This window comes from Oncorhynchus nerka, linkage group LG6 (genome assembly GCF_034236695.1).
Source record: "Oncorhynchus nerka isolate Pitt River linkage group LG6, Oner_Uvic_2.0, whole genome shotgun sequence".
In the NCBI taxonomy this organism is placed as follows: Eukaryota; Metazoa; Chordata; class Actinopteri; order Salmoniformes; family Salmonidae; genus Oncorhynchus; species Oncorhynchus nerka.
In genome coordinates, this window is record NC_088401.1 from 53,574,988 (window position 1) to 53,842,654 (window position 267,667).

A 267,667-nucleotide genomic window follows, 5' to 3' on the forward strand; every position below is an offset into this window, starting at 1 on the left:
TCAACCAGACACTCTTCTTTAATAAGAAGTACGCCATGCTCAACCATACGATCAACAAGACACTCTTCTTTAAGAAGTACGCCATGCTCAACCATACGATCTACAAGACATTCTTCTTTAAGAAGTACACCATGCTCAACCATATGATCTACAAGACGCTCTTCTTTAAGAAGTACGCCATGCTCAACCATACGATCTACAAGACGCTCTTCTTTAAGAAGTACGCCATGCTCAACCATACGATCTACAAGACGCTCTTCTTTAAGAAGTATACCATGCTCAACCATACGATCAACAAGACACTCTTCTTTAAGAAGTACGCCATGCTCAACCATACGATCAACAAGACACTTTTCTTTAAGAAGTACACCATGCTCAACCATACGATCTACAAGACGCTCTTCTTTAAGAAGTACACCATGCTCAACCATCCGATCAACCAGACACTCTTCTTTAAGAAATACCACCACCGCTTTATTCATCCGGGATGCATAAGCAACATTCTCATAGCCTACCTTCTCTCCTACGGCGACCAGAAACTCCTCCACCGTGACAGTAGCTTCAGTAACACACCTAAAGCCGTGCCGAAGTGACAGGGACGGCATCCCCATTCAGGCTGCCATCCCCGCCAAAATCAGGGTAATTTCGATGCAAAAAACAAAATACTTAATTCTACCACAACAAAAATAATAACCTTAATCATGCACAGAAGAAAACCAAAAAATGCCACCAAGAAATAGAAAACCGAAAGAAAGTTGTGAATATCTAACTCTCCACAACACACGCACTCTTTCACTCAAACAATTCCCAGCATGCACCAAACACTCCCAGCATGCAGAGAGAGAGAGAGAGAGAGAGAGAGAGAGAGAGAGAGAGAGAGAGAGAGAGAGAGATCATACTTAGCTCTGGCATCTTCCCCAATATTTGGAACCAAGGACTGATCACCCCAATCCACAAAAGTGGAGACAAATTTGACCCCAATAACTACCGTGGAATATGTGTCAACAGTAACCTTGGGAAAATCCTCTGCATTATTATTAACAGCAGACTCGTACATTTCTTCAATGAAAACAATGTACTGAGCAAATGTCAAATTGGCTTTTTACCAAATTACCGTACAACAGACCATGTATTCACCCTGCACACCCTAATTGACAACCAAACAAACCAAAACAAAGGCAAAGTCTTCTCATGCTTTGTTGATTTCAAAAAAGCCTTCGACTCAATCTGGCATGAGGGTCTGCTATACAAACTGATGGAAAGTGGTGTTGGGGGTAAAACATACGACATTATAAAATCCATGTACACAAACAACAAGTGTGCGGTTAAAATTGGCAAAAAACACACACATTTCTTCACACAAAGTCGTGGGGTTAGACAGGGATGCAGCTTAAGCCCCACCCTCTTCAACATATATATCAACGAATTGGCGCGGGCACTAGAAAAGTCTGCAGCACCCGGCCTCCCCCTGCTAGAATCCGAAGTCAAATGTCTGCTGTTTGCTGATGATCTGGTGCTTCTGTCACCAACCAAGGAGGGCCTACAGCAGCACCTAGATCTTATGCACAGATTCTGTCAGACCTGGGCCCTGACAGTAAATCTCAGTAAGACCAAAATAATGGTGTTCCAAAAAAGGTCCAGTCACCAGGACCACAAATACAAATTCCATCTAGACAGTGTTGCCCTAGAGCACACAAAAAACTATACATATCTTGGCCTAAACATCAGTGCCACAGGTAACTTCCACAAAGCTGTGAACGATCTGAGAGACAAGGCAAGAAGGGCATTCTATGCCATCAAAAGAAACATAAATTTCAACATACCAATTAGGATTTGGCTAAAAATACTTGAATCAGTCATAGAGCCCATTGCCCTTTATGGTTGTGAGGTCTGGGGTCCGCTCACCAACCAAGACTTCACAAAATGGGACAAACACCAAATTGAGACTCTGCACGCAGAATTCTGCAAAAATATCCTCCGTGTACAACGTAAAACACCAAATAATGCATGCAGAGCAGAATTAGGCCGATACCCACTAATTATCAAAATCCAGAAAAGAGCCATTAAATTCTACAACCACCTAAAAGGAAGCGATTCACAAACCTTCCATAACAAAGCCATCACCTACAGAGAGATGAACCTGGAGAAGAGTCCCCTAAGCAAGCTGGTCCTGGGGCTCTGTTCACAAACACAAACACACCCTACAGAGCCCCAGGACAACAGCACAATTAGACCCAACCAAATCATGAGAAAACAAAAAGATAATTACTTAACACATTGGAAAGAATTAACAAAAAAAGAGCAAACTAGAATGCTATTTGGCCCTAAACAGAGAGTACACAGCGGCAGAATACCTGACCACTGTGACTGACCCAAAATTAAGGAAAGCTTTGACTATGTACAGACTCAGTGAGCATAGCCTTGCTATTGAGAAAGGCCGCCGTAGGCAGACATGGCTCTCAAGAGAAGACAGGCTATGTGCTCACTGCCCACAAAATGAGGTGGAAACTGAGCTGCACTTCCTAACCTCCTGCCCAATGTATGACCATATTAGAGATACATATTTCCCCCAGATCACACAGATCCACAAAGAATTCGAAAACAAATCCAATTTTGAAAAACTCCCATATCTACTGGGTGAAATTCCACAGTGTGCCATCACAGCAGCAAGATTTGTGACCTGTTGCCACGAGAAAAGGGCAACCAGTGAAGAACAAACACCATTGTAAATACAACCCATATTTATGCTTATTTATTTTATCTTGTGTCCTTTAACTATTTGTACGTTGTATATATATATATATATATATATATATATATATATATAATATGACATTTGTAATGTCTTTACTGTTTTGAAACTTCTGTATGTGTAATGTTTACTGTTCATTTTTGTTGTTTTTCATCTTATATATTCACTTTGTATGTTGTCTACCTCACTTGCTTTGGCAATGTTAACACATGTTTCCCATGCCAATAAAGCCCTTGAATTGAATTGAATTGAATTGAGAGAGAGTGAGAGAGAGAGAGAGAGAGAGAGAGAGAGAGAGAGAGAGACAGTGAGAAAGAGAGAGAGAGAGAGAGACAGTGAGAGAGAGACAGTGAGAGAGAGAGAGAGAGAGAGAGAGAGAGAGAGAGAGAGAGTGAGAGAGAGAGACAGTGAGAGAGAGAGAGAGAGAGAGTGAGAGAGAGAGAGAGAGAGTGAGAGAGAGAGAGAGAGAGACAGTGAGAGAGAGAGAGTGAGAGAGAGAGTGAGAGAGAGAGAGAGATAGAGAGAGATTTAAATAATCTTTATTGGGTCTGGGGGCCCACCACACAATAAATACTCAAAACCACAGTTACACATCAATTAAAAACACAACTCCAATTCCTCCTCCACAGTAACTAAACACAACAGCCTCTGAATACCCCATATACTCAAAAACAGATCAATATTGTTGACAAGTTTATAATAGGCAAACTCAACCCTTAGTCTCGCTGCCAAAATTCCCTCCAGCATTCCCACCACATCCACAGACCCCTGTCCCCGACTACTGTTCTTTCGGGTCTTCCATATCTCTAATTTTGCTGCCCCTAACACAAAATTAAGCAACACAACTACACCCTTTTGACTGAACCTGTACTTTGGCCCAAATATATAAGAAAGAATAGTTAAAGAAGAGGAGGCTGCTGAGGTGAAAGGTCAACACTACAGTCGATGGTGTTTAATTGTCCTGTTCATCTGAGGATATCAATATTTATTGGAAACTGTACTGCACTAAATTCACAGTACCTCAAATTCTGTGAAAAGTGCAGAAGGTGGAAAAGACACAAGAAGTTGTTCATAATTACAGAAATGTCATGCACTGACGTCTTGACTGGCAGGTGGAAAATTGTACAGGGAGTCAACCTTGTACTGTAAGGGAAACAGGAAACATAATCTGCCATGGATTGACTATGTCACCTCTTTGCTGAATTAATTGAGGAAAAAACATGATCTCCATGAAATATTTAGCCCTATTACTAAAAATGGATGAATGAGAAGAAATGGAGCGGGATGATGGCATAATACCATTGTAATATACATAACATGAGCTTAATGCAAAACCCACACGTGGCAGAATAAAACATGTAGGTTTTATTATGTATACTGCATATGTATTTTGCAGTGGAAAAGGGAGACAGCTGATTGCTGGAGATTCCTTATCATCATGACACCTTTTAATTCCCCAATATGCATCCCACTGGGCACAGACGTCAATCCAACCTCCATTCCACGTTGGTTCCATGTCATTTCATTGAAATGACATGGAAGCAATGTTGATTCAACCAGTGGTGTGTGTGTATGTGTGTGTCTCTGTGTGTGTGTGAGTTACTGTGTCAGCGTTCAACACCATTGTGCCCTCCAAGCTCATCACTAAGCTCAGGACCCTGGACTAAACACCTCCCTCTTCAACTGACGGGCCACCCCCAGGTGGTGAGGGTACACATCCGCCACGCTGACGCTCAACACAGGGGCCCCTCAGGGGTGCGTGCTTAGTCCCCTCCTGTACTCCCTATTCACCCATGACTGTGTGGCCGTGCACGACTCCAACACCATCATAAAGTTTGCTGATGCCACAATGGTGGTAGGTCTGATCACCGCCGACGATGAGACAGCCTACAGGGAGGAGGTCAGAGACCTGACAGTATGGTGCCAGGGCAACATGTCAATGTCAGCAAGGCAAAGGAGTTGATCGTGGACTACAGGAAACGGAGGGCCGAGCACGCCCCCATTCACATCGACAGGACTGTAGTGGTGCGGTGTGATCACTAAGGACCTATCATGGTCCAAACACACCATCACAGTCATGAAGAAGGCACGATGACGCCTCGTCCCCCTCAGGAAGCTGAAAAGATTTGGCATGAGCCCTCAGATATTCAAAAAGTTATATAGCTGCACCATTGAGAGCATTTTGACTGGTTGCATTGGTATGGCAACTGCTTGGCATCCGACCACAAGGCGCTACAGAGGGTAGTGCGTATGGCCCAGTACATCACTAGAGCCAATCTCCCTGCCATCCAGGACCTCGATACCAGCTGGTGTCAGAGAAAGGCCCTAAAAATGGTCAAAGATTCCAGTCACCCAAGTCATGGACTCTTCTCTCTGCTACCACAGGGCAAGCGGTACTAATGTACCAATTCTGGAACCAACATGACCCTGAATAGCTTCTACCCCAAAGCCATTAGACTGCTAAATAGCTAACCAAATAGCTACCTGGACTATCTGCATTGATCTCCTTTTCCACTCACTCTTTTGACTCACCACATACGCTGCTGCTGCAGTTTATTATTTACATTTACATTTAAGTCATTTAGCAGACGCTCTTATCCAGAGCGACTTACAAATTGGTGCGTTCACCTTAAGACATCCAGTCGAACAGCCACTTTACAATAGTGCATCTAAATCTTTTAAGGGGGTGAGAAGGATTACTTTATCCTATCCTAGGTATTCCTGAAAGAGGTGGGGTTTCAGGTGTCTCCGGAAGGTGGTGATTGACTCCGCTGTCCTGGCGTCGTGAGGGAGTTTGTTCCACCATTGGGGGGCCAGAGCAGCGAACAGTTTTGACTGGGCTGCGCGGGAACTGTACTTCCTCAGTGGTAGGGAGGCGAGCAGGCCAGAGGTGGATGAACGCAGTGCCCTTGTTTGGGTGTAGGGCCTGATCAGAGCCTGGAGGTACTGAGGTGCCGTTCCCCTCACAGCTCCGTAGGCAAGCACCATGGTCTTGTAGCGGATGCGAGCTTCAACTGGAAGCCAGTGGAGAGAGCGGAGGAGCGGGGTGACGTGAGAGAACTTGGGAAGGTTGAACACCAGACGGGCTGCGGCGTTCTGGATGAGTTGGCGAGATCATGATGGCGTGATGGCGAGATCATGGAACAGGGCAGTCCTTCCCGGGCCACCGCCTTGGGAGGAAGAGGATCAGCTTCTTAGTGCGGAGGACACAATGGAGTTGTCAACCGTGATGGCGAGATCATGGAACGGGCAGTCCTCCGTCTTGCCGAGGTTCAGCTTGAGGTGGTGATCCGTCATCCACACTGATATGTCTGCCAGACATGCAGAGATGCGATTCGCCACCTGGTCATCAGAAGGGGGAAAGGAGAAGATTAATTGTGTGTCGTCTGCATAGCAATGATAGGAGAGACCATGTGAGGTTATGACAGAGCCAAGTGACTTGGTGTATAGCGAGAATAGGAGAGGGCCTAGAACAGAGCCCTGGGGGACGCCAGTGGTGAGAGCGCGTGGTGAGGAGACAGATTCTCGCCACGCCACCTGGTAGGAGCGACCTGTCAGGTAGGACGCAATCCAAGCGTGGGCCGCGCCGGAGATGCCCAACTCGGAGAGGGTGGAGAGGAGGATCTGATGGTTCACAGTATCGAAGGCAGCCGATAGGTCTAGAAGGATGAGAGCAGAGGAGAGAGAGTTAGCTTTAGCAGTGCGGAGGGCCTCCGTGATACAGAGAAGAGCAGTCTCAGTTGAATGACTAGTCTTGAAACCTGACTGATTTGGATCAAGAAGGTCATTCTGAGAGAGATAGCGGGAGAGCTGGCCAAGGACGGCACGTTCAAGAGTTTTGGAGAGAAAAGAAAGAAGGGATACTGGTCTGTAGTTGTTGACATCGGAGGGATCGAGTGTAGGTTTTTTCAGAAGGGGTGCAACTCTTGCTCTCTTGAAGACGGAAGGGACGTAGCCAGCGGTCAGGGATGAGTTGATGAGCGAGGTGAGGTTATGGAGAAGGTCTCCGGAAATGGTCTGGAGAAGAGAGGAGGGGATAGGGTCAAGCGGGCAGGTTGTTGGGCGGCCGGCCGTCACAAGACGCGAGATTTCATCTGGAGAGAGAGGGGAGAAAGAGGTCAGAGCACGGGGTAGGGCAGTGTGAGCAGAACCAGCGGTGTCGTTTGACTTAGCAAACGAGGATCGGATGTCGTCGACCTTCTTTTCAAAATGGTTGACGAAGTCATCTGCAGAGAGGGAGGAGGGGGGGAGGGGGAGGAGGATTCAGGAGGGAGGAGAAGGTGGCAAAGAGCTTCCTAGGGTTAGAGGCAGATGCTTGGAATTTAGAGTGGTAGAAAGTGGCTTTAGCAGCAGAGACAGAAGAGGAAAATGTAGAGAGGAGGGAGTGAAAGGATGCCAGGTCCGCAGGGAGGCGAGTTTTCCTCCATTTCCGCTCGGCTGCCCGGAGCCCTGTTCTGTGAGCTCGCAATGAGTCGTCGAGCCACGGAGCGGGAGGGGGAGGACCGAGCCGGCCTGGAGGATAGGGGACATAGAGAGTCAAAGGATGCAGAAAGGGAGGAGAGGAGGGTTGAGGAGGCAGAATCAGGAGATAGGTTGGAGAAGGTTTGAGCAGAGGGAAGAGATGATAGGATGGAAGAGGAGAGAGTAGCGGGGAGAGAGAGCGAAGATTGGGACGGCGCGATACCATCCGAGTAGGGGCAGTGTGGGAAGTGTTGGATGAGAGCAAGAGGGAAAAGGATACAAGGTAGTGGTCGGAGACTTGGAGGGGAGTTGCAGTGAGGTTAGTGGAAGAACAGCATCTAGTAAAGATGAGGTCGAGCGTATTGCCTGCCTTGTGAGTAGAGGGGGAAGGTGAGAGGGTGAGGTCAAAAGAGGAGAGGAGTGGAAAGAAGGAGGCAGAGAGGAATGAGTCAAAGGTAGACGTGGGGAGGGTAAAGTCGCCCAGAACTGTGAGAGGTGAGCCATCCTCAGGAAAGGAGCTTATCAAGGCATCAAGCTCATTGATGAACTCTCCGAGGGAACCTGGAGGGCGATAAATGATAAGGATGTTAAGCTTGAAAGGGCTGGTAACTGTGACAGCATGGAATTCAAAGGAGGCGATAGACAGATGGGTAAGGGGAGAAAGAGAGAATGATCACTTGGGAGAGATGAGGATCCCGGTGCCACCACCCCGCTGACCAGAAGCTCTCGGGGTGTGCGAGAACACGTGGGCGGACGAAGAGAGAGCAGTAGGAGTAGCAGTGTTATCTGTGGTGATCCATGTTTCCGCCAGTGCCAAGAAGTCGAGGGACTGGAGGGAGGCATAGGCTGAGATGAACTCTGCCTTGTTGGCCGCAGATCGGCAGTTCCAGAGGCTACCGGAGACCTGGAACTCCACGTGGGTCGTGCGCGCTGGGACCACCAGATTAGAGTGGCCGCGGCCACGCGGTGTGGAGCGTTTGTATGGTCTGTGCAGAGAGGAGAGAACAGGGATAGACAGACACATAGTTGACAGGCTACAGAAGAGGCTACGCTAATGCAAAGGAGATTGGAATGACAAATGGACTACACGTCTCGAATGTTCAGAAAGTTAAGCTTACGTAGCAGGAATCTTATTGACTAAAATAATTCAAATGATACAGTACTGCTGAAGTAGGCTAGCTGGCAGTGGCTGCGTTGTTGTTGTTCTATCTCTCTATAGTGCTGTTTCTTGTATTATGGTCTCTTGTTTCTTTAGAGGTTTCACTTTGTTGTCCTTTTTCTTTTCCTTTTTCTTCTGTCCTTATTTTGTCTTCCTTTCTTCTGTTAACTAGATATTTTTTGTTGTTATTCTTTGTAAGCTAGCTAGCTTCTTCCAGGAGAGTCCCTAGCAACTGCTTAGCAACAAGTAAACAATTCAGCTAGCAATTCAGCTAGCTAAGATAACTGTACAATTTTATGAAAAATAGTTACTTCTTCAAAAGCCTGTCTTTTTGGTTTGTTCCTTGTTTTGTCTTCTATTGAGTCTTGCAGTTTTCTCTTGATTTTTTCGATGTACTTCACTCTAAAAAACCATTTAAATCTCAATATATACAGGAGCTCATTTTTCAGCAGCTGCTCAATTTGGAACTCCGGAACACACTATTATCCATCCTGCTGCCTAGTCACTTTATCCCCACCTATATATGCATCACAGGATGTGGCACCTTAATTGGGGAGAATGTGCTTGTGGTAATGACTGGAGCGGCATCAGTGGAATGGTATCAAATACATCAAACACGTTGTTTCAAGGTGTTTGATGCCATTCCATTTGCTCCGTTCCGGACATTATGATGAGCCGTCCTCCTCTCAGCAGCCTCCTGTGGTGTACATATCTACCGCAATTACCTCATACCCCTGCACATGGGCTCAGTACTGGTACCCCGTGTATATAGCCAAGTTATCGTTACTCGTTGTGTATTTATTCCTTGTCTCTCTGCATTGTTTTAAAAGGCCCCGTAAGTAATCTTCTCACTGTTAGTCTACACCTGTTGTTTACGAAGCATACGACAAATAACATTTGATTTTGATGTGATCAAACTTTTGATTTGCATTCGTCTTTTATTCATAAGGATGATCCTGCTGAGATTAAAATCTGTTTTGCGACGGAAATCTGTCTCAAGACGGCAGCAATCAAACTTTAGGTGAATTCCTTGATTCAGTTCCACTATATCCCAGTAACCCTAGCTTTGCTTTTATGTATTCACCTTGTGCATTTCCATATGACTCACTATTTGACAACAGCCAGAGCCTATAACTCCTGGAACGCTCAGTTGGTGACACCCAGGCCAGTGATCTTCTACAAGACCTTGTGTAAGTGAGATGACCACATTCTGAGATGCCGGAGGGAGGAGTCAAGGAGAGGTGGTCCTCATTAGTCCTGTCATGTGTGTCATCGTCTCACCGTCCTCCTGCTCTGTGCGTCCTCTGTCCCGGCAGAGGGTTAGCCTTCAAATTAGCATTAGCACTGCATTACGCTCCACAGACGGGCATGGATGGAAAGAGTATTGCATAACTAGAGTGTTCCGCCATGCCAGACGTTTCTCCATCCAATGGGAGTGGATCCTTTGTAGGGGCTAATTACATCAAGAGGCGTGTGTGCGTGCTCGGCGTTTAAGGCTCCTCGTTTACAGTGGAACACATATACTGATGTCTTAGGATTCTGCTGTCTTGTGCTATGAGTTCTGAGTAGACATTGCCTCTTAGGGATAATGGACTGCAGGAAACAGGGGGGAGGCACGACCCCATCCACATCGACATGGTGGCAGTGGAGCAGGTAGACAGCTTCAAGTACTTTGTTGTGAGGCCATAGACTGAACGGACGTTAGTATTCGATTACTTGCAAGTATTATTATTATTTTTTTCATGTATTTTATTTAACCTTTATTTAATTAACCAGGTAGGCTAGTTGAGAACAAGTTCTCATTTACAACTGCGACTTGGCCAAGATAAAGCAAAGCAGTGTGACACAGACAACAACACAGAGTTACACAAGGAATAACATGGAATAAACAATAAACAAGCCAATAACACAAACAAGTCAATGACACAGTAAAAAAAAGTATATTTACAGTGTGTGCAAAAATCATGAGGAGGTAGGCAATAAATAGGCCATAGTAACGAAGAATTACAATAGTAGTAGCTGCAGAGGGGGCGGAGCTGTTAGCCGGGGTTGGAGTAGCCAGGAGGAAGGTATGGCCAGCCGTAGAGAAATGCTTATTGAAATGTTCTATTTTCATGGATTTATTGGTGGTGACTGTGTTACCTAGCCTCAGTGCAGTGGTCAGCTGGGAGGAGGTGCTCTTGTTCTCCATGGACTTTACAGTGTTCCAGAACTTTTTGGAGTTAGACCCACAGGATGCAAATTTCTGCTTGAAAAAGCTAGCCTTTGCTTTCCTGACTGACTGCGTTGCGTGTATTGGTTCCTGACTTCCCTGAACAGTTGCATATCGCGAGGACTATTCGATGCTATTGCAGAACACCACAGGATATTTTTATGCTGATCAAGGGCAATTAGGTCTGGAGTGAACCAAGGACTATATCTGTTCTTAGTTCTGCATTTTTTAAAGGGGCATGCTTATCTAAGATGGTGAGGAAATTAATTTCAAAGAATGACCAGGCATCCTCGACTGATGGGATGAGGTCAATATCCTTCCTGGATACCCGGGCCAGGTCGATTAGAAAGGCCTGCTTGCAGAAGTGTTTTAGGGAGCGTTTGACAGTGATGAGGGGTGGTCGTTTGACCGCGGACCCATAGTGGATACAGGCAATGAGGCAGTGATCACTGAGATCCTGATTGTGTGTATTTGGAGGGCAAGTTGGTCAGGATAATGTCTATGAGGGTGCCCATGTTTACGGATTTAGGGTTGTACCTGGTGGGTTCCTTGATGATTTGTGTGATATTGAGGGCATCTAGCTTAGATTGTAGGACTGCCGGGCTGTTAAGCATATCCCAGTTTAGGTCACCTAACAGAACGAAATCTGAAGCTAGATGGGGGGCGATCAATTCAAATATGGTGTCCAGGGCACAGCCGGGAGCGGAGGGGGGTCGATAACAGGCAGCAACAGTGAGATACTTTTTTCTGGAGAGATTCATTTTTTAAATTAGAAGTTCGAATGTTTTGGGAATAGACCTGGAAAGTATGACATAACTTTTCAGGCTATATCTGCAGTAGATTGCAACTCCTCCCCCTTTGGCAGTTCTATCTTGACGGAAAATGTTGTAGTTGGGTCTGGAAATCTCCGAATTTTTGGTGGCCTTCCTAAGCCAGGATTCAGACAAGGCAAGAACATCAGGGTTGGCGGAGTGTGCTAAAGCAGTGAGTAAAACAGACTTAGGGAAGAGGCTTCTGATGTTAACATGCATGAAACCAAGGCTTTTTTGATCAGAGGAGTAGGATGAAGGATGAATAGAGGAGGAGTAGGATGAAGGTATGGCTAAAGGCTATCAAAACTGGTCGTCTAGAGCGTTGGGGACAAAGACTAAAAGGAGCAGATTTCTGGGCGTGGTAGAATAGATTCAGGGCATAATGTGTAGACAAGGGTATGGTGGGGTGCGGGTACAGCGGAGGTAAGCCCAGGCACTGAGTGATGATAAGAGAGGTTGCATCTCTAGACATGCTGGTTATAATGGGTGAGGTCACCGCATGTGTGGGAGGTGGGATGCAGGAAGAAAAAGGCCTATTTTTACAATGAAAAGGCTTTGTCTAAATTAAATTATCCATATGACATTGCTACACGCAAGTATATCATGTCTTTGAAATTCTTAATTTATTAAAGCAAGTAGACAGTGACAGGGAGAGCAGCAAAATAGCCTAAATGAGCCCAGCTAGCTAGCTACCTAACATCTGGCTATCTTGCTACTTTACCTCGATTTGATGCAGTAAAGATAGGTACTACCAGATGGGATGATAGATAACCTCTGGAATCTACATGTTTGTCGAACTCCTCAGTATGGCTACACGCTCTCTCTCTTTCCCTCCAGTGTCACACGGACCGGCCCCTGCCCATCTCCCGCCCTGCTGCTGTAGCAGCAAGTCGTCTCCCCCGAGTCACAGTTTAAATTATTATTATTTTTTAAAGCACATGTATTTCTACTATGATATTATTTCACAGGGGCTATTTTCAGCCCTAGAGGTCCAGCGGAGATATTGATTCAACATGGGCCAGCATTCCTTTGGAACACTTTCGACACCTTGTGGAGTCCATGCCCCGTCAAATTCAGGCTGTTCTGAGGGCAAAAGGGGATGCAATTAGGCTGGTACTGGAGCCTTGACTCTGCAGGCATTTAAAGCCCAATCCTGTCTGTGTACGTATGGTTCCAGGTGATTCATCTGTGTCCAGAGGCCCAAGAAGAGAGCAGGTGGATACGGCCTGGCTTTCTTCTCCTCTCACAAACTCCTCAGGACCAGCAGTGTTCGAGTACCGTACTCCAGCCCCGCCTAGCTACACACCAGCCATAGCTACAACATTCTAATCCCTGGCTGCATCAGTATGAACACTGCCGAGTTGTGGTGTTCTTTTTCATTGGTATAGTATCACATTCAATGTACCGGTATGCATCAGATCTGTCGTGAACAGAATGCAGAAAGGAGTGTGGAGTACGTCAGGAAAGGCAAAGACACATTTTAAAAGTATATCTTAATATAAACATTTTATTCAGTGCATTTTGTGTATACAACAAATAATAAACAACTTGGAAGGTAGCAGGCCGAGCGACAGCCATCTGCCTGTACGGGTTGTTTTTGACTTTTGTCCTGGTAATTAGGAACACATGATCCAACATGGGTTAATACACATAGCCTACATCATGCACTATAGCTCTATAGTCCAGAATCCCCTGCCGTCTCCCATGCAATAGATATGTTCACTTCAAAACCCCCAAAGGAAACGAAAGACAAACCAAGCCTCCCAGTAGCATGTTCCATATGAACAAGGTATGTAGCTGAAGGGAAGGAGTACTAAGCCCCAAAAAGGGTCCTTTTCGTACACAACCGTGTTTGTACATGCCCTGTGCAAGAAAGGGAAGAGTTTGATGTTTCTTTCTTTTATTCATTTTCTTATTTTTTCTTGTTCACTTTTACAAATATGACATATCCTATAAAATGTTTAAGCCACCTAAAATTCCACAGTATTTTTCCCCCCATTATTATATATAGAAAATTGTCACCACGATAAGTTACTCAAACACGAGACAAGTCCTGGATGGGGGCCGTCACCATATCCTTATATGGTGAACTGAATCGGCCAATAAGAGTCAACAAAGGGGAACGGGGGCAAGGCATGACACAAGCACTGGATTGGAGAACAGACCACAGGGACAGAAGACAATGTGACACAATAGAAACAGAAGGCGGGGACACTGAACAGTCAATTCATACCAAACTCAACCGGAGAGCTCACCAGTAATAATAGTCTCCTTCCCTTGAGCTTTCTACAACTTCCTACACCACAGAGTCCCTTCTAGCTCTTTTTTTCTCTCTTTCCCTCTCTTATGCAGTCTCTTTCTTCACTTTCTTTCTCTCATCAAAAATGTACATGAAGAAAAATAATTCAACAACTTCCAGCTGCATCTCTATACTGGCTTGGTTTGACTGCTTAAAGGGACACTCTTTCAGCTCAGTCTTTGGTTTGCTGAAACCCCTTTCACTGTGGAGACCGCTACAAAAACACAAATACTGAGGAGGGGAAAAAAAAAAAGAAGGTCTCAGCTAGAAAATGAGCAAAGTAAAGGTGCAGCTATGGCGTTGTCGCTCAAACAGCGAGTGCCACACGCTTTTCCGATTATTCTCCAGGTCAGCTGAATGTAGGCTTTTTTTTTAATGCTAGAGAGCTCAAGTCTCTTCTGAGCTTGTGCACTAGAATGCAGGAGAGCTACCGTTACAGCTGGCTGAGGTTGCAGCTTCGCTAAAGCTGAACCCCCGGGGGATTGGCTTCGTATACATAGAAGCATCATGGATGACACACGGAAACAGGGGACTTCTCCATCCACTGCAGCCCCAGCAGCCCAGACCCTCACCAGTTGCCCTGACCACCTGCCTCTCTACCTGCCTGCCTGCCTGCCAGATATGACTGGGTAGGTGTCTATATGATCAGGACCTATAAGTAAAAGTAGTTGTTATCTGCAGGAAGTAAACAATAAACCATAAAAGATGAGCTAACTGGTACACAGTTCTTACCACCAGAGAGTGACCAACAGAAAACGGCTCACGGTGTAATGTGGTTGGCTGTTGACAGTATGGTGAGAGATATGGAGCCTAATCAAGTGTGGTGTGGTAGTGGTGGTGTTCAATGTTGTCCTGAACTGCCGATGGTTTTGGAGAGAGAAGTCTGCTTGGAAGCCACGCTCTTCTGAGGGTGAGGTGTCTTCTTACGTCTACCCCGGCCCGCCGACGCACGGCTACGTGGACTCGTTCTGGCTCACCGTCTTGCCTCCGTTGAGCACGGCCGAGGCGCTCCGGGACTTGGTTGGCGTGCCGCTGCCGGAGCGCGAAAACTCTGTCAGGTCGTGGAGGGAGGGTTCCCTGTACATGGCCACTGTGGGACAGACAGACATACGGGGCAATGGTCAGACACATGGATAAGGCTGCTAGTGTAGATGAGCGGATCCGAGCAGTAGAACAGAATCAAATTGAATATAACAGAATAGAATAGAATTGCATTGTCCATCTGGAGATGCACATTTTCCTCTCTGGCCGGACCAAGTTCTAGTCTATTCTATTGCTCAATTCCCTCCGATCATATCACTGTATATCTTAACATAATGTACAACCCTTAAATATGCAGAAGGGAGTAAGAAAAAGCCAGGACAAGGCATTTATTTAGGACAGAAAGTACTTATAGCCACTGCCTTAGATTAACTATTCAGGAGCTTGGACCCTTCTCATTGAAGTGTATGGAAGCACGCTGAGCTAAAGCAAGCTCGTTTGCATCTCTTAAACGTTTCAGAAGAAACACCAGAGGTTCTGATCTCTTTAGTCTTTAGGAGCTACTCCTTAAACAGCCTCTTGCCAGAATATGCTTTGATGTGTGGTCTCTCCAAAGATACCTTCCCTTAGCCTTGGCTTTCTGGTGACAGCAGCACGCTTCACACAAAGGATCCCTGCGCACACGAGTCAATCAATAGTGGACTTCAGTGGGAAGCTGTGTGGGATCGATACTGGGCTTATTAGCCATGGCATTATGCAACTCTAATGCTGGAGGATGACCTGGAGGTCAGTCCATCTCACCGCTGGGGCCGTTCATCCTTAGTTCATGTACGCTTCTCCTCTACCAACCATCCCTCTATTTCTTTCTCTACTGTATATCTCCCACTTCGACCTAGGAGCTTTAACACACACACACACGCAAGCTTTATTTCTCTCTCTCTCCCATCTCCTAGGCTCGATAAGCACTCGATCTAAGATGTAGGGAGATAGAGAACAGTGCCTTTTTGTCATGGTTTGTAGTTTTGCAATGAAAGCAAGGTACAATTTTCTGGAGATAAAAGCGAGATCCCATATTTACTTCATTATGACAACTTTATTTTGCCATTTGTCTGCAATTCTTCTTCCTCTTAGAAAGCCAAAAATGTGTCATATTTATCACATTGCCTTATTATACAGCTTATTCCCTCCCTCCCTCCTCATGATCATTCTCTGGCTATTGCTCTTCAGTGTGTTTGGGCCCCCTGGTCGGGCTGTTAAATGTAACCCAAAAGCTATTACAGTGATCAGAGACTTGTATTTTTAATGAGCTACTGGTCGGTCGGTCGGAGGATAAGAGCAGCCAAGCCAACCGCAAACCCATTAGAGAAAGCATCATCATCACAGCTGTCTGCTTGCTGTACCTTTCTGCCCTTGTGAAAAAGGGGTTGAAAGAGATTCAAAGCCCAGTGCATTACTCTCCAACGCCCTCCTGCCCCAATTTAGGGACTTACAACTTCTTGTAATCTTTTAACCATGATTTTCAGGTCTGTACACAAACAGGGTAACAATATATTTGTAAATCATGCAACCACCAAAGAAGCTTGGAACTTGACGGATCCAAATGACGAAACGACTGAATGTCTGATCAGATATTTCTAAATAAATTGCTACCCGCTTGGTGCTCTCGTCGGTTGAGTAATTTGCGTCACCAGTGGTTCCTTTCTATAATGGGGATTTTTTTTGGTCTAAAAGCTCATCCTTTCATCTCGTGGAAGTGGAGTCCAGACACTCTCAGTTTTATCTTGTTCTCTCTGTTGACAGGTAAGCCTGTATCTTGTTCTAGATGAAAGAGCTGTGGCCTTTTCAACATCATGAACAGATCCATCTATCCAGCACACAATCATCCCCCCTCCTTCCATGAGGCACCTGGCTTGGTTGGGTGGAGGTGGGGCGCTTCTTCCTCACCATGACATTTGTGTTAAAAAGCCTAGCTGTCTCTATTCAAACAGGCAGCACTTTATCATTCCCGCAGCTTTTCGGCATGGACACTGCCAATGCCTTTTCCACTGTCTGGCTCCAATGAAGTATGAATAGCTTTTGGGGAGTGCTCAATAGCCCTGTCCACACACCGTTGCCTCAGAGCAGGAAGCCTGACGGCAGGGGGGGGCTGAGAGCAGCCTTTCCCCAGGCTGTAGGGAGAGACTACCCGCAGAGAGATAGAGAGAGAAAGAGAGAGAGAGATTTAATCAAACAGAAGCTTGGTGTTTTTTTCTGGAAAGTCTCCCATTTATACAAATAACCACTGCCAAAGCTCAGTGCTCCAGGCCATAGTGAATCACCAATAAACGTTCAATTGCAATGTAATGGGCTTGGGAGAATAATGAAGAAACTTTTGGAAAAAAGTAAAGTTACATAAGAAACATCTTATTATCCTTTATTGCAGGGATCACCAACTAGATTTAGTCGCGGGCCTATTTTTTCTTGAGCGGAATCATTTGGAGACTGCAAATTGACAGCAAAAAGCCCATACAGATATAATGTCTGACTAAAACATTGTCTCTCTATTATGCGTGGGAATACTTCGGAACAGATTTCTCAAATTAAAATAACTTGGAACAGATTTCTCAAATTAAAATACCTTGGAACTGATTTCTCAAATTAAAATAACTTGGAACTGATTTCCTGGTGTTTTTACAGTCTATTATGTCCAACAATAAAAAACATTAGCATTTTTCTTTAAACATTTTTCTTTGTGGGGGGGCTCAGAAAACATGGGGAGGGCCAAATAAAACCCTCGGCCCACGCACCACCAGTTGGGGAACCCTGCTCTATTGTCTCCAATATAGAGCCAAGCCAAGCACCCTATAGGAAGAAATATGGACAGTCTCACCTTTCAAAGGCTTGGGGAGGAAGTGGGCTGCTGGCTTGTTCTTCTTCACGTGGTTGCCCTTCATTATCTCCCCCTCTTTATTCAGACCAAGGTACCAGCCCCTACCAGACTGCTGCTGTCTGTAGATCATGGAGGAGTAGGTCACGTAGTAGTTCTCAAACACTGACTCTTTGAACTTGCACTCCGGGGTGAAGTGTTCCTGAGGAGAGGAAAGAAAGAGAGGGAGGGAGGAGAGGAGAAGACTGAATGAGCCATGGCTGAAGGAGGAGGGTGGCCACTGATCAGAGAGGTTTTGAGAGCCCTTCTTGTTTCTCGCTTTTTAGCAAATGAGAGACACTGAGACATGAAGCGCCGTTACTTAAGAAACAAGAGATGGTGGCACAACTCAAACGCACCCACCCACGCACGCACACGCACACACACACACTCAGGGGTTGAAAGATCCTTCCAGCTCCATCTAATTCAAGACATTTCACCTCTCAATGCTTACCACATTACCACAGAATTTTCAAAGGCTCTTATGTTCATTATAGTAAATAATTCATAGCTTTATGCCATAGATACAACACACCACGATTCAACATTCACTCGCATTTTACTCTGCGTTATTAATAATATATGGGATAACAACATTTGTTGGAGGACGGGCACTCTGTTTATATGTAGCTTCTATTTGTTAGCCAGTCCTTCACCAGACTATCTAGCAGCAGTGTGTGCGTCCATCCGCGCAAGTGTGTTTGTGTGTGTGGCATGCGTGTGTGTGTTTTTACAGAGGTTATGTAATGTCCAGGCAGAGGCTCCGCTGTCTCTCATCCACTAATGAATTGGCTGTTCTGAGGAGCACAGAACACAATCTACAGGGGACTCCTGGGACACTTAAAAAAGCTATTTGTCAGATTTGCTCTATCTTCCTCTCTCTCTATCCCTTTCCCTTTCGCTCTCTCTCTTTACATATACAGTATATCTCTCTTTCTTTCTCTCACTCTCTCCCCCCCCTCTCATATATATATATATATATATATATATATATATATATATATATATATTTAATAATTGTAAAAATTCCCTGTCTTAGGTCAGTTAGGATCACCACTTTATTTTAAGAATGTGAAATGTCAGAATAATAGTAGAGAGAATGATTTCGTTCAGCTTTTATTTCTTTCATCACATTCCCATTGGGTCAGAAGTTTACATACACTCAATTAGTATTTGGTAGAATTGCCTTAAAATTGTTTAACTTGGGTCAAACATTTTGGGAAGCCTTCCACAAGCTTCCCATAATAAGTTGGGTGAATTTTGGCCCATTCCTCCTGACAGAGCTGGTGTAACTGAGTCAGGTTTGTAGGCCTCCTTGCTCGCACACACCTTTTCAGTTCACACCTTTTCAGTTCTGCCCACAGATTTTCTATAGGATTGAGGTCAGGGCTTTGTGATGGCCACTCCAATATCTTGACTTTGTTGTCCATAAGCCATTTTGTCACAACTTTGGAAGTATGCTTGGGGTCATTGTCCATTTGGAAGACCCATTAACTTCCTGACTGATGTTTTGAGATGTTTCTTCAATATATCCACATAATTGTCCTCCCTCATGATGCCATCTATTTTGTGATGTGCACCAGTCCCTCCTGCAGCAAAGCACCCCCACAACATGATGCTGCCACCCCAGTGCTTCAAGGTTGGGATGGTGTTCTTCGGGTTGCAAGCCTCCCCTTTATTCCTACAAACATAACGATGGGGAATTATGACCAAACAGTTATTTTTGTTTCATCAGACCAGAGGACATTTCTCCAAAAAGTACGATCTTTGTCCCCATGTGCAGTTGCAAACCGTAGTCTGGCTTTTTTATGGCGGTTTTGGAGCAATTGCTTCTTCCTTGCTGAGCGGCCTTTCAGATTATGTCGACATAGGACTCGTTTTACTGTGGATATAGATACTTTTTGTTACGGTTTCCTCCAGCATCTTCACAAGGTCCTTTGCTGTTGTTCTGGGATTGATTTGCACTTTTCGCACCAAAGTACATCTCTAGGAGACAGAACGAGCTTCCTGAGCGGTATGACGGCTGCATGGTCCCATGGTGTTTATACTTGCATACTATTGTTTGTACAGATGAATGTGGTACCTTCAGGTGTTGGAAATTGCTCCCAAGGATGAACCAGACTTGGAGGTCTACATTTTTTTCTGAGGTCTTGGCTGATTTCTTTTGATTTAACCATGATGTCAAGCAAAGAGGCACTGAGTTTGAAGGTAGGCCTTGAAATACATCCACAGGTACACTTCCAATTGACTCAAATGATGTCAATTAGCCTATTAGAAGCTTCTAAAGCCATGACATCATTTTCTGGAATTTTTCCAAGCTGTTTAAAGGCACAGTCGACTTAGTTGATGTAAACTTCTGACTTACTTCTCTCTCTTCCCTTTACTTCTCACTGACACTCACCCTCTCTCTCTCTTTCTCTCTCAAGCACTTCATTTTGTTTCTCAAGTCTACATTGTGTCATATCTCCTGCTCTCTTCTACTCTCACCTTTCCATATTTTGTCGTCTCTGATTTAATCATTTTCTACGTTCTAAAGCTCAAAGCTGGGTTTTTTTCATGCAACTCTCCCCAGGAAACTCTGACGTGGCTGTGTGTACGTGTTTTTGTCTCGGTTATAGTTGTATAGATTATTCATTCATTAGAGCTGGGAGGAGAGGGGCTGGGTGCGTGAACAGGGAGGGGGAATGATCTTTTGAGACAACTGTTGCTGCCCTACTAGAGCACTGTAATGTTCTTCCTGGTCTCTCTGTTGCCTACTAATTACCTTACAACTGCTTCCTGACTTATTGGCTTCCCAGGAAACAATCTATGCATTCCAGCATGCAGTGGAAGAAATACCAATAAGCTAAATCTGGGGTATTCTAATCTGAGCCTGGAGGTTCGAAGCTATGACAGTTAGCACCCTTCCAGGAACTCATTTAGACCTGGGAAAACAGGTAAGTGGACTCTGGTCAATCAATGACAATGATAAATCAAGTAATCACCAGGGAAAAAAGAACATCAGAAAAAACCGACACTTGGTTAACCTACAGTATAATAGCAGTCATATGGTAACTTGGCAATCACTTTAGAAAGGAGAAGAAAATTGGCATGTTTTCCAGATTGGGTAAGTATTACTCAGAAGGCAGTATTACTCAGAGTTTCATCACAGTGGATGTCAGTCACAAGATAGGTGACATGTGTCCCCTGGCATGGACACAGATCTGTTGTGTGACCATGACAAACTACAGAATGTGTCACTGTCAGTCACTCATCAATAATGCCTTCAGACTTTCCAAGCACAATACTACTCCAAAGATCTTCACTAGATTGAATGCACAGTGTGTCTTCGTCTAGCTATGCATTCACTCTGGACCGGAGTCGCTACACGTGTACAGTGCACTCCACTTACTGTATACAAATCACAGACCTCTTATAGTGATTGAAAACTATTTTTGAAAGAAGCAATTGGTGAAAGCTTCTCTTTGACTCACCAACTCTCTCCCTCTTTCCCTCTCTCTCCTCTGAACCAATGGCCTCAATGCAGTGCAAGTGGCCCCTACAGTCCCTCATCTCGCATCCAGTATCACAGCAACCTAGACGCAGCGAGCCTGTCCCAGGCATGGAGAATCAGCCCTGCTACCTGGCTCTTAGCCAAACTCAGTGTAAATAAGTATTCTCATCTCATCTCTCATCCTCCCTCGTCTCTGTCACTCCCAGAGACTGGCCGGGCCCAGACCATGGTGACAGGAACACTGCTGATGTCACACCGCGCCGGTGACATGGCACCTCCACGGGGACTTCCTGTCAGCTCAGCCCCAGCTCACAGCTAAGCCGCCATGACACCGGAGGCGACCGGTGGGGACCGCAATCCATTTGTCTAAATGTTAGGAGCACCAGAAGGGCTTAGAGAACAGACTAGGATCAATGAGGCGAGGAACGTCTACAGTAGCATCCCTGTCTACGATGTCAGTTAGGGCAGAGGCCACATCTGCTGCAGTCTGCTCTGCCTTTGACCACTGACTATAGCCAGTCTCTGTTAGGAGTACAGTCCTCAACCATCCTTCCAGAAGATTGTGCTTTTCCCGTGATATAACTGTCCTGCTAGGGCGCGACCACAGCTAATGATTCGGCTTGAAGGTCAGATTCATTAAACCAACTGAACCTTTGTACCCAAATGCAAATCTGCTTTCGGAGAGAAGGATCGGATTAAACTGGTTTTTAGTTATATCTGGTGAAAGGTAATTCATTATAATTACGTTAATAACATAACCAAAAACAATGCAGGGGAGGTGACAAATGAGGACGATGTTGAAATTGACATTTATTTTCCCAAAACACTAAACTGGGTTGAATGTTTGCAGGCAACAAATGTAACACCTCGGACAACAACATCCTGAAAACAAGAGTCAGCAGCCTAAAGAGCCATTAATGGTGGTGTCTTTCTCCTGCAAGCTTTTTCCCCCTGTTCTTTGGCCATGCGCAACCTGCCTCTCTCTGACCGCCAAGCCCGGGCATTTGTCTTGCCGTGTGGAGGCTGAGAGCAGTTAGTTAAAAGGCAGCACGTTTTTCTCTCTCCCTCACTGCTCTTCAACTCCCCCCCCCCCCCCCCCGAGTCCCCCCACCCCCATTACTCACTTCCCCAATGTATCTTCCCGATATCCTGCTCTTCCTCATCTCCCTCTCTCTGTGATCACCATGGCGAGCAAACAGTGTAGCTCGCATGGAGAGGCAAGGCACAGATAGGCCGTTTTAATCCCTGTGCCGTTCCAGCTTGGTGGGGAAACTAGGAGCTGCTCAGCTTTTCAGCCAGAAGTCCTGTTCTACCCCCATTAATGATCTTTTGTGGATTTGGCTCTGGAGTGAAGTGAAAGTCAATGGATGACAGACACGTACAGATGGACACATTGAGAGCCAAGATGGAAGGGATCACACGCCAGCCTTGCCTATTTTACTGGAGCGGGCCTATGGAGTACAGAGACATTCAGATACAGATAGGCACAGACACTTTTAGAGCCAAGATGGGATTGCCAGCCGGCCCTGTTCCATTCTAAGGAAGACAGAAGAAACTGACACAAGGAGGAGCCAAGATGGAGGGAAACCCTAGTCCTATTGTATTGGAGTGTCTCTATGATCGACAAGAGGCAGCCAGATCCGCTTGACTGGGCTCCTCCGGCTCCAGTATTTTCTCCCTCTGTCAATAGTAATGGCTAGTGTTCAGTGAAACCCACGGTGCAGTGAAAAAAGGCACACAACACTTTAATCCCAACTCTCTAGAGGTAGACAGAGCGAGACACATCTCGGCAAATTGGAGCGAGGGAACATCACATCATATCTGCATGGAAATGATCTCAGTCATGTGCCCTCCTCTCCTCCCCCACACCTGGCTGTCTATGAGTGGAGTGGTTTGGGTAAATGTACTTTAAATGATCCCATTAAAATACATGCCTTTCCTTGAAGCACGGGACAATGTAGAGAGCAACAGCAGTGAGCTGATGAGTCCCCTTGTTGAAATGCTGCACAGCTGGAAGGCTTCACACACATCAAGGGGCTGGGAGCTGAGAGATGTGCTTTTAGTGTACATTTACATTTAAGTAATTTAGCAGACGCTCTTATCCAGAGCGACTTAGGCAGAAATTATTACAGTGTCCTGTACTGTGCAGACAGTAAGAACATCGTTGTGTAACGGACTACAGTATTAAAGCCCTATATGTGAACAACGAGATTAAAGATGAAAGAGATAGTTATTCTGTGCAGTGTGTCGTGCAGCCACAGTGGAGACAATCATAGAGACATTACCAAGCTGTGATAAAAGAAAAACACACTGCGTACCCCTCAGTTAGTCAGTCAGTTAGTCAGTCACGTTGCTGGGAGCTTTATGGTACATATCTCATTTGCTTTTATTGCGTCTGCAAGGTGAGGAAACCCCACAGTCTCACCCTTCTCCGCCCAGTCACCATCCTGCGCCCCACTGTACCTCCCCCAAAGGCTATTCCCTGTCTCAGAGGTGACTGAGTGTGTGGTGTGTGTGTGTGTGTGTGTGTGTGTGTGTGTGTGTGTGTGTGTGTGTGTGTGTGTGTGTGTGTGTGTAAAAGTGTGAGACAGAGAAAGTGATTGATAGAGAAAGAGGAAGGGAGGTGGTGGGGTAATGATGTATGTGTGGGTGTATAAGCAAGAGTATCAAATCAAAATGTATTTGTCACATGCGCCGAATACAACAAGTATAGACCTTACCGTGAAATGCTTACTTACAAGCCCTTTGCCAACAGTGCAAGAAGAGTTAAGAAAATATTTACCAAGTAAACTAAAGTAGAAAATAAAATTTTATGAAGGGTAACACAGTAACATAACAATACCGTGTCGGTACCGTGTCAATAGTCCAGTGGCCATTTGATTAATTGTTCAGCAGTCTTATGGCTTGAGCGTAGAAGCTGTTAAGGAGCCTTTTGGTCCTAGACTTGGCGCTCCGGTACAGCTTGCCGTGCGGTAGCAGAGAAAACAGTCTATGACTTCGGTGACTGGAGTCTCTGACAATTATATGGGCTTTCCTCTGACACCGCCTATTATATAGGTCCTGGATTGCAGGATGCTTGGCCCCAGTGATGTACTGGGATGTACGCACTACCCTCTGTAGCGCCTTACAGTCAGATGCCGAGCAGTTGCCATACCAGGCGGTTATGCAATCGGTCAGGATGCTCTTGATGGTGCAGCTGTAGAACTTTTTTAGGATCTGGGGACCCATGCTAAATCTTTTCAGTCTCCTGTGAGGAAAAGGTTATGTTGTGCCCTCTTCATGACTGTCTTGGTGTGTTTGGACCATGATAGTTCATTGGTGATGTGGACACCAAGGAACTTGAAACTCTCGACCCGCTCCACTACAGCCCCGTTGATGAGAATGGGGGACTGTTCGGCCCGCCTTTTCCTGTAGTCCACAATCAGCTCCTTTGTCTTGCTCATATTGAGGGAGTGGTTGTTGTCCTGGTACCACACTGACAGTTCTCTGACCTCCTCCCCATAGGCTGTCTCATCGTTGTCAGTGATCAGGCCTACCACTTGTGGTGTCAGCAAACTTAATGATGGTGTTGGAGTCGTGTTTGGCCACACGGTCGTGGGTGAACAGGGAGTACAGGAGGAGACTAAGTATACACCCCTGAGGGGCCCCAGTGTTGAAGATCAGCGTGGTAGATGTGTTGTTGCCTACCCTTACCACCTGGGGGTGGCCCGTCGGGAAGTCATCTGCGGATTTGTTGGGGCGGTATGCGGGACTGGAGTGGGTCTAGGGTATCCGGGAGGATGCTGTTGATGTGAGCCATGACCAGCACTTCATGGCTACCAATGTGAGTGCTAAAGGTGGTAATAATTTAGGCAGGTTACCTTCAGTTCCTTGGGCACAGGGACTATGGTGGTCTGCTTGAAACATGTAGGTATTAAAGACTCATTCAGGGAGAGGTTAAAATGTCAGTTGGTCCGCGCATGCTTTGAGTACACGTCCTGGTAATACATCTGGCCCCGCGGCTTTGTGAATGTTGACCTATTTTAAAGGTCTTGCTCACATCGGCTACCGAGAGTGTTATCCCACAGTCATCCAGAACAGCTGGTGCTCTTGTGCATGCTTCAGTGTTGCTTGCCTCAAAGAGAGTATAAAAGGCATTTAGCTCGTCTGGTTGGCTTGCATCACTGGGCAGCTCACATCTGGGTTTCCCTTTGTTGTCTGTAATAGTTTTCCAGCTGTGCCACATCCGACGAGCGTCAGAGCCTGTGAAGTAGGATTCAATCTTAATCCTGTATTGAAGCTTTGCTTGTTTGATGGTTCGACTCAGGGCATAGCGGGATTTCTTATAAGTGTCCGAATTATTGCCCCGCTCCTTGAAAGCCGCAGCTATAGCCTTTAGCTTGATGCGGATGTTGCCTGTAATCCAGGGCTTCAGGTTGGGATATGTACGTACGGTCATTGTGGGCACGATGTCGTCGATGCACTTATTGATGAAGCTGATGACTGAGATGGTATACTCCTCAATGCCATTGGATGAATCCCGGAACACATTCCAGTCTGTGCTAGGAAAAAATAGTCCTGTGGCGTAGCATCCGCGTCATTTGACCACTTCCATATTGAGCGAGTCACAGGTACTTCCTGCTTTAGTTTTTGCTTGTAAGCAGGAACCTGGAGGATAGAATTATGGTCAGACTTGCCAAATGGAGGGCAGGGGAGAGCTATGTATGCATCTCTGTGTGTGGAGTAAAGGTGGTCTAGAGTTTTTTTCCCCCTCTGGTTGCACATGTGACATGCTGGTAAAAATGTGCTAAAACTGATTTAAGTTTCCCTGCATTAAAAGTCCCTGCCACTAGGAGTGTCACTTCTGGGTGAACATTTTCTTGTTTGCTTATGGCCTTATAGAGTTGGCTGAGTGTGGTCTTAGTTCCAGCATCGGTCTGTGGTGGTAAATAGACAGCTATAAATAATATAGATGAGAACTCTCTTGGTAGATAGTGTGGTCTACAGCTTATCATAAAGTACTCTACCTCAGGCGAGCAATATCTCGAGACTTCTTTAATATTAGACATTGCGCACCAGCTGTTATTGACAAAAAGACACACACCCCCACCCCTCATCTTCCCAGAGTATGTGTGTGTGTGTGTGTGTGTGTGTGCGTGCGAGAGAGATCAATGGGTGGCTAAGGTGTGTTTATGTGGGTGTGTGTGTCTGAGCAGAGTGAAGTGTGTGTGTGTTTGTATGATAATTCTGCCCCTTAGGTCCTGCTCAATCTCTTTTCCATCCCTCTTGGCTCATATCTTTTTCTCTAAACTTCAAGCCTTGACACTGTCCATCTTTCTATGAGCCGCTCTCTCTCTTTCCCCATACACTGCTCAACACACATTTCACTCTCTCTCCCGATTCTCCTATCTTTCCCTCTGTCCCCATTTCTCCAGCTCATCATTTGCTCTGGCACTATGTCAAGCTCTTTAATCGTATCTATCCCTCTCTCTCCCCTGCACGCACCAATTCCCCATCTCTCCACTTTCAAGAGGGCTGACATATCTCATTCTTTTAAGAGGTGTCTTCTATGCTCACTGACTCAGCGGCTGTCTATATAACCCTCTGTACACATACACATGTACAGCGCACATGCACAATCTTTCAGTGTCTTTCACCATAAACCCTGCCTCTGCTTACAGACATAGACACATAAACACATGTCCTCTCCTCTCCCAGGCATCAGAGTAATTTCTCTAGAGGCTGGAGGGAGGGGGTCAGATTTACAGCAGTGGAGGGATACCCCAGTCCAGGTTAGCGATAGCGCCTTAGCGCTTTACGACCCGATAGCTTCAGCAAAGGGGGAGACGTTTACAGGCTGACGCCAGCACTGAGTGTGACTTACTGCAAGAGGTTTCCCCAGCCCATCTGTAATATCACTACACACACAGTGACATAGGCATAACTCACTACAGATGTAGGATCTTAATTTGAGACAGTTTGCTACGTCAGGACAATAATCTTGCAGCAACAGGAAATGTGAATTATTATGCGGGTTATAATTCATTTGTAGGGGTTGATACATTTTTCGGAAGGGAAAATCAAGTCTGAAATGTCAAAGTGGAAATTACAAACTTCTGAAGCATGTTTAAACCTCAAACAAGTTAAGTTTCTGCATTACAGGAAAGGTATCCTTAAACAGGGTGATCAAATTAAGATCCTACATCTGTAGAACTAGCACTACAATACCACAGTCCATGAGTCTCATAGAGGGTAATGCATATTCAATGCCTTGCTGTATCTGTACCATGAAAGAACACACAATCAATTACTATTTACTCTGAAATTGTAATCAAATGGATGGATCTGATCTTTCCTGTAAGAACAAACGAGCACAAATCCATGGTGCCATTCTCGTGTGTGAACCCAGTGCTCATATCCTACTATATCTGAAATGACACCAATTATGCCAATAGAAGTAAGGCTGAGCTGGTGTCTTTAGAGCAGTGTAAAAGCCTGGGAGACTCACAAAGCTAATGGTGCCGCCGCCACTCACTCTCCCAAACAAATCCGTCCAAATGCCTTCCCTTTCAATGGCCCCCGTCTTTTAGTGGCAGTGGAATAACAAGCACCTTTCTCTCTCCAGATAAAAAGGTACATTTACAATGTCCATTGGTTTAGAAAAGATTTGGAGGATCTAAGCAGGTGGAAAAGACCATTGCAAACACACACACACACACACACACACACACACACACACACACACACACACACACACACACACACACACACACACACACACACACACACACACACACACACACACACACTGTGGCTGGTTAATGACTCAGCTCAGTGGAGAGGATCCCTGTGATAGGGAAGGCTATTTTGCAGCGGTAGTGTGCTTATGGGTGGAAAAATAGGGGTGGGAGCCAACTGCATATCTCATGGCTGTTTACCACCATGCAAACATTAACATGCTCAAACATACAAACACAGGCCATACCCACAGGGACAGAAGAAGAGTATTAAGAGTAAAACACCTTCATTCTTTCATTTTTGTCAGTATAACCTAATTATTTTCAGAAACTCTCCATATGTTACGTAAGAGCTGAACAATTCTAACATCAGCTAATTCTGAAACCAAAACTCCAATGATTCCATTCCTTTCACACGTCTTAGCGTCTCCATATCCATTTGTTTCCCCATCTGCTACATGTAGGGATCTCTGGAAAAACACCACAGAAACTATTTATACTAGTTAGCTCGTCCTTTTAAAGAGGACAGTGATCTCCAAATGAACACTCCAATGATCACCATGTATCACAGGGTAGTAGGTGCCAGGCTCACCGATTTGAGTGTGTCAAGAACTGCAACGCTGTAGGTCAACTTGACACAAATGTGGGAAGCATTGCAGTCAACATGGGCCAGCATCCTTGTGGAATGCCTTCGATATCTTGTAGAGTCCATGCCCCGACAAATTAAGGCTGTTCTGGGGCCTCCTGAGTGGTGCAGTGGTCTAAGGCACTGCATCGCAGTGCAAGCTGTGCCACTAGAGATCCTGGTTTGAGTCTAGGCTCTGTCGCCGCGGCCGTGACCGGGTGACCCATGGGGCGGCGCACAATTGGCCCAGCGTGGTCCGGGTTAGGGGAGGGTTTGGCCAGCCGGCCGGGATGTCCTTGGACCCATCACCCTCTAGCGACTCCTGTGGCGGACCGGGTGCACACTGATGCACGCTGACAACGTTGCCAACTCTGTTGGTCATTGGTGCGGCTGGCTTCCGGGTTAAGCGGGCTCGGTGTCAAGAAGCAGTGCGGCTTGGCAGGGTCGAGTTTCAGAGGACGCATGGCTCTCGACCTTCGCCTCTCCCGAGTCCGTACGGGAGTTGCAGCAATGGGTCAAGACTGTAACTACCAATTGGAGACCACGAAATTAGGGGGGTGGGGAACAATGTTGAGGCTGTTCTGAGGGCAAAAGAAGGTGCAACTCAATATTAGGAAGGTGTTCCTAATATTTTGTTCAACCAGGGTAACTAATTGCCACTAGCCTACCTGATTATAAAACATACCATACAGAATGTCTGCAGACACTGCAAAAACATTCACCACATCTTAGTGACAATGGTGTGTATGGAGATATTTTCCCTTCGACAACATCAAAAGCCTGTTTTATGATATCTGTATTTTTCAGCAAAGGGGAGAAGACAGTTGTGACAAACTGCGAGGAGCTGAATAGTACATATGAGGCAGGATGAAATAGAACTAGAAAGGGGCAGAAAGGAGAGTAGAGAGGACGGAGGAAAAGACATGTTTAATTGATTCCCTCTCGTCCCACACTGTGCCTCTGCTGGATGAATACATTTCACTGGTGCATCCTGGCTCACCCACACATGTACTAAACACTCTTCCTCTCACTCCTTCCTTTCCCTCACTCTCTCTCTCTCTCTCTCTCACGCGGACAGAACATGGATAAGCAGATGACAAAAGCAAACACACAGTAGATGATTATGTAATAGGTGATATACCAAAATATCATAATGAGTACGCGATGTGAACATGCAATGCTATGTACACCTATTAGACATATCGAGAGCTTGGGACTATAAGGTTCTATCAGCAAAAAGATGCTTCTGAGGTAATTGGCTTTAAAGTTCCGAACCCTCATTGGTTTGAATAGTCTCAGCAATATTGATATTGTATTTGAACTTAACATTAATTGAGGTATTTTTTGTTTTATATTTAAGTGATAATGCCCAAGAAGCCGATGTTTGGAGGATATATTGGCACAGGTGTTGACAATATATCTTCCAAACACCAGCTTCGAGGGCATTATAACTTTTATACAACGGGTTACAAACATATTCAAATAATATACATATTTTCATAAAGAAATGTATTTTGATGAATCTCTTCATACTGTTTCCTCCTTCCGCAAGATATAGTCCCGACACAAATCTAGTATTGCTACCCAAGCAGGCTGGCCGTTCGTTCTATCGTTTCGGTTGCCAGAGACTCGACCCAGTCGTTCAGTCTTTTTGTTCTGTATCTATGGACGCGATCCAGTCGTTCGTTCTAAATGTTCCATCGCCATACTGGCTGGCAACGTTCTTATCCCTTGCTTGCTACTGTAGCTAGCCAACTACGGCTAATTTACAGTCACATCAAAAAACTGCAGCCAGAATAACAGCAAAGTAGGTGCATTTGCATTTCTTTAAGTTGTTTCTAGTGACATTTATTTGGAAACATCCCTAACAATGAACTAATGAGGCGTGATTTTGCCTGTCATAGAAAATGTGCTCACTCATCACGACACTGTTGTTCAGAGGAGCTAGCCAACACAGTTAACACAATCACTTCAAACTGAAGCTGGAAAGACTGCAAACTAGCTGTACTTCGTTTTGTTTGTTTGTAGACACAACTTTTGCAGCAATTATAGCTGCAAGTCTCTTAGGGTATGTCTCTATAAGCTTGGCACATCTAGACACTAGGATTTTTGCCCATTCTTTAAGGCAAAACTGCTCCAGCTCCTTCAAATTGGATGGGTTCCGCTGGTGTGCAGCAATCTTTAAGTCATACCAGAGATTCTCAATTGGATTGATGTCTGGGCTTTGACTAAGCCATTCCAAGACATTTAAATATTTCCCCTTAAACCACTCGAGTGTTGCTTTAGAAGTACGCTTAGAGTCATTGTCCTGCTGGAAGGTGAACCTCTGAAACAGGTTTCCCTCAAGAATTTCCCTGTATTTAGTGACATCCATCATTCCTTCAATTCTGACCAGTTTCCCAGTCCCTGCCGATGAAAGAAATCCCCACAGCATGATGCTGCCACCACCATGCTTCTACAATGTAGAAAATAGTAAAAAACTAATAAGTAGGTGAATGAGTTGGTGTGTCCAAACTTTTGACTGGTACTTTATGTAATAACAAATTGCATAGAAGGTATTCAAACACACTTTCACAAACCCACTCTCACACTTTCACAACAGCTAGAGCTTTGCTACCTGACCAGAGCCCAACGGGCCCCGACATTATACATTGGGTAAGGGCCGGGTTAGGCCTGGGTTTTCATCAATAACTAGGGTACGGGCAGGACATCACTAAATTGATCACTAACATTTTGAAGCTGACCCATACGCATGTGCTCTGCTGCGCAGTACAGTCATATCTGACGAAGACCATAACATGGTGTCAGAAGTGCTTCAACCTAGTCAAATTTAAAACAGGAGAGATTATTTCACAGAACATAATAATGTTCCTTGTCGGAGTTTAGAGTAATGAAAAGTAGCTAACAGGTAACTGCTCTCTCATCTCTCTTCATTAAGCAGAGCAGCCCAAGCGGAACCGTTGCTATGGATACTCACAGACTCAGAGCCTGCATGAGCAGAGTGCATGCAGAGCGAGCTGCATGCAGGGAGAGAGTGACAGACTGAGAGGAGCAGCTAATGGATTTACTAACGGAGGAAGTTATTTCAGGTTTTGAGGCCGGGCCGTAAATTTGGCAGAAGGAATCAGGCCTGGGTAGGGTCTGAACATCGTTGTCATGGGTAGGGCTCGGGCTGAAAATTCATGCCTGTGCAGGGCTCTACACAAAGGTACTCAGATGAAGCAACACCACAGTAGCAGCCATCAGTCTCACTGGCTAGCCTACGTCCACCATTGATTGGGAATCTCCCTGAAAGGCTGGCCAGCCATTGGCTAAACCCCTCAACTCCCCCTTCTGTAAAGGGTGGTGCTCCTAGGCAACAGTTTACCATAACAGCACTGAGCACTCAGCCACACAAGGTTATCAGACACCCTGCTGAATACAGATTAAATTCAATCCACTCGCTAATTCAGCTCAAATGGAAAACCTTGCCTCCTCCCTCCACATCAACAACCACTATCATCGAATTTACAAGGCTAAAAGCTATGTTGCTGCCGGAGGGTTGCGCAATCTCAGTACGTAGGTGGCTGTATAAGTGTGTATGCAAAATTCAAGGCTATAATCACCAGTAGTGTGCTAAATAAAGGTTTAGCACACTAGGCAATGTGTTGTTATCATGGCAAGTAATGACTGCTTTTAACATTACTGCAGGTTGGGATCAAAGATAAACACACATATGAATACAACCTTAACAAATCATCAGAGAAATTAGAGCAATTGAACACGACCTTGAAGTTTTTAAAGTTTTTTTAAACTGTTTTATGTGGTAATGAGTGAGAGGAGCAGAGGAGCGGGGGAGCAGAGGGAGAAAAGGAGCAGAGGAGCGGGGGAGCAGAGGGAGAAAAGGAGCAGAGGAGCGGGGAGCAGAGGAGAGGGGGAGCATAGGGAGCAGAGGGAGAAAAGGAGCAGATGGGTGGGGGAGCAGAGGGAGAAAAGGAGCAGAGGAGCGGGGAGCAGAGTGAGCATAGGGAGCAGAGGGAGGAGAGGAGAGGGGGAGCAGAGGAGAGGGGGGGCATAGGGAGCAGAGGAGCAGAGGAGCAGAGGGAGCATAGGGAGCAGAGGGAGCAGAGGAGGAGAGGAGAGGAGAGGAGAGGGGGAGCAGAGGAGAGGGGGAGCAGAGGAGAGGGGGAGCATAGGGAGCAGAGGAGGAGAGGAGAGGGGGAGCAGAGGAGGAGAGGAGAGGGGGAGCATAGGGAGCATAGGGAGCAGAGGAGGAGAGGAGAGGGGGAGCAGAGGAGAGGGGGAGCAGAAGAGAGGGGGAGCATAGGGAGCAGAGGAGGAGAGGAGAGGGGGAGCAGAGGAGGAGAGGGAGCATAGGAAGCAGAGGGAGCAGAGGAGGAGAGGAGAGGGGGAGCAGAGGAGAGGGGGAGCATAAGGAACAGAGGGAGCAGAGGAGGAGAGGGAGCACAGGAGGAGAGGGAGCAGAGGAGGAGAGGGAGCAGATGGAGCAGAGGAGGAGAGGGGCTCTTTATCTTTAGCCCCCCCAACAATAGTACAACCACACATTCACAATCAGGAAGCGGTTTAGCTTATTCTATGATTCACCACCACAGGTGAGATAAATGTCACACACACACACACACACACACACACACACACACACACACACACACACACACACACACACACACACACACAAGATCCATCTTTATTAAATTAAATTAAAGCAACAGCTCAGTGCATATGTTTTCATTACAGTGGAAGGAGGGGAGGTGGGATGGGGAGTTTTATTTGTATAATTTCTCAGTTTTTCGCCTCAGGCGTACTCAGCTTTATCAATCCCAGTGGATATCTTTCTACTCTGTGATAATGTTAATTGTGATGTGATTATTAATTACACTCAGGCTTTAAGGTTCCTTCTACTGTACTATCAGGCTTAATAAGACAAGAGCCATGACTACAGTCAGATCATGCTTAGTGAGACAAGAGCCACGACTACAGTCAGATCATGCTTAGCGAGACAAGAGCCATGACTACAGTCAGATCAGGCTTAGTGAAACGAGCCATGTCTACAGTCAGATCAGGCTTAGTGAGACAAGAGCCACGACTACAGTCAGATCATGCTTAGTGAGACAAGAGCCACGACTACAGTCAGATCAGGCTTAGCGAGACAAGAGCCATGACTACAGTCAGATCAGGCTTAGTGAGACAAGAGCCACGACTACAGTCAGATCAGGCTTAGTAAGACAAGGGCCACGACTACAGTCAGATCAGGCTAGTGAGACAAGGGCCACGACTACAGTCAGATCAGGCTTAGTGAGACAAGGGCCACGACTACAGTCAGATCAGGCTTAGTGAGACAAGGGCCACGACTACAGTCAGATCAGGCTTAGTGAGACAAGAGCCACGACTACAGTCAGATCAGGCTTAGTAAGACAGTAAGACAAGGCCACGACTACAGTCAGATCAGGCTTAGTGAGACAAGGGCCACGACTACAGTCAGATCAGGCTTAGTGAGACAAGAGGCTACAGACTTACAGTCAGATCAGGCTTAGTGAGACAAGAGCCACGACTACAGTCAGATCAGGCTTAGTGAGACAAGAGCCAGGCTTAGACTACAGTCAGATCAGGCTTAGTGAGACAAGAGCCACGACTACAGTCAGATCAGGCTTAGTGAGACAAGAGCCACGACTCACAGTCAAGAGCATCAGGCTTAGTGAGACAAGGGCCACGACTACAGTCAGATCAGGCTTAGTGAGACAAGGGCCACGACTACAGTCAGATCAGGCTTAGTGAGACAAGAGCCACGACTATAGTCAGATCAGGCTTAGTGAGACAAGAGCCACGACTACAGTCAGATCAGGCTTAGTGAGACAAGGGCCACGACTACAGTCAGATCAGGCTTAGTGAGACAAGGGCCACGACTACAGTCAGATCAGGCTTAGTGAGACAAGGGCCACGACTACAGTCAGATCAGGCTTAGTGAGACAAGAGCCACGACTACAGTCAGATCAGGCTTAGTGAGACAAGGGCCACGACTACAGTCAGATCAGGCTTAGTGAGACAAGAGCCACGACTACAGTCAGATCAGGCTTAGTGAGACAAGAGCCACGACTACAGTCAGATCAGGCTTAGTGAGACAAGGGCCATGACTACAGTCAGATCAGGTTAGTGAGACAAGACCTACAACTACAGTCAGATCAGGCTTAGTGAGACAAGAGCCACGACTACAGTCAGATCAGGCTTAGTGAGACAAGAGCCATGACTACAGTCAGATCAGGCTTAGTGAGACAAGGGCCAGGATTTTGTGGACAACGCAGCTTTTAAAGGAAATGTTCCCACATTCACGAAGGCCATATTCACGGTAATACTGCATATGTACGCTGAATCGGACATGAACTTTAAACAGTGAATTCTTGCCAAAGTGCAAATCGGATTGAATCCCAGCCAAGGGCTGTTTATGGCCAAGAAGCCCTCGGCCTTTGAGAACGGATTCTAAAGTTGTAGTTGAGCAAATTGTGAAATCCACAATTTGGAGAGTTTTCATGTTTGTACACTGAGTGTAAAAAACATTAAGGACACCTTCCTAATATTGAGTTCCACCCCCCATTTGCCCTCAGAACAGCCTCAATTTGCCGGTGTCGAAAGCGTTCCACAGGGATGCTAGTCCATGTTGACTCCAATGCTTCCCACAGTTGTTTCAAGTTGAGTGGATGTCCTTTGGGTGTTGGACCATTCTTGATACACATGGGAAACTGTTGAGTGTGAAAAACCCCAGCAGAGTTGCAGTTCTTGACACACTCAAACCGGTGTGCCGGGCACCTACTTCCATACCCCGTTCAAAGGCACTTCAATATTTTGTCTTGCCCATTCACCCTCTGAATGGCACACACACACAATCCATGTCTCAAGGATTCAAAAACCCTTCTTTAACCTGTCTCCTCTTCATCTACACTGATTGAAGTGGATTTAACAAGTAACATCAATAAGGGATCATAGTATTCACCTGTATTCACCTGGTCAGTCTACACTGAGTGCACAAAACATTAAGAACACCTGCTCTTTCCATGACATAGACTCTCTCGCTCTACAGGGAGGGAGTGTGCCATGGCTCCATGTCAATGTCACCATAGTAACCCGGCATTTTAGCTCCATACAGCCGGTCCGGAGGGTCAGCCGCAGGGAGGGGGGTACTTGTGAGAGCAAAATTGCAAGATTATGTTATAATACTTTTATTGGATCAAATGGTTGTGTTATGCAACAGAATAGAGTATTCTTAACTATTGTGTGTGTGTTCTACAGAGGATGGGCCTCTGGGAGATAACACTGACAGAAGATTTACGATGTATTTTGGGTGATAAAAGAGCATTCCAGAGCACGAGTTAATGTTTGTTCTATATGGTACCAGGGAGAGATGGTTCCAGTTTGGAGTCGGAGGGACAGACACTGGTCTCTATACAATGAAAACTGTTGACACAGCAGATACTGTCTGCTATGTATCATAGGTATCTTTCATACAGATCTTAACCTTGTGACCCATTCTATATATCTGTTGTTCGTCATGGAGGTTGAAAGGGGTGTATCTTGGCTATAAAAGACCTTTGCACTTTTGTCTCAGGGCTCCCACCGAATCATTTGATCGTGAATCGTCGACCAGCCATGACCAGCCATCATTATCGTAGAGCACTCAATCGATTCACTTTATATGTGTGTGTTGTATTGACCTGCTCCTTATTAATAAGTGATTAAAGATTTAGTTTAAGTACAACTCTGACCTGTGTGATAAGTATGTCTCTCCTCATTTGATAGTAAAGAAATTAACCACCACAGTACTATGGTGACATAAGCACAGGGCACAACCACCCCAACGCGCTCGCGCGCGCGCGCACACACACACACACACACACACACACACACACACACACACACACACACACACACACACACACACACACACACACACACACACACACACACACACACACACACACACACACACACACACCTCTTATGCCCTCATCACTGCCAGTGATCATCTGTATGCCTGTAAACCTACACACACTCACATTCTCACATTAGCAGGCATACACACACTCATCACCTCCGCTACAACAAATCATGCTGCCAGCTGGGCTTGCACACCCACTCTAGCCACCTGGTGAGAGAGGCATGGCTGGGGCACAGATGGTAAACAACTGGGGACACCTGCTTGGAAACATGTCATGATGGTGGGAGTATTCTGCATGCACTGCGATGATGTAGTATTGACTATGCACTGCAGATGGGTTTGTGCCAGAAAGTAACAGGGAGAAATGAAGGAAGCAATATTTCTTGGAGGTAGTTCTTAATCATTGTTAGGAAAGGGATTGAGACATTTTCTGCAAGCTGACCAATATGGAGCCCCTGTGTTCTACTAGGGAGAGCAGGAGAGGTTAGCACTGCTGTGAGAATGTGTGTGTTTGAGAGACTTACTGATGTGTACAGGAAGCCCTCGCTGTTCATGGCCAGGTAGAGCTTGGTCTGAACTCCCTGGATGGCCACCACTCGAAGCCCCACTGGAATGAGGTTGAATATGGCTGGGGAAGAGAATCAAGCTTTATTTATATAGCACATTTCTGACATGGAATGCAATGCTAAAACAAATAAAAACTGAAATATTTACTTCACAACGAACATAAAATGATTTTAAAAAAGAATAACAATTCAAAACTGAAAGAATAAAAAAGCACCCTAAGGAAAAGCAAAGCTTTTTTAAGAGATCTGTCACGGATCCCTCCGGAACTTTCATTACGCACACCTGGCCCCTATTCCCACTGATTGTATTTGTATATAATTGCCCTTTAGTTTCCATTGGTCGGTCGATTATTGTTCCAATGTCCGTTGGTGCATGTGAATACCTGTGCTGTGTGTTTTGGGCTTTTGTGCCCTTGTGGATTGTGCAGATGATTACGGTCTCGTCCCGTGTGTTAATCATTGTGCACGTGGTTTATTTATTCGAGGTACTCCTCGCTCTTCTGTTTGGGTTTCAACCCTGTGTTTTTGTATAGTATTTGTTTGGTCTTAGTCCCTGTGCCTTTACACGACACGTCGTAAAAAAAACTATTACGCATTCCTGCGTCTGTCTCCCGAATCATTTATATCAGCGTGACAATATCTATTAAATATTGTCCACAGGATTCGAGGGACCTACTGGGAAAGAGAGAGTTACATTACATTTGTTGACAATCTTGTCAACAAATGGAGGGAAAAAGTCTAACTTGTGAAGAATATTGTAGGCACACTGTTTATCCACCAATAAATACTATTTAGCGAAATCATGTCTCAGTCATATATTTAGATGGAATACTGAGACTATGTTGTAAACCACAGCAGGTAACACAGTGTCGCCATCATAGGAGCAGAGCTAATCTAAGTAGAAAACAATGTAAAGCTAAGACTCCTGCCCCCGCTATTCATGCCAACCACATCCTTTCACTCTACCCCAGTCCACTTAATAGAGTTAGCTACAGTAACGCTTAGCTTAGCAGGCTAAAGAGAGACCTCCCTCAGCCCGGCTCTGTCCTCATATGCCAAACCCGCTCACACCTTTGTCCTGCTGTCACCGAGCTAGCCAGGAACCTGACAATCTCCCCTGGCAACACTGCATTCGTATGCCAAGGGATAGAGAGGCAGCCCGCCACCACAGAGGCCTGCACTTGAACTCCGGAAGAGAGGGAGTTTTCATAGCGTAAGCAGTGGTAGAGAGAGGCAAAAGAGCTATTGCTGTTAAGCCATATTGTAACTGTTTTCTCTGCGTTTGCGGCAACATCGGGGCCAAACAGTAGCTTTGCTGCTGTGTCCTGCCCAGTCCTCTTCTGTATGGCCTGGCATTAATTGTGCACAGTGCTGGCATGTTGCCACATCCATGCCCTCTAGTAAGAGAGAGCAGGGTCAATCTGTGCTATGGGATAGAGACGGGCACATCTCTGTGTGAGGGGATTTAGACTCGGGATGGGACATTTTTATATTTCAATATTACATATACATTTACATTTAAGTCATTTAGCAGACGCTCTTATCCAGAGCGACTTACAAATTGGTGCGTTCACCTTATGACATCCAGTGGAACAGCCACTTTACAATAGTGCATCTAAATCTTTTAAGGGGGGAAGGTGAGAAGGATTACTTTATCCTATCCTAGGTATTCCTTAAAGAGGTGGGGTTTCAGGTGTCTCCGGAAGGTGGTGATTGACTCCGCTGTCCTGGCGTCGTGAGGGAGTTTGTTCCACCATTGGGGGGCCAGAGCAGCGAACAGTTTTGACTGGGCTGAGCGGGAACTGTACTTCCTCAGTGGTAGGGAGGCGAGCAGGCCAGAGGTGGATGAACGCAGTGCCCTTGTTTGGGTGTAGGGCCTGATCAGAGCCTGGAGGTACTGAGGTGCCGTTCCCCTCACAGCTCCGTAGGCAAGCACCATGGTCTTGTAGCGGATGCGAGCTTCAACTGGAAGCCAGTGGAGAGAGCGGAGGAGCGGGGTGACGTGAGAGAACTTGGGAAGGTTGAACACCAGACGGGCTGCGGCGTTCTGGATGTCATAAGGTGAATGCACCAATTTGTAAGTCGCTCTGGATAAGAGCGTCTGCTAAATGACTTAAATGTAAATGTAAATGGATGAGTTGTAGGGGTTTAATGGCACAGGCAGGGAGCCCAGCCAACAGCGAGTTGCAGTAATCCAGACGGGAGATGACAAGTGCCTGGATTAGGACCTGCGCCGCTTCCTGTGTGAGGCAGGGTCGTACTCTGCGGATGTTGTAGAGCATGAACCTACAGGAACGGGCCACCGCCTTGATGTTAGTTGAGAACGACAGGGTGTTGTCCAGGATCACGCCAAGGTTCTTAGCGCTCTGGGAGGAGGACACAATGGAGTTGTCAACCGTGATGGCGAGATCATGGAACGGGCAGTCCTTCCCCGGGAGGAAGAGCAGCTCCGTCTTGCCGAGGTTCAGCTTGAGGTGGTGATCCGTCATCCACACTGATATGTCTGCCAGACATGCAGAGATGCGATTCGCCACCTGGTCATCAGAAGGGGGAAAGGAGAAGATTAATTGTGTGTCGTCTGCATAGCAATGATAGGAGAGACCATGTGAGGTTATGACAGAGCCAAGTGACTTGGTGTATAGCGAGAATAGGAGAGGGCCTAGAACAGAGCCCTGGGGGACGCCAGTGGTGAGAGCGCGTGGTGAGGAGACAGATTCTCGCCACGCCACCTGGTAGGAGCGACCTGTCAGGTAGGACGCAATCCAAGCGTGGGCCGCGCCGGAGATGCCCAACTCGGAGAGGGTGGAGAGGAGGATCTGATGGTTCACAGTATCGAAGGCAGCCGATAGGTCTAGAAGGATGAGAGCAGAGGAGAGAGAGTTAGCTTTAGCAGTGCGGAGCGCCTCCGTGATACAGAGAAGAGCAGTCTCAGTTGAATGACTAGTCTTGAAACCTGACTGATTTGGATCAAGAAGGTCATTCTGAGAGAGATAGCGGGAGAGCTGGCCAAGGACGGCACGTTCAAGAGTTTTGGAGAGAAAAGAAAGAAGGGATACTGGTCTGTAGTTGTTGACATCGGAGGGATCGAGTGTAGGTTTTTTCAGAAGGGTGCAACTCTCGCTCTCTTGAAGACGGAAGGGACGTAGCCAGCGGTCAGGGATGAGTTGATGAGCGAGGTGAGGTAAGGGAGAAGGTCTCCGGAAATGGTCTGGAGAAGAGAGGAGGGGATAGGGTCAAGCGGGCAGGTTGTTGGGCGGCCGGCCGTCACAAGACGCGAGATTTCATCTGGAGAGAGAGGGGAGAAAGAGGTCAGAGCACGGGGTAGGGCAGTGTGAGCAGAACCAGCGGTGTCGTTTGACTTAGCAAACGAGGATTGGATGTCGTCGACCTTCTTTTCAAAATGGTTGACGAAGTCATCTGCAGAGAGGGAGGAGGGGGGAGGGGGAGGAGGATTCAGGAGGGAGGAGAAGGTGGCAAAGAGCTTCCTAGGGTTAGAGGCAGATGCTTGGAATTTAGAGTGGTAGAAAGTGGCTTTAGCAGCAGAGACAGAAGAGGAAAATGTAGAGAGGAGGGAGTGAAAGGATGCCAGGTCCGCAGGGAGGCGAGTTTTCCTCCATTTCCGCTCGTCTGCCCGGAGCCCTGTTCTGTGAGCTCGCAATGAGTCGTCGAGCCACGGAGCGGGAGGGGAGGACCGAGCCGGCCTGGAGGATAGGGGACATAGAGAGTCAAAGGATGCAGAAAGGGAGGAGAGGAGGGTTGAGGAGGCAGGATCAGGAGATAGGTTGGAGAAGGTTTGAGCAAAGGGAAGAGATGATAGGATGGAAGAGGAGAGAGTAGCGGGGGAGAGAGAGCGAAGGTTGGGACGGCGCGATACCATCCGAGTAGGGGCAGTGTGGGAAGTGTTGGATGAGAGCGAGAGGGAAAAGGATACAAGGTAGTGGTCGGAGACTTGGAGGGGAGTTGCAATGAGGTTAGTGGAAGAACAGCATCTAGTAAAGATGAGGTCGAGCGTATTGCCTGCCTTGTGAGTAGGGGGGGAAGGTGAGAGGGTGAAGTCAAAAGAGGAGAGGAGTGGAAAGAAGGAGGCAGAGAGGAATGAGTCAAAGGTAGACGAGGGGAGGTTAAAGTCGCCCAGAACTGTGAGAGGTGAGCCGTCCTCAGGAAAGGAGCTTATCAAGGCATCAAGCTCATTGATGAACTCTCCGAGGGAACCTGGAGGGCGATAAATGATAAGGATGTTAAGCTTGAAAGGGCTGGTAACTGTGACAGCATGGAATTCAAAGGAGGCGATAGACAGATGGGTAAGGGGAGAAAGAGAGAATGACCACTTGGGAGAGATGAGGATCCCGGTGCCACCACCCCGCTGACCAGAAGCTCTCGGGGTGTGCGAGAACGCGTGGGCGGACGAAGAGAGAGCAGTAGGAGTAGCAGTGTTATCTGTGGTGATCCATGTTTCCGTCAGTGCCAAGAAGTCGAGGGACTGGAGGGAGGCATAGGCTGATATGAACTCTGCCTTGTTGGCCGCAGATCGGCAGTTCCAGAGGCTACCGGAGACCTGGAACTCCACGTGGGTCGTGCGCGCTGGGATCACCAGATTAGGGTGGCCGCGGCCACGCGGTGTGGAGCATTTGTATGGTCTGTGCAGAGAGGAGAGAACAGGGATAGACAGACACATAGTTGACAGGCTACAGAAGAGGCTACGCTAAGGCAAAGGAGATTGGAATGACAAGTGGACTACACGTCTCGAATGTTCAGAAAGTTAAGCTTACGTAGCAAGAATCTTATTGACTAAAATGACTAAAATGATACAGTACTGCTGAAGTAGGCTAGCTGCCAGTGGCTGCGTTGTTGACTTTGTAGGCTAGCTGGCAGTGGCTGCGTTGTTGACACTACACTAATCAAGTCGTTCCGTTGAGTGTGATAGTTTCTACAGTGCTGCTATTCGGGGGCTAGCTGGCTAGCTAGCAGTGTTGATTACGTTACGTTGCGTTAAAAGAACGACAATAGCTGGCTAGCTAACCTAGAAAATCGCTCTAGACTACACAATTATCTTTGATACAAAGACGGCTATGTAGCTAGCTATGTAGCTAGCTACGATCAAACAAATCAAACCGTTGTGCTGTAATGAAATGAAATGAAAATGTGATACTACCTGTGGAGCGAAGCGGAATGCGACCGGGTTGTTGGGTGCGGAAGTTCTATTCGGTAGACGTTGGCTAGCTGTTGGCTAGCTAGCAGTGTCTCCTACGTTAAGGATGACAAATAGCTGGCTAGCTAACCTCGGTAAATTAAGATAATCACTCTAAGACTACACACTCTAAACTACACAATTATCTTGGATACGAAGACAGCAAAGACAACTATGTAGCTAGCTAACACTACACTATTCAAGTCGTTCAGTTGAGTGTAATAGTTTTTACAGTGCTGCTATTCGGTAGACGGTGGACGTTTGCTAGCTGGCTAGCTGGCTAGCTGCTGGGCAGATAGCAGTGTAGACTACGTTAGGACGACGAAATACGATAATTACGCAATTATCTTTGATACAAAGACGGCTATGTAGCTAGCTAAGAAGAAATTGCTAAGATTAGACAAATCAAACCGTTGTACTATAATGAAATGTAATGAAATGAAATGAAAAGTTATACTACTTGCGGACCGACGTGCGGATGCGACCGCTCGCTCCAACCCGGAAGTATCCGAAAGGATGTTAGTATTGAAATACTTGCAGGTGTATAATTTTTTGATTACGTGCGCCTCGGAAAAAGACATACCATATAGCCTCCACACGTTTCACACGGGTAGCTTATTGTAGTTGGGACTACAGTCAGAGACTCCATGATTAGCAACATGAAGTGGGAGATCTTTAATCAATGCAAAATGGAATTACACTTTTTTCTACTTGGCAAATACTGCACCAAACACCTTAGTTATATGTAAAATTGTGCAACTAAAACAAAATTTGGCAAAAATCTCAATCATTACAGATTTCTTGAGTTATCTTAGATTTATTCTGAGGATTTTCAGGAAGTGAAATAGGCTTCCTTTTCTACAGTGTCTCATGGGGGACAAACATCGTTAACCAAACGTGGAATCGGTCAGGAAACACACCTCCAAGACTGAAATCGCGTTTTTCTAATGAGCAACAGAAAAACACACGTGCCAATCGGCGTGTTCAGTGGCTCTTTAAACCTCCCTCTTTTTTGTGTTCTAGGCAACCGCCCACAGGAAGTAATGCAGTCTGGAGGCACGGTGGATTTGCAGAGAGCTTGTAGCTGATACGTTTGGCGAGAGCACAACGTTAATGTAGTTGTTCTGAGAAAATAACATGGATGCCTGTCTGCTGGACTGTGTTGCTTCCTATACCCCTTTTGTTTTCTTTGGTTTGGTTTGCATGTTTGTTCTGTGATTTTAATTAGCGTGGTTTTTAAAGTCAAATAATGGATATAGAAGAACTGAGAAGTGAAGGCAAAGTATGGGTAACTTGAAAACAAATGTGGATTGATGCTATAAACTCAACTGAAATGATTTATAGAGAAAGTAATGACATAAAAATAAATGTATGAAAATAGATTTCTTTGTCCACCTCTATTTCACACTGCCTGGTCAACCCAGATTCAAAGAACCTGGTCAGTGCTCTACCATGTGACATAAACACTGTGCTTAGCATGATGCCATGAATACACCTTGATCTCTCCTCCTCTATATCTCTCCTCTCTTCCCTCCATCTCTCATCTCATCTCCTACCTTTATCTCTCCTCTCCTACCTTTATCTCTCCACCTTCCTCTCCTCCCTTCATCCTTCCCTCCCTGCCTCCCAGAGCTCCAGCAGACCCACCAGAGCCCTCCACCCTGAGCCACATCTGCTGCCTTCCTCACAGAGATAACTGATCTGGGATCAGCTAGCTATGTTACTTACTGCTATTTTCAGAGTCTCTGTGTGGTGTAGCTGGCTTTCACATAGGTGGGCGTACACTTACTGTACATGATTGTGGTAGGAAGTACTTTGTGGATTGTATATGCATGTTAGTTTAGTTGATGTAGCTAACGTGTTTTTTTGTGTGAAGGTATCATTATGGGCATAGACAGGATGCCATTTCCATCATGGTCAATGTTCCCTCTAAGCTGCGAGCGTGCGCAGGCGCGCAGTAGCCTGAGACTGCGGCACAGAGCTCAGAAGAAATATCATCCCACTGAGAGAAGCACGAGATTGAACTTCACTTAACTTTCCAGAGTTTTCCCGATTAGTTAACACTATCAACGTTTCCCTTTACTTTGGCAATTGTGATCAAATCAACACAATATTAGCACCTTTCAATGCAACATACTGAAACAAAATGAACTATGCAAGAGATGTTGTTGTAGGCAGAATACATCGGAGTAGGATTCTATTGTGCACAACTCTACACAGACCTATTGTGCACAACTCTACACAGACCGGTGTGGCATAACCAATCAGAGCTGCAGTAGGCCTATATGCAAATAGACCATTACAATATATGGATCTGTGCTATTTACTTCGAACTAGACTGTGTTTACAGCTGTAGTTGTGAATAGATGCGCTTGTTTTGAGATAATAGCAAGAGCTTCATGTAGCCACGTGCACATTTTGTTCCTATCCTTTGCTAGTTAGTGAGTTATTAGCCTAGTTATAGATCATTTGTAGTCAGCAATAGGGGCGTGATTGCTTCCTACAAGAGCATAAAACATGTACATTTTTAGCCATATTTGAAAAGCAAGTTAGGTAAAGAGCTTTTTTTTTGCCTTAAAGGGGCAGTGTTGTATTTCGAGACAGGCTTGAATAAGCTAGGTAGCCAAAAGGCAGAGGGAAGCATAACTTGTCTGATTCTCTGTAATAATTGTATGGGAATAATAATGCATTTTATTTTGTAAAGTGGTTTCTTGCATCAAACAACATAACATGTTTAGTCACCTACTTGTCTGAAGGACAAGGGAAGAAACAGGTTAATGTCAAGCCCTGCATGTTTTTTCCCCCAAAAGTCTAATGGAATGTAGTCCTACATTGAACACATTGGCTGCTACTGTAGGCTGAATGATAGAACAGCTATTTCCATGTTAAAATGTTATGGGAAGCATTTTTCTCCATTATTTTTTATGATAAGCCACTCTGGTAGGCCGACATTATGGTCAAAAAGCCACAGTAGCCTACTTGGCCACTGTTAAGGCTATAACTTAACCTCTTAAGTCGACCCTCTACTTTTTTGAACATTCTGTTAAAAATCGCGCAACATTTCAGCGCCCTGCTACTCATGCCAGGAATATAGTATATGCATTTGCTTAGTCTGTGTGGATAGAAAACACTCAGACGTTTATAAAACTGGTTAAATCACTGCTGTGGCTTTACCAGAACGGCATTTACATCGAAAAGCACAGGAAAAACTGATCACTGAAAATGGGAAAATATATCCATGCGCTACTTGAACCCATTGATAAAGGTGAACCACAATTAATTGACTGAGGTTGCAGTACCTACAGCTTCCACACGGTGTCTAGAGTCTTGTCATTTCCCTTCGAGTTTTTTCTTGGTCAAACACATGCAGGGCACCGTATCTCCTATGGTCTAGGACCGGATATTTTCGTTGAGTTTCTAGCCGGACATTTTTCCAGGCGGACAGCTAATGATCTTTACATCGCCTCCTGATGAATTTTATCGCTTATTAACGTTTACTAATACCTAAAGTTGCATTACAAACGTATTTCGAAGTGTTTTGTGAAAGTTTATCGTCGACTTTTTGAATTTAAAAAAATGACGTTACGTTTTGAAACGATGTTTTTTTCGTTTATCACACAGTCTACATATAACGATATCTAGGCTTTATATGGACCGATTTAATCGAAATAAAGACCCAAATAGTGTTTATGGGACATCTAGGAGTGCCAACAAAGAAGATGGTGAAAGGTAATGAATGTTTTCTATTTTATTGTGCGGTTTGTGTAACGCCGAAATGCTAATTATTTTGTTTACGTCCCCTGTGGGTCTTTTGGGGTGTTACATGCTATCAGATAATAGCTTCTCATGCTTTCGCCGAAAAGCATTTTAAAAATCTGACTTGTTGCCTGGATTCACAACGAGTGTAGCTTTAATTCGATACCCTGCATGTGTATTTTAATGAACTTTTGAGTTTTAACTAATACTATTAGCATTTAGCGTAGCGCATTTGCATTTCCAGAGCTCTAGTTGGGACGCAAGCGTCCCGAGTAGAAGCAAGAGGTTAAAGCAGGTACAGCCTCAGTGTTCACAGTAAACGCGCAATTGGAAGTCGCACAGATTTTTCACAACCTTGAAGTTTGCGCTCAGCAGCCCTGAAATTTGCTCAGTGCCCAAAACAATTAGAGGGAACATTGCCCATTGAATAGGTGACCCCATTCCTGCTACAGCTCATCTCCCTGCAGCACGAGGGGATCCTTCCACTTAATAATACTCCCTCTTCCAGTCCCTTTCTCTTTCTCCACCTCTCGCTCTTTCTCCACCTCTCTCTCTCTCTCTCTCTCTCTCTCTCTCTCTCTCTCTCTCCTGCTCATCTGACTACATGAATATATCCACTTAATGTGTTTCTCTCTCTCCTCTCTGTCCTTTTCTCTCTCTTTGTCTGTTCACTGCGTGCTGAGACCCGTACCCATGACACAGACAAAGCTGCGGTAAACTTCATTTCAGGGGGATTACCAGCCAATCAGCCGCCAGGGATTTTTCGAGAGGCGAAACTCAATTACTTTTACCTCACATAACACCCGAGGTGCTAGAGGAGAGAGCGGGCCAGGGCTGAGGATTCTGCACCACACACACATACAGAAAAACACGCGCGCACACAGACTCATTACCTCACCATGACCTCTAGCCTGTTCTCTGTCTTATCGTAACCACTGACCGACATGGCCATCAATATGACTCTTTTTGCTCTGTCATTGGTCGGCAGTGGCTGACACAGTGACAAACTTTCAGATTCCCACTGACCTTTAGGTTTGAAAATCCCATTTACAAAAACACACTAACCTGAGCATGAAGTACATGTTTCTAAATCAGTGGGTTGTGACCTCCTTCAACATGAACATAAGCGAAAGAGACATGCTCGGTCCTCATAGGAGACTGTAACTACTTTCTTTTTAATACATTTTATTGTATTGTTCTACTTCAAACCTTCTGTTTCTATACCGCATGTCTGAGAACCATTCTCCATAGGAGATGATCATGAAGGAACAAGGCAGTGCTACTGAACCCAGGCTTAACGGGCAGAGCTCAGACCATCAGCATTAACATTACTGTTCTGGTCTCCACATACAGAGAAAGGGACAAACAGATTCAAATCTACCTGACGACACAGGCTTCGCCTCCCAAGCCCTGGTCATTAATTAGCCAATTAGATCGATGTGTGTGAATCTTGGCTGAAGGGTATAACCCGATTGATTGAGCTGTTATTATACAAGATTAGGGTCTCTCTCTTTAACTCATTGTTGTGACAGTGAGGAGAAAGGGGTGGGTGAATTGCCTTTAAGAATGTCTTGAATCAGTGTCCCTTTGGAAACAAATTAGTGTGCATGGATGGTATTTAGCATAATGTTCCGATCATAAAGAGCTAAAAACTTGTGCTACAATGTAGAAAAACATTGTTTTCATGTAGGAGGGATTTATTGACTCAACACTTGTTATTAATTTGCCTTTAATGAGGGATGCCTGATTAGTAATATTATTTTGATTTGTCAAATAATTCTATGGCTCAAAAATTGCCTGCTCAGGTAAAGCAAAAAAAATTGGACTGCTCTGAATTTGGTAAACATCAACCAACACTGCTGTATATTCATAAGGGTGCTACCGCAGCAGTGTTAGAAGACTTGTGGGTGTGCGTGCGTTTGAGTAGGTCCTCCCCACCATCACAAGACACCAGTAGCACCAAGAGGACTATGCTGCCGTCACCATGGAGACAAGAGCACCCAGCACCTAACAACTCTATTTTTGGACGGGTGCAAACGGCTTCCCTTTTCTCCCCACCCTTTTCGACCAGGCTCTATAATTTGTCTCTCCCAAATGTAAATGTTTTGGTTGGGAAAAGCATGCCAATTGTTACATAACTTATCTCAATAGGTAACTGTTAATTGCTCTATCTAACTAGCACTACGACAAATGGGAGTGGATATGTGCTGTACCTCCAGTGAGTATGTTGTGTTTGGTCTCTCTTCTATAAACCAGCTCCCTCCCTTCTATTTTATTCATATCTCCTTCATCCCTCCTCCCTCTCTCCTCCAGAGAAGGCAACATATTAAAACCAGAAGATTACAGAGTCATTTATTGCTGCGGCTGACACGCAGGCTGCACAGAAGGGGTGTTAATTTGTGGGATAGAAGTGTCATCTGGTTTAAGTGACTAATTTAATATAGTCGGGGCTAATTTACAGTCTCCCACAATGCGACAGTCGTTTAGTGTCGGGGTGATGGTGATGCAGGCAGCAGCAGGTACTGTATGACATCAGTGCCCTGACGACAAACCACATGGCGCCATCTGAGGCACGGGCGCCGAGCGGGAAGCTCCCGAGTCGCGCCAACGCTGTGAGGGCATGGCGCTCTGGGACTGGTAATAGTCTACCTAACACTCTGCCAAGGCAACTCTGGTAGAGTGGTTATCAAGACAGGGTAGGACTGTGTTCCTATAACAACAGCTGTCAGTAGGCAGGTTTCCATTGACCCAGGTTTACTTGACAAAAGCAACGTCGCCCAAAAAGCGTTGCAACACGTGTAATGGCAACGGCAGATATAGGAGACATTATCTAAAGATCGAAAACATTTTTAAAAATCCGTTTGACAGGGATGGTTTTTATTTTGTCAAGCATTCTTTATTGCGACAAAATTATAATCGAAACTGCGATTTTTTTCTTAAATTCATTGTTGAATAATGTTTAAGGGCACATGACGTCAACACGTAACTATAATGCTCCACTCTTCTAAATCTATTTTTCAACTACAAAAATAATGTTTCTTTCCAGGGTCCCTTTCCTGACTTTCAAGAATGGCTGAATTGTTTCGCCTTGTTTTTCTGGTTGGCTGGATACAGGTTTCACCAGCCAATTTTTCTGCAGGCTTTTGCGGGCTACTTGAGACATGACACCGATAGGTGGGAGGGCGTACAGATGTATTAATGCAAATGTGGATAATTGTTTAATGGAAACACTTCAACACCTAAATTTTTATTCGACACTGTAGGTTTTTGAGATGTACATTTTTTTTTGTTTGTGATGTCGTTATGTCCATCTGTTTTTATCCACACAAGATTGTTAGATGGAAACACACCATAGCGGGAAATTGTCTAATATATTTGTTCTGTGCAAACTTTCTAAATATCGACAAAAAAATCTCTGGACAAGTTAATGGAAACATAGCTAGTGACCTCTTCATGTTTGTTTTTGTACTGAGAAGTGTCATAATAACCAAGTTTCCATCCAACCTTTCAAACAGCAAATTTGTCGGGAACTTTCCAAATGTCAAAGCAAAATACGCAAGACAAGGTGGGTTCTTTTTGTTTCTGTAAAAATGATGTGAGAAATGGCGGTGGAAATTGCTTTACGCGCAAATATTGATATAATAACCATCCTATGACGTACATTTAGAGTGAAGTGATTATATGTTGTGTGGTCTTCCCATTACGACTCGGGAAAGCATGCAGTTTATTAGGCCACAGATAAATTAGGATGACAGGGTTGTGAAAGTGCATGGCGATGAGCTTGATGCTCCTTTCCAATAAATATTGAGGGTCTTGTTCTGGTGACATGATGATCCATGCTTGGCTGCAGTTTGACAAATAAAAATGATCTCGCCATTCTCCATAATAATCTCATCACTGTATCTGAGAGCTGTTGAATAGAGTGCACATGCCAGGACCAGAGTAGGCACATTGGCTGTGTCATAAGGTGAATGCACCAATTTGTAAGTCGCTCTGGATAAGAGCGTCTGCTAAATGACTTAAATGTAAATGTAAATGTATAAAGGCATTTTCTTATTGACAAAACAACCAATAGAGTTAAAAATGCGATGGAAACCCATTTGACATACATTTTTTATTCAGTACATGGGAATTTAACAGCAAGTTATTTTTTACGTGCACTAAAACATCACGCACAGCCTTTAATCCATAACACATTCATTTGATGGAAACACACCTCTTGTTTACTGTGCAGATGTATTGTTTTTATGCAGATTTGATTGTTTTTATGCAGATTTGATGTTTTTTATGCAAATGTGAGAATATTCACATGAATATATGTCACCAAGTGGATGGAGACCTACCTAATGACATAAAATGATTGGAAATCCATTATTACTGTTGCCAGCAATAACAGTCCTGGCATAACAGAGCATGAGCAGCTGTCAGTCAATAGTCACTATGTGGCAATCGGGATGAGTGCATCTCTAACAGCCTGCACAGAAAACAAAAGGGATTCCATGCGCAGAGCCCTCAAACATCCATCAGTCTGTCTATCTCATTTATATATATCCACTTGCATTGGATTGTGTTTGGGCCTGTTGAATGCATGCTGTTTTTTTTAGCTATCAATCTCTACTTTAGTCTGCCCATAGAAAATCAGGGCACCCTGAGCAGCGGGATTAATGATAGTGAATTATCAATACTGTGTGGATTACAGAAAACCTGCTGTAACTAAAGGAGGTATGTAAGAGATTAAAAAAACGAATCAACTGTACTGAGGCCATAATACTATCAGTCTGCCTAAGCACAATCTAATGCTCCATATTATTGCCATCAACCACTTTCTTTTCTATTGTTCAGTTGAAATCTCAAAGGCTTTGGAAAGCCTAAGGAATTCTAATTCCGATTAGGGATACAAATAGACTGAACTAAATAAGTCTATCTGTATGAGCGGGCGAGGAGATACGCAGTAAATATCTGCAGCAATGGAGAGATCTCAAATGTGATCCGAGCTAGAAAGAATGTCAGCAACGACTTAGTACAGTATGCAGAGTGTACAGATCAAAGCTTCTTCTTTGAAACTGAATCAGCAAGGAAGTGTCTCCTTGATGTATTGTGTTGTAGCACTCTTTACTGTGTGTTGATGCACAGTAACTTCCCGTTGACAGTGTTTATATGTACAGAGAAACAGGATGGTGAGAAGATGGGCTAGTTAGATTGATAGGGTTGTATTCAACTTGACACTACCAAAAAATAAATAAAAGGAAGGGACAACATGAACTTGTCCAATAAGAAATGCTTGTTTTTCAGTTTGCGTTGCTAAATGTTTTGCTATGGTGTGCCCTAATGAATACACATCCCTGGTGGCACGGAGGAGAGGAGACTTACTGTAGCCATTGTCCTCCTCCTTCGTCCCGTCGATGGTGCCATCTGCTTGCAGCTGCAGGTGGAAGCCCTGTCGACTGTACAGCTTCGTCACGATCCCCTTCAACTGGGGTTCTGAGGGGAGGAGAGAGAGAGGGAGGGAAAATAGGGAGGGGAAGAGAGGGGGAGTGTGAGATTGGAAACAGGCTCTGATTTTGCATCAAAGTTGCATCAAGATGCTGATGTAACTTCTGTTATCAAGATGCCTTATTTATGCCTTATTATGCCTTATTATGCCTTATTTACCCATCCATCAGCCATGTATCTTATAACAAGAGATCCTATCCTATAGAAGCCTGGCACGCTAAGCTGTAGACTACAGTAACTAACCAGTCCCCCAGTTCTGCTCCCAATAGACCCAGCATAGCCACATTCTCAGCTCTCCAAAGGCTCAAGAGACCAGTGCAAACACATCCCTGCTGACATCTATAAGTTCTAGCCATGGATACTGGTGTATGAGCAAACAGTTCCTGACTAGAGAGACGACAAAGGAAGTCTGGATTTATTCCAAAGGGGCATGTGGCTACACCGGAGAGGATTAAAATAAGAATATGTGCTTAAGAGTTAGAGTAAATAATGATCTAGGATAAGCACTGCTTAGATGTCAACTGTCTATATGATGTTTGTGTGTTCCCTAGCAAAAATGCCATGTTTTAAGAATTGGGGCTATGCATCTTTATTTTCTGGTGTAATGGAAAATAATTTCTGTCCATCTATGCCATTGGTGCCCAGGACGACGATCCTTGACCGCAAACTTCTTTCTAGTAGACTGCATAAAAGTTCTCAAAATGTTTCCACTAAAAATATATATTTTGGCAATTCACAGCATTACCATCAAGTCTGCTTAAAAATAATGAGGTCCACAGTTCTGATGCACTGTATGTTTTGCTTACAGGTTAGCTTCTTTCTCGAATATTGCTACACAGACAAAATACTTTTTTTTAACCGCTCGATTGACATAAAATTGGACGAATCCGCGGCACTATAGTTGCTAGATGTTTTTTTTCCCCAACTGTCGCTACCATAGCAACCGTCTGAAGTTAGTACGTTTCCATTTCCACGCTTGCGAGACCTGTAACAGACCTGTAACAGAATATTCTTTGTTGTTCCAGTGGTAGTTGTTTTTTTACAACTTTTTTTCTATGAAGTTGCGGTGACCATTTTTTAATACAGTATGAGTGCTGGACCAAGCAGCAAGAAACCGAAAATCTACCACTTTCACAATGAGTGGGAGGAAGATCCTTTTTTCACCACAACAAATTCAAAATGTGTGTGTCCGATCTGCCATTCAAACGTAGCTCTTGCTAAGAAGGGAAATGTCGAGAGGCATTTCAAAACGGTTCACAAAAAATATGAAAGTGACTTTCCAGCTAAAAGTTCACTACGTATGAGAAAAGTAAAAGAGTTGAAGTCTCAACTAGCTGCCCAGCAATCGATCGAAGGCCCAAATCAAAATCAAAGGCAGCCACAACTGCGTCATTCCGGGTGAGTCGCATACTAGCAAAGCACAAGAAACCGAAATGGTAAAAGAGACCTTTTTAAATGCAGCAGAATCATTGTTTGATTAAGGATGCTCAGCTATCCAGAAATACTGTTATACAGCGCTGTGAAATGATGGATGAGGATTTGAGGGAGCATCTTAAAAAAGACAAACGAGCGCATGTTCTTTTCACTTCGACTTGACGAGTCGACAGACGTCATCGAAACCATCTCAGTTGTGCATTTTCATCAGAATGGTGTTTGAAGATATGACTGCCAAAGAGGAGCTGCTCAAAATCACATCGCTGAAAGGAAAAACTTGAGGGGAGAACATTTTTGTGGCATTCAAGGACTTTATTAATAGCACTCAGTTACTCATTTACAAACTTGTGTCCATAACTACAGATGGAGCACCAGCCATGACTGAGCGCATCAATGGACTCATCAAGTCAAAATAACAGATGATCACCTGGAATGGACTCATCAAGTCAAAATAACAGATGATCACCTGGACACCTGCTTGAGGCTAGCAATCAGTAGATATAACCCAGACTATGCAAAGCTTGCTGACAGCATGCAGTAAAAATCATCCAATCAATATGGTAAAATTATATTTAATATTGCAGAGGGGGGGCGTTAGAAAGAAGATCCTATGTAAACTAAAGTCTTGGTACCCCTGGTCTATGCCATCGAAGTAAATGTTCCTGGACAACTAAGAGCACACTCTTAAAAAGTACAAATTCTACTAGCCAATCGGATTACCAATATCATTAGTTAATAAACCTGGAACTGGCCGTGTTAATGATTACACAATCTTGACATTTTGGTGTGTCGTGTTTTACGAAGAGCTGTCCTTTTTCCATGTCCCTGTCCCTAGAGGAGTGTCCTTTACTGTGGGTTACCACACATTTCACCCTCCCTTTCACCTACCTTACCTTTCAACCCTGCCATTTCTACCCTCACAAAGGTTACCGCCTGGCCGATACACATGCTTTGACTATTTTTTTAGTGCCGCTAGCTCCCTATTATCTGAACCTTTCAAGACCAATACAGGAGGAGGCTGACATCCTTTTCAAAGGCAGGGTTTTTCACCAAAATGTCAGTCTATTTTTCCTAAGTAATCTTATGTGTGATGCTGTGTACTGTAGCCATCTGGTTTCATGTAATAAGGCATGTTCTTCAATGTTAGCATTGAATGCATATATGGGGATTGGAGGAGGAGAATGCTTAGAAGACTTATTTATTTGAAAATTCCCATGCTACCTCCAAAACACACATCCACAAAGGTACAGTATGTATCGGAGACAGGGAAAGGCACCATAAGGTGAATTCAGTGCGCTGCTTTTTCTACCAGGAGACATGCTCAGGGACCTCCTCTCACACCCAAACACATGCCCACACCCAAACACGCTGAAACCTCTCTGCTGCCGCTGAGGCTCCACATGTGTTACGAAAGCCACACACTGCCTGTCCTCGTCCCTTTCCGACTTCCCATCCCACCTCAGGGTGGGGATGAGGGGTGATGATAGAGGGTACTGGCTGGTATCATGGTGTGTGTCTAGTTCTGATGAAACACTGCAGGGTAGCTTAGCCCCGGCTCCGTAGCGACTCACCCTCCTCCACTCCCACCTCCCTAATGCACTTAGAAAACAGCCTGTGAACTTGATGGGAGAGGAATTAACTGGAGCTCGTTTAGGTCTGAAAGTACAGGGCTGAGTCACGCTCAACAAACCTCGACGGTGCTCATTAACCAGTAGCCAGGTTCAAGTAGCCATGTAAACATCACAGAGAACCAGCCATAAGGTAGTGCTGGGATCTAGCATGGCTAATGTTAGGAGATGTTAGGAGCCCCATGATCAAAAGCCCAGCTAATGTTAGGAGCTAATGGTCAAACGCAGACTGAGGTTTGTCTGACTATAGCGTGGCTCCCTGGCTGTGGCTAGGTGCTGTAAGCTGCAGTGGGTGCTAAGCCTTCATTACTATATTAATCGGGCCTCTGAGAAATAGACTGCATGGGCCACTCAGGGACTCTTAGAGCTCCCTTGGGATTCCTTATCTGTTTTCGGTTAGAGCACTGCTTTGAAGTACATCCACTATACTGCATTGGCAGTACAGGAAATGTCCCTGGACCCCCCCCCCCCCCCCCCGTTTTAAAATCCCAAAATAGAAAGTGTAATACACAATGAAAATGTGTTAAACTTCAAATGCTGAGTGTTTACTGTACACCCTGTGTCCCATTATAGTACTTCAAAGCAATATATCTGCATAGCCTTTTAGAGGCTTTTTGAAGCTTGCTCATTGTGGATTCATCACAATAGACAGAAGAATGGTAATGATATGTAAAGACCACAAACCCAGTGGGCTTTTGTTATGCATTAAACCTGCTTAGCTGGCTCCATTGTCCTGGTCCACCTGGGATTACATGAGCAGACATTGAGGTATGAAACACCAATATAGCATATCCTTTAGGTCAGGGATCATCAACTAGATTCAGCCACAGGCCGGTTGTTTCTTGAGCGGATGGTCAGGGGTCCGGAACATAATTACATATCATTTGTAGACTGCAAATTGACGGCAAGAAGCCCAAACAGGATATAATATTTTACTAATACATAAAAGACTGTAAAAACACCAGCAAATCAGCTCCAAGTGATTTTAATTTTGGAAATCTGTTCAAAATGATTCCCACACATAATAGAGAGACACGTGATCCTATACAAATGTATGCAAGGTTTAAAATAATTATGTCCAACAATTTAAAAAAAGACTAGAAAACTTGGGGGGCCAATTAAAATCAGTGGCGGCAGGCCGCCAGTTGGGGAATCCTGCCTTAGGTCGTTATTAAGTACAGTCTGAAATGTCATAAATCCAACTAAATGAACAAAAACACATATCTATAGGATACTTACTCACTGTCTTTGCTGGGCTCTAAAGGTTTATATATATATATATATATATATATATATATATATATATATATATATATCAAATCTAATAATTGTACTGTTATCCTATATAGCCACTTCGTTTACCAAGTTCCCCTAATATTTGGTGCACAGAGCAGAGTTGGTGAAAGTGATGAAACAAAGAAATGGTAACAATAACCAAACATATGGATTTTGATTGTGATGGTCTAATGAAAGTATATCCAAACCAGACCTGGTCGCCTCCGTCTCCTCTTCTTGGAGCCGAAGAGTTTGACCCGAGAGAACATAGACAACCGACTGGGTTTGTTCTCGCATTGCTTTGTCTTATTCGGGCTGCTAACGCAGCGGCAGGCATTAGATTTCTCCCGCTCCCTCGCCTGCCTTTTCTGCCGAATAAGGGAGCTGGCTATCGCTGCAGCCATGGCCAGTTTGACGGGTTTCCCGAGGAAGCTTCCACACTATAAAAAAGGTTTCGCCTCTACCTCTTCCTCCCGACCGTAGGACTTATACTTTAAAATCTTACTCAAGGCGCAGTGGTCATCAAAATAGTCCTCAAATGCAAAGCGCAGTTATTATTCGTTAATTGTGCAAAAAACATGACATTCTGCATAAAAAAGTACCTCCACTCTTCTTCAAAATGCTGGCAATTATATGTTCTGTAAATGTATAATTTTTCTGATGGTTTTGTTGGTAATGGTGCATCTTATCTCCGGAAAAAAATAAGTTCCACTCTCATGCAGCACATATAGTTTACCAGAGCGCGAGGTATTGATCCTCCAACTGTGTCATTTCCTCAGCATCATAACTAAATACGCGCAGCACTGTTCCCCTAAAAAGCCGGTTTGTACCATCCCACAAAAGCATGGACCGTGCACATCAAGAGTGGCGCAGAGGCAGGTGGTCTTGAACGGCGCTAAATGCGCAGACAGAAAAACACCTGTTAGAGGACACAGAGAGAAACATTCCAATGCTGATGTTTTTTCTCTTCTCTTTTTGGTAGGTTAATCTCCCTCGTCACTGGCAAAACCCTGCTGGTACTAAACCTGTTTAATATGTAGCGACGGGTGAGGTGAGAGAGACTAGTTATTATGGAGATTCCGTTGGTTTTTCCTCTCTTGTTCAAGCGTGGTGACAATAGTTAATGAAATAAAGCTCTTCATTCAAATGCAGAATCAGACCCTAGTGCATGGTACAGTCTCAGCTATACTGCTGTGCTCTGAGGGAGCATACTACCCAGGCGCAGAACTAGCATGGGGGCGTAAGATTCTGGTACCCTCTCTCACTCTGTCCCTTCATTTATTCAATAACCATTCAATGAGTATGCCAATTATGCCTAACCATTAAACATACGAAAGATTCATTAAAAAAGTTGTCATACAAAAGATTCATATATATCTTTTAGATGAAATGATATCACTTGCAGTAAATTACATAGTCTACCCTAATTAATACAAAACACTGCTTCCTTATCATGCATTGTCAATATACAACTACAAAAGTACATTTTCTGAAGACAATTTGGTGTATTGCTAGATTGTTTCAAGTACTTCTTGTTTTGAAATAAGTTATAGTAGTGGTAGTGACTGCAGTAGTAATGGTAGCGACAGGTTATATTGATTGATTGGCTGACTGGCTGATTGATTGATTGGATAGGAATGCCTGAACATGTGAACATTGTTTTGGTGTCTCTTAAAAGATTCAAGAGTTTAACCCTTGGTGGGTTATTTTATGCACATTTAAATAGTTACAGTTGATACAAGTTATTTTAGAATTTGAAGTTAGAATAACCTTAGAAAATTGGTTTGGTATCTCTAGCTATTAAGGTTTAAAAGTTACTGTTGGTCAGTTATTTTCTGCAAACCGATGCAAATATATATAGTTAAAGTTGGTAAAGATTTTAAAGAATTGGCCGTTAGGATAGCCTAAACAAGTTAAAGTTAGTTTAGTGTCTCTAGCTTGAACGTTTCAAGAGTTAACATGATTGTTGGTGGGTATTATATGTAAATGTATGCACATTAAGTAATAATTTGTGGTGCGGACCAAAGCTAGACCCTTGCTAATGCGAACCAGAGCTAGCTAGCTATGCCCAGGACCAAAGCTGGACCAGAGCTAGTGCAGACCAGAGCAGTAGTAGTGGTCAGTAATTGTGTTGTTGTGGTCAATAGTGTGGTTCAGTTGTTGTGTGGTCAGCAGTTGTGGTCAGTAGTTGTGTGGTTGTGGTCAGTAGTTGGGTAGTTGTGCTCAGTTGTTGTGTTGTTGTGGACATGAGTTGTTTGTCTCAGTAGTTGTGGTCAGTAGTTGTGTGGCCGTGGTCAATAGTTGTGGTCAGTAGTTATGGTCATTCGTTTTGGTCAGTCGTTGTATTGTGGTCAGTAGTTGTGTGGTTGTGGTATGTAGTGGTCAGTAGTGATGGTCAGTCCTTTTTAGGTTGTGGTCTGTAGTTGTGGGCAGTAGTTTTGTGGTTGTGGTCAGTAGTTGTAGTCAGTAGTTGTGTGTTTGTGGTCAGTAGTTGTGTGTTTGTGGTCAGTAGTTGTGTGGTTGTGGTCAGTAGTTGTGTGGTTCAGTAGTTGTGTAGTCAGTAGTTGTGTGCTTTAGTAGTTGTGGTCAGTAGCTGTGTGGTCGTGGTTCAGTAGTTGTGTGCTTTAGTAATTGTGGTCAATAGTTGTGTGGTTGTGGTCAGTAGTTGTTTGATTCAGTAGGATGTGGTCAGTAGTTGTAGTCAGTAGTTGTGTGGTCAGTAGTTGTGTGGATTCAATAGTTGTGTGTTTGTGGTCAGTAGTTGTGTGTATCTGGTCAGTAATTGTGGTCAGTAGTTGTGGTCATTAGTTGTGTGGTTGTGGTCAGTCGTTGTAGTCAGTAGTTTTGGTCAGTATCTGTGTGGTTGTGGTCAGTAGCTGTGGTCAGTCGTTGTGGTTAGTAGCTGTGTGGTCAGTAGTTTTTTGTTTGTGTTCAGTCGTTTTGTGGTTGTGGTCAGTAGCTGTGTGGTTGTGGTTCAGTAGTTGTGTGGTCAGTAGTTGTGTGGTTCAGTAGTTGAGTGGTTGTGGTCAGTATTTGTTTGGTTCAGTAGGTTGTGGTTTAGGAGTTGTATGGTTGTGTAGTTGAGTGGTTCAATAGTTGTGGTCAGTAGTTGAGAGGTCAGTAGTTTTTTTGTTTGTGGTCAGTAGCTGTGTGTTTCTGGTCAGTAGTTGTGGTCAGTCGTTGTGGTGATTAGTTGTGTGCTTGTGGTCAGTAGATGTGTGCTTGTGGTTCAGTAGTTGTGTGGTCAGTAGTTGTGTGGTTCAGTAGTTGTGTGGTTCAGTAGTTGCGTGGTTCAGTAGTTGTGTGGTTCAGTAGTTGTGGTCAGTAGTTGTGTGGTTGCGGTCAGTAGTTGTGGTCAGTAGTTGTGGCCAGTTATGGTCAGTAGTTGTGGTTAGCAGTTGTGTGGTTGTGGTCAGTAGTTGTGGTCAGTTATGGTCAGTGGTTGTGGTCAGTAGTTGTGTGGTTGTGGTCAGTAGTTGTGCGTTTGTGGTCAGTAGTTGTGTGGTTGTGGTCAGTAGCTGTGTGGTTGTGGTTCAGTAGTTGTGTGGTTCAGTAGTTGTGTAGTCAGTAGTTGTGTGCTTTAGTAGTTGTGGTCAGTAGCTGTGTGGTTGTGGATCAGTAGTTGTATGGTTCAGTAGTTGTGTAGTTAGTAGTTGTGTGCTTTAGTAGTTGTGGTCAATAGTTGTGTGGTTGTGGTCAGTAGTTGTTTGGTTCAGTAGGATGTGGGCAGTAGTTGTGTGGTCAGTAGTTGTGTGGATTCAATAGTTGTGTTTCTGGTCTGTAATTGTGGTCAGTAGTTGTGGTCATTAGTTGTAGTCAGTAGTTGTGGTCAGTATCTGTGTGGTTGTGGTCAGTTGTTGTGGTCAGTAGCTGTGGTTAGTCGTTGTGGTTAGTAGCTGTGTGGTCAGTAGTTTTTGTTTGTGGTCAGTCGTTTTGTGGTTAGTAGCTGTGTGGTTGTGGTTCAGTAGTTGTGTGGTCAGTAGTTGTGTGGTTCAGTAGTTGTGGTCAGTAGTTGAGTGGTTGTGGTCAGTATTTGTTTGGTTCAGTAGTTGTGTGGTCAGTAGTTGTGTGGTTGTGTAGTTGAGTGGTTCAATAGTTGTGGTCAGTAGTTGAGAGGTCAGTAGTTTTTTGTTTGTGGTTAGTAGCTGTGTGTTTCTGGTCAGTAGTTGTGGTCTGTCGTTGTGGTCAGCCGTTGTGGTCATTAGTTGTGTGCTTGTGGTCAGTAGATGTGTGCTTGTGGTTCAGTAGTTGTGTGGTCAGTATTTGTGTGGTTCAGTAGTTGTGTGGTTCAGTAGTTGTGGTTCAGTAGTTGTGGTCAGTAGTTGTGTGGTTGCGGTCAGTAGTTGTGGTCAGTAGTTGTGGCCAGTTATGGTCAGTAGTTGTGTGGTTAGTAGCTGAGTGGTTGTGGTCAGTAGTTGTGGTCAGTTATGGTCAGTGGTTGTGGTCAGTAGTTGTGTGGTTGTGGTCAGTAGTTCTGTGTTTGTGGTCAGTAGTTGTGTGGTTGTGGTCAGTAGCTGTGTGGTTGTGGATCAGTAGTTGTATGGTTCAGTAGTTGTGTAGTCAGTAGTTGTGTGCTTCAGTAGTTGTGGTCAATAGTTGTGTGGTTGTGGTCAGTAGTTGTTTGGTTCAGTAGGATGTGGGCAGTAGTTGTAGTCAGTAGTTGTGTGGTCAGTAGTTGTGTAGATTCAATAGTTGTGTTTGTGGTCAGTAGTTGTGTGTTTCTGGTCTGTAATTGTGGTCAGTAGTTGTGGTCATTAGTTGTGTGGTTGTGGTCAGTCGTTGTAGTCAGTAGTGGTGGTCAGTATCTGTGTGGTTGTGGTCAGTCGTTGTAGTTGTGGTCAGTATCTGTGTGGTTGTGGTCAGTAGCTGTGGTCAGTCGTTGTGTTTAGTAGCTGTGTGGATTCAGTAGTTGTGTGTTTTTGGTCAGTAGTTGTGTGTTTCTGGTCAGTAATTGTGGTCATTAGTTGCGTGGTTGTGGTCAGTTGTTGTGGTCAGTATCTGTGTGGTTGTGGTCAGTAGCTGTGGTTAGTAGCTGTGTGGTCAGTAGTTTTTTGTTTTTGTTTGGTTCAGTAGGTTGTGGTTCAGTAGTTGTGTTGTCAGTAGTTGTGTGGTTCAGTAGTTGTGGTCAGTAGTTGTGTGGTTCAGTAGTTGTGTGGTTGCGGTCAGTAGTTGTGGCCAGTTATGGTCAGTAGTTGTGTGCTTGTGGTTCAGTAGTTGTGTGGTCAGTATTTGTGTGGTTCCGTAGTTGTGTGGTTCAGTAGTTGTGGTCAGTAGTTGTGTGGTTCAGTAGTTGTGTGGTTGCGGTCAGTAGTTGTGGTCAGTAGTTGTGGCCAGTTATGGTCAGTAGTTGTGGTTAGTAGTTGTGTGGTTGTGGTCAGTTATGGTCAGTGGTTGTGGTCAGTAGTTGTGGTTAGTAGTTGTGTGGTTGTGGTCAATTGTTGTGGTCAGTAGCTATGTGGTCAGTAGTTGTGTGGTTGTGGTCAGTCATTGTGGTCAGTATTTGTGCAATTAACAATGGTTCCTGCAATAATTATAGCACTTTAAACTATGTGTATGAGATAAGAACGGGACCTGCAAGCGCAAGCTCCACTGCAGTACCTTGGACAACAACACTGACCTTAGTGCCTTGAGATTTTGCCTACCACCACCTGCTCCACTAGCCAGGCAGGACTGTGTGGAAGAGACCCAAACAAACATGACCATGGTGCTCAAGTGCGAGATGCAGTGACCAATGACTTGGAGTGTGGGCAAAGCCCTGACAAAGTTGGAGATGGATTGGGCTATAACTCTGACACACTTGGTCAGGTGAAGAAAACCCTGAATGCAACCACTGGCAGAAAACAACAACATTGGGTGATGGAATCAATTAGACTCGAGCAGAGACTGATCCATCAACAATATTCCACATCCTGTCTGTCTGTCCTTAGAGCAGGGCGAGGAGATGAGCGTTTGGCAACAACAGGAAGCTCGCACCCCCACATTTTTTCACCAACGCGTTGCCATGGCAGTGTGGCCTCTACCAGTTTGCCTTGCACTGAGGGGCACTGCAACTTCTGTTGATCTGGCCAAATAGGTTATTTACAATGAAAAATATGAGGATGACAACGATGTTGAGGATAAACATGAGAGCAACTGAACACAGTCATCTACATTTTACTTGCCTACGTAAAATCATAAATCGCTTGCAACTCTGTGAAACTGATAGGCTACCATTTTGGATGACAAGCGATCGAAAAAAAACTCTCTCACGACAAGACAGTAGGCTATGACAGGACAGGAGTCATGTCCTGTTATTGCATCAACTGCAAGATCAAACGTCTGTCGGGAGACAGCACCCCCTCACTGACAAGGCTACTGTCAACAACTCCCTGCAGAAACAGCAGTAGTCTACTTCTCCTCAGCCTCCCCTCCCTCTGTTTCCTCTCCGTGCTTCACATCGGAAATCAAAGCCTCCACATGGGCGCCACCTACAGTCCAGATCTGAAGCTGCCGTACACAAACTTTACATCTGATATGATTCACAGATCAATAGCGTTGCACATTAGGCTCTACTGCATACACTGCCACACACGGACACCAAAGACCATATTTAAAAAAAAATACAAAGAAAAATGAGGACGAAACTGTTACTTCAATTACAAAGAAATAGACTATTACCCAATCATCTCAATTAGGCATCTATACAATCATAGAGGGAATAGACAATAATAAAAGGCGGTTTCTGGAAACACTCAAGGCTCCAGAGTATGCCGATAGCCGACATATTTAACAGAAAAGGGTACTGTAGGTTATAGGCTACATTTTCAAATTTGAACTACCATTAACATTAACCAGTGCGATCAAAATAGATCATCTTTTAACATCGTAAAAAAAAAAAACATTACCGATATATTTACTACCATTGATATGCACCAAAAAGTTACATTTTGAATTCTATGCATCAGTTTTAGCAAGTATGCTATTATACATCCTAGGCTACACATCAACTAAATATAATAAGCGTTTGACCTCAAGACAAGTTCTGTATGATAGAGTTCTACAGCACTTCTATCGCCCAGGTCATCTTCCTTCAACACCATGGACAGCTCCAGCGCCAGGTTGTGCGCCTCTGTCAATAACATCCTTGTTCCGCCACAGATCATGCAGCAAAACACAAAGTAAATAGGATATTCGTATACTCGCGATATGGGGCATATTCCACATCAAGTACATCAGAAAGTAGGCTATGTCCCTAGAAGTCAAACAAACGGAAGAAAATGTACAGGAACACTTGGAAAGGAGAAGCACAGCCTACCCGACGCAGATTTCCTCAAGGGAAAAGTCTTGCTTCTATGCATAACTCAAGCCAAGAAAAGTGTCCTCAATACGAACAATAGCCGACAGATTTTGGGATTGAAAGCAAGGAGATGCCACAAAAGTTTAAACCAGATCATTCAAAGAACTGTCAAAGGCGTAGACGGGGAAAGCGTCAAGGCGGGGCCGGCAGAAGATGGAGAAGAAGATCATTAACACACGGGCATTAGTGACATGCCATTATGACGCTCTGAAATACTCATTAAAGATGCATTTGGAGGTCTTGTTGGTTTGGAGTGTTGACACTAAACTGCAGCAGGCTCGCTGAGTCGAAAATGAAGAAAAGGGGTCGAAATTGCTCGTAGAGAATGTACTTCCTGCCTAGAGCAGAGAGTAGTTTCCTCTCATATTACAGCAACATGGATGTAAAACGATCCTTTAATGTGCCGGGTAAAATGGTTATGCAGGCCCTGTCCACTTTCCACTGAAATGCATCGACGTACATCAATGATGACAATACGCATTAGCAGAGTTTTATTTTTATTTTTTACATGGAAGCTCTGTTGTTCTGGACACTTAAGAGAGATTTTTAACAAACTGGTACAGTGGTATTGTTGAAATTGGCTTTCCAATTTATGCTTTATCACATAAACTGCCATAGATAAAGGGCAATCAAACACGGAAGATAATTTAATCAGGCCAACTTGAAGACATCATTCAAACGTTCTTACATTAAATGACCATCTTCCATGTTTAATGAGAAATGACAGATAGAGGATGAACTTACTTAATGTACATAAAGTATAGAAGAAAATGAGATCATTGTTGATTAAACTCTCTAAGACAAGCGCCAATATATTAGCCATTGTGATGGCTAATATATTGAAGGCCTAAACTGTGGTGAATGTGATTCTCTTGTATACCGTAGGACAGGAGTATTCAACTCTTACACTACGAGGTCTGGAGCCTGCTGGCTTTCTGTTCAATCTGATAATTAATTGCACCCACCTGGTGTCCCAGGTCTAAATCAGTCCCTGATTAGGAACAATGAACAATAGCAGTGGAACTGGTTTCGAGGTCCAGAGTGGAGTTAGAGGAGTGTAGGTAGATACCTTGAGGCAGAGGCATAAAGCAGATCCTGAACACCAGATGAACACTAGATGGGGCAAGTGACCAGCCTTACATTGTTGTTGCAGGCTTGCCATTGAAGCTGGCAATCACCTGCGCTTTAAAAATCAGACTTACTGAAAGTCTGTAATAGTATGACCTCTCAAAGTAGGCCTACAATTTATAAATATATGAACTAGTACACTTAAGACTTGTAACGTAGACAGTACTGTATGTATGTGTGTATGTGTATCAATCTGTATCAATCGCCATAAAACCATGTGTTTTGTCCCATGCTCTGCCCATCAATAATCCTGCCATAGGATAAGTGGCCCCCAACAGGGACAAGAGGCGACTCCGGGATGCTGACGTTCTAGGCAGAGTTGCAAAGAAAAAGCCATATCTTAGATTAAGATGGGCAAAAGAACACAGACACTGGACAGAGGAACTCTGTCTAGAAGGCCAGCATCCCGGAGTCGCCTCTTCACTGTTGATGTTGAGACAGGTGTTTTGCGGGTACTACTTAATGAAGCTGCCATTGGAGGACTTGTGAGGTGTCTGTTTCTCAAACTAGACACAATGTACTTGTTCAGTTGTGCACTGGAGCCTCCCACTCCTCTTTCTATTCTGGTTAGAGCCCGTTTGTGCTGTTCTGTGAAGGGAGTAGTACACAGCGTTGTACGAGATGTTCAGTTTCTTGTCAATTTCTCATATGGAATAGCCTTCATTTCTCAGAACAAGAATAGACTGACGAGTTTCAGAAGAAAGTACTTTCTTTCTGGACATTTTGAGCCTGTAATCGAAACCCACAAATGCTGATGCTCCAGATACTCAACTGGTCTTAAGAAGGCCAGTTTTATTGCTTCTTTAATCAGACAACAGTTTTCAGCTGTGCTAGCATAATTGCAAAAGGGTTTTCTAATGATCAATTAGCCTTTTAAAATTATAAACTTGTATTAGCTAACACAACGTGCCATTGGAACACAGGAGTGATGGTTGCTGATAGTGAGCCTCTGTACACCTATGTAGATATTCTATAAAAAAATCTGCCGTTTCCAGCTACAATAGTCATTTACAACATTAACAACATTAACAATATCTACACTGTATTTCTGATCAATTTGATGTTATTTTAATGGACTTTTTTTTGTTGCTTTTCTTTCAAAATCAAGAACATTTCTAAGTGACCCCAAACGTTTGATCAGTAGTGTATATATATACAGTCGTGGCCAAAAGTTTTGAGAATGACACAACTATTCGTTTTCACAAAGTCTGCTGCCTCAGTTTGTATGATGGCAATTTGCATATACTCCAGAATGTTATGAAGAGTGATCAGATGAATTGCAATTCATTGCAAAGTCCCTCTTTGCCATGCAAATGAACTGAATCCCCCAAAAACATTTCCACTGCATTTCAGCCCTGCCACAAAAGGACCAGCTGACATCATGTCAGTGATTCTCTCATTAACACAGGTTTCAGTGTTGACAAGGACAAGGCTGGAGATCACCCTGTCATGCTGATTGAGTTAGAATAACAAATTGGAAGCTTCAAAAGGAGGGTGGGCCTTGGAATCATTGTTCTTCCTCTGTCAACCATGGTTACCTGCAAGGAAACACGTGCCGTCATTATTGCTTTGCACAAAAAGGGCTTCACAGGCAAGGATTTTGCAGCCAGTAATATTGCAACCTAAATCAACCATTTATCGGATCATCAAGAACTTCAAGGAGAGCGGTTCAATTGTTGTGTAGAAGGCTTCAGCGAGCCCAAGAAAGTCCAGCAAGCGCCAGGACTGTCTCCTAAAGGTGATTCAGCTGCGGGATCGGGGCACCAACAGTATAGAGCTTGCTCAGGAATGGCAGCAGGCAGGTGTGAGTGCATCTGCACGCACAGTGAGGGGAAGACTTTTGGAGGATGGCCTGGTGTCAAGAAGGGCAGCAAAGAAGCCACTTCTCTCCAGGAAAAACATCAGGGACAGACTGGTATTCTGCAAAAGGTACAGGGGTTGGACTGCTGAGGACTGGGGAAAAGTAATTATCTCTGATGAATCCCCTTTCCGATTGTTTGGGGCATCCAGAAAAAAGCTTGTCCGGAGAAGACAAAGTGAGCGCTACCATCAGTCCTGTGTCATGCCAACAGTAAAGCATCCTGAGATCAATCATGTGTGGGGTTACTTCTCAGCCAAGGGCTCACTCACAATTTTGCCTAAGAACACAGCCATGATAAAAGAATGGTACCAACACATCCTCCGAGAGCAACTTCTTCCAACCATCCAGGAACAGTTTGGTGACGAACAATACATTTTCCAGGATGATGGAGCACCTTGCCATAAGGCAAAAGTGATAACTAAGTGGCTCGGGGAACAAAACATCGATATTTTGGGTCCTTGGCCAGGATACTCCCCAGATCTTAATCCCATTGATAATTTGTGGTCAATCCTCAAGAGGTGGGTGGACAAACAAAACCTCACAAATTCTGACCAACTCCAAGCATTGATTATGCAAGAATGGGCTGCCATCAGTCAGAATGTGGCCCAGAAGATAATTGACAGCATGCCAGGGCCGATTGCAGAGGTCTTGAAAAAGAAGGGTCAACACTGCAAATATTGACTCTTTGCATCAACTTCAGGTAATTGTCAATAAAAGCCTTTGACACTTATGAAATGCTTGTAATTATACTTCAGTATTCCATAGTAACATCTGACTAAAATATCTTAAGACACTGAGGCAGCAAACCTTGTGGAAATTAATAATTGTGTCATTCTCAAAACGTTTGTAAATGTTGTACATATAAAATAAAATCGTTAAAAAAGAAGACACCTGTACCATGTCAGATATAAAGCTGAAATGTATTCAATTTTGAGTTTGCATCCCAATATTACACTTTATATATATCACATAAGACTGAAATATAACAAAACTGTTTGACGTAGAAACACTGGATTTTCTGTGTAATTAAAAAAAAAAGTTGAAATTATGAAAAATATGAATAACATCTCATCCTTGAGGCCACTACAAGGCGATTTAGTCCTTTGACTGCAGGAAAGGTGTCTACACCTACTATATACATTTTACGGACACGGGACAAACACGGTATAACCAAAGTTAAGTCAACTGGCTGCTGCTGTGATGATATGGAGTGGTAATAATATGAATATTGCAACAGGTTTCAACTTGAGAGGCGAGCGTCAAGAAAGAGAGGAGAAAGAGAGATGGTCACCCAGCCTACCAGGGCTGACGCATGTGTGTGTGTGTTTGTGTGCGTGCGTGCGTGCGTGCGTCTGTATGTGCTAGCAAACCAGCTTTGTGTTTGCTGCAGTGTGCCAGCCTGACAAGGGTCCATTAATTACTGTGGTGCTCCAGAATGCCAGTCTACTGTGGCCTCCTCGCAGCTCCACTGGGCCAGGGGCATCTCCACTGTTCTACTAACTACACTCCCAGCCACAGCCTCATGGGAGTGGGAAGAGAGTCTACATGGACAACCTAAAGCCCAGTACACACACAGGCAATAACAGTAGCTATTAGGGCATAAATATTAGCAGTGCCATAAAAGGCAAACCAGTACAAAGCCAAGTTGTGAGTACAACCAGCAATATAGATCTATGGAGAGAGGCAGTAATGCTGAAGCTAGATGTATTGGACTGCCGGACCACTGGTGTTGTGTATGTTTTGTATATGGGATGGGTGTGAAGTGTATGACTGCAGGCCAGGGTACTATTGTGCCGCCTGCCGCCATACAAAGGCACCCAGATGACGCTTGCTGATCCCGGCGCCGTGTGCTTCTAAAACTGTGAACACAGTTACATCAGACAGCACCACACAGCCTGCCACCTTCACTCTGCCAGTACACAATGACATCACCACTGATTCCTCACATACTGGGTGATGTTACATATTCTAGCCACTAGGGTGCAGTGCTGCCAAGCACCCGGAGATTGGGAGATGTGGGATGTGCACATCTCCCAGTTGGTTGAGGACCATGCATACATACAGTGTACCAGTCTGTAGATATGGTCAAACAATTAGTGCTGTCTCCTTTTATTAATCGCCCCAGTCTATCAAGATTCATCAGAGTTAATGAGTTTCTAATTTGGGAGTGAGAGGAGGCAGGACTTGGGGCACATGCAATGATTGTAGTGTAAGGTATAATCCCCTTATAAGCATTTTCTGATAGAGGAAAAAGCTTAAAACATAAGACTAGTAGCATCCTGAGTGAGTACATTGACATTCTTAAAAAGTCATTTTCGGAACGTTGTCTAAATCATTGTTTCCCGACTCCAGTCCTCGAGTATCCCCAACAGTACACATTTTTTTTTATTGTAGCCCCAGACAAGCAGCCTGACTTAACTTCAAGCCCTTGATGAGTTGAATGAGGTGTGTTTGTCCGGGGCTACGGTTGGGAGTACTTGAGGACCGGACTCGGGAACCACTGATCTCAATCATTACATGTTTAAATACTGAGCTCAGCTTAACAGCTTCATTTGTATCGTTCTGTGTCAAAGAAAGGACCTACCAAGGATGAAGACCAATATGACATAACCTCTTATGAACATATTGTAACAAATTCCACTCTGCTTTGCGGCAGGCCTCTGAGTGCATACAGTACGTATGCTGGTGGCGGTGCTGCTGGTAAACAGCTATAGCATCCCATGCCGTAGCATACTAGACTAGGCCAACACTGTCAGGTCGATAACCAGCGTTGCCATGGAGACTGTCCACGTGAGCATTTGTTTGTGAGAGTGTGATCGTCTGCCGGGGGTGTGAAAAGGGGTATTACAAGATAAGAGACCCTTTCTCGAGACTCTGAGGAGATGAGCTGGATCCTAGTTGTGTGTGAAAGGCTGGGCCACAGGGCTGGGCTCACAGTCTCAGAGCTCTCTGCAGGTCTGGAGGACTAACTGTAGCAGAAGATAAAGACAGGGACCAGGGAGAAGGCCCTGGCATTTACCTCCCCCCCAGGGAATTGACTCCGATCTAGAGGAAAAGCTCTGAGCTACACCGTGGGGACTAGTGACAAGAAAAAGAGCAACACTGAGCTCCACCATGGGGACTAACCACACTGCAGGAGAGCAGTTCTGAGCTCCACCGTGGGGACTACGTAAATACTACCCAAAGGATTAGCTCATGGTCCACCCCAGAGCCTTCCATTTATTGAGCTACTTCATTAAAGAACCACAGTGCATCTCAATTCTGAATAAATGTACTTGGTATTCAGAATTGAATACAAACAAGCCTCAACTTGGTGCTTGTTTGCATTTGTCCACAGTACCGGTTTGTTATTTCAGAAATAAAGATAATGAAACATAAAAACAGCAAACAGCGAAAGAAAGGGCTGTGAAGTCCATCCAACATCCAACATGAATTCAGTACTGTCTGAACTGTATGCCAGTCTCCTTCCTCATTAAACCACTGTACTGTAGCATCTAGGCCTTCCATCTCACTTAAAGCACACAGGAAATACGAAGATCTAAAACTGGCTATTTCCATATGCCCCCCTCACCTTTTGCGTAGCACATTTGCAGAAGTTTTAGTCTGGTGATCAACACCATTGGTGTAGGTTCCGAGGCTGGCAGAGTAATTATGGGGTGTTTTGTCTCACAGGAGAGGGGGAACAAACGTCAACAGTCTTAGACGTTAATGGAGACTAATTATAGGGAACGCATGGTGCTGAAATAACTAAAAACTTTCTGGGACTGTCTGGCCGCTAGACTGTGATAACTGTCTGTCTGCTAGACTGTGATAACTGTCTGTCTGCTAGATTGAGATAACTGTCTGTCTGTCTGACCGCTAGACTGTGATAACTGTCTGTCTGCTAGACTGAGATAACTGTCTGTCTGTCTGACTGCTAGACTGAAATAACTGTCTGTCTACTAGACTGAGATAACTGTCTGTCTGACTGCTAGACCGAGATAACTGTGCCTGTCTGACTGCTAGACTGTGATAACTGTCTGTCTGTCTGACTGCTAGACTGAGGTAACTGTCTGTCTGACTACTAGACTGAGATAACTGTCTGTCTGTCTGACTACTAGACTGAGATAACTGTCTGTCTGTCTGTCTGACAACTACACTGAGATAACTGTCTGTCTGACTGACTACTAGACCGAGATAACTGTCTGTCTGTCAGACTGCTAGACTGAGATAACTGTCTGTCTGACTACTAGACTGAGATAACTGTCTGTCTGTCTGACAACTACACTGAGATAACTGTCTGTCTGTCTGACTACTAGACTGAGATAACTGTCTGTCTGTCTGACAACTACACTGAGATAACTGTCTGTCTGACTGACTACTAGACCGAGATAACTGTCTGTCTGTCTGACTGCTAGACTGAGATAACTGTCTGTCTGTCAGACTGCTAGACTGAGATAACTGTCTCTCTGTCAGACTGCTAGACTGAGATAACTGTCTGTCTGTCTGTCTGTCTGACTACTAGACTGAGATAACTGTCTGTCTGTCAGACTACTAGACTGAGATAACTGTCTGTCTGTCTGACTACTAGACTGAGATAACTGTCTGTCTGTCTGACTACTAGACTGAGATAACTGTCTGTCTGTCTGACTACTAAACTGATATAACATGGTTACTGATCAGACTTTTAATTATTTCCAGCCACTATTAATATTCATTCATTACATGCCTCAAAAGGGTAAAAACACACCGTATGATGTGATGCTGATGCTACAGAAAGAAAGAGGCCATTTTGCTTGGCAAGACCAGTGTGAGACCCACAGCCTCAGTTACTCCATCTTCATAATCAAATTGCACTCCCACCCTCACTCACACCAACAATCAAGAGAAAATCATTAGAAATAACTGTATTCTGAAATGGCAATCCTTGATTCCACCCATGTCCATCACAATTGCATACACCTGCAGTCACGTCAATGCATGTCATTAGCCTTCCAGCCTAAGCTGCCTGAAGCAGTGGCGCATGCCACCGGGTTCCAGTCTTAGCAATATACATACACAGTTACACACGCGGTCTTAGTAATGCAAGGGTGCCTTGTAATGATGTGGAGAAATCTCAATCAGAGCGGTCAAACGGCGTGTGAAATTTGGTGGAGTTGTCACCTAAATGTTTACCACTGAGCTTTCAACCATTTAAAAGCACAGCAAATTTCAAATGGGAATACAATGTCAGATATTGTTTTTATTTATACAACAGATTCATGTTATGACTGTTCTTCATCCAATAGCAGATCCAAATGACCTGGATTGCAGTTGAGATTACAACAATAAAAGGATATGACGCAGATAACCAATGCAGATAACCAAATAACCAGATAACCAATGCAGTTCAAGAATCTGGGCAGATTGTCCTTCAAGTGTTGATATTTGGTTGTGTTGACAACCGAACACAATTCAATACTACATTTGAAGTCAACCAGAACTTGAATCCCTAGGCCTATTGTATTGTCTATTTTTTTTGTTGAATTCTGGGTTGAATTGAAACAATTGCTGTTAATGACTTTGCAAATGCTACAGGCCTAAATAGCATAATTGATGATACATGAGTGATATTTAATTGTATCAGTTAAACCTACTTAGGAATGACTTTGATAATAGCAGTAAATCTATTTTGTTTTTAAGTGGAGATCTCTCAATAATCATTCTCATGATAGCACATTGGTAATAGTCAGTGACAAATATCATAGTTAACCAGGGCTGGGCTTGGTGAAAACCTTGGTTGGGAGAACAAATGGTAGCTGTTGACAGATAAATTCTCCAGTAGCAGGCGCTGCCCAGCCTAGTTATTTTTTCTGATAGTGGATACAAAGTTGAAAATCTGACGTTGTTGTAAAGGTACAAATTCAACATATTTTACACAAGGTTTGTCTATGTTGACATTTGGCTACCATGATGACATAATCCTGTGGTTGAAATTTCACCACAAAACAACAGTTGTTGACTTTTTTCAAATCTAAGATTTTTTCCACATACATTCCACGTCACAGTACATTGACAAATGACGTTGAAACAAAGTTGATTCAACCAGTTTGTGCCCAGTGGGGTCCATCTGTCTCACTCTCATGTGCCCTGAATGGAAATATGATGACAAAAAGAAGACAAATTGATTTAACGTTCAATATCAAATCAAATTGTATTTGTCACATTTGCTGAATACAACAGGTGTAGACTTTACAGTGAAATGCTTACTTTACAAGCCCTTAGAACTTCTTAGGGATAGGCGTTGTAAATCATGTAGCGCCGTGTGTCATGATCGCACATTTTAGAGAAACAACAATGTTGGTACTTATAAGTGTTTGAGATCGGCTGAAAGCTTCAATTATTGTTAATATAACTGCACTGTACAATTTACAGTAGGTATTACTGCGAAAAATGCCATGCTATTGTTTGAGGAGGGCTCATAACAACAAAACACTTTTTTCCCCCACAGCAATAGGTTGATGAATTCACATCTGAAGGTGAAATGTGTACTTACATTCTGAAATCTTGCTCTGATTTATCATCCCAAGGGTCCCAGAGATAACATGAAGTGTCATTTTGTTAGATAAAGTCCTTTTTCATATCCTAAAAAGGTCCATACAGCATGCACGATCAGTTTGTGTTTCCACTCGTTCAATTTGCAAAGAAAGGAATCTGTGAAAATCTAACCCTAAACGTTGTTTCAGTCAGTCAAATTACGTTTGTATTTATTCCTCAAAGATCCAAGAACGTAACCAGACTTCACTATATCATTAGGGGTGTAGTATATCCTATAGGACACCAAATGTGATCAGAGAGCGACGCCTTCATGGCATGCCGATGACACGGTCAGTCTTCACTTGATTAACTGTAACTTTGTCAAATAAGCACCAATCGGGGTCAAACGAAGCTAGCTAGATAGCCAATGAGCTGGGCTTTATGGAGTATGCGGAAACCCCGTATCTGTCACACAATTCTGCTGCTTACCCTGTGTGACAGCAAGCCTTTTCATTTTGGACAGAAATTGCAAGAATATGGAGTTATACATTTTTTGAAAACTGGGTGTTTTGGAAATGTTGAACTTACAATATGGCTACTAATACTGGAAAAGCTAAATCAAAGTCCAAGTATACAGATTTGATGATATTCTGCAGTAGCAGAAGACAAAGGAGATGATTGTGGACTACAGGAAAAGAAGGACCCCCCATTCTCATCGACGGGGCTGTAGTGTAGCAGATGGAGAGCTTCAAGTTCTTTGGTGTCCACATCACGGTCCAAGCACACCAAGACAGTCGTGAAGAGGGCACAACAAAACCTATTCCCCCTCAGGAGACTGAAAATATTTGGCAATGGTTCTCAGATCCTCAAAATGTTTTACAGCTGCACCATTGAGAGTATGGTTGCACCACTGCCTGGTATGGCAACTGCTCGGCCTCCGACCGCAAGATACTACAGAGCGTAGTGCATACGGCCCAGTACATCACTGGGGCCAAGCTTCCTGCCATCCAGGACCTCTATACCAGGCGGTGTCAGAGGAAGGGTTGAATACTTATTTCAGCCTTTCATTTTTTATATATTTTTTAAAAAGCTCTAAAAACATAATTCCACTTTGATGTTAGGTGTAGGCCAGGGACATAACATCTCAATGTAATCCAATTTCAATGCAGGCTGTAGCACAACAAAATGTGGAAAAAGTCAAGGGGTGTGAATACTTTCGGAAGGCACTATACGTAGTTAGTACTGCAGGATCAAGCCCATAGCTACTCCCAGTTCCCAAAATGAGGCCATACAGACACTACACAATCAGTTGGTGTCTGTTTCTGGGTTAGCCACTGCACCGTGTCACATTCTACCCTACTTATATCATTTGACTGAGGAGGAGAGAGGAGAATTGGACCACATAACAGGCAATATACACGCGCACGTACGCACGCATGCATGCATATAGACACACACACGCACACGTGCACACACACACAAATATCTACTCAAACACACAGTCACACACGCACATGGAGGCGGCCATCCCTGCCAAATCTGATAATGAGGTTCTAACTGACAGTTATCACAACAACAAATGCCTCAATCACAGCAAGCAGAGAAAAAAAATGGCAAAATTGAGAAAATCTCATCTCCGGGCCACTGAACTGCCAAAATGGACGACTGAACCATGATTGGCTGAGATAATGAGTGGGCTGGACATGCCGAGAAATGAGTTCGGATTGGTCTATCATGTTGTCTATAGTATGAGCTGGTCAGTATGTGTAGGTAATCCTTTATAATGGAGCTTTAAAAAAAAAGATATCACGTAGTAGAACTGCATAAGTGTTGCTCTCCACTTTCTGGAGGACCGAGTTTTGAAATCAATGGAATTAGAGTATGATAGCTAAGGAGATGGAGAAAAATTCTGCCGTTTGAGTGCAAATATGCAGACGGAGTCGAAAAGAGAACTGTTGTATAAAACACCTGTTTCCAGATTACATCTTCACACTAAGGGCAAGCATGGCATCCGAGACAGAGAGAGAGAAGCATCCGGGTAAGAGAGTCTAGCTGGCTACATTTTCAGATATTACACGTTTCTAATTTTGTCAGAAAGTTGTTTTCATTTCAAGTTAAAGTGTACTGTTAGCTAGCTAGCTAATGTTACGTGTATGATCTGTGTACTAATATTATTCATATCTCAGAGCCATTTGCATTGCTAGTTATAGCCTAATGTTAGCGAGATAACATTGGACCTGGTTGGATAGCTACCTGCAGATTCATGCAGGGTAGTAACGTTATGAGTTGGGATTATGGTTAATTGTTTAGCTAGCTAACTATATGTTTAAACAAACGACTCCACTATACAATTAACTACGTCAATAGAATGTTTATGATGTCACTGCAACAACTGTCCATAGAGGTAGCTAGTAATACTTATTTTTCACCATAATTTGCTAATAAATTCATAAAAAATCCTACAATGTGATTTTCTGGATTTTTTTCTTCTCATTTTGTCTGTCATAGTTGAAGTGTACCTATGATGAAAATTGCAGGCCTCTCTCATCTTTTTAAGCGGGAGAACTTGCATAATTGGTGGCTGACTAAATACTTTTTTGCCCCACTGTAGGCTATTGTGTTTGCTTAGGAAAAATTATTTAAGTAATGCAATATGTGATACGTGGTTGGTTGTCTTACCTATTTTAGTTTAAATGCACTGGCTCCAGGCCTAAATCGCTCTGGACAAGAGTGTATTCTAAATGACCTAAATGTAGATCGATTCAGGCTAGAGGATGAGGACAGAGACCCCAGCAGGATGGTCTGCTCAGTTCAGTACTGTCATAAATCTGTAGTTTACAGCTGAGCACTGCACACGTGAACATTTACAACACATTAACATAAAAATAATACCTGAGCAGCAGTAGCGCATACGTCAATCTATTTTTATTTCACTCTTCACCTCAGATGTCACGGGTTTAGTTAAATGTAGGAACAAGTGGGCTTGAAGGTAAAGTTATTGGGAGTAAAGCTATGCTTCTTGTCTCGCTCTCCGGTTGGTAGACTATTTACAGCACTTTTTTTTTACAAGCAGTGTACTCAGCTGCTGCATTGTCAAAGACAACTCCTCAAAACTTTGCTAAAACGTCGCTCTTTCCTTAGCTCTAATGTTAATGTTAGTAATGGGTCCTTGGCTGCAACAAGTCATTGCAATTCCTCTATTGAAGGCTTTATCATTTAGCCTACTGACGTAGCTTGGCATTAGCTACAACTGGAGTGATGCGCGGGAGTGAACCAACAGAAGGTGAGAAATTGCAATATTTAAAAAAATTGATTTTAATTAAAACCTTTTGTGACTAGGGGGAAGTATTTTCATTTTTGGAAAAATAACGTTCCCGTAGTAAACGGGATATTTTGTCAGGACAAGATGCTAGAATATGCATATAATTGACAGCTTAGGATAGAAAACAAACACTAAAAATATTGTCTGTGAGTATAACAGAACTGATGTTGCAGGCGAAAGCCTGAGAATAATCCAATCCGGAAGTGCCTCATGTTTTGAAAGCCCTGCGTTCCAATGCGTCCCTATTGAGCAGTGAATGGGCTATCAACCAGATTACTCTTTCTCCGTATTCCCCAAGGTGTCTGCAGCATTGTGACGTAGTTTTACGCCTTTATGTTAAAGAATACCAGTAAGCGGCTACATTGCGCAAGTGGTCACCTGATGCTCCCAGAATGATTCTTGCGTAATATACAGAGGTAGCCATTATTCCAATCGGTCCTACTGAAAAAACAATTGTCCCGGTGGATATATTATCGAATAGATATTTGAAAAACACCTTGAGGTTTGATTATAAACAACATTTGCCATGTTTCTGTCGATATTATGGAGCTAATTTTGAATATTTTTCTGTGTTTTCGTGACTGCAATTTCCGGGCGATTTCTCAGCCAAACGTGAAGAACAAACGGAGCTATTTCGCCTACAAAAATAATATTTTTGGAAAAAAGGAACATTGGCTATCTAACTGGGAGCCTCGTGAGTGAAAACATCCGAAGCTCATCAAAGGTAAACGATTTAATTTGATTGCTTTTCTGATTTCCGTGACCAAGTTACCTGCTGCTAGCTGGACAAAATGCTATGCTAGGCTATCGATAAACTTACACAAATGCTTGTCTAGCTTTGGCTGTAAAGCATATTTCGTAAATCTGAGATGAAAGGGAGATTAACAAAAGGTTAAGCTGTGTCTCAATATATTTCACTTGTGATTTTCATGAATAGGAATATTTTCTAGGAATATTTATGTCCGTTGCGTTATGCTAATTAGTGTCAGTCGATGATTACGCTCCCTCATGCGGGATAGGGAGTCACTAGAGGTTTTAAGTAAACTACACTGAACAAAATTATAAAGCCAACATGCAACAATTTCAAAGAGTTACAGTTCATATAAGGAAATCAGTCAATTGATTTCCATCTCTGCAGCATTCCACCAATCAGGCCTTTATGGTAGAGTGTCCAGAAGGAAGCCACTCCTCAGTAAAAGGTACATGACAGCACGCTTGGAGTTTGCCAAAAGGCACCTAAAGCACTCTCAGACCATGAGAAACAAAATGATCTTGTCTGATGAAACCAAGATTGAACTCTTTGAACTGAATGCCAAGCATCACTTCTGGAGGAAACCTGGCACCATCCCTACGGTGAAGCATGGTGATTGCAGCATCATGCTGTGGAGATGTTATTCCACGGCAGGGACTGGGAGACTAGTCAGAATCGAGGGAAAGATGAACGGAGCAAAGAACAGAGATCCTTGGTGAAAAGCTGCTCCAGAGCGCTCAGGACCTCAGACTGGGGAGAAGGTTCACCTTCCAACAAGACAACGACCCGAAGCACACAGCCAAGACAACACAGGAGTGGCTTCGGGACAAGTCTCTGAATGTACTTGAGTGGCCCAGCCAGAGCCCGGACTTGAACCCGATCGAACATCTGTGGAGAGACCTGAAAATAGCTGTACAGCGACGCTCCCCATCCAACCTGAAAGAAACCAAGAAGTTCTGCAGAGAAGAATGATAGAAACTCCCCAAATTCAGGTGTGCCAAGCTTGTAGCGTCATACCCAAGAAGACTTGAGGCTTTAATCGCTTCCAAAGGTGCTTCAACAAAGTACAGAGTAAAGGGTCTGAATACTTAAATGTAATATCAGTTTATTTTATTTTATACATTTGCACAAATTTCTAAAAACCTGTTTCGCTTTGTCATTATTGGGTATTGTGTGGAGATTGATGAGAAAAAAAACTATTTAATCCATTTTAGAATAAGGCTGTAACATAACAAAACGCTTAGGATGCCGCTGAGCTCAATTTCGAGTCTCTTAGCAAACGGTCTGAATACGCATGTAAATAAGATATTTCTGTTTATTATTTTTAATTTGCCAAAAAAATCTATAAACCTGTTTTAATCAATTTTCCAATAAGGCTGTAACGTAACAAAATGTGGAAAAGGTGAAGGGGTCTGAATACTTTCCGAATGCACTGTATGTATTTCCTTGTTATTTTAGTATGTTGGTAACCATTTAAAAAAAGCAATAAGGCACGCGAGGCAGTGCTGTATCATGAATACAGTCACAGGTAAATGGGTTGACTGGCCCTCCGCCATAGACCCAATCCAATCGGTATTAGATTGAAATTCCTGACCCTGCCCGCCTGTGGGGAAAACAACCTGTTGTTACCCCATTGGCTCACAGCAAAAACTTGACCTTTTTCAAATGAAATGTTCTTAATGTCTGCTTGTTTTAGTCAACTACAAAGCTACATTTAAGAAAAGTACAACATGTCTGGAGGTTAGTTTTCAACATTGCCTGCTCCTGAGCTTTCTCACTACTTAGAAAAATGTAGGCTGTCATTGTAAATAAGAATCTGTTCTTAACTGACTTGCCTGGTAAAATAAATATGTTTACCACACACATAGCTATGTGTAACCACTCTCCCACAACGATTATCCTGAAGCCACAGGGCTCTTCTCGCATGCTCTATTTCCCTATGTGTGAGCATTGCGAACCATAGGTCAGGATTTCTTACCTGGCTATATGTGCATTGAACAACACAGCAGCTTTTCTGCAGGTTTTGATATTAACAAAAAAATCTACCAAAGTTGCCTCTTTTACAATTTTACAATGGGGATCAATAGGAAAGAATGTTGGTTTTCCACAATTTATGGGTGTGGTCGAGGATAATTCCTTATTATTTCATGAATACCGACTGGGACTATCGTGTCGGGCGAAACAACAGCATTTACCTGTGACTGTATTCATGATACAGCGCTTTCTCTTGTGCCTTATTGCTTAGAGGATAGAGGATAGGTGGCGGTGAAACAGCATTCAGGATATCAGGGACTGTAGCAACCACATAAATAAGAATGAATAGAAAGGGTGTCTCCATTCAAGTCAATGATGTCATAATGGGTGGACTAGCAACCATTTCGAGTGTACCCAGGAAGTAAAAGCAGGAAGTGTACCCTTCAATCTGTGCTGTGATTTGTTGAGTCAACTCAACTGACATTTACCAGTCAATTGCAAGGGGAAGCAACACTAGTCCTAAAAACTCCTTCCTCCACTTGCAAAAACTAGCAGATCTCCCCTGTTATAAGTGAGAGGAGGCATCTGATATTAAAGGAAAACACACAGACAGATACACAGTGGTGGAAAAAGTAGCCAATTGTTATACTTGAGTAAAAGGAAATATACCTTCATAGTAAATGGCTCAAGTAAAAGTGAAAGTCACCCAGTAAAATACTACTTGAGTAAAAGTCTAAAAGTATTTGTTTTTAAATATACTTAAGTATCAAAAGTAAATGTAGTTGCAAAAATACTTAAGTTTCAAAAGTAAAAGTATAAATAATTTCAAATGGCTTACATTAAGCAAACCTGACGACACGATTATATATATATATTTACAGATAGCTAGTGGCACACTACAACACGCAGACATTTACAAACAAAGCATTTGTGTTTAGTGAGTCTGTCAGATCAGAGGCAGTAGGGATGATCAGGGATGTTCTCTTAATACGTGTGTGAATTGGACCATTCCCCTGTCCTGCTACTGTAAGCATTCAAAATGTAACGAGTACTTTTGGGTGTCAGGGAAAAAGAATGGATTAAAAAGTACATTCTTTTCTTTAGGAATGTAGTGAAGGAAAAGTATTCAAAAATATAAATAGTCAAGTACAGATACCCCAAAAACGACTTAAGTAGTACTTTAAATATTTTTTTACGTAAGTACTTTACACCACTGCAGATACACACACACACAAAAGAGTTGAGGGGAAGTAGTATTGGTATTTGGTATTTAATTAGGATCCCCATTAGCTGTTGCAAAAGCAGCAGCTACTCTTCCTGGGGTCCAGACAAAACATGAAACATAATACAGAACATCATTACACAAGATCATCTCAAGGACAGAACTACATACACGTATAGTAGTTTCTGCAAAAATAATGAAGGTCTGGCCTTCTGAATGCAGAAGGCTAATTTATGAATAACACATGGCAAATTTTACCCCTCCAGTCCTGACAGGGAGGAATCAAGAAGTAGCGGTGCGTAGGTAAAATCACTGCGGAAGCCAAGCCAGGAAGAAAATTGCCATATTACAACCTATGTGTTGTGATAAATACGTTGTTTGCTCTATAACCTGTTCGTTAATATGCCTCGCCACCATGACACTGTATATAGGCCTAAGGACGAGACAATAAGAAGAAGAATACATTCAACCACACCTGTGTTTCACCACAAGACCAGAGAGTAACATCTGTCCTGTCATGTCCACAGTTACATGACCTACATCATGGTCAAGCAACTTAATGTTTTCGACATTTTCGCACCACTAAACAGCTATTGATTTAGAACCGCAAGTTGCAAATAAAAAGTGTAGACTTTACAGTGAAATGCTTACTGACGAGCCCATTCCCAACAATGCAGAGTTAAAAAGCAAGACAAGTATTTGCTAAATAAAAAAGGAAATACAGTAGTAACACAATAAAAAACAATAACGAGGCTATATACCATGAGTACCAGTACTGAGTGTGTGTGCGTGCATGCTTGCAAGTAGAAAAAACATGTTGACACCCACTTGTAGAGAAACGCCAATGCCATCCTCCTCTCTTTCATGTTGCCGAAATGGTCTATGACTCTGTCACGCAGTACATACTTTTAGTTTTTGTTGTCTCCTAGGCTACCTGGCTAAAACGCTTGCTTGCTAGCCTTTCATGGGCAACGACGTGCCAGCTAGTTAACATTAGCCTACTACATCTATCTCAGGGTTTCCCAAAGTCCGTCCTCGGGACCCCAAGAGGTGCACGTTTTGGTTTTTGCCCTAGCACTACACAGCTGACTCAAACGATCAGCTAATCATCAAGCTTTGAATCAGCTGTGTAGTGTTAGGGGGAAAAAACTAAAGGCACCCTTGGAGTCCCGAGGACCGAGTTTGGGAAACGCTGATCTAGCTACATATTGAACTTCCCTTCACACCTGTCTTTCTGGTGCGCCAGGGCGATTTACAGTTGAGCTCGCTCAGTTTCTCTCAACACCGACTGGTTATTCTTGATTTGGAATTGTTATCAAGGGAGGCCAAATGCTCCCTTGCAGTCAATGCTACGGGCGGCAACAATATCATACTCTTTTTGACCAGAGAGCATCAGATAGATGGAGATGGGCTACACATACAGGGGCACTGTTTCCCTGGCGCGGCTGCTTTCTCCGGTGAGATACATGAAGTCTCTTGCGAATGAAAAGGAAAATGATGATTCACAGAGGGATGAAAGCTAAATGATTTGTCCTTTTATTTCCTCTGTAAATCTGTGAGGGAAGACTGGCCTCCCTTGGCAACCATGGATAAACACCACTGGACCTGGATCTCATTCCAGAAAGTTGCATCCTCTCCCTTGCCTTCGACAGATCTTATAGGCCTTAATCGATGGCGTCACAGCGGAAGGCACACCTATTCAGTCAACTCAGACTTGCAAAAGGAAGTGAATGAGGCCAGAAGGGAGGGGGATCAACATTTGGAATGAAATGCCATACTGTGATGAGAGATGTGCTCTGTTAGCAGGAAGTCACAGTGACACCCATGTTAGGCCATCTGTCAATCCCCGTGTTACTGATCATGCTACACACTGCTACATGTTAATCTTAGCCCCCACTGATCCAAAATTGCCCCAGTCTTTTGAAAATAACTGTGGAAGTTTTTGCTTGGGGAATAAATACATTTAGTCTGGGCATGTGGTTTGGATTTCAGAATTCCCACGCTCCTAATGTGTTTCCTGGAGGAGGTGTCGGGTATCATTCTGTCTGGATTGGCAGCATGGCATGGAGTGCTGGCATACCTCTGCCATTACGACTTACTCTAGATCAGAGGAAGGAACTGAGCCTGCTGCTCTCCATGCAGTGTTTGAGGAACTGTGAACACTGGACATACTGTGTGTGTGTGTGTGTGTGTGTGTGTGTGTGTGTGTGTGTGTGTACAGTATGGGTGTTTCTCAAAAAGCATACTACCATGCTCCGAGCACGCAAATTGGAACACAGGAGGGTCTGCGTTTTAGTCCAAAACAAAGTATGCGAAACGGAGCACGGAGGGTATTTCTCGAATGCATACTCCATTTGTACATATTTTAAAGCATGCATTGATACAGACTTCAGCAGATAGTATGCAAAGAAATATGACGCAACCACGTAAAAAAGTATGCAACATTCATTGAAATCAATAACGGACATTATTTGAAGCGAGAGAAAATAGACTCCGACTTCGGCATGAAATGTTGCCTATTCACATCTCATATGTTGCCCGAATACAATATTTTATTTTCATACGTTAATAAATACATGCTGTGTTAATTTAGGCATATTTACCTGCCTACGTACCGTAGATCACAAGTCCATAATAAGTCAATAGGACTAACTAGCTAGCTACTAGTACTGCTAGCTAGCCAGATAGACACAGAGAATTGCTAGCTAGCTACCCACGAAGATTTGACATCTACAGTTGAAGTCGGAAGTTTACATACACCTTAGCCAAAAACATGTCAACTCCATTTTTCACAATTCCTGACATTTAATCCTAGTAAAAATCCCCTGTCTTAGGTCAGTTAGGATCACCACTTTATTTTAAGAATGTGAAATGTCAGAATAATAGTAGAGAGAATGATTTATTTAAGCTTTTATTCCTTTCATCACATTCCCAGTGGGTCAGAAGTTTACATACATTCAATTAGTATTTGGTGGAATTGCCTTTAAATTGTTTAACTTGGGTCAAACATTTCAGGTAGCCTTCCACGAGCTACCCACAATAAGTTGGGTGAATTTTGGCCCATTCCTCCTGACAGAGCTGGTGTAACTGAATCATGTTTGTAGGCCTCCTTGCTCGCACATGCTTTTTCTGCCCACAAATTTTCTATAGGATTGAGGTCAGGGATTTGTGATGGCCACTCCAATACCTTGACTTTGTTGTCCTTAAGCCATAACTTTGGAAGTATGCTTGGAGCCATTATCCTTTTGGAAGACCCATTTACTACCAAGCTTTAACTTCCTGACTGATGTCTTGAGATATTACTTCAATATATCCACATAATTTTCCTACCTCATGATGCCATCTATTTTGTGAAGTGCACCAGTCCCTCCTGCAGCAAAGTACCCCTACAACATGATGCTGCCACCCCTGTGCTTCACGTTTGGGATGGTGGTCTTTGGCTTGCAAGCCTCCCCCTTTTTCCTCCAAACACAACAATGGTCATTATGGCCAAACAGTTCTATTTTTGTTGTTTCATCAGACCAGGGGACATTTCTCCAAAAAGTACGATCTTTGTCCCCATGTGCAGTTGCAAACCATAGTCTGGCTTTTTTATGGCAGTTTTTGAGCAGTGGCTACTTCCTTGCTGAGTGGCCTTTCAGGTTATGTCAATATAGGACTCGTTTTGCTGTGGATATAGATAATTTTGTACCAGTTTCCTCCAGCATCTCCACAAGGTCCTTTGCTGTTGTTCTGGGATTGATTTGCACTTTTCACACCAAAGTACGTTCGTCTCTTGGAGACCGAACGCTTCTCCTTCCTGAGTGGTATGACGGCTGCGTGGTCCCATGGTGTTTATACTTGCGTACTATTGTTTTTTCAGATGAACGTGATACCTTCAGGCATTTGGAAATTTCTCCCAAGAATGAACCAAAATTGTGGAAGTCTACCATTTTTTTATGATGTCTTGGCTGATTTCTTATGATTTTCCCATAATGTCGAGCATAGAGGCACTGAGTTTGAAGGTATGCCTTGAAATACATCCACAGGTACACCTCCAATTGACTCAAATGATGTCAATTAGCCTATCAGAAGCTTCTAAAGCCATGACATAATTTTCTGGAATTTTCCAAGCTGTTTAAAGGCACAGTCAACCAAGTGTATGTAAACTTCTGACCCACTAGAATTGTGATACAGTGAGTTATAAGTGAAATAATCTGTCTGTAAACAATTGTTGGAAAAATTACTTGTGTCATGCACAAAGTAGATGTCCTAACCGACTTGCCAAAACTATAGTTTGTTAACAAGAAATTTGTGGAATGGTTGAAAAGCTAGTTTTAATGACTCCAACCTAAGTTTATGTAAACTTCCGACTTCAACTGTATCTTGTTTTAGGTCATGTTTGCCTATTAAACTATGTGGTTAGCTACATTATTACAATTAACATATAGCTAGCTGATAATTATGAAGTAAAACGGTTGCTTTGTGTATATCTTGTTTCGTCTCTATTGCCATTGTTGTACTGGCTAGAAGAAGGTTTAGTGAATGGGTGAGTCCATTGTAAGTCAATAGGGCTAACTGGCTAGCTAGCAAGCCACACATAATTGGTAGCTACCCACGAAAAATGTACATCTACCTTGCATAGCATTAGTTTTAGGTAATTTCTGCCTGTTTAACTAGCTGGCTATCTAGATCATTAAGATTAACATATTTAGCTGATAATTATGAAGTAAACGGTTGCTTGTGTATATCTTGTTTTGTCTATTGTTGCCATTGTCTTGGCTGGTAGAAGGTTCAGTGAATGGAGAGGTGAAGCGTCAGGTACAGTAGGGGGAGTGCGAGTGCTTCTCAAAAGTATTGTTTTATGCATGCTAAACACTCGTCCTCACAAGAACGTACTCAAGAGAATGTGGTGGGAGAATGCACTGGGAACATGAGAGTGTGGAGCACGGTAGTATACCTATTGAGAAACACCCTATGTGTGTTTGTGTGTGCCAGTGTTTGTGTGTATGTGTGTGTGTGTTTGTGTAGGGCGTGTGTGCACCACACGACAGCGTCATATGGGATTTAAATATATGGCAGCAGCAGAGATGGTGGTATGAAACATGTTTCTGTGTCACGCCCTGACCTTAGTTCCTTTTTTATGTCTCTATTTTGGTTTGGTCGGGACGTGAGTTGGGGTGGGCATTCTATGTTGTTTTTCTATGTTTTCTATGTGTTTGGCTTGGTATGGTTCCCAATCAGAGGCAGCTGTTTATCGTTGTCTCTGATTGAGAACCATACTTAGGTAGCCTGTTCCCACCTGGTGTTTGTGGGTAGTTGTTTCCTGTTTTGTGTTGTGTCACCTTTCAGGACTGTTTCGATTTTCGTTGTTTCACTTGGTTATTTTGTATTTCGTGTTCAGTGATATTAAATTAACATGGACACTTACCACGCTGCGTTTTGGTCTGATCTTTCCTGTTCCTCAGATGAAGAAGATCGTTACATTCTGGGTAGAGCATAATGCAAGGAAATGTCACAATGTCACAGTGTGATTAGGTTTGATTGGCACGATCTGGTGCATGACGTACACCACATGCTGTTTTAGCTAAGGTACATATAAACACTTCAAAATCCTACCGGATATCAGTGAAGCTACTCGCTAGAGCTACAGATGGGTGTGTAAACAGGTCATGTTCCTTCCCCACCCAACTCAAAGGAGATGACATTTGGACAGCCATATCGTGAAAGTGTGAAATCTGTGAATATGAAGCTAATAATGTCAAACCCGATAACAAATGGTGGAAATGAACTATTGTGTGAGAAACAACAGGTGGATTGGATTATATGCACTCAAACAGGTGTTTTATTTAAAGGGAGTCTGAAGGAAACCCGATGGGACACACTGTTGATGAAGTAGGTACTGCCAGCTCGAACATTATTGGCACCCTTGATGAAGATGAGCAAAAAATACTGTATACATTTGCTAGGGTTGCTTTTGTTTACAATTAAATTATTCAAAACTAATACAATTAGTTTTGAATAATTTAATTGTAAACAAAAGCAACCAGAGCAAATTTATACAGTATTTTTTGCTCATCTTCATCAAGGGTGCCAATAATGTTCGAGCTGGCAGTACCTACTTCATCAACAGTGTGTCCCATCGGTTTTCCTTCAGAATTGTATTTTTTTAAACAAGTAATACCTTTTTTCTCTGGCAGAAATTAATAATGTTTAGAATTGTCAACATATTTCTGTCTCTCAAAATCCTCCGATTGCTCAGGGAGCCGGTCCAGCCTACATTACACGGTGCCTCCTCATTGTGGCTCCCGAGTGACGCAGCGGTCTAAGGCACTGCATCTCAGTGCTAGAAGCATCACTACAGACCCTGGTTTGGTCCTGGGCTGTATCACAACCGGCCGCGATCGGGAGTTCCATAGGGCGGCGCACAATTGTCCCAGTGTCATCTGGGTTTGGGGAAGGTTTGGCCGGGGTAGGCCGTCATTGTAAAATAAGAATTTGTTCTTAACACAAAAATATTTTAGTGATAACCCTGTTGACGGCAGAGTAAAAGTTTTAAAGTCGATTTCTTTCTCTGAGCAATTGTATTAGTATAAAACATAACATACAATAATATAGCTCAGTATTTGTAATTATTTTATAGAATTATTTGCTCATCTTTGGCAATAATTTTGGAGTTGGCTGTATGTGGGGCAATTCTCAGCAGTGCTAGGTAGCTGTGACCTACAGTAAGCAGCACAGACTTCTCTTGAGATCTGGTATATGCAAATGTAGTGCTAGATGTAGACAAGTGTTGAACTTGCAAAATCAATCAATAGGTTTTTACCAAGGCCCAAACCTATTGCATTCTGTACTAGCACTCTCTCCAAAAAGGAAAGCAGACTCTTCTAACGAGCAAGATGGCATCTCCTCTACAGCAGACTTCGATCACGGCTCTGTACTGCTTGTGTAGATCAATTATTCATGGACCTTCTTTCAAAAATGGCTGTGGGAGGGAAGGTCCAACAGTGAGGGGGCCCATTCCTCCCTCCTCCTCCTGTTGTGATGTGTACAGAGTACAACGTCAATGCCTGTGGAATAGACTAGACATGAGGGACTGGATTGAGGGGATTCGGGGTGGATCTGCCTTAATCTCTGCTGTGATTCATCTACGCCTGGGACTCCTAGCCTCCTCCCAGCCCCACCTGAGGCTCAGCAACCTGACATGCCTTCGCATTTGCTGCAGTGGAGGAATAAATTGATGCCACTCCCTCATCTTCACTCTCTCTCGCTCTCTCTCTCTTACTACTGTATCACCCTGCCTCTTCTATTTCTTTCTCTCGCTTTCTATCTCGTTCAGATTGCATCAGCGAGGGACAGAGGTTTGTATAATTTAGAGGTGGTCACGTCTAGGGTTGCAAAGCTACTGGTAATTTACCAAAGTTACCTAAACATTAATACATTTTTGTAAAACAAAACATATATACTTGAATAATTGTACAAATATACAGTCATAAGTTCTAGAACACCACCTCATTGTAGGGTTTTTCTTAATGTTTTACTATTTTCTACTTTGTAGAATAATAGTGAAGACATTAAAACTATTTAATAACACATATGGAATCATGTAGTAACCAATTTTTTTTTAAACAAATCTAAATATATTTTATATTTGAGATTCTTCAAAGTAGCCACCCTTTGCCTTGATGACAGCTTTGGACACTCTTGGCATTCTCTCAACCAGCTTCATGAGGTAGTTACCTGGAATGCATTTCAATTAACAGGTGTACCTTCTTAAAAGTTAATTTGAGGAATTTCTTTCCTTCTTAATGTGTTTGAGCCAATCAGTTCGTGACAATCGTGACAAGGTATGGGGGGATACAGAAGATAGCCCTATTTGATAAAAGACTAAGTCCATATTATGGCAAGAACAGCTCAAATAAGAAAAGAGAAATGACAGTCCATCTTTACTTTAAGACATGAAGGTCAGTCAATACAGAACATTTCAAGAACTTTGTAAGTTTCTTCAAGTGCAGTCGCAAAAACCATCAAGCGCTATGATGAAACAGGCTCTCATGAGGACCGCCACAGGAATGGAAGACCCAGAGTTACCTCTGCTGCAGAGGATAAGTTCATTAGAGTTACCAGCCTCATAAATTGTGGTCACTACATGATCCCATATGTGTAATTTCATAGTTTTGATGTCTTCACTATTATTCTACAATGTAGAAAATAGTAAAAATAAAGAAAAACCCTTGAATTAATAGGTGTTCATGTCACGCCCTGATCTGTTTCACCTGTCCTTGTGCTTGTCTCCACCCCTCTCCAGGGGTTGCCCATCTTCCCCACTTATCCCCTGGGTATTTATACCAGTGTTTTCTGTTTGTCTGTGCCAGTTTGTCTTGTTTGTTCAAGCCAACCAGTGTTTTCTCAGCTTCTGTTTTTCCCCAGTCTCTCTTTTTATCATTTTCCTGGTTTTGACCCTTACCTGTCATTGCAATATACATTGTTACTTCAACACAGTCTGTACTTGGGTCTTAGCTGAAACCTGATAGTTCTAAAACTTTTGACCGGTAGTGTATTCATATATAGTATTGATTTTTTATACCTGTGTCCATATTGGCCATTAGTTTCTAGTCGATAGATGATATGGTTCAAGTGAAAAAAGCCTAATTAATGAAAAACACATCTAATCAACAATGGCATTATTTTTTATTAACACTGCAACTCTTCCAACGATTTACTTTTTTCCACAACTGCCACCAGTTTGATGCCAAAACATTGACAACAAATACATTTTGACAAAGTAAAATAAATAAGTGTAAAAAAAGGATGTTTCATGCTGAAATCCTCATATTATACACCAATGGTTTTCACTAAACTGACATTTTATATTTAGGATCATGTTTTAAAGCTTTGTCATTAAATGTTTTATTTAAACATCTTCTTATTGGATTGCTTTATGTATTTTAAATGTGATAAAGCCACACAGAGGGCCAGAGATAATTACAGATGCCTGTGATCTGCTGAAGTACTCAAAAAGGCCACTAGGCCACACATAAATTCCCCAAAAACCTTGAAAGTTACCAACATTCTGGTAGTTTACTGATAAACTTAGAAAGTTACCAGTAATATACCCTCCCTTTGCAACCCTAGTCACGTCACACTTTAGCCTTGAGATCAGCAAATCTTTGGTCTCAAATCACAGAGCCAACAAAATATGACTTACAGACGTTATAAAGTTACAGAGCTTCATAAGAGATGGCTGCTGATTAAGTAAAGTCTGGCACGCAGTATTCTGTCGGCGCCGTCTTTGGTTTGAACTGCTCGCCATCTTTCACCGGGTTCCTTTCATTTGAATGATTTGACAGAGGGTTCGTGCGGAGAGGTGGCCCGGCTGCGGCAGACGATCAGGCAGTCAGAGACACTGCCACGGCTCTCTGAATGGGAGGTTCAAGGTTAAACAGGAAATTGAAATTCCTTTCATTCTTCATTTTCTTTGCCTCCCCCCCTCTCTCTCTCTCGCTCACCCTCACTCTCTCAAAATGTAAAAAATGCAGCAGTCTATTAGCTTCAGGCGGTGTGATTTTCGGATAAAATAACATAATAATAGTCTAGTTTCTCAAGGCATCCGTAGGCATTAATAAAGTCACGCAGAGATTAATAAGAACAGAGAGACAGAGAAATCATCACTCTAACAGTCAACTCAGTGCCGACAGAGCACAGTAGAAACTGAGGAGGATCCCCACATCCTGAGAGACAGAGGGAGTTACTGTAGTGTGTAGTTCCACAGAGCCTAGGGGCATACAGAGCACATTAACTCCCAGAGCCCCAGGGGTTAGCAGGGCTGTACACCCCTTTTTAGCAATCCTAGAGCCTCTTAGTCCTATTGGTACTGTGGCAGGGGGGTTACGCCATAATATGATTGGAAGATTTCTCTGAGCCCCCCAGGATGATGAGGGATCAGTTCATGTGATTAGGGACCCCTGTCCACAAGCATTATATTACCACAATTTAGATCCTCAACCTAAGGTTGGGATTGTGCATAGTTTTGGATCGGAAGTGGTGCCATTCGATCCCATTTAAAAAAGCAACTGCTATAACAAGCGCTAGCTCACATGAAGAGTTAGCTTAGCAGTAGAGATGATGTAAATAACATGAGATCAGATATAGTATCTAGATAAGACAAAGAAAGGGAGAGAAGCCTTGGCTGGCTCTCTAGACATGACCTCGGATCTCTAAACCTGATCCTGGATCAGTGACGTTTACACTGGCGAGGAGATTACATGCTGGGAGGATATTAGACCAACGTTCTGGCAGACCTAGAGACAGACTAACCATGGCTGACAACAACAACCGAGTTAACTGAGAGGAGTCTTTGGAGCCTTGGGCTGGCAACTGTTAAAGAGATGGTTTCCACTTCTAGCTTCCTGCAGTTGGTCCGGGCGTATGGTCAAGGAAAATGGGTTTTGCCGGAGATAGCTGGAGCTAACAATGGCTTGGTGGTGAAAACCTAAAGTTGGCATTTCATAGACAAGAGGTGGTGTGTGTGACCCGAGATAGAGATAGCCTGGAAGAGTTTTGAACAATGCCTCATCTTCCTGGCATCTGGGAAACTAAGCTAGGTTGGAAGTAAAACGACATCCCGTGCAGATAACCAGGACATGAACCAAGGTGGCTTATGGGAAGGTTGGAACCAGGCTATATAACATCATTTTTTTTATTATCAGTTAAGCACTCGGCAACACAATTCAGAGTGTGGGGTCGAAGGTTTCATTATTGCAATAATTAATCAATATTGAATAAAGATGATTATTTGAAGACATGACAAAGTCTCTCTCACTTGAATAGTATATTCCACCCCATAAGTGATCAATGCTACTGACTGCCTCCTTCCCTGCTTGCCTTGTGGATTGCCTGCTCATTACATCACCCACAACACGCATCTGAAGCAGCCTGTACAGTGATAACCTCATAACGAACACCCACAGAGTAGAGACGAGAACGCATGCCCCTGTTTCCACCACCGCACCACACTCAAAGGCTTTGCTCTGCTGCAGTATGTGCTACGCGATCAATTCTACACCAGGTTGGTCAAAACAAGCATTGTGATTGGTTGAGATGCGTTCTAAGCCATACTATGCCTGATGACGCAAAAAATGGGAATCTTGTTTTCTGTTCTATCTGAGAAATCCCTGCGCATCCACTGTCCCATCAGCCCAGCCAACCAATTCATTAAGTTGATCTCCACTTCCTATTGAGAATTAACATGTCAGGGCGAGACAGACATCTTTTCTCAGCCAGTCGAAATCATGAATGCAAATAAGTTTTTATGGATATATACAAAGAAATGTCAAAAAGAAAAACCGTTGAAACGAAATGAAATGCAGCTAGTTTGTTGTTATTCTAGCTGCACGGTTTGACGTGACTGTGATAGCCGTAGTTGGCTAGCTACTAAGAAATGGATAAGAGCGTTGCCGACCAGCATGGCAACAGAACATTTAGAACCAACATCTTGCTCGCGTCCATAGATATAGAATAAAAAGACTTCACGACTCGCTCACAGAATGAACCAACATCTTGCTCGCGTCCATAGATATAGAATAAAAAGACTTCACGACTCGCTCACAGAATGAACTGACATCTTTTCTCAGCCAGTTGAAATCATGATTCAACATCATTTTTATGGATATATACATATATACAAATATATCGGAGGTTGTGCAAAACAACTTTTTTAGCACGGCTGTGCTGATCTACGATACTCTGCCTCGTACCTACAATATGACAGTAGCACAGCTGTGCTGATCTACGATACTCTGCCTCGTACCTACAATATGACAGTAGCACAGCTGTGCTGATCTACGATACTCTGCCTCGTACCTACAATATGACAGTAGCACAGCTGTGCTGATCTACGGTACTCTGCCTCGTACCTACAATATGACAGTAGCACAGCTGTGCTGATCTACGGTACTCTGCCTCGTACCTACAATATGACAGTAGCACAGCTGTGCTGATCCTACGGTACTCTGCCTCGTACCTACAATATGACAGTAGCACAGCTGTGCTGATCTACGGTACTCTGCCTCGTACCTACAATATGACAGTAGCACAGCTGTGCTGATCTACGGTACTCTGCCTCGTACCTACAATATGACAGTAGCACAGCTGTGCTGATCTACGATACTCTGCCTCGTACCTACAATATGACAGTAGCACAGCTGTGCTGATCTACGGTACTCTGCCTCGTACCTACAATATGACAGTAGCACAGCTGTGCTGATCTACGATACTCTGCCTCGTACCTACAATATGACAGTAGCACAGCTGTGCTAAAAAAGTTGTTTAGTACGCCCTCGTGTACACTTGCTTTAGTTAACACCGGGAGGGAGAAAAGAGAAAGCTATGGAAGTGTTGGAATCCGCCCCTGTGGGTCTAAATCTGTCTCTCTTGTGTCTGACTTGGGTGTGAGGGTGTTGTTGTGTCTGACTTGGGTGTGTGTACTTATTTTCCTACCTTATCAGGACCACAATGTCCTAAAAATTCACCTAAATGTCCTCACAATTCAGCTAAATGTCCTGACAAGGTAGGAACTTTTTCATGTCCTGAATGTTCAAATCTTATTTTTGAAATGAATGGTTAGGTTTGGGATTTTGAGGTTAAGGTTAGGGTTAGGTTACGGGGTAAGGTTAGGGGTTAGGGAAAATAGGAGTTTCAATGGTCAAACATTTTTACTCCCCTAAAAGTCCTGAAAAAGGTTCATGAAAATAAATGTGTGTGTGTGTGTGTGTGTGTGTGTGTGTGTGTGTGTGTGTGTGTGTGTGAGTGTGTGTGTACAGTATGTATCCATGGGGCAGCCGCTGGAGTGAAGAGCCAGAACATGATGTGCGATGTCTAATTATGTCCAGCAACTGGATTAGGGGGCTATTGCTAAAATTAGGGGGTGATGCTATTTTCCTACCTTGGTTAAAATTCACCTCAAATGTCCCCTACAATTCAGCTAAATGTATTAGGAGGCTGATGTTAATGTTAGGGGGTGATGCTAATGTTAGGGGTGATGCTAATATTAGGAGGCTGATGTTAATGTTAGGGGGGTGATGCTAATGTTAGGGGGTGATGCTAATATTAGGAGGCTGATGTTAATGTTAGGGGGTGATGCTAATGTTAGGAGGCTGATGCTAATATTAGGAGGCTGATGTTAATGTTAGGGGGGTGATGCTAATATTAGGAGGCTGATGTTAATGTTAGGGGGTGATGCTAATGTTAGGGGGTGATGTTAATGTTAGGGGTGATGCTAATATTAGGAGGCTGATGTTAATGTTAGGGGGTGATGCTAATATTAGGAGGCTGATGTTAATGTTAGGGGGGTGATGCTAATATTAGGAGGCTGATGTTAATGTTAGGGGGTGATGCTAATGTTAGGGGGGTGATGCTAATATTAGGAGGCTGATGTTAATGTTAGGGGTGATGCTAATGTTAGGGGTGATGCTAATATTAGGAGGCTGATGTTAATGTTAGGGGGTGATGCTAATGTTAGGGGTGATGCTAATATTAGGAGGCTGATGTTAATGTTAGGGGGGTGATGCTAATATTAGGAGGCTGATGTTAATGTTAGGGGTGATGCTAATGTTAGGGGGTGATGCTAATATTAGGAGGCTGATGTTAATGTTAGGAGGCTGATGTTAATGTTAGGGGGGGTGATGCTAATGTTAGGGGGGTGATGCTAATATTAGGAGGCTGATGCAAATCTTAGGGGGCTGATGCTAATGTTAGGGGGCTGATGCTAATGGATGCCATAGGGCTCTGGGGCTGAAGTTGTGGGCACAGTACATCATAAACACACAAAAAAATAAAAAAATAAACACAGTCCCAGACTGCACAACAGACACTAACTCTGCCACCAACCCTAACGCACACTGGGTAGAGGACTCACTGTATGTACTGTTTGTTTACAAATGTTTTCCCCTAACATGATGTTGATTAGTAGAGGGGCTGGTCTGTGGCTAGGGGCCGGGAGTATGGGTGGAGGGGCTGGTCTGTGGCTAGGGGCCGGGGCCGGGGGTATGGGTGGAGGGGCTGTGGCTAGGGGCCGGGGGAGGGGGCTGGTCTGTGGCTAGGGGCCGGGGGTATGGGTGTAGGGGCTGTGGCTAGGGGCCGGGGTATGGGTGGAGGGGCTGTGGCTAGGGGCCGGGGGTATGGGTGGAGGGGCTGGGCTGTGGCTAGGGGCCGGGGGTATGGGTAGAGGTGGCTGTGGCTAGGGGCCGGGGGTATGGGTGGAGGGGGCTGGGCTGTGGCTAGGGGCCGGGGTATGGGTAGAGGTGGCTGTGGCTAGGGGCCGGGGTATGGGTAGAGGTGGCTGTGGCTAGGTGGAGGGGGGCTGGGCTGTGGCTAGGGGCCGGGGTATGGGTGGAGGGGCTAGGCTGTGGCTAGGGGCCGGGTTATGGGTAGAGGTGGCTGTGGCTAGGGGCCGGGGGTATGGGTGGAGGGGGCTTGTCTGTGGCGAGGGCCCAGGTTATGGGTAGAGTTGTCTGTGGCTAGGGGCCGGGGTATGGATAGAGGGGGCTGGACAGGGTTGTGGATGGGGGAGTGTATAATGTACTGTGCTGCTCTGACATCCCTCTCTGGCACCTGTCAGCCATGCTACAGAGCACTGCAACTCAGCTCAGTCCCACACGCCCCCGCACTACTTATTCATTCCATCACGCCTCGTTGGGCCTGGTTGCCTCGCCGCAAAAATTGATTTGGGTTTCCGACGATGACTCGCGGGGCCCTTCTGTGCCCTGCATGCTGATGGGGTGTGTGTGTGTGTGTGTGGAGCGAGACAAAGCTGTGAAACGGAACTGTAGGTTATTGAGGAAAACAGGGCACGTCCCCACCGGGCCAATCGAGTTACTTTACATCATCGCTCATTTGACAAACACCTGCAGCGCTTAATGGAGTGGCACGGCACACCTTGGAGGACCACAGGGCATGGGGGGAGAAAGTAGAGGAAACGGGGGGGTAAGGGACTCCAGTTGTTTCAAGAGGAGGACAGAGTAGCAGAGATTTGGCAGGTGAATGATGGTCTCTTTGTTAACACTGTGCATTGTTATCTATTTAGCTCATCTATTTCGCAGCCGAGTTCCTGCCACTATTGCTAACCTTCAGCCTCAGAAACATAAGCTAAGGCTCCAAGAGACAGAGGGGAGGCTCAGATGGGGAGCTTGTTTGACTGGAGTTAGTTAGTGGGCTATGGCTTCTCACTGATATCAATGTTCTCTATCTGTTTACCAGGGACTCCAAAACACCCAGAAGAAAACGTTGTTTGTGGATTCCTAAGATAGGTTTATAGTTGTTGATAGTATCTCGCCTTGAGCTGGAGAAAGACCTTAAGAGGTCAGTGTTGTTGTTGTAATCCTTCCAGCGAACCCATAAAGAGAGTGTTATCATGATCAAATGTACAGAGCAGAGACAGGGAGACTGGAAATGGTGGGCTAACCAAACACATGACCATGGAAGGAGACAGGGAGGGAGAGCAACAATGTCATATAAGGGCATACAGTATGGGAGGGAGACCTACAAATACAAAAGGTTAAGCTGTATATCAATGATGTCTTCAGCGTGGTTAAATAGTGGTACAGACTCTTTAGGTCAAGGCTAGGCAAGCAACTAGATTCAGCCGCGGGCCAAATTTTGTCGGAGCGATTGGTCAGGGGAAAATAAAATAATTTTTACACTGCAAATTGACCCCAACTAAACCCCAAAATGAACATCATTTTTATATATATATTTTTCTGAATTCCTGGTGATTTTACAGTAATTTAAAAAAATTAAAAATACATCAATTTATAAATGTGTGTGCCAAAAGAAATCCCTTGCCAGACAGTTTTGGCCTGTTGGCTGTCCGTCGCTGACCCCTGCTTTAGGTATTCATTAGTGCCGGCTTGTGGAAGAGATTTGCTCACGACACAGATCACTGAGTCGATTGTTAATGGACTAAACGCAACAGAGGGGTAGCCTGTACTTTTTCCAGACATTTAACCACTGTCTACAAGCAAGTAAACAAACAACTCTACTCCAGCATGGCTGGCAAACAGAGTGAAAGGAGAGAGAAACTGTGGAATGGATGTCTGGCAGAGAAAAGAACAGATAAACTGAGCTTGAGGGATCGGTAGAAGCACATTCCCTAGACATGTATGATGTTGGTAGAAAACGTTGGCTATGCATAGGATATGGACGTAAACAGATAGATGATAATCTACAACACGTTTTGAAAGCCAGATAAGAAAACAACAAGCTGGAGCTGGCAATCGAAATGATGGGCAAAACTGGGTGTCTGTGTGAATCACAGCCAACATTAGCCCCGGATGGCAGCCCGCCTGGCCTGGTGCCTCCTGGGACAGGACGATGCACGGGACATGGCAGGCACGGCCACAGAGGGCCTTACATAACCCATATCTCACCCAAATGATGCCCATCTCACTCCCACTGTCTCTGTGTGTTAACTATCGCACCAGCCCAGTCAAAGCCAGCCAGGCTTGCCTCTCTGTTTGTCTCTCTTTGCCAGTGAAGGAGCTACACTGAGGTCTTGTCTACCCAGCCTACAGAGTGATCCAGGGGGAAGGGGCCACATGGCCAGAAGAGGAAGGCACATTGCAATCCCTTTAATCTTCATTTAGAAGACTCGAGATATGAAAATGTGAAAAATGCTCAGGTAAATATGAAAATAAGACGCATATAAATGTTGAATGCCACACAGCCCATTCTCATGAGGACTTCCACACAGCAGCATATCCACTAAAAGCCGGAAAAAGAATTCGGAAAAGAAAGATATTGCTTTTCTTGTAAACATTTGACAGGAAATGAGAGCATATTGCTGAGCGAGCCAGGGAAAAAAGTGACAGAGGCGAGACAACAGCACAAATGACTTTTAAATGGATCTGTTGAGAGCCTGGTTATTGATCAATGCCGGGACAGTCAGAGTGAAATGACTTTTCCACACGTTGAAGTGGGACAGGCCTGTCAGATGACTCAAATAGCAGCCTGACACAGCACCGTACTGGAGACCAATGGTCTGATGAAATGACAACAAGTGAAACAGAGCGTGAGTCGTTTTTTTGTGTGTCTCTCACAGTTTAATACATACACAAAGCTTTTAACTGGCTCTCATGGGGCGTGTACACAGGGGATGAAGGCAGCGTATAGTCTCCTAAGAGAACACAGCAGTGACACTGTGTATAGTGGTTTGAAGGGAACTGGATGTCTGTGGTGCAGAGCTGGCAACAAGCCAACCACTCAGTGCCCTGTCTCTCTCTATCAACAGCTGGTTTGGATCAAGGGGTCAGGGTTCTGGTCTAGAAACATGGTTTCGACTGCTCCTACAGTTTTGCTTCTGTACTGCAGTTTAACAGACGCCCCACCCAAAAATACAATTTCCATAGATGGCCACGGAGAAGTGAGATTTAAAAAATAATAATTCAAATAAGCCACTTTAGTCATCACCTTTTAGCACAAAACATCCATTGAATTATTCAAATAATAGTTGCTGAGGCCGATTTTGTTTCCATCACTCACAGCCGAAGATATTAACATTATGTATTCATCCAATGTCTGCAATGTTTTTGTGACGTGATGACGTCTTCGCCGCTCTCTGTACTAGTGCACATGTGATGTTGGTCCATATAAACCAGATGCAACCAGGATATAGACGGTCCATGAATCGGCGTATGCAAACGTGAGTAGATTACCTTGAAAACAATAATCGGACATCTTGGGCACTGTCTCCAGTTCTTATCATACCTCAGTGGTTGGGATGCAGTAGGCCAGGTGGACTAATTGTGTCACCATCATGACACAGAGATTAAAGATGGGAATATGCAAAAATCACTCTGCCATTTCTTGGTTGCTAAAATTCTAATGGTTTGCCTAATTTCAGTTTATGTGACAAAACAAGCAATGTATATTGGAGAGAATCATTGTACCATCTAAGCTGGTGCACAAAACCGAAAGTAAAAGACACAAAAACTAAACTTAAGAACGGGAAGCATAAAATATCTCACATGAAACAGATCTACCGCTTATTAGACTTGCATTTAAAAGAGAAAGACAGATCTATAACTCACATTTCTATGTGAATTTGGTTGGGTCGCCCAAAAAGAGACATATTGCAACTTTAAAAGGCAAAGATTCAAGATCCCAAGATGGCTTTTTGGGCCTCTACGGCTGCCATACTGTGGACCAGAGCCATATAGCCACATACTGAATACACCGAGTGTACAAAACATGCTCGTTCCATGACATGGACTGACCAGGTGAATCCAGGTGAAAGCTATGATTGATGTCACTTGTTAAATCCACTTCAAATCAGTGTAGATGAAGGGAAGAGACAGGTTAAAGAAGGATTTTGTAAGCCTGGAGATAATTGAGACACGGATTGTGTATGAGTGTGAATGGGCTAGACAAAATATGTAAGTGCCTTTGAACTGAGTGAGTCATGAACTGCAACACTGCTTGGTTTTTCACACTAAACAGTTTCAAGAATGGTCAAAGGACATCCAGCGAACATGAAACAACCGTGGGAAGCATTGGAGTCAACATGGGCCAGTGGAACGGTTTCGACGGTTTCGAGTCCATGCCCCGATGAATTGAGAATGTTCTGAGAGCAAAGGGGAGTGCAACTCAATATTAGGAAGGTGACCCTAATGTTTAGTACACTCGGTATACATCATCCCATTCATGGGATTGGATCCAACTTATCCACCACGTCAATACTGTATGTGCCTGACATGATACATGTGTCAGTCTACATGGCGAAGAGATCAAACTTGAGAAAAAGTCATCATTGTCAGTGAGTTGACATCTAGTGTTGACAGCTGAAGATTTATGGGAGCGAGCCCTGACATATTTCATGGGGACCTCTCTTGTCAGTCGTGCTGTGCGTGTGTTCCTCGGGGAGTGTGTGTGCGTGTGTTCCTCGGGGAGTGTGCGTGTGTTCCTCGGGGAGTGTGTGTGCGCGTGTTCCTCGGGGAGTGTGTGTGCGCGTGTTCCTCGGGGAGTGTGTGTGCGTGTGTTCCTCGGGGAGTGTGTGTGCGTGTGTTCCTCGGGGAGTGTGTGTGCGTGTGTTCCTCGGGAGTGTGTGTCCCTCGGGGAGTGTGTGTGCGTGTGTTCCTCGGGAGTGTGTGTGTGTTCCTCGGGAGTGTGTGTGTGCATGTGTTCCTCGGGAGTGTGTGTTCCTCGGGAGTGTGTTCCTCGTGTGTGCATGTGTTCCGTGTGTTCCTCGGGAGTGTGTGTGCGTGTGTTCCTCGTGTTCCCTCGGGAGTGTGTGTGCGTGTGTTCCTCGGGGAGTGTGTGTGCGTGTGTTCCTCGGGGAGTGTGTGTGCGTGTGTTCCTCGGGGAGTGTGTGTGCGTGTGTTCCTCGGGAAGTGTGTGTGCGTGTGTTCCTCGGGAGTGTTCCTCGGGGAGTGTGTGCGTGCGTGTGTTCCTCGGGAGTGTGTGCATGTGTTCCTCGGGAGTGTGTGCGTGTGTTCCTCGGGAGTGTGTGTGCGTGTGTTCCTCGGGAGTGTGTTGTGTTCCTCGGGGAGTGTGTGTGTGCGTGTGTTCCTCGGGGAGTGTGTGTGCGTGTGTTCCTCGGGGAGTGTGTGTGCGTGTGTTCCTCGGGAGTGTGTGTGCGTGTGTTCCTCGGGAGTGTGTGTGCGTGTTTCCTCGGGAGTGTGTGTGCGTGTGTTCCTCGGGAGTGTGTGTGGGAGTGTGTGTGTTCCTCGGGGAGTGTGTGCGTGTGTTCCTCGGGAGTGTGTGCGTGTGTTCCTCGGGAGTGTGTGTGCGTGTGTTCCTCGGGAGTGTGTGTGCGTGTGTTCCTCGGGAGTGTGTGTGCGTGTGTTCGTGTGTTCCTCGGGGAGTGTGTGTGCGTGTGTTCCTCGGGGAGTGTGTGCGCGTGTTCCTCGGGAGTGTGTGTGCGTGTGTTCGTGTGTTCCTCGGGTGTGTGTGTGTTCCTCGGGAGTGTGTGTGCGTGTGTTCCTCGGGGAGTGTGTGTGCGTGTGTTCCTCGGGGAGTGTGTGTGCGTGGGGGGGAGTGTGTGTGCGTGTGTTCCTCGGGGGAGTGTGTGTGCGTGTGTTCCTCGGGAGTGTGTTCCTCCTCGGGGGAGTGTGTGTGCGTGTGTTCCTCGGGGAGTGTGTGTGCGTGTGTTCCTCGGGGAGTGTGTGTGCGTGTGTTCCTCGGGGAGTGTGTGTGCGTGTGTTCCTCGGGCAGTGTGTGTGCGTGTGTTCCTCGGGGAGTGTGTGTGCGTGTGTTCCTCGGGGAGTGTGTGTGCGTGTGTTCCTCGGGAGTGTGTGTGCGTGTGTTCGGGCAGTGGGTGCGTGTGTGTGTGCGTGTGTTCCTCGGGAGTGTGTGTGCGTGTGTTCCTCGGGAGTTCCTCGGGAGTGTGTGTGCGTGTGTTCCTCGGGAGTGTGTGTGCGTGTGTTCCTCGGGAGTGTGTGTTCCTCGGGAGTGTGTTCCTCGGGGAGTGTGTGTGTTCCTCGGGGAGTGTGTGTGTGTTCCTCGGGAGTGTGTGTGCGTGTGTTCCTCGGGGAGTGTGTGTGCGTGTTCCTCGGGAGTGTGTGTGCGTGTGTTCCTCGGGAGTGTGTGCGTGTGTTCGGGCAGTGTGTGTGCGTGTGTTCCTCGGGAGTGTGTGTGCGTGTGTTCCTCGGGAGTGTGTGTGCGTGTGTTCCTCGGGAGTGTGTGTGCGCGTGTTCCTCGGGGAGTGTGTGTGCGTGTTCCTCGGGAGTGTGTGTGTGTTCCTCGGGAGTGTGTGTGCGTGTGTTCCTCGGGAGTGTGTGCGTGTGTTCCTCGGGCGTGTGTGTGCGTGTGTTCCTCGGGAGTGTGTGTGCGTGTGTTCCTCGGGGAGTGTGTGTGCGTGTGTTCCTCGGGAGTGTGTGTGCGTGTGTTCCTCGGGAGTGTGTGTGTGTTCCTCGTGTGTGTCCGTGGGGAGTGTGTGTGCATGTGTTCCTCGGGGAGTGTGTGTGCGTGTGCTCCTCGGGGAGTGTGTGTGCGTGTGTTCCTCGGGGAGTGTGTGTGCGTGTGTTCCTCGGGGAGTGTGTGTGCGTGTGTTCCTCGGGGAGTGTGTGTGCGTGTGTTCCTCGGGGAGTGTGTGTGCGTGTGTTCCTCGGGGAGTGTGTGTGCGTGTGTTCCTCGGGGAGTGTGTGTGCACGCCTCAGCTGTCAGCAGCCTCTCCACTAGGCCATTAACAACACGCTGGCTCTGCATTTTGTATCACCGCGTCGCTTAAAGAGCTTAAAACTTGTTTACACTTGGGAGGAAAACCTACACCCTCCTGGCTGTCACTCCACCATAGGGAACAATGGCACCTTTGTAGGGGAACACTTTTTTTCTTCCAGGATTGCACTCCCAAGCTCAACAGTGTTCCTACCCAAAGGGAATTGGCAGGCTAGCTGTACCTTTTTAAGGATGTAATGCGTCTCCTCAGGGTTTAATGGAGGGCCGTTGGGGTACAGATCTGGGTCAGACAGCAGAGAGGATCATGGGAGCGTGTTCTGAATCAGTGTAGCGGCGCCTGCGTTGAGAGGGGGGGTCACAGGACATTTTGGGATCTGAGCGCAGGGGAACGAGATGTGACCGAGGCTGGTGTTTGGAAGTAAGTACACCCTCAGTTGTCTCTCTAGGGCAGGGTTGGGCAACTACAACTCGGGTCCTCGAGGGCTGCAGTGTGTGGAGGTTTTTTGTCCCAGCCTGGCTTTGACACACCCGATTGCAATTAACAAGTGTAAGGAAGGGAACATAAAGTCTGCTCCGGGGAGGGGGGTTGGAGGAGAAAGAGAGAGAGCAGGAAAAGGTCCCACAGTAAAACCCATTGATCCATGAGCAACAACAAAAAGGGCATTAAGATGCTTTGCCTATCGATCCACAAATACCAACAAACACATCAATCTGTCTACAGAGCCGCTCCAGTCGCTGCCAGACATCCTCCTCTCTCCCTCGCTCCATCCCAATGACAAGCTGTGGAGCCTCAGTCACTCAAAGGATCCGAAGATCTCTCAGTGAAGAGTTCCAGTCATTTGTTCCTTCACTCATCAGCAGTCTGTCTGGCGGAGAACGAGAGAGGGGGAGAGGAGCGGAGGGGAGGGGAGAGGATGGGCAGAATGGGAGTGAAGTGCTAATTAAACAGCACATGATGGAAGCTAATGGCCCAGGTGACTTGACTCCACTTCACTTCCTCCCTGGGCCCTGCAGTGGTACTCACTGGTTGATGTTGTTGTTGTTATGGTTGTCTTACACAATTTCAGGATTTTTATACTCGTCCTTGGAGATTGCTGCCCAGTGGTGCTGTAAAAAATGTTAAGTCGATGTTATGGAAGTGTGAGATAATCTGTGTGTGTTTCGGTGTTTGCGTGTGTTACTGCCATAGAGAGTAAGCACGATCTTAGAAGGTAGCAGTCAGGCATGCAAACTACACTACACGCATGACTGTTACAGTAGTGCTGGGAATCAGTGTGAAGGGTGCTGATTAGATCACAACGTTTAAATCAAATCAAATACAATTTTATTAGTCACATGCGCCGAATACAACAGGTAGACCTTACAGGCTATATACAGTGGGTACCGGTACAGAGTCAATGTGAGTGGACACCGGTTAGTCGGGGTTATGGAGGTAATATATACACTGCCGTTCAAAAGTTTGGGATCACATAGAAATGTCCTTGTTTTTGACAGAAAAGAAGAAAAAAAAAATCTGTTAAAAAAGCATCAAATTGATCAGAAATACAGTGTTGACATTATTAATGTTGTAAACTGTTCTCAAATGTTAGTAAAACTAAATGCATGCTTTTCAACCGATCGCTGCCCGCACCCAACATCCCGACAGTTCTGACTTAGAATATGTGGACAACTACAAATAGAATAGAATCAGCTTCCTATTTCCCAACAAAGCCCCCTTCACTCATGCTGCTAAACATACCCTCGTAAAACTGACTATCCTACCGATCCTTGACTTCGGTGATGTAATTTACAAAATAGGCCCCAACACTCTACTCAGCAAATTTTGTCACCAAAGCCCCATATACTACCCACCACTGCGACCTGTAGGCTCTCGTTGGCTGGCCCTCACTTCATATTCGTCGACAAATGCACTGGCTCCAGGTCATTTATAAGTCTTTGCTAGGAAAAGCCCCACCTTAGCTGTGCTAGCATAATTGCAAAAGGGTTTTCTAATGATCAATTAGCCTTTTAAAATGATAAACTTGGATTAGCTAACACAACATGCCATTGGAACACAGGAGTGATGGTTGCTGATAAAGGGCCTCTGTACGCCTATGTACATATTCTATAAAAACATTTGCCGTTTCCAGCTACAATAGTCATTAACAACATTAACAATGTCTACACTGTATTTCTGATCAATTTGATGTTATTTTAATGGGCAGAAAATGTGATTTTCTTTAAAAAACAAGGACATTTCTAAGTGACCCAAAACTGATCGGTAGTGTACATGTGGATAAAGTTATTAAAGTGTCTTATGCATAGATGATAACAAAGAGTAGCAGCAGTCTAAAGGGGGGGGGGGGGTGCAACGCAAGTAGTCTGGGTAGTCATTTGATTAGATGTTCTGTTCAGTAGTCTTATGGGTTGGGGGTAGAAGCTGTTTAGAAGCCTCTTGGACATAGACTTGGCGCTCCAGTACCGCTTGCCTTGCGGTAGCAGAGAGAACAGTCTATGACTAGGGTGGCTGAAGTCTTTGACAATTTTTAGGACCTTCTTCTGACACCGCCTGGTATAGAGGTCCTGAGTGGCAGGAAGCTTGGCCCCAGTGAAGTACTGGGCTGTACGCACTACCCTCTGTAGTGCCTTGTGGTCGGAGGATGAGCAGTTGCCATGCCAGGCAGTGATGCAACCAGGATGCTCTCGATGGTGCAGCTGTAGGACCTTTTGAGGATCTGAGAACCATTGCCAAATCTTTTCAGTCTCCTGAGGGGGAATAAGTTTTATCATGCCCTCTTCACGACTGTCTTGGTGTGCTTGGACCAAGTCGCACACGCACACGCACACACACACACACACACCCACACACACCAGCACAGAGGATGCATTGTACACACTGTGTGCTCACCTTGACCCTCACACTACCTCCTTATCCTCTTGTAAGTGCATTGAGGAGATCATGTAATATCCCAGTCACAGTGCATGTCAGCCCCCTTATTAAGTCAGCGTTGATGTGATATTGAGAAAATGTTAGCTGGCTGCCTCCACCACAGCACAGCCTGCCTCCTCTGCAGGGCCCAAACACACACTATCATAAACATCATTTATTCATGTTCCACACACAAATAGCTGCTTTCGCAGAGAGCGAGAAAGAGTATTAACACGCAGTGTTGTCGGAGTGTGTGTTCTCGTGCTTCAAGGGCCCTTTTGTTTGGCTCTCGTCAACATTGAAGCTGGGGAACGAACGGGACACAGGGAAAGGCATGGTGGGATACGCAGTTATGACACACTCACACACTGTTCTGCTGAAATACAATTACTGCACGTCGTCAGTCTTGCGAATGGCAGTAACGCATTACACATTTGGATAGCTGGGTGGGGGGCTGGTGAAGGAAATAGATGAGTGTGTTAGCTCTTATCGTGTCTCCATCTCCACCTCCACGGCTCAGTGCTCCACTGACAGCTTAGTTTGTCAATAAGACACTGACAGTAACTGACAGGCCAGAGTATGTCTGAATGTAAAGCAGTACGAGAGGGTGTTGCCTCCCTAACACATACCGCTCTGTACTCTACCGACACAGAAACAATATTCACCTCGTTGGTCACATTAAGAAAGGGGGGGACTGTTCAAACCTCAACCCAGAGGGACACAACGGCTGGAAGAGGTGATTGATGGGGAAAAGGAGGACGACGCGGCAGTGACAAGGGCAATAGAACACAGTGACAGAGTTATGACATGGACTCGTCATGATTACTGGCTTCTTTGCGCAGCCTGCTGAGTGCTCCATACATTCTATAGTATAGCCGGTAAATAGAGGGGCCCGGTTTGGGTCTGTATAGGGCAGGGCAGGGATCATCAACTAGATGCAGCCGTGGGACAATTTTTACTTGAGCAGATGGTCGGGGGCTGGAGCATCATTACAAATAATTGGTAGACTGCAAATTGACCTCAAGAAGCCCAAACGGATCTAATATTTGACTAAAACAATCATTTCAAAGCCTGCTTACATTTGTATACAATCACGTGTCTCTTTATTATGCGTGGGAATACTTGGGAACAGATTTGTTTTTACATTAAAATCACTTGGAGCTGATTTATTCATTTTTTTGCTCAGAAAACATGGGGGGCCAAATAAAAGCACCCGCGAGCCGCCAGCTGGGGATCCCTGGTATTGACTTTAGTGTGGAGTTGGGGAGGATCAACACAAACCACTGAAATATGGATGGGATGTGTACACAGATCAGCCCCCTGGGCATGACTTTTCATCTAGAGTGGAGAAACAGCAGGAAGGAGAGAAATAGAGGGAGAGATGGAGAGAGGTAAAGAGAACATAGGACGGGAGAGAGAGAGAGAGAGAGAGAGAGAGAAAGAGAGAGAGAGAGAGAGAGGGGGTTATAATGAAAGAAAGGAGATAGGAGACAGAGAAACAGACAGCTTGACAGACCGGCTGTGTCGACGAGGGCTTTATGGCTGAGGGGTCTAGTGGACTGGGGCTAGGGAAGAGTGGCTGCCTCCCTACCTGACCCTGTGGGTACTGTATATCCCTCTGATCCTATGCCCTTGGTGAGTCTGATAGAGTCTGATAGTGCAGCAGATGTGATACTGGCTACTGATGTGTTGTTCTGTGAAGCAAGTGTGTGTAATACAGCGTTGTGATGGGGATCACAGTGGGATTAGGTAGAGATAGTACTGAGGTAAGTGCAGCAGAGATAGTACTGAGGTAAGTGCAGCAGAAATAGTACTGAGGTAAGTGCAGCAGAGATAGTACTGAAGGGAGTGCAGCAGAGAGTACTGATGTGAGTGCAGCAGAGATAGTACTGAGGGGAGTGCAGCAGAGATAGTACTGAGGGGAGTGCAGCAGAGATAGTACTGGTGTGAGTGCAGCAGAGACAGTACTGAGGGGAGTGGAGCAGAGATAGTACTGAGGTGAGTGCAGCAGAGATAGTACTGAGGTGAGTGGAGCAGAGATAGTACTGGTGTGAGTGCGGCAGAGCGAGAGTACTGAGGGGAGTGCAGCAGAGATAGTACTGAGGGGAGTGCAGCAGTGATAGTACTGATGTGAGTGAGGCAGAGCGAGAGTACTGATGTGAGGACGGCAGAGCGAGAGTACTGAGGGGAGTGCAGCAGAGCTAGTACTGAGGGGAGTGCAGCAGAGCTAGTACTGAGGGGAGTGCAGCAGAGCTAGTACTGATGTGAGTGTGGCAGAAAGAGTACTGATATGAGGGCGGCAGAGATAGTACTGAGGGGAGTGTAGCAGAGATAGTACTGAGGGGAGTGCAGAAGAGATAGTATTGAGGGGAGTGCAGAAGAGATAGTATTGAGGGGAGTGCAGCAGTGATAGTACTGAGGGGAATCCAGCAGAGATAGTACTGAGGGGAGTCCAGCACAAATATTACTGAGGGGAGTGCAGCAGAGATAGTACTGAGGGTTGTGCAGCAGAAATAGTACTGAGGGGAGTGCAGCAGAGATAGTATTGAGGGGAGTGCAGCAGAGATAGTACTGAGGGGAGTGCAGCAGAGATAGTACTGAGGGTTGTGCAGCAGAGATAGTACTGAGGGGAGTGCGGCAGAGCTAGAGTACTGAGGGTTGTGCAGCAGAGATAGTACTGAGGGGAGTGCAACAGAGATAGTATTGAGGGGAGTGCAGCAGAGATAGTATTGAGGGGAGTGCAGAAGAGATAGTATTGAGGGGAGTGCAGAAGAGATAAATGTATGGAGCTGAAAAAGGGGAGTTCGCAGAAGAGATAGTACTGAGGACCCAATACAAGCTTGTGCAGCAGAGATAGTACTGAGGGAGTGCAGCAGAGATAGTAAGGGTTCTTTTTATAAGGGGAGTGCAGAAGAGATAGTATTGAGGGTTTATAGACATTTTTGCCAATTTAGAAAAAAAACAGAAATATGTCAGAGATAGTACTGAGGGGAGCGCAGAAGAGATAGTATTGAGGGGAGTGCAGTGAAGTGCAGTCAATAATAGTGAAGACATCAAAACTATGAAATAACACATATGGAATCATGTAGTAACCAAAAAAGTGTTTAACAAATCAAAAATGTCCACTAATTTACTTTTAAGAAGGAACACCTGTTTATTGAAATGCATTCCAGGTGACTACCTCATGAAGCTGATGGAGAAAATGCCAAGAGTGTGCAAAGTATATATTTGGATTTGTTTAACACTTTTTTGGTGACTACATGATTCCATGCATGTTATGTCATAGTTTTGATGTCTTCAGTATTTTTCTACAATGTAGAAAATAGCTAAAATAAAGAAAAAACCTTGAATGAGTAGGTGTTCTCAAATTTTTGACCAGTAGAATATTTTTAGGTCTCTCCAGAGATGTTTGATCTCTGGTTTAAGTTCGAGCTCTGGATGGGCCACTCAAGGACATTTAAAGACTTGTCCTGAAATGCTCTGGAGCAGCTTTTCATCAAGGATCTCTCTGTACTTTGCTCTGATCATCTTTGCCTCGATCCTGACTAGTCTCCCTGTCCCTGCCGCTGAAAAACGTACCCACAAGCATGATGCTGCCAGGTTTCCTCCAGAAGTGACGCTTGGCATTCAGGCCAAATAATTCAATCTTGCTTTCATCAGACCAGAAACTCTTGTTTCTCATGGTCTGAGAATCTTTAGGTGCCTTTTGGCAAACTCCAAGCGGGCTGTCATGTGCCTTTTAATGAGACACTTCCGTCTGGCCAATCTACCAAAAAGGCCTGATTGGTGAAGTGTTGCAGAGATGGTTGTCTTTCTGGAAGGTTCTCCCATCTCCACAGAGGAACTCTGGAGCTCTGTCAGAGTGACCATCATCTTCTTGGTCACCTGCCTCACCAAGGCCCTTCTCCCCGGATTGCTCAGTTTGGCTGGGCGGCCAGCTCTGGGAAGATTCTTGGTGGTTCCAAACATCTTTCATTTTCTTGGGGACCTTCAATGTTGCAGACATTTTTTGGTACCCTTCCCCAAATCTGTGCCTTGACACAATCCTGTCTCTGAGCTCTACGGACAATTCCTTTGACCTCATGGCGTGGTTTTTTCTCTGACATGCACTGTCAACTGTGGAACATTATATAGACAGGTGTGTGCCCTTCAAAAACACGTCCAATCAATTTAATTTACCACAAGTGGACTTGTAGAAAATCTCAAGGATGATCAATGGAAACAGGATGCACCTGAGCTCAAATTCGAGTCTAATAGCAAAGGGCCTGAATACTGAATACTTTCATTATGGGTTATTTAGTATAGATTGCTGAGGGGGAAAAATTATTTTAGCCATTTTAGAATAAGTCAAGGGGTCTGAATACTTTCCGAAGGTGGAACCATGATCACTCAAAGAACCCTTAGAACCCTTAAATGGTTATTTGCAGTTCAGAAAATGGTTCATTATAGCATCATAAACATTCTACTGTATATAGAACCTTCAGAGCATGGTTCTTTATATAACCTTTAAAAGGGGATTCTATATGCTATCTTTACAAGCCAAATAACCCTTTCTGATACTATATGGAACCCTCTTTGCTAATGATGTAGTACCACTCCAGTACTGTATGTCCAGACAGTGTTCCTGAGAGAGGCAGCTGTGTGTTAGACTGCTGTGTGTTAGACAGGGGTGGAAAAAATACCCAATTGTCAAACTTGAGTAAAAGTAAAGATACCTTCATTGAAAATGAAAAAAGTCTTAAAGTATTTGGTTTTAAATATACTTAAGTACTGTATCAAAAGTAAATGTAATTGCTAAAATATACTTAAGTCTCAAAAGTAAAAGTATATATAATTTCAATTTCCTTATATAAAGCAAACCAGACAGCATCATTTTCTTGTTTTTTAAATTTAAGAAGAGCCAGGGGGCATGCTCCAACACATTTACAAATGAAGCATGTGTGTTTAGTGAGTCCGCCAGATCAGAGGCAGTAGGGATGATCAGGGATGTTCTCTTGATAAGTGCGGGAATTTGACAATTTTCCTGTCATGCTAAGCATTCAAAATGTAATGAGTACTTTGTTGTATTACGGAAAATGCATGGAGTAAAAAGTACATACTTTTCTTTAGGAATGTAGTGTAGTAAAAGTTGTCAAAAATATAAATACTAAAGTAAAGTACAGATACCCCCAAAAGCTACTTATTAAGTAGTACTTTCAAGTATTATTGTTATTTAGGTAATTTACACCACTGGTGTTAGGGTAATGCCTGGGAGGGTTCTTTGTACTGAACATAGGACCATAGCACCGCCACGGACCACGGAACCACATCACATCAGTCTATTAAATGTTAATGACACCCCAGCTAATATGTTACATAAGGCAGCAGTCTCTCTCCCCTCCTTCCTTTGTAAATTCATTCACGTCACAGTGGAGTTGCAGCCAAACTGAATAATAGATCTGTAGTTCTTCTCTCTCTCTCTCTCTCTCTCTCTCTCTCTCTCTCCCTCCCTCTCCCTCTCCCTCTCTGTCTCACCCTCTCTCTCTCTCTCTCTCTCTCTCCCTCCCTCTCCCTCTCTGTCTCTCTCTCCCTCTCCCTCTCTCTCTCTCCCTCTCCCTCTCTGTCTCTCCCTCTCTCTCTCTCCCTCTCTCTCTCTCTCTCCCTCTCTCTCTCTCTCTCTCCCTCTCTCTCTCTCTCCATGTTGAAGAGCAGCCCACTCATCTGATTCAACAGGGGATTGTTACCTGATGATATCATGTAGCTCTGAAACCACATGACAAACCAGCTTACACTGCAAATGTACTATAACCCGCAGGGAATCATCTTGCTTACCAAGCTGTCTGGAAGTCTGAAAAGGAAGGCACCTTCATATTTTGCAATCTTAGTACTCTACTGATGAAGGTGGCACAAGCCTCGGGCAATAGACAATCAACCCCTAGTATTAAGCATACATGCACAATGCCTCGGCATGCAGGTGTTAAGAGCACACTAACGTTACTGTACGTTACTGTTACTGTACGTCTACCCCTCTCCCCAATGAGCATGACTATACACAGGCAAACCAAACCATCATGCGCCTGCAAGCGCCAGGGAAGGGGGTAGAGAGAGAGAGGAGATTAGGGGAGAGGGGGAGGACGGAGAGGAGAGAAGGGGGAAGAGGAGAGGGGGAGGACGGAGAGGAGAGAATGGGGTAGAGAGAGAGGAGAGAGTAGGGGAGAGGAGAGGGGGAGGATGGAGAGGAGAGAAGGGGGTAGAGAGAGAGAGGGAGAGAGAGTAGGGGAGAGGGGGAGGACGGAGAGGAGAGAAGGGGGTAGAGAGAGGAGAGAGTAGGGGAGAGGGGAGGACGGAGAGAAGGGGGTAGAGAGAGAGGAGAGTAGGGGAGAGGGGGAGGACGGAGAGGAGAGAAGAGGGTAGAGAGAGGAGAGAGGGAAGATGGAGAGGAGAGATGGGGGTAGAGAGAGAGAGAGAGAGTAGGGGAGAGGGGGAGGACGGAGAGGAGAGAAGGGGGTAGAGAGAGAGAGGAGAGAGTAGGGGAGAGGGGGAGGACGGAGAGGAGAGAAGGGGGTAGAGAGAGAGAGGAGAGAGTAGGGGAGAGGAGAGAAGGGGTAGAGAGAGAGGAGAGAGTAGGGGAGAGAGGAGAGGGGGAGGACGGAGAGGAGAGAAGGGGGAAGAGGAGGACAGGTAGAGAAAGGGGGAGGGGCAGCGAGCGGGAGGAGAGATGGGGAGAAGGAGAGGTGGGGGATCTTGGGCAGGGGGAGTCGGATAGTTACTTAATAGGTGGGGCACATGTCAATACCGCACCAGCGTTATCTTACTATGACCCTAATGTGTATATGCTATACAGAGAGGGATAGGACTGTAGCACAAGTTGCAAGCTTCTTATTTTACGAAGCCTTGTGGTTGAAATAGAAACGCTAAAGTATGGTGGACAGCAGATGCGTCATTCTATAACCCTTCAGGGGGTTTTATTATTTCTTTATTTTGGCTGGAGCATGTGCCCCTGGGTGACAATGACCCAAGTCTGATGTTTGGAGGGGGTTTGGGTGGGCTGTGCTCCACAGGCAAGCATAAGACACACACACACACACACACAGACACGCACTATGAGTGAGAGCGGACAAACCTTCAGGCTCTGAGCTCTCTTTGTTGACCACTTGCTTCAGCGGGCAGCAGAAGATTTCGTGACACTTAGCACGAAAGGGGGACCCTTTGCTCCTTAAATCCGCCGATGAATGGACGGAATCCTGCCGCAACATAATGTACTCCTGGGTACCGGGAGCAGCGTCATCCTGGACTGCGGTGGTGCCACAACAGAATGAACTGAGGTTAGGGGAGCGCTCACCACAACACAGGCAGAAGAACAACGCAGGGAAGAAACAAAAGGCATAAGAGAAGACAGCAACAACATCACATCAGCAACCACTAGAGAATTATTGCAACACAACACAGTCTGCTACAACAGAGGAAGAGAGAGGAAGAGACAGGAAGAGAGACAGAAAGAGAGAGGAAGAGACAGGAAGAGAGACAGGAAGAGAGAGAGAACATCAAGCTCACTAAACAGCTAAATATACCCCTAAAGTAACACCAAGAGAGGGAGGGAGGGAAAGAGAGAGAAAAACAAAGGGAGGAGGAGTACGGGGCAAACAGATAGAGACAAATGGAAGCCAAACGTTATCACTGCGTGTCCCAAGGTCATTCTTAAATCATTCTAGAGTGTGAGAGGTTGGGTAAAGCAAGGCATGCGCGCAGACTGCAGTCTACCATCTGCAAGGTCAATACCAGCAGATCTAAGGTCAGACTGGCGTGCTACTGACCCCAACCAGTCAGTGCCATTTTTAAGGGAAGGCAAGCAAATGCAACGGCATGCGCAGATCCCAGACCATCCAAGCAGAGTGTGGTGGTCCCGGATTGTTTTCATGAAATCAACACATGCAGAGACGATATTATTACAGTGCAGATGATGAATTCAATGAGGAAATGATGGCATCAACTGTGTTTTGTTTTCAGTGTACTGCTGTTGGCCTGTCTGCTGTCCACGAGAACATGTCTATAGGATCAGACACATTGTAAATGACCTGGGCAAGATGACTACACCCCATTTGTCTTCTCCTCCACATGACTGCCTTAGTCACCATCCTCCATTCATCTCTTAAACTGCATATATCCACTTGTACAGACAGGAGAAGCCTACTGATCCACCTGCTCTACACAGCCAGCCTCACGAGCTGCTTCCCCCCCAAGAGAAAACTGAGTCTAAATTAAGTCTGGGCGAAGTCATTATAATCTATTGTCATCCCGTGTTATGATTTTGGGCTGACATCCAAAAGTCCTCTGTGGTGTACTGGCTCAGTGATAAAGTCTCATCTTCTCTCCTCTCTCTCTCTGCTCAGCTATTAAAAGTAAAACATGAATGAAATATGTACAGTTGAAGTCGGAGGTTTACATACACCTTAGACAAAAACATTTCAACTCCGTTTTTCACAATTCCTGACATTTAATCCTAGTAAAAATGCCCTGTTTTAGGTCAGTTAGGATTCACACTTTATTTTAAGAATGTGAAATGTCAGAATAATAGTAGAGATAATGATTTATTTCAGCTTTTCTTTCTTTCGTCACATTCCCAGTGGGTCAGAGGTTTACATATATTCAATTACTATTTGGTAGCATTGCCTTTAAATTGTTTAACTTGGGTCAAACGTTTCGGGTAGCCTTCCACAACAAGTTGGGTGAATTTTGGCCCATTCCTCCTGATAGAACTGGTGTAACTGAGTCAGGTTTGTAGGCCTCCTTGCTCGCACATGCCTTTTCAGTTCTGCCCACAAATTGTCTATAGGATTGAGGTCAGGGCTTTGTGATGGCCACTCCAATACCTTGACTTTGTTGTCCTTAAGCCATAACTTTGGAAGTATGCTTGGGGTCATTGTCCATTTGGAAGACCCATTTGCAACCAAGCTTTAACTTGACTGATGTCTTGAGATGTTGCTTCAATATATCCACATAATTTTCCTCCCTCATGATGCCATCTATTTTCTGTGCACCAGTCCCTCCTGCAGCAAAGCACCCCTACAACATGATGCTGCCACCCCCGTGCTTCACGGTTGGGATGGTGTTCTTCGGGTTGCAAGCCTCCCCCTTTTTCCTCCAAACATAACAATTGTCATTATGGCAAAACAGTTATATTTCTGTTTCATCAGACCACATTTCTCCTTTGTCCCCATGTGCAGTTTGGCTTTTTTTATGGCGGTTATGGAGCAGTGGATTCTTCCATGCTGAGCGGCCTTTCAGGTCATGTCGATATAGGACTTATTTTACTGTGGATATAGATACTTTTGTACCTGTTTCCTTCAGCATCTTCACAAGGTCCTTTGCTGTTGTTCTGGGATTGATTTACACTTTTTGCACCAAAGTACTTTCATCTCGAGGAGACAGAACGCGTCTCCTTCCTGAGCGGTATGACGGCTGCGTGGTCCCATGGTGTTTATACTTGCGTACTATTGTTTGTACAGATGAACGTGGTACCTTCAGGCATTTGGAAATTGCTCCCTAGGATGACCCAGACTTGTGGAGGTCTACAATTATTTTATGAGGCCTTGGCTGATTTCTTTTGATTTTCCCATGATGTCAAGGAAAGAGGCACTTTGAAGGTAGGCCTTGAAATACATCCACAGGTACACCTCCAATTGACTCAAATGATGTCAATTAGCCTATCAGAAGCTTCTAAAGCCATGACATCATTTTCTGGAATTGTCCAAGCTGTTTAAAGGCACAGTCAACTTAGTGTAAGTAAACTTCTGACCGACTGGAATTGTGATACAGTGAATTATAAGTGAAATAATCTGTCTGTAAACAATTGTTGGAAAATTACTTGTGTCATGCACAAAGTAGATGTCCTAACCGACTTACCAAAACAGTAGTTTGTTAACAAGAAGTTTGTGGAGAGGTTGAAAAACAAGTTTAATTGACTCCAACCTGAATGTATGTAAACTTCCGACCTCAACTGTATAGAACTGTCAACATGTTCCTGGTTCTGTTGCCAATGAGCACACTCTCTCCCGCCTCCTACCAGCTAACCCTCCAACCGGAACGCTCGATACGCACGCCTGCCGACACGCGCATGTGCACACACTCAAGGAACACGCACACACATACAGGCACGCACGCACATCTGCACACAAACGCACAAACACATGAATAAGGCCCCTCTCTCTTCTCCTGTGGGACCAACTCACTGCAGTGAGAAATAAAGGGGGACACAAACACCTTTCGGTCTTTTTAGAAGGACAGAGATAAAACGAGGAGGTCGTGTCCACGGCTCACACAAAGAGGCTGCTCTGCCATACAGAAAAGCATTTCAAAGGTGAGCAATAATTAGTCTTTACACCAGCATTTAGCTCGACTCTGAACAAGGGCACCCAGACTAAACTGAAGACAACATAGAGGTTGACTTTAGTTAATAGCTACAGCTAACGAGTGTCTCTCTTGTTGAGCACCTGTCGAACCCCAGTAAGAGTAGCTGTCGTCATTGGCGTCGGCTAATGGGGATCCTAATAAACCACAGTACAGTGTAAAGTGACTCGCGGGTCCATTAGCACACCAATTGAGTGCCACTATCCTATTTTTCTCCAGAAACTAGGCCTATATGCCTTTGTCTTAGTGGAGACCACCGCCAACTACTTCCACCTAAATCCTCAACCCAAGATGTTGGTTTCATGACTAGTCAGCACTAAAACAGCAGAAGAGAAAATGGAAGAAAGCAACAGAGTTGAAACTTTCCCTGTGTTTTGGGTCAACAAAAGACACTGAGGAGTGTTAATGCACCTGTTCTGAAACCTGACCTCTTTCCAGAGACAAGCAGTTGGGGGAAAAAACTTCCATCTTGCTCAGATCCTTCTGTAACATCTAAAAAAATATATGATAACAAATGAATTGTTTTATAAATTGTATCTTGAAGATCGTATTGCTCTTTTGAGGCCCTGATAAGGGATCTCTCAGTGCACAGTGGACTCCCCACCCCTCCTCTTTCCCTCTCTATCTGTGAGAAGTGAGAGTGTTGTGAAGTGGCCCTTGTGAAGAACACTCACCCTCTTCACAGACAGCCTGCACTGCCGGGTGCCGGTCACTTCATGCTGTAGACCAGGGTCCAACTTCACACTGCTCACTAGCACATGTACTAATGCACTCTGCTTTTTCTCTCCCTCTCTCATCTCATCTGCAATGGGTTGAGCTCCACTGATGCAGGTACGATGGGGGGGGGGGCTTGTCTCAGGATCTCATCAGCAGCAATAAAAATGATAGTTGACAGGGGCCAGGGGGCGACCTGGGGAGTGGGCATGAGCAATTTACAAGTGGTGGCTCGCAATTCCATCAAACAGGAAGGGAGTCAAGCATTTTGCATGATCTGGCTAGAAATCGTTAATCTCTCAAATTAGAATCAGAATTAAGCAAAGAGTTAGGTCTGTAGCCGCAGGTACACATTACTAAAATAGCTTGTGCTCATTGTGGAAATACAAGTGGTTGAATGCCATTGTCTGTCGGGATGCAATATTTATAGTTTGGCGACGTCTCATGATTTTTGCGTAGTTTTATTTTGGTTGTGTTGGGTCACCTTGGCGACAGTGAGCTGAGGTGAACTTGAGGTTTTCTTTGAAGCAGAGAGCGAATGAGCTTGCATATTTTATCCTGGGTCTTTGATCCTCCGTTTCTCTCTCTCTCTCCACAACTCTATCCAATAGGAGTAAAGTAGCTCCCTGGAGTCACATGATCTCCCGGTACCAATCCTCCCTAACTCTAGTCAGGAGATTCATCACCGGAAAAGTGTAGAAACGACTTAAAGTAACCCTCAAAATACATCATATTCCTCCATTAAGTTGTCAATGCCGTCAGAATGAGGAGCACAAGCTTACTACTGTATGAGATCCTTTGGGAGAGAAAACATATTTTTATGGATATTCACAGCTCAGTCACTGAACGTGAATATCCATCACTGTTTAAACATCAACGACTATCAAGTCAGAGCAAAGTAATAGTCATTGTTGTACACAACTGCCATCTCTAATATAAACACCAAAGAATATATAACAAATGTCCTTTAAAAAGGGAACGCCTGCTCGTGTTTTCCTATGGCTAGGGACAGTGTGTGCTGAAACGTCCCCAGCCTCATTCCATTACCACAGAGGCCGTATGATGCAGTGGACAGGACCAAACCATTCCCACTAATGCTGCCGATTACACAAAATGGTCATGGCCAGTGCACGCGCTTTTCCACGGGGAAGTAATTCATTTAAGTCAATCTACACTGCATATAAGGGACTATGAATCTAGAGGGACTCTCTCAGTCAGAGGGGTTCAGCCATGTCGTTACATTTGCTCATCAAGAGAGAGCAAACAGAGGGTGAGCTGCTTTGATTACAGCGTGGCCCACACCCTCAGCCTCCCACTCTGGGTTTGTTAAGTTTGAAGGATAGAGGTCACCACAGGTGTCGGAGCCAACTGCACTCGTTTAATCATAACGTCAACTGAACAATACAGAATGTGGGGTGTAAAATAAACCCAGGGTCAACCACTGTAACAGTAACACATTGCGTGACTATCCTACTGTACAGCTATAACATGCTCCCACTCCGCTGCTGGCCCTGAAGCCATGCACACCACATACACCCCAGGCGGAACCTGTAGGGCGCCCCTTACCCTCTCTCATAAGGACGCACTCACACATCGATGCCCACACACACACACACACACACACACACACACACACACACACACACACACACACACACACACACACACACACACACACACACACACACTCATAACCACTCACACTCATGCCTGCACCCACACACAATTACACTCCACCCCTCACACCTCTGTGAGTCACGGCCCATCAAAGAGGCCCTGGGTGGTGTTTCTGTTTACAACCCCGCCTCTTCCTCCGAGTGAGCACGCTTCCTGAAACGACCGTCGTCAAACACACACACAAGTGCGCGCCCACACAAGAATCCACAATGGAAGAGCGTGAGTGACACTGTGCACAGCTGTGTGGGCGCGCATTAGAGAGGGCTGTGAGAGAGTAATGAAAGGGCAGAACAGAGAAGGACTGAAGTGCAGAGCTAAGCTGCTAGCCACAGATGGAAGGTTTTTATGAATATGTGAAGAAATAAGTAAAAAACAACTAGCTTTGACTAATCTTTATTGAGACGAGAAATACTGTAGTGAGAGAGACTAGTAAGGATAGAGTGAGCAGAACCTCTCTCTCTCTCTGTGTCTCTGTCTCTGTCTGTGTCTCTGTCTGTCTCTCTCTCCGTCTGTGTCTCTGTCTGTGTCTCTCTCTCTCTCTCTCTCTCTCTCCCTGTCTCTCTCTCTCTCTCTGTCTCTGTCTGTCTCTCTCTCCGTCTGTGTCTCTGTCTGTGTCTCTCTCTCTGTCTCTCTCTCTGTATGTGTCTGTGTCTCTGTCTCGGTCTGTGTGTCTCTCTCTCTCTGTCTGTGTCTCTGTCTCTCTGTGTCTCTCTCTCTGTCTGTGTCTCTCTCTGTCTCTCTGTCTCTCTCTGTCTCTCTCTGTCTCTCTATCTCTGTCTCTCTCTCTCTCTTTCCCTGTCTCTCTCTGTCTCCGTCTCTTTCCCTGTCTCTCTCTCTATGTCTCTTTCCCTGTCTCTCTATCTCTGTCTCTCTCTCTCTCTCTCTCTTTCCCTGTCTCTCTCTCTGTCTCAGTCTCTTTCCCTGTCTCTCTCTCTATGTCTCTTTCCCTGTCTCTCTCTCTCTGTCTCGCTCTCTCTGTCTCTCTGTCTCTCTCGCTCGATCTCTCTCTCTCGTTCGCTCTCTCTGTCTCTCTCGCTCTCTCTGTATCTCTGTCTCTCTCTATTGAGTATTGATCAAATGTCAAAGCTTGACCGACTTGATAAGTCACGTGTGTCTGTATGTGTGAGAACAGGAGTGTGTGTGTGTGTCTGTATGTGTGAGAACAGGAGTGTGTGTGTATGCATAAGAACAGTGTGTGTGTGTGTGGCTGTATGTGTGAGAACAGGAGTGTGTGTGTGTGTGTGTGTGTGTGTGTGTGTGTGTGTGTGTGTGCGTATGCGTGAGAACAGGAGTGTGTGTGTGTGTATGCGTGAGAACAGTGTGTGTGTGTGTGTGTGTGTGTGTGACTGTCAAGCCAATACGTGCATCAATATTTAGTTCAGTGCGTCAAAAAGCACTAAATGCAACATCCTTTTAGTTTTCTACTACCATCTGCCTTTCTGTGTCCCAGAGCAACCTTGTAGTAAAAACATGACATGAATACCAGCTGAATTGGATTGTGGCTTAATCTCCGTTTCCAGGAAGACATAGGAGGGTTGGCGTCCTGGGAGCCACTCTGGGAGTCACTCTGATTCCTCTGCTCCTGATGAGAAACCTCTGACAGCATGCAGCAATAGCATTGTGTTTATATTACACAAAGGGAGAGTTTCCTGATGTCAGATTAAGCCTAATAATGGACTAGAAAAGCGTGCTCAATATAAAATCTCCATTTAAATCGCTTTTAAGGCTAAATCGGTGTTGTCCGAGAAACCAGCCCATAGTCAGTCACTCAATAAAGTCAGACAAAGTGTAATCTATATATTTGGATATCATACGCCCAAATCATATGCTGCTGATACTAAAGTCAGACAATAAAGTGTCATCTATATATTTGGATATCATACGCCCAAATCATATGCTGCTGATATTAAAGTCAGACAATAAAGTGTAATCTATATATTTGGATATCATACGCCCAAATCATATGCTGCTGATATTAAAGTCAGAATGAAGTTGCCGACGTGGTTTTAGTGGATGACTGAAAGGGGTTTAGGTGCCATCAGGTCTCTAAAAGATGCTGTCTGGTTGTCAAATACTAACAAATACTACAACAAATAGCTTACATTTTCAAAACAGTCCTTTATTTCACCTCAGAAACCACCTATTTATTCTACATATAGTCTTCTAATGGAAGTCAAAATCCATGTAAGGCAGAGGCTGGAAGCCATCTTGAAAATATACCATGGCAAAAAGAGATCGAGCGAGAAAATCAATGTAGAACGTCTATTTGTGGCCAAACAAATGTGTTGATGAATCCACCTCTCAGTAGGTCATGAGGATGGATGCATTTGCTGTGCCCGTCCTGAGGTCTGGACCGGGCCCGGGAGAGCAGAACACACTAACGGCTATCATCTGGTGGCTCTCGCCATCGGCTGTGTCCCCCCTCCTCCTCCCCCTCCTCCTCTCCTCCTCCTCTCATTCACTGTGGCAGAGTGCGAGGAGAGTGTATGGTACTGTATATCAGTGCTAAGTGCAACCCGATACACACACACACTTACACACTCTGTCACACACACACACACGCACAGCCATTCAGAAAAAGTACTGCGTATAACTCTGTTCGCACTCTACAGACACAGAGAAGCCAAAATCAAAGGAATCAAACAAAATGTAGAAATGAAATACCAATAAAAGAGCGAATCTAACCACAGGCTCACGACTAGAACACAGAAGAAGTGGTGCTCTATCACATGCTGTTGTTGTATGGGCGGTGTGGGAGGAGCGGTACTTCAACAGTACATGTCAAAAGGTTGTCGTCTCCTCCTTCACATTTAAAACACCTCTCTCACTGAGGAGTGTCAGGACCTCGGAATAAATACTATATCAACAAACCTCACTCACCTACTGAAGTGGGAGTGAACAGATAGAAATCTGTGGTTAGCTGTAGCTGCTGCTGGGGAGGGTCGACGTCCCCCTATAGCCTACAGAACAGTTGTATGGACGGGGAGAGTTGTTTTACTCAGTCACACACTGCATAACCTCCCCAGCTCATTGCAACTTCTATGGGCCAGCTCTCCTGCTTCGCTAAAGGGTAATGATCAGAAAGTGAAACGAGGTGTGAATGACTGGGAATAGTGTGTTTAGTCATAATCTCTCTATGGCTGAGCTAATGGTCTGATGTGCACTGAGCTGGTTTACCGTGTGGATCAATGGCACCTGCCGACCACAAGTCTCCAACATGGCTCTTCATGCCTGGGGAACTGTGGTATTGTTGATATTGCACATATGATATACAGGTAGGTGGACAGCTCCCTACAAATCGGAGTTCAAAGGTCAGACTGGATTGGTTCTAAGTGCAGCATAGGTGAATGTGAAAACACAGCAGGGCGCCAAACACACATATTCTTAAACATATACACAAATATTCACACATGAACACACACACACACACACACAATCACACATGAAACAGGCATTAGTGCTAGCTAATTGCTTAGGTTGAAAGGCGCTGTGGCTAGTAGGATCCGGAGAAGACCGTGAAGGAGCACAGACCACCGCTAAGATGGATTAATGCCAACGTTCACATTCAGCGCAAACAGCTGGCAGCCAGCAGCAGATAGGAATAATACTGTCTGCTCTCAAAACCTATAGCTGCTTAACCAATCATTAGGTCTGTAAAGCAGACAGACTGGGTGAGACAGTGGAGGATGATGAAATATAATGTAGTGCATTCGGAAAGTAGTCAGACCCCTTGGCAGAGCAAAACCCAATCCATGAGCTCGAAGGAATTGTCCGTAGAGTTCCGAGGCATAGATCTGGGGAATGGTACCAAAAAATGTCTGCAGCATTGATGGTCCCCAAGTACACCTTGGCCTCCATCATTCTTAAATGGAAGAAGTTTGGAACCACCAAGACTCTTCCTTGAGCTGGCCACCCGGCCAAACTGAGCAATCGGGGGATAAGGGTCTTGGTCAGGGAGGTGACCAAAAACTCGATGGTCACTCTGACAGTGCTCCAGAGTTCCTCTGTCGAGATGTGAGAACATTTCAGAAGGACAACCATCTCTGCAGCACTCCACCAATCAGGCCTTTAGGGTAGAATGGCCAGATGGAAGCCTAAAGGACTCAGACCATGAGAAACAAAATTCTCTGGTCTGATGAAACCCAGATGGAACTTTTTGGCCTGAATGCCAAGAGTCACATCTGGAGGAAATATGGCACCATCCCTACAGTGAAGCATGGTGGTGGCAGCATCATGGTGTGGGGATGTTTTCAGCGGCAGGGACTGGGAAAGTCAGGGTTGAGGGAAAGACGAACGGAGCAAAGTACAGAGAGATCCCTAAGCACACAGCCAAGACAATGCAGGAGTGGCTTCTGGACAAGTCTCTGAATGTCCTTGAGTGGCCCAGCCAGAGCCCGGACTTGAACCCAATTTAACACCTCTGGAGAGAGCTGAAAATAGCTGTGCAGCGACGCTCCCCATTCAACCTGACAAAGCTTGAGAGGACCTGCAGAGAAGAATGGGAGAAACTCCCCAAATACAGGTGTGCACAGCTTGTATTATCATACCCAAGAAGACTCGGGCTGTAATCGCTGCCAAAGGTTCTTCAATAAAGTACTGAGTAAAGGGTCTGAATACTTATGTAAATATGATATGTTTGTATACATTAAGAAAAAAAATCAAAAAACCTGTTTTTACTTTGTCATTGTGGGGTATTGTGTGTAGATTGAGGGGGAAAAAATACACTTTAATCAATACAAAAAAACGTAACAAAATGTGAAAAAAGTCAAGGGGTCTGAACCCTATACGAATGCTGCTAAGTGACAGAGAGAGAGAAGCCTACTGTATATTTAATCCCTATGGGACTGTGATTGACAGTAATGTGTGATATAGGGCAAATCTGTCATTGTGTACAAGAGGTATTTATATGTGAAGGAATGAAACCGACTGTATTTGTCATCTGCCAATGACTGGAACGAATTGCAAAAATCACCGAAGCTGGAGACTTATATCTTTATCTAACTTTAAGCATCAGCTGTCAGAACAGCTTACCGATCACTGCACCTGTAAACAGCCCATCTATAAATAGCCCATCCCCATATTGTTATTCATTTTTTGTCTCCTTTGCACCTCAGTATCTCTACTTGCACATCATCATCTGCACATCTATCACTCCAGTGTTAATGCTAAATTGTATTTTTTTTCGCCACTATGGCCTATTTATTGCCTTACCTCCCTAATCTTACTACATTTGCACACACTGTATATATATTTTTCTATTGTGTTATTGACTGTACAGTTGTTTATCCCATGTGTAACTCTGTGTTGTTGGTGTCGCACTGCTTTGCTTTATCTTGGCCAGATCGCAGTTGTAAATGAGAACTTGTTCTCAACTGGCCTACCTGGTTAAATAAAGGTTACATTAAAAAAAATGCATTTCATGTCTAGGATTTCCCACATCTTAAATCCCAGCCTTCCTCTTCCTTACATACTGTACATAAGTACACTATCTCTCTTTGTCTGTCTGCGTGTCTCTGTCTCTCTGTGTTTCTCTCTATGTCTGTCTGCGTGTCTCTGTCTCTCTGTGTTTCTATATGTCTGTCTGCGTGTCTCTGTCTCTCTGTGCTTCTCTATGTCTGCGTGTCTCTGTCTCTCTGTGTTACTCTCTGTCTCTGTGTCTCACTCTGTCTGTATGCCTGTGTGTGGCTCGGTCTGTCTGTGTCTCTGTCTATCTGTCTGTCTGTCTGTCTGTCTGTCTGTCTGTCTGTCTGTCTGTCTGTCTGTCTGTCTGTCTGTCTGTCTGTCTGTGTCTCTGTCTGTCTGTGTTTCTTTCTGTGTGTGTCTCTGTCTGTTTGTCTGTATGTGTGTCTGTCTGTGTGTTTCTGTCTGTTTGTCTGTATGTGTCTCTTTCTGTCTGTCTGCATGTGTCTCTGTCTGTCTGTCTGTCTGTCTGTCTGTCTGTCTGTCTGTCTGTCTGTCTGTCTGTCTGTCTGTCTGTCTGTCTGTATGTATGTATGTATGTATGTGTGTGTCTCTGTTTGTGTGCCTCTGTCTGTGTGTTTCTGTCTGTTTGTCTGTATGTGTCTCTTTCTGTCTGTCTGCATGTGTCTCTGTCTGTCTGTCTGTCTGTCTGTCTGTCTGTCTGTCTGTCTGTCTGTCTGTTTGTATGTATGTATGTATGTATGTATGTATGTATGTGTGTGTCTCTGTTTGTGTGCCTCTGTCTGTGTGTGTAACACTGTCTGTGTGTGTTCCTCTGTCTGTCTTTCTGTGTGTGTGCCTCTGTCTGTGTTTGTGTGTCTGTCTGTATGTGTCTCTGTCTGTCTGCCTGTCTGTACGTCTCTGTCTGTGTGCCTAGAGATTAGTAAGGATAGAGTGAGCAGAACCTGTCTCTCTCTCTTTCTCTCTCTCTCTCTCTCTCTCTCTCTCTCTCTCTGTGTGTCTCTCTCTCTCTCTGTCTCTCTCTCTCTCTCTCTCTGTGTCACTCTCTCTCGCTCTCTCTGTGTGTGTCTGTCTCTCTCTCTCTCTCTGTGTGTGTGTCTCTCTCTCTCTCTCTGTCTCTCTCTCTCTCTCTCTGTCTCTCTCTGTGTCTCTCTCTCTCTGTGTCTCTCTCTGTCTCTCTCTCTCTCTGCGTGTCTTTGTCTGTGTGTCTATCTCTCTCTCTCTCTGTCTGTGTCTCTCAGTCTCTGCCTGGGTGTCTCTCTCCGTCTCTCTAAGAGGGGCTTCCTCTCCTCTCAGCTCAGCTCTCTGAGGCCCAGGAGGAATTACACACACGCTGTGAGCATGTACCACACATGCCCACCTACCTACCTCAGCACTGCACCAGAGGCACGACACAAGCACACACCATTTATGCGCACGCATACTCACACGCACACATACACTGCTCTCCTTCTCCCACTCTCTTCTCTGACACACATACATACACGCATGAATGCTCGTCCTCTCTGACACATTCACACTAGGGAATGTGCATTCCCTTATAGTGAGAGCCAGGTGGAAGGTAAGTGTGTGATTCCTGAGTAACTGTAGCAGCTCTGTAATCAAGCTTTTCTATTACCCAGAGAACGCGCTGTCTGTCTGAGTGAACCCACGGCTGTTACTGCTCAGTTACTGAACTGGGACACTCAGTCAGTCAACTATAGACGGACCCAGTCCTGGAGGAAAAGTAACACCATGTAGTTGACACACAACCAAACACACACATGCACGCACACACACACACACACACACACACACACACACACACACACACACACACACACACACACACACACACACACACACACACACACACACACACACACACACACAGACAGACACAGACACACACACACACACAATTTCTCACATGTATGTACAGTGCCTTCAGAAAGTATTCATACCCCTTAACTTATGCTACATTTTGTTTTTTTAAGCCTGAATTCAAATTCGATTAAATATGTATTTTTTCTCTCACCGATCTACACACAATGCTAGATAATGACAAAGTGAAAGCATGTTTTAAGAAGTTGTAACACATGTATTGAAAACGAGACATAGAAATATCTCTATGTCACTATCTATGTCAGTTTGGTCGGACGGCCAGCTCTAGGCTCTTGGTAGTTCCATATTCCTTCCATTTCCCAATGATGGGCACCACTGTGCTCTTGGAAAGCTTCAACACTCTCAAAATGGTGCTACTCAAGGTGTTCCTAATGCTTGGTATACTCAGGGCATGCCTCATCTCATAGATCTACAGACAGTTCCTTGGACTTCATGGTATTGTTTCTGTACTGACATCCACTGTCAACTGTGGGACCTTATACAGGCAGGTGTGTTTCTTTTTCGAAATCATTTCCAAACAATTGAATTGGCCACAGGTGGACTCCATTCAAGTTGTAGTGACATCTCAAGGATGATCAAAGGAAATCGGACGCATCTGAGCTCGATTTGGAGTGTCATAGTTAAAGGGTGTGAATACTTACAGTACCGGTCAAACGTTTGGACACATCTACTCACTCAAGGGTTTTTCTTTATTTTTACTATTTTCTACATTGTAGAATAATAGTGAAGACATCAAAACTATGAAATAACACACATGGAATCATGTAGTAAACCAAAGAAGTGTTCAACAAATCAAAATATATTTTAGATTTCTGATTCTTCAAAGTAGCCACCCTTTGCCTTGATGACAGCTTTGCACACTTAGCATTGTCTCAACCAGCTTCACCTGGAATGCTTTTCCAACAGTCTTGAAGGAGTTCCCACATATGCTGAGCACTTGTTGGCTGATTTTCCTTCACTCTGCGGTCCAACTTATCCCCAACCATCTCAATTGGGTTGAGGTCGGGTGATTGTGGAGGCCAGCTCATCTGATGCAGCACTCCATCCCTCTCCTTCTTGGTCAATTAGCCCTTACACAGCCTGGAGGTGTGTTGGGTCATTGTCCTGTTGAAAAACCAATGATAGTCCCACTAAGCGCAAACCAGATGGGATGGCGTATCGCTGCAGAATGCTGTGGTAGCCATGCTGCTTAAGTGTGCCTTGAATTCTAAATAATTCACTAACAGTGTCACCAGCAAAGCACCCTCACACCATCACACCTCCTCCTCCATGCTTCACGGTGAGAACCACACACGCAGAGATCATCTGTTCACCTACTCTGTGTCTCACAAAGACACGGCAGTTAGAACCAAAAATATCAAATTTGGACTCATCAGACAAAAGCACAGATTTCCACTGGTCTAATGTCCATTGCTCATGTTTCTTGGCCCAAGCAAGTCTCTTCTTCTTATTGGTGTCCTTTAGTGGTGGTTTCTTTGCAGCAATTTGACCATGAAGGCGACTGCACTTGAGGAAACTTTCAAAGTTCTTGAAATGTTCCATATTGACTGACCTTCATGTCTTGAAGTAATGATGCACTGTCGTATCTCTTTGCTTATTTGCGCTGTTCTTGCCATAATATGGACTTGGTCTTTTACCAAATAGGGCTATCTTCTGTACACACCCCTACCTTGTCACAACACAACTGATTGGCTCAACCGCATTAAGGAAAAAAATTCCACAAATGAACATTTAACAAGGCACACCTGCATTCCAGGTGACTACCTCATGAGGCTGGTTGAGAGAATGCCAAGAGTGTCTGTTTAAAAATGTTGGGGTTACTACATGATTCCATTTGTGTTATTTCATAGTTTTGATGTCTTCACTATTATTCTACAAAGTAGAAAATAGCAAAAGTAAAGAAAAACCCTAGAATAAATAGGTGTGTCCAAAACGTTTGACTGGTACTACATGTATATAAGATATTTCTGCGTTTCATTTTCAATAAATTTGCTAAAATGTCTAAAAACATATATATATATATATATATATTGCCTTTATGGGGTATTGTGTGTAGATGTGTGATAAAATACATCTATTTTATCCATTTTTACACAGCAAAATGTAGAATAAGTCAAGGGGTGTGAATACTTTCTGAAGGCACTGTATGTCCACACACTCAGAGACACCTTGTGTTAAGCTGACACTAGGACTTAACATATGCACACACTGCGTGGCCCATACAATACATGCCTGTACTCTGCTGAAAAACAACATGGACTGTATATCCTCCTAGGTTACACAACAGTGTCTCTTCTGTCTGTCTCTGAGTAGGATCTTAACACATCTGCGAGTAGAGCCTCAGATTACAGAGAGCGAAAGCGGTGTCATTAAGGCTAACAGTCTGGCTCAGCTAACAGCTAGTGCTAATAGCTACCACTAATAACCTCAGGTAACAGCTAGCACTAACAGCTACCGCTAATAACCTCTGCTAACAGCTAGAGCTAACAGCTAGCAGGCAGATGGAGTATTAATGAAACCAATCAACTGAGGTACAGAACACTTAACATGTTCCAAATGCACAGCAAACAAAAAAAACAATCAATCATTGGTGATTGCCTGGTGTATAAATCAAAGCTTGGATCTGCATACAGTACTGCATAGGTCTATTACTGCTTCATAAATTAATGTGTCACAGCAAATGTAGAGGAGAGGCCAGAGCCGCCTCTTCCAATACACAGACTATGTGTTTCACGGAAGGAGCTCAGTCGGGGCCTCAAATTGCTGCACAAGGTGCAATTAAAAAATTTGGTGGTGCATCAGCAGTTTTTCACTTGTTATGTCAGTCACTCCAGTAGTATGTGTCAGCTAACATTTTTAGGTAAGGTATTGCTAGGCCAGCTATCTAACCCTTGTAGTAGACTTAATCATCCGACCGGACATTCATGGAATGTGCTCACAGGCCCTGACCTCCATCCCGGTTGAGGTGCACCATATCATTTCCAAGAGTGTCCAAATGAAGAAAAACGAAACAAACAAACAATACTTAGTAAGAACAATTATATGGAAACTACTGTAATAATAATAACAATGAAATAATAATTATATAGTAAATTAAATGTACATTAAGAGCATAAAAAAGTTGTTCAACTACTAATAGGCCTACAATTATTAAGAACTACATTTACATTTAAGTCATTTAGCAGACGCTCTTATCCAGAGCGACTTACAAATTGGTGCATTCACCTTACTACTGCTATAACTACTAATACAACTAATAAAACTACTGCTATAACTACTAATACAACTATTAAGAACTACTGCTATACCTACAAATACAACTAATAAAACTACTGCCATACCTACCAATAAAACTACTGCTATAACTACTAATACAACTATTAAGAACTACTGCTATAACTACTAATACAACTAATAAAACTACTGCTATAACTACTAATACAACTATTAAGAACTACTGCTATACCTACAAATACAACTAATAAAACTACTGCCATACCTACTAATAAAACTACTGCTATAACTACTAATACAACTAATAAAACTACTGCTATAACTACTAATACAACTAATAAAACTACTGATATAACTACTAATACAACTAATAAAACTACTGCTATAACTACTAATACAACTAATAAAACTACTGCTACAACTACTAATAAAACTACTGCTACAACTACAACTAATAAAACTACTGAACTAATAAAACTACTACAACTACAACTAATAAAACTACTGCTATAACTACTACAACTAATAAAACTACTGCTATAACTACAAATAATACAACTACTACTGCTATAACTACTAAACTAATAAAACTAACTACAACTAATAAAACTACTGCTATAACTACTAATACAACTAATAAAACTACTGCTATAACTACTAATACAACTAATAAAACTACTGCTATAACTACTAATACAACTAATAAAACTACTGCTATAACTACTAATACAACTAATAAAACTACTGCTATAACTACTAATACAACTAATAAAACTACTGCTATAACTACTAATAATAGAAACTAACTAATAAAAAACTACTTCTACAACTATTGCTATAACTACTAATACAACTAATAAAAAACTACTGCTATAACTACTAATAAAACAACTAATAAAACTACTGCTATAACTAACTACAACTAATAAAACTACTGCTAAACTAATAAAAAACTACTGCTATAACTACTAATACAACTAATAAAACTACTGCTACAACTAATAAAACTACTGCTAAACTACAAATACAAATAATAAAACTACTGCTATAACTACTAATACAACTATTAATAACTACTGCTATAACTACAATACAACTAATAAAACTACTGCTATAACTACTAATACAACTAATTACTGCTAGAATAAAACTACTGCTATAACTACAAATACAACTAATAAAACTACTGCTACAACTATTGCTACAACTAATAAAACTACTGCTACAACTAACTACTAAACTACAACTAATAAAACTACTGCTACAACTAACTACTAAACTACAACTAATAAAACTACTGCTATAACTACTACAACTACAACTAATAAAACTACTGCTACAACTACAACTAATAAAACTACTGCTATAACTACTGCTACAACTACAACTAATAAAACTACTGCTACAACTAATAAAACTACTGCTATAACTACAAATACAAATAATAAAACTACTGCTACAACTAATAAAACTACTGCTATAACTACAAATACAACTAATAAAACTACTGCTACAACTAATAAAACTACTGCTATAACTACTAATACAACTAATAAAACTACTGCTACAACTAATAAAACTACTGCTATAACTACTAATACAACTAATAAAACTACTGCTACAACTAATAAAACTACTGCTATAACTACTAATAATAAAACTACTGCTATAACTACTAATACAACTAATAAAACTACTGCTATAACTACTAATACAACTAATAAAACTACTGCTATAACTACTGCTACAACTAATAAAACTAAAAACTACTGCTACAACTAATAAAACTACTGCTATAACTACTAATACAACTAATAAAACTACTGCTACAACTACTACTACAACTAATAAAACTACTGCTATAACTACTAATACAACTAATAAAACTACTGCTACAACTAATAAAACTACTGCTATAACTACAAATACAACTAATAAAACTACTGCTACAACTATTGCTACAACTAATAGAAACTACTGCTACAACTAATAAAAACTACTGCTACAACTATAACTAATAAAACTACTGCTACAACTACAACTAATAAAACTACTGCTACAACTACAACTAATAAAACTACTGCTATAAACTAATAAAACTAAACTACAACTAATAAAACTACTATAACTACTGCTATAACTACTAATACAACTAATAAAACTACTGCTATAACTACTGCTAAACTACAACTACAACTAATAAAAAACTACTGCTATAACTACTGCTACAACTACAACTAATAAAACTACTGCTACAACTACAACTAATAAAACTACTGCTATAACTACTGCTACAACTACAACTAATAAAACTACTGCTACAACTACAACTAATAAAACTACTGCTATAACTACTGCTACAACTACAACTAATAAAACTACTGCTACAACTACAACTAATAAAACTACTGCTATAACTACTGCTACAACTAATAAAACTACTGCTATAACTACAAATACAAATAATAAAACTACTGCTACAACTAATAAAACTACTGCTATAACTACTAATACAACTAATAAAACTACTGCTACAACTAATAAAACTACTGCTATAACTACTAATACAACTAATAAAACTACTGCTACAACTAATAAAACTACTGCTATAACTACTGCTACAACTAATAAAACTACTGCTATAACTACTAATACAACTAATAAAACTACTGCTATAACTACTAATACAACTAATAAAACTACTGCTATAACTACTGCTACAACTAATAAAACTACTGCTATAACTACTGCTACAACTAATAAAACTACTGCTATAACTACTAATACAACTAATAAAACTACTGCTACAACTACTACTACAACTAATAAAACTACTGCTATAACTACTAATACAACTAATAAAACTACTGCTATAACTACTGCTACAACTAATAAAACTACTGCTATAACTACTGCTACAACTAATAAAACTACTGCTATAACTACTAATACAACTAATAAAACTACTGCTATAACTACTAACACAACTAATAAAACTACTGCCAAAACTACTGCTACAACTAATAAAACTACTGCTATAACTACTAATACAACTAATAAAACTACTGCTACAACTACAACTAATAAAACTACTGCTATAACTACTGCTACAACTAATAAAACTACTGCTATAACTACTAACACAACTAATAAAACTACTGCTATAACTACTAATACAACTAATAAAACTACTGCTATAACTACTGCTACAACTAATAAAACTACTGCTACAACTACAACTAATAAAACTACTGCTACAACTAATAAAACTACTGCTATAACTACTAATACAACTAATAAAACTACTGCTATAACTACTGCTACAACTAATAAAACTACTGCTATAACTACTAATACAACTACTGCTATAACTACTAATACAACTAATAAAACTACTGCTATAACTACTAATACAACTAATAAAACTACTGCTATAACTACTAATACAACTAATAAAACTACTGCTATAACTACTAATACAACTAATAAAACTACTGCTATAACTACTGCTACAACTAATACAACTACTGCTATAACTACTGCTACAACTAATACAACTACTGCTATAATAAAACTACTAATACAACTAATAAAACTACTGCTATAACTACTAATACAACTAATAAAACTACTGCTATAACTACTAATACAACTAATAAAACTACTGCTATAACTACTAATAAAACTAATAAAACTACTGCTATAACTACTAATACAACTAATAAAACTACTGCTATAACTACTAATACAACTAATTTTTTTTATTTTTTTTATTTCACCTTTATTTAACCAGGTAGGCTAGTTGAGAACAAGTTCTCATTTGCAACTGCGACCTGGCCAAGATAAAGCATAGCAGTGTGAACAGACAACACAGAGTTACACATGGAGTAAACAATAAACAAGTCAATAACACAGTAGAAAAAAAAGGGGCAGTCTATATACAATGTGTGCAAAAGGCATGAGGAGGTAGGCGAATAATACAATTTTGCAGATTAACACTGGGGTGATAAATGATCAGATGGTCATGTACAGATAGAGATATTGGTGTGCAAAAGAGCAGAAAAGTAAATAAATAAATAAAAAAACAGTATAAAAACAGTATGGGAATGAGGTAGGTGAAAATGGGTGGGCTATTTAATAAATTAATAAAACTACTGCTACAACTATTGCTACAACTAATAGAAACTACTGCTACAACTATTAAAAACTACTGCTATAACTACTAATACAACTAATAGAAACTACTGCTACAACTATTAAAAACTACTGCTATAACTACTAATACAACTAATAAAACTACTGCTACAACTACTAATAAAACTACTGCTACAACTATTGCTACAACTAATAGAAACTACTGCTACAACTACAACTAATAAAACTACTGCTACAACTATTGCTACAACTAATAGAAACTACTGCTACAACTAATAGAAACTACTGCTACAACTAATAAAAACTACTGCTACAACTACAATTACAGCTAATAAAACGAAGTACCCATAATATATACATACGTATTTACATGGTGATGTTTCTATTAGCTAAAAACAACAGTTTGTTTATAACATTTGAAAAAGGGCTTTCTAAAAATTCACTGTGTGATTTTAAAACCCTGATTTCTATAGGTAAATGATTCCAGTCAGTTGCGCCTTTGTATCTGAAAGATCTTACTCTGACATCATGATGTACCCTTGGAATTTGTAATTGCTGCTGTTGTCAAAAGAAGTAGTGTGAGTCTTGTAAAGTTAGGTGTTCCTTAATATATACAGGGAAAAGTAAGTTGATACATTTAAAAAGAAATTGGTACCAATGCAGTTGCCTTCTGTTTGGGAGTGACAGACAATTTAGTGATTCTAACATTGTGCAATAATGTGTCTTATAATGGCATCCAAGAATGAATCCACAAAGATTGTTATAAATGACATCTCATTTGTAAAGTAGGGTATTGGTTGTGTTTTGATAGATGATGTAACCATAGTCTGAGATAGTAACTCAACTGCATCTTCCTAAGGTCTTTCTAATGGATGCAGTGAAACAATTATTAGACCTGTATAGTACCCCAAACTTATAGTTAATTGTTTTTCTAATATAATCACTATGTTTTCCAAAAGTTCATTCAGAATCTATCCTTAAACCAAGATATTTCAAACAATCCACACTTTCAGGCATTTTTCCATCACTTGCATGAATTTTGAAATGGCCAGCTATGGAGTTTATTCTTTGCCGTGTACCAAACAGCATGACATAGGACTTTGTTTGATTTAAAACCAAATAATTTGCTATAATTATTTTTGTAAAGTGTTAAAATCATCTTGGAGATTTACTTGCATCTGCAAAATATTTTAGCCTGATGTATAGATAATATAAGGGAATATGTTTATTCTGACGAATTAGAGCCAATAAATGTATGAATATAGAGAAAAGAAGGGGGGACAATACTGAGCCTTGAGGTACACCTCTATTGAGTCCAAGAAGTTGGGATGTGTGTCCTTCTATGAAAAAACCTTGTTTTCTATTGCTAAGATATGGATGAAACCAGTTTAGTGAGCTGTTAGTGAAACCAATGTTTTCAAGTTTTCCTAGTAAAAATGATCAACAAAATCAAATGGCACCAGTTAGTTTGCCTTGGCCAGATGAAGAACTGATATCATTAGTGCCTTCAAAAGGCTCGAGGCTGCACTGGGAGAGGCACTAATGAAACAACACTACTCCAGAAAAAATGTAGAGTAATCATTTATGACACAATACAAAGTATACAAAACAAAAGGGCTGTTACTGTCTCACTTATTTTCTGCAGAGACTAATAACCACAAATTCTTTTGCTAAAAAAATGATGTAGTGTAAGAGGGCCGTGGGCGCCCTCTCTACTGGCCTGTCACCGGGCTCAGTGGACTTACTGATCTCTGGGCCCACCGAATGGCTAAGTACACAGGCCATTTCAACACCATACATCTCTATAACTTAATGTGGCGCTGTCAGACCCTGCCCGCTGCTTGGCACTGTCTCAGCCCCCTGTCAAACTACAGGGGCTTTTATCACCCGCCAGGGATTGATAGGCCTCCTGCCTCTCACTCGCCTCCTACCCTTCACCAGCACTGATCTGACAGGACATAATAGGTGAAAGCAATGCGTTACAAGTTTATCCAGTGTCTTTATTAATTAGTGGTATTGAAGGGAAGGAAACGAAGAGAGGGAGTTAATGAGGAAGATTGGAATTCAGCCAGAGTCAGTATCATTAGTGATGGTCACTTTCATTGCATGCTTCAGGAAACATGGGAGGTACAGTATATCCAATGATCTCTTTTGATTACGGTTACTCCCATATACTGCCATATCAGTAATTGGGCAATTCTCTCTTAAATCACTGGCCATTTCCTCCTGCTCCTCCCTGTCTGCACTAACCCACTCATCAGAGGGTTTTTGGCAGGAACTCTACGCAGGCTAAAGTCCAGTCCACCTCATCCCTGAGCCAACCAGACCACATCCCCAGATGGGACATCAAAGCAAGACACTCTTGATTCTTTAATAAAGTTAGTTTACTGCCCTGATATCTTATTAAGAACAGAGTGAAGAAAGCCCGCTAGGACCTCTGAAGACACATCAAACATGCAAAAGAACAATATACAATAGAGCATTTAACACCATAGTCCCCTCCAAGCTCATCACCAAGTTAGGGACCCTGGGAATGAACCCCTCTTGCTGCATCTGGATCCTGGACTACGGAGACGTGGTTAAGGAAGAGTGATGTTAACCTTTCTGGTTATAACCTTCTTTGGCAAGACAGATCTTCCAAAGGTGGGGGAGTGGCAATCTTTACCAAGAATCACCTTCAGTGCTCGGTTGTCTCCACCAAGTCTGTCCCCAAACAACTTGATTGGCTGGTTTTAAGTATTACACTTTCAAATAGCTCTTTGTTGACTGTTGCTGGGTGCTATTGTCCTCCATCAGCTTGTACCCTACCTGCCCTAAGCTCTCTCCTGGCCCCTTACACTAAGTCTGAATTTGCCCAGCTAGGTTACCTTACCTGGGACATGCTTAAACCACCTAATCAAGTCCTAAAGCAATGGGACTCAGATTATTACCAATCCCACAAGGTATGACTCCAAACACCCAGAAAAGGCTACTCTCCTCTATGTTATACTCACAAATAATCCTGATAGTTATCAGTCTGGTGTTTACTGTAATGACCTTAGTGATCACTGTTTTACAGCCTGGCTGCTCAGTGAAACGACCTGTCCTGATATGTCATAGACGCTTGCTAAAAAACTTTAATGAGCAAGCCTTCCTCCATGACCTGGCCTCTGTAAATTGGTATAAAATAAGCTTGATCCCCCCCTTCTTTTTTGATATGTTCAGTGATATTGTTAACAAGCACGCTCCAGTAAAGAAAATGAGAATTAAAAACAGGTTCAGCCCCTGGTTCGACCGTGATCTTGCAGAGATACTCCACCTTGCATTTGGCTCTCGTTCAGTCAAATGAGAAATAAGTGCACTCAGGCTATCTGGAAGGCCAAAGTTTGTTACTTTAAGGAGCAGTTCTCTCTCTGTGGGTTTAATCCCAAGAAGGTCTGGAAAACGGTTAAAGACCTGGAGAATAAAACCCTCCTCCTCACAGCTTCCCATGTCCCTTAAAGTTGATGATGTGGTTGTTACTTACAAGAAGCACATAGCTGAGCTCTTTAATCACCACTTTATTAAGTCAGGATTCCTATTTGACTCATCCATGCCTCCTTGCCCATCCAACATTTCCTCATCTCCCACTCCTTCTAATGCGACAAGCCCTGATGCTCCTCCCCCTTTTTTCCCCCTGCCCCGCGACAAAGCTTCTCCCTTCAGGCGGTCAACGAGTCAGAGGTGCTAAAGAAGCTCCTGAAACCATGTTGTGTTGTCATATGTTGCTGCCATGCTATGTTGTTGTCTTAGGTCTCTCTTTATGTCGTGTTGTCGTGATGTGTGTTTTGCACTATATTTATATTTTATTTATTTTTATTATCTATCCTGATGCCTAGTCACTTTACCCTGCCTTCATGTACATATCTACCTCAAATACCTTATTATTATCTATCCTGATGCCTAGTCACTTTACCCTGCCTTCATGTACATATCTACCTCAAATACCTTATTATTATCTATCCTGATGCCTAGTCACTTTACCCTGCCTTCATGTACATATCTACCTCAAATACCTTATTATTATCTATCCTGATGACTAGTCACTTTACCCTGCCTTCATGTACATATCTACCTCAAATACCTTATTATTATCTATCCTGATGACTAGTCACTTTACCCTGCCTTCATGTACATATCTACCTCAAATACCTTATTATTATCTATCCTGATGCCTAGTCACTTTACCCTGCCTTCATGTACATATACCTTATTATTCAAATACCTTATTATTATCTATCCTGATGACTAGTCACTTTACCCTGCCTTCATGTACATATCTACCTCAAATACCTTATTATTATCTATCCTGATGTCACTTTACCCTGCCTTCATGTACATATCTACCTCAAATACCTTATTATTATCTATCCTGATGTCACTTTACCCTGCCTTCATGTACATATCTACCTCAAATACCTTATTATTATCTATCCTGATGCCTAGTCACTTTACCCTGCCTTCATGTACATATCTACCTCAAATACCTTATTATTATCTATCCTGATGTCTAGTCACTTTACCCTGCCTTCATGTACATATCTACCTCAAATACCTTATTATTATCTATCCTGATGTCACTTTACCCTGCCTTCATGTACATATCTACCTCACATACCTTATTATTATCTATCCTGATGCCTAGTCACTTTACCCTGCCTTCATGTACATATCTACCTCAAATACCTTATTATTATCTATCCTGATGCCTAGTCACTTTACTCTGCCTTCATGTACATACAGTATCTACCTCACATACCTTATTATTATCTATCCTGATGCCTAGTCACTTTACTCTGCCTTCATGTACATACAGTATCTACCTCAAATACCTTATTATTATCTATCCTGATGACTAGTCACTTTAACCTGCCTTCATGTACATATCTACCTCAAATACCTTATTATTATCTATCCTGATGACTAGTCACTTTACCCTGCCTTCATGTACATACAGTATCTACCTCAAATACCTTATTATTATCTATCCTGATGCCTAGTCACCTTACCCTGCCTTGATGTACATACAGTATCTACCTCAAATACCTTATTATTATCTATCCTGATGCCTAGTCACCTTACCCTGCCTTCATGTACATACAGTATCTACCTCAAATACCTTATTATTATCTATCCTGATGCCTAGTCACCTTACCCTGCCTTCATGTACATACAGTATCTACCTCAAATACCTCGTTGATCTGGTCCTCCCTGTATATAGCTCCATTCTTGTGTATTTAATTGTATTCCTCGAGTTACTATTTTAATCGTATCATTAAACTCTGCGTCGTTGGGAAGCGCTCGTAAGCAAGCATTTCACGGTAAAGTCTACACCTGTTTTATTCGGCTCATGTGACAAATAACATTTGATTTGATATGAGGTAGGAGAGAGTCAAAAGAGGAGGAGGAGGAGTGAAGAGATCCGTAAGAGTCAGATAGACAGTGAGATTTAGCAGATGGCGAGTGACCCAGCGCTTGGCCCACGGCACCTCAGAGGTTTCCATATCTGCCGTTGAATAACACTGGAGCCATCTAACACTGCTACTGGGCCCTACAATCTGCGCACAATATTAACAGATTCATTTTTTTACAGATAATTAAAGACCAGGGAGGGGAAATGAATGACTGTGAGTAAATGTTAAATACTGTATGCACGAGGTGGAAGTGAATACTAACAGACGAGAGCCAACTTTCAACAGTGAAAGCAAGAGAGAGCGCGGGGAGAGAGCAAGGGAGAGAGAGCAGGACTCGAATAATGCCCTTTCCCACAAAAGCTTGCATTAAGCCCGACAAACAAGTGACGAAAACATGCGTTCACCTGAATGGTAATGCATTTGGGGGGAGGTTTCGCCGAACCAATCAAAATGCACATAATGGTGTCGTTTATTTTGTCAACATGGGGCACATCATGTCCAACACCATTCAAATGGGGGAAAGCACCCTGGAAAATGTCCCAAAGAAAACCAGGTCTGTTTCATTTCTCCCTCTCTCTCCCTCCTTCTCTCTGAACTAATATGGGCGTTACACAACAATGGTCATCCTGAGAGAAAGGAGCTGTCCCTCTGAATCAAAGGACACGAGCACTCTTTTTCTTCTCTTGCTACACTTCTCTACATAACAGCTACTTAGATACATAACCCGAGTCCTAACTCCATAGCATGGGCATACATTAGCCATGACAGGAATAATCTCTCCTAGTTACCGAGAGGGGTGACCTAAGGTCAGAGGGCAGTGAGAGAGGTCATATGTACTGTACAAGTATTATCCACTGTCGGTCTGGCCCTCACACTAACCAGTCTAATACATTCTCAATGCTCCCTAAACTGGCAGCAGCCTCCTAGGCAGCTGCTCCCCAGTCTCACCTTTTAGTCAGACTCTCGGGCCCCCCAGCTGTTCAACTGTCTCTCCCATGTGTTCACCAACTAGAGTGTTAGAAACATACTCACATAAAACACACACACACAAACCTATCCAACCCCACCCCCACCTCCCACCCAAACCTCTGATGAGTACATGGGAATGATACGTTGGTGGCAGTGGGCCAGAGCACATCATTAGGACTGATCAGTAAGTCAGGGACGTTTTCCTCTGATTACCCAGCAGGCAAGTCTGTGGGGGATACCGTACTAAGTACTAATCCAGACGCAGTAGAGAGGAGTGGACAAGTGTAGTATGCGTGGCACGCCAGCCATCGGGGCGCTGCTCTGCTCACTCCCATCTAGCAGTAGAATGCATTTCTTCTTTTGGCTCTCCAGCCCCAGGGCCCTGTGGACAATGTGGATCCAGGGCTGGCAGCAAAGGACCGATGGGTGGGTGATTGTGTTTAAGGGGAGGTGGGATGGGATGGATGCTGGGGTTGGCTCTCAAAGTGGGCCCTCAATGCTGGACTGCAACAGTCCAGGTCCTAATCAATGCCATAGTGCTCTGCAATATTGTGGAGGGCAGGCATGTCACCAACAGATAGTAGTGAGGTCACCCAGTCCCAGACCTTGATGGGCACCCAGTATCGACCTCGATGTCTCTGTGTAGGCTGTATGTTTTTAGATTTCTCTCAAAGTTCCCCTTATGCATGTGTCCTCTTCCCACGCTGGAAAGAAATGAGAGCCTCAATGGTATGTGTGTTTCCTGGCCTCAAAGGATAAGAAAAGTGCCCCTTGTAGCCTGACATAGGCTAGAAGTGGGACACATTCTTCTTCAGAGAGCAAGCATCGTGCTCCAGGTAGAAGTTGCCCTTAGGCACAGATCTAGGACCAGCTTACTCTCCCACAATCCTAACCCTCAACATTAGCAGGAAAGCACAAAACTGTCCTCAGATCATCCTACCAGGAGGCGCTCATGAGAGTGAGAGGAAGTGACAACATTACCTCACCACTCCGTCCTCCGCAGTGTAACATCCACCCACACACACACTAGTGGTGCGCGGTCAGGTGTTTGTTCACCTGCCACCGCCCACAATTGCTAATAACCCATCCGCATCCGCCCAACTACATGTGATAAAGTGAAAATCTGAGGCCCACACCCATCCCTAACCCGTGATTACAGAAAATGTGCTATAGGCTACAGTCAAAGGCTGCAGAACCATTTTTTGGACAGAGGGTACAGGATTGTTTCTTGTTGCCTGATATAGATATGTTAATGCTTATAATTGCCATCATTTTGGTAGACTAATTGTTAGTCAACTTGTCTATAATTATATACATGTAGCTTCTCTTTTGTCATGACATGTTGCCCTAGAAGACTAAATTGTGAAAACGGCCAGTTGTTTCGGATAAGATTTCAGTTTAGCTTCGATGCATATTTGATGCAGTTGAAATACTATCAGCTGATACTCAACAGATGGTATCTAACTGAGCATAGCATTCTCTCAAGATGCAGAAATCAATAAATCATATTTCTCCACTCCTGTTCCTAAGTCCAAATTTGGCCTATATTTGGTGTATCACTTTACTGCAAAAAAAAAAAGCTTAATTCTCCAGGAGTTATAATTAAGGCTGTAGCCCTAGTCGCACGGTACTAGTATTACTAGAGAACGTTGGTTCTGCATTTATTTCAGAGGACGATTCTGACGGGATTCGTTTTTCCAAACTGCCACCTGTAATTCTTTATTTTCTGTAACTGGATGTTTTTCCTTTCTAGGCTTGAAGATATTTGAACAAGTACTTTGATAAAACTCAAGCTTGGTTCCCAAGTTTCTAAACCATACCAAACCATCTTTTTATTTAACTAGGCAAGTCAGTAAAGAACAAATTCTTATTTTCAATGACGGCCTAGGAACAGTGGGTTAACTGCCTGTTCAGGGGCAGAACGACAGATTTGAACCTTGTCAGCTTGGGGTTTGAACTTGCAACCTTCCGGTTACTAGTCCAACGCTCTAACCACTAGGCTACCCTGCCGCCCCATCTTTAGTACAGTGTCACCATAATATTAGAAACGTAGAAATAAAACATAGAAATAAAAGGATTCACAGGGAACGTTGATACATGTAAGGCCCTTCATATACAGTGCATTCGGAAAAAATATTTTCCACATTTTGTTACATTACAGCCTTATTCTAAAATGGATTACATGTTTCCCTCATTAAGCTACACACAATACCCCATACTGACAAAGCGAAATCAGGTTTTTAGACACTTTTCAAAATGTATTAAAAATAAAAAACAGAAATACCGTATTTACATTTAAGTGTTCAGACCCTTTGCTATGAGACTCGAAATTGAGCTCAGGTGCATCCTGTCTCCACTGATCATCCTTGAGATGTTTCTACAACTTGATTGGAGTCCACCTGTGGTAAATTACATTGATTGGACATGATTTGGAAAGGCACACACCTGTCTATATAATGTCCCACAGTTGTCAGTGCATGTCAGAGCAAAAACCAAGCCACAAGGTCGAAGGAATTGTCCTTAGAGCTCTGAGACAGGATTGTGTCGGGGCATAGATCTGGGGAAGGGTAAAAAAAAAAATATGTGCATCATCGAAGGTCCTCAAGAACACAATGGCCTCAATCATTCTTAAATGGAAGAAGTTTGGAACAGCCAAGACTCTTCCTAGAGCTGCCTGGCCAGCCAAACTGAGCATTTGAGGGAGAAGGGCCTTGGTCTGGGAAGGTGACCAAGAACCCAATGGTTCCTCTGTGGAGATGGGAGAACCTTCCAGAAGGACAACCATCTCTGCAGCACTCCACCAATCAGGCTTTTATGGTAGAGTGGCTAAAAGGAAGCCACTCCTCAGTAAAAGGCACGACAGCCCGCTTGGAGTTTGCCAAAAAGCACCTGAAGGACTCTCAGACAATGAGAAACAAGAATCTCTGGTCTGATATAACCAAGATTAAACTCTTTGGCTGGAATGCCAAGAATCACATCTGGAGATAACCTGGGACCATCCCTATGGGGAAGCATGGTGGTGGCAGCATCATGCTGTGGGGATGTTATTCAGGTGAGGGGGGGGGGGGGGGGACTATTTAACCCATTTTAGAATAAGGCTGTAACTTAACAAAATGTGGAAAAGGTCAAGGGTCTGAATACTTTCCAAATGCATTGTATATGCTATGCGCAGTACTTCGTTCAATTTATCGAATCAATTATTATTTTCTTGCTCAAACCACGAGCAACACCCGTCAAACTCAGACATTTCTCTCAAAACACAGGAATGTCGATTCGCACAGGACTAGCATTATCAGAGGACTTTGGAGTTTACCAAAAAGCAGTAGGTTATTCTGATTAGTCAATGTCCAGATAAATGTTTCCATTTAACCCATCTGAACAGTAGGCTCCAGTTCCCTTGACCTGCCATAGGCCTATTTGAAGTCCCCGTCTTGTGGCTGTCGAATTTGTGTAGCGCCTCAAAATCATCACGCATAACACTTCTATCATCCTCTTTTAACACTTCACCAAATATTTTCCAAACATGTCTTTTCTGGCCCTCACTTCTCGTTATCTCCTTTCGCAGATTTTGTCTAATTGAATGATGTCCTTTTTGCCTCCGTGGATTGACGTTAATGTGTTATGGCCCTAAAGTATTGACAGTGTAGGGTTTGGCATGCGTACAGTTAATCCTAAAGTTTGGGCTTCAGCACTAATGCCAGATAGCCTAAAATAACCAATGAAAAAATTCTATGTAGCCCATAGATATAAATAGCAGAAGAATGATATATTTATGGATTTTTTTAGAGGTATTGTTTCTCTTTATTCAACCCGCCACCAACCGCCCTTCATCCACACAATATTTAATGGCCCTGAACCCGTCCACCCTGAGGATATAACCGATGGGACTGTGGGTTATGAGTCAACCCGCTCATCTCTAACACGCACACACCTTGAGCCATAATGAGTGAAAAGACTGAACGTGAGGAGAGAGAGCAGGTCAAGGACAGTCATGGCTGACTATAGTTGTTTCTCTTTCACGTCTCAAGAGATATCAAAACCTGTTACTGAACAAACACAGCCAAGCATGACGCACCACAGAAAGAGCATCCTTGAAACAGCAACAACCCTCCTCTCTCTATCCTTTGTCTGCAGCAACGCTACTCTCTCTGTCCCTTGTCTTTCGCGGCCACGTTTCCAGGGGCGACTCTCACCACACACACGCGTGCTGTGCATTTCATGTGCTTACACACCGGAGGATGCAGCGCAGAACAGCACACCTTACGGCTGCAGCGTGAGCAGACCACCTAGAAGGACTGGGGAGCCTATCTGGGGCCTCGGGCATTTGGAGCCGAGTGTGTGCATACCTGAGATTTGTTTGTGTGACTATCAGTGTGTGTGTCTCTCACAACACAGTCCCACCTGCCTGGTTAGCTCTCCATACCAGTGGGGTCTCCAATGTGTCCTTTGTGCAGGGGCTTTGGGAAGAGAAAGGCCCTGTGGAGAGACCATGACTCACTGTGTGAGCTGTAAGCTGGCCCGAGGAGGAGAGAGGAGAGCTGGGGCTCATATCTCTCTATTCAAGACTGCTCCTTTTCAAACACCATGGTACACCGACACACTGTGGCACATGGAGCAAAAACACCGCAACACAGCTAATGCTATTGCCACTGCTGTAATCATGCTTCAAAGACGAGGAGAGAGGATGGATTCGTGTTTGATGCCCACTGAATCGTAATCCCAGCTCTGTGACCCTTGTATCTTAACTCTTTACCTGCAGTGAGGAGAAAGGGACTAGTTACCACAGTGATACACAGAGCTGGAGCTAGAGGGCAGACAGATCTGGAGAGGGCACACAGTCATCTCCTTGCCTCTCCTCTCCTTTCCAATTACGTTGGCTGCCTAATTGTGGTCTTTAGTAAGCAAACAGGCCAGCCATGCACCTTCTTAGTGGGCTGCATGGCTTCAGTGGCGGTAGGCACAGTTTAAGATATGGATTTCATGTTGTAATGTTAATGTTACCCAAAAGTAGTTTGAATCAATGTTTTCATTATATTAGATAAACAAAACAAAAAACATTAGTGGAAATCAGCCTGGTTTGCATAGCGATGATGAAAAGAACGTCATTATGGCTGTAATGATCTCCCAAAATTCTAATCATTAGGTCATCACACCGTTGGTGTAGCAACGGACGCTAGTAGTTTATCGAATCCCATTGTGACGCGGAGGGGGACACTATTTTGCCGGGGGACTTTATTTGGCAAGACAGGCCCCAAACCTTTAAACCACCTTCAGGGAACACTGGAGTCGTTCTTTCCCATTCTTGTGTTTTAGTAATGGACTTCCAGGCAGCTATTGATTTGCTGTCTGAGTGGCATTAATCTGGGACAGCAGGCAAATAAATGAAACATTAAGAACCGTGTCGTGCAAGACCCTGGAACAAAACACTGTCACATAAATAGAGAGCCGAGTTGTGACTTTGAGTGATATTACTATAAAGACAGTATCGTTCAGTATAGATTTATGACAGAAATGTTCATTAAAACTATAACTAGTATCGAGTAGAAATGTAGTTTTGGGACAGGAATTTTTCTTGACCATTGCCAACTCTAGCCTCAAGAAATAGACTATAGCTATGGCCTGATGGGAAAAAACATGCTAAATACATCAGACAATATTTGGAAGCAGTCAAGGCAAAACAAGAAAGCCATCTATAGTAATAATTGACCTATTCTTAAAAATAAAATAAAAATTCTGTCATGGAATGAACGAGTGTTAATAGGAGATGAGCAGTTGGTTCAGTTCTCAACTGGAGCGTGTACATTGACTTAGTCTGTGAGAAAGTTGTCAGCAGCCTCACAGCTCAGGGCTGCCTAGAAACAAACAAAGAGTAGCAATTAGGAAGGGCTTTCTTTTTAGCACTCCAACATGAGCCGTTAAAGGATTCTTGGCAGGAAAGAAATCTCATGGTTGTATTAAAAAATATTGTTTTTATGGAATGTTGTACTTGTTACTAAGCACTGAGAGATAAAACCTTTTGGAATCAAGGTAGAGGTGTTCATGAATCCACCTGTACCCAAATACCCAAGACCAGAGCGGGACCGGATTTAGAATTCTAAATAATGTCATGGGTCTGATCTGATTGCAACGGGTTATGGGTATGTGTAATTTCAACTGAATTGTCCGGAAGGACCCGTTCAGATCCAAACTCCACTGCTGCAATAAACAAAGAGAGAAATTGTATCATTTATGCTGCTGCTCTTGCTTTTCACCAGCATGTAGGTTGTTGTTGTTTGGCCAATCATAAGTCATCAAAGCGGCAATAGGCTACAGTGATAGAGCCTCCGTGTGTGACAAAAGTTAGGAGATATCTAATTAATGGAAGATGGTATTAAAATGACGGAATTAAAAGCTAAAGGACAAGGATACGCTACAACGACCAAGAGCCAACAGGTAGACCGCTACTTAATTTTCTGAATGGAGTTGTTGTTATTAGTAACTGTGTAGGATGAGAAAGCGCATGCAGCCTCAATTAGCCTAGCAAGCTAGCTACATAGCTAGTTTAACCTCTTTTGGTTAGGGGGCAGTATTGGGTAGCTTGGATGAAAAACGTGCCCAAATTAAGCTGCCTGCTACTCAGCCGTAAAAGCTAGAATATACATATAATTAGTATATTTAGATAGAAAACACTCTGAATTTTCGAAAACTGTTTGAATGATGTCTGTGAGTATAACAAAACCCATATGGCAGGCAAAAACCTGGGGAAAAATCCAACCAGGAAGTGGGAAATCTGAGGTTTGTAGTTTTTCAACTCAGCCCCCATTGAAGATACAGGGTGATATTAGTTTGGTTTCACTTCCCAAGGCTTCCACTAGATGCCAACAGTATTTAGAACCTGTTTTGAGGATTCCACTCTAAAGGAGGGGCTCATAAGGGCTCTTTGAGTGAGTGGTCTGGCAGAGTGCCACAGCCTCGGTCTGGCGCACTCAAGTGAAAGGTAGCTACGTTCCACTTCATTTGTACAGACAAAGGAATTGTCTGGTTGGAACATTAATTACGTTTTATGTTAAAAACATCCTAGAGATTTATTCCATACTTAGTTCGGCATGTTTCTACGGGCTGTAACAGAACTTTTTGAACTTTTCGTCGAACATTCGGCACGACCTGAAAACGCTTTTGGATTTGTTTACCAAACACCCTAACAAAAGAAGATATTTGGACATAACTGATGGACATTATCGAACAAATCAAACATTTATGGTGAAACTGGGATTCCTTGGAGTGGATTCTGATGAAGATCATCAAAGGTAAGTGAATATTTCAAATGCTATTTCTGAGTAATGTTGACTACCCAGTATCTTTTTGGGTGCTTTGTTGTCGAAAGGCTGTACTCAGATTATTGCATGGTTTGCTTTCTCCTTAAAGTGTTTTTGAAATCGGACACAGCGGTTGCATTAAGGAGAAGTTTATCTAAAGTTCCATGTATAATAGTCGTATCTTTATCAATGTTTATTATGAGTAAATTCTTCAATATCACCGCATGTTTTAGAACTACTGAACGTAACGCGCCAATGTAAACTCAGATTTTTTTTATATAAATATGAACTTTATCAAACAAAACATACATGTATTGTGTAACATGAAGTCCTATGAGTGTCATCTGATGAAGATCATCAAAGGTTAGTGATTCATTTTATCTCTATTTCTGCTTTTTGTGACTCCTCTCTTTGGCTGGAAAAATGGCTGTGTTTTTCTGTGGCTTGGTGGTGACCTAACATAATCGTTTGTGGTGCTTTCGCTGTAAATCCTTTTTGAAATCAGACACTGTGGCTGGATTAACGAGAATTGTATCTTTAAAATAGTGTAACCACTTACGCGGTTTGATGAAGTCAAGACAGGTACCGTATAATCATGATGATAAATAACCTAGCTATGGCAGCTATTTGACTACTATAGTGTGAGTCGGCTTGGTTGGTTGCTGTCTCATCTCTCCCTCCATCCTTCCTGCTCCCTGTGTCACTTGCTCACACTCACAGTAGCCTACACACATAGCATGGATCAGACCATGTCTAGTTGTTCATATAATCTCGCTCTCTCTCTCTCTATGTATATGTATATGTATATGTATATGTATATATATGAGTCTGGTTGAGAGAATGCCAAGAGAATGCAAATCTGTCATCAAGGACATGGCCATTTGAATAATCTAAAATCTAAAATATATTTTGATTTGTTTAACACTTTTTTGGTTACTACATGATTCCATATGTGTTATTTCATTGTTTTGATGTCTTCAATAAAAAAAACTTTAATGAGTTGGTGTTCTAAAATGTTTGACCGGTAGTGTATGCATATTCCACCGGATCCAGGTGGGAAAGCTCCAGCACACACGCAAGCACACAAGCACACGCACACAGTTTACAAAAGACCCAAAGCGCACTCTGACACATGGGAGGAAAATTACGAACACACCCAATATCATAACAGCAGTGTAGTAGGACAGAAGCAAACTACAATTGTTAATAACCATCATGTCACTGCAGCCAATCCAGTGATGTCAGAAGGGACCTAGCCAGAATTGATCTCCATCAGAGAGGTTTGATGCACCGCTGACAGATACAAGTCCCATGTATTCTCTTACACCTGAAAACCTAAATGAGTTGCATAAAGATTCACAGTATTTGTTCTTTCCTCATTGTGGAGACAGCCATTATAGAAATCGGGGCCAGCTGGTGGAGAGATATGAAGTAAAAGAGAGAGAAGGAGAGGGAAGTCAGAGGCTAACGAGTGTGGCAGACAGGCAGTGGTGGACAGTGCTGGCAGAAGAAGGTTCTCGGGCGTTAGTGATCTCTGTGTAAAAGTGGTTACTGAAAACCACACGTGTCTACCTGCCAGCCTCTCAGGGGTGTTCCAAAACAGTCTTGGTCAGGGAAGGAGAGGGTCAGGAGAGTGGGTAGGAGCTGAATAGGCAGGAGGGTAACAACAATTACAGTGACATACTGTAGGCACAACCTTCCACTTTCTCTAAGCCTGGGGCAAGACGAACTGCACACTTTTCTTTCACCTGTTTAATCTATAAAGCAAATATGTCACGTGTTAGCATCACATGATCACTGTCTTTTCTCTAGGGAGTGTCTTGTTGCGATGAAAAAACGGCCCCACCAATAGCCAGTCCTTTTTCAGTCCTTTTCATGTTCCCAGCACCAGTGTTTTCACAGCCGCTGTGTGACTGTGTGTACGTTTGCACAGGGCTGGCACGAGGAGGAGCCTGAACCAACACAACCAAGCAGCTGCAAGTTGTTGCAGATAATCACCATGACAACGGCCACAGGGCTACGGGGTGAGGGGCGAGGATCGCTGGTGCGTGAATCGTGATGAAACGTGATGTTGTCATGGTATTGAGTAACCCAATAGTGGTTTCTGTGGGGTCCTTGGCTGTCTGAGAAGGTCGATACCTATGTAAATGGGGAACCATCGTATCAAATAAGAATGAATTGCTACATCACAGTTATCTGCCCGAGTGCCTCTTTGTTGATAGCTATAGCGGGACTGGACCTGCATTTAAATTACCAATGATTACTGACAGGGTGATCGTTAAAGCCAAGGCCCATCCCACTCTCTTCAAATGGCTGAATGTCCAGGAGGACTCATGATTTAAAACATGCATTAGCAGATAACTACCACGTCTATAGCCATGTCTACATGGAGCACTGTCTAGTATAATACGTCATGTCAGATTCAGTGACAAATCTTGGTTTACCGCAGGCCTGCTTGAGAAGCAAACCACATCTAAGATGCTCCGGGTCTCTTGACGAAACCACTTTGTTTTCTTAATGCTCTCTGAATATCCTCTGAAGTCTTAGATTTGTTGATGTTGAATATTTGATGTTCATGAATATGCATATTTGCAGTAACGAGTTCAGAAAAAAAGATAGGGACTAACGCAATCACTGTAGTACATTGAACAGTGTCCATTTGTCACAAAGAACAACGAAAGACAGAATCTCCTGAGGCCTTAAGTTTGTCAGTTGCCTGGAGAGCTGCTGAGAGCAGATGTTACTGTGGTTGAGATAAGTACTTTGTACAGCACTATGTTTTTCTCTTTCTCTCATCTGCCTCTCAGAGAAAGACTTAAAGCCTACAGAATGTGACAGGATCCATGAAGTTCTGTGTTGGCGCAACACTGTATGTCTCTATCTCAGCCTCACTACATAGTTCATTCGGCTCATGCAGTATCTACTGTAGGAAACGAGGAAATGAATGACAACGTAAATGACAAAAAAGGAAGCTTGACAACATGAGAGCAGACTGATCTCCTAGCACTCAACCTTCCCAGAAACATCCTATCACCATTCTGTATCTGGGCTAGGCGGCCATTTTGTGCAGCTAATGAGCTAGCCAGTTTCATCACTCAGTTCTGCTACAACATCCCCGCTGCCCTTTTGTATTTACACACAATCAGGGAGCACATTGGCCACGCTGCCGCTGCACCACTTTGATGTCACAGAGGGAGAGATACAGCATCGCGACAAAGTATCGTCCATTTTCTCACGCTGTTGTGCTTCTAGTGCCACAGGAGCCAATGTCCTCTTCAATCAAGAGAAGGCACCATACTAAGAATAGCCCCGAATATCGTCAACGGTTATTTGGTTAATACATGACACACAGACTTGGGGCTTTATCTTGGGACTTTTACGACGGATGATGTTTGATGCCTCACAGTTGATTGCTTGGTTATTGGCCTGTGGGGAGACAGAGATCATAAAACAATGGGATGGGATGGGAGCAGTGCAGCAGAGCCCTCTTAACCACCCAGTCCAGTCGTATCTCTGCTTAATGTGCCGTGGTCTGGACTGGAGAGACTTCTAAAAAGCAACTCAAACACTCTTCCTAGTCTAGTAGCACTGGGAGAAGGGGGGGGGGGGGGGGGGTGAAAAGAGCAAAAGCGAGCAGCCCGCTTTCATTTCAAGCTGCTCGCCGGCTCTCAGGGGAGAACGGAGGCATTCAGTTGTTTTGGGTGGATGTTGTTTTTCCTCTCTTCCCTATTGATGGATCCCTATGTCAAGGCTTTACATCACAGGTCTTATAAATGGCAGAGTGGTAAAGAAAGGCCTGCTCTCCTAGCAGGACCCAGCTAGCCCGTAAACACGGTGTCATGGGGTTGATATAGATTAGATCAGTTGTTTATATGGGCAGGGTTAGAAGTTAGATTGGAGCAAGGCAGTGTTCTTCATATGACCTAACCAGAAACACACACACACACACACACACACACACACACACACACACACACACACACACACACACACACACACACACACATACAATTAGGCTCCCTGCCATAAACCCTAGGGCCATATTTTAGAGTGTAAAGCACATTTGAGTTGATTCCCTAAGCTGAACTTCCAAGTAGCTTCTACAGTCCTAGAGTATAACTGATTACCAGCGTACAGTACATCAAAAAGCCACTACGGTCAAATCAAGTAAACAATTATACAAGCTTTTCTGTGCTATCTGTCCAAATATCATAGAAACCCAAAAAGGGGCCAAGAGAGAAAAAGTTACAATGATCCCTGCTGCTGACCGAGTTTCCTGCTGTTCTGTCTGTGGCTATGGAACCCTGACCTGTTCACCGGATGTGCTACCTTGTCCTGGACCTGCTGTTTTCGATCCCTCTCGCTCCCTCTCCCTCTACCGCACCTGCTATCTCAATATCTGAATGCTCGGCTATGAAAAAACAACTGACATTTACTCCTGAGGTTGCTGACCTGTTGCACCCTCTACAACAACTGTGATTATTATTTGACCCTGCTGGTCACCTATGAATATCTAGAAGAACCATCTGGCCTTAATGGCCACGTACTCTTATAATCTCCACCTGGCACAGCCAGAAGAGGACTGGGCACCCCTCAGAGCCTCGTTCCTCTCTAGATTTCTTCCTAGGTTCCTGACTTTCTAGGGAGTATTTCCTAGCCACCTTGCTTCTACATCTACATTGCTTGCTGCTTGGGGTTTTAGGCTGGGTTTCTGTATAAGCACTTTGTGACATTTGCTGATGCAAAAAGGGCTTAATAAATACATTTGAATTGTTTTGATAAACTATATAAGGGAGTGTAGTCCTCCGTAGCAGGTAGTAAAAATGTACAGATTAGGAAAGTAAACTACTCAATGATGATGAGCAGTGGTTTTCCATGACCTTTGTTGCCTGCTAGTCTGTGGCGACATCATCCACAGGGAATTGTGGGTAAAGCAGCAAGAGATCAGAAATGGGAGGATGAAGAGGAGAGGAGCTGTCATTCAGGTAATACATTCATTTTAAAGAGAGAGGAAAGAGGGACAGGAGGGAGGATGTAAGAGAGGGAAGGAGGGACTACCCTCAAAAGTAAATTATGTAACTGAATTCTGTAACTCAATCTATGCTAACACTACAGGCAGCCTAATCTGTCAAAGACGTAAACTGATTTGACTTGTTTTCTGAGAGAAGAAGTGATAGGTTCTTTGAAAGTAATTAAATAATGTTCTGAGAACATGTTTCAATAAGAATTTTAATAACACTGCTAGCTTAGGTTAACTGTTTTGAACTCCAAGCACAGATAGGACACCTGCAAATTAATTTTCTTAGGAATTAATCATTCAAACACATTTTGGGGTTTTATTGTGGCACGGCATCAGTGAGATTCAAACCTATGATCTTCTGTTACTTATCCTTAGAATTAGTCCACTGCGCCACCAGGATGGATTTTCCTCAACATGTCAGCCACCAACACCTCGGGGGCTACCAGGTCCCCAAAATCACACACCCATCACCAAGAAACCATCAAACGGTATCTACAGCACACAGGGGCAATGTCACTCCCCTGGACCCCCCTGCCCCACACATGCTCCTTCACCTTGACCTCTGACCTAGATCCATAAAGGAGGTATGACTACATGTGGACCCCTATGAGTTGGAGTAAGTATTTTAGGGGGACATGGCACTCCGAGGCTGGGGTCATGATGACAGTTTAGTGACCGATCTTTGACTGCACTGACTGACTTGAATTGACCACCCAAACTCTGTCCTTGACGCTGACGACCAAAATGTCCGCCAGCTATGAGTAGTAGACAGAGTAGGCTTCAAATGAGACAGAAGGGGGTCTCAGAAAATACAACCCTGAACCCAAGGCCAGGTTATTTTAACAACAGGCTGGAGACAATGAGAGAAGGATCAAATCTGAACTTTGACCTTGAAGAGAGTGGTAGTGGTAAAGCGTGATTGTAAGTGTATTATATGTGTGTTTGCAAAATTGCACCCTATTCTCTCATAGTGCACAATGTTTGACCAAAATATGGGCTCTGGTCTAACATAGTGCACTATAGAGGGAATAGGGGGCCATTTGGGGGACAGCCCTTGTGAATGTAGCTGGGGCCCAGAATAGTAAAAAATAGGCTCAGTCATGCAGATTAGGTGCCTGACTCAGAGTGCAATCACAGCAGATGACGCTATGCCATAACAGTTGTCAGGCCGGATCAGTCCTCAGCCTCAGTCAGCCCCACTCTTTGCTTTAGGCCTGGGAAGGAATTCTGCATGAATAGCTTCGCCTAAGCTCCCAACACCACCGGCACCTTCACTATCGCTACCGCTGCGGAACACCATGGGAGAGGGAGGGAGGGAGGGACAAGAAGAGATGGAGGGAGAGAGAAGGGGAGAAAAAGAGGGAAAGACAAACTGAAAGAAAGAGAGAGGTTCAGACTAGAAGTCGACATGGCTGATTAATTAGGGCCGATTTCACGTTTTCAAAACAATCGTTATTCGTTTGGACCCCGATTAAGGCCGATTACATTGCAATCCACGTGGAGACTGCGTGGCAGGCTGACCACCGGTTACGCGAGTGCAGTATCAAAAGGACCTTGTGGCTGCAAGGAGCTAGCTAGCATTAAACTTATCTTATAAAAAGGAATCATTCTTCACATAATCACTAGTTAACTACACATGGTTAATAATATTACTAGGTTAACTAGCTTGTCCTGCGTTGCATATAATCAATGCGGTGCCTGTTAATTTATCATCGAATCACAGCCTACTTCAACTTCGTGATGATTTAACAAAAGCGCATTCGTGAAAAAGCACAATCGTTGCACAAATGTCCCTAACCATAAACATCAATGCCTTTCTTAAAATCAATACACAAGCATATTTTCAAAAACCTGCATAAAAGAAATTCATGTTAGCAGGCAATATTAACTAGGTAAATTGTGTCACTTCTCTTGCGTTCTGTGCAAGCAGAGTCAGGAAATATGCAGCAGTTTGGGCCGCCTGACTTGTTGCGAACTGTGTGAAGACCATTTCTTCCTAACCAAGACCGTAATTAATTTGCCAGAATTGTACATAATTATGACATAACATTGAAGGTTGTGCAGTGTAACAGCAATATTTAGACTTAGGGTTGCTACCCGTTCAATAAAATACGTAACGGTTCCGTATTTCACTGAAAGAATAAACGTTTTGTTTTCAAAATGATAGTTTCTGGATTTGACCATATTAATGACCAAAGGATCATATTTCTGTCAGTTTATTATATCATAATTAAGTATATCATTTGATATTTGATAGAGCAGTCTGACTGAGTGGTGGTAGGCAGCAGCAGGCTCGTAAGCATTCATTCAAACAGCACTTTCCTGCGTTTGCCAGCATCTCTTAGCAATGCTTGAAGCACAGGGCTGTTTATGACTTCAAGCCTATCAACTCCCGAGATTAGGCTGGCAATACTAAAGTGTATATAAGGACATCCAATAGTCAAAGGTATATGAAATACAAATGGTATAGAGATAAATAGTCCTATAATAACTACAACTTAAAACTTCTTAACTGGGAATATTGAAGACTCATGTTAGAAGGAACCACCAGCTTTCATATGTTCTCATGTTCTGAGACAGGAGACTTAAACGTTAACTTTTACTAACATACTAACATATTGCACTTTTACTTTCTTCTCCAACACTGTGTTTTTGCATTATTTAAACCAAATGGAACATGGTTCATTATTTATCTGAGACTAAATACATTTTATTTATATATTATATTAGGTTAAAGTAAAAGTGGTCATTGTTCATTCAGTATCGTTCTAATTGTCATTATTAAATATATATATATATATATATATAGATATAAAAATCATCCGATTAATCGGTATTGGCTTATTTTGGTCCTCCAATAATCGGTATCGGCGTTGACAAATCATAATCGGCCGACCTCTAGTTCAGACTTCCAATCCTCGTCTATTTCAGTGATCACACACACCTCACGCATAACTGACTGCCTGTTGCAGGGCGGAGAGGAGAGTGAGGTGTACGACTCAGATCAGAGTGCATAGTCACCTTATGATGCCCAGCCCACATTGACCCAGTTCCTGATCGAACGTGAATGTTTTTGTCCTTCCAGACCATTCACAAACAACCAGAATGTTGTTGAATATTAATTCAATTAGTCAACACTATTAAATAGGATATGTTCATTCTATGTTGAGGAAAATTATTGAAAACATTTTAATGTTTGTTTTCAAGTAAGTATAAGCACTCGGAAGCGACGTTCGTTAGCATTGACAATCTCATAGAGAATGACTAGCGGTATTAGCATATTAGACTATATCTAATGGTCGTTATCCATACAGGCTGTGTCCCTTTTCAATCAAAGACCAACGTGTGAAATGTCAAAGTTGTTAAACACAGAACAGGGCTCCAGGCAGCCGAGCGGAAATGGAGGAAAACTCGCCTCCCTGCGGACCTGGCATCCTTTCACTCCCTCCTCTCTACATTTTCCTCTTCTGTCTCTGCTGCTAAAGCCACTTTCTACCACTCTAAATTCCAAGCATCTGCCTCTAACCCTAGGAAGCTCTTTGCCACCTTCTCCTCCCTCCTGAATCCTCCTCCCCTCCCCCCTCCTCCCTCTCTGCAGATGACTTCGTCAACCATTTTGAAAAGAAGGTCGACGACATCCGATCCTCGTTTGCTAAGTCAAACGACACCGCTGGTTCTGCTCACACTGCCCTACCCTGTGCTCTGACCTCTTTCTCCCTCTCTCTCCAGATGAAATCTCGCGTCTTGTGACGGCCGGCCGCCCAACAACCTGCCCGCTTGACCCTATCCCCTCCTCTCTTCTCCAGACCATTTCCGGAGACCTTCTCCCTTACCTCACCTCGCTCATCAACTCATCCCTGACCGCTGGCTACGTCCCTTCCGTCTTCAAGAGAGCGAGAGTTGCACCCCTTCTGAAAAACCTACACTCGATCCCTCCGATGTCAACAACTACAGACCAGTATCCCTTCTTTCTTTTCTCTCCAAAACTCTTGAACGTGCCGTCCTTGGCCAGCTCTCCCGCTATCTCTCTCAGAATGACCTTCTTGATCCAAATCAGTCAGGTTTCAAGACTAGTCATTCAACTGAGACTGCTCTTCTCTGTATCACAGAGGCGCTCCGCACTGCTAAAGCTAACTCTCTCTCCTCTGCTCTCATCCTTCTAGACCTATCGACTGCCTTCGATACTGTGAACCATCAGATCCTCCTCTCCACCCTCTCCGAGTTGGGCATCTCCGGCGCGGCCCACGCTTGGATTGCGTCCTACCTGACAGGTCGCTCCTACCAGGTGGCGTGGCGAGAATCTGTCTCCTCACCACGCGCTCTCACCACTGGCGTCCCCCAGGGCTCTGTTCTAGGCCCTCTCCTATTCTCGCTATACACCAAGTCACTTGGCTCTGTCATAACCTCACATGGTCTCTCTTATCATTGCTATGCAGACGACACACAATTAATCTTCTCCTTTCCCCCTTCTGATGACCAGGTGGCGAATCGCATCTTTGCATGTCTGGCAGACATATCAGTGTGGATGACGGATCACCACCTCAAGCTGAACCTCGGCAAGACGGAGCTGCTCTTCCTCCCAGGGAAGGACTGCCCGTTCCATGATCTCGCCATCACGGTTGACAACTCCATTGTGTCCTCCTCCCAGAGCGCTAAGAACCTTGGCGTGATCCTGGACAACACCCTGTCGTTCTCAACTAACATCAAGGCGGTGGCCCGTTCCTGTAGGTTCATGCTCTACAACATCCGCAGAGTACGACCCTGCCTCACACAGGAAGCGGCGCAGGTCCTAATCCAGGCACTTGTCATCTCCCGTCTGGATTACTGCAACTCGCTGTTGGCTGGGCTCCCTGCCTGTGCCATTAAACCCTACAACTCATCCAGAACGCCGCAGCCCGTCTGGTGTTCAACCTTCCCAAGTTCTCTCACGTCACCCCGCTCCTCCGCTCTCTCCACTGGCTTCCAGTTGAAGCTCGCATCCGCTACAAGAACATGGTGCTTGCCTACGGAGCTGTGAGGGGAACGGCACCTCAGTACCTCCAGGCTCTGATCAGGCCCTACACCCAAACAAGGGCACTGCGTTCATCCACCTCTGGCCTGCTCGCCTCCCTACCACTGAGGAAGTACAGTTCCCGCTCAGCCCAGTCAAAACTGTTCGCTGCTCTGGCCCCCCAATGGTGGAACAAACTCCCTCACGACGCCAGGACAGCGGAGTCAATCACCACCTTCCGGAGACACCTGAAACCCCACCTCTTTAAGGAATACCTAGGATAGGATAAAGTAATCCTTCACCCCCCCCCCCTTAAAAGATTTAGATGCACTATTGTAAAGTGGCTGTTTAGCGTCTGCTAAATGACTTAAATGTAAAATGTAAATGTAAACAAAAGACAGAAACCGTGCTGAAAAGAGTTTTTGTAGATACAATTTGGATATTTACAATCTGTTAGAAAGCTAAATAGCTAACACAACATTCTCTTTGAAAATGTTAATGCTACTGTAGCGAAAATTGCTACCAAGTGCTTACACTATGTAAAAGCAAACATAGAATGAACATATCTTTCAGGTTCTGTGTACATTATTCAATGGTTTTGACAACTTAAATGAATATTTAATAACGTTTTGCTTTTTTTTGTAAATGGGCCGGAAGGAGGAAAACAATCGCAACAAATTGGATGCAGCCTTGTTGCCAGGCATCATAAGGTGAATAGGCTGTTCAGCTTTGATGTTGGCAACAACACTATTCTAATGAGAGTTTCTAGAAATAGTCTATTTTGTCAGCTCTCTCCAATTTAGATCTAACACATGAATAATGCAGTGGGAAATTACAGGTGGGATTTAACATGTGCTCATCCACATCGCCATCCTAGCACTGCCTCAAGGGTGACGGATCTGTCAGGTATACACACACACACACACGCTAGCACACACGCACACACACACGCACGCACACACACACACACACACACACACACACACACATGCACAAACGCACAAATACAGTACACACACCTGCATGTGCACAAGCACATTGCGCGTACACGTATACAAAGATGGACCACACACACACACACACAGAGTATACAGTAGCCTACATTGAGTGTGTTTACATGCTCAGTAATAACTATATTAAACTGATTATGGCAGTAGGCCGGGTATAGAAATAGTGATGTAAACACCTTACTCTGCTTATATTAATAGGCGCAAAAGTCAAAATCGAAGTAAGCATACGCCATATTAAAACACCATTTCTTTTTTGCTGTTGCAATCTTTTGAATGATTAGGACATGTAAACAGCTTAATCAGCGCTCCAGCGATGTATTTGATCTGTGCATGTGCCAGGACCAGTAGGTCAGAGCCTTCCTCTAACGCGCGAGTGAAGTGAGTTCAGAAAAACTGAAAATATGCATCTTAGAGGTAGTTTTCACATACAAACGTTATAGGTCTGAACTCCGAAGCAAAAAGCTTTCATAAAAATAACATGGTCAATGTGGTAGGTTTTATTTTGATTGGCGATTTTCTGCATTTACCAAAAGTCCCATCGGGTAGCCTGATTTCAGATGTGTCCATGTACTGGTTTCTGTGTTATTAGGGAAATCGTTCTTCTTGCAAAGCTTGTCAAACTGTTCATCTAACTATTATATGAATCTGACTATCCACAATAATCATATTAATGTGTGCATTTAACCGTGCTCAATGTGACCTACATCATAGAAATGGGTCTGAGTGTGTTTTTATGTCCAGGCATGTGTGTGTGTGTGTGTAGGTGCATGTGCATGTGTTGAAGGAGTTTTAAACACTTCTCTCTGTCTGCTGTCTCTGTGGATATGTCAGGTACTCCTTCTCTGACACACTTAAACAAGCCCACTTAACGAGGCCCATTCACAGAGGCAGTGTGTGACAGCGTTAATCCGGCCTCCCCAGCCGCCCGCCCACCTTACCCTCCTACCCAGTCAGCCACACAAGGCTCAGCCATCACACTCATTAAGTTAATTTGCCTGACACACAAGGCTGCACTGATTTGGCAAAGCACTATGGGTGATTTGGCCTAATGGGCAATTCCCACTCACAGGCAGGTCTCAGAGTTTGGATTTAAGCTGGAGCTGAGCTGGATTTATGGGTTGGTCCAGGGCTGAGGTTAGACTTTAGGCTTTACTGGACTGGGCGGAGATAGACTGGGCTAATCTAAGCTGGACTGGAATCAAATCAACTTTTATTGGTCACATACAAGTGTTTAGCAGACGTTATTGCGGGTGTAACGAAATGCTTGTCTTTCTACCTCCAACAGTGCAGTAATATCTAACAATTTCACAACAATACACACAAATCCAAAGTAAAGGAATGTAATTAAGAATATATAAATATTTGGACAAGCAATGTCGGAGCGGCATAGACTTCAAAAAAAAAAAAAAAATTGTAACCTTTATTTAACTAGGCAAGTCAGTTAAGAACAAATTCTTATTTTCAATGACGGCCTAGGAACAGTGGGTTAACTGCCTGTTCAGGGGCAGAACGACAGATTTGTACCTTGTCAGCTCGGGGATTTGAACTTGCAATGTTCCGGTTACTAGTCCAGACTAAAGTACAAAAGAATAGAATACAGCATATACATATGAAATGAGTAAAGCAAAATATGTAAACATTATTAAAGTAGCCAGTGATTTCAAGTCAATGTATATAGGGCAGCAGCGTCTAAAGTGCTACTGATGGCAATTTAACAGTCTGATGGCCTTGAGATAGAAGCTGTTTTTCAGTCTCTCGGTTCCAGCTTTGATGCAATTGTACTGACCTTTTGGATGATAGCGGGGTGAACATGCAGTGGCTTGGGTGGTTGTTGTCCTTGGTAATATTTTTGGCCTTCCTGTGACATTGGGTGTTGTAGGTGTCCTGGAGGGCAGGTAGTTTGCCCCCGGTTATGCGTTGGACAGACCGCAGCACGCTCTGAAGAGCCCTGCGGTTGCGGGCGGTGCAGTTGCCGTACCAGGCAGGGATTCAGCCCAACAGGATGCTCTCAATTGTGAATCTGTAAAAGTTTGTGAGGGTTTTAGGTGAAAAGTCAAATGTATTCAACCTCCACTGCAGCCCCTTCGATGTGGATAGGGGGGTGCTCACTCTGCTGTTTCCTGAAGTCCACGATCAGCTCCTTTGTTTTGTTGATGTTAAGTGAGAGGTTGTTTTCCTGCCACCACACTCCCAGGGCCATCACCTCCTCCCTGTAGGCTGTCTCGTCATTGTTGGCAACTAATGTTGTGTTGTCTGCAAACTTGATGATTGACTTGGATGCTTGCATGGCAACACAATCATGGGTGAACAGGGAGTACAGGAGGGGGCTGAGCACGCACCCTTGTGGGGCCCCTGTGTTGAGGATCAGCAAATGGAGGTGTTGTTTCCTACCTTCACCACCTGGGTGCGGCCCATCAGGAAGTCTAGTACCCAGTTGCACAGGGCAAGGTTCAGACCCAGGGCCCTGAGCTTAATGATGAGCTTGGAGGGTACTAAGGTGTTGGATGCTGAGCTATAGTCAATGAACAGCATTCTTACATAGGTATTCCTCTTGTCCAGATGGGATAGGGCAGTGTGCTGTGCAATGGCATCGTCTGTGAATCTGTTGGGGCGGTAATAAAATTGGAGTGGGTCTAGGGTGTCAGGTAAGGTAGAGGTGATATGATCTCTCAAAGCACTTCATGACAGAAGTGAGTGCTCCGGGGCAATAGTCATTTAGTTAATTTACCTTTGATTTCTTGGGTACAGGAATAATGGTGGACATCTTGAAGCATGTGGGGAGACTGGGATAGGGAGAGATTGAATATGTCTGTAAACACACCAGCCAGCTAGTCTGCGCATGCTCTGAGCATGCGGCTAGGGATGCCGTCTGGGCCGGCAGTCTTGCGAGGGTTATCACGCTTAAATGTCTTACTCACGTCGGCCACGGAGAGGGAGAGCCCACAGTCCTTAGTAGCAGGCACTGAGTTATCCTCAAAGCGGGCGAAGATGGTGTTTAGCTTGTCCGGAAGCAAGACATTGGTGTCCGCGACGTGGCTGGTTTTCCCTTTGTAGTCCGTGATTGTCTGTAGACCCTGCCACATATGTCAAGTGTCTGAGCCATTGAATTGCGACTCCACTTTGTCTCTATACTGACATTTTGCCAGTTTGATTGTCTTACAGAGGGAATAACTACACTGTTTGTATTCGGCCATATTCCCAGTCACCTTGCCATGGTTAAATGCGGTGTTTCACACTTTCAGTTTTGCGCGAATGTTGCCATCTATCCACGGTTTCTGGTTAGGGTAGTTTTTAATAGTCACAGTGGGTACAACATCTCCTATACACTTCCTGATGAACTCAGTCACCGTATCAGTGTATTCCTCAATGTTATTCTCAGAGGCTACCCAGAACATATCCCAGTCCGCGTGATCAAAACAATCGTGAAGCGTTGATTCCAATTGTTGAATAGTCCTTAGCACGGCGGCTACTTCCTGTTTGAGTTTCTGCCTATAGGAAGGGAGAAGCAAAATGGAGTCGTGATCAGATTTGCCGAAGGGAGGGTGGGGGAGGGCCTTGTAAGCATCCCGGAAGTTCGAGTAGCAGTGGTCAAGTGTTTTAGCAGTGCAAGTACTACAGTCAATGTGTTGATAGAACTTTCGGACTGGGCTGTACTGAGATACATTGAACTAGACTGGACTATACTGGTCTTTAATGTGCTGGTATTTAGTGTACTGTTCTAAACTGGGTTGAGTCATTATGCCCCAACTTGGTGAAGCCAGCCGTACCCACAAGGGGACTGTTATTTTGGAAGCACACTGATGAGAGAGAAGGGACGCCATGAAAACATCAGTACTGCTTATTAGCTGCTTACATTTCCTGAAGCGCTCACAATGCACCATGGGACACTCCCTCCTCACTTCTCCCGTCCTGAATTACCCATGACCACACGCTTCTGGTGTGACGTCACAGTGTACCATGTTACCACATTGGCGGCCAAATAGTGTGGGACGACAGGAGGAGAAGCCACTGAGGCTTGAAGATGAGAGGACCCTGAGTAGAGGAGAGAGGCAGATAGAGGGGAGAGATGAGGGAGGGCAGAATGGATGGGGGGATGAGGAAGGATGGAGGATGACATGTAATAGACACTTGGGTCTCAGATGCATTGCATCGAGAGAGGCACGTAGTGGCAGAGAGGAGAGGGGGGAGGAGTGCACGTGAGTATGTGCGTGCGTATGTGTGTGCGTGTTCCATGTGTGTTTAGGAGTTAAAGACATGCTCCGGAACTTTGGCGACTACTGAGTATTTCTTAAACCTCCCGCTTTGGGCTGGATGTGTCAATGTTTAGTTCATACATGAATAATCTATGAGCAGATTTACTGTCTTACCTCAATTAGCTACAAATTCCGTAGTTTGAAAGCAACTGTTTTTCTGGGAGCTGTGCTGAGCCATTTCCCCCCATGTAGGCCATCCCCCTAGCAAGTAAAGTTCCAGCCAATGAGCTTCAGTCCCTCGCCATTTGAGTGACAGCTAGCAAATACACACATAGCAGCGCAAAATAGAGAGAGCAATTAGATGTTGCACTTATATGCACATATGTGACGTGGTACACCATTTTTGGGGACCACTTTTAGAGCACCACTTTCAGAACTACTGGCTAAACAGTATGCAAAAGTACTGGAGAATCTCTTTAAGAGTAGTGTTCCTGTTAGAGTGTAAAGCAGAGGAGGCTGGTGGGAGGAGCTATTGGAAGACGGGCTCATTGTAATGGCTGGAATGGAGTAAATGCAACTGAGTCAAACACGTGGTTTCCATATGTTTGATGTGTTTGATACCATTCCATTGATTCCATTCCAGCCATTACAATGAACCCGTCCTTCTATAGCTCCGCCCACCAGCCTCCTCTGGAGTAAAGAGTGTTCTAGAAGAAAACATATTCAGTCTCTCTCTTACTCATCCTACTTCTCTTTCCTCTCTCTCTGTCACCCTCCTCTCACACAATCTATAGACACCTTTAGGTAAAGGTGCAGTAGCGCTAGGAGGCAAGCCTCCTGAAGGCAACAGGGAGAGGGGGTGATGAGAGAGATCTCACCACTGCACTATGCTGCTGCATAAAGTGACCTGATCATTTGACAGCAGACCTTTTAATGTCCTCCTGCCATTCGCTGTCGACTCTGCTAATTACTACTTCCCATCGAGCTCCAGTGCTATACCACAGACAGGGAGCCGTAAACCTCCTGGCCTGAGATAGTACAGTCTCCTTGGGTATAGGAGGTATCTGGGCCCCTCAGTGGTCTCAGCAGAGAAAGAAAGAGCAAGAGGGAGAGAGAAAAGTGAGAGAAGTAGGGTGGAGAAAAAGGAAGAGAGATGAACAGAGAGATGCATTTGGTCTGAGAGACTATGGGCCCTTCAGTCGTGAGGAGAGTAACGAGAGGATGAGTGAGGAGAGGAGGGGATGAGTGAGGAGAGAGTGAGAGGCCAGAGGAGGAGGGTGCAGACAGTGAATCCAGTCACAGGTTATCTGTGTAGACACTCGTCAGCACACAGGCTGCTACTGGCTCAGACAGCGCTTCATTCCAGGCATGCTCAATCTTTAGAGACGGGGAGAGGGAGAGAGAGAGGGGGATAGAGAGAGGGAGAGAGAGATGGGGAGAGAGAGGGGGGATAGAGAGAGGGGGAGAGAGAGAGGGGGATAGAGAGAGGGGAGAGAGAGGGGATAGAGAGAGGGGAGAGAGAGAGGGGTTAGAGAGGGGGGAGAGAGATGGGAAGAGAGAGAGGGGGATAGAGAGAGGTGGATAGAGAGAGGGGGATAGAGAGAGGGGGATAGAGAGAGGTGGATAGAGAGAGGGGGAGAGAGAGAGGGGAGAGAGAGGGGGGATAGAGAGAGGGGGAGAGAGAGGGGGATAGAGAGAGGTGGATAGAGAGAGGGGAGAGGGGTGATAGAGGGGGAGAGAGAGGGGGATAGAGATAGGTGGATAGAGATGGGGAGAGAGAGGGGGGGAGAGAGAGGGGGAGAGAGAGAGTGGGAGAGAGAGGGGGAGAGAGAGAGAGGGGGAGAGAGAGAGGGGGATAGAGAGAGGGGGAGAGGGGGATAGAGAGGGGGGAGAGAGAGAGGGGGAGAGAGGGGGAGAGAGAGGGGAGAGGGGGAGAGAGAGTGAGATAGAGACCTTGCAGCCAGAGAAAGCACACACCAACACACCAAGCCAGACAGAAACACATGGCTCCATCCCACACAGACAAACACCCTTAGCGCTGGATTCAATCCGTAGCACAGAAGATTCGGGTAAAAAGGTCATTTCCGATTGAGTCGACATATGCAGGTAATGCCGTGAATGCATTCTCTGTGAACACGGGAACATTGCCTGTAGCCCTTTCCTGCAGTCAAATTACCAATAGTATTAGTGGCCTTATGGGTGGAATGTTATTCATATTTTTCAGAATTTCAAAATGAATATATATTATTTAAAAAACTGCATAAAATCACTTTTGTTTTATTCCAGTCTTCTGTGATGTATATAAAGACTAATATTAATACATTAATACATGAACTAATATTAATACATCAAAATGTAATACATTTCAACTCTATATCTGACATGGCACAGGTGTCTTCTTTAATCAAGCTCATAACCATGTGTGTGAGGTGTATACTTTTATTTTAAAGTATTTGTGTTTAAGACTACCAAGAAACACTGTGTGACCCTGATTTAGCCCACTGCAGTATAAGGTTTAATTAGAATCCAGCCCTAATTCTGTGAAACATACATGGCCAGACACACATGCCCTGATCATAAAGTACAAGGTCAAGTGTGGAAGGAATAAAGTTAACTGTCCCACACACAAAGAACGCAATTTTCTTATATTAAGTGGATTTGTTGGGCCTTGGCCATAGGTCAAAAGGTGGGTATAGTCATTTGTAAAAGGGAGGTATAGTGGCAATCTGCCAGTGCAGTTTTCTGTGCCCAGTACTCTTTCCCTCGGTGGCAGGGCCCAGTGGAGAGCAAGATCTCTTAACACTGTGTTCTCTCTGTATTCCAGACTCTCTTCAAATCTTCCCATTGTGAACAACAGCATTATTCATTTGGAGTGATCAGGGAAGAACACTTTCTCATGAAATTCTATGTTTCCAGCCACTCGAAGGTGGGGATTGTGTGACTCAAAGAATTGACTTTTGGTGACACATGTTGTGGCTCTCTGTCATGCACCACACACACCTAAAATTGGACTCACCAACACACATACCCTCTGATCTCTCACTCCAGAACTGTGTCCAAACCTGAGCTAAAAATATCTGGTTACTCTAAGCGTACCCCCACAGTGGGTATTATGTGACCGTCAGCCAAATAGACAACCAATACAGTATGACACAGTATCTGACTGACACACCAGATGGGACAGCAGGTAGCCTAGTGGTTAGAGCGTTGGGCCAGTAACCGAACGGTTGCTAGATCGAATCCCCAAGGTGAAAATCTGTTGTTTTGCACCTGAACAAGGCAGTTAACCCACTGTTCCCGGTAGCCCACCCATTTTCACCTACCTCATTCCCATACTGTTTTTATACCTTTTTTTATTTATTTACTTTTCTGCTCTTTTGCACACCAATATCTCTACCTGTACATGACCATCTGATCATTTATCACTCCAGTGTTAATCTGCAAAATTGTAATTATTCGCCTACCTCCTCATGCCTTTTGCACACATTGTATATAGACTCCCCTTTTTTTCTACTGTGTTATTGACTTGTTAATTGTTTACTCCATGTGTAACTCTGTGTTGTCTGTTCACACTGCTATGCTTTATCTTGGCCAGGTCGCAGTTGCAAATGAGAACTTGTTCTCAACTAGCCTACCTGGTTAAATAAAGGTGAAATAAATCAAATAAATAAAAAAATTGTAAGTAAGATTTTGTTCTTAGCTGACTTGGAAAAGTCATCATATCCATGGTATCACAAAGATTTCTGTGTTTGCTCTAACATAGTTGTAACAATGTTAAGGCTATTATTATCGTACCTAAAAAAAACGGAAGTCTAAAATGGCTTTAACACGGCTATAACATGAATATAACATGAATATAACATTACTGGAATATTAATATAAGAGGAATATAACGTTACTAGAACATTGCCCATCTCATAGACACTTACACCCCATCGCTTTCTGTATATTGTAAAGATTGGTCCACCTATAAATTCCCCTTCCAACCCAGATGTATGTACTACAAATGATCCTCCTCCGTCCACTGTCCCTGTATCACCCCTCATTAATACGCCGTGCCCTCTGTCCCTATCTCTCTGGTCTCCAACAGTTTCACACCTTCAGAGTGAGCCTCGGAACTCTGACCCCATGAACTCACACCGCACGCTGACTGTTAATAAGCCTGTGGAGGGATGTCCTACCCACTGCCTGTTAATAAGCCTGTGGAGTGATGTCCTACCCACTGCCTGTTAATAAGCCTGTGGAGGGATGTCCTACCCACTGCCTGTTAATAAGCCTGTGGAGTGATGTCCTACCCACTGCCTGTTAATAAGCCTGTGGAGTGATGTCCTACCCACTGCCTGTTAATAAGCCTGTGGAGGGATGTCCTACCCACTGCCTGTTAATAAGCCTGTGGAGTGATGTCCTACCCTCTGCCTGTTAATAAGCCTGTGGTGGGATGTCCTACCCACTGCCTGTTAATAAGCCTGTGGAGTGATGTCCTACCCTCTGCCTGTTAATAAGCCTGTGGAGGGATGTCCTACCCTCTGCCTGTTAATAAGCCTGTGGTGGGATGTCCTACCCACTGCCTGTTAATAAGCCTGTGGAGGGATGTCCTACCCACTGCCTGTTAATAAGCCTGTGGAGGGATGTCCTACCCACTGCCTGTTAATAAGCCTGTGGAGTGATGTCCTACCCACTGCCTGTTAATAAGCCTGTGGTGGGATGTCCTACCCACTGCCTGTTAATAAGCCTGTGGAGTGATGTCCTACCCACTGCCTGTTAATAAGCCTGTGGAGGGATGTCCTACCCACTGCCTGTTAATAAGCCTGTGGAGGGATGTCCTACCCACTGCCTGTTAATAAGCCTGTGGAGGGATGTCCTACCCACTGCCTGTTAATAAGCCTGTGGAGGGATGTCCTACCCACTGCCTGTTAATAAGCCTGTGGAGGGATGTCCTACCCACTGCCTGTTAATACGCCTGTGGTGGGATGTCCTACCCACTGCCTGTCGGAAAAGTGACCGTCCATAGGACCCCATTGGGCGCATTCCCTCTCTTTCATCTCCATCGTGATGAGGGGTAGGCAGGACGCCGTGAAGACGCAACAACTCATTAGCTGGACGTGGCGGGCGGAGAGAAGCTTTGTAAAGACAAACAAGTTAATTAGCCCCAGCGTGGCTTTAATAGAATTCAGCTAAACATAGTTTAGGAAAGCAGCGAGCAACATAACTTAACATCAGCAATTGTGTAATTATGTCTCAGATTTGGGCTCTTTTGTTTGATGGAGAGGACATAATTATCAGGGTGGCTTAGGTTCTCTAGGGACGGAGATAGAAGGAACACAGGAACACACTCCACTTCCTCTTTAGCTGTGACTGTAAGGAATACAACAAGTGATTGATAGAACTGTTTGGGGTTGTTATGGTGGAATTGAGAATTTGCAGTTCCTGTTATGTGCAGTCCTGTTATAAAAGTAGCACAATGACTTTTCCAAAATATACTGAACAAAAATATAAATGAAACATGCAACAATTTAAAAGATTTTACTGAATTACAGTTCATATAAGGAAGTCACTCAATTGAAATTAATTAATTAGACCCTAATCTATGGATTTCACATGACTGGGAATACAGATATGCATCTGTTGGTCACAGATACCTTAAAACAAAAGTAGGGGCATGGATCAGAAAACCAGTCAGTATCTGGTGTGACCACCATTAGATTAATTCAGCGCTAGACATCCCCTTTGCATAGAGTTGATCAGGCTGCTGATTGTGGCCTTTGAAATGTTGTCCCACTCCTCTTCAATGGCTGTGCAAAGTTGCTGGATATTGGCGGGAACTGGAACACACTGTCGGACACGTCAATCCAGAGCATTCCAAACATGCTCAATGGGTGATATGTCTGGTGAGTATTTAGGCAATGGAAGAGCTGGGACATTTTCAGCTTCTAGGAATTGTGTACAGATCCATGCGATATGGGGCCGTGCCTTATCATGTTGAAACATGAGGTGAAGGCGACGGATGAATGGCACGTCACTTGTCATACCCTGATCTGTTTCACCTGTCCTTGTGATTGTCTCCACCGCTCCAGGTGTTGCTTGCTTTCCCCAGTGTATTTATCCCTGTGTTTCCTGTCTCTCCATGCCAGTTCGTCTTGTATGTTCCAAGTCAACCAGCGTTTTCCCCCGTTCTCCTGCCTTTGCTATTCTCCTCTTTCTAGTCCTCCCGGTTTTGACCCTTGCCTGTTCCTGGACTTTGTACCCGCCTGCCTGACCATTCTGCCACTCTGTACCTCCTGGACTCCTTTTGCCTGTCCACAGCCATTCTCTTGCCTACTCCTTTTTGGATTATTAAACATCTTAAACTCCAACAATCTGCCTCCTGTGTCTGCATCTGGGTCTCGCCTCGTGTCATGATACAGTGAGCCTCAGAATCTCGTCACGGGACTCGTCACTGCGCATTCAAATTGACATTGACAAAATGCAATCATGTTCGTAGTCCGTAGCTTATGCCTGCCCATAACATAACTCCACCATGGAGCATAATGTTCACAATATTGACATCAGCAAACCGCTCGCTCACAAGACACCATACACGTGGTCTGCGGTTGTGAGGCCAGTTGGATGTACTGCCAAATTCTCTAAAATGACGTTGGAGGCGGCTTTTGGTAGAGAAATTAAGATTAAATTCTCTGCCAACAGCTCTGGTGGATGTTCCTGCAGTCAGCATGGCAATTGCCCATTCCTGTGTAATGATGCTGTGTTTAATCAGCTTCTTGATATGCCACACCTGTCAGGTGGATGCATTATCTTGGTAAAGGAGAAATGCTCACTAGCAGGGATGTGAACAGATTTGGGCACCACATTTGTGAGAAATACACTTTTTGGGTTTATGGATCATTTTAGGGATCTTTTTCAGCTCATGAAATATGGGGCCAACACTTTACATGTTGCATTTATATTTTTGTTCAATGTACACTTACATACACCTCAGCCAAATGCATTTAAACTCAGTTTTTCACAATTCCTGACATTTAGTCCTAGTAAACATTCCCCGTCTTAGGTCAGTTAGGATCCAAACTTTATTTTAAGAATGTGAAATGTCAGAATAATAGTAGAGAGAATTATTTATTTCAGCTTTTATTTCTTTCATCACATTCCCAGTGGGTCAGAAGTTTACATACATTCAATTAGTATTTGGTAGCATGGCCTTTCAATTGTTTAACTTGGGTCAAACATTTTGGGTAGCCTTCCACAAGCTTCCCACAATAAGTTGGGTGAATTTTGGCCCATTCCTCCTGACAGAGCTGGTGTAACTGAGTCAGGTCTGTAGGCCTCCTTGCTCACACATGCTTTTCAGTTCTGCCCACAAATCTCTATGGGATTGAGGTAAGGGCTTTGTGATGGCCACTCCAATGCCTTGACTTTGTTGTCCGTAAGCCATTTTGCCACAACTTTGGAAGTATGCTTGGGATCATTGTCCATTTGGAAGACCCATTTGCGACCAAGCTTTAACTTCCTGACTGATGTAATGAGATGTTGCTTCATTATATCCACATAATTTTCCTACCTCATGATACCATCTATTTTTTGAAGTGCACCAGTCCCTCCTGCAGCAAAGCACCCCCACAACATGATGCTGCCACCCCCATGCTTCATGGTTGGGATGGTGTTCTTCGGCTTGCAAGCCTCATCCTTTTTCCTCCAAACATAACGATGGTCGTTATTGCCAAACAGTTCCATTTTTATTTCATCAGACCATAGGACATTTCTCCAAAAAGTACGATCTTTGTCCCCATGTGCAGTTGCAAACCGTAGTCTGGCTTTTTATATGGTGGTTTTGGAGCAGTGGCTTCTTCCTTGCTGAGTGGCCTTTCAGGTTATGTCGATATAGGACTCGTTTTACTGTGGATATAGATACTTTTGTACCTGTTTCCTCCAGCATCTTCACAAGGTCCTTTGCTGTTGTTCTGGGATTGATTTGCACTTTTCGCACCAAAGTACGTTCATAGTACGACAGAACGCGTCTCCTTCCTGAGCGAAATGATGGCTGCGTGGTCCCATGGTGTTTATACTTGCGTACAGATGAACCTTCAGGTATTTGGAAATTGCTCCCAAAGATGAAACAGACTTGTGGAGGTCTACACATTATTTCCTGATTTATTTGGATTTTTCCATGATGTCAAGCAAAGAGGCACTGGGTTTGAAGGTAGGCCTTGAAATACATCCACAGGTTCACCTCCAATTGACTGAAATTATGTCAATTAGCCGATCAGAAGCTTCTAAAGCCATAAACTTGTCTGTAAACAATTGTTGGAAAAATTACTTGTGTCATGCACAAAGTAGATGTCCTAACCGACTTGCCAAAACTATAGTTTGTTAACAAGACATTTGTGGAGCGGTTGAAAAAAGAGTTTTAATGACTCCATCCTAAGTGTATGTAAACTTCCGACTTCAACTGTATGTATTTTGAGTACAAGACAATTGCACCTCAAACCATCAGAGGAACCTCTATCTCAAAATCACACTGTGATGCCCAATAATGTTGATGGGGTTGATTTGGATCATCAGGGACCAGTCACGAGCAGTAAGGCACTAAGGCAGCTGTATGGTCCTGTATGGTCCTGTTCCTGTGTGTATTAAAAGCCCATTCAAACACAATCAGGCAGGCTGTTAAAACAGGATCAAACAGCACAAAGCTCCCTCCTCTCTAAACCTGCTCTCACACTCCCAGCGTTTGATCTGCCTCCAAGTCTGCTACAAAAGACAGCAGACACAGAAAGAGAGAGAGGGAGAGAGAGTGGGATATGGAGAGAGAGGGAGACAGAGAGAAAGAGAGCGTGAGTGAGTGAGTGAGTGAGTGAGTGAGTGAGTGAGTGAGTGAGTGAGTGAGTGAGTGAGTGAGTGAGTGAGTGAGTGAGTGAGTGAGTGAGAGATATGGAGAGAGAGTGAGACAGAGAGAGAAAGAGTGAGAGAGAGAGTGATATGGAGAGAGAGGGAGACAGAGAGAAAGAGAGCGTGAGTGAGTGAGTGAGTGAGTGAGTGAGTGAGTGAGTGAGTGAGTGAGTGAGTGAGTGAGTGAGTGAGTGAGTGAGTGAGTGAGTGAGTGAGAGAGAGAGAGAGAGAGAGGGATATGGAGAGAGAGGGAGACAGAGAGAGTGAGTGAGTGAGTGAGTGAGTGAGAGATATGGAGAGAGAGTTAGACAGTGAGAGAAAGAGTGAGAGAGAGAGTGATATGGAGAGAGAGGGAGACAGAGAGAGAAAGAGTGAGAGAGAGTGATATGGAGAGAGAGGGAGGCAGAGAGAGAAAGAGTGAGAGAGAGTGATATGGGGAGAGAGGGAGACAGAGAGAAAAAGAGTGAGTGAGTGAGTGATGAGTGAGTGATTGAGAGCTAGAAAGAGAAAGAGACAAAAGGATGAGAGCTGCATGCCACCATAGTATCCCCTCTTTCTATCCCACTCTGAAACACACATGCATGCTAGGGCCTGGGGTGTAATTCAGTGCGGTGTGCATGGAGGTAGGGCGGCAGGTTGGGAACAAAACCTTTTCTCCTGATTCCACTCTCTCTGAATAAATCATAAGGCTCCAGTCTCCGCATAAGTGATTCCTTATTGCCTCTACATCTACATGTCACACGCACATGCGGCCCGCTGTTCACGCCTCAGTCAGCACACACAGATGAATGTTCACACTGCAGCCAGCTGACACACACACGTGAGAAAGACAGGAGCATGACATTTACATAGAGTACAAACTGCTGGAGGAAGGAGCATGGGGACGGGGGGAAGAACGTTTTACACAGAAACTGCTGGGCCTGGGACCTGTCGTTGCAATTAGCCTGTTGGTCAGGATTCTACAGGGGGTCAGGCCTTTTGGAGTTGCAGGGTTAGCAGTAAGTGCAGAGTAGGCAGCCCGCTCACCCACAGGGTACAACAATCCAAAATAAACAGAAATGGCCTCATATACATGTACAAAATAAAGGAAACACCAACATAAAGTGTATTAATAGGACGTTAGGCAACCACGAGCCAGAACAACTTCAATGCACCTTGGCATAGATTCCACAAGTGTCAGGAACTATTGTAGGGATGCGATACTATTCTTCCACAAGAAATGTCCTAATCTTGTGTTTTGTTGAGGGTGGTAGAAAACGCTTTCTCAGGCACCACTCCAGAACCTCCCATATGTGTTCAATTGTGTTGAGATGTAGTGACTGAGATGGCCATGGCATATGATTTATATCATTTTCATGCTCATCAAACCAATCCGTGACCACTGACCACTCGTGCCCTGTGGATGGGGGCATTGTCATCCTATTGGGGCATAGCAATGGTAGCCAAATAATGGCCAAAATAACGGGCAGCCCAACATTTTTATACATGACCCAAAGCATGATGGGATGTTAATTGCTTAATTAACTCAGGAACCACACCAGTGTAGAAGCACCTGCTTTCAATATACTTTGCTGCACAGCTATTTTCAAATCAAATCAAATTTGATTGGTCACATACACATGGTTAGCAGATGTTAAATGCGAGTGTAGCGAAATGCTTGTGCTTCTAGTTCCGACAGTGTAGTAATATCTAACAAGTAATCTAACAATTCCTCAACAACAACCAAATATACACAAATCTAAAGCGAAGTATTCACCCCCTTGGCATTTTTCCTATTTTATTTCCTTACAACCTGGAATTAAATAGCTTTTGGGGGGGTTTGTTTAATTTGTTTTACAACACAACAACTAGTATTCCAACTATCTTGGAAAGACAGTACTATGCAGTATCGAAGAGCCCTCACTGCTGCTCGATCATCCTATTTTTCCAACTTAATTGAGGTAAAATAAGAACAATCCTACATTTACTTTTGATACTGTCGCAAAGCTAACTAAAAAGCAGCATTCCCCAAGTGAGGATGACTTTCACTTCAGCAGTAATAAATTCATTCAACTTCTTTGAGGAAAAGATCATGATCATTAGAAAGCAAATTACGGACTCCTTTTTAAATCTGTGTTTTCCTTCAAAGCTCAGTTGTCCTGTGTCTGCACAACTCTGCCAGTACATAGGATCAAGAGAGACACTCAAGTGTTTTAGTACTATATCGCTTGACACAATGATGAAAATAATCATGGCCTCTAAACCTTCAAGCTGCATACTGGACCCTATTCCAACTAAACTACTGAAAGAGCTGCTTCCTGTGCTTGGCCCTCCTATGTTGAACATAATAAACGGCTCTCTATCCACCGGATGTGTACCAAACTCACTAAAAGTGGCAGTAATAAAGCCTCTCTTTAAAAAGCCAAACCTTGACCCAGAAAATATAAAAAACTATCAGCCTAAATCGAATTTTCCATTCCTCTCAAAAATGTTAGAAAAAGCTGTTGGGGGATCACGTGACCCTTGAACGAGATGGCCGCGTGAACTAAGAGCTCCGCACAAGTAGTTTCCAATTCCTAATCTTACCTCCATTCCAAGTTCACACTCATTTAGCTTTAGTAAGAAAAAGTCATGGCAGCTACAAAAGGCGACATTATAGGTGACATTTTTACCCGGACTCGAGTATTAGCGACGGAAAAAGCCTCCAAGAAGAAGCTAGCTTCAGAAAAAAATAGCGCCATTAGCCAGGAGCAAGAGAACCCGCTCCCCCACGAGGCACAACGAATGCCAACCTCGCACTCTGTCGAAGACATCCTCTCTGAGTTGAGATCGCAACGTACAGAACTAAACACCAAATTAGATGCCATTAACTCTCAGCTCAGTGCGATAGGGGGCAAGGTGACAATCCTGGAAAACGCATTGCCTGACATCAACAACAAGATAACCATAAACGCGGGGCGCCTGGACGAGGCAGAGGGGCGAATCCTATCCATGGAAAACTTATTGACAGATGCCATGGAAACAATAGCATATGCTAAAAAGAAAATCGAGCATCTGGAAGAGAAAACAGAGGACCTGGAAAACAGGGGGCGAAGGAATAATTGTGTTCTATTCAATCTGGGCGAAAAAGAAGAGGGAAACATGCCACTGATCCGCTACCTGCAAGACAAACTTCCCCGAGTGGCTCCACCTGCCCACCGACAGGCCCATAGAACTCGAGAGAGCTCACCGAGCACTGAGGCCCCCACCAGCAGCCAGACAACCACCGCGCCCAATCACCATACGTTTCCTGAGATTCACCGACAAGGAACGAGTCCTACAGGCGGCGAAAAACAACACCATCACAGTGGGAAACGCCAAACTCGCTTTACACCAGGACCTGTCAGCTGGAATACGCCGAAAGCGCCTGACGAAGTGAAGAAATACTCCATTGACCGAGGCATCTTCAGGGGATTCAAATACCCAAACGAGCTCAGGATTCTTCACCAAGGAGCCTTGCGACACTTCAAAACTCCCGAAGAGGCAAAACGTTTTTTGAAAGACAATCCTGGCCAATGAGAAACAGACCAATGACTAAATGTGATTAATGCCATTACTAAAGGAGGTAAGACGACATATAGCCGATATCCAGAGACCCACCCCCTAAATGTCATTACAGCCGTCCAATTTATATTTATTTTCCTTTAACTGAGAGGGATGGGCTGTATAGCCTAACCTAGGCCTACTAATGTTTCAGCCTACTTTTATTTCCCTGTTTTTTTGTTGTTGTTGCTATTATATTACCTGGGGTTCCCTATGTCCCTTGGGGGAGGTATATGTAGGCTGGGCTATTGATTTTATTTTTCTCCCCTCTTTTACTGAGGTCTGGACGAGGGCAACTGTGTTACTTACTCAATGCGGGGTGGAGAGGATGAGGCATTTCTTTGGTGGGGCGAGGGAGACGTTGTGCGTTGCTAACTGTTCCCGGTTTTTGTTTTATTCGGAACACATAATTGAGACTGAGCGGGGGGGGTAATAGATCCAACGGGATGTGTCGAGTTGTTTGGGAACTCGGCTGGGGTGTTCAGAGATTATTATTTTATGTACACCATTTATTTTCCTTTTATGTGAACGCAGCTGTAATTACTATCCACTTTTACCCAGCGATGACTTGCACTAAAGTTTGATTACTGCTCGATGACGATGACTAGTACCTTAAATCTATTGACATGGAACTGCCATGGTCTAGGGCATGCAATAAAACGGAAAAAGATACTATGTGCTCTAAAAAAGGAAAAAGCAGACATTGCGCTATTACAAGAGACACACCTCTGTGATGCTGAACATGCCAAACTCCGCAGAGCTTGGGTGGGACAGGTGTATTTCTCATCTTTCAAATCAAACAGTAGAGGCACAGCCATACTTATCCATAAAAATGTTCCATTCATAATAGACAAAAACATATCTGATCCGGAGGGAGATTTATTTTGATAACTGGGTCACTATATGGTCAACCAATTACTATATTAAACATATACGCCCCTAACACAGATACTCCTGCCTTCATGTCAAAAATTATAACCCTGTTCAATGAGCATTGTGTCTCCTTTGGTGTGGTGGCCGGAGATTTTAATTGTACCCTTAACCCAACCCTAGACAAATCATCTCAAGTCCCCACCACAAATCCTAGATCTGCAAAGATGTTGAACTCTCTTACTAAAGAGATGGGGCTGATAGATATCTGGAGAGAGAATAATAGCTCATCTATGGACTATACATACTACTCTAATGTCCATAACACCTACTCCCGTATAGATTACATTTTTATCCCAAAGAGTTTCATAAATTCAGCCACTTGTACAATCGGACCCATAGCACTTTCAGATCACGCCTTTGTCCACCTCCGCTTTGACCTCTGCAAAAACATCCCGAGGTCAAAGAGCTGGAAATTCAACACCTCCATGCTATCAAATGACGAGTTCCATACATTAGTAACTACATGGATAGACAACTACACACAAGACAATAAAGATTCCCCTGTTTCTCCGGCCACAATGTGGGACGCTGCTAAAGCCACACTAAGAGGTCATCTAATTGCATATGCTTCCTCTAAGAAAAAGCAATGGAAGCACACAGGCTAGATCTTGAGAGGGAGCTGGAATGCTGTGAAAAAATACATAAACAATCCCTAGACAGCACTTCCTGGAGTCATCTTAAAGCAGCCAAAGCCAAACTGAATTTGGACTACACTCGGGAGATAAAAAAAAGTTTTCTTTACTAAACAGAAATACCATGAGTATAGCAATAGGCCCAGTAGATTGCTTGCTTACCAATTAAAAAAGGAGCAGTCAGAGCGTACAATCATGGCTATCCGAACAGCAGAGGACGAGGTCACATATGACCCAAAAAGATCAATTTAACTTTCCATGATTTTTACTGCAAACTATATACCTCTGAGAGAAAACACACGGAGGCAGAACTCCACTCTTTCCTAGAGGGAATCTCGCTACCTAAACTATCAGAGACCGACCAGGAAGATCTCAACTCCCCTTCACTCCTGAGGAGATCCTGGAGGCAATTACCTCCATGCCACCTAATAAGTCCCCAGGCCCAGATGGATTCCCCAGAGAGTTCTATAAAGCTTTTTTGGCCCCAGCTCAGCCCTATCTTCATGCCAATGCTGGAGGATTTTTGCAAAAACGGAGTTCTCCCAGACTCAATGCACACAGCTCGCATTACAGTGTTGCTAAAAAGGACAAGGACCCCCTATCCTGCTCGTCCTTCCGGCCCATAAGCTTGTTGGATTTCGACTATAAAATAATTACCAAATTGCTCGCCATAAGACTAAACACTCTTCTTCCCAAAATAATAAAAGCGGACCAAACTGGATTTATTAGAGACAGATACTCTTCTGATAACATTCGCCGTCTTTTGATATTATTGATCAAGTAAACGCACAAAAGACCCCTGTCCTGCTGGCTTCACTGGATGCTGAGAAGGCGTTTGACAGGATGGAGTGGAGCTTTCTGTTTTCAGTCTTAGAAAAGTTCAATATGGGCCCAAATTTTATTAAATGGATCAAATCACTATACTCTCATCCAAATGCCATGGTGACTACTAATGGACTGAACTCTGACAGATTCCCTCTGGAACGGGGCACAAGACAAGGGTGCTCGCTGTCCCCGCTGCTCTACTTGTTGGGGGCGGAGCCTCTGGCAGAGCTGATAAGGAGCAATCCAAGTATTATGGGTGTTTCTGCAGGTGGCCTGCAGCACAAGATTTCGCTTTACGCGGATGATGTCTTGCTCTACATATCCAACCCTGAGAAATCCCTCCCTCTCATTTTAGACACAATTGCCCAGTATGGCAAGTTCTCAGGTTATAAGATCAATTTTAACAAATCCACTGTCTGCCCTCTCAATATTACACTCACCAGCTCTATGAAGACACTTTGTCCTTTCCAATGGAAAACACAGGGGTTTCAATACCTCGGGATCTTCATAACACCAGATCTGAATAGCCTTTTTAAGGAAAATTATCTTCCACTCCTGGATCGAATCAAGAACAATCTCCAAACCTGGATCTCCCTCCCAATTAGCTTAGTAGGAAGAATTAATGTAATCCGTTGAACGTCCTCCCTAGACTGAACTACTTATTTCAGATGCTCCCATGCTATCTCCCAGTTTCCTTCTTCAAAACAACTAACCAAAGCATCACCAAATTTATATGGGGCAATAACAAACCTAGGATCAAGTTTTCCACTTTATCAAAACCCGAATCTAAAGGTGGCCTTGCCCTTCCCTCCCTTCAATTGTACTACTGGTCTGCCCAGATCCGCAACATGCTAACATGGATCACAAACAGACAAGAGTCAACGTGGATTCAGATAGAAGCCCAATCCTGTGGTTCATTGCCCTTAAGCTCAATTATATTCATTAATAACTTTAGTGAAGTGGGCAACATAGCCAAATCCTTTGTGATTTACAGCACCCTACTAGCGTGGAGGGACTGTAAGAAATACCTGGGCATTTCCTCCCAAATATGTTCTCACTCGCCTATAGTAGGCAACCCAGACTTGCCAAAAGCCCTGAGGGATGCCAACTTTAATCTTTGGCATACTCTAGGAATCAGGACCTTTTCAGACCTATTTCATCAGAAAACCACTACACTGAAATCCTTTCAAGAGCTCTGCAGTGAATTCGACGTGCCAAGATCCCATTTTTTTAAATATCTTCAAATTAGACATGTAATTTCCTCATTTACCTCCAAGAGGAGGTTTAGAACTCAGTTGAACGAAGTTGAAACCCTTCTTGTCACAGCACAATCCATTAAAGGCAAAATATCTTGCATCTATAGACTCCTTTCTGAGAAAGGAAGCTCCTCCTTTACTCCTTTGAAAATAATCTGGGAAAAGGACCTTGGTCTGACTATTAGTGATGAGTTATGGGCGGAGGTTTGCGACAAGGTATACTGCTCCTCTACCAGTGTAAAAATGAAAGAATCTAATTACAAATTTTTGTACAAATTTTATTATACTCCTTTGAGACTCCATAGAATGAAAACAGATATGTCTCCTAACTGTAAAAGATGTACCTCTGAATGTGGAACCTATATGCATGTATTTTGGAGCTGTAGGGAGATTGCCAGATTCTGGCAATCTGTACATACCGCTGCACAGAAAATACTAGAGGTACAGTTTGATATGACCCCATGTATCTATCTTCTTAATGCCCAGCAGGACTTTGTTCTTGATCCTGACAGAGAAAATTTGCTTATGACTATTACATACTTTGCTAAGAAATGTATTCTTCTATTGTGGGCCTCTAATACCCCCCCTACATTTAAAATGTGGATTGACCAGATTGTTGACTTCCTTCCTCTTGAAAAGCTCACTTATGACCTCCACAAGAGACAGCCCAAGTTTGATAGACTCTGGTCCCCACTATTCAACTATATTTCAAACTGGACAGAGTGAATGGGGTGACTAGGGAAATGCGCAGATACATGTTGTGTAAGGTACTGTAAAACCTAAAAACGAATTATTGGCCCGTCGTCTCAGCGAATGCTTGAAATAGCTGATAAGAACCTTGATAGTGCTGCTGCAAGTGGTATGTTTTTGTTGTGTGTGTGTTTTTATTTTAATTTAGTTTTTGAGTACGTATGTGTGTGTGTATGTATATGTGCGTATGTATGTATGTATGTATGTATGTATGTATGTATGTATGTATGTATGTATATACAGGTACCAAGGAAAATATATAGATTAAGAAAAATAAATGCTTTTATTTGACTTTATCATTCATTTTAATTGTATTTGAATTTTTTCAAATGTATTATTATTTTTTGACTTTTTATTTTTTTAAAGCCTGTCACATCTGTGAATGTGGAATGTGTTTTGTTGGTTGATTGAAAAACAAGAACTTAATAAAACTTTAAATTGAAAAAAAAGAAAAAGCTGTTGCGCAGCCACTCACTGCCTTCCTGAAGACAAACGATGTATACGAAATGCTTCAGTCTGGTTTTAGACCCCATCATAGCACTGAGACTGCACTTGTGAAGGTGGTAAAATACCTTTTAATGGCGTCAGACCGAGGCTCTGTATCTGTCCTCGTGCTCCTAGACCTTAGTACTTCTCCTGTCTTATCCGGTGTCCTGTGTGAATTTAAGTATGCTCTCTCTAATTCTCTCTTTCTCTCGGAGGACCTGAGCCCTAGGACCATGCCTCAGGACTACCTGGCATGATGACTCCTTGCTGTCCCCAGTCCACCTGGCCTTGTTGCTGCTCCAGTTTCTACTGTTCTGCCTGCGGCTAATGAATCCTGACCTGTTCACCAGATGTGCTCCCTGTCCCAGACCTGCGGTTTTCAACTCTAGAGACAGCAGGAGTGGTAGAGATACTTTTAATGATCGGCTATGAAAAGCCAACTGACATTTACTCCTGAGGTGCTGACTTGCTGCACCCTCGACAACTACCGTGATTATTATTATTTGACCATGCTGGTAATTTATGCACATTTGAACATCTTGGCCATGTTGTTATAATCTCCACCCGGCACAGCCAGAAGAGGACTGGCCACCCCTCATAGCCTGGTTCCTCTCTAGATTTCTTCCTAGGTTTTGGCCTTTCTCGGGAGTTTTTCCTAGCCACAGTGCTTCTACACCTGCATTGCTTCTGGTTTGGGGTTTTAGGCTGGGTTTCTGTACAGCACTTTGAGATATCAGCTGATGTAAGAAGGGCTATGTAAATACATTTGATTTGATTTGACAACATGTCTACCACTTTGAAGTTGCAAAATATTTTGCATAACTATTCACGCTCCCAAGGTCAATACTTTGTAGAGCCACCTTTTGCAGTCTGGGCTGGCAGACATGCGAGGGTTAACACGTTTTCAGGTCTCTCCAGAGATGTTAGAGCAGGTTGAAGTCCGGGCTTTGGCCTGGCCACTCAAGGACATTCAGAGACTTTTCCCGAAGCCTCCTGCATTGTCTTGTCTGTGTGCTTATGGTCGTTTTTCTGTTGGGAGTTGAACCTTCACCCCAGTCTGAGGTCCTGAGACCTCTGGAGCAGGTTTTCATCAAGGATCTCTCTGCACTTTACTTCGTTCATCTTTGCCTCGATCCTGACTAGTTTTGCAGTACTTGCCGCTGAAAAACAATCTTGAGTTCATCAGACCAGAGAATTTTGTTTCTCATAGTCTGAGAGTCTTTATGTGCCTTTTGGCAAACTCCAAGCTTCCGTCTGGCCACTCTACCATAAAGGCCTGATTGGTGGAGTGCTGCAGAGATGGTTGTCCTTCTGGAAGGTTCTCCCATCTCCACAGAGGAACTCTGGAGCTCAGTCAAAGTGACCATCGGGTTCTTGGTCACCTCCCTGACCAACGCCCTTAACCCCCGATTACTCAGTTTGCCCGGACAGCCAGCTCTAGGAAGAGTCTTGGTGGTTCCAAAATTCTTACATTTATGAATGATGGAGGCCACTGTATTCTTGGGACCTTCAACGCTGTAGAAATGTTTTGGTACCCTTCCCCATATCTGTGCCTCGACACAATCCTGTCTCTGAGCTCTATGGACAATTCCTTTGACCTCATAGTTTGGTTTTTGCTCTGACCTGCACTGTCAACTGTGGAACCATATAGACAGATGTGTGTCTTTCCAAATCATGTCCAATCATTTGAATTTACCACAGGTGGACTCCAATCAAGTTGTAGAAACATCTCAAGGATGGTCAATGGAAACAGGATGCACCTGAGCTCAATTTCAAGTCTCTTAGAAAAAGGGTCTGAATACTTGTGTACATGGATATCTGTTTTAATGTTTTTAGAAATTTTCAAAAGAGGGTTTTAATTTTGTTTGTCAATTTTAGAATAAGGCTGTAATGTAACAAAATGTGGGAAAAGTCAAGGGGTCTGAATACTTTCCGAAATCACTTTATGTGAAACCATAATCACTCAAAGAACCTTTAGAGCACTTATATGGTTATTTGCAGTTCAGAAAATATATACACAATAAATAAATGGGAGTCCAAACACTGTGTGTGTGTGTGTGTGTGTGTGTGTGTGTGTGTGTGTGTGTGTGTGTGTGTGTGTGTGATCCCTCAGCCAAGGCAGGATGGAGATTGGGAGCCAAGGACTGAGGAGGCACCAGCAAGAGGGAACACAGGAGCAGAGCAGCCATCTGTCCCTCAGTGCTCTGCCACATGCATGTACAAAACACTCATATGCACACACACACACACACACACACACACACGGCGCATCAACATACTTGTCTAATACATACGGACACACACATGCCTGCACCTATGCACAAGCAGGAATACTGCATACATTTATACATAGATCAAAAACACTCCCTTACACCCACAGCGTGCACACATTTACAAACACTCAGACACCCAGCTTTTATATAATCAGTCATATAAATACACAGTACATACACGCCAACAACACACATGAAATAACCTGATTTCACACCCAAAATGTACACACTGCCCTTCGCTCCAAGAAAAGCTTTAGACCCACGGTTCCTCTTCCTTCCTACATCTGGCTGGACGCCCACCATTGAAGTCACCCAGTTGACTCGCAGATGCCTCAAAATGGCCGCTGTGTAGTTGAATTTGCACTTCAACCAAAATGAACCCTGTCCAAATGGTTTACGTGCAGGATGTGTTCTCTATCCATGGGGGTGTGCATATATTTATCTAAGGTGACATTGAGATTTGAATTTTTATGAGCCAGAGCGAAGGCAGCACACATTTAGTTACAAACATGGAATTACAATATACATCAGTAACAAGTATATCAATGCATCAGACATTATACAACGCAAAAGTTGAATGTACACTATATATACACAAAAGTATGTGGACACCCCTTCAAATGAATGGATTCAGATATTTCAGCCACACCTGTTGCTGACAGGTGTATAAAAGCGAGCACACAGCCATGCAATCTCTATAGACAAACATTGGCAGTAGAATGGCCTTACTGAAGAGTTCAGTGACTTTCAACGTGGCACCGTCGTAGGATGCCACCTTTCCAACAAGTCAGTTCTTCAAATTTCTGCCCTGCTAGAGCTGCCCAGGTCAACTGTAAGTGCTGTTATTGTGAAGTGGAAACATCTAGGAGAAACAACGGCTCACCTACCAAGTTGTAGGCCACACAAGCTCACATAACGAGACCGCTGAGTGCTGAAGCGCGTAGCGCTGTCCTTAGTTGCAACACTCACTACCGAGTTCCAAACTGCCTCTGGAAGCAAAGTCAGCACAAGAACTGCTCACAAGCCTAAGATGACCATGCGCTATGCCAAGCGTCAGCTAGAGTGGTGAAGCTCGCTGCCATTGGAATCTGGAGCAGTGGAAACGCATTCTCTGGACTGATGAATCACGCTTCACCATCTGGCAGTCCGACGGATGAATCTGGGTTTTCCGGATGCCAGGAAAATGCTGCCAGCCCCAATGCAATGTGCCGACTGTAAAGTTTGGTGTTGGAGGAATAATGGTCTGGGGCTGTTTTTCATGTTTCGAGCTAGGCCCCTTAGTTCCAGTGAAGGGAAATATTAATGCTACAGCATACAATGACATTCTAGATGATTCTGTGCTTCCACCTTTGTGCCAACAGCTTGGGGAAGGCTCTCTCCTGTTTCAGCATGACAATGCCCCCGTGCACAAAGCGAGGTCCATACAATTTCGACCAGAAATGGTCGAGATTGGTGTGGAAGAACTTGACTGGCCTGCACAGAGCCCTGACCTCAACTCCATCGAACACCTTTGGGATGAATTGGAACGCAGACTGCGAGACAGGTCTAATCGCCCAACATCAGTGCCTGACCTCACTAATGCTCTTGTATCTGAATGGAAGCAATCCTAGCGGCAAAGTTCAAATATCTAGTGGAAAGCCTTCCCAGAAGAGTGGAGGTTTTATGGCAGCAAAAGGGGGACCAACTCCATATTAATGCCCATGATTTTGTAATGAGAAGTTTGACGAGCATGTCATGTTATGTAGATAGTAGCCCCTAGATGACAGGGGCGGGGAAGGGTTATCGGGTGGTTGGGGGTACAGACGGGTCTCACATAGGGAGATCCGGAGGTGGGCACCACGTGTGGGCTTGGTCGTCACCCACGCTAAGGGGGATGCCAATGGTCATTACCCAGTCCCTATCCTCCCCCAGCCACCGCACCCCAGCCACAGCGCCTTATTAGCAGGCCAGATAAAAGCAGAGCTTCCACCTAGCGCCTCTCATTTACTCTTTCTCTCCCTTCATTCTGACAGTCTTTTTCTTCCCCTGCACTGGGATGAAAAGATAAAGGCCTTTGAAAGAGAAGTTCAAAGCCTCGTTAGGCTAGAAAACAGAACAGTTTGTTTCTCAGTGTTCTCTCCCCAACACCAAAGTCTGGCACTGGTGTCACCCTGTGAGCTGTTACTGAGATATTTGCCTATATTGAGATGGTGAGAAAAACAGTTTTATGTTCCTGAATATGGCCCCTGTAAGGTGCTACAAAAGCAGTCTGTTCCTCTATAACGAGCACAATGATAATCACAGGCTAAAAAAGACTTTATGACCCAAAACGAAGCAGTGATGCTGATCTGATGCTGATCTTACGAAGATACATAACACAAACATATGTGACCACAAACTGATATAGATATAGATTGATATAGATTGTCAAAGCTGGGTAAGCTATATTGAATATTCCTCATAATTACGAAAAAGTGTCTCGACTAACAACGCCTTACAGAGTAGTGTGCACAGTATATGTAGCCTGTGTGTTATTTACGCCTACACACCCCCACCAGTGTGTCACATAGTGACTGTGACAGTGCTTTCATACAGTCAGACAGCCCGTCTCTGATTAATTCATATGTACAGACACATTCTGTATCATAATGGTAAGACCTTCAGACTACAGAATGCTCCCCCTCTAACTATGAATATATGCCATTCAGCAGAAGCTTGAATCCAAATGTTAACGTGCGGGTGTTCCCCGGAATCGAGCCTACTATCCTGGTGTTGCAAGCGCCATGCTCTACCAACTGAGCTACAGAGGACCTCTCTGTCCCCATTGGTTGTAAGTATGGTCAGAGCTGCTACTGTAGGAGACAGATGTAGGAGAAGAAAGAGGGAGAGAGCGGGAGAAGAGAGAGAGGTGCAGCACACAGCAAACACTCAATTATGTGTACACCCTCAGGGGCAACACATAGGCTTGTGCCTCACGACACACTCTCTCTCACACACACACACACACACACACACACACAAACACACACATACTGTACATGCACACACACTCACATTAACGTAGACAGACACACACCCACACACAGGGACAGAACATGCTAAACACACTCATAAACCCCTAATCCTATCTGCTTGTGTACAGCCAAACCTGGGGCAATAAACAAACAGCAGATGCCTTTCATTCTGGTTAAGAAACAGAACAGAGAGAGAACAGTGAGACTCAGGTTTTGCAGAACTGGAACAACATGGCAGAAAGAGAGCCACACACACACACACACAGGCTACAGTGTGAAAATGAGAATCATCTCTTAAGGCGGTTTTGGGTAGAGGTCACAGCGCACGCACACTCAGGACTTCCTTGAGTGCACACAGAAGAGCACGGCACAGAGAGTTCTGATTGCTTGAGATAGGTGTTTTGTCTCTGAATAATAAAAGACAGAGACCACAAACAGAGATGTGGTGTGGCTGCAGTGTGTTAATGTCCTGTGTTAGTGGTTGAGACTGAACACCAAGCACAAAGACACAGCTCCAGGGTTAGAGAGTGGAGGGCGTGACAGTTTTGTGTATCCCTGCCTGGCTATTAAAACACAGCACTTCATTCTAACCAAATGGAAGTATGGCCCTCTCTGTTAAAGAGAGGGCCAAAATCTCATCCAAGATGGTGGCCAAAATCTCAGGAGGCCAATTGTGAGACTCAGACTACAGTAGGTTTCTTACAGAACCAGGGTGTGTTGGAGTTGTGAGGAATGGGAGCACAGTGTCTTCATTTCCCAGTGTAACCTTTAAGCTGAATTGTTTTGTGCTTATTCGTGTAACCTTTTCAGTCTCCCCTCAGCAGTGTTCATCCCATTTATGACAGAGAGTCAGTTCCGCTGTTAGGGACTATTATTTTGTTAGAATTTATTTGACAATTTCAACACATACATAAAACATTAGAGAAGTATTATGTAACACCCCCAACCCTTTTGAAGGACCCTAAGCAACCATGTATTGCACTCTTATTTTGACAGATATTTTGCTACATACATTTATTTCACATACATGTTCTACACAGTATTACATGACAAAAAATACATTTCAATATACACTGAGTGTACAGAACATTAAAGGACAACTGCTCTTTCCATGACATAGACTGACCGGGTGAATCCAAGTGAAAGCTACGATCCCTTATTGATGTCATTTGTTAAATCCACTTCAATCAGTGTAGATGAAAGGGAGGAAACAGGCTTTTGCCTTAAGACAATTGAGACATGGATTGTATATGTGTGCCATTCAGAGGGTGAAGGGGCAAGACTAAACAAGTAAGTGCCATTGAACAAGGTATGGTAGCTAGTGCCAGGCACTCTGGTTTGTGTCAAGAACTGCAAAACTGCTGGGTTTTTCACACTCGACAGTTTCCCCTGTGTATAAAGAATGGTCCACCACACAAAGGACATCCAACCAACTTGACAACTGTGGGAAGCATTGGAGCCAACATGTGCCAGCATCCCTGTGGAATGCTTTCGACACCTCGTGGAGTCCATGCACCAACAAATTGAGGCAGTTCTGAGGGCTTTCAGGGTGCTGGGATATCTTACATGAATTATGAACCTTTCTAAACTGATACTAGACACATATTGTCCAGTTGAAGTCGGAAAATTACATACACTTAGGTTGGAGTCATTAAAACTAGTTTTTCAACCACTCCACAAATTTCATGTTAACAAACTATAGTTTTGGCAAGTCGGTTAGGACATCTACTTTGTGCATGACACAAGTAATTTTTCCAACAATTGTTTACAGACAGATTATTTCACTTATAACTCACTGTATCACAATTCCAGTGGGTCAGAAGTTTACATACACTAAATTGACTGTGCCTTTAAACAGCTTGGAAAATTCCAGATAATGATGTCATGGCTTTAGAAGCTTCTGATATACTAATAGAGATAATTTGAGTCAATTGGAGGTGTACCTGTGGATGTAGTTCAAGGCCTACCTTCAAACTCAGTGCCTCTTTGCTTGACATCATGGGAAAATCTGCCAAGACTTGTGGACCTCCACAAGTCTGGTTCATCTTTTTTTTTTTGCAATTTCCAAATGCCTGAAGGTACCACGTTTATCTGTAAAAACAATAGCACGCAAGTATAAACACCATGGGACCACGCAGCCGTCATACTGCTCAGACTGCTCCTAGAGATGAACGTACTTAGGTGCGAAAAGTGCAACGGTTTGCAACTGCACATGGGGACAAAGACCGTACTTTTGGAGAAATGTCCTCTGGTCTGATGAAACAAAAATAGAACTGTTTGGCCATAATGACCATTGTTATGTTTGGAGGAAAAAGGGTGACACTTGCAAGCCAAAGAACACCATCCCAAAAGTGAAGCACGGGGGTGGCAGCATCATGTTGCAGCGGTGCTTTGCTGCAGGAGGGACTGGTGCACTTCACAAAATAGATGGCATCATGAGGTAGGAAAATGATGTGGCTATATTGTAGCAACATCTCAGTCAGGAAGTTAAAGCTTGGTGACAAAATGACCCCAAGCATATTTCCAAAGTTGTGGCAAAATGGCTTATGGACAACAATGGCTTAAGGACAACAAAGTCAAGGTATTGGAGTGGCCATCACAAAGCCCTGACCTCAATCTCATAGGAAATTTGTGGGCAGAACTGAAAAGGCATGTGCGAGCAAGGAGGCCTACAAACTTGATTCAGTTACACCAGCTCTGTCAGGAGGAATGGGCCAAAATTCACCCAACTTATTGTGGGAAGCTTGTGGAAGGCTACCCGAAATGTTTGACCCAAGTTAAACAATTTAAAGGCAATGCTACCAAATACTAATTGAGTGTATGTAAACTTCTGACCCACTGGGAATGTGATGAAAGAAATAGAAGCTGAAATAAACTATTCTCTCTACTATTATTCTGACATTTCACATTCTTAAAATAAAGTGGTAATCCTAACTGACCTAAGACAGGGAATGTTTACTAGGATTAAATGTCAGGAATTGTGAAAAACTGAGTTTAAATGTATTTGGCTCAGGTGTATGTAAACTTCCGACTTCAACTGTATATATATATATATATAAGAGTATTACTATATTGCTAATTAATTGACCATGGCTTCCAACTCGCCCAACAGTGCTATTTGTTAGTTTTAAGTGAACGTTGTGATTTGTCCTGAACCTGTGACCAGAAACAATTTACATAGGGGCAATACCATAACAAATCTCTTTGCAGCAAAATCTGCAAGGCTGAGATGGTTGTATGCCCCATATATATATATATATAACATTCTGTTGGTGGCCAGAATTATTGTATAATAATTTATTATAATAATTATAATATAATAATAATAATAATAATAATTTTAAATAGAAAACTTGATGTTTTGAATGGAGCATTATTTTGTGTGTCAGTTCAAAAACCATGTGCCATGGAATTGGAACTATCTGTATGGCTCAACGGTCAACATTTTGGTCCTCAAAATGAACGTGGTATATTTTTCTATTCATTACAGTTTTTTTCACCAATTTTGGTCTTTAATATAGGGCAGACAAGCAATGTCCCTACCTTTACCCTTTTCACTTGTCTCCTCCATTTCTGCGGTAATGCTGCAATCAGTTGGTCATAGTTTTGGACAGAGCAAACATTCCCATAGATTTTTGATAGCTGCATGTGTTACATAACTTCACCATTCCTATTCATACTATCATTAGCAAAGATTTTTTTTAAATGTAATTATCCATTAAGAATGGTTTTTCATAAAAATATATTTGAGTTTAACCATAATATTTGTTGTAATATTTGATTTGTCTTTTCAGGAGGATGACATTTCAATTTTAACCAGCTTTGTATTGCTTGTTTCAGAAAAGGCAATACTTTGAACAAGGTTTCATTTTCATGAGAGGTTGTAATCTGGATAAAGGCAAAAAGGCCATTTTTGAACAGCAGGTGAGCCATTCTTACTAATCTGCTGGAGGACCAGTTTGGGTTTAAGTATAACTTTTGTATGACTGAAGCTTTTAGTGAGAGGTTTAATGCTTTAATATTTAATCATTTTAGCCCCCCAAACTCGTATTCATTATATAAATAAGCACGTTTCATTTTGTCTGGCTTACCGTTCCAAATAAAGTTAAATATTTTTTGCTCATATAATTTGAAAACAAGTCGTCTGGAGTAGGCAGCAACATAAGTAGATAAGTAAACTGAAATATGACTAAAGAGTTCATTAGTGTGATTTCTCCCTAAATAGACAGGTATTTAACTCGCCATGGTTGCAAGATCTGTCTATTTTTGAGAAGTTTCTATTGAAATTTGTTGTAGTGAGTTTATTTCTTTAAGGATATGAATACCAAGTATGTCTACTTCAACATCAGAACATTTTATTGGTCATAACTACAGGGTAATGTAAAAGTTGTGTAGTTTAATGTTCCAATACATAATATTATTAGGTTTTAGTCCAGAGAGGCCAGAGAAATTATCCAGATTATCAATGATACCATACAGGGATCCAGATTGTCAATGATACCATACAGGGATCCAGATTGCAGACTTAAGAGAAAGGTAGAGTCATTGGCATACATTGACATTTTTGTTTTTAAGCTGTGGATTTCTAGCCCCTGATTTATTGTTGGATCTTATTTTAATAACTAACATTTCGCGATAGCCAAAACAAATAGATATGGAGAGAATGGACAACCTTGCTTAACTCCTCTTGATAGTTCACTACTTTCTGATAAGTAACCGTTATTTAATATTTTACATCTGGAGTTGCTATACATAACTTTAACCCATTGTATAAGAGATTCACAAACATGTAAATAGTCCAGGCATTTATATATACACATTCTAGTCGTATTTTATCAAAGGCCTTTTTTAAATCTGCTATGAAGACCAGGCATGCATTCTTTGATGTTTCATAGTGTTCTATTGTTTCATGTAATTGTTGTATTTTATCACCAATGTATCATCAATGCAAAAACACTGTCTGATCATGATTAATAATGTCCGGTAAAACCTTTCTAATTCTATGTGCAATGCATTTTGCCAGGAGTTTTGCATCACAACATTGAAGTGTAAGGGGCCTCCAGTTTGTTAAGTGAACTGGATCTTTTATACTTACCACCTGGGTCCTGTTTCAGTAATAGTGAAATCAGATCTTGCTACGTATTTGATAGTCTACCATTTTTTGAAGATTCTAAAAGAATTTGGTACATTTTTGTAATATATGACACTTGATCGTTCTTAAATAAGTTTCTCCAATTCTTTTTGTTTTTCCTCTAACTTATTTTGTGCCTCTGCGGTACAGTTTTCATTGCCATCCACCTGTAATGTTAGTTTCTAAATTCATTTTTTAAATAATATTTATTTTGTCATTTTTTATTAATTTTTCACACCAAATACAAATGTACAGATGTCCACAAACAACAACTTAATTTTCTCTGCCCAGACCCCCATGCTCACACCTCCATCCCTAGTGCCTGCATTATTGTTTGCCACATGGCCTTCAATTGTACCAATTAATTTTTCTCGGTCGTTCATGCTATTTCAATATCTAAATAGTAAGTTGTTCGATTTTTTCATTGTGTTGATGATGGCAGATTAATTGATTTCCTCATTTTTAATATACGTTCTTTCAAAGGGGTGATGAGAAAATAATTGCCCAGCCCATTGGGTATCTCATTACACACTCATATGCCTTGTCTTGAAATATACAGGCAGACTGACTTAAAGTAGGTTTACATTTGAATACTTCTGACATCCAACTTTCTAGCTCCTCCCACAAATTCCAGACATAGTATTCCCAGATAGCATGGGTTATTGAGTCATTATTAGTTTTACACTTACGATAGGATTCTGCCTCCCGAGTGGTGCAGCGGTCTAATCCACTGCATCGCAGTGCTAGAGGCATCACTACAGACCCGGGTTAAATCCCAGGCTGTGTCGCAGTCAGCAGTGACCGGGAGACCCATGAGGCGGCACACAATTGACCCAGTGTTGTCCGGGTTAGGGGAACGTTTGGCAGGCCGGAATGTCCTTGTCTCATCGCACTCTAGTGACTGCTTGTGGCAGGCTGGGCACCTGCACGCTGACTTTGGTCGGCAGTTGTACAGTGTTTCCTCTGACACATTGGTGCGGCTGACTTCCGGGTTAAGCGAGCAGTGTGTCAAGAAGCAGTGCGGCACGGCAGGGACGTGTCTCAACTTTCGCCTCTCCCGAGTCCATTTGGGAGTTGCAGAGATGAGATAAGACTGAACTACCAATTGGAAATCACAAAAAAGGGGTAAAAAGTACAATTTTTTAAATAAAAAATAAAGACATGATTCTGCCGTTGTACTGTAGAATTTGTGCATTTTGTCTCTATAATACATTTTATACAATAATTTATACTGGATTAATCGTACATTTATGTTAACTGTAATCTCATTAGTTATGTTCCAACATTCGCAATATACTGTGCCAATATCTGTTATTTTCAAATAACTGATTGTTTATATTTTTTTATAAAAGATTGTCAGTTGTATAGGCTCTCTGCAAGGTTCTGTATAGGATACCCTCAAGATTGCTCAGATGTCCAAAAGATTTCAAATCAAAATTTTGTGTAAAACTTTTAAGTTGGATGTATTTGAAAATATCTAATTTTGGTCAACCCAAAATTACTTTAAAAAAAATAGACCCCCCTTTTTTCTCTCCAATTTCGTAGTATCCAATTGTTTAGTAGCTACTATCTTGTCTCATCGCTACAACTCCCGTACGGGCTCCAGAGAGAAGAAGGTCGAAAGTCATGCGTCCTCCGAAACACAAGCCGAACTGCTTCTTAACACAGTGCGCATCCAATCTGGAAGCCAGCCGCAATGTGTCGGAGGAAACACTGTGCATCTGGCTACCTTGGTTAGCATGCACTGCGCCCGACCCGCCACAGGAGTCGCTGGTGCACGATGAGACAAGGATATCCCTACCAGCCAAACCCTCCCTAACCCGGACGACGCTAGGCCTATTGTGTGTCGCCCCACAGACCTCCCGGTCGCGGCCGGTTGCGACAGAGCCTGGGCGCGAACCCAGAGTCTCTGGTGGCACAGCTAGCGCTGCACAGCTGTACAGCGCCCTTAACCACTGCGCCACCCGGGAGGCCCCAAAATTGCTTTTTAAAGCTTTCATGGAAATAAAGGTATTTCCTACTAACAGGTCATTTATGGTTTCAGTTTTCCATGTGGGCCAATTTATCGATGAATTCTGAAAAGCTCATTTGGTCCTCCCTGACTCTGTCTCCTCCTCCCCCCTCTGTTTCAATCAAACCCCTGCCTCTATAGGGCCCTTCTCTCTGGGGCCCCCGATGAGTGTGTCTGTTCCTGCTGTGGCCCCCAAAGCAGTAGAGTGTGTCAGGGAGGAACCTCCGAGGCCCCTGCTGACTGATCCCATGCTTATTTGGGTTTTGTTGCCGTGGCAGCGTCTCATTATGTAAATGATCTCTCCCTCCTGAGAGAGTGAGAGACAGAGAGAGAGAGAGAGAGAGAGAGGCATGAGATGTAGCTGTGATATTCACCAATCCAGACTGTGTTAAATCGGCTTCAGGGACCAGCGAAGGATTGCTGCTATATTTAGAAATCATCCTCACAATGTATTTTTTTTGCCTCCCCAAAACAGAAAGCCATCTCCCCAGTTAAGACTCTGCAATGCGCATCGGGTTCACACCAAACACACTAACACACACATTACATGTTTTCGATTGAGCAGTTGATAATCATTTACGAGATTAATTCATCCTTAATCTCTTCCCCATTCTATCCTTTCTGTGTCCAATCCCATCCGTAATGTGTTTCACTCTGAATGCAATTCTCGTCTTCTCTCATCTCATCTGGGGAGCAAAATTAAACGCTTGTCTCTGAAGAATAGGCCCTAACAGAAATCTATATTATGTTTCTAGCTCCAGGGAAGTCAATACTTAGCAGAGAGATCCTTTAAACATTGAATATTTCTTTTGAATCACCCACTCAACGTGTCCTATCATAATCTGATCCTATTAAATGACTGATCTTCTGATGTCACCTGCTCCCCTTCTTATTTCCACTCCCGTCATTGGACATGGCAGTTCTAATTAGTGGCTTAACCAAATCCCCCTTGATTACTCTGCAGTGGTCTGTGACAGTGATCTGCTGCTGCCTGTCACACACCTGTGCCAGCCAGTACACACACAGTGCAGTTTAGAGCAGATGGAGAGCAAGTCAGCCGATGCAGAGCCTCCACCTCCTCCCAAACCGGAGTTCTGCTACCCTGGCCTACCCCGTGCTGACGAAAAGCGGATAAAACACACACTCACTTATCCCACCGACTGCTGTCGATGCTGTTTGAGAGCAGCTGTCGATGCTGTATGTGTTCTCCTCCAATCAGAGAGCAGCTTGCCTTCTGAAGGTCTGCCCACTCTCTCTACCAGCCAGCCCACAGAGGAACCAAACAGTTCTGACACACCCAAACAAGGTACCCACACACTCAACCATGGATCGCATAGGTCTCTTGTGGGGGTGTGCATGTCTGAATCCTGATAAAACTGCCATTTTGAGCTGAGTGACCCGCAGATCAATATCATCAATAGCATTAACCAAGCAGGCTGGGCATTTTTTATTTATCCATTATTTTACCATTTAAGTTGACTGAGAACACGTATTCATTTGCAGCAACAACCTGGGGAATAGTTCCAGGGGAGAGGAGGGGGATGAATGAGCCAATTTTAAACTGGGGATTATTAGGTGACAGTGATGGTTTGAGGGCCAGATTGGGAATTTAGCCAGGACACCAGGGTTAACACCCCTACTCTTACAATAAGTGCCATGGGATCTTTAATGACCTCAGAGAGTCAGGACACCCATTTAACATCCCATCTGAAAGACAGCACCCTACACAGGGCAGTGTCCCCAATCACTGCCCTGGGACATTGGGATATTTTTTAGACCAGAGGAAAGAGTGCCTCCTACTAGCCCTCCAACACCACTTCCAGCAGAATCTGGTCTTCCATCCAGGGACTGACCAGGACCAACCCTGCTTAGCTTCAGAAGCAAGCCAGCAGTGGTGTGCAGGGTGGTATGCTGCTGGCATTAACAAATCAGGCTGGGCAGGGGGGAGTCACGCCTTGACTTAACAACATCGTTAGGTTCTAATTTTTCAGAGTAAATAACTCACGGACACTGGAGAAGCTAATTCTTCCCAAAGGGTCGACACAGCTGTAATTCAGACAAAGACATGTCTTCACCACTACAAGTATATATACTCCACTGTAGGCACTCCTCCTTCTCTCCAATCCTTACATCTTATGCTTCGACAGGAAGAGGGTGATAGGATAATAAACCATCATTTCTCACTTCAGGGGATCTGACCTGACCTCAACCCCTCCTTCGCCTAATCCACAGATGTCCATCCGCTTCCCCTATAGCAATCCTGTGACCTCCTCCCGTCCACCCAACACATTCCAAAGCCATCTGTCTTTCTACAGAGAACCATTAACCTCTGACATAAAAAAAACTGTCTCTTTCACTCCAATATATACTGTGCTTATGCGTATAACAATGTTCAAAGTTGACCCCGAATCCAACAACATGCAGAGCTCAAACCGCTTAATCCACTTGTATGTCCCCACCACATGCAGAGGACCGACTCATGCTATAGTATGCTGCCTGCGCTCTCAACGCTCCACTCTCACTCAACCCTCAGCCAGCCGACAATCCTACACATTCAGCACTACAGATGAGCCTAATTCGCCTTGTCTTGAAAATGTGTTTTAAGGCATGCCAATTGCTAATGGTATACATTTAGGTTGTGTTGTCATCGTCCCGGGAACTTGGCGTAGTCTGTGGGCTGCTGAAAGCTGACGCGAGGAGGCCCAGACCTGGTTTCAATGTGCTGGTTAAATGAGCTGCTGGACAAGGGAAGCGGGAAGAAAATAATCTCGTTATAACATCCCCAGCCCAGGCGGCGGGTTAGTGGTAAGGAGATGGCAGCCTGTCACTCGGGTTAGCGCACACCAGGCTACTCAGAGCCAAAGAGTCTTTGGCCAGCTCAGGCTTTATAGCCACGGCTATGCTAATGCTTATGTAAACACTAACGCTAACTACGCTAATGCTAATCTCAGCCACATCAAAGCCAGAGGCGACCACACTCAACTACAGTACAGCACTCTGGCCCACACTACGCTGCTTTGCTCTCCCCTCAAGCCCTGCTTTATTATTCTCCAGCCTACAGCCCACTGTTCTGTTTATTACCACTGGCCCCAGCCTTATTGCCTTCCATTCTTACCTCGCCTTAATCCAATTTTAATTAGTGTGTGTCCGGACTTTCTTTTAATCCTCCGGCTTCCTGGTTTAAAATGGAGCATCCATCCACCGGGGCCGGAAAAGCCTTTTACACGACATGACTTCTAGACCTTGATATCACGTGGACAGGAGTCAGGACACCAGCACTGAGGATGTTGTTCCGAGACTGAAGAAGTCACTGAAATGAGACTGAAATGAGAAACTGAAATGGTCTTTTTTTGAATATCTGAAATTATGCAGTGCAGTGTGGTTGTGATTGAGCTCCAACAGGCTAGGCTAGCGCCCAGTTCTCTTCCACTGCCTGAGGCTGCTTAGTGACCTTTGACCTTCTGATAATTGCTTCTGTGGCCTCACTTTACCCCTCAACTGACAACAAATCACTGCCTCACCAGAGGTGTCCCCTGCCAGTCCCTAGTTGGACATAAAGACATAGAATAGTGAAGCAGCTGCAATTAAAAATGTAACATTCACACTATGGTCGTGTTTCCTTGCTCAGATGAGTCAACGCAACACCCAATGGGTGAATTCCTGCCAGTTCATGCTGGGTTCATAGCCGAAAAAAGTGTCCCAGCTGTCCCAAAAAATGATGGCCTACACGGATGTGGAGGAACCCCCTGCGTTGGCGAAATGGCTGCAAACTGCGGAGCGTTATAGTAGCTCTCCCACACCTGGCTCACGCAACAACGCTGATTTGAAATCACATTTGATTTGATTTGATTTGCTCAATTAGTAAACAAATTAAACAAAACTTTGAATCATTTTGAGACTAGAGGAAATAGGATGACTGCTATGTTTAACAACTGCCGTCACAGTTGCCTTGCTTGTCAACAGCCTTCTGGCTATTGTAGTCTTTTGACTGCAGAAAAACAGGAATCGAAAGTTGAGGCAGGCATGCGAGGGAGGGGCAACTTATATTGAAGACGGCTTGTACTGTATATTGATCAGGAACTAAAGCCTGCTAGAGGGAAAGATTCTTAAAAAATCTAGCTAAGAAGACCTCTGCCTTTCAGATACAATTATCACTCATTCAGCTGATACTGTATATCTCAAATTCTTGTTAGTGTAGGATAGGACAACTCTGTATCTACTACATACTGTACATTGAAACGAATTACATTTCTTTGTCTTGTCCATCTAAAGCTTTGCTCCACTTGTAATTCAGCTGTGCCTCTCATACTGTCCCCTTGGTCCTTCTTCCCTGTCCTCTGTCGACAACGGCGACACATCAGCAGCCAGCCACCTGCTCCCTGTGGACCATGTGTGTCGCTATCTCTGTCACGTTGTCACTGGGTCCGCTCTTAACACTCAAACTAATGGCTGTGGCTCCCTGTGATCCAAATCATTTAAAGGGGTTAAACTGATGGCTGTGGCTTCCTGTTCTCCATCTCATTTAAAGGGGTTCAACTGATGGCTGTGGCTTCCTTTGCTCTGTCTCATTTAAATGGGTTCAACTGATGGCTGTGGCTCCCTGTAGTCCTTCTCATTTAAATGGGTTTAACTGATGGCTGTGGCTCCCTGTAGTCCGTCTCATTTAAAGGGGTTCAACTGATGGCTGTGGCTCCCTGTACTCCTTCTCATTTAAATGGGTTCAACTGATGGCTGTGGCTCCCTGTACTCCGTCTCATTTAAATGGGTTCAACTGATGGCTGTGGCTCCCTGTACTCCTTCTCATTTAAATGGGTTCAACTGATGGCTGTGGCTCCCTGTAGTCCTTCTCATTTAAATGGGTTCAACTGATGGCTGTGGCTCCCTGTACTCCTTCTCATTTAAATGGGTTAAACTGATGGCTGTGGCTCCCTGTACTCCTTCTCATTTAAAGGGGTTCAACTGATGGCTGTGGCTCCCTGTACTCCTTCTCATTTAAAGGGGTTCAACTGATGGCTGTGGCTCCCTGTACTCCTTCTCATTTAAATGGGTTCAACTGATGGCTCTGGCTCCCTGTACTCCTTCTCATTTAAAGTGGTTAAACTGATGGCTGTGGCTCCCTGTACTCCTTCTCATTTAAAGGGGTTCAACTGATGGCTGTGGCTCCCTGTACTCCTTCTCATTTAAAGTGGTTAAACTGATGGCTGTGGCTCCCTGTACTCCTTCTCATTTAAATGGGTTCAACTGATGGCTGTGGCTCCCTGTACTCCGTCTCATTTAAATGGGTTCAACTGATGGCTGTGGCTCCCTGTACTCCTTCTCATTTAAATGGGTTCAACTGATGGCTGTGGCTCCCTGTACTCCGTCTCATTTAAATGGGTTCAACTGATGGCTGTGGCTCCCTGTACTCCTTCTCATTTAAAGTGGTTAAACTGATGGCTGTGGCTCCCTGTACTCCTTCTCATTTAAATGGGTTCAACTGATGGCTGTGGCTCCCTGTACTCCGTCTCATTTAAATGGGTTCAACTGATGGCTGTGGCTCCCTGTACTCCTTCTCATTTAAAAGGGGTTAAACTGATGGCTGTGGCTCCCTGTACTCCTTCTCATTTAAAAGGGGTTAAACTGATGGCTGTGGCTCCCTGTACTCAGTCTCATTTAAAAGGGGTTAAACTGATGGCTGTGGCTCCCTGTACTCCTTCTCGTTTAAAAGGGGTTAAACTGATGGCTGTGGCTCCCTGTACTCCTTCTCATTTAAAAGGGGTTCAACTGATGGCTGTGGCTCCCTGTACTCATTCTCATTTAAAAGGCTTAAACTAATGGCTGTGGCTCGGTGTTGCTTAAAGGGTTACAGCTAAATGAGTCAGCTCTGACACACATCTACTCTAACTGTCAGACAGCCGAGCTCCTAACTCCATCCTCATGGTGGCTCTGATTGGCTGATCCCCCTCTGTTCCTATCTTATTGCCTTCTATACCAACATTAAGATTATGAAGATTGTCATACACCTGGCAGAGGTATTACTCAGGTAATATTTCACTCTATGTGATGTACTATGGTTCATCTCTGTCTGGTGGAAAGCAGAGAAAGCATACAAGGCTCTCTTTCGTCAAGATAGCTCCTGTGGGACAATAATAAATAAAGCTAGCCATGAGTGGCCAATTTCTTGCTGACGTGGTCAGTGTGCTAGATTTAGTCCTAATAGGCCAGTCAGGAAAACAAACATCTTTTTCTAAATGGGGGACATGGCCATGTCTTGCCTGTCCGCATCACAGTCCCACTATGGAGTAGCCTTTGTGAAATAGGGGGTTTCATGTGAATGGGCAGTAACCTATGTAGCCTACTGCGCATGTATCTTATATGTCAGTACGGCCGCTATGAAAACACAATAAAAATCTGACACCACCCAAAATGCATAAACACACGTAGGGGCATGTACTCGGAAATATTATAATATCCCGGCTCTGTATAAAAGAGGTCATTGTCATCAGCACAGTTTGACACACATAACCACAATTATGGAGGATTATCTTTAGATAGGAAAAAAAATACATCCGAGTGGGGTAGCGCATTTCTGGATGTAAAACAATCCAAAGTCCGCTGGAATCCAAACACTCTGAATCGATACATAATCCCACACCTACATGAAAGAGGTCCTGAGATCCTTTCAGCCATTACTTTGACAAGAGAACCGGGGTTTAGAAATAATAAATAAATATTTAAGATCAGTCATGACACGAATAACCAACTTCCAGCCAAAGCCATCTTTACGGATAATCACATAAGTACCATTTCAAGCCTGACTTGCTACAATCCCCCTACAGTTCATCACTACATCTAATTTGAGTCAAATCCACACCTACATACCCTCAAACCCTACCCATTGGCACTGTGTGAGCATTTCAATATCTGAGAATGAATGAATGATGAAGACGAGACGCGGGGCTGTGTTTTCACTCCTGGCCCTTTCTTGAATGAGGATTAAAGCATACCAATGAACACAGAGGAAGCCAAATGATGTGGCCGATTTAGATGTGTACTAAGGGAGCAACGGTAGACCATGATGCCGGGGGTCAGGATGAATAGAGAAAAGAGATAAGGAGAATGAGAGGGATTGAGGAAGAGCTTTATACAAACCCATTCACCTCATAAAACACACAGCTTTCAGAATTGGCACGGACCAGACTGGCTGACGCATCATAGCAGCCAGGTATTTAGGGGATTTTAACGGCAGGTCACTGACCCCGGCCACACAATGATGAAATGAGAGAGGAGCTAGATCTACTCTACCTAGTACCTTTTTGGTATCATTGTTTTGGGGATGACACACACTGCGTGGTAAGGCCTTGCACCCATGGATGGTTACTGGAATGAACTGACTGAAAGCAACCAGGTCAGTCATGGCAACTTTACTGAATGAAGAAAAACTCCTGGAAAAGGTAATGTTGACAAATCACTTCACCGAAGGACCATGACACTTTATTAATCACGTGCCAACTCACACAACACCCAAGTCTATATGCCTTGTGGATACTGAAGCCTACATTTGGGTGCTGAATGGTGTTCCACTCCTCTTAAGGGCTGAGGACAAAGCAGGACAGAGACAGACAGATAGACAGACAGAAAAGCACCACTTACAGTGCCTCGCCAGCTAGCGAGGCTGTCCGTCAGTGCCCACACTGCCCGGGCACGGCGGGCAGAGCGAGGAGCTGGAGAGACAGGACCCCTAACTTTCCCAAACATCTCAGGGCGGCGCGGCGCGATGCAGAGTGGCAGGTCTCTGATGCGCGGCTGTGAGCCAGCCTCCTCGGGGCAGCGTAGCCGGATCTGCGTCAGCACCGTGAAAATGGTCTGACAGGGCACACTGGCCCTGGCGCTGCCGACACGACATCTCCATCCACATCTCGTCTATACGCTGGGAAATCGACTTAGAAAATGTCCTGTTTGCAGTGTTTACACACAGCATAATTAAAACGAACAAGTATAAAAATACTAACTACATGTACTGCTGAGTGCAAGTAAGTTTATGTTTCACTTTATTTCATCGGGTTATATACTCTATGTCAGACATACTGTGCATGGCCACATCACTGTGAAGCAAGGACATGATGAGACGTTGTACCGAGATCCTGCCTGGTTCAATCAGCGGCGTACAGTCAAACTATACTCCACTTGCAATATCATTCAAAATCCAACACATCCCATAGAGACTTACAAACTTTCCACTTACATTTGAGGTTTTCCGCTTTGTGGTGAGTTTCCACTGTAGCTGCCCGTCAAATCACATAGAAAAGCACTTTTTCTCTCTTTAGCGATTGTGGGGTAAATAACTACTTTAGAAGTGAGTGACATAAGATCAAGTCTAAATATTTTAGCTTGACGGAATGGTATAGCCTACTGTACGCAAGGATCACTTGTCACTTCTCAGCGACTAGTTAGTGAGTTAGCGCCATAACATCACCCAACAGCAGCGTTAAGCTAACACCATATCCCCAGCATGGCGATTTTGTGTAGAAGATAACAAACCTCTTTAGCACTATTCTAATCTCCTCCTTTGTCTTTGCTGAAACCGACCCCGTCCTATTTAAATGGGCTTCCGAGAGAGCCAGCCAGCTACCAGATCAAAAGATGGTAATGATACTGTAGGCGGCGTGTTGTTTAGCCAATGAGATTAGAGCAGGTGTCACAGCAGAGCAGGGGAGAGCTGGCTCCTTTGTGATTCAGGAAGCAGTGACTCCAAACTCTGGATATCTATTGATTGGCCAACGTGGCTGCCCTGGGCTGAATTAATATGGCGGCAAATATGCAAGACTTATACCTTCTGCTCGGCTTATGCCGTTAAAGAGGCACTGACAGAGACAACAAAAGAGGTCTGAGAGTCTATAAAAAAAAGCAGGCCACAAAGAAGCCTGGGAGAGAGAGAGAGTAATATGTTAAAGGAGATGCCACGTTTGATAAGTGATTTCTGTAGAAGAATATTCGAAAACCCACGACACATACAATAACAAGAGGCTTTATAGTCAAAGACTAGAAAAGAGAGACGAGAAATGTCAACATAATGACTATGTAAACAAGCATTGATCCCGTTGGTTTCCCAGGCTCTGGGATGCTGGGGTTGAGGCCGGGATAGCAGGGACACTTCGATACACCACTCTGTCCGGACAACTCAGGCTCACCAGGGTGCGGGGAAGCTCACAAACTGATTTGCCTGCTTTGATATTGGAGGGAGGCTGTATCCCTGCCTAAAACATGGTTTTCTCTTGTTACCGTTCTGTAAATCACATGTAATAGTACAGGATGTACTCCTATCTTGTGAAGCATGACCTTTCACTGAGTGAGCCAACGCACAGAGAATAGATAGCATTTCTTATTATCCCTCTATTCTGTTACTGTCCTGCTACTCACACACATACTCCCTTTTTAATGGGAACAGAGAGCATTGGGGCTCGATTTAATTCGCTGCACTAAGATCCGCGTTATAGCACAATTTAAATGTAAAAGGCAATGTTCCCAGCGTTCGCGGGACGACATTAACGGTAAACACTGCATACGTGGGCTCATTCAGAAATGACCATTCCATTTCAATCGCGCCATAACGCGGATCTTCAGCGCTACGGATTGAATCGAATCCTTTAAGAAAATATCCACGATCAAAGAGTTTGGTGAGATGTGCTAACATTTTGTCGAACTGTGACGCAAGCGTAGGGCTTAAGTCTAGGCCTGGAACTTCATTCCATTATTTCCAGGGTTTAACTCCCTTCCTCAATCCCATATTGTTCTTAAAAAGAGCAGTGGAATTGATCTAAAGCTGAAACTCCAAAGACAGTGAATAAAAAGTGATGGTCATATGGACTATCATTGACATCTCTAATACATAGTGCTCTATGCACGGTGGATCGTTCACTTTCCTCTGTAGGTGCTGGTTAGTGTCTGAGGCTAAAATAAAATGAAGTTGATTAAAACTTTAGTTGATATAACCACTTCTGATGTACAGTGCCAGTCAAACATTGGGACACACCTACTCATTCAAGTGTTGTTCTTATTTGTACTATTTTTTTTAAATAGTAGAATAATAGTGAAGACATCAACAATTATGAAATAACACATATGGAATCATGTTGTACCCCCCAAAAAGTGTAAAACAAATCAAAATATATTTTAGATTTTAGATTCTTCAAACTTGCCACCCTTTGCCTTGATGACAGCTTTGCACACTCTTGGAATTCTCTCAACCAGCTCCGAGGAATGTTTTTCCAACAGTCTTGAAGAGGTTCCCACATATGCTGAGCATCTGTTGGCTGCTTTTCCTTCACTCTGCGATCCAACTCATCCCAAACCATTTCAATTGGGTTGAGGTTGGGTGATTGTGGAGGCCAGCTCATCTGATGCATCACTCCATCACTCTCCTTCTTGGTCAAATAGCCCTTACACAGCCTGGAGGTGTGTTGGGTCATTGTCCTGTTGAAAAACAAATGATAGTCCCACTAAGAGTTAAACAGACAGAATGGTGCTGCAGAATGCTGTGGTAGCCATGCTGTGAATGCTGTGGTATCGCTGCAGAATGCTGTGGTAGCCATGCTGGTTAAGTGTGCCTTAAATTCTAAATAATTCACTGACAGTATCAACAGCAAAGCATTCCCACCTCCTCCTCCATGCTTCACGGTGGGAACCACACATGCGGAGATCATCCATTCACTTACTCCGTGTCTCACAAAGACATGGTGGTCAGAACCAACCATCTCAAATTTGGACTCATCAGACCAAAGGACAGATTTCCACTGGTCTAATGTCCATTGCTCATGTTTCTTGGCCCAAGCAAGTCTGTTCTTCTTATTGCTGTCCTCAGAGCAGTGGTTCTTTACCGCAACTCGACCATGAAGGCGTGATTGACACAGTCTCCTCTGAACAGTTGATGTTGAGATGTGTCTGTTACTTAAACTCTGTGAAGCATTTATTTGGGCTGCAATCTGAGGTGCAGTTAACTCTAATGAACTTATCCTCTGCAGAAGAGGTAACTCTGGGTCTTACTTTCCTGTGACGGTCTTCATGAAAGTCAGTTTCATCATAGTGCTTGATGGTTTTTGCAACTGCACTTGAAGAAACTTTCAAAGTTCTTGAAATCTTCCATACTGACTGACCTTCATGTCTTAAAGTAATGATGGCTGTCGTTTCTCTTTGCTTATTTGAGCTGTTCTTGCCATAATATGGACTTGGTCTTTTACCAAATAGGGCTATCTTCTGTATACCACCCCTACCTTGTCACAACACAAGTGATTGACTCAAACACATTAAGGAAAGAAATTCCACAACTTTTAACACGGCACAACACGGCACACCTGTTAATTGAAACATTCCAGGTGACTACCTCACAAAGCTGGTTGAGATAATGCCAAGAGTGTGCAAAGCTGTCATCAAGGCAAAGGGTGGCTACTTTGAAGAATCTCAATTATAAAATAGATTTTGATTTGTTGAACACTTTTTTGGTTACTACATGATTCCATATGTGTTATTTCATAGTTTGTCTTCACTATTATTTTACAATGTAGAAAATAGTAGCAATAATGAAAAACCCTAGAATGAGTAGGTGTGTCCACATTTTTGACTGGTACTGTATAATGCTGTATTATGACAAGGATACTGTGTGTGTGTGTGTGTGTGTGTGTGTGTGTGTGTGTGTGTGTGTGTGTGTGCGGGAGGGGGGGGGGTTCAACCCAGACCTAGGGATCTGGAAAGTTCCATGTGAAACTTGAGGTGAGAACATCTCAATAAGTGAGAGCATGCACAAGTCAACTGCATTAGGCTTCAAGTCCAATTCACCAAGCAAGTGATAAAGCAATGGACTGAATAAAAAAGGAAAACAATTATTGGAGGACAAAGAAAAAGGTCCACACTCTTACTGTTGGCGCTTGAGAAATGTCACAGAATAACATGTTTGGAATATAGTGTATTAGACATGAATTAAACAATATATGTGAGGTCAAACTGAGCCATATTCATCTGTTTAGGGCGAATAGCGCAGTATTTACCAAATAAAGCAGGAAACATGACAAGCAGGGAAGCTGGTGGGTATAATTCAAATATAATTTTGGTTTTAATTATGATCATCTTTCAATAAGCACATAATCAAAACAAACATTCCTTTCAATGGAATCATAGGCTATTAATAAATTCAACATAGCCTACAGTACTAATATAAAGCAGATGAATCCTGAACAAACTATTTTGTAATTGAATATGACTCCACATTGGCTGCCTCTTTGTCAGTTTCCAGTAGCTGTTGGATACATTCTGTTTTGATGGGTTGCCTTGCCATTGATTGCTTCAATTGACAAAAATATGCAATCATCAAAACAAAGGGATGAAAGCCTGTGCATGCCAGCCCCCAAACTGTCATGGACAACCTCGGTGTAGAGCGCGCACATCGACTAATCTCGCTGAGGTTTCTCTGGCAACCTTGCCTCCCTTTGTCTCCATGGCAATGGCTCGCCAGTTTACATCCCGACACAAAGCGAGGCTTTTTCTAGAGACGTGCAGAGGCTAATTTTTACGCAATGGGTCATTAGCGCACGAGCTACCAAAACAAATGGTGTGCCCACGTCATATTAGCGTAGAACTCCCCTGTGTGTGATTAGAATATGATGTTGAAAGCTGGTCAAATGCAAACCCACGTAAAAAAAAAAGATGCAAGCAAGAACAGAGGGGATTTCAAAGGGATGCCAGTGACATTGTTGTTCACTGCCTTCACATTAAAGCGACAGCATGACCATTATTCATGTAGGTTAACCAATGCTCATTAAAAAACACTACATGGTTTGATTTTCATTATGGTTCTTGGTTTTGAATTAATTAATGTAATATTATCAAATATTTATTGTTTAAATAATGAAACCAATAAATGAGATACACTACTTGCGTAATCATTGGGTTATAAGCAGGTTATAACATGTGCTAATTCTAGATGGCTACTGGTTGAGTCTGAAATGACACCAGCAAGCCACATATGCCGTGCCATTCAGTAGCTGGCCTACTATTGTTTTCAGAAATCTCAAAGGGCGAGCAGAGGATGTGTGGGAGATGAATGAGCGCACGGTCGCTTTAAACCAGTGATTTAGGAGCAGCAATCTGTGCGTTGCCAGGCTTGCCTCTTACCCTTGGAAGCATCCTTATCTTCTTTTGGCTTCGCCACTTTTCCGCTCATAGATCCCAGTTTGGATGTGTAATTCCCGATTTAGACAAGAATGGAAATCCGTTTAATCGCTTGCAGACAATTTCTTCAATGAAATCCTTTCCAAAGCTACCAGGTGCTGAGATAAGGGTTCTGTTAGACAATTAGAAAACAGTGCAATTAGTCTTTAAGGTTTTATTTTGATGAAGCAAGTTGTATCAAGAGAGGACTACAAACAAAGCAGACCTGTGGGGCCATATGATTCCATATGATGTATGACGCCAGCTGTCAATGGATATATCCAGTTATTGATACATTCTACCCACATAGCCTACCTACACAATTGAGTTCACAAAGCGCATCTGAAAAATTGGTAAAGAAACGCCTTGGTATCCATGGACCATCACCACCATAAAAGCGTGTGAATCTAGTTTGTCTTACCTTATCTCCTCCACGTTTTCTGCTACATCAATGCACATTGATAAAGAAAAACGCTTCCAACATGAATCCCGCTATGTTGCATGCAAAAATCACGACCCTCTCGGTTGTGTCAAAGGAACTGAAAAAAAAACTAAGAAAATAAGAGCAGGGCTTCCATGCGCGTGTCAGTCGACGTCAAAGAAAAACGGAAAGTGCATCACATTAAGATTACATCAAAGGAGCAAACGTCTCCACATGGGGTATCCGCAAATGCCATCCACTACAACGGACGCAACCGGGTTTTCTTGAAGCCTATGGTGACTATTCTATTCAACACGAGCTCTTCCAAGGCATTTCACACGCTGGAAAATATAACACACAGATCAACAGGATCCACAAAGTGAGCGCTGTATTCCATCCCTAACACACATGCACAGTCGGTGATGCTACGTTTAGCTCTATACGTTTAATAAAATGCATGCATTTTGGGCATGAAAATCAATTGTTTATAGTAAATCCGCTTCGATACACCGTTGCTCTAAACGCGCGCGTTGGATGGGGAGCGTGAGGAGCGCTGTGACCTCCGCGTCAAGTAGCCTACTGTAGAATCAAGAAGAGTGGCCGGGCAGCAGATTACGCAGCATTGACAAACACCATCTATTAAATTGTTTGATTATTGTAGGCTAGTGTTTCCTTTAAAACTGTCTGAGGAAACCAACAGCCTAAATAAGCGTGCTATTTATTTTATACCTACATATGGACAAACCAATGTTCACGATGTAAATGCATTATATGCTATTATGGTTCGCCGTTTGCTATTCGAATCATCTGTACACTTTGAAACAATTCAGTGACTAATAAAGTACATAACCTTTACGCACAAGTGCCAATTACCGAAACAGTCCCAAAAGACGCTCTTTATATCAAATATCGTTGACATACATAATGTTACAGACCAGCTAAATCAGACAACTTACAGTATTATATATATAGTCAAAGTATTCCAAGTAGTCCAAGCAAGCATATAGCCCAGAAATCGCAGTCCACGGAAACTGGAGCAAGTCCCAAGCCACTAAAGGAAATAACTCACCTGGATGCACGAGATGGAGAGGCAAAAACTGTTGAAATTGACAACGAATGTCAGCGCACTTGCCTACAAAATATGTCTTAAGTGGATACGTAAACATTCAGATGTTCCAGATGCTAACGGATCAATATGAACGGCTGCTTGTATATGCTTCAATATGTTATTCCTTTTCAAAAGGGGTGTTTTAAATACCTTTCTAAAGTTTTGCTGCGCTGACAGATGCGCAGTGGAATGCAAACCAATAGGCCTCGTGTACTAGTCGATATCTGGGGGAAATACTGCGAAGGAGAGATGGCATTGTATGCGTAATTCTAATTGGCTGCAGCGTTATTCGCATTAGCCTACCATGTTTGAGTCCCGGGAAATCATAATTACCTTTAGTTGTGTAGTTGGTCGTTGATTAATTTCATCAGTCATTTAGCAACAGATGCAACGAAAAAATAATATTCATACTCATTTAAAATAGTGGACAATTACACGAAACGTTCATTTATTCGTTTATTTGTCACGGACAATGTACAACATACCAATCCACCAGATTTAGCTAGGTAGGTTTTTAATCTGTAGTCCCTGGAAGCAACTATTTTACGCAACAAAAATGTGAATTGGCACTCGTTGGTACAAAGACCACAGGCAACGAAACGCTCAGCTCAGAAACCATCATTACTAGTTTATAGAGCCACAATATATCTTGTTATGATTGAGGATTAACTAACAGGATTATTGGTACCGCATGTTTGTTATTGCTGATGAATCTTCGCCGTCGTTAACCCTTACATTCCTCTCTGGGCCAATAACGCCGCGTAAAATTATTAGTAGACTATCATATTGCCAAAAGCCATGGTAATGTGACTGTGTACAATGTGAAATGTTGATTTCAGAACAAAGATAACTGTAGGCTATCAAAGCATGTGAAACTACACGATGCTTGTTTTTAATGTTTAAGATTGGCAAACAACTTAACTGCATCCAACTTTATGATTTTCATTGGCGTTTAGTAAAATTGCGCAGCCAATAGCTGTAATAGATAAGCCAAATTAATGACCATGTAATTACGTAATTGTAGTGACATTTTTTGTAAAGTAGGGGTGTTTTGTCTTGCCACTGAGTTAGATAAGAACATTTTTTAGAAACTGCGGCCTTACCTTATGTTGACAGTTAATTGTAGCCTTGGCCGTAGAAGATGAGAAAAAAAGAAATAGAAACAGTAAAAGTCAGCGTTCACCCCATATTTAACACATGTAAAGTTATCCTAGACAGGATCAATGTGTGATAATCAAGTCGACAACTCCAGACGCAAAATTCCGAACTGTTTGATAAATTTACTGCGCAACATGTCTTGTAACACGAAACGTGCCCCTTCTAACTTGTCACGAAGTAGAACTGCAAATTGCGGTCCTAGGTCGAACCCTGTATGCGTTGTGTCAGTCACATTGTCACCTGGCAGGTTCTGTGCCTCTCATCTGCAGAAAAAAAGTATGTGGTTGAGGGTCACAGGATCTATACAAGTTTCTATTTTTAGTGTTAACTGGACTCCTAAAAAACTTTTCGCTTATTCTCAAATTTGTCAAGACATTTCAAGTAGGCTTCTACCGGCTGTAGCTGCCAAACTGCACTTCCCTTTCCTCCTCTAGGAGGGAGTAAGAGCACTAACTGGCCATTGGAGACCCTGCCAAATTTTAAATAATGCAATATAGTAAAATGTGCTTGCTGAAATCAAACTACAAGTTCAGAAACTGTTCATTATTATTATTACTCTGGAACCAAAACCGTAAAAACTACCATCACCAGAACAACTGTAAAACGTTATACTAGCACTGGTGAGGTTGCTAGAAAAAATATTGTTGATACTACTTTTCACACTACAACCATATTTGCGGAAATCCCAATGGCCATAGACTTGAATGGTAAAAATTCTCATCATAACTAGTCTTCAATCATTTAACTAGAAACACCATTCAACTTTTAAAACGTGCATACCGGTCTGGAATAGTGTGCTTGTATACACATTTTTGAAACCATTTATACCTTTTGAACTACTGCTCACAGCTGCTCTGTCACGTTCTGGCCTTAGTTCTGTTATTATATCTTTGTTTTAGTATGGTCAGGGCGTGAGTTGGGTGGGTTGTCTATGTTCGTTTTTCTATCATTTGGGATTTCTGTGTTTGGCCTAGTATGGTTCTCAATCAGAGGCAGCTGTCAACCGTTGTCCCTGATTGAGAATCATACTTAGGTAGCCTGGTTTCACTTTTGAGTTGTGGGTGTTTATTTTCTGTCTTTGTGTGTGTCGCCAGACAGGATTGTTTCGGTTTTCTCTTCGTTCACTTTATTGTATTGTATTTCAGTGTTCATTTTGATTTATTAAAGATTACAAATTGGTCCGATCTATCTTACTCCTCATCAGAGGAAGACGACGAACATTATATGCTCTTGATCTGTTTCAGCTATAAATACCACCCCAATATTGACATGTGCAGACGGCTCAACTTTGATGGCTTCAACACAGCTTTTGCTACCATTCCTACTTCATAAACTATATTCCCAGTCAGTATTAGGGGCGGCAGGTAGCCTAGTGGTTAGGGCGTTGGACTAGTAACCAAAAGGTTGCAAGATTGAATCCCTGAGCTGACAAGGTAAAAATGTGTTGTTCTGCCTCTGAACAAGGCAGTTGACCCACTGTTCCTAGGCTGTCATTGAAAAAAAAGGTTCTTATCTGGCTTGCCGAGTTAAATAAAATTAGGTAGAAAGTTGCGGCCCTGACCCCTCGTGGGAAAAACAGCTTGTGGTTACCTAAGTTACACCATTGGTTCACAGCAAAAATTTACCTTTTTTCAAATGCACTTTCCTTGTTGTCTGCTTGTTTTGGTCAATTACAAAACTACATTTAAGAAAAGTACAACCTGTCTAAAAATTATTTTTCAACATTGCCTGCTCCCGAGCTTTCTCACTACTTAGGAAGAAATGTCATATTCATGCCCCTTTTGATGACGGTGCAAGTAGCCACGTGAATAAGTGCTACCGACCGCAACATTAAGCTAGCCACGACCAACAACACAAAGAAACGGATTATACTGCTATAAGTAGTGAGTGGAGTTACAAACGGACTATACTAAACAAGTTAAATGTCTTACCTGTGATGAAATGTTTTCCACACACATAACATTAACAGCAAAGTTGCCTCTTTTACACCGGGGGTCAACGGGAAAGAATGTTTGTTTTCCACAATTTGAGGGTGTGGTCAAGGCAAATTCATTATTACGTGAACATCGACTGTGACTATAAAGCCTGTTATACAACGGGGTCTAATCCTGAATGCTGATTGGTTAAAACTGCATTCCAGCCGGTGTCTATTCCACAAGGTACCACTGGCTAAAGCTATGACATTGAAATGCCTATTTACTCTGTTCCATCTCACTGCACAATCCACTGACTCATCAGCCCAGCCAGACGATTTTCAAACTTGATCTCCACTGTAAAAAGCATCTAGATATTGTCTCTAATTTATTTTAGACTAGCATTTGGTTTTCAACAGCGGGGATAAACCTTGCTTTCTGTCTCTCAGACATTTGCAACATGGTTTCAATATTGAAGTTGGATCTCAAGCCATCCCATAGTAATGCTTGTTGTGAGTCGGGACGAGATAGACAGGCAGGGAACTTTTCTCAGACAGTTGAAATCATGAATCAGCTTGCATCATTTGGATATATACGAATAAATGTCCATTGAAAACAGATACAACTAAACAAAATGCAGCTAGTTTGCTGTCATTCCAGATTCAGTTTTGTCACGCCCTGACCTTAGAGATCCTTTTATGTCTCCATTTTGGTTTGGTCAGGGCGTGAGTTGGGGTGGGCATTCTATGTTTTGTGTTTTATGTTTTCTAATAAAAGCATGAACACGTACCACGCTGCACCTTGGTCCTCCACTCCTTCCAACAGCCGTTACAAGTTTGAAGTGATTGTGATAGCTGTGGTGTTGGTTAGCTCCTCTGAACAACAAACAGTGTTCTGATGGGAGCACATTTTCTATTCCGGGCAAAAAAACATAAGCTCATTGTTATGGATGTGTCCAAATAAATGTAACTAGAAAACAGCATAAACAAATGAAAATGCAGCTACTTTGCTGTTATTCTGTCTGCACTGTTGGACATGACTAAGTTAGCCGTTGTTGGCTACCAGGCAAGCAAGGGATAAGAACTTTGCCAGCCAGTATGACAATGGACATTTAGAGCGAACGACTGGGTCACGTCCATACATACAGAAAAAAAAGACTTAACGACTGGGTTGAATCTCTGGTAACTGAATCCACAGAACGAAAGGCCAACCGACTTGGGTAGCAACCTTAGATTTGTGTTGGGACTTTATCTCGTGGAAGGATGAAATGGTATGAATAAATTCATTAAAATAAATGTTTTTATAGAAATATGTCAATCATTATTTGAATATGTTGGTAACCCCGTTGTATAAAAGGGATTATGTCCTCAAAGCCGGTGTTGCAGGATATGTTGGCAAGACTTGCCAATACAACATTCGTGACAATATCGTCCAATATCCTTCATTTCAATGGCAGAATGCAGGCTTCAACATTCTAAACTGAAATCACTGCCACAAGACATTGTGGCAGTGATTTCACTGGGGGTGGCTACTTTGAAGAATATTTTAGATTCTTAAAAGTAGCCACCCTTTGCCTTGATGACAGCTTTGTGCACTCAAATTAAAATATATTTATGATTTGAGTGTGGAAAGCTGTCGTCATGGCAAAGTGTGGCTACTTTGAATAATCTATAATATTTTGATTTGTTTAACACTTTTTTGGTTACTACATGATTCCATGTATTATTTCATCATTTTGATGTCTTCACTATTGTACAATAAAGAAAATAGTATAAATAAATAAAAACCATTGAAAAAGTAGATGTCCAAACTTTTGACTGGTACAGTATGATTTTTTCACTCATCATTCTTTCATCATTAATTTGTTTTTAGTTAACGTCTACAATTAGACCAAAAAAAACATTGAACACTAAAAATATACCTTGAAAGTACGACCAGTAAGATCAGTCTGGACAAAAGACAGATAAGCTCAGAAAACATTGTGTGAAAATACCTTAAAAACATACATATTTCCAAATGTTGTCCTGTATCATGGTGGTTCTCTGGAGTTAATTCATTGGCAAATGACACGGCCCTTGACCTTTTCATGGTGATAAAGAGATCCCCACCTTTTGTTGTTGTTTATAGGCATATAGCCTTCTGGTTGAGGATGGTTTTGTTCTAGGGTTTGGGCCATTTCTCTATAAAATTCCTATTTGCTCAATGCCAGGCAAGATATTACTTCCTGTCATAAATATAATGCATTTCTGAGCTCACAGGCCTCTCGTCATCAAGAGGAGTCTGAAAAGCAGGCCACTAGCTCAGTCACCTTGCGCACAGCGCAGGTTGTGACGAGGTGTCCGCTGAGTAACTGCTCTCTGCTCCCTGACTCAGTCCATGAGAAGTCATATACTGTATCACACCTGTCAGATGGAGTAATACTAATAGTTTTGCTGGGGAGGAAGTGAAGTGAACACTTGTTTAGCTCTGTCTTGATACCCAATATTGAAGTTTGTTTGTGATAGATAATATGTGATATATGCCATGTAGCAGACGCTTTTATCCAAAGCGACTTACAGTCATCCATGCATATGTATTGGGTGGCACCGGAAATGTCACCTTTATTTAACTGGGCAATCCAACCCTCAACCCCGGCGGAGGACATTCTTCAGGGGAGACCAGGGAAAAGCCTAACATCCCAGTCCAATAGTGTGGACCAGATGATCATTGTGGGAGTGTTAACCTTGTACTTGAACGTAGCAGTGCCGAGGAGATTCCTGTTGTCATGTCCATCAGAAAAGCTTTGGTCCCTCTGAGGTTAGACAGCCCTGGTTCCTTAAAAGTATTAACTGAAACAGAGAGAAGAGGTCCTACCAAGGAGGATTATTCTGCCATCCTCACTATCTGAGCAGATGAACAGAGATTTGGAGCCACACTCCGTCATCCAGGGGCCAGAGAGGTTACTGTGGGCCTGAAGAATGTACTGAGGTCAGTGACTGTATGTGTACATAGGAGACACCACTACTACTCAGTTAATACACAGCCTAGGAGCCTAGACAACAGCACGTCACTATAGAACAACAGGACCATTGGCTACCTCGAATACAACACCCATAACTAGTTGAAAATTATACCCTTTGAACCTGTCATCTTTGTCGACAGTCACATGCGTCTCCAACGTTTTCCTTTCACAGTCTGTTGAGTGATACAAAATCATGACGCAGTTGAAGAGAGCGAGAACATTTCGTAATTTGTCTGCAGGTTAGTGAAATCCCTCAAGTGCATCTTTGGCTCCGCAGGTAAGTACTCTATTATCACTTCCTCTCATACATCAAGTCCAAACAGAGGCTTTCACACCATCCCTACCCACAGGACTAGCAGACAGCTGCTCCTATTGAACCAACGACGACACTCCCGGAACCCAGGCACATGAGAATAGCGTGATGCTACGATTCTGATGATATATCCTAGCGCAGTGGGAGAGAGAGAATGCGGATGATGCTCTGCTGTGTGTTACGCAGACAGGCACTAACGTGTATGTCTATAATGTTGGCCTATTTTTCATTGGACTCTGGCCAGCCACCACCAATGAGGGTATTTATAACAAACCAAATACGATTGGTGAGCTGGGGGAGTGGGGGATGAAAGTGGAACGATTTAATGTCAGTAGTAAATGTATTAAATTCTATTATTCATAATAGATTCAGATGTAAACAAATTGTATTTCTCACATTCGTAGACAACAGGTGTAGACTAACAGTGAAATGCTTACTTACAGAGTCATTTGCAGAGTTAAAGATACAACATTTATAAAAGTGAAATAAATACACAGTGAATAATGAATAAAAAATAATTAAGTGATTGGGGTAGCTATGTACAGTACATTTGCACTGAGTGTACAAAACATTAAGAACACTTGCTCTTTCCATGACATAGACTGACCAGGTTAATACAGGTGAAAGCTATGATCCCTTATTGATATCACTTGTTAAATCCACTTCAATCAGTGTAGATGAAGGGGAGGCGACCGGTTAAAGAAGGATTTGTAAGCCTCAAGACAATTGAGACATGGGTGAATGGGCAACGCATAAGATTTAAGTGCCTTTGAACGGGGTATGGTAGTATGTGCCAGGCACATCGGTTTGTGTCAAGAACTGCAATGCTGCTGGATTTTTCACGCTCAACAGTTTCCCATGTGTATCAAGAATGGTCCACCATCCAAAGGACATCCAGCCAACTTGACACAACAGTGGGAAGCATTGGAGTCAAAATGAGCCAGCATCCATGTGGAACGCTTTCGACACCTTGTAGAATCCATGACCTGATGAATTGAGGCTGTTCTGATGAATTGAGGCTGGGGGTGTATTAGGAAGGTGTTCTTAATGTTTTGTACAGTGTAGGTAGGGGTAAAGTGACAAGGCAACAGGATAGATAATATACAGTATCAGCAGCGTACTGTATGTGGTGAGTGTGAAAATGTGCGTGTGGCGTCAGTATGCATGTGTGTGCATGATGTGTGTTGGCGTATTTATTGTGTGCATGTGTGTATATGTGTGTGTTGGGGTGTCAGTGTAAGTATGAGTATGTGGGTAGAGTCAGTGCAAGAGTGTTAGTGCAAAAAAGGGTCAATGCAGGTAATGCGGGTAGCCATTTGATTAGCTATTTAGCAGTCATGTTTAGAAGTCTTATGGCTTGGGGTAGAAGCTGTTCAGGATTCTGTTGGTTCCAGACTTGGTGTGTTGGTACCGCTTGCCATGGGGAGAGCGTGATCCAGAACAGCTGGTGCTCTCACGCATGTTTCAGTGTTGCTTGCCTCAAAGTGAGCATAGAATTCATTTATCTCGTCTGGTACGCTTGTATCACTGGGAAGCTCGTGGCTGGGTTTCCCTTTGTAATCTGTGATAATTTGCAAGCCACATCTGACGACCGTCAGAGCCAGTGTAGTGGGATTAGATTTTAGTCCTGTATTGACACTTTGCCTGTTTGATGGTTCGTTGGAGGGCGTACCGGGATTTCTCATAAGTGTCCGGGTTAGTGTCCTGCTCCTTGAAAGTGGCAGCTCTAGCCTTTAGCTCAATGCCATCGGATGAATCCCGGAACATACACAATATATACAAAAGTATGTAGACGCCCGTCAAATTATTGGATTTCGCTATTTCAGCCACACCCGTTGTTGACAGGTGTATAAAATGTATCACACAGCCTTGCAATCTCCATAGACAAACATTGGCAGTAGAATGGCCTTACTGAAGAGTGAAAATCGTCTGTCCTCAGTTGTAACATTCACTACCGAGTTCCAAACTGCCTCTGGAAGCAACATCAGCACAATAACTAGTCGGGAGCTTCATGAAATGGGTTTTCCATGGCCTAGCAGCCACACACAAGCCTGAGATCACCATGTGCAATACAAAGCGTCGGCTGGTGTGGTGTAAAGCTCACCACCACTGGACTCTGGAGCAGTGGAAACGCGTTCTCTGGGGTTATGAATCATGCTTTACCATCTGGCAGTCCGATGGACGAATCTGGGTTTGGCGGATACCAGGAGAAAGCTACAGTACCTGCCCCAATGCAAAGTTTGGTGTTTTTTATGGTTCGGACTAGGCCCCTTCGTTCCAGTGAAGATAAATCTTATTAACGCTACAGCATACAATGACATTTGAGACGATTCTGTGCTGCCAAATTTGTGGCTTTCCTTTTTCAGCATGACATTGCCCCGGTACATAAAGTACGATTGGTGTGGAAGAACTAGACTGGCCTCAACCCCATTTGGGATGAATTGGAATGCCAACTGCGAGCCAGGTCTAATCGCCCAACATCAGTACTCGACCTCATTAATGCTCTTGTGACTGAATGGAAGCAAGTCCCTGCAGCAATGTTCCATCATCTAGTGGAAAGCCTTCCCAGAAGAGTGGAGTGTCTTATAGCAGCAAAAGGGGGACCAACTCCTATTAATGCCCATGATTTTGAAATTATATGTTCAATGAGCAGGTGTCCACATACTTTTGGGGAAGTAGTGTAGTCCAGTCTGTGCCAGCAAAACAGTCCTGTAGCTTAGCATCCGCTTCATCCGACCACTTCCGAATTGAGAACATCACTAATTTTGGCTTGCTTGCAAGAATCAGGATGATAGACTTATGGTTAGATTTGCTAAATGGAGGGCTAGGGAAGGAATAACTTCCGGGTTGGAGCGAGCGGTCGCATCTGCACTCGGTCCGCAGGTAGTATTACATTTCATTACATTTCATTATAGTACAACGGTTTGATTTGTCTAATCTTAGCAATTTCTTCTTAGCTAGCTACATAGCCGTCTTTGTATCATAGATAATTGCGTAATTATCGTATTTCGTCGTCCTAACGCAGTCTACACTGCCCTGCAGCTAGCCAGCTAGCTAACGTCCACCGTTAGCTAGTCCACCGTCTACCGATTAGCAGCACAACTATTACACTCAACTGAACGACTTGATTAGTGTAGTGTTAGCTAGCTACATAGTTGTCTTTGCTGTCTTCGTACCCAAGATAATTGTGTAGTTTAGAGTGTGTAGTTTTATGTCGTCCTTAACATAGGAGACTCTGCTAGCTAGCCAACAGCTAGCCAACGTCTACCGAACAGAACTTCTGCACTCAACAATCCGGTCGCATTTCGCTCGCTCCACAGGTAGTATCACATTTTTCATTTCATTTCATTACAGTACAACGGCTTGATTTGTTTGATCGTAGCTAGCTACATAGCTAGCTACATAGCCGTCTTTGTATCAAAGATAATTGTGTAGTCTAGAGCGATTTCCTAGGTTAGCTAGCCAGCTATTGTCGTTCTTTTAACGCAACGTAACGTAATCAACACTGCTAGCTAGCCAGCTAGCCCCGAATAGCAGCACAGTAGAAACTATTACACTCAACGGAACGACTTGATTAGTGTAGTGTCAACAACGCAGCCAATGCCAGCTAGCCTACATAGTCAACAACGCAGCCTCTGCCAGCTAGCCTACTTCAGCAGTACTGTATCATTTTAATCATTTCAGTCAATAAGATTCTTGCTACGTAAGCTTAACTTTCTGAACACTCGTGACGTGTAGTCCACTTGTCATTCCAATCTCCTTTGCATTAGCGTAGCCTCTTGTGTAGCCTGTCAACTATGTGTCTGTCTATCCCTGTTCTCTCCTCTCTGCACAGACCATACAAACGCTCCACACCGCGTGGCCGCGGCCACCCTAATCTGGTGGTCCCAGCGCGCACGACCCACGTGGAGTTCCAGGTCTCCGGTAGCCTCTGGAACTGCCGATCTGCGGCCAACAAGGCAGAGTTCATCTCCGCCTATGTCTCCCTCCAGTCCCTCGACTTCTTGGCACTGACGGAAACATGGATCACCACAGACAACACTGCTACTCCTACTGCTCTCTCTTCGTCTGCCCACGTGTTCTCGCACACCCCGAGAGCTTCTGGTCAGCGGGGTGGTGGCACCGGGATCCTCATCTCTCCCAAGTGGTCATTCTCTCTTTCTCCCCTTACCCATCTGTCTATCGCCTCCTTTGAATTCCATGCTGTCACAGTTACCAGCCCTTTCAAGCTTAACATCCTTATCATTTATCGCCCTCCAGGTTCCCTCGGAGAGTTCATCAATGAGCTTGATGCCTTGATAAGCTCCTTTCCTGAGGACGGCTCACCTCTCACAGTTCTGGGCGACTTTAACCTCCCCACGCCTACCTTTGACTCATTCCTCTCTGCCTCCTTCTTTCCACTCCTCTCCTCTTTTGACCTCACCCTCTCACCTTCCCCCTACTCACAAGGCAGGAAATACGCTCGACCTCATCTTTACTAGATGCTGTTCTTCCACTAACCTCGTTGCAACTCCCCTCCAAGTCTCCGACCACTACCTTGTATCCTTTTCCCTCTCGCTCTCATCCAACACTTCCCACACTGCCCCTACTCGGATGGTATCGCGCCGTCCCAACCTTCGCTCTCTCTCCCCCGCTACTCTCTCCTCTTCCATCCTATCATCTCTTCCCTCTGCTCAAACCTTCTCCAACCTATCTCCTGATTCTGCCTCCTCAACCCTCCTCTCCTCCCTTTCTGCATCCTTTGACTCTCTATGTCCCCTATCCTCCAGGCCGGCTCGGTCCTCCCCTCCCGCTCCGTGGCTCGACGACTCATTGCGAGCTCACAGAACAGGGCTCCGGGCAGCCGAGCGGAAATGGAGGAAAACTCGCTTCCCTGCGGACCTGACATCCTTTCACTCCCTCCTCTCTACATTTTCCTCTTCTCTCTCTGCTGCTAAAGCCACTTTCTACCACTCTAAATTCCAAGCATCTGCCTCTAACCCTAGGAAGCTCTTTGCCACCTTCTCCTCCCTCCTGAATCCCCCTCCCCCCCCCCTCCTCCTCCCTCTCTGCAGATGACTTCGTCAACCATTTTGAAAAGAAGGTCGACGACATCCGATCCTTGTTTGCTAAGTCAAACGACACCGCTGGTTCTGCTCACACTGCCCTACCCTGTGCTCTGACCTCTTTCTCCCCTCTCTCTCCAGATGAAATCTCGCGTCTTGTGACGGCCGGCCGCCCAACAACCTGCCCGCTTGACCCTATCCCCTCCTCTCTTCTCCAGACCATTTCCGGAGACCTTCTCCCTTACCTCACCTCGCTCATCAACTCATCCCTGACCGCTGGCTACGTCCCTTCCGTCTTCAAGAGAGCGAGAGTTGCACCCCTTCTGAAAAAACCTACACTCGATCCCTCCGATGTCAACAACTACAGACCAGTATCCCTTCTTTCTTTTCTCTCCAAAACTCTTGAACGTGCTGTCCTTGGCCAGCTCTCCCGCTATCTCTCTCAGAATGACCTTCTTGATCCATATCAGTCAGGTTTCAAGACTAGTCATTCAACTGAGACTGCTCTTCTCTGTATCACGGAGGCGCTCCGCACTGCTAAAGCTAACTCTCTCTCCTCTGCTCTCATCCTTCTAGACCTATCGGCTGCCTTCGATACTGTGAACCATCAGATCCTCCTCTCCACCCTCTCCGAGTTGGGCATCTCCGGCGCGGCCCACACTTGGATTGCGTCCTACCTGACAGGTCGCTCCTACCAGGTGGCGTGGCGAGAATCCGTCTCCACACCACGTGCTCTCACCACTGGTGTCCCCCAGGGCTCTGTTCTAGGCCCTCTCCTATTCTCGCTATACACCAAGTCACTTGGCTCTGTCATAACCTCACATGGTCTCTCCTATCATTGCTATGCAGACGACACACAATTAATCTTCTCCTTTCCCCCTTCTGATGACCAGGTGGCGAATCGCATCTCTGCATGTCTGGCAGACATATCCGTGTGGATGACGGATCACCACCTCAAGCTGAACCTCGGCAAGACGGAGCTGCTCTTCCTCCCGGGGAAGGACTGCCCGTTCCATGATCTCGCCATCACGGTTGACAACTCCATTGTGTCCTCCTCCCAGAGCGCTAAGAACCTTGGCGTGATCCTGGACAACACCCTGTCGTTCTCAACTAACATCAAGGCGGTGGCCCGTTCCTGTAGGTTCATGCTCTACAACATCCGCAGAGTACGACCCTGCCTCACACAGGAAGCGGCGCAGGTCCTAATCCAGGCACTTGTCATCTCCCGTCTGGATTACTGCAACTCGCTGTTGGCTGGGCTCCCTGCCTGTGCCATTAAACCCCTACAACTCATCCAGAACGCCGCAGCCCGTCTGGTGTTCAACCTTCCCAAGTTCTCTCACGTCACCCCGCTCCTCCGTTCCCTCCACTGGCTTCCAGTTGAAGCTCGCATCCGCTACAAGACCATGGTGCTTGCCTACGGAGCTGTGAGGGGAACGGCACCTCAGTACCTCCAGGCTCTGATCAGGCCCTACACCCAAACAAGGGCACTGCGTTCATCCACCTCTGGCCTGCTCGCCTCCCTACCACTGAGGAAGTACAGTTCCCGCTCAGCCCAGTCAAAACTGTTCGCTGCTCTGGCCCCCCAATGGTGGAACAAACTCCCTCACGACGCCAGGACAGCGGAGTCAATCACCACCTTCCGGAGACACCTGAAACCCCACCTCTTTAAGGAATACCTAGGATAGGATAAAGTAATCCCTCTCACCCCCCCTCCCCCTGAAAAGATTTAGATGCACTACTGTTCCACTGGAGGTCATAAGGTGAATGCACCAATTTGTAAGTCGCTCTGGATAAGAGCGTCTGCTAAATGACTTAAATGTAAATGTAAGGCTTTGTCCCGTATGTGTCCCTGTGTGTGGAGTCAAGGTGATCTAGAGTTTTGTTCACTCATGTAAATCTTGGGGCATTTTTTAGATGAATGCCAGCAAAGCCACTGCACTAGACAACACTAAACAATACATTAATTGCACTATAATGGTGACAAACAGTGCCCGCAAACTGTTAGGGCCTACATAAATCTGTCCCAACAGCGGAGCTTTCTTTTCAGCACCATGGAGTGAATCTTTACCACTGCTAAATCTGGCTATCAGCGGAGCCTTGTCTGGCAGGGAAACAGTTCATTCAGCCTCATTTACTGCCTTTAAAAAAAACATAGCTGATATGGCTGACTTGCTTAGCAAATATGGTTCCTACTGACTATTGAGATGTACCATATACAGTGCATTCGCACAGTATTCAGACCCCTTGACTTTTACCACTGTGTTACGTTACAGCCTTATTCTGAAATGGATTACATTTTTATCCCCCATCATCAATCTACACCCTACCCCATAATAACAAATCAAAAACAGGTTTAGACATTTTTGCACATTTGTAAAAATAATAAACTGAAATATCATATTTACATGAGTATTCAGACCCTTTACTCAGTACTTTGTTGAAGCACCTTTTGCAGCGATTATAGCCTCGAGTCTTCTTGGGTATGACGCTACAAGCTTGGCACACCTGTATTTGGGAAGTTTCTCCCATTCTTCTCTGCAGATCCTCTCAAGCTCTGTCAGGTTTGATGGGGAGCGTCGCTACACTGCTTTTTTCAGGTCTCTCCAGAGATGTTCGATCGGGTTCAAGTCCGGACTCTGGCTGGGCACCTCAAGGACATTCAGAGACTGGTCCCGAAGCCACTCCTGCATTGTCTTGGCTGTATGCTTAGGGTCGTTATCCTGTTGGAAGGTGAACCTTCACCCCAGTCTGAAGTTCAGAGTGCTCTGGAACAGGTTTTCATCAAGGATCTCTATGTACTTTGCTCAGTTCATCTTTCTTTCGATCCTGACTAGTCTCCCAGTCACTGCTGCTGAAAAACATCCCCACTGCATGATGCTACCCCCACCATGCTTCACCGTAGGGATGGTGCCAGGTTTCCTCCAGACATGACGCTTGGCATTCAGGCCTAAGAGTTCAATCTTGGCTTCCATCTGGTCCTTTCTACCATAAAGGCCTGATTGGTGGAGTGCTGCAGAGATGGTTGTCATTTGGAAAGTTCACCTCCCTGACCAAGGCCCTTCTCCCCCGGTTGCTCTTCCTAGAGCAGCCAGCTCTAGGAATGTCTTGAGGGTTCCAAACCTCTTCCATTTAAGAATGATGGAAGCCACTGCGTTCCTGGAGAGCTTCAATACTGCACAAATGTTTTGGTACCCTTCCCCAGATCAGTGCCTCGACACAATCCTAACTCGGAGCTCTACAGACAATTCCTTCAACCTCATGGCTTGGTAAAGGATGGTGAATGGAAACAGGATGCACCTGAGCTCAATTTCGAGTCTCATAGCAAAGGGTCTGAATACTTATGTATATAAGGTACATTTGCAAACAAAAAATAAAAACCTGTTTTCACTTAGTCATTATGAGGTATTGTGTGGAGATGGCTTAATTAAATAAAAATCGAATACATTTGGGAATATGGCTGTGATGTAACAAAATGTGGAAAAAGGGAAGGGGTCTGAATGCACTATGGCATAAGGGAACAAGGTCTGGATAAGAGGCAATCTGAAATATAGATTAAGACATTAAAGAGCGAGCTAAGACTGACACAGTCAATATCACAATTTGTTCAGCACTTTTGAAATGTACAGTGACAGAATTCAGAACATGGGCCATTCTTACAGTATTCTCCATGTACACAAAGTCGGAACCGTAGGATAAATAAAGGGGGTATATAAGCAGACAATGAAAGCTCTTACAATATTTGATTATTACATTTCTCTAAAACAGGCTTGAAGCTACATGCGCACCACCAAGTCAGAACAGTAGGCTAAGTTATGAGAGGGAAAGGGACCAAATTATTAGGGTGAGGCACATGGGCTACTAACAGCTTACTACACTACATATACTTAGTATTACTGTCTTAGCTACAGTAACCATATCTCCCTGACAGATTACATAATTTATGCAGCAGCATACAATACATTTTTGGACCGTTGTGCTGTGCTCACTTGAACAGGAAAGTGGCGCAGCGTTCCTTCTTATGGACACATTTTGTCATCAAACTTTGTCATCAAAGTTCTGTGGATTTATGGTGCTTTCAAGACAGCTGGGAACTTGGAAAAATACAAGGTCGAATCCTGACAACATTGATCTTCAGGTTGGAGCTCTAGGAAGAGACCAGAGTTCCCGACTTGGAATTCCGAGTTGGAAGACCCTTCAAAACGTATTTTCCCAGTCAGGGCTTATTTGTTTTTGAGTTCCCAGTCGTCTTGAACTCACTGAAATCTGAGAGTTCCCAGTTCCGAGTTTCCAGTTGTTTTGAATGCAGCAGAAATCATGAAGGATTGACAGTGTAGTGTCTTAGCTCTTATTACTTATTTATATAATAAGAAAGACTGAATACAAAAAAACTGAACTGGAGCTTCACATTTACTAAAACAAGTTAGTACCAGAATAACATAGAACCACACTGTGCATAACCAAGGGTGCTCCATTCTTAAACAGGACATCAGTAATTAACAGAACATAACAGACAGCATGGCCAATGTATTCAATATTTTCTGGTCAATGGTGTTGCGTGTGAATGTTAATCCTTTAAAGCTTGACAAAGCTTAAGCCAGACATCGACCACATGCGCTCTGGAGGTATATTTCACTGGTCATCCCCAAAGCCAACACTTACTTTGGCCGAGCATCGAGGAGGAGGTATAATGGTGCTTTGCTGGTGACACTGTCAGTGATTTATTTTGAATTCAAGGCACACTTAACCAGCATGGCTAGCACAGCATTCTGCAGCAATACGCCATTCCATCTGGTTTACGCTTAGTAGGACTATCATTTGTTTTTCAACAGGACAATGAAACATCCAGGCTGTGTAAGTGCTATTTGACCAATAAGGAGAGTGATGGAGTGCTGCATCAGATGAGCTGGCCTCCACACACCCGACCTCAACCCAATTGAGATGGTTTGGGATGAATTGGACTGAGGAGTGAAGGAAAAGCAGCCAAAAAGTGCTCAGTATTTGTGGGAACTCTTTCAAGAATATTGGAAAAGCATTCCAGGTGAAGTTGGTTGAGAGAATGCCAAGAGTGTGCAAAGCCGTCATCAAGGCAAAGGGTGGCTACATTGAAGAATCTCAAATCTAAAATATATTTTGATTTGTATTTCACTTTTTTTAGTTACTACATGATTCCATGTGTTATTTCATAGTTTTAATGTCTTCAATATTATTCTACCATGTAGAAAATAGTACAAATAAAGAAAAATCCTTGAATGAGTAGGTGTGTCCAAACGTTTGACTGATACTGAATATATAAACATACATATATTTTGGGGGAATGACAGGTCACCAGTGCTTGTTGCACAGGTGACATGCTGGTATTAAATGAGGTAAATTGGATTTCAATTTTCACTAGGAGCGCTGCCTCTGGATGAGCATTTTCATGTTGGTTTATGGCCCGACATAGCTTGTTGAGTGCGGTGTTAGTGCCAGCGTCGATAGGTGGTAGTAAATAGACGGCTAAGAAAAACAAACAAAAAAACTCGTGGTAAATAGTATGGTCTACAGCTAACCATGAGATATTCTAATTCAGGCGAGCAGAACCTCGAGAGTTCCTTAATATTAGAGATCGCCACCAGCTGTTAACAGACACACACATCACCACCCTGGAGTTGACGAGATTCTGCCGTTCTATCCTGCTGATGCATAGAAAAACCAGCTTGATTTATATTAACCATGTCCTCGTTCAGCCATGAAGCATAGGATATTACAGTTCTTCAAGTCCCGTTGATAGGATAGTCTCAAACGGAGCTCGTCCAGTTTATTCTCCAGTAACTGTACATTCGCCAATAGAACAGAGGGTAGAGGCAGCTTATGGACTTGTCACCGTATTTTCATCAGGGTGCCCCCACGTCGTCCTCTATATCGCCATATTTTTCTCTTTGAGGGTCGGGGATTTAGGGCCTTGTCCTGGGTGAGCCGTATGTCCTGCACGGCCTGGTCATTGAAGTTGAATTCTTCATCCACATCACCGTTAATGATCGCTGTTCTGATGTCCAGAAGCTCTTTACGGTCATAGGAAACCATGGCGGAAACATTATGTTGAAAAAAAGTTGAGACCAAAGTTTTAAAAAACACTCAAAATAGCATAATTGGTCAGGGGCCTGTAAAACGGCTGCTTTACATCCCAGCGCCATTCTCTGCAGGTCTATTCCAGCTACGCTGCTACCGTTTCACATAGCCAGTTAATGACCCTGGAGAAACTATAGTGACGTGGAGTGTTTACTTACCAGCCTACCGCCTGTATGAGCCGTCACCCTAAATGTCACAGCGTTCCTGTTGTGTCCACGGCCTGTGCTGCTTAGCGGCACGCCTTCTGACCTTTCAGTTGAACAACGCCTCTCTCTTTCTCCCCGCTCTATCCCTGTGTAGAGAAGAGGCTCAATCAGAATCACACACAACGCCATTAAGCTGTACATTATATACACTCACTCATATCACTGGCACTTGCCCCAACAAATCAAATCAAATCAAATATGATTGGTCACATACACATGGTCCAGCAAGCCACAGTGTTATCCCCCGAAGTTTACCCATGGTCAAGTGACAAGCCAGTTATTTTTGCTCCAATGCGTCAGCTTGGCGGGAAAGTGCACTGTCAATCCTGACCCAAAACATCCACTCCTGCACACACCCCCTGTCATGCCACTAACCCGCCCTACCTGGGAACGTTCTGGTTAGAACGCATCTAGAGTGAGTGAAGATTGAAAGATAACTCTTAGATTGCTCAGTTTATTCTTGCAGCACGTCCACGAGCGCCTGTCCTTGTTAACGGGATGGACAGACGCTATTCCAGTAAGCCACTATTATCCAACTGTTGATATAAAACAGCCTCCACCTGACACAGGATGACATTCCCTGACATTATTCCCTGACGATCACAGTGTCCCGTGACGCCCCATTCAGGAAATCGTTGTGTTAACATGAAAGGAAAACCGCCATAATCATATTAAAATGCCATGGTCTTATCTGGTTTCCATAAAGGCATCCCAATTCCGTGTGTGTGTGTGTGTGTGTGTGTGTGTGTGCGCGCTTAAGTACGTGTGTGTGTGCGCGCTTAAGTACGTGTGTGTGTATGCGTGAGGGCTTACATGCATGTGTGCGTGTATACTGTACGTGCAGTCGTGAGTTACTATTGCCTTCGGGGCATCCACACCCGTGGTGTTTATTTACCACGGCAATCAATTCAAAATCATAAAATCACCCGTGGTGATGTTTGGGGGAGACAGTATTAGAGCTGTGAGGGATCAGTCTTAAAATACATTTCTGGGACACACAGGGATGGGAGGGGAGAGGAGGAGAGAGGGACTGCCGGTGGGAGATTTGTGGCGTTTTGTGGCCCTGGCGTTGCACTGCACTGGATTTTTAAAGTCAGATGCCGTTGTTCGCTGCTGTTGGCTTGAGCCGTGCTCTGGGGAAGGCTGCTAAGAGAATCACAACATCGCTTCCACTACAGTGGTGCTGATGATGTCAACACATTACATGGGACTGTGTGCAATCTGTGCATATACTTTGGGTGGGCTTTTGTTCCAGAGAAAACTGTGTCCGGTATATTGTGTTTTGTTGTACCGTAAGGTAGGATAGATCTAGGCTACGCCACACGCTATTGTTTTTGCAGCCATTGCAATAAAGTTGCAGCGATCCCTTGAGGCCAGGTGACATAGGCTGTATCAGGTTTACCATGCTCTGGGGATGGAGCTCAGATAAGGTCCAGGAAAGTATGTAGTTATGTAGTGTGTAGAACTCAATATTAGTACAGTGTCCTTGATGTTTTGTACAATCCAGTGCGTTACATGAGCAGGGCACCTGACCCCAGTCTTACAGGTCACGCCTGTCAGTAGAGGTCAAGGTCAAAGTGCGTGAAATGACACTTTCTGCCACACCATCCCCTTCAGCGTCACAGCAAATGACTCTGCACCTGCTCTTAATTACATTTGCATACCTCCTGTGTCAACTAGCGGTATATTCTGGCCCCAGGGAATGTCATCTATAGGCGTTTGGTGTACGGAAATCACAGAGGATGACAGGCTCCCGTTTGCCTCTGGTGATGAAGTCTTCATTAGGTCTGGCTTACTACACTTAATTGTTTTAAGATGAAATTGTCTTGATTCAAAACTTGGGAACCTGAAATTTAGTCTCCAGGGAAAGATGGCACTCAGTGACACAGATCAAGAATATCTCCAAGCGCACTCACTCTTTCTCTGTTGTGCTCTCTCTCTCTGTGTTGCGCTCTCTCTCCTACGCTCTCTCTTGTACTCTTTCTCTCTCTCTGTGTTGCACTCTCTCTCTGCTACGCTCTCTCTTGTACTCCCTCTCTCTGTGTTGCGCTCTCTCTGCTACGCTCTCTCTTGTACTCTCTCTCTCTCTGTGTTGCTCTCTCTCTCTGCTACGCTCTCTCTTGTACTCTCTCTCTCTGTGTTGCTCTCTCTCTGCTACGCTCTCTCTTGTACTCTCTCTCTCTCTGTGTTGCGCTCTCTCTCTGCTACACTCTCTCTTGTACTCTTTCTCTCTCTCTGTGTTGCGCTCTCTCTCTGCTACGCTCTCTCTTGTACTCCCTCTCTCTGTGTTGCTCTCTCTCTGCTACGCTCTCTCTTGTACTCTCTCTCTCTGTGTTGCGCTCTCTCTCTCTGCTACGCTCTCTCTTGTACTCTCTCTCTCTGTGTTGCTCTCTCTCTGCTACGCTCTCTCTTGTACTCTCTCTCTCTCTGTGTTGCGCTCTCTCTCTGCTACACTCTCTCTTGTACACTCTCTCTCTGTGTGTTGCGCTCTCTCTGCTACGCTCTCTCTTGTACTCTCTCTCTCCCTCTCTGTGTTGCGCTCTCTCTCTGCTACACTCTCGCCTGCACTCCCTCTCTCTATCTCTGTTGCTCTCTCTCTCTGTTGCTCTCTCTCTGTGTGTGTGTTGCGCTCTCTCTCTCTGTGTGTTGTGCTCTCTCTCTCTCCCTCTCTCCGTGTTGCTCTCTCTGCTCTCTCAGTTCAATTTGACTTATTGGCATGACGTAACAGCGTACATATTTCCGAAGCTTACATTGAATAAGGGTTTCAAATTTGGGGAAATTACACTAATTGTTTTATATTTTTTACACGCTGTCAGGAAACGCAGCTCTGTCTCAGATTCTGCTGTTGTGCAGTGGTTGCACAGCCTTTCCTCTACAGGGAGCCTGCCTGCATACCTGCCTGCCCTCTCTCTCTTTGTTGTCCTCTGTGTTGCTCTCTCCCTCTCTCTCTCTCTGTTGCTCTCTCGCTCTCTCTCTCTGTTGATCTCTCTTTGTTGTGCTCGCTCTCTCTTGCGCTCTCTCTCTTTCTGTGTTGCTCTCTCTCTCTTGCGCTCACTCTCTTTCTGTGTTGCTCTCTCTCTTGCACTCATTCTCTTTCTGTGTTGCTCTCTCTCTTGCGCTCACTCTCTGACTTGCTCTCTCTCTCTTGCGCTTGCGCTCTTTCTGTGTTGCTCTCTCTCGCTCTCTTTTGCTCTCTGTGTTGCATTCGCTCTCTTTCTGTGTTGCTCTCTCTCTGTTACTCTTTTGGTTGCGCTCGCTCTCTCTCTCTCTGTTGCTCTCTGTGTTGCACTCTCTCTCTCTGTTGCTCTCCCTGTTGTGCTCGCTCTCTTTCTGTGTTGCTCTTTCTCTGTGTTGCGCTCTCGCTCTGTTGCGCTCTCTCTTTGTTGCGCTCTCTCTCTGTTGCGCTCTCTCTCTGTTGCGCTCTCTCTCTGTTGCGCTCTCTCTCTGTTGCGCTCTCTCTCTGTTGCGCTCTCTCTCTGTTGCACTCTCTCTCTGTTGCCTCTCTCTGTTGCGCTCTCTCTCTGTTGCGCTCTCTCTCTGTTGCCTCTCTCTCTGTTGCGCTCTCTCTCTGTTGCCTCTCTCTCTGTTGCCTCTCTCTCTGTTGCGCTCTCTCTCTGTTGCCTCTCTCTCTGTTGCGCTCTCTCTCTGTTTTGCGCTCTCTCTCTGTTGCCTCTCTCTCTGTTGCGCTCTCTCTTTGTTGCGCTCTCTCTGTTGCGCTCTCTCTCTGTTGCCTCTCTCTCTGTTGCGCTCTCTCTTTGTTGCGCTCTCTCTCTGTTGCCTCTCTCTCTGTTGCGCTCTCTCTTTGTTGCGCTCTCTCTCTGTTGCCTCTCTCTCTGTTGCGCTCTCTCTTTGTTGCGCTCTCTCTCTGTTGCCTCTCTCTCTGTTGCCTCTCTCTCTGTTGCGCTCTCTCTCTGTTGCCTCTCTCTCTGTTGCGCTCTCTCTTTTTTGCGCTCTCTCTCTGTTGCCTCTCTCTCTGTTGCGCTCTCTCTCTGTTGCGCGCTCTCTCTGTTGCCTCTCTCTCTGTTGCGCTCTCTCTCTGTTGCCTCTCTCTCTGTTGCGCTCTCTCTTTGTTGCGCTCTCTCTCTGTTGCGCTCTCTCTCTGTTGCGCTCTCTCTCTGTTGCGCTCTCTCTCTGTTGCCTCTCTCTCTGTTGCGCTCTCTCTCTGTTGCCTCTCTCTCTGTTGCGCTCTCTCTTTGTTGCGCTCTCTCTCTGTTGCCTCTCTCTCTGTTGCGCTCTCTCTTTGTTGCGCTCTCTCTCTGTTGCCTCTCTCTCTGTTGCCTCTCTCTCTGTTGCGCTCTCTCTCTGTTGCCTCTCTCTGTTGCGCTCTCTCTTTGTTGCGCTCTCTCTCTGTTGCCTCTCTCTCTGTTGCGCTCTCTCTTTGTTGCGCTCTCTCTCTGTTGCCTCTCTCTCTGTTGCGCTCTCTCTCTGTTGCCTCTCTCTCTGTTGCGCTCTCTCTCTGTTGCGCTCTCTCTCTGTTGCCTCTCTCTCTGTTGCGCTCTCTCTTTGTTGCGCTCTCTCTCTGTTGCCTCTCTCTCTGTTGCGCTCTCTCTCTGTTGCCTCTCTCTCTGTTGCGCTCTCTCTCTGTTGCCTCTCTCTCTGTTGCGCTCTCTCTCTGTTGCGCTCTCTCTCTGTTGCGCTCTCTCTCTGTTGCGCTCTCTCTCTGTTGCGCTCTCTCTCTGTTGCCTCTCTCTCTGTTGCGCTCTCTCTCTGTTGCCTCTCTCTCTGTTGCGCTCTCTCTCTGTTGCCTCTCTCTCTGTTGCGCTCTCTCTTTGTTGCGCTCTCTCTCTGTTGCCTCTCTCTCTGTTGCGCTCTCTCTTTGTTGCGCTCTCTCTCTGTTGCCTCTCTCTGTTGCGCTCTCTCTCTGTTGCACTCTCTCTCTGTTGCCTCTCTCTCTGTTGCGCTCTCTCTCTGTTGCCTCTCTCTCTGTTGCGCTCTCTCTTTGTTGCGCTCTCTCTCTGTTGCCTCTCTCTCTGTTGCGCTCTCTCTTTGTTGCGCTCTCTCTCTGTTGCCTCTCTCTCTGTTGCGCTCTCTCTCTGTTGCCTCTCTCTCTGTTGCGCTCTCTCTTTGTTGCGCTCTCTCTCTGTTGCGCTCTCTCTCTCTCTCAATTCAATGAGCTTTATTGGCATGGGAAACATAGGTTTACATCGCCAAAGCAAGAGAAATGGATAAAACAAAGTAAAATAAACAATCAAAAGTGAACAGTAAATGTCACTCACACAAGTTCCAAAATAGAGACATTTCAAATGCCATTATGTCTATATACAGTGTTGTAACGATGTGCAAAAAGTACAAAAGGGAAAATAAACAAAAATATGGGTTGTATTTACAATGGTGTTTCTTCTTCACTGGTTGCCCTTTTCTTGTGGCAACAGGTCACAAATCTTGCTGCTGTGATGGCACACTGGTATTTCACCCAGTAGATTTGGGCATTAATCAAAATTGGGTTTATTTTCAAATGCTTTGTGGATCTGTGTAATCTGAGGGAAACATGTGTCTCTAATATGGTCATACATTGGGCAGGAGGTTAGGAAGTGCAGCTCAGTTTCCACCTCATTTTGTAGGCAGTGTGCACATATACGGTCTTCTCTTGAGAGCCAGGTCTGCCTACTGCGGCCTTTCTCAATAGCAAGGCTATGCTCACTGAGTCTGTACATAGTCAAAGCTTTCCTTAAGTTTGGGTCAGTCACAGTGGTCAGGTATTCTGCCACTGTGTACTCTCTGTTTAGGGACAAATAGCATTCTAGTTTGCTCAGTTTTTTTTGTTAATTCTTTCCAATGTGTCAAGTAATTATCGTTTTCTCATGTATCTAATCGTATTGTTGTCCTGGGGCTCTGTGGGGTCTGTTTGTGTTTGTGAACAGAGCCCCAGGACCAGCTTTCTTAGGGGACTCTTCCCAGGTTCATCGCTCCGTAGAGGATGGCATTGTTATGGGAAGTTTTGAAATCGCTTCCTTTTTGGTGGTTGTAGAATTGAACGGCTCTTTTTTGTATTTTGAAACTAATTCTGATCTGCATGCATGATTTGGTATTTTACGTTGTACACAGAGGATCATTTTGCAGAATTCTGCATGCGGAGTCTTAATTTGGTGTTTGTCTCATTTTGTGAATTATTGGTTGATGAGAACACAGACCTCACAACCATAAAGGGCAATGGGTTCTATAAATGGTTCAAGTATTTTTTTGCCAGATCCTAATTGCTATGTCGAATTTTATGTTCCTTTTGATAGCATAGAAGACCCTTCTTGCCTCGTCTCTTAGCTCGTTCACAACTTTGTGGAAGTTACCTGTGGTGCTGATGTTTAGGCCGAGGTACAGTGCCTTGCGAAAGTATTCGCCCCCCTTGAACTTTTCGACCTTTTGCCACATTTCAGGCTTCAAACATAAAGATATAAAACTGTATTTTTTTGTGAAGAATCAACAACAAGTGGGACACAATCATGAAGTGGAACGACATTTATTGGATATTTCAAACGTTTTTAACAAATCATAAACTGAAAAATTGGGCGTGCAAAATTATTCAGCCCCCTTAAGTTAATACATTGTAGCGCCACCTTTTGCTGCGATTACAGCTGTAAGTCGCTTGGGGTATGTCTCTATCAGTTTTGCACATCGAGAGACTGACATTTTTTCCCATTCCTCCTTGCAAAACAGCGAGCTCAGTGAGGTTGGATGGAGAGCATTTGTGAACAGCAGTTTTCAGTTCTTTCCACAGATTCTCGATTGGATTCAGGTCTGGACTTTGACTTGGCCATTCTAACACCTGGATATGTTTATTTTTGAACCATTCCATTGTAGATTTTGCTTTATGTTTTGGATCATTGTCTTGTTGGAAGACAAATCTACGTCCCAGTCTCAGGTCTTTTGCAGACTCCATCAGGTTTTCTTCCAGAATGGTCCTGTATTTGGCTCCATCCATCTTCCCATCAATTTTAACCATCTTCCCTGTCCCTGCTGAAGAAAAGCAGGCCCAAACCATGATGCTGCCACCACCATGTTTGACAGTGGAGATGGTGTGTTCAGGGTGATGCGCTGTGTTGCTTTTACGCCAAACATAACGTTTTGCATTGTTGCCAAAAAGTTCAATTTTGGTTTCATCTGACCAGAGCACCTTCTTCCACATGTTTGGTGTGTCTCCCAGGTGGCTTGTGGCAAACTTTAAACGACACTTTTTATGGATATCTTTAAGAAATGGCTTTCTTCTTGCCACTCTTCCATAAAGGCCAGATTTGTGCAATATACGACTGATTGTTGTCCTATGGACAGAGTCTCCCACCTCAGCTGTAGATCTCTGCAGTTCAACCAGAGTGATCATGGGCCTCTTGGCTGCATCTCTGATCAGTCTTCTCCTTGTATGAGCTGAAAGTTTAGAGGGACGGCCAGGTCTTGGTAGATTTGCAGTGGTCTGATACTCCTTCCATTTCAATATTATCGCTTGCACAGTGCTCCTTGGGATGTTTAAAGCTTGGGAAATCTTTTTGTATCCAAATCCGGCTTTAAACTTCTTCACAACAGTATCTCGGACCTGCCTGGTGTGTTCCTTGTTCTTCATGATTCTCTCTGCGCTTTTAACGGACCTCTGAGACTATCACAGTGCAGGTGCATTTATACGGAGACTTGATTACACACAGGTGGATTGTATTTATCATCATTAGTCATTTAGGTCAACATTGGATAATTCAGAGATCCTCACTGAACTTCTGGAGAGAGTTTGCTGCACTGAAAGTAAAGGGGCTGAATAATTTTGCACGACCAATTTTTCAGTTTTTGATTTGTTAAAAAAGTTTGAAATATCCAATAAATGTCGTTCCACTTCATGATTGTGTCCCGCTTGTTATAGATTCTTCACAAAAAAATACAGTTTTATATCTTTATGTTTGAAGCCTGAAATGTGGCAAAAGGTCGCAAAGTTCAAGGGGGCCGAATACTTTCGCAAGGCACTGTATGTATAATTATTTGTGTGCTGTAGGGCAACAGTGTCTAGATGGAATTTGTAGTCTTGGCAACTGGACCTTTTTTGGAACACCATTATTTTTGCCTTTATGAGATTTACTGTCAGGGCCCAGGTCTGGCAGAATCTGTGCAGAAGATTTAGGTGCTGCTGTAGGCCCTCCTTGGTTGGGGACTTTATTATTTATTTATTTGTCTCTCTCTCCCCCCTGTGGTGAGCATTATGTCCTGCGCCTCCGACTCGTTGAAGTAGGAATCCAAATCCAGGTTAGTGATCGCTGTTCTGATGTCCAGAAGCTCTTTTTGGTCATAGGAAACCATGGCAGAAACATTACGTACCAAAAAAAAGTTAAGTAAAAAATATCTTCAAAACATCTAATAAATGTCATACTGTGTATAAAAATAAATCACTACAGGTGTGATGGAAACAGGTAATTTCGGTATAATTTTATAAATGCAGACAGATCATTTGTTTGTTCCACATGGTCGGATCTTTTTGTCTCTGTAAAATGTAATTTGTGAGAAATGGTGTTGGAAACGCCTTTGTGCACAAATGTTGATATGATAACCAAGCGATGATATGGCATATGTTCCTGCCAGTATGACTTGGGAAACCATGTGACAGTGGAAGGTGATGCGCTTATGCACATCAAGAAAAGAGTATTTGGATCTAATTAATTCAATTTTTGTACAGTAGTTACACCTAATTCAAACAGATTATTTTTACTGAAAATTATTATTACAGATTTACTTAATTTACTTGTGTTATTCAAACTATTGAATTGAGAAAGGAAGATTGACAAAAATGTGTTTCAGTACTCATGTTTCTAACACAACTGGGTCAAATACACATTTCAGTTGTACAACTGATGAGGTATCCGCCTTTCCCTTTACCTCCAAAATAAACCCATTTGTCCTTTCCAGTAGATATTGAGGGTCTTGTTCTGGTGACATGATGATTCTTGGCTGCCGTTTGACAACTAAAAAAATTGTCTTGCTCTTTCGTCCATAATAATGTCATCATGTAGTAGGCTATCCGCACAGTATCTGCAAGCTGTTGGCTAGAGTGCACGAGCCAAAACCAGTGGGCAAAATCTCTATATAACGCAATTTGAGACAAAACCATCACTGGAGTTGAAAATGCGATGGAAACCCATTTAACTTGTGTTTCTTATTTGGTACTTGGGAATTTAACCACAAAAGTTATTTTTCTGCACGTTACTACATCATCACGCACAGCCTTCTATCTGCAACAAGTCCATTTGCTGGAAACATCTCGTGGGAAAATGAGCATTTTGTTTGTATCTGGATTTTGTCATAGTTGCATGAAAATTGGCATCCAATTGCTTGGAAACGTAGCTACTGAAGCATTTCTGAAGTGTAGATTAGATGTTGAGCTCAAACATGCTCCAAATCATTCTGCCTCGGGTCTAACCCCCTTGTGAAAGGATACTGTCCTCTTTGCTCTTCTCTGGTGTGCTATCCATCCCAGGTAGGGCTGCAGCAACACGGCGAAACAGCTGAGGAACCACAAGAAAGGAGTCAGTGGAGCAAAACAGCCCTTCGACACCGTGCATCAATAATGTAAAGTTGGCCAGATAACAGTGACGAACTACACGGAGTATACCAAACACCCCCACCTCCCCACCCCCGGTTTTTATCTTCCAGACCAAACTAATAGCTTTCTTAATGGAGAATCTCAGCATTAATGAAGACCGTAACCCGTAGCATACAGAGGGCATTTGTGCCAGTGGAACTTCCTCTGAAGACACTTCCAACAGTCTATTCAAGTCAAATGGATTGGGATCACTGTTGTGTGCCAAGTGCTCCCTTCTTTCGGTCTTAAAATAACAAGTGGCTTGTTTAAATGTCAGTGTGTTGGGTTTGGCAGAGAAGGGGGTAGGGGGTGGATATAAGGGGTGTGGGTGTGAAACATTACCCTTTCAGACTCAAGAATGACTGTAGCTAATTAACAGAGCTATACTTTCTCAAATATCACATTAATGTCAGTGACCATATCCAACGGGCAAGGGGGGAGGGAGGGGGCTGAGCTTTGAAGGCTGCAGTCCCTAGTTTCAGATCAGAAGAGCTGTAATCCCTGTGGATATTGCAAGCTCACTAGTAAGGTTATGTAGTGTGCCCTTGCAATAGAAGATTGCTCATTCATAGCCATATGCTGGCCTATACTTTACAGTACTTTCCAAACCCGTGTTGCCTGATACCACCACAGCCCTGGTGTTGCAGTCATGTAGGGTAGTAAGCGAGCAGTAGAACACTGTTACCACCCTTGAATAACACGCCGTGGCCCCACCAGAAAAGCATCTGTTAATTCCCTAGTTTTAGGGAGGGGAAAAAACGACTTTGTGGAAGATCAATGACTTTTCACTCCTAAAACCTGAGAAACAAAACAATCCAAAAGTTCCTTCAAGGTTGTTCTCACACTATTTGCTATTCTCACTGAGTGATGTAGACTTCTATTTTTTTTGACGCTCCTCTCTTTAACTTGTCTCCCAAAATATTCACTTTCAAACATGAGTGAACATAATTATAGCAACTCCCTCAACACCCGCTTGACTCTAATCTTCATTTCATCCAGCTCTGTGAGAGGACTGCAGCCTTCCCGCGTCTCACTCTATTCATTTGCCTCTACCTTAAGAGTGGGAGTGTGTTGTACTGTTGTCTCACTCCGAACCCCTAAACACAGCTCCCGTGATAAATACACTACAGTAGCTAATTCCAGAGGGAAGCTCCGGTGGTCAGGTCTGTACAATGCTAGTCAGACCAATTAGAATCCATGCCCCAAGACCGTATAGATCACATGGATTGGAATATGTTCCGGGGCGCCTCTGGGGATAGCATCAATGAAAACACAGGCTCAGTCACAAGATGAAAAACATAATGCATAGATGTGATACCTGTCGTGTCTTTTAAAACATACTCAAATCAGAAACCTTGGCTTGATGGCAGCCTTGTCGGGAAACTGAAGGAGAGAGATGCTACTCACAAACACGGCAAGGAGACCAGGGACAGTTATATGGTAAAGAGTGGTTTTGCCAACTCCTATACATTTACATTACATTTAAGTCATTTAGCAGACGCTCTTATCCAGAGCGACTTACAAATTGGTGCATTCACCTTATGACATCCAGTGGAGGAGCCACTTTACAATAGTGCATCTAAATCTTTTAAGGGGGGTGAGAAGGATTACTTTATCCTATCCTAGGTATTCCTTAAAGAGGTGGGGTTTCAGGTGTCTCCGGAAGGTGGTGATTGACTCCGCTGTCCTGGCGTCGTGAGGGAGTTTGTTCCACCATTGGGGGGCCAGAGCAGCGAACAGTTTTGACTGGGCTGAGCGGGAACTGTACTTCCTCAGTGGTAGGGAGGCGAGCAGGCCAGAGGTGGATGAACGCAGTGCCCTTGTTTGGGTGTAGGGCCTGATCAGAGCCTGGAGGTACTGAGGTGCCGTTCCCCTCACAGCTCCGTAGGCAAGCACCATGGTCTTGTAGCGGATGCGAGCTTCAACTGGAAGCCAGTGGAGAGAGCGGAGGAGCGGGGTGACGTGAGAGAACTTGGGAAGGTTGAACACCAGACGGGCTGCAGCGTTCTGGATGAGTTGTAGGGGTTTAATGGCACAGGCAGGGAGCCCAGCCAACAGCGAGTTGCAGTAATCCAGACGGGAGATGACAAGTGCCTGGATTAGGACCTGCGCCGCTTCCTGTGTGAGGCAGGGTCGTACTCTGCGGATGTTGTAGAGCATGAACCTACAGGAACGGGCCACCGCCTTGATGTTAGTTGAGAACGACAGGGTGTTGTCCAGGATCACGCCAAGGTTCTTAGCGCTCTGGGAGGAGGACACAGTGGAGTTGTCAACCGTGATGGCGAGATCATGGAACGGGCAGTCCTTCCCCGGGAGGAAGAGCAGCTCCGTCTTGCCGAGGTTCAGCTTGAGGTGGTGATCCGTCATCCACACTGATATGTCTGCCAGACATGCAGAGATGCGATTCGCCACCTGGTCATCAGAAGGGGAAAGGAGAAGATTAATTGTGTGTCGTCTGCATAGCAATGATAGGAGAGACCATGTGAGGTTATGACAGAGCCAAGTGACTTGGTGTATAGCGAGAATAGGAGAGGGCCTAGAACAGAGCCCTGGGGACACCAGTGGTGAGAGCACGTGGTGAGGAGACGGATTCTCGCCACGCCACCTGGTAGGAGCGACCTGTCAGGTAGGACGCAATCCAAGCGTGGGCCGCGCCGGAGATGCCCAACTCGGAGAGGGTGGAGAGGAGGGTCTGATGGTTCACAGTATCGAAGGCAGCCGATAGGTCTAGAAGGATGAGAGCAGAGGAGAGAGAGTTAGCTTTAGCAGTGCGGAGCGCCTCCGTGATACAGAGAAGAGCAGTCTCAGTTGAATGACTAGTCTTGAAACCTGACTGATTTGGATCAAGAAGGTCATTCTGAGAGAGATAGCGGGAGAGCTGGCCAAGGACGGCACGTTCAAGGGTTTTGGAGAGAAAAGAAAGAAGGGATACTGGTCTGTAGTTGTTGACATCGGAGGGATCGAGTGTAGGTTTTTTCAGAAGGGGTGCAACTCTCGCTCTCTTGAAGACGGAAGGGACGTAGCCAGCGGTCAGGGATGAGTTGATGAGCGAGGTGAGGTAAGGGAGAAGGTCTCCGGAAATGGTCTGGAGAAGAGAGGAGGGGATAGGGTCAAGCGGGCAGGTTGTTGGGCGGCCGGCCGTCACAAGACGCGAGATTTCATCTGGAGAGAGAGGGGAGAAAGAGGTCAGAGCACATGGTAGGGCAGTGTGAGCAGAACCAGCGGTGTCGTTTGACTTAGCAAACGAGGATTGGATGTCGTCGACCTTCTTTTCAAAATGGTTGACGAAGTCATCTGCAGAGAGGGAGGAGGGGGGATTCAGGAGGGAGGAGAAGGTGGCAAAGAGCTTCCTAGGGTTAGAGGCAGATGCTTGGAATTTAGAGTGGTAGAAAGTGGCTTTAGCAGCAGCGACAGAAGAGGAAAATGTAGAGAGGAGGGAGTGAAAGGATGCGAGGTCCGCAGGGAGGCGAGTTTTCCTCCATTTCCGCTCGGCTGCCCGGAGTCCTGTTCTGTGAGCTCGCAATGAGTCGTCGAGCCACGGAGCGGGAGGGGAGGACCGAGCCGGCCTGGAGGATAGGGGACATAGAGAGTCAAAGGATGCAGAAAGGGAGGAGAGGAGGGTTGAGGAGGCAGAATCAGGAGATAGGTTGGAGAAGGTTTGAGCAGAGGGAAGAGATGATAGGATGGAAGAGGAGAGAGTAGCGGGGGAGAGAGAGCGAAGGTTGGGACGGCGCAATACCATCCGAGTAGGGGCAGTGTGGGAAGTGTTGGATGAGAGCGAGAGGGAAAAGGATACAAGGTAGTGGTCGGAGACTTGGAGGAGTTGCAATGAGGTTAGTGGAAGAACAGCATCTAGTAAAGATGAGGTCGAGCGTATTGCCTGCCTTGTGAGTAGGGGGGAAGGTGAGAGGGAGAGGTCAAAAGAGGAGAGGAGTGGAAAGAGGGAGGCAGAGAGGAATGAGTCAAAGGTAGACGTGGGGAGGTTAAAGTCGCCCAGAACTGTGAGAGGTGAGCCGTCCTCAGGAAAGGAGCTTATCAAGGCATCAAGCTCATTGATGAACTCTCCGAGGAACCTGGAGGGCGATAAATGATAAGGATGTTAAGCTTGAAAGGGCTGGTAACTGTGACAGCATGGAATTCAAAGGAGGCGATAGACAGATGGGTAAGGAGAGAAAGAGAGAATGACCACTTGGGAGAGATGAGGATCCCGGTGCCACCACCCCGCTGACCAGAAGCTCTCGGGGTGTGCGAGAACACGTGGGCGGACGAAGAGAGAGCAGTAGGAGTAGCAGTGTTATCTGTGGTGATCCATGTTTCCGTCAGTGCCAAGAAGTCGAGGGACTGGAGGGAGGCATAGGCTGAGATGAACTCTGCCTTGTTGGCCGCAGATCGGCAGTTCCAGAGGCTACCGGAGACCTGGAACTCCACGTGGGTCGTGCGCGCTGGGACCACCAGATTAGGGTGGCCGCGGCCACGCAGTGTGGAGCGTTTGTATGGTCTGTATAGAGAGGAGAGAACAGGGATAGACAGACACATAGTTGACAGGCTACAGAAGAGGCTACGCTAATGCAAAGGAGATTGGAATGACAAGTGGACTACACGTCTCGAATGTTCAGTAAGTTGAGCTTACGTAGCAATAATCTTATTGACTAAAATGATTAAAAATGATACAGTACTGCTGAAGTAGGCTAGGTGGCAGTGGCTGCGTTGTTGACTTTGTAGGCTAGCTGGCAGTGGCTGCGTTGTTGATTACGTTACGTTGCGTTAAAAGAACGACAATAGCTGGCTAGGTAACCTAGAAAATCGCTCTAGACTACACAATTATCTTTGATACAGAGACGGCTATGTAGCTAGCTATGTAGCTAGCTACGATCAAACAAATCAAACCGTTGTACTGTAATGAAATGAAATGAAAATGTGATACTACCTGTGGAGCGAGGCGGAATGCAACCGGGTTGTTGAGTTCTAATCGGTAGACGTTGGCTAGCTGTTAGCTAGCTAGCAGTGTCTCCTACGTTAAGGACGACAAATAGCTGGCTGCGTTGTTGATTCAGGGGCTAGCTGGCTAGCTAGCTAGCAGTGTTGATTACGTTACGTTGCGTTAAAAGAACGACAATAGCTGGCTAGGTAACCTAGAAAATCGCTCTAGACTACACAATTATCTACACAATTATCTTTGATACAGAGACGGCTATGTAGCTAGCTATGTAGATGGTGGGCGTTAGCTAGCTGGCTAGCTGCTTGGCAGATACGTTAGGACGACGAAATACGATAATTACGCAATTATCTTTGATACAAAGACGGCTATGTAGCTAGCTAAGAAGAAATTGCTAAAATTAGACAAATCAAACCGTTGTACTATAATGAAATGTAATGAAAAGTTATACTACCTGCAGACCGAAGTGCAGACCGAAGTGCGGATGCGACTGCTTGCTCCAACCCGGAAGTTAGCCCAGTTAGTGATCATGGTCATTGAGCCCTATAGTGTCAATGACCATAGGAGTTGGCAAGAGAGCAGAAACAGTTCTGGTACCAAGCTTTACAGATCTGAGACCAGCAAATAACTTGAGTATAGCCGGTATTATGTAGCCTCAATCTGTGTGTCTCTCATCATTGCGTCGCTCTGGTCTCGGTCTATAGACAGTGTCCGGCTGAGGAGCTGCCCTAAACTCTCCACACTCACAAAAATAAAAAACTGACACTCAAAATTTGCTTCATTCATTAAAATCACAATTTAACCAAGACCAATCTATTTTTGTGACTACTTGGACCTATTAAAGTATTAAAGTAACCAAACCATATGATTTGAATCAAAAGTATTTCAATAAACAACATGAAAAGATGACTGTAAGAAGTGCTTATTTCAAATAGGCTACATATTTCTAAGCGTATTATTTCAAGGCTATAGCCTACAAATAAATACATTGGGAAGCATTTGCGAGTTTGACACTAGGCTGGCAGGGACATTAAGCACTCAACATTTAAACAGCATTTTGTTGTAATTAAATCATTACAGTATATTCTATAAATTGTGCATATAGGTTGTGACTCACTTAGAATTCAATAACAATTCAATGAAAAATACCTTATTAGCTTAGTCTACAGTGCCTTTGAATTCACTTTTAAACATTTGGCCAGAGTCTATGGCTTCAGGCTCATGTGATGGGGAGCAGGCCAGCAGTGGAGAACATCCTCTCCAAACTTGCAGAGCCACTGGGGATGCTAAACACCCTTTGGGCCACTCTTGCCAGGCTGGGCAGGGATGTGAGGTTGATTTTTATTGTTCAATAGGTAGGACTAAAGGCTTTTAGGAAAAATAACCCTATCAAAACAGCAAGCTCCATGAAAGAGATCAAATGTCAGGCCTGTTGGGCCAAAATCAATGATAGCTTATTGTATAGACAATAGTACAAAAATGAATGAAACCTTTAAGAGATCAGATTTTTTGTTTATAAAGACTTCGCTAAAATGACACAGCTAGCTACCCATCTCATTCCTTTTTTGTTTGCATGTGCACGTGCTAAGAACACCATCATGCTTTCGGAATTCGTGTCTTTTCATATTCCACAATGATTCTTTGGTTGTGGACACTACAGTACATAACTGCACTCCCGCTCTTGGTCCTCATCTTTGTAAGGCACACTGATTTATTAGTTTCTTGATGAAGATATTTAGCGTCCTCCATGACAGTAGCTAAAGCAAGGGGCTATAGCAGCATACAAGTAGCCTACAAATGCATTCTGGGCCGGGCATGCCCTGAGCTCGTGAAGTGAGTGCTCCTGGAGGGCAACTGGAGCGGGCGAGAAAGCCGAAGCACCAGCCTTTTTGAAACTGGCTCCTTGCTCCAGTCAAATTGGGCGAGCTCTGCTCCTCGCTCCTTCCAGCTCTACTCACATACTCTGGTGTGCACATCTCAGAGTAGGTGAAATGGTCAAAACACACAGACACCATGGTGAAGAAGGCACAACAGCAACTCTTCAACCTCAGAATGCTGAAGAAATTTGGCCAGTTCCTGAGGGCCCTCACAGTGTTCTACAGGAGCACCATCGAGAGCATACCTTTGGGCTGCATCACGGGCTAGCTTGGCAACTCCACCGCCGCTGACCGCAAGGCTCTTACAGTGTGTGGTACGCTCAGCCGAATGCACGCTTGGGCGCACACTGCCTGCCATCCAGGACACCTACAACCCCAGGTGTCCCAAGAAGGCCAAGAAGACCAACAAGGACCTCAAACACCGAGCCATGGCCTGTTCTCCCAGCTTCCATCACTCAGACACTGGCAGTATAGGAGCATCATGGTAAAAACTGTCCGACTGGCCAAAGGTTTCTACCCCCAGACCATCAGGCTGCTGTAGCCACCACTAAGCAGCTACTTGCTCACACTGTCCCCCTCCTGCCCCCCTAGTGGACATGAATCATTGTTACAGTTGTAAATGTGTGTGTGTGTGTGTGTGTGTGTGTGTGTGTGTGTGTGTGTGTGTGTGTGTAATATATATGAGATATAGAGATATAGATATATAGAGATATAGATATATAGAGATATAGAGATATATATATATAGATATATATATATAGAGATATATATATATATAGATATAGAGATATATAGATATAGAGATATATAGATATAGATATATATATATATATAGATATAGACATATATATATATATGAGATAGAGATATATATAAACTCAGCAAAAAAAGAAACATCCCGTTTTCAGGACCCTGTCATTCAAAGATAATTCGTAAAAATCCAAATAACTTCACATATCTTCATTGTAAAGGGTTTAAACACTGTTTCCCATGCTTGTTCAATGAACCATGAACAATTAATGAACATGCACCTGTGGAACGGTCGTTAAGACACTAACAGCTTACAGACGGTAGGCAATTAAGGTCACAGTTATGAAAACGTAGGACACTAACGAGGCCTTTCTACTGACTCTGAAAAACACCAAAAGAAAGATGCCCAGGGTCCCTGCGTGAACGTGGCTTAGGCATGCTGCAAGCAGGCATGAGGACTGCAGGGAAATAAATTACAATGTCCATACTGTGAGACACCTAAGACAGCGCTACAGGGAGACAGGACAGACAGCTGATTGAGCTGATCTTCCTCGCAGTGGCAAACCACGTGTAACACCTGCACAGGATCGGTACATCTGAACATCACATCTGCGGGACAGGTACAGGATGGCAACAACAACTGCCCGAGTTACACCAGGAATGCACAATCCCTCCATCAGTGCTCAGACTGTCCGCAATAGGCTGGACTGAGGGCTTGTAGGCCTCTTGTAAGGCAGATCCTCACTAGACATCGCCGGCAACAACGTCGCCAATGGGCACAAACCCACCGTCGCTGGACCAGACAGGACTGGCGAAAAGTGCTCTTCACTGATTAGTTACAGTTGTTTCTCACCATGGGTGATGGTCGGACTCACGTTTATCGTTGAAGGAATGAGCGTTACACCGAGGCCTGTACTCAGGAGCAGGATCGATTTGGTGGTGGAAGGTCCGTGTCTGGGGCAGTGTGTCACAGCATCATCAGACTGAGCTTGTTGTCATTGCAGGAAATCTCAACGCTGTGAATTACAGGGAAGGCATCCCCCTCTTCTTTTTTTCCTACTGTAATATTGACTGTATATTTATGTTTATGTATGTGTGTGTTTATGTATTGTTGTGTGTGTTTATGTATGTATGTGTGTGTTTATGTATGTATGTGTGTGTTTATGTATTGTTGTGTGTGTTTATGTATGTATGTGTGTGTTTATGTATTGTTGTGTGTGTTTATGTATTGTTGTGTGTGTTTATGTATTGTTGTGTATGTTTATGTATTGTTGTGTGTGTTTATGTATGTATGTGTGTGTTTATGTATGTATGTGTGTGTTCATGTATTGTTGTGTGTGTTTATGTATTGTTGTGTGTGTTTATGTATTGTTGTGTGTGTTTATGTATTGTTGTGTGTGTTTATGTATTGTTGTGTATGTTTATGTATTGTTGTGTGTGTTTATGTATGTATGTGTATGTTTATGTATGTATGTGTATGTTTATGTATGTATGTGTGTGTTTATGTATTGTTGTGTATGTTTATGTATTGTTGTGTATGTTTATGTATTGTTGTGTGTGTTTATGTATTGTTGTGTGTGTTTATGTATTGTTGTGTGTGTTTATGTATTGTTGTGTATGTTTATATATGTATGTATGTGTGTGTTTATGTATTGTTGTGTATGTTTATTTATGTATGTGTATGTTTATGTATTGTTGTGTGTGTTTATGTATGTATGTGTGTGTTTATGTATTGTTGTGTATGTTTATGTATTGTTGTGTATGTTTATGTATTGTTGTGTATGTTTATGTATTGTTGTGTATGTTTATGTATTGTTGTGTATGTTTATGTATTGTTGTGTATGTTTATGTATTGTTGTGTATGTTTATGTATGTGTGTGTGTGTTTATGTATGTGTGTGTATGTTTATGTATTGTTGTGTATGTATTGTTGTGTATGTATGTTTATGTATTGTTGTGTATGTTTATGTATTGTTGTGTATGTTTATGTATTGTTGTGTATGTTTATGTATTGTTGTGTATGTTTATGTATTGTTGTGTATGTTTATGTATTGTTGTGTATGTTTATGTATGTTTATGTATGTATGTGTATGTTTATGTATTGTTGTGTATGTTTATGTATTGTTGTGTATGTTTATGTATTGTTGTGTATGTTTATGTATTGTTGTGTATGTTTATGTATTGTTGTGTGTGTTTATGTATTGTTGTGTATGTTTATGTATTGTTGTGTATGTTTATGTATTGTTGTGTGTGTGTGTGTTTATGTATTGTTGTGTATGTTTAAGTATTGTTGTGTGTGTTTATGTATTGTTGTGTATGTTTATGTATGTATGTGTATGTTTATATGTATTGTTGTGTGTGTTTATGTATTGTTGTGTATGTTTATTTATGTATGTGTATGTTTATGTATTGTTGTGTGTGTGTGTGTTTATGTATTGTTGTGTATGTTTATGTATTGTTGTGTGTGTTTATGTATTGTTGTGTATGTTTATTTATGTATGTGTGTGTTTATGTATTGTTGTGTATGTTTATGTATTGTTGTGTATGTTTATGTATGTATGTGTGTGTTTATGTATTGTTGTGTATGTTTATGTATTGTTGTGTGTGTTTATGTATTGTTGTGTGTTTATGTATTGTTGTGTATGTTTATGTATGTGTGTGTGTGTTTATGTATGTATGTGTGCGTTTATGTACTGTTGTGTATGTTTATGTATTGTTGTGTGTGTTTATGTATTGTTGTGTGTGTTTATGTATTGTTGTGTATGTTTATGTATTGTTGTGTATGTATGTATGTATGTGTGTTTATGTATTGTTGTGTATGTTTATGTATTGTTGTGTATGTTTATGTATTGTTGTGTATGTTTATGTATGTATGTGTATGTTTATGTATTGTTGTGTATGTTTATGTATTGTTGTGTATGTTTATGTATTGTTGTGTGTGTTTATGTATGTATGTGTATGTCTATGTATGTATGTGTGTGTCTATGTATGTGTTTTATGTGTGTGTTTATGTATGTATGTGTGTGTTTATGTATTGTTGTGTGTGTTTATGTATTGTTGTGTATGTTTATGTATTGTTGTGTATGTTTATGTGTATGTTTATGTATTGTTTGTGTATGTTTATGTTTATGTATGTGTGTGTTTTTATGTATTGTTGTGTGTGTTTATGTATTGTTGTGTATGTTTATGTATTGTTGTGTGTATGTTTATGTATGTTTATGTATTGTTGTGTATGTTTATGTATTGTTGTGTATGTTTATGTATTGTTGTGTATGTTTATGTATTGTTGTGTATGTTTATGTATTATGTGTATGTTTATGTATTGTTGTGTATGTTTATGTATGTTTATGTATGTATGTGTATGTTTATGTATTGTTGTGTATGTTTATGTATTGTTGTGTATGTTTATGTATTGTGTATGTTTATGTATTGTGTATGTTTATGTATTGTTGTGTGTGTTTATGTATTGTTGTGTATGTTTATGTATTGTTGTGTATGTTTATGTATGTATGTGTATGTTTATATATGTATTGTTGTGTGTGTTTATGTATTGTTGTGTATGTTTATTTATGTATGTGTATGTTTATGTATTGTTGTGTGTGTGTTTTATGTATGTATGTTTATGTATTGTTGTGTGTGTTTATGTATTGTTGTGTATGTTTATTTATGTATGTGTGTGTTTATGTATTGTTGTGTATGTTTATGTATTGTTGTGTATGTTTATGTATGTATGTGTGTGTTTATGTATTGTTGTGTATGTTTATGTATTGTGTGTGTTTATGTATTGTTGTGTGTTTATGTATTGTTGTGTATGTTTATGTATTGTGTGTGTGTTTATGTATGTATGTGTGCGTTTATGTACTGTGTGTGTTTATGTATTGTTGTGTGTGTTTATGTATTGTTGTGTGTGTTTATGTATTGTTGTGTATGTTTATGTATTGTTGTGTATGTATGTTGTTTATGTATTGTTGTGTATGTTTATGTATTGTTGTGTATGTTTATGTATTGTTGTGTGTGTTTATGTATTGTTGTGTATGTTTATGTATTGTTGTGTGTGTTTATGTATGTATGTGTGTGTTTATGTATGTATGTGTGTGTTTATGTATGTATGTGTGTGTTTATGTATTGTGTGTGTATTGTTGTTTATGTATTGTTGTGTATGTTTATGTATTGTTGTGTATGTATGTATGTTGTGTGTGTTTATGTATTGTTGTGTATGTTTATGTATTGTTGTGTGTGTTTATGTTTATGTTTATGTATGTGTGTGTTTATGTATTGTTGTGTGTGTTTATGTATTGTTGTGTATGTTTATGTATTTATGTATGTGTGTGTTTATGTATTATTGTGTATGTTTATGTATGTATGTGTGTTTTTTATGTATTGTTGTGTATGTTTATGTATTGTTGTGTATGTTTATTTATGTATGTATGTATGTTTATGTATTGTTGTGTGTGTTTATGTATGTTTATGTTTATTGTATGTGTATGTTTATGTATTGTTGTGTGTGTTTTATGTATGTATGTTTATGTATGTATGTTTGTTTATGTATTGTGTGTTTATGTATGTGTGTGTTTATGTTGTATGTATTGTTGTGTGTGTTTTATGTATTGTTGTGTATGTTTATGTATTGTTGTGTGTGTTTATGTATTGTTGTGTATGTTTATGTATTGTTGTGTGTGTTTATGTATTGTTGTGTATGTTTATGTATGTTGTTATTTTTATGTATTGTTGTGTATGTTTATGTATTGTTGTGTATGTTTATTTATGTTGTGTATGTTTATGTATGTATGTGTATGTTATGTATGTATGTATGTATGTGTGTGTTTATGTATATTGTTTGTTTATGTTTATGTTTATGTATGTATGTGTATGTTTATGTATTGTTGTGTATGTTTATGTATGTTGTGTGTGTTTATGTTTATGTATGTATTGTTGTGTGTTTTATGTATTGTTGTGTATGTTTATGTATTGTGTATGTTTATGTATTGTTGTGTGTTTTTATGTATTGTTGTTTATGTTTATGTATGTTTATGTATGTGTATGTTTATGTATGTGTGTGTTTATGTTTATGTATTGTATGTGTGTGTTTATGTATTGTATGTGTATGTTTATGTATGTATGTGTATGTTTATTTATGTATGTGTATGTTTATTTATGTATGTATGTGTGTGTGTTTATGTATTGTTGTGTGTTTATGTATTGTTGTGTGTGTTTATGTATTGTTGTGTGTGTTTATGTATGTATGTGTATGTTTATGTTTATGTATGTGTGTGTGTTATGTATGTATGTGTGTGTTTATGTATTGTTGTGTGTGTTTATGTATTGTTGTGTATGTTTATGTATTGTTGTGTGTGTTTATGTATGTATGTGTATGTTTATGTATTGTTGTGTATGTTTATGTATTGTTGTGTGTGTTTATGTATTGTTGTGTATGTTTATGTATTGTTGTGTGTGTTTATGTATGTGTGTGTGTTTTATGTATTGTTGTGTGTTTTATGTATGTATGTGTGTGTATGTTTATGTATGTGTGTGTTTATGTATGTATGTGTGTGTTGTATGTGTTGTGTATTGTTGTGTATGTTTATGTATTGTTGTGTGTGTTTATGTATTGTGTGTGTGTTTATTATTGTGTGTGTTTATGTATTGTATTGTTGTGTTGTTTATGTATTGTTGTGTGTGTTTATGTATTTGTGTGTGTTTATGTATTGTGTGTTTATGTATTGTTGTGTATGTTTATGTATTGTTGTGTGTGTTTATGTATGTATGTGTATGTTTATGTATTGTTGTGTATGTTTATGTATTGTTTTGTATGTTTATGTATGTATGTATTGTATGTTTATGTATGTATTTTGTGTGTGTTTATGTATTGTTGTGTATGTTTATTTATGTATGTGTATGTTTATGTATTGTTGTGTGTGTATGTGTTTATGTATGTGTGTATGTTTATGTATTGTTGTGTGTGTTTATGTATTGTTGTGTATGTTTATGTATGTGTGTGTTTTATGTATTGTTTGTGTATGTTTATGTATGTATGTGTATGTTTATATATGTATTGTTGTGTGTGTTTATGTATTGTTGTGTATGTTTATTTATGTATGTGTGTGTTTATGTATTGTTGTGTATGTTTATGTATTGTTGTGTGTGTTTATGTATTGTTGTGTGTTTATGTATTGTTGTGTATGTTTATGTATGTGTGTGTGTGTGTGTTTATGTATGTGTGTGTGCGTTTATGTAGTGTTGTGTATGTTTATGTATTGTTGTGTGTGTTTATGTATTGTTGTGTGTGTTTATGTATTGTTGTGTATGTTTATGTATTGTTGTGTATGTATGTATGTGTGTTTATGTATTGTTGTGTATGTTTATGTATTGTTGTGTATGTTTATGTATGTAAGTGTATGTTTATGTATTGTTGTGTATGTTTATGTATTGTTGTGTATGTTTATGTATTGTTGTGTGTGTTTATTTATGTATGTGTATGTCTATGTATGTATGTGTGTGTTTATGTATTGTTGTGTGTGTTTATGTATTGTTGTGTGTGTTTATGTATTGTTGTGTATGTTTATGTATTGTTGTGTATGTATGTATGTGTGTTTATGTATTGTTGTGTATGTTTATGTATTGTTGTGTATGTTTATGTATGTATGTGTATGTTTATGTATTGTTGTGTATGTTTATGTATTGTTGTGTATGTTTATGTATTGTTGTGTATGTTTATGTATTGTTGTGTGTGTTTGTGTATGTCTATGTATGTATGTGTGTGTCTATGTATGTATGTGTGTGTTTATGTATTGTTGTGTGTGTTTATGTATTGTTGTGTATGTTTATGTATTGTTGTGTATGTTTATGTATTGTTGTGTATGTTTATGTATGTATGTGTATGTTTATGTATGTATGTGTGTGTTTATGTATTGTTGTGTATGTTTATGTATGTATGTGTATGTTTATGTATGTATGTGTGTGTTTATGTATTGTTGTGTATGTTTATGTATTGTTGTGTGTGTTTATGTATTGTTGTGTATGTTTATGTATGTGTGTGTTTATGTATTGTTGTGTATGTTTATGTATGTATGTGTGTGTTTATGTATTGTTGTGTATGTTTATGTATTGTTGTGTATGTTTATGTATGTATGTGTGTGTTTATGTATTGTTGTGTATGTTTATGTATTGTTGTGTGTGTTTATGTATTGTTGTGTGTTTATGTATTGTTGTGTATGTTTATGTATGTGTGTGTTTATGTATGTATGTGTATGTTTATATATGTATTGTTGTGTGTGTTTATTTATGTATGTGTGTGTTTATGTATTGTTGTGTATGTTTATGTATTGTTGTGTATGTTTATGTATGTATGTGTGTGTTTATGTATTGTTGTGTATGTTTATGTATTGTTGTGTGTGTTTGTGTATTGTTGTGTGTTTATGTATTGTTGTGTATGTTTATGTATGTGTGTGTGTGTTTATGTATGTGTGTGTGCGTTTATGTACTGTTGTGTATGTTTATGTATTGTTGTGTATGTATGTATGTGTGTTTATGTATTGTTGTGTATGTTTATGTATTGTTGTGTATGTTTATGTATTGTTGTGTATGTTTATGTATGTATGTGTATGTTTATGTATTGTTGTGTATGTTTATGTATTGTTGTGTATGTTTATGTATTATTGTGTATGTTTATGTATTGTTGCGTGTGTCTATGTATGTATGTGTATGTCTATGTATGTATGTGTGTGTCTATGTATGTATGTGTGTGTTTATGTATTGTTGTGTGTGTTTATGTATTGTTGTGTATGTTTATGTATTGTTGTGTATGTTTATGTATTGTTGTGTATGTTTATGTATGTATGTGTGTGTTTATGTATTGTTGTGTGTGTTTATGTATTGTTGTGTGTGTTTATGTATTGTTGTGTATGTTTATGTATTGTTGTGTGTTTATGTATTGTTGTGTGTGTTTATGTATGTATGTGTGTGTCTATGTATGTATGTGTGTGTTTATGTATTGTTGTGTGTGTTTATGTATTGTTGTGTATGTTTATGTATTGTTGTGTATGTTTATGTATGTATGTGTATGTTTATTTATGTATGTATGTGTGTGTTTATGTATTGTTGTGTGTGTTTATGTATTGTTGTGTATGTTTATTTATGTATGTGTATGTTTATGTATTGTTGTGTGTGTGTTTATGTATGTATGTTTATGTATGTATGTATGTGTGTTTATGTATGTATGTGTGTGTTTATGTATTGTTGTGTGTGTTTATGTATTGTTGTGTGTGTTTATGTATGTATGTGTATGTTTATGTATGTATGTGTGTGTTTATGTATTGTTGTGTGTGTTTATGTATTGTTGTGTATGTTTATTTATGTATGTGTATGTTTATTTATGTATGTATGTGTGTGTTTATGTATTGTTGTGTGTGTTTATGTATTGTTGTGTATGTTTATTTATGTATGTGTATGTTTATGTATTGTTGTGTATGTTTATGTATTGTTGTGTATGTTTATGTATTGTTGTGTATGTTTATGTATTGTTGTGTATGTTTATGTATTGTTGTGTGTGTTTATGTATGTATGTGTATGTCTATGTATGTATGTGTGTGTCTATGTATGTATGTGTATGTTTATTTATGTATGTGTATGTTTATGTATTGTTTGTGTTTATGTATTGTTGTTTGTGTTTATGTATGTATGTGTATGTTTATGTATGTATGTGTGTGTTTATGTATTGTTGTGGGTGTTTATTTATTGTTGTGTGTGTTTAAGTATTGTTGTGTATGTTTATGTATTGTGTGTGTGTTTATGTATTGTTGTGTGTGTTTATGTATTGTTGTGTATGTTTATGTATGTGTGTGTTTATGTATTGTTGTGTATGTTTATGTATTGTTGTGTGTGTTTATGTATTGTTGTGTATGTTTATGTATGTGTGTGTTTATGTATTGTTGTGTGTGTTTATGTATTGTTGTGTATGTTTATTTATGTATGTGTGTGTTTATGTATTGTTGTGTATGTTTATGTATTGTTGTGTATGTTTATGTATGTATGTGTGTGTTTATGTATTGTTGTGTATGTTTATGTATTGTTGTGTGTGTTTATGTATTGTTGTGTGTTTATGTATTGTTGTGTGTTTATGTATTGTTGTGTATGTTTATGTATGTGTGTGTGTGTTTATGTATGTATGTGTGCGTTTATGTACTGTTGTGTATGTTTATGTATATTTGTGTGTGTTTATGTATTGTTGTGTGTGTTTATGTATTGTTGTGTATGTTTATGTATTGTTGTGTATGATTGTATGTGTGTTTATGTATTGTTGTGTATGTTTATGTATTGTTGTGTATGTTTATGTATTGTTGTGTATGTTTATGTATTGTTGTGTATGTTTATGTATTGTTGTGTGTGTTTATGTATGTATGTGTATGTCTATGTATGTATGTGTGTGTCTATGTATGTATGTGTGTGTTTATGTATTGTTGTGTGTGTTTATGTATTGTTGTGTATGTTTATGTATTGTTGTGTATGTGTTTATGTATGTATGTTTATGTATGTATGTATGTGTGTTTATGTATGTATGTGTGTGTTTATGTATTGTTGTGTGTGTTTATGTATGTATGTATGTATGTGTGTTTATGTATGTATGTTTATGTATGTATGTATGTGTGTTTATGTATGTATGTGTGTGTTTATGTATTGTTGTGTGTGTTTATGTATGTATGTATGTATGTGTGTTTATGTATTGTTGTGTGTGTTTATGTATGTATGTATGTGTATGTCTATGTATGTATGTGTGTGTCTATGTATGTATGTGTGTGTTTATGTATTATTGTGTATGTTTATGTATTGTTGTGTGTGTTTATGTATGTATGTGTGTGTCTATGTATGTATGTGTGTGTCTATGTATGTATGTGTGTGTTTATGTATTGTTGTGTGTGTTTATGTATTGTTGTGTATGTTTATGTATTGTTGTGTGTGTTTATGTATTGTTGTGTATGTTTATGTATGTGTGTGTTTATGTATTGTTGTGTGTGTTTATGTATGTATGTGTATGTTTATGTATGTATGTGTATGTTTATTTATGTATGTATGTGTGTGTTTATGTATTGTTGTGTATGTGTTTATGTATGTATGTTTATGTATGTATGTATGTGTGTTTATGTATGTATGTGTGTGTTTATGTATTGTTGTGTGTGTTTATGTATGTATGTGTGTGTTTATGTATTGTTGTGTGTGTTTATGTATTGTTGTGTATGTTTATGTATTTTTGTGTATGTTTATGTATGTATGTGTGTGTTTATGTATTGTTGTGTGTGTTTATGTATTGTTGTGTGTGTTTATGTATTGTTGTGTATGTTTATTTATGTATGTGTATGTTTATGTGTTGTGTGTGTTTATGTATTGTTGTGTGTGTTTATGTATGTATGTGTATGTTTATGTATGTATGTGTGTGTTTATGTATTGTTGTGGGTGTTTATTTATTGTTGTGTGTGTTTAAGTATTGTTGTGTATGTTTATGTATTGTTGTGTGTGTTTATGTATGTATGTGTGTGTTTGTATTGTTGTGTGTGTTTATGTATGTATTGTTGTGTGTGTTTATGTATTGTGTATGTTTATGTATTGTGTATGTTTATGTATTGTTGTGTATGTTTATGTATGTATGTGTATGTTTATATATGTATTGTTGTGTATGTTTATGTATTGTTGTGTATGTTTATGTATTGTTGTGTGTGTTTATGTATGTATGTGTATGTCTATGTATGTATGTGTGTGTCTATGTATGTATGTGTATGTTTATTTATGTATGTGTATGTTTATGTATTGTGTGTGTTTATGTATTGTTGTTTGTGTTTATGTATGTATGTGTATGTTTATGTATGTATGTGTGTGTTTATGTATTGTTGTGGGTGTTTATTTATTGTTGTGTGTGTTTAAGTATTGTTGTGTATGTTTATGTATTGTGTGTGTGTTTATGTATTGTTGTGTATGTTTATGTATTGTGTGTGTGTTTATGTATTGTTGTGTGTGTTTATGTATTGTTGTGTATGTTTATGTATGTGTGTGTTTATGTATTGTTGTGTATGTTTATGTATTGTTGTGTGTGTTTATGTATTGTTGTGTATGTTTATGTATGTGTGTGTTTATGTATTGTTGTGTGTGTTTATGTATTGTGTGTGTGTTTATGTATTGTTGTGTGTGTTTATGTATTGTTGTGTATGTTTATGTATGTGTGTGTTTATGTATTGTTGTGTATGTTTATGTATGTGTGTGTTTATGTATTGTTGTGTGTGTTTATGTATTGTGTGTGTGTTTATGTATTGTTGTGTGTGTTTATGTATTGTTGTGTATGTTTATGTATGTGTGTGTTTATGTATTGTTGTGTATGTTTATGTATTGTGTGTGTGTTTATGTATTGTTGTGTGTGTTTATGTATTGTTGTGTATGTTTATGTATGTGTGTGTTTATGTATTGTTGTGTATGTTTATGTATTGTTGTGTGTGTTTATGTATTGTTGTGTATGTTTATATATGTGTGTGTTTATGTATTGTTGTGTGTGTTTATGTATGTATGTGTATGTTTATATATGTATTGTTGTGTGTGTTTATGTATTGTTGTGTATGTTTATGTATTGTTGTGTATGTTTATGTATGTATGTGTGTGTTTATGTATTGTTGTGTATGTTTATGTATTGTTGTGTGTGTTTATGTATTGTTGTGTGTTTATGTATTGTTGTGTATGTTTATGTATGTGTGTGTGTGTTTATGTATGTATGTGTGCGTTTATGTACTGTTGTGTATGTTTATGTATATTTGTGTGTGTTTATGTATTGTTGTGTGTGTTTATGTATTGTTGTGTATGTTTATGTATTGTTGTGTATGTATGTATGTGTGTTTATGTATTGTTGTGTATGTTTATGTATTGTTGTGTATGTTTATGTATTGTTGTGTATGTTTATGTATTGTTGTGTGTGTTTATGTATTGTTGTGTGTGTTTATGTATTGTTGTGTATGTTTATGTATTGTTGTGTATGTTTATGTATTGTTGTGTATGTTTATGTATTGTTGTGTGTGTTTATGTATGTATGTGTATGTCTATGTATGTATGTGTGTGTCTATGTATGTATGTGTGTGTTTATGTATTGTTGTGTGTGTTTATGTATTGTTGTGTATGTTTATGTATTGTTGTGTATGTGTTTATGTATGTATGTTTATGTATGTGTATGTGTGTTTATGTATGTATGTGTGTGTTTATGTATTGTTGTGTGTGTTTATGTATGTATGTATGTATGTGTTTTATGTATTGTTGTGTGTGTTTATGTATGTATGTGTGTATGTCTATGTATGTATGTGTGTGTCTATGTATGTATGTGTGTGTCTATGTATGTATGTGTGTGTTTATGTATTGTTGTGTGTGTTTATGTATTGTTGTGTATGTTTATGTATTGTTGTGTGTGTTTATGTATTGTTGTGTATGTTTATGTATGTGTGTGTTTATGTATTGTTGTGTGTGTTTATGTATGTATGTGTATGTTTATGTATGTATGTGTATGTTTATTTATGTATGTATGTGTGTGTTTATGTATTGTTGTGTGTGTTTATGTATTGTTGTGTATGTTTATGTATGTATGTTTATGTATGTGTGTATGTGTGTTTATGTATGTATGTGTGTGTTTATGTATTGTTGTGTGTGTTTATGTATTGTGTGTGTTTATGTATTGTTGTGTGTGTTTATGTATTGTTGTGTATGTTTATGTATGTGTGTGTTTATGTATTGTTGTGTATGTTTATGTATTGTGTGTGTGTTTATGTATTGTTGTGTGTGTTTATGTATTGTTGTGTATGTTTATGTATGTGTGTGTTTATGTATTGTTGTGTATGTTTATGTATTGTTGTGTGTGTTTATGTATTGTTGTGTGTGTTTATGTATGTATGTATGTATGTGTGTTTATGTATTGTTGTGTGTGTTTATGTATGTATGTATGTGTATGTCTATGTATGTATGTGTGTGTCTATGTATGTATGTGTGTGTCTATGTATGTATGTGTGTGTTTATGTATTGTTGTGTGTGTTTATGTATTGTTGTGTATGTTTATGTATTGTTGTGTGTGTTTATGTATTGTTGTGTATGTTTATGTATGTGTGTGTTTATGTATTGTTGTGTGTGTTTATGTATGTATGTGTATGTTTATGTATGTATGTGTATGTTTATTTATGTATGTATGTGTGTGTTTATGTATTGTTGTGTGTGTTTATGTATTGTTGTGTATGTTTATGTATGTATGTTTATGTATGTGTGTATGTGTGTTTATGTATGTATGTGTGTGTTTATGTATTGTTGTGTGTGTTTATGTATTGTGTGTGTGTTTATGTATTGTTGTGTGTGTTTATGTATTGTTGTGTATGTTTATGTATGTGTGTGTTTATGTATTGTTGTGTATGTTTATGTATTGTGTGTGTGTTTATGTATTGTTGTGTGTGTTTATGTATTGTTGTGTATGTTTATGTATGTGTGTGTTTATGTATTGTTGTGTATGTTTATGTATTGTTGTGTGTGTTTATGTATTGTTGTGTATGTTTATATATGTGTGTGTTTATGTATTGTTGTGTGTGTTTATGTATGTATGTGTATGTTTATATATGTATTGTTGTGTGTGTTTATGTATTGTTGTGTATGTTTATGTATTGTTGTGTATGTTTATGTATGTATGTGTGTGTTTATGTATTGTTGTGTATGTTTATGTATTGTTGTGTGTGTTTATGTATTGTTGTGTGTTTATGTATTGTTGTGTGTTTATGTATTGTTGTGTATGTTTATGTATGTGTGTGTGTGTTTATGTATGTATGTGTGCGTTTATGTACTGTTGTGTATGTTTATGTATATTTGTGTGTGTTTATGTATTGTTGTGTGTGTTTATGTATTGTTGTGTATGTTTATGTATTGTTGTGTATGTATGTATGTGTGTTTATGTATTGTTGTGTATGTTTATGTATTGTTGTGTATGTTTATGTATTGTTGTGTATGTTTATGTATTGTTGTGTGTGTTTATGTATTGTTGTGTGTGTTTATGTATTGTTGTGTATGTTTATGTATTGTTGTGTATGTTTATGTATTGTTGTGTATGTTTATGTATTGTTGTGTGTGTTTATGTATGTATGTGTATGTCTATGTATGTATGTGTGTGTCTATGTATGTATGTGTGTGTTTATGTATTGTTGTGTGTGTTTATGTATTGTTGTGTATGTTTATGTATTGTTGTGTATGTGTTTATGTATGTATGTTTATGTATGTATGTATGTGTGTTTATGTATGTATGTGTGTGTTTATGTATTGTTGTGTGTGTTTATGTATGTATGTATGTATGTGTGTTTATGTATTGTTGTGTGTGTTTATGTATGTATGTATGTGTATGTCTATGTATGTATGTGTGTGTCTATGTATGTATGTGTGTGTCTATGTATGTATGTGTGTGTTTATGTATTGTTGTGTGTGTTTATGTATTGTTGTGTATGTTTATGTATTGTTGTGTGTGTTTATGTATTGTTTATGTTTATGTATGTGTGTGTTTATGTATTGTTGTGTGTGTTTATGTATGTATGTGTATGTTTATGTATGTATGTGTATGTTTATTTATGTATGTATGTGTGTGTTTATGTATTGTTGTGTGTGTTTATGTATTGTTGTGTATGTTTATGTATGTATGTTTATGTATGTGTGTATGTGTGTTTATGTATGTATGTGTGTGTTTATGTATTGTTGTGTGTGTTTATGTATGTATGTATGTATGTGTGTTTATGTATTGTTGTGTGTGTTTATGTATGTATGTGTGTGTTTATGTATTGTTGTGTGTGTTTATGTATTGTTGTGTATGTTTATGTATTTTTGTGTATGTTTATGTATGTATGTGTGTGTTTATGTATTGTTGTGTGTGTTTATGTATTGTTGTGTGTGTTTATGTATTGTTGTGTATGTTTATTTATGTATGTGTATGTTTATGTGTTGTGTGTGTTTATGTATTGTTGTGTGTGTTTATGTGTGTATGTTTATGTATGTATGTGTGTGTTTATGTATTGTTGTGGGTGTTTATTTATTGTTGTGTGTGTTTAAGTATTGTTGTGTATGTTTATGTATTGTTGTGTGTGTTTATGTATGTATGTGTGTGTTTGTATTGTTGTGTGTGTTTATGTATTGTTGTGTATGTTTATGTATTGTTGTGTATGTTTATGTATGTGTGTGTGTGTTTATGTATTGTTGTGTATGTTTATGTATTGTTGTGTGTGTTTATGTATTGTTGTGTGTGTTTATGTATTGTTGTGTGTGTTTATGTATTGTTGTGTATGTATGTATGTATGTGTGTTTATGTATTGTTGTGTATGTTTATGTATTGTTGTGTGTGTTTATGTATGTATGTGTATGTTTATGTATTGTTGTGTATGTTTATGTATGTATGTGTATGTATTGTTGTGTGTGTTTATGTATTGTTGTGTGTGTTTATGTATGTATGTGTATGTATTGTTGTGTATGTTTATGTATTGTTGTGTATGTATGTATGTATGTGTATGTATTGTTGTGTGTGTTTATGTATGTATGTGTGTGTTTATGTATTGTTGTGTATGTATGTATGTATGTGTGTTTATGTATTGTTGTGTATGTTTATGTATTGTTGTGTATGTTTATGTATTGTTGTGTGTGTTTATGTATTGTTGTGTATGTTTATGTATTGTTGTGTGTGTTTATGTATTGTTGTGTATGTTTATGTATTGTTGTGTATGTTTATGTATTGTTGTGTATGTTTATGTATTGTTGTGTTTGTCAAACTGCTTTGCTTTATCTTGGCCAGGTCGCAGTTGCAAATGAGAACTTGTTCTCAACTAGCCTACATGGTTAAATGAAGGTGAAATAAAAATCAGTAAATATAATGTGGTACCCTTCCTGCAGGCTTATCCTCACATGACCCTCCAGCATGACAATGACACCAGCCATACTGCTCGTTCTGTGCGCGATTTCCTTCAAGACAAGAATGTCAGTGTTCTACCATGGCCAGCGATGAGCCTGGATCTCAATCCCATTGAGCACGTCTGGGACCTGTTGGATCGGAGGGTGAGGGCTAAGGCCATTCCCCCCAGAAATGTTTGGGAACTTGTAGGTGCCTTGGTGGAAGAGTGGGATAACATCTCACAGCAAGAACTGGCAAATCTGCTGCAGTCCATGAGGAGAATTACTGCTGCACTTAAATGTGGCTGGTGGCCACACCAGATACTGACTGTTACTTTTGATTTTGACCCCCCCTTTCTTCAGGGACACATTATTCCACTTCTGATAGTCACATGTCTGTGGAACTTGTTAAATTTATGTCTCAGTTCTTGAATCTTGTTATTTTCATACAAATATTTACACATGTTAAGTTTGCTGAAAATAAACACAGTTGACAGTGAGAGGACGTTTCTTATGTATATATATATATATACAGTGGTGCAAAAAAGTATTTAGTCAGCCACCAATTGTGCAAGTTCTCCCACTTAAAAAGATGAGAGAGGCCTGTAATTTTCATCATAGGTGCACTTCAACTATGACAGGCAAAATGAGAAAAGAAAATCCAGAAAATCACATTGTAGGATTTTTAATGAATTTATTTGCAAATTATGGTGGAAAATAAGTATTTGGTCACCTACAAACAAGCAAGATTTCTGGCTCTCACAGACCTGTAACTTCTTTTAAAACCACTTAAGCCTACCCCTTACTTTTTCGAACATTCTGTTAAAAATCGCGCAACATTTCAGCATCCTGCTACTCATGCCAGGAATATAGTATATGCATATGATTAGTATGTGTGGATAGAAACACTCTTACGTTTCTAAAACTGGTTAAATCACGGCTGTGACTATAACAGAGCGTGTGTTTCATCGAAAAGCGCAAGAAAAACTGATCACCGAAAACTGGGAAAAATATCTTGCATGTATTGTCTATGGGAAAGCCAATTACATGGGGCTGAGATTGCAAGTCCTACAGCTTCCACACGATGTCGCCAGTCTTGTCAATTGCCTGGGCTTTGTTTCTTGGTCAAACGAGTAAGAGAGAGCCCATTCCTTCCGGTCTCCGACAGGATGTTTTGGAGGAGAAATTTCCGAACATGATTTGAAGATGTGGAGCTATTGAATACACATCGCCCCGTGATCAATTTGATAGATTATTAATGTTTACTAATACCTAAAGTTGGATTACAAAAGTATTTTGAAATGTTTTGTGAAAGTTTATCGTCGACTTTATTAATTTTAAAAAATGACGTTGCGTTTTAAAACTGTGTTTTTTCCTGGATCACACACTTTTCATAGATCGATATTTAGGGTATATATGGACCGATTTAATCGGAAAAAAAAGACCCAATAGTGATGTTTATGGGACATCTAGGAGTGCCAACAAAGAAGCTCGTCAAAGGTAATGAATGTTTTATATTTTATTTCTGCGTTTTGTGTAGCGTCGGCTATGCTAATTATTTTGTTTACGTCCCCTTCAGGTATTTCGGGGTGTTGCATGCTATCAGATAATAGCTTCTCATGCTTTCGCCCGAAAAGCATTTTAAAAATCTGACTTGTTGGCTGGATTCACAACGAGTGTAGCTTTAATTCAGTACCCTGCATGTGTGTTTTAATGAACGTTTGAGTTTTAACGAGTGCTATTAGCATTTAGCGTATCGCATTTGCATTTCCACATGGCTAGATGGCACGCCTGTGTGTCGGGTGGGCTTAAGAGGTTAAGAGGCTCCTCTGTCCTCCACTCGTTTCCTGTATTAATTGCATCTGTTTGAACTTGTTTTCAGTATAAAAGACACCTGTCCACAACCTCAAACAGTCACACTCCAAACTCCACTATGGCCAAGACCAAAGAGCTGTCAAAGGACATCAGAAACAAAATTGTAGACCTGCACCAGGCTGGGAAGACTGAATCTGCAATAGGTAAGCAGCTTGGTTTGAAGAAATCAACTGTGGGAGCAATTATTAGGAAATGGAAGACATACAAGACCACTGATAATCTCTCTCGATCTGGGGCTCCACACAAGATCTCACCCCGTGGGGTCAAAATGATCACAAGAACGGTGAGCAAAAATCCCAGAACCACACGGGGGGACCTAGTGAATGACCTGCAGAGAGTTGGGACCAAAGTAACAAAGCCTACCATCAGTAACACACTACGCCGCCAGGGACTCAAATCCTGCAGTTCCAGACGTGTCCCCCTGCTTAAGCCAGTACATGTCCAGGCCCGTCTGAAGTTTGCTAGAGAGCATTTGGATGATCCAGAAGAAGATTGGGAGAATGTCATATGGTCAGATGAAACCAAAATAGAACTTTTTGGTAAAAACTCAACTTGTCATGTTTGGAGGACAAAGAATGCTGAGTTGCATCCAAAGAACACCATACCTACTGTGGAGCATGGGGGTGGAAACATCATGCTTTGGGGCTGTTTTTCTGCAAAGGGACCAGGACGACTGATCCGTGTAAAGGAAAGAATGAATGGGGCCATGTATCGTGAGATTTTGAGTGAAAACCTCCTTCCATCAGCAAGGGCATTGAAGATGAAACGTGGCTGGGTCTTTCAGCATGGCAATGATCCCAAACACACCGCCTGGGCAACGAAGGAGTGGCTTCGTAAGAAGTCTCCAGATCTCAGTCCGTTTTGCCCAGCAACAGCCCCAAAACATCACTGCTCTAGAAGAGATCTGCATGGAGGAATGGGCCAAAATACCAGCAACAGTGTGTGAAAACCTTGTGAAGACTTACAGAAAACGTTTGACCTCTGTTATTGCCAACAAAGGGTATATAACAAAGTATTGAGATAAACTTTTGTTATTGACCAAATACTTATTTTCCACCATAATTTGTAAATAAATTCATTAAAAATCCTACAATGGGATTTTCTGGATTTTTTTTTCTAATTTTGTCTGTCATAGTTGTACCTATGATGAAAATTACAGGCCTCTCTCATGTTTTTAAGTGGGAGAACTTGCACAATTGGTTGCTGACTAAATACTTTTTTGCCCCACTGTGTATATATATATATACAGTGGGGAGAACAAGTATTTGATACACTGCCGATTTTGCAGGTTTTCCTACATACAAAGCATGGAGAGGTCTGTAATTTTTTATCATAGGTACACTTCAACTGTGAGAGACGGAATCTAAAACAAAAATGCAGAAAATCACATTGTATGACTTTTAACCTGTTAGTCCTATAGGGGCAGTATTTCATTTTTGGATAAAAAGACGTGCCCGTTTTAAGCGCAATATTTTGTCACGAAAAGATGCTCGAATATGCTTGGAATTGATAGCTTTGGAAAGAAGACAGTCTTACGTTTCCAGAAATGCAAAGATTTTCACTGTGAGTCCCTTAGAACAAATGTTTCGGGCAAAACCAAGATGTATGACCGACCAGGAAATGCACAGGATTTCTGAGGCTACGTTTTCCATGATCGCCTTATATGGCTGTGAATGCGACAGGAATAAACTGACTCTTTCTCTTGTTTCCCCAAGGTCTCTGCAGCATTGTGACGTATTTGTAGGCATATCATTGGAAGATTGACCATAAGAGACTACATTTACCAGGTGTCCCGCTAGGTGTCTGCGTGCCAATTGGTGCGCAAAAGTCAGGTCCCGGTATTTTTCCATTCAAATCTCAGAACAAACCAGGCTACAAGGACGGTGCTTTCAATGGAGAGAAATATGACAAACCACCTTCAGGATTGATTCAAACAACGTTTTCCATGTTTCAGTCGATATTATGGAGTTAATTCGGAAAAAAGTTCGACATGTAGGTGACTGAATTTTCGGTTAGTTTCGGTAGCCATATGCATAGTAACAAAAGGGAACGATGTGTCCTACACAAGAATCTTTCAGGAAAAACTGGACATCTGCTATATAACTGAGAGTCTCCTCATTGAAACATCTGAAGTTCTTCAAAGGTAAATTATTTTATTTGATTCCTTGGCTGGTTTTTGTGAATATGTTGCGTGCTAAATGCTAATGCTAACGCTAAGCTAGCTATCACCACTCTTACACAAATTAGTGATTTTCTCTGGTTCTAAAGCATATTTTGAAAATCTGAGACGACAGGATTGTTAAGAAAAGGCTAAGCTTGAGAACAGGCATATTTATTTCGTTTCATTTGCGATTTTTAAAAATCGCTAACGTTGCGTTATGCTAATGAGCTTGAGGCTGTAGTAACGATACCGCATGCGGGATGGGGCGGACTAAGAGGTTAAGTAATTAATTAGCATTTTATTGCATGACATAAGTATTTGATCACCTACCAATCAGTAAGAATTCCAGCTCTCACAGACCTGTTAGTTTTTCTTTAAGAAGCCCTCCTGTTCTCCGCTCATTACCTGTATTAACTACACCTGTTTGGACTCGTTACCTGTATAAAAGACACCTGTCCACACACTCCAACCTCTCCACAATGGCCAAGACCAGAGAGCTGTGTACGGGCATCAGGGATAAAATTGTAGACCTGCACAAGGCTGGGATGGGCTACAGGACAATAGGCAAGCAGCTTGGTGAGAAGGCAACAACCGTTGGCGCAATTATTTGAAAATGGAAGAAGTTCAAGATGACGGTCAATCACCCTCGGTCTGGGGCTCCATGCAAGATCTTACCTTGTGGGGCATCAATGATCATGAGGAAGGTGAGAGATCAGCCCAGAACTACATGGCAGGACCTGGTCAATGACCTGAAGAGAGCTGGGACCACAGTCTCAAAGAAAACCATTAGAAAACCATTAATCCATGACACTACGCGTCATGGATTAAAATCCTGCAGCGCACGCAAGGTCCCCCTGCTTAAGCCAGTGCATGTCCAGGCTCGTCTGAAGTTTGGATGATCCAGAGGAGGAATGGGAGAAGGTCAGGTGGTCTGATGAGACAAAAATAGAGATTTTTGGTCTAAACTCCACTCGCCGTGTTTGGAGGAAGAAGAAGGATGAGTACAACCCCAAGAACACCATCCCAACCGTGAAGCATGGAGGTGGAAACATCATTCTTTGGGGATGCTCTTCTGCAAAGGGGACAGGACGACTGCACCGTATTGAGGGGAGGATGGATGGGGCCATGTATCGTGAGATCTTGGCCAACAACCACCTTCCCTCAGCAAGAGCATTGAAGATGGGTCGTGGCTGAGTTTTCCAGCATGACAACGACCCGAAAGACACAGCCAGGGAAACGAAGGAGTGGCTCCGTAAGAAGCATCTCAAGGTCCTGGAGTGGCCTAGCCAGTCTCCAGACCTGAACCAAATAGAAAATCTTTGGAGGGAGCTGAAAGTCCGTATTGCCCAGCGACAGCCCCGAATCCTGAAGGATCTGGAGAAGGTCTGTATGGAGGAGTGGGCCAAAATCCCTGCTGCAGTGTGTGCAAACCTGGTCAAGAACTACAGGAAACTCATGATCTCTGTAATTGCAAACAAAGGTTTCTGTACCAAATATTAAGTTCTGCTTTTCTGATGTATCAAATACTTATGTCACGCAATAAAATGCAAATTAATTACTTAAAAAATCATACAATGTGATTTTCTGTATTTTTGTTTTAGATTCCATCTATCACAGTTGAAGTGTACCTATGATAAAAATTACAGACCTCTACATGCTTTGTAAGTATTTGTACTATTTTCTACATTGTAGAATGACATCAAAACTATGAAATAACACATATGAAATCATGTAGTAACCAAAAGAAAAGTGTTAAACAAATCAAAATATATTTTTTAAGTTGCCACCCTTTACCTTGATGACAGCTTTGGACACTCTTGGTATTGATTAGATCAGAAAAATCTGATCTAATCACTAAGAAGCACAGCACAGCAGAGTACTCTCCCCACTCAGACATTTGCTATAATGCACACTGACAGGCATAACCTTGGCATCTTGACTGTCCTCCTGTGCTGATTATGTAAGGCCTGTCTGTCTTGCTGAGGAAGATGGAGGATCAGCAGTGGAAACTAACCTAAATAGGCTGTATGCTTGTGAATTACTATATTTTAAGAGCCCCAGGCAGAGCAATGTCAGGTATTATGAATCAGAGATGTCCCTAATGTTAAGTCCTGGTCATTTCCCTCCAGGGATTATCTGTCCTATTCAATTCAACCAGAAAGCCATCAAATGCCACCCTTGTCCAATGTCAACACGTTCAACTCTTTGAAATAAAAATGTTTCCTCAAGCCCTCAAGTCCATTACTTTGACACCAACACAAAGCTCTGATTCCTCCTACACCAGTCAGATGAGGACAGATAAATCATGTTTAGAAATCATACATAATTCTATGGTATGAATGAGATTGTAAAATGGAAGCAGCACCTCAGATACAGAGCCTGCTCAGATTTATACTTGAACACGAAGAGAGGTGTGGGCGCTTTGAGGACTCGGGGAGAGGATTTACAGAGAAGAGAAGTTACTCCCAGACAGACAAAGTGATAGGTTTGGCAGAGCTTTGCTGCTAAGACCTTTACACTGAACAGAGAGTCTGGAGAGGAGCCTTGAGAAGCGTCATTCAGTTTCAGAAGTCTATACTCTAATCGACACAGAGCAAACAGGGCAAACATATTGGATTGTACAGGACAGCCGAGGCACCGACACTTTACATTGAAATTTGAATCATTTAGCAGTTGCTCTGGGTGCGAGTGGGGGTGCTGTGGGATTATTTAAGATACTCTTTGAAGAGGTAGGGTTGGGGTGTAGGGTTTGAGCATAGTCTGAAGGTAGGGAGGGGCAGTTCCTCTTGCTGCTTCGCGGACAAGTACCAATGGTCTCCAACCCATGACTCCTGGCTTCCCCAAGTCGGTTCCCCTCTCCTGGGTGATTGGGCTCGATAGAAGGGTAGACACTGCTAGGGAAGATCTCAATTGCACTCTTCTCTCTCCTCCTCACCTTCTCAAAGCCCATAGGATGAGAAAGCCAGAGGTCCCTCACCTGATGGGTTTTGAGAAGGAGGCGAGGAAAGAGTATACGAGGAGTATGCAATTGAGATCTCCCCCTAGACAGACTGCCGCCTCTGACAGGAACGGTCTTTAGTTCTCCCCCCTGGTGGTGGTACTCAGTTACTGATCAGATACTGATAATTGAACTAAGGAAATGCAATTAAACACAATTATTACTTATTGATGTTACTTGTAATTTAGTCCCTTGGCTTTGGTCACTATTTTAGATCTAAGAACATGATGGCATGGATGATGGTCGCCCTGTTGCTTGCTCCCAGCCAACATTGCTGTCTTTTTTGTTTATTATTGTGTTATTTTCTACTTTATTTGCTCAGAAAGTTTCTAGTATTATTTCCTATGACTGACAAGCACTTCTGGACATCAGAATGGAGACTAATCGCCACAAATTCAATTTTCAGGAGCTGGATCCTTGGATTACCTGAAGCAGTTTCATTCATCATTGTAGCCAATTTTCCCAAAAGAAGCCACTAAAGAACGTGAATGCGAGCTGGCATTCCAATCTAAACAAGGAAAATGGCAAACCACCCTCTGCTTCCTAGTATATTACTTGCTAATTTACAATGTCTGGACAATAAACTTTGCGAGCTCAGAGAAGAGATTTCAAATAAAATTGTATATATTTGTCACGTGCGCCGAATCCAACAGTGAAATGCTTGCTTACAGGCTCCAACCAATAGTGTGAAAAAAGGTGTGTGTGTCTGTGTGTGTGTAGGTAAGTAAAGAAATAAAACAGTGAAAAAACATTTGAAAATAACAGTAGCAAGGCTATATACTGGCACCGGTTAGTCAGGCTTATCGAGGTAGTATGTGCATGTAGGTATGGTTAAAGTGACTATGCATATATGATGAACAGAGAGTAGCAGTAGCGTAAAAAAGAGGGGTTGACGGGTGGTGGGACAGAATGCAGATAGCCCGGTTAGCCAATGTGCGGGAGCACTGGTTGGTCGGGCCAATTGAGGTAGTACGTACATGAATGTATAGTTAAAGGGACTATGCATATATGATAAACAGAGAGTAGCAGCAGCGTAAAAGAGGGGTTGAGTTGGAGGCAAAAAAGTAACAGTACAGCCTAGGGGGGTTTCCATACAAAGGCGGAGGAGTATGTTTCATGAACAATAACTTATGGTGTGATTGTAGGACTGTATGCCCTCTTCCTTATGGTGTGTGATTGTTGTACTGTGTGCCCTCTTCACGACTGTCTTGGTGTGTTTGGACCATTCTAGTTCGTTGTTGATGTGGACACCAAGGAACTTGATGCTCTCAACCTGCTCCACGATAGCCCAGCCGATGAGAATGGGAGCGTGCTCAGTGCACCTTTTCCTGTAGTCCACAATCACCTCCTTAGTCTTGGTTATGTTGAGGGATAGGTTGTTGTTCTGGCACCACCCAGCCAGGTCTCTGACCTCCTCCCTATAGGCTGTCTCGTCGTTGTCAGTGATCAGGCCTACCACTGTTGTGTCGTCTGCAAACTTAATAATGGTGTTGGAGTCGTGCCTGGCCATACAGTCGTGGGTGTACAGGAGGGGACTGAGCACGCACCCCTGTGGAGCTCCAGTGTTGAGGATCAGCGTGGCAGATATGTTGCTACCTACCCTCACCACCTGGGGAGGCCCGTCAGAAAGTCCAGGATCCAGTTGCAGAGGGAGGTGTTTAGTCCCAGGTTCCTAGCTTAGTGATGAGCTTTCAGGGCACTATAGTGTTGAACGCTGAGCTGTAGTCAATGAATAGCATTCTCACATAGGTGTTCCTTTTGTCCAGGTGGGAAAGGGCAGTGTGGAGTGCAATAGAGATTGCATCATCTGTGGATCTGTTGGGGCAGTATGCAAATTGGAGTGGGTCTAGGGTTTCTAGGATAATGGTGTTGATGTGAGCCATAACCAGCCTTTCAAAGCACTTCATGGCTACGGACGTGAGTGCTACGAGTCTGTAGTCATTTAGGCAGGTTGCCTTTGTGTTCATGGGCACAGGGACTATGGTGGTCTGCTTGAAACATGTTGGTATTACCGACTCAGTCAGGGACATGTTGAAAATGTCAGTGAAGACACCTGCCAGTTGGTCAGCACATGCCCGGAGCACACGTCCTGGTAATCCGTCTGGCCCCCGCAGCCTTGTGTATGTTGACCTGTTTAAAGGTCTTACTCACGTCTGCTGTGGAGATCGTGGTCACACAGTCATCCGGAACAGCTGATGCTCTCATGCATGCCGCAGTGTTGCTTCCCTTTAAGTGAGCATAGAAGTGAATTAGACCATCTGGAAGGCTTGTGTCACTGGGCAGCTCGCGGCTGTGCTTCCCTTTGTAATCTGTAATGGTTTGCAAGCCTGTTAGGAATATTATGAATAAATGACTAAACAATATCCTCATTTTAAATAGAACTGTAACTAAGTAAACTTATACTCTGTTTTATTATATCTGATTAACAATATGAGTTCATAAAAAGGGATTATGTGGCATGAACAAGGAGTAATTAAATATAACGAACACCATTCCAAATAGTCTGGAGAGGAGTGGGTTAAGTAAGCAGATAGGGTCGTTAACCTATGGTTGAACAGACGAAACTGAGCTCTGGGGTATTTTAGATAAGGCAGTGAGTGCATTCCTAGGTTTTCTGTTAATTAGAACTGTCAGCTAAGTGGTGATCGATTTTCATGAATAGTTAACGTTGTGTTATGCTAATGAGCTTGCGGATAGATTTACACAATCCTGGATACAGGTTTTTTTAGTAGCTAAACGTGACGCACAAAATGGAGCAATTTCTCCTAAACAAATAATCTTTCAGGAAAAACGGAACATTTGCTATCTAACTGAGTCTCCTCATTGAAAACAGCCGAAGTTCTTCTAAGGTAAATTATTTTATTTGAATGGTTTTCTGTTTTTTTTGAAAATGTTGCCTGCTGAATACTAACGCTAAATGCTAGCTATCAATAGCTATCAATACTGTTACACAAATGCTAGTTTTGCTATGGTTGAGAAGCATATTTTTGAAAATCTGAGATGACAGTGTTGTTAACAAAAGGCTAAGCTTGAGAGCTAGCATATTGATTTCATTTCATTTGCGATTTTCATGAATAGTTAACGTTGCGTTATGGTAATGAGCTTGAGGCTGTATTCACGATCCCGGATCCGGGATGGCTCGCCGCAAGAAGTTAACATGTTGATAGAGATTTGGTAGAACTGATTTAAGTTTCCCTGCATTAAAGTCTTCGGCCACTAGGAGCGCCGGGTGAATGGTTTCCTGTTTGCTTATTTCCTTATATAGCTGACTGAGTGCGGTCTTAGTGCCAGCATCTGTTTGTGGTGGTAAATAAACAGCCACAAAAAGTATAGCTGAGAACTCTCTAGGCAAGTAGTGTGGCCTGCAGTTTATCACAATATACTCTACTTCAGGCAAGCAAAATCTAGAGACTTCCTTAGATTTCGTGCACCAACTGTTGTTTACAAATATGCACAGACCGCGCCCAGTTTACCAGCTTACCTGCCGTTCTATCCTGCCGGTGCAGCATATTTCCCGCTAGCTGAATATCCATGTCGTCATTCAGCCACGATTCCGTGAAACATAGGATATTACAGTTTTTGATGTCCCGTTGGTAGGATATTTGTGATCGTACCTCGTCTAATTTATTGTACAATGATTGCACGTTGGCAAGTAATATTGACGTAACGGCAGCTTTCCTACTCGCCTTCTGCGAGGCATCTGGCTCTTAGTCCTCTGTACCTGCATCGCTTCCTCTTGCGAATAATTCGTATGTCGACAATGCCGGGTGTTTGGAGAATATCATGTGAGTCTTGCTTGTTGTTGAAACAATCTTCGTCTAGGTGAGTGATCGCTGTCCTGATATCCAGAAGCTCTTTTCTGCCGTAAGATACGGTTGCAGAAATATTATGTACAAAATAAGTTACAAATAACGCAAAAAAAACACATAATAGCACAATTGTTTGAGCGCCCGTAAAACTGCTGCCATTTCTTCCGGCACCATTTTAGTTGAGCTTTCCCACCAGAGAGATACGAAAGACTAAGGTAATCTGCCTTACAGAGACTCTGGCTGATGAGGGGAGGTGCTTGATCAGGCTATACAACCTAGGGGGTTTTCCATACATTGCACGTACAGGCAAAAATAAAGGCGGAGGAGTATGTTTCATGAACAACAACTTATGGTGTGATTGTAGGACTGTATAAACCCTTAATAATTTATGGTCCTCTGACCTGGAATACCTCGCGATCAAATGCCGACCCCATTGTCTCCCGATATAATTCTCAGGTGTTTGTATGACGGCTGTGTACATCCCTCCACAAGACGACACCACGCTGGCACTCAAGGAATTAAACGGGACATTGATCAAATTGGGAACAGCGGAGAGGCCACATTCATTGGCATTATCAAAAGGAAATTTAAGGAAAATTCTCCCGAAATACCACCAACAAAACTCTTGCCACACTCGCAGGAAAAATACGTTAGACAATTTTTAGTCTCCATTCCGATATGGATACAAAGCCCTACCTGGCCCCCCTTTGGCAAATCAGATCATGCCTCCATTCTGCTCCTCCCCACCTACATGCAGAAATGAAAACAGGAAGCACCCGTGGTAAGGTCTGTTCATCGCTGGTCTGACCAATCGGAATGCATGCTACAGGACTGTTTTGAACACGCGGACTGGAATATGTTCGGGCCGCCTTTGGACGTAACATCAATGAAGACACTGACTGTCTTTGGGTTCATCAGGATGTGCATAGAGGATGTTGTTCCTACAGTGACATTTAGAACATGTCAGCATTTTCTCAAAACTGAAAGCGCAAACCACCACAAGGAAAAAGTGACTGGAAACATGGATGAGTACAAACAGAACACCTATAACCTAAGCAAGATAATCGAAGTGGCAAAAAGACAACACAGGGACAAAGTGGTGTTGTAATTCAACAGCTCAGACACGAGACGCATGTGGCAGGGATTTCAGACAATCATGGATTATAAACGGAAAACCAGACAGATGCCTACCTCCCTACCTCGCCCGCTTCAAGGAAAACACAGAGCACTGCAGTGCACTGCACACTGCCTTTTCCCCCCTGGATAAGAGGAATACCTACGTGAGAATGCTGCTCATCGAATACATCTCAGCTTTCAACACCATGGTGCCCTCCAAGCTCATCACTTAGCTCAGGGCCTTAGGTCTGAACTACTCCCTGTGCAACTGGGTCCTACATTTCCTGATGGGCCGACCCCAGTT

The 267,667-nt window shown here is 43.0% G+C and overlaps 1 protein-coding gene across 3 annotated transcripts; it reads right to left on the reverse strand.

The window, feature by feature from the left end:
• Positions 1-12,883: 12,883 nt before the first annotated feature.
• LOC115130634 (fibroblast growth factor 13) lies at positions 12,884-204,043 on the reverse strand. Of its 3 annotated transcripts, XM_065019671.1 has the most exons (7): positions 203,535-204,043; positions 203,078-203,246; positions 110,929-111,099; positions 51,223-51,333; positions 36,867-36,970; positions 17,546-17,744; positions 12,884-14,785 (listed from the first exon to the last, which is right to left on the reverse strand). In XM_065019671.1, the coding sequence occupies exons 2-7, from the start codon at positions 203,124-203,126 to the stop codon at positions 14,649-14,651; spliced, it is 771 nt and encodes a 256-aa protein (XP_064875743.1). In that variant the 5' UTR covers positions 203,127-203,246; positions 203,535-204,043; the 3' UTR covers positions 12,884-14,648. The 3 variants fall into 3 exon arrangements, with proteins under 3 accessions (XP_064875743.1, XP_064875745.1, XP_064875744.1); XM_065019673.1 differs by lacking the exon at positions 110,929-111,099; XM_065019672.1 differs by lacking the exons at positions 110,929-111,099; positions 203,078-203,246; positions 203,535-204,043 and adding an exon at positions 55,897-56,792.
• Between the last annotated feature and the right edge of the window lie 63,624 nt (positions 204,044-267,667).

What these genes read in the sequence shown, in the direction of transcription:
- LOC115130634 (XM_065019671.1), bottom strand. Translation starts at nt 203,126, where the DNA reads ATGAGCGGAAAAGTGGCGAAGCCAAAAGAAGATAAGGATGCTTCCAAG. An exon ending in AGATAAGGATGCTTCCAAGG is followed by an intron (nt 111,100 to 203,077) that starts GTAAGAGGCAAG and finishes GCACCACCGCAG; the next exon opens with TCCAGGATGACGCTGCTCCC. An exon ending in CCTCCCCAAGCCTTTGAAAG is followed by an intron (nt 14,786 to 17,545) that starts GTGAGACTGTCC and finishes TCTGTCCCACAG; the next exon opens with TGGCCATGTACAGGGAACCC.